Source organism: Crinia signifera, chromosome 7 (genome assembly GCF_055691185.1).
Source record: "Crinia signifera chromosome 7, ASM5569118v1, whole genome shotgun sequence".
NCBI classification, from domain to species: Eukaryota; Metazoa; Chordata; class Amphibia; order Anura; family Myobatrachidae; genus Crinia; species Crinia signifera.
The window spans coordinates 141,463,546-141,751,903 of NC_139223.1; the positions used below are offsets into that span (position 1 = coordinate 141,463,546).

General features: G+C 44.1%; 5 protein-coding genes and 1 pseudogene across 8 annotated transcripts; 3 read left to right on the top strand and 3 right to left on the bottom strand.

Moving 5' to 3' along the window:
• The first annotated feature begins 380 nt into the window (after positions 1-380).
• Positions 381-34,959, top strand: FASTKD1 (FAST kinase domains 1). 4 transcript variants are annotated; one of them, XM_083153885.1, is made up of 15 exons: positions 381-510; positions 1,137-1,594; positions 1,688-1,756; positions 2,250-2,375; positions 4,681-5,079; positions 14,759-14,869; positions 16,430-16,561; positions 23,371-23,854; positions 24,375-24,489; positions 26,362-26,490; positions 26,647-26,778; positions 27,507-27,611; positions 28,740-28,878; positions 30,407-30,521; positions 34,784-34,959. In XM_083153885.1, the coding sequence occupies exons 2-15, from the start codon at positions 1,260-1,262 to the stop codon at positions 34,874-34,876; spliced, it is 2,484 nt and encodes an 827-aa protein (XP_083010011.1). In that variant the 5' UTR covers positions 381-510; positions 1,137-1,259; the 3' UTR covers positions 34,877-34,959. The 4 variants fall into 4 exon arrangements, with proteins under 4 accessions (XP_083010011.1, XP_083010009.1, XP_083010012.1 ...); XM_083153883.1 differs by having other exon boundaries at positions 434-580; XM_083153886.1 differs by lacking the exon at positions 381-510 and adding an exon at positions 580-679.
• Positions 34,960-36,239: 1,280 nt separating this feature from the next.
• On the bottom strand, positions 36,240-48,827 carry KLHL41 (kelch like family member 41). Its single transcript, XM_083152061.1, has 6 exons — positions 47,502-48,827; positions 43,109-43,266; positions 42,920-43,027; positions 39,573-39,758; positions 37,004-37,150; positions 36,240-36,452 (listed from the first exon to the last, which is right to left on the bottom strand). Exons 1-6 carry the CDS (start codon positions 48,591-48,593, stop codon positions 36,341-36,343), a joined length of 1,803 nt encoding a protein of 600 aa, XP_083008187.1. The 5' UTR covers positions 48,594-48,827; the 3' UTR covers positions 36,240-36,340.
• A 9,383-nt stretch (positions 48,828-58,210) lies between these two features.
• Positions 58,211-99,468, bottom strand: BBS5 (Bardet-Biedl syndrome 5). Its single transcript, XM_083153888.1, has 12 exons — positions 99,299-99,468; positions 96,120-96,202; positions 94,738-94,803; positions 94,529-94,578; positions 84,751-84,878; positions 73,179-73,314; positions 70,758-70,853; positions 69,484-69,546; positions 67,834-67,968; positions 65,930-66,013; positions 59,181-59,204; positions 58,211-59,083 (listed from the first exon to the last, which is right to left on the bottom strand). Exons 1-12 carry the CDS (start codon positions 99,358-99,360, stop codon positions 58,982-58,984), a joined length of 1,029 nt encoding a protein of 342 aa, XP_083010014.1. The 5' UTR covers positions 99,361-99,468; the 3' UTR covers positions 58,211-58,981.
• A 4,116-nt stretch (positions 99,469-103,584) lies between these two features.
• COL28A1 (collagen type XXVIII alpha 1 chain) lies at positions 103,585-179,163 on the bottom strand. Its single transcript, XM_083155036.1, has 36 exons — positions 179,016-179,163; positions 170,971-171,539; positions 166,983-167,003; positions 164,621-164,680; positions 161,049-161,102; positions 159,626-159,670; positions 159,489-159,515; positions 157,779-157,823; positions 157,641-157,685; positions 155,327-155,380; positions 153,018-153,086; positions 151,213-151,281; positions 150,116-150,184; positions 148,269-148,337; positions 146,998-147,066; positions 146,183-146,251; positions 141,093-141,161; positions 140,217-140,288; positions 139,802-139,870; positions 137,889-137,960; positions 137,315-137,383; positions 129,249-129,317; positions 128,791-128,859; positions 128,600-128,668; positions 127,455-127,523; positions 122,944-123,012; positions 122,753-122,821; positions 122,225-122,315; positions 118,830-118,858; positions 118,264-118,300; positions 116,621-117,178; positions 114,028-114,446; positions 112,751-112,841; positions 109,134-109,223; positions 106,185-106,376; positions 103,585-103,631 (listed from the first exon to the last, which is right to left on the bottom strand). The coding sequence occupies exons 1-36, from the start codon at positions 179,161-179,163 to the stop codon at positions 103,585-103,587; spliced, it is 3,801 nt and encodes a 1,266-aa protein (XP_083011162.1).
• Positions 179,164-217,415: 38,252 nt separating this feature from the next.
• Positions 217,416-217,534, top strand: LOC146025397 (5S ribosomal RNA; annotated as a pseudogene).
• Positions 217,535-243,293: 25,759 nt separating this feature from the next.
• Positions 243,294-245,871, top strand: LOC146019559 (uncharacterized). Its single transcript, XM_083152062.1, has 2 exons — positions 243,294-243,398; positions 245,198-245,871. Exons 1-2 carry the CDS (start codon positions 243,332-243,334, stop codon positions 245,776-245,778), a joined length of 648 nt encoding a protein of 215 aa, XP_083008188.1. The 5' UTR covers positions 243,294-243,331; the 3' UTR covers positions 245,779-245,871.
• Positions 245,872-288,358: the final 42,487 nt, after the last annotated feature.

A 288,358-nucleotide genomic window follows, 5' to 3' on the forward strand; every position in this document is an offset into this window, starting at 1 on the left:
TGCTCTGTTCCTGCACTTTCCTCTTAATTTATGATTACCAGTACTATATTTCTGGAAAAATAGGTCCAGGAACTACAAGTCTGGGGGTGGATCAATTAAATAAAAAAATATACATACAATAGAGAGAGGAAGGGAGCGATAGCTGTATATATTGTATTTAGAAACAAAGGCACTCACAGGTGACTTTAAAATAAAACTTATCTTATGGAAAGTACATTTTCAGTTCCTGATGATGTCATATTTAATTAAAGGTTCAGGAACCGAGTTCCTGCTGAAAAATAGCACTGATGATTACCATCACCTATGTTAAAACACCTTTCTTTTCACATAGGTTTCGGTAATCCTAAATTAAGAAGGAAGCACAGGAACATAGCATTGTGATGGCCAAAGTTGAGCCCGGAACCAACTATAATGCAGCCGAAAACGGGAACTGTGTGCGCGGGACGGTGATGTGCTTGGCGTACACTATGAAAAGTCACATGACCTGCAGCGTCCTCATGACGTCAGAAGGTAGCGCTAGTGGCCGCAGTACTGGCAAGCCCTACTCCTTCTGACCTTCACGCATGCGGATTGAAGCGTGGTGTGTTATATATGTTGTGTAATTCTGTTTACCTTGACTGCTTAACGCCTAACACATAGTTACCACAGGAGTTGCCAATTTTCACCTGGCTTCAAAGTTGTAAGTGGGAAGGTGCTATATGCAGCAGATGCAGGGCTTTTAGGATGACGTCATAGACGCGACAGCATGCTTCACATGTCAGTTTGCCAGCTTGTCCCTGGTATAGTGCAATACCTATTGGGGTTCCCCTCTCTCTTGGTAAATGTATACAGCTGTTATTCATAGTGTCTCTCTCCTCTGTGTGTTTTATATAAATGGTTCCCCAGGACTTCTCTTCATGCCCCGACCACTCTGCTGTCACCTGTCACTTCTGCCCTTGCTGGACACTATTTCAGTGTTCCAAGTGACTTCTGCCTGATACTAGCTTCCACCTGGGCACAGAGACATTTGGTTCCCTGCACGTAATGAGTCACAGCTTTTTGTGTGTTAATACTTCTATAGATGTTTGCAGGAGACCCTATTTTGCTTCACATGTAAGAGTTACAGCATGTTTCATAACTATCCGGTTCTGTTCTAGGGTCAGAGAAGTAAAGGACGTCTCTGCCAGTATGACATTGGTGCATGAAAGAATGCTGGAAGAGGAGGCTACCATAAAATGAATACTTGTCCCTGGATCTTGTTATCCACCTGATGCACAGACATGTTTCGCTGGAGCAGTGCATTCCGCTTCTCACTGAGGCTGCATCAGGCCCATAGTATAAAGCCTGAACTTTTGCTGGACAATCTAAAGAAATGCAGCAATGAATACCAGGTGCTGCAGCTGCTGGGAATGAATAGATCCAGGCTGACTGTAGACCATGTGAGTTATGCAATGAACTTACTTTGGAATATACAGGAAGGGAAATCCAGTGAGTGGGCAACTGTAAGCCTTGTCCGAGATCACCCGGAATTTTCTGCGCTTCGTGCTTTAGCACACAATAACGTAGCCCTAATGAATGATCACGACCTGGTGGATGTTTTGTATGCCCTTGTAAGGTAAATGATCTTTAAATGTTTAAGTGTTGTGTTTTTTTTTTTTTTTTAATACATGCATAAGATTTTTTTCTCATTTATTACATTTATTTGAAGATTTCAGGTGGAAGCTCACGACCCTTTAGTACAACAGCTAGTGGTTGAAGGCTGGAAAAGATTAGAATGGTAAGTTTAGCCTAATTTATTTAATATATATATATATATATATATATATATATATATATATATATATATACTTTTTCTGAATGCTTGTTCTGAAGGTGCGTACACACGGGGGTGATTATTGGAAATATCGCTGGAAATATTGCCAGCGATGGGAGTGTGCACCAGCGATAAATCACCGGGTGCGTGCTCCCGTTTTCTGCCTGTAGGGATCGCTGGTCTCCTGCGACCAGCTGATTTCCACTGCCGGGCTCCCCCGGCAGCTTCTTTTTCATCAGCGAACCTCTCTGGTCGCTAATGCAAACGGGACACCGAGCGATATATCGCTCAGCGATACATCACCCCATGTGTACAGGGCTTTAGTTGCTTCCATTGTTGGCTTTGGAGACTGGCATGAAATTAATGAAGACTGTATGCTATCAATTCACTAGTGATGCCACTCAGACATCCTGTAAACATTTGTGTGTGGTTTTTTTTTTTTTTAATATATATTTAGGATTGACCTTCAAGCACTGTCAAAATTTGCCTATTGCTTAAAAAAACAAGACATGACCAGCAGCCCACTTATGGGACAAATAGCTAACATCGTGGATAGGAGACTGGACGATACAGATGATGCCATGTAAGTATGCAGCATTGATAATGTATCGGTGAAGTAATCCCAATACATTTCCTTCAGAGGGTTTTACACCTTCAGATGGGTTTAGGTAATTGGTTTGTACGCAACATTTTTTTACCTTTAGGAGTTCCCATTTCCCCTTGTATGAGTGTTGTTGTCCTATCCATCAGCATTAATATAAGTACATCCAGACAGCACCCAAAAATAAAAAAAGGCAATGTGTTCGTTAGTGAAGAATATACGTAGGGTGGCCAATCCCGGGATCGGGATCGGCGGGATCCCGGGATTTGGCCCCAAAATGTCTGGGATTTCAATCCCGGGATTGGAGTATCCAATCCCGGGATTTCGGGATTAGACTGCGCACGCGCAGTCTAATGCCGAGCAGCTTCTGAGCACCCGCTCAGAAGCTGCCCGGCTGTTCCCGACCCCGGCGTGCGGCCTGCGCAGCGTGACCTCTGACTGTCACGCTGCGCAGGCCACAGCAGCCTATCACAGGTGACTGCTTCCGGCCGCACTGACCTCCTCCCCTCACCGTCCGCAGCGCTATGTGCCCCACTCCAGCCCGCCTATGTAAGGTAATCTGCGGGGCTGCAGCGCTGCTCTGTCCGCCCGCCCGCCCATGTCGATGCCCGCCCACCCCCCATGTCGACATTTTTTTACCTTTAGGAGTTCCCATTTCCCCTTGTATGAGTGTTGTTGTCCTATCCATCAGCATTAATATAAGTACATCCAGACAGCACCCAAAAATAAAAAAAGGCAATGTGTTCGTTAGTGAAGAATATACGTAGGGTGGCCAATCCCGGGATCGGCGGGATCCCGGGATTTGGCCCCAAAATGTCCGGGATTTCAATCCCGGGATTGGAGTATCCAATCCCGGGATTTCGGGATTAGACTGCGCACGCGCAGTCTAATGCCGAGCAGCTTCTGAGCACCCGCTCAGAAGCTGCCCGGCTGTTCCCGACCCCGGCGTGCGGCCTGCGCAGCGTGACCTCTGACTGTCACGCTGCGCAGGCCACAGCAGCCTATCACAGGTGACTGCTTCCGGCCGCACTGACCTCCTCCCCTCACCGTCCGCAGCGCTATGTGCCCCACTCCAGCCCGCCTATGTAAGGTAATCTGCGGGGCTGCAGCGCTGCTCTGTCCGCCCGCCCATGTCGATGCCCACCTCCCATGTCGATGCCCGCCCACCCCATGTCGATGCTCGCCCACCCCTTGTCGATGCCCGCCCGCTCGCCCACCCCTTGTCGATGCCCGCCCGACCATGTCCACCCCCCCCCCCCCCTGCCATGTCGATTAAACGGGTGGACAGGGCATGTTTTTCTTTTAGGGATGCCAATCCCGGGATCCCGAGAATCCCGGGATTGAGCATTTTTCAATCCCGAAATCCGGGATTGAAAAAATGCCCCGGGATTGGCATCCCTAAATATACGTTTAGTAACATGGGGGTGATTAAAGGGGCATACAAACTTTATATGCTTTTTTTTGTTTATATTTTCATTAGTGAAAACAATACAAATAATAGAAAACAAAAGGCTCACATAAGAAGCAAAATAAAATAAAAAGGAAACTCCTGTTTAAAAGCAGTATTGTTCCATAATATTATCAATATACTATTACACATTAACCGCAAAATGAGGTGGAGAACCTACACCCTTCCAATAGCATAGCATTACACAATACCACGCTCCCTGTTACCAGTATGAATGGGGAGATATCAAACTTGCTAAAGAGAACAAGTTGCCCATAGTTACTATCAGTCACTTTGTATAAAATGCTAACTAGATTTGCTACATCTCCCCATAGCTTTGCTTCCTCTACTACCCGCCCACATATAGAGCCTGATTCAGACATGTTAACGAGGCTGCAATTGCAGATGGACAAAAACATGCTGCACTGCAGATGGGGCAGATGTAACATGTGCAAAGAGAGAGATTCGGGTGGGTTATTTTGTCTGTTCAAGGTAAATATTGACTGATTTGTTCTTTAAATTCAATTTTAGATTTCAGTTTGAACACACCCCCACCCAAATCAAAAACATGTTACATCTGCATACATTGCAAGATGTAGACCTATGTTACATCTAAAACCGTGGTATAGATGGCTGTGCTATTACTGGGAAACCACTGTACCATAACTACACCTCTCCTTGGTGCCCCAATCTCCCTCTCATTAATGGAAATCCCACAGACGGCCTTTTAGAACCTAAAATGATTGCTAATTGCAGAATAGATGCTGACATCATTTTTTAAGATTTCATCTAATTAATAATAATGGCTAATACTTTCCAATACCCTTTCTCACCCTCCAGAGCTCTCTCCGATTTTGTGACCAGTTTAAGCAACGTGAGCTCACTGGATCTGCAAGAGCGCTTGATAAAAAAGACAGAATCCGTCATTGAACAATTGAATGCCAGTAATTTCAGGCATGCACGCAGGGTTATGCATCTGTTCCCTAAATATAAATATTCTTGTGTCTCCCTGCTGGAGAAATGCGACCAGTTCTTCCAACAGAATATAAATGCATTTGATAGAGACAGCCTATGTAGTATTACTGCAATGTATCAATCGCTGCATCTCTACAATACGGACTTCCTCGTAATGGCAAAGGAAAAGCTGAAGGGGATGGTGGACAGGTGTAATGATGCTGCCGGTTTTGCAAAACTGTATACAACCTTAGGCCTTATGATGTCACAAAATTCGAGGAAAGGGTAAGTGTCATGGAATATTAGCATTGGTTCCAGCATGGGGACGTGCACTCACCATGCAAGGGGACGTGATGCAATATTTTTAGTGTCTATGTCTACTGTGTCAACATTTGGGTAAAAGCGGGAAACCCCATGTCGACCTAATGTGTGTGTCGACCTAATGCTTGTCGACCTAATGTCTATCCATTGATCCATACCTGGAAACCAAATCAATGAGACACAAGCTTTATAGATAAATAAGAAATGTATTTAAAAAAAAATCAGGTAACATATTATAAACAATATACTAGTAAGCCATCTCGAAGCAAATGCTTCGAAAACTAGTCTGCTACCTTTGTGATTTCCTCTGTATTTGTGCATGTGTGAGAGAAAGAGATGTAGTTTCACTCGCTGCCAACAGATGGCAGTGTTCCGGAGACACACAAACGGACGCTAGACATATATATAAATGATCATCATTATATGTTCTCTATGTAAGGTAGTATAATAGAATATCCCAAGTGACAGAAGTGACTGTGGCACCAGTAATGTCCCAGTGTGAGGTGAACGCAGCAGATGCTTTAGATTCACATAGGGGTCTCCACAAATTGATTAGAGAAATGTCTGGCTAGTATATTCGGTGGGAGTCCCAACAGGTCCAGTAATGGTATCTGCACAAGTGATTCAATGCATTTCTCCTTCATCCTATGGGGACACTGAAGTACTACGCTGGGGATAGTGTGGTGTTATGGAGGAGTTGGCACTTTAAGAACTTGAAGTATGGTGTGGCTCCTCCCCCTCTATCCCCCCCTCAGACTCCAGTCTTAGTTTAGTGCCCGGAGGAGTAGGATCCCTGGGCAAGAGGCTCCCCCAGGGGTCTCTGGTTGTCCGTTTTTTGTTTTATATAGAAGTGTGCAGGCAGCCTGAGTGTTAGACTGGCTGCCTGCAGTGTGTACAGGCTCTCCGGGAGGTCAGAGCGGCACTGCGTGCGGCGCACGCTGCTGACCTCAGCCGCCTGCATGCTAGGTGTGGGGGAGCAGCCACAGCCGCTCGCGGCTTGTGTTACTGCTCCGCTGGCTATGTCACCCGCCGGAGAGATCAGGACAGGGGCGCTGTGCGCTGGGTGACTGCTGGACCAGAGTCGCGCGCTGGTCCAGCTGAGGGGCAGACTGTGTCTCAGCGCCGCTGTCCTCAGCGCGCGCTGGGACGGAGGAAGGAGGAGGCGTGTCATGGGCGTCTCCTCCAGCTTAAAGATCCTCAGCGCGGCAAACGCTGCCTCTCTGCCCACGCTGCCTTCCTCTGTTTGCTGTGCCTCATCGGACTCTTCTGCTTCAGGACAGCAAAGCGCTTCACCCAGACTGGACAGACTGTGTCACTGCGCTGGGTGAGTGAAGGGGTTCTCCTTTTAGGAGTCCCCGCTTGGAGTGTTCAGGTGGGCCTTATTCGGGGAAAGTGAGCTCCTCTCCCCCTATTGTATTTTCTCCTTTTGCCTGCTGGGTTTACACTGCTATCTGTGTGGGTGTAGCGTGTGCTGAGTGGAAGTGTTGGTACTGTTTTACATTATGGCAGCAAAAGCTTCTACCTCTAAGGCTTCTCAGAAGCTGTTCACTTGCACTCAGTGTAACCAGCAATTTACACAGCATGTGTAAGGATTGCTATAAAGGAGGGGCTGTTCAACAGCAAGCTGCTCTCCTTAATGCTGAAGGGGTTACAAGTGTGTTAGCTACCTTAGCTTCTGAGCTGGCAGCGTCCCGTAGGGACAGGGAGATTTTACACTCTCATCTGTCTACTATGTCTTCTGCTGAGCCTTCTTGGGCCAGAGATTTGATTAGGTCAGTGGATTCGCTGGTACAATCCACCGTTATGCCTCCACAGGCCAGCGTTCCCCCTCCACCTAAAAAGAGGGGTGCCCCTTTGCTTTTGAGGATTGACACTTCAGATGAGGAAGAGGTTAATCCTTTAGAGGAGGGGGAGTGTCAGGCACTGGATGATTCCTTTGCTCCTGTGGATGAGGAGCAAGGGGGTCAGGATGAGGCTCAAGGCTTAGAGGCCTTGATTCAGGCTATTAAGGTGACCCTTAATGTGGCTGAGCAAGAATCACCTGCTCCGGTTTCTATTTTTGGCCGTCCAGTTAAGGCTGTGGTAACTTTTCCTGAGTCCATAGAGTTGGAGAAGCCTCTGTTGGACATTTGGAAAGCACCGGAGAAAAAGTTTCAATTATCCAGGCGCTTTAAGGCGTCTTATCCCTTTGCTCCTGAAGCCAGGGCGAAATGGGAGAACCCGCCGTTAGCGGACGCTTCTGTCTCCAAGCTTTCAAAGAAAGCAGCTCTTCCCATCCCGGGAGCGGTGGCCCTGAAGGAGGCTCCAGATAGGCGTTTGGAGGCGGGGCTTAAGCATATCTTTTCTACGGCGGGTGTCTCTTTGCGTCCTATTTTTGTTATCTCCTGGGTCAGTAGTAGGGATGCCAATCCCGGGGCATTTTTTCAATCCCGGGAATCGGGATTGAAAAATGCTCAATCCCGGGATCCCGGGATTGGCATCCCTAAAAGAATATTGCCGCTGTACCCCCTCATTTACTTACATTTTGAGCTGTGGAGGGGGGCAGGTGGCAGAGGTGCTGACAGCAGTGGTGCGGGGGCATGCGGCAAAGGTGCGGAGGAAGGCGGCAGGGGTGCGGGGCAGGCATCGGGAATGACGCGACGGCTGGGAGGCGCGTCGGGTATGACGTGGGAGGCGTCTTCCGGATGCTGGGGATACCACGCTGCGGCCTGCGCAGCGTGACCTATGACCGAATCACGCTGCGCAGGCCACACACAGGGTCGGGAACAGCCGGGCAGCGTCTGAGCGACTGCTCAGACGCTGCACGGCATTAGACTGCGCATGCGCGGCCTAATCCCAAAATCCCGGGATTGGATAGTCCAATCCCGGGATTGAAATCCCGGACATTTTGTGGCCAAATCCCGGGATCCCGCCGATCCCGATCCCGGGATTGGCCACCCTAGTCAGTAGGGCCATGGAGAAATGGGCAGAGGATTTGTCCAAGGGTTTGGAGGAGCAGAGGCCTCCTGAGGAGTAAGCTCAGTTGGCTGATCAGATGCGGGAATCCGCGGCCTACATAGGAGAGGCTGCCAGGGATTTGGCTTAGCTGGTTGCGAGAATTTCGGCTCTGTCAACTACAGCCAGACGGTCCTTGTGGCTCAAGTCCTGGCAGGCGGAGGCGGATATAAAAAAAGCAGTGGAGGCTCTTCCCTTTACGGGGGATGTTCTCGTTGGGCCAGAGCTGGATAGGTTAATTGCTCAGGCGACAGGGGGGAAATCTACCTTCCTCCCTTCCTCGGCACCTCCTCCTAAAAAACCTTACCAGGGACCGGCTTTTCGCTCCTTTCGAGGTGCCCCAAAATTTAGGGGTAAATCTAGAGGTTCCTTTACCTCGTCCCGTGGTAGAGGTAGAGGCTTTGGCGGCGCCACCTCCTCCGCAAACCCTGGCTCCCGTCGTGCAGACGCCAAGCAGCCAGAGAAGCCCGCGGCATGACGCCCTTCCCTCCTACCTGGGGGATCCCAGAGTAGGAGCGCGGCTTCTGGATTTCCGGCAGGCCTGGGAAAAATCCTGCAAGGACAAGTGGGTTCTCTCAGTGGTGTCTCGGGGATACAAACTAGAATTTGCCGGTTCTCCTCCTCAACTGTTTTTCACGATGGGTCTTCCGCATGCGGAAAAAGACTCTCAGTTACTGCTCCAAGCAGTTCAGCGGTTGCTATCGGCCGGGGTGGTAATGCCCGTCCCGACCGATCAACGCAAGGAAGGGTTTTATTCCCCTCTTTTCCTGGTTCCAAAACCAGACGGGTCGGTAAGGCCGATCTTAAATCTAAAAAAGTTGAACGAGTACATTATGTACCACAGGTTCAAAATGGAGTCACTACGCTCGGTAGTGGCAGGTCTGGAACCGGGGGAATATTTGGCATCCTTGGACATCAAGGATGCCTATCTGCATGTTCCCATTTCCGACTTGCACCAGAGGTTCCTTCGGTTCACAATCAAAGACCAGCATTTTCAATTTCGGGCACTGCCCTTTGGCCTGTCATCGGCGCCTCGCCTTTTCACCAAAGTAATGGCGGTCATGGTTGCTTTTCTCCACACACTAGGAGTCAAGATTGTTCCGTACCTGGACGATCTATTGATCAAAGCCGGTTCCAAAAGTCAGCTGGAACAGGCGCTTCACGTGACTTGTCAAACTTTGATTCAGCATGGCTGGATTCTAAATTACGGGAAATCCCAGATGGTTCCTTCCCAAAGGATTTTATTTCTTGGGTTAATTCTGGACACAGAGGTTCAGAGGGTGTTCCTTCCTTTGGAGAAAATTTCTTCGCTTCAGGACTTGGTAAAACAGGTTCTTCGTCCTCGGAGGGTGTCGGTGCACCTTTGCATTCGGTTGCTAGGCAAGATGGTCGCCTCCTTCGAGGCTCTGCCTTTCGGCCGATTCCACTCCAGGACTTTTCAACTCGATCTCCTGAGGCAGTGGTCGGGTTCGCATGTCCACATGCACAGGACGGTAATTCTATCACCCTGCAGTCGTCTGTCTCTTCATTGGTGGCTCCAGACTGCCAATCTTTTGGAGGGGCGTCGGTTCGGAGTTTGGGAGTGGACTATCATCACGACGGATGCCAGCCTAAGGGGCTGGGCGGCGGTTGTGATGGGACGTCACTTTCAGGGGCGTTGGTCCCCGCAGGAATCAAGTCTTCCAATAAATATTCTGGAGATTCGAGCGATCCGCCTGGCGCTACTCAAGGCGGACTTGTTCATCAGAGGGAAGCCGATCCGAATTCAGTCGGACAATGCCACCGCTGTGGCATATATCAACAGACAGGGTGGAACGCGCAGTCGGGCGGCTATGCAGGAGGTACGCCCGATCCTACAGTGGGCGGAGAGGAATTCTCTGGCTTTCTCGGCAGTGTTCATTCCAGGGGTGGACAATTGGGAAGCGGACTACTTAAGTCGCCAGGATGTGCACCCAGGAGAGTGGGCCCTGCATCCGGATGTGTTTGGCCAGATTGTCCTTCGTTGGGGGTTACCCCAAATAGACATGATGGCATCCAAGCGGAATTGCAAAGTGGCTCAGTATTGTTCCAGGTCACGAGATCCGGAGGCGGTGGCGACGGATGCTCTGACCGCAGAGTGGAATTACCATCTAATCTATGTGTTCCCCCCCGTTACCCTTGATTCAGTTGGTACTCAAACGGATCAAGCGCGAGAAGGCTACAGTGATTTTCATAGCTCCAAATTGGCCTCGTCGGCCTTGGTTTGCCGATCTTCAGGGGCTCCTGATAGATCAACCCTTGCAACTGCCTCAAAGAGAAGATCTGTTGCAACAGGGACCATTCGTCTACCAAGGGTTACGGCAGCTGCGTTTGACGGCGTGGCTGTTGAGGCCGAGCTGCTGAGTAGACGTGGGGTACCTAAGGAGGTCATTCCCACAATGATGAGAGCCAGGAAGGAGGTTACTTCCCGGCATTATTACAGAATTTGGAAGGCTTATGTGTCGTGGTGCGAACGACACAAGTGCCCTACAGCTATTTTTTGTTTGTCCCGATTGTTGAGGTTTCTGCAATCAGGTTTTGAGGCGGGCCTTCGTTTAGGGTCCCTTAAGGTTCAGGTGTCCGCCTTGTCGGTATTTTTTCATCGGCGCCTAGCTTTGATGCCGGAAATACAAACCTTCTTGAATGGGGTTCTCAGGCTGCAGCCTCCGGTAAGACCTCCAGAGGAACCTTGGGATCTTCCCTTGGTGCTGGATTATCTCAGGTCTGAGGTGTTTGAGCCTTTAGAATCTATTGATTTACGTTTGCTCACCTGGAAGACGGTGCTCCTGCTGGCTTTGGCATCGGCTCGACGAGTGTCTGACCTCAGTGCTCTCTCATGTCGTTCACCGTATTTGGTTTTCCACTCAGGGCGGAACTCCGGACTCGGTTAGATTACCTGCCAAAGGTGGTGACTGCTTATCATCTTAACCAGCCAATCGTGGTTCCGGCCTTGACAGGAGAGTTCGCCGCGTTGGATGTGGTCCGAACTTTGCAGGTCTATGTGGACAGAACCAGGGATCTCAGGAAGTCGGATTCTCTGTTTGTCCTATACTGTTCTGCGAAGCGTGGTTGGCCGGCTACCAAGCAAACTTTGGCAAGGTGGATTTGCCTAACCATCAAACAAGCTTATGTTCAGGCCTCCCGGCCTCCGCCTGCTAGAGTTTCGGCTCATTCCACCCGTTCGGTGGGACCTTCTTGGGCGGCGGCCAGAGGGGTGTCTCTTTCTCAGGTATGTAGGGCAGCCACTTGGTCTGGGCCCAATACCTTTATTAAGTTTTTTTATAGGTTTGACACCTTCGCGGCCTCCTCTACTAGGTTTGGCCGCGCGGTGCTTCAGGATGCCCAGCGCCTTCCCGCCCGTGGGGATGGCTTTGGGACGTCCCCAGCGTAGTACTTCAGTGTCCCCATAGGATGAAGGAGAAAATAGGAATTTGGTACTCACCGATAATTCCCTTTCTCCGAATCCGTAGGGGACACTGAACGCCCTCCCGGCACTGGTCTTCTGGTAAGGGAGGGGTTTTTACAGGTCGCATGTGGCCAGGATGTGTTGCATGCGATGGTCTGTATGTGAGTTCTTTTGACTTATGTTTCATTCGGTGTTTTGTTTTCATTCTCTCTCTCTCTGTCAGAGGTTTCCTGGTCTCTTTTCTCCTCTCGGGCACAGTAACTAAGACTGGAGTCTGAGGGGGGGATAGAGGGGGAGGAGCCACACCAAACTTCAAGTTCTTAAAGTGCCAACTCCTCCATAACACCACACTATCCCCAGCGTAGTACTTCAGTGTCCCCTACGGATTCGGAGAAAGGGAATTATCGGTGAGTACCAAATTCCTATTTTCTCTTTCATTCACAAAACCACTACTGTACGCTCTGGTTGGGATTATTTTTTATAAAGTATATATTGAAAAAAACACACAAAGAAACATCAGTCTCATTAATTCCTTTGAGTTTTCTGCCATTATCACACATTTGCTAGCACAAGATCAGTGTTCTGTATTGATGTTTTGTTGATTAAAGAGATGTAACACATTTGTTATGGGGGAGTAGTGGTATCAGCGCACGTAATGTGCACTGATATTGCTTCTCCCCCATTTATGACCGCAGTAATTACCAGCTAGGCATCCCCTCTCATTAGTGGACAACACTTTTGTTGGTAAGCTGCTCAATCAGAGGTGTGTCACTCAGGTGCCAAAAGGGAGGGGTAATTCTGTCTAGGAAAAAAAAACAACAACATGTTGTATCCCAATTGCACACTGAGTGAGAAAATAACTACATATTAATCAGATAATACAGAGATCTTGGTTGCATATATCTGCAGATATAGGGCTAAGCCCCCAGGCCGTATGTCAAGGCATCTCTGTCACTGGGGGTCCCTAATACTGGGTATAGGTCTGGGGTGTGGGCCCCCAACATGCCAACACAGGCTGAGTACTCCAGGGCAGCACACAAATGAAAATTAGTAGTGGTTAATAAGAAGCACATAAGTGCTATATAGGGAAGTGAAGGTGTGATTAAAATACAAAATATATACAATGTGATAGGAAAAATAAGAGTTAATAAAGTGTTAGGGTGTGCTAACCTGGAGCAGAGCAGCCCTACCAACACAGGGGGCACCACACTCCCAAACCCATCCCATAAGCAGTAACATATGTCTGGGCTTAATAGCCCAGTGTAAGGCCACATGATAATGGCGTATAACATCTGAGAGCCAGCTTACCTGGAGATACCCCTGGCTTCTCCAATGGCACTCAGGAGTCAGCAATCCCTCCTAATGCTGACCCATCTATGCCTCTCTCAACTGCACAAAACTTTTGTTGGTAAGCTGCTCAATCAGAGGTGATGTCACTCAGGTGCCAAAAGGGAGGGGTAATTCTGTCTAGGAAAAAAAAAACATGTATCCCAATTGCACACTGAGTGAGAAAATAACTACATATTAATCTGTAGTTATTTTCTCAATTGGGATTTTTTTCTTCCTCTCATTCGTGGTACTGTTGTTTAAAAAAAAAAAAAAAAAAAAAAAGATTTACCTGCATGTTGGTGCACTATGTATGAACGATCAGTAGCACTGACCATTTTGACAGCCGCAGGTGTTGCTGCCCTGTCACCGCAGCAGGGACAGCTTTGTCCATGGCTGCAACGACTGGGGTGAGACACAGCGCATCTGCACTATACTGATGCGCTGTGGGGGCCTGGCAGGGATCGCTAGAGGGGGGAGTTTTCAATCCCTGACATCTGAGATGTTAATACATCTTGTCGCCTCCTCTTCTTGTTTCGCCCTGGTAAAGAGGCGAAGCAGGAAGCGTTATATATTGTGCAGGTACAGTATAATACATCTGCCTCACTATTTCTTATGTAATTATCACAGCCATTATTTGTGTACATTAATATATTTATTGTACATTAGTGCCTTCTTCCTCTTCCTCCTTTTTCCTTTTCCTCTTCATCTTCCTCCTTTTCATCTTCCTCCTTTTCTTCTTCTTCTTCCTTTTTCCTCCTCTTCATCTTCCTCCTCTTCCTCCTTTTTCCTCCTCTTCCTCTTTTTCTTCTTCCTCCTCTTCCTCTTTTTCTTCTTCCTCCTCTTCCTCTTTTTCTTCTTCCTCCTCTTCCTCTTTCTTCTTTCTCCTCTTCCTCTTTTTTTTATTCTTTCCAAAAAAACCAAATCTTCCTTTTCCCCTTCCTTCCTTCATTCCTTCCTTCATTCCTTCCTCCCTTCCTCCTTTTTCCCCTTCCTTCTCTTTTTACTCTTTTTTTTTTCTTTTTACTCTTTTTTTCCTTTTTACTCTTTTTTTCCTTTTTACTCTTTTTTTCCTTTTTGCTCCTTTTTCCTTTTCTTTTTTCTTCTTTCTTCTTTTTTCCTCCTCTTCCTTCTTTTTTCCTCCTCCTTCCTCTTTCTTCTTTTTTCCTCCTCCTTCCTCTTTCTTCTTTTTTCCTCCTCCTCCTTCCTCTTCTTTTTTCCTCCTCCTTCCTCTTTCTTCTTTTTTCCTCCTCCTTCCTCTTTCTTCTTTTTTCCTCCTCCTTCCTCTTTCTTCTTTTTTTTTTTTTTTTTTATTCGAAAACCCAAAATTGCTGTAACTTATAACAACCAATTTCGACTCTGAGCTGGAAACGCCTAGGCAGTGGTCCACGGCGCCACTTGGTCATTGAAACAGCCTGGTGGGTTAGGTAAAAAATAAGCAGAGACAGTATAGTTGTCACACAGGGAACATATATTCGCTAAGCTGCACAGTGCCTAGGCAGCCATCAGCTGCACCACTGGCCGTTGCAACAGCCAGTTAGGAAACTAATAAGCAGAGACAGTACAGTTATAGATTGCAGTGTTATACAGGGGAGACCCTGGGCTACTTATGGCTGAGTAGCACAGTTCCTAATCAGCCATTTGCGGCGCCATCTTGATCATGCTACTCACGGGCAGCAGAAGGGCCATCACCCCTACAGCCGACCACAGGATGGATGCTAAGGCTGTAGGGGGGTGAGGGAATATCCAACAGCAATTTTGTGGAAAACTGTATTAAAAATATATTCCTACATGTTCTCTTATAGCTTAATGTGTACCGTGCAAAAATAAATAGCAAATTTGTCTACTAATTTATTTATTTTTTCTTAATTTATGGCATTTATTTTCTTCCCCACCCAGACTGGAAGGGAAGCTGCTGACCTATGCAGATGAGCTTCAACTTGCCCAATTACTTACTATTTTGAAAACCATGGAAGACACCGAATGCACGAATCCCGTTCTCATCCACAAGTAACATCCTTTTTTTTTTTTTTTAAATCTTTCTTCTCTTTAGTGCAGGTTTTTTGCAAAATACTATGCCATATTCACAGCACAAACTGGGAGCACTCTGGTTTAGTACTACAGCTAGGAAATATTTTATTCACACCATTATTAAAGCCAGATTGTGATTGTGTGTCATATGTGATGTGATGCTGGTGTCGCTCACAATCTATTGTGAATTGTTGGTGGCAGTGGGAAAATTAAAGCCTTTATTTGTCATGTTATTGTAGTAGTTTTGTTTAGTTATGGTGCTCCTAATTATAGGTACACATTTGTAGAGGTGCATACACACTAAAAAAGTTAAGCAATATGCACATTAATGATATTACAATGCATATCGTATAGCGTAAGGATAAAATATGGTTTGAGGTAACGTTTAAAAAAAGGGGCAGACTAGATGGGCCAAGTGGTTCTTATCTGACGTCAAATTCTATGTTCCTAGTGTGTATTCACTGTATCGTTGACGACGCGCGCTCCTGTTGTCTCTTTATGCCCCTCCTGTTGTCTCAACATGCAGTCAAATTTTTTATGTATCTTGAAGGACTGAATGTTCAGCGGGTCGGCTGATGTCACTGAACGGTATATTTAACAATATTGTTCAGTGTGTATGCCCTATATTGTTCATGACCTACGCTGATATATTTAATGATATAGGTGGTAGAGGTTGTACCCAACCTTAAACTGGCCTCTATGTAACAGATACTACCTAGGATTGTTTTATAAGTATGATTTCCCGAAAAAAAAGCAGTTTCTATTTTCACTCATGCGTTAGGACTGACAAATTATAGGACACTCCAATTTTCTTTTAGCTTGCATAAAGTGTGTGTTTAGTCTATGATTACTTAGTGCAGACATAATTCACAGTACTGTGTATACTGCGAGATAAATAGGCACAGTTGAGTTAACACTGCAGCAATAGAAATTCCAATATCAAACCAATTTATTCTATGCAGAAATGGTGATGGTGGTGATCGGAAGATAGCAGCACCACTTTTCTTGTTAAGCAGTGAAACTCTGCTAGCTGTGTAGTCTTTAACTGTTGATGATAGAGGCTGGCAAAGGTAGAAATATCAATTATATAAGTATTTAGCACAGAAGTAGAGAACATATGTGCTAGTTCAGTATGGATCCCTAATGTGGGAATATGCAGGAGGAGAAAGCCACCACCCAAGCGGAGCCATTGACTCACAAATCCGTATGCAATCCAGAATTATCGAAAGGTTTTTGTAGTCTCGGCGATTGTGAGCAGGTCTGACCCAGCCATTAATCGGTGGGAGTGGTCAGTGCTGACATCACAGACCCTCCTCATAGACGCCTGGGCACGTTTGCGTTTTTCAGACACACCTAGAAATCAGGAGATTTTCACTTCCTGTCAGTCAAGTCCGGCCACATTGCATTTATGATCATGCACAGTCTGTCGATAATCGATTTAGCAAATTCTCTAATTAGCGATCAAAGATGTATTAGCCCCTTACTCACGTATATTATCAGATTTGACATGTTTTTGCATCTTTTGTTTTATTTCTTCAGGATCGCCTCCCTCTTGCAGCAGCACCTGCAGGTCTGTAAACCAGCACAACTGAAACACATAACGGAGGGCTTGGTGCAACTACAGTACCAAAATGCCGCTCTCTTTAAACAACTAGGAATGCATTTAAAAAGGCAAGGTTACTTTTTTTTTTTATCCATCAGAGAATATGCAGTTTACAAAGCACAATGATTCATCAGTCACCTGTTATTTTCATGCTTCTTAAGTTATATACAGTAGGGGATTTATTAGTTCATTCTTGATTTGAGTATGGGTCATAGGGCCAACAAGAGGAAGGTCGACATGCATCAAGGTCGACGGTCAAAATGTCAACATTTTTTTTCTCCCCCTATTTTTGGTCCCGGATGTCGACACAGTTGACATGGACAACGTGATGTTGCACCACGTCCCCTCGCATGGCTTGCTGCATTCGCCATGCTTTGGCCGCGGTGCCTCGCTATGCTCAGCACATCTATTTATTCTCCCACCATGCCATAGTGGATGGTAGGGCATGAAATACCACCTGTTGGCACATGTCAACTCTTAAAAAAAAAAAAAAGTTTTTTCGACCTTTTCACTGTTGACCTTGCCCATGTCAACCTAATGAACCTGTTAACCTAACCCCACGTCAACCGTCAGGTGTGTCGACCTTGATGCATGTTGATCTTCAGTGATCGACCCAATTCATGTCGATCTTCCTCTTGTCGTCATAAAAATATGAGAAAGATAGTAAAGATGACAGTGGTTCCCTTTCTTATGCCTTTGAGTGCCATCATTGCTGTGAGTGATCCTCAAATGTCCGCAGAAAAATGCCAACGCCGCTCACAACGAAGTATAAATAAATGCAAATACAATTAATGGAAGTTTATTTAAATATATATTTTTTTTTTAATTGAGTCTTTATTTTTGTTTTTTTACAATATAAAAGAACAGTTAAACATATACACATACCAACATACAACAATACAAAACCATACATAACAGCGAGTACATTAAGCATACCATTGTACAATATATCTATATCTATAGTTGCATCTTCTTGGCTGTATTTAAATCTAGATTATCAGATTGACTATTAAATATTCTTCCGATCGTTACTCGTTATATCCAATTCCCACCTTATCATGCCTTCATACATATAGGAGCTATCCACCCGTATCGCCAGTGTCACTCCACCTTTAGACAGGCAATCCCCAAGTATATAGAGTCTCGAAAGTCCCAACAATTTCTAACCATTTTCTATGTGAGAAAAAAAAAAAAATCTTTATAATACAAATATATTTATGTTCTACCACTCATGCAATCTTATATAGTGTTTATTTGCTCCAACGAGCTTACAACCATTTATCTAGTGAAAGTGACCTGTGTTGTCTGTAGTTACTTTTCTACATTATAAACCAAAAAAACAAGGAAAATATTTAAGTGTTGTTGCTCCATGGTGTATCATTTAATTTTATTATTATTCACGTAAATACTTTTTTCTCCTTCCCTCTCCTTTAACTCCGTGTTGATTTCCTCTATAATTACTACACCCCTATAAATACAACACAACCTATATATTACTTTTAATACTATACCACTTATTAAGAAACCTAGTTATTCCTTTACATCGTTACACACACTGTAATATGTCGAGCGATTCCAGTTAACCCATATCCTATAATACTTTGGAGACACCCCCCCGAGATGCATATACAAATTTCTCATGCCTATTAGTGGAATTTACCAGCATAATCCATTCGGCTACTGACGGGCCTTTAGAAGACAATCATTGGCGGGCGATTATAACTTTAGCAAGTGAGGTCAGATTTTTAAACAGCTGTTTCATATCTCTCGTTATTCCTACATACCCCCAAAATCATATTGAGTTTATTCAAAGCGACTTTTGGAATACCAATCTGTTCTAGAATGCTGCCTACCCCACCCCAAAAAAGATTTACTATTTTACATTCCCATAGCAAATGAATAAAGGACGCAGCAGCTATACCACATTTAGGGCACTTATCTGATCTAGAATTTATATATTTCTTCATACGGACAGGTGTCAAATATATCCTATGCAGGATATTAAACTGTATCTGTTGTACACGCATAGAATTGGTCGCATCTTTAAGTCCGTTCAGGGCTAAACTCCAGCTAGCCTCATCAGGAAGGGGAATATCCTCCTTCCATTTTGACTCTAGAGTCCCCAGTTCCACGGATTGTAAATGGGAGTGGAGAAACTGATACATCTTAGACAAACGTTTACCTCCCGACCCCAATGTTTTAATAAATCTTTTACAGGGGGAGTCCTCTATCATTCGTCCATCTTCTTTTACAAATTATTTAAATATTTCACCCAACGAAGAACAGTTGCTGTGAGTGGCGCTGGCATCTTTAGGGGCTATTTTAAGGATCTCTCACAGCACCGTTGGCACTCAAAGGGTTAATGCACTCAAGGTGGCAGCTTCCAATCCAGATCATTGTGTGGTATTCTCCTTACCTCCCAATACAGAATTGCGCACACAAAGATCAGTAACTGGTACGGATTGGGCCTCCTCACAAGATATTAAACACAACCTCTCTAAAAAAAACACCAAATCTAACAAACAAGAAACGAAACCTCCGTTGTGGATATTTAGAGACAAGGAGTCATCCTTCATAGACTCCTATTGCAGCAGATTTCTCTGTAAATTTCCTTCTCAATATTCGTACAATGAGGGCCGGATGCATCACGCTTCAAAAAGCGATAAAAGTGGAGAGTGATGAATAGCCAGACAATCAGCTCCTATCTGTCATTTTTAAACCCAGACAGTAAGATGACAGTTGGGAGTGGTTTGGCTGGTTGTTCATCACTCTCTCCATTGTACCACTGTTTGAAGCTTGATACATCTGGCCCTGAATGTAGCTAGTGTCAAGAATTGGCAATGGACAGTCCTTAACAGAGCAAAGTCGCCAGACAGCGCCGCAAGCTCGTGTTCTGGGTTCCCTCGGAGGGGTACATTTACAAAGATGGGAGTTTTATTGAAGATTGGGTGTTGCCTATAGCAACCAATCAGATTCTACTTCTTATTTAACACCTTCTTAAAAATAATAGGTATAATCTGGTTGTTCTGGACAATATCACATCTTCAGTATAACCCATTTAGTAAATGTACCTTTTAGTTGGTATGTTCTCTCCTATATCCACCGCTTTGTCCACCGTGAGCCAACACCGTCAAAATGCATCCGCTTATGGTGGACCAAGCAGAAACGTAAGTTTCCAGTTTTGGGTGTGGATTTGGGGGTATGGGTCATTGGGTCGACACAATTAAGGTCGGCATCCATTGGGTCGACAGGCCTTAGGTCAACATGGCTCATGTCGACAGGCTCTGAAGGTCGACACAAGCATTAGGTTGATAATTGGAAGGTCAACATGAGGTTGTTTGTTTTTGTCCCAAATGTCAACAAGTGTACCGCGTGGCTCGCCATGCTTCAGGCACGGTGCCTCATGTTATTCTCCCACCATGCTGTGGTGGATGGTAGAGCCTAAAATACCACCTGTTGGCACATGTTGGCTCAAAAGAAAGTTAAAAACTCATGTTGACCTTTTGACCTTCTCATTGTCGACCTAATGCTTGTGTTGACCTAAGGCCTGTCGATCTTCAGTGCATGACCCAATGCATGTAGACCTTAATAGGGTCCTCCCAATGACTGTATCCCGGATTATGTTGCTTTAAAGATATACCTCCATGTCATCACTAAATGGTTTCCACATCTTACTGACTTGTCTGGCACCTATTCCCCACTATGTAGCTGGTGGCCATGAGCGAAGGCAGGTCTCTTTCTGGGAAAGCAGTCAGTGTCACTGATAGGCTGGCAGACTTGCTTTGCAGAAATTCTTTGTGTAATGATGGATTCATACATGGGGAGGCAATGATGTCACTGTAGCTGAAATGACTGCATCCTCAGGTTTTGGGGATTAGAGACCTTATTCTGGTTCACTCGCAAAGGCAAATTCCTTCTCAAATGGACAAAACCATGTGCACTGCAGGGGGGGGGGGGAGCAGATGTAACATGTGCAGAGAGAATTAGATTTGGGTGCGGTTTTACTTCAAAGTGAGATCTATATTGCAGTGTTAAAATAAAGCAGTCAGTATTTACCCTGCACAGAAACAAAATAACTCATCCAAATCTAACTCTCTCTGCACAAGTCTTAGAGATGTTGGAGAAGCCTTAGTTCTCTCTGATCATAATCTCATTACCCTCTCACTCTCTTCCATTACCCCAAGCTCACTGACACTGAAATCATGCAAGCTTACTATAACCCACAGAAATACTAATGCAATTAATTTTCCACAACTTACCACCTCCCTGCAATAACAGCTCTCACTAATTTCTACATTTACCTCTCCTGACTCTGCTGTTTCCCACCTCTACCAGACTCTTGAAACAGCCCTTGATGACGTGGCTCCAGCTACCCATTACACCCCACGTAGGCTTAGATGCCAACCGTGGCACACCAAGACAACTACGAAATCAGTCACGTAAAGTAGAACGCCAATGGCGCAAATCTCATAGTACGACTGATTTCCTCGCATATAAAACTAGCTACTACTCCTACAGCAATGCTTTGGACACTGCCAAACAAACATACTACCAATCTCTCATCTCTTCTCATGCCACCAACCCTAAGCGACTTTTTAACACCTTTAAGTCTCTTCTGTACCCTCCCCCACCGGCTACCATCAGTGCACAAGAACTTGCCTCCTACTTTAAGGACAAGATTGATAACATCCGAGATGAAATGGTATGCTCTTCCACAACCTCTAACCCTCTTTCTTTCCCACCTCTACCCTCTGGCACTTTCTCTTCATTTGAGCCCACAAATGAAAAGGAAGTATCCGCACTCTTCTTATCCTCTTACTCTACTACCTCTCCTCTCGATCCTATACCTGCGCAAGTCATTAAAAATCTATCTCCTGTGATTATTCCAACCTTAACTAAAATCTGCAATCTCTCTCTTACTACTGGTACTTTTCCTTCTCTGCTCAAACATGCAGTGATAACTCCTATTCTAAAAAAAACAGAATTCTGACCCTAACTCTCTCTCTAACTATCGTCCTATATCTCAAGCTACTGGAGAGACTTGTATACTCTCGCCTCACAAACTTTCTTAACTCTAACACCCTATTAGACCCACTTCAGTCAGGTTTTCGCTCTCAACACTCCACTGAGACAGCACTGACTAAAGTGGTGAATGATCTGGTAACGGCTAAGTCTAAAGGCCATTACTCACTACTTATTCTTCTTGATCTTTCTGCTGCATTTGACACCGTCGATCACTCTCTTCTCTTACAAACATTACACTCCCTAGGTCTTAATCATTACCTCTGTCAGTTGGGAGTTCCGCAAGGTTCAGTCTTAGGTCCTCTGCTCTTCTCAATCTATACCTCCTCTCTTGGCAAACTAATCAGCTCTTTCGGATTTCAGTATCACTTGTATGCTGATGATACTCAAATCTATCTATCAACCCCAGAGTTGTCACCAGTGGTTTTGGGTCGAGTTTCTGATTGTCTCTCTGCCATCTCATCTTGGATGTCTTGTCGCCAACTCAAACTGAATATTTCCAAAACGGAATTACTTATATTCCCGCCAACTAAGAACAGATACCATCCTGACATCTCCATCGCTGTTGACAACTCGATAATCTACCCTACCCCACAAGCTCGTTGCTTAGGGGTCATCCTCGACTCTGAACTGTCCTTTCTTCCCCACATTCAATCTGTCTCCAAATCATGTTACATGCATCTAAAAAAAATATCCAAAATACGACCCTATCTCACACAAGACACTACCAAATCTCTTATCCATGCACTCATTATATCCCGCATTGATTATTGCAATAGTCTCCTAACTGGTCTTCCCAAGAACAGACTCTCACCACTGCAATCAATTTTAAATGCTGCTGCTAGGCTGATCTTCCTTGCAAGACGCTCATCGTCTGCTGATCCGCTCTGCCAGTCCCTCCATTGGTTGCCTGTATATTACCGTATTCAATATAAAGCACTTCTACTTGCTTATAAAGCTATTAACCATACTGCACCAGCATATATCTCTGCACTTATCACAAAATATCTCCCATCTCGACCACTACGCTCTACACAAGATCTGCGTCTCTCTTCTGCACGGATCACTAGCTCCCATTCATTATTACAGGACTTTTATCGGGCTGCTCCCATCCTATGGAATGCCCTTCCACGCAGATTAAGACTCTCCACCAGTCTCCAAACTTTCAAGCGTTCCCTGAAAACTCACCTCTTCAGGCAAGCCTATCATATTTAAGTTCTACATGCATAACCCTCCGAGGCACTTATGTATTATATAGCTTCCCTTCTGGACTTGTAACTGCTATTACTGGTGCCTGTCCTTATGTTTCCCCCTATATCCCTATAGATTGTAAGCTTGCAGCAGGGCCCTCCTACCTCCAAGTCTGTCTGTTGTTACCCAGTTTGTTTTATCACTGTCTACTATTGTAAAGCGCAACGCAATCTGCTGCGCTATATAAGAAACTGTAAATAAATAATCCCTTTTAACTATATTTATATTTTTAACAGACTTTCGGTGGAATGTACATTTATTACTGAATAATGTACAGTATGATCAATATCCACAAACAGAATAAATAATTTGAGCCCTTAAAAAAAAAAATATGTTCTACAGTTTAATATAAAAGAAAGCTTTCGCATCCCTTGAATAGTACTTTGGTGAAAACACTCTCTTTGGGTCTCTCCTTTGCATTGAATCTCTTGTGCTGCGTAAAGGCCTGATCTGCGATTGACGTATTAGTACAGTACTCTCCTCGGCTTAAGAGATAAAGTACAGTACAAGGGAAGAACTACAATAATTAAAATACATATTTATAGGTGGAATTTTTTTTAGCATATTAACTATGTAAGAGTCTCACAAAACTTTCTTTTTGCAGGAATATAATATCAAGTTACAAACCTTTTGAGGTGGCAGCAATGTTTAGATCCCTATCCCTGTTGCCGAACGAACAATTGGATGAAGCTATAATTGAGAAGATTGATGCTGTAATTCCACAATGCACGTTACCAAGCTTGGAAAAGATGGCGGTCTGTCTCACACAGTTGCAGAAAGTTCATATTACTAAGTATGAATCTGCAACGTACAGGAAATTGCTGCAGAAAGTGAATCACTATGGTCTAGATAGAATCCAGAAAATGGAGGACGTTGATCACCTTTTACGTGAAGTAAGGCAAATTGAGACCATGCATTGGATGACGACAGAGCTTAAAGTGGGAATTTTGGAAAGCTGCCTGCGTTTGCTGGATCAGGTGACCTGGAAAAACGTTACCCAGTTTTCTGTGTTCGTTATGCAAATGAACACTGTAAAGAGTTCTTTTTATGAGAAAATTACCGCTGTGGTCATGAAGGATATTGCAAAGGTAAGAGCTACATGTAAGGTTAATATTGTCATCTACAGATATGTACAGATAGATCAGACCATCTTTTGTGCTTTTAATTTAGCACTCTAGAAAAGCACCACGGACACAATATTAAGGGGGGTAGCCAATCCGGGCCGGAATTCCTGGCTCGGCAATAATTCACCGATCAGTATTCAATGCCGCGTCGCCCTTTTTTTTTTGCAAAAACGGGCGCGAATTCTCCAAAACTATGTGCATTCATGGCAAATTCACAGATCCACGTGGTTTTAGCTGATGCTGGATTTTTCTCCCAGGTGAAAATTCAGCAATTGGATTGAATAGGGGAGTCGAATTCGCCCTGAAAACAAGCGAAAATTGCAGTTCTGACTGACTCCCACAGCGTAGCCCTAAGGCACGCACTGCAATACTTATAGGGGGCACACGCCTATCTTTAAATGAAGAGTTATTTCTGTTTATTCCCCTACCTGTTCCTGTGTGGTCATTCTCCGTTCTTCTGTGTAATACGTCTATTATGTTACAGATTCATCCTTCCTACATTTATTTAATTACACGTCCTTTCGGTATGTTGAATTATGAACCCTCTCAAGAAAATGAGTTCTTTAATTTGTGCATACAATATGTGCTAGATCATTTGGGTAAGTATAGTTGTATTTTATTCCTATGTTGTGTGTGTCCAAATCAATCCATGAGACTTATACCAATCACTGAGGTTTATACTTAGAATAATCCAGTTTTATCACTTACAGGGGAATTCAATTAGCCACATTATATCACCGCAGCTAATGAATTACATATTATGCCACACTGTAATGCCCACTGTTCTTACAGTATGCTGTGCCCCAATTCATATTTTTCCACATCAGTGCCCCCATTACATATTATTCCACATAGCAATGCACCTCCGTTAATATTTTACCACATTATGCTGCCATAGTTCATATTAAGTAACATGACCGTGCCCTCCAGTTCATGTTATACCAGATTACAGTACTTTGTTAAGATAATTAAACCTTACAGCCCCTTTTTACCATTTGGATATTCAATACACACCTCATTCACTGAAAATGTACTGTTGGCCCATTTCTGCAGGCCAACAGGTCAGACCCAGTTGAGAATTGCACACAAAAGTGTCTAGGGCGCTAGAGCAGGTGGTGCTTTTAGATTAATGTGTATATCGGCAGCCACTGGATGAAGGTATGCCTGCCTCCAATACAAAAACTACAGATAACACAATCCAAGTAGCGCTTAATAATACATAAACCATAGATAATAAAGTAATAATATTTATTACACAATAATAAAAAAAAAGTGTAATAAATATTATTACTTTATTATACTATATTATATTGAGTTATCTCCAGTTGAGAATTTGAGTGTTGGTATGTTCAAAGCAACTAGGAGTAACCTTTTCTTCTGCAGTCATGTCACTGAGGACCAGAGTTATTGAAGCCGTGGAAGTCAAAGAGTAGAACAGGAAAACTAGGGGCCTGATACAGTAACGTTCGGTCCCCGGTGTATTCGCTCTGGTGGCCAGAGTTTTGTCTCTTGACATGCTAATATACGTATGTGCAGGACCGCTGTGCGGACACTTACAGCGCATTGCTCAGTCGCCAAGGCGTTCACACAGGATGGAACAGGATGGAGGTGGTCCGGGGGAAGGCACAAGGGAATGGAAGGCATTGTAGCATTTTATGGGTGTCCCCATGAAAACATTTGGTGTTCCCATGGGTACGTGAGTGGGCCGATGCCTGTTGATGCTACAGGATGTCAACTGCCCTCCCCGTTCTCTGAGCAATACGCCATGAATATAGATCAGTTCAGAGAGCAGGTAATATCGAATGATTTTTGCGCTGTACGCTCCCGTGCGAATGGATTTTTATGCTAAACATCCATTCGTATGGCGGCACGGAATTTCACTCAGAGGTGGGTGCGGGCATTCCATCGCCCGGTTTGCGGCGGTAGAGGGCTCGCTAAGTAGTGAATCCTCGCTGCTTAGCGAGCCTTAGTGAATCGGGCCCTAGGTTTGCAGAGTGCTGCGGGCATGCTGAAGAGAGAAAATCGTTGTATCTAAAGCAAATTAGTATGAAACACTTGATGTATTCATTTTAGACCAAACTAACCCAAATACATACAGTTTGGATTGATAATGGGGCAGCATGAATTCTGCTCTCTTGTTGGACGTGATCTGGCAGCATTGCCTATTAATGCACTCCCAGGAATTGTGGCACTTACACGGCTGCTGCGCGAGTGGGAGCAATGGGTTCAAGCAGAGTCTGAACTGTCTGAGATGAGATTTGTTCATTGTACTGGTCTTCCTGTTCACAGCCCCAATGGAGCTATACAAAGCCAGTATACTGGGAACAGTTTTCACCCAACTGGCGAGTGCTGATATAAGCACCACTAAGTGAGGGATAATCTGTTTTACACCTCTTGCAGATTTTGTTATTTAAGTTACATGTTGACCAGTTCTTTATTTCCATGTTTCTGCTCTATATCTTTGCATGTAGATTCATTCAGTCCCTCCTTCTTGACGTTGGTGGGTTTCAATTTTGCGTTGTCTGGGCATTTTCCGAAAAAGCTAATCAAAGCAATTTTCAATACTTCGTTCCTAAGCAAACTGGATGCATCTACAAACAGTAAGCCTATAATATTGTATAGTTTGAGAATGAATTGGGGAGGGTGTTATATGAGACTGCTAATTATGTTGTATCTGCAGACAATTCAATTTCTACAAAAATGTTTTTACATTATAATATACTGTACACACAATTGATAAATTTTTTACGTTTCAGTCCTTGCTCCTAATCATAGCATGAATATACGGGTGTCTCTCATGAAGCTAAATCGGGCAGTCTGTATTGAGCACCCAGAATATTTGATTCCATGGTTTCATTCTTCCTTCTGTAAACAGATGCAGAGAAGAGGTGAGTGATCGGAACCCTCTCCCACGATGTATTAAAGCCACTTTGTGGGTTTTTCACCAATGATTGGAGGAGCCAATATCTATATATTTGCAAGTGTTTGGAGGGCGGGGTGGAAGGTTCTGGAGGCGTGGCTTATTGGCGGACCATGGCAGGGGGCTCAAAATAGCATATTATTAAATTGGTCTGTTAGGACTCACAAACACCTGGCGCAGGTAATTGGTGCGGGTGCCACATCCCCTCCCATAGTAATGCTCTGCTGGGCGGCCAGCGACAGGGTGGTGGGTACCGGCGCAGAGCAGGGATCCCGTCTCCTCTCCTGGCAGCTGGCGCAGGTAATTTGTGCGGCCGCCGCGTCCCCTTCCATACTCCCTGTAATGCTCTGCGGGGCGGGCAGCAGCATCACTGGTTAGCAGGGTGGTGGGTACTGGCGCACTGTGGCTAGAGGGGCCCTTTATGATGGGGGTGAGTGGTAGTGGGGTACATACAGGTTACAATCGGGGGGCCCGGGCTTTGCCGATGGAGAGGGGTGGAAGGGCTGTTCAGATCTGTTGGGCTGTGTTTTGTGTGTGTATAAAGCTTGGGGGGGGGGTGGAGTTAAGTTAACTCCGCCCAGCGTTATACACACGCTGATTTTATGGTGGCACTTCCAAAATTCATAAAGCGTGCGTTTCCATTGCGTACACTTCATAAAATGAAATTATTATTCTATTTGTGCTTCCTTCCTGCAGAGATAACGGCCACACACCGGCACATTCATCAGTTATTGGCAGAACTTCTCGGAGGAACAAATTATATAAAAATGTCTGTCTTGACACCATACAGTTACTCAATTGGTAAGATTGTAGGATGTAATGATTTCTTTAAATACAACATCGGGGAGTACTCAATCGAGCCACTATTTCCTAAAGTTTTTTGCCGATAGTAGGTCTCATTTACATTCCATCTGTTCAATCTATCCAACTGACGGATAGCTCGCGGATCGGCAAACACGGCTGCAAATTCAACCATTTAGTAACCATTTTCACCAATGCAGATACGGCTTTTAAAAAAGTAGGATCTGCGTTGGCCAGAATGGCTGGTAAATGGTCAACCCTTTTCTCCGATCCGCGGCCGCATTGAATAAACGCGTGGCGATGTTTCCGCCTGTCGGAAATATCGCCACACATTGAATACCATCAAGAGGGCAGTCTGATAAGGGAAGCTGTTTTGGGTTATGTTGGCCTTCAAGGGTAGGGCACAGAGATCTGATTCAAGACTTAAAGTGTTCCTTCAAGGGCATGGCCTGGCAGCTTACGCTATAACCTCTCCAATGGAGGAAGTACACAAAGACATCACAACTATGTACATACTCTTTCATAGATTAATACAATTCTGGCAATGGCTATAGACCATTATAGTGAAGCGACTACAGTTAAATAGTGATCACCAGGTCAACAGGCACAAGTGACAGCAACAAAATGTTCTACACAGAATGCACATTGGGCCTAATTCAGTTTGGCTCGCAAAATCTCTCTAATGCTGCAAAACCATGTGCTCTGCAGGTGGGGCAGATGTAACATGTGCAGAGGTAGTTACAAGTTTGGGGTCTGTTCAAACTGAAATCTAAATTGCAGTGTAAAAATAAAGCAGCCAGTATTTACCCTGCACAGAAACAAAATAACTCACACATATGTGAGTAAGTGGAGAAGTTGTCTATAACAATACGTTTATTCCTATCATTTTAGAGAATGTACAATACTAACTAGAAGCTGCTTGATTGCTATGGGTATTTACTTCACTTGTCTACTTCTCCACCCTTATTTCCCCTCAGAACACTTTCTGTAGCACCTACCACAAGGCTGCAGTGGAAAGTCAGATGCAAATCAGTTTGTAGACTTAGCAGGTGTGAAGGTTAGCGGCCTAATAGATTGTGGAAGTCATCAGTGCGACACTGCCCATAATGTCCTCTATTGTGTTTGTAGATTTTGAATACGTTCTGGACAGCAACAGAAAGCCAGTTGAGTACATAGACGATGACAGTATTTCTACTAACTGGTTAAAAGAGCATGAACTTGGCAATCAGCTACAGGAAAACACGCCACTAGCCCAAGGCGCTCAAAGGTCAGTTATGATCACTTGTTGTATTGGCCCCACCTGAATCTTCATGTTTTTTTAACAACCTTAATGGACAACTACTAATGACAGGTAAAGTCAGAATAATACTCGGTAAATGGTCTATAAATCAATCTATTATGTTATTTGTTCTGCAACTCAAAGATGCATTTTATGTCCCTTTTTTGGTTACATTTGCCACATTTTGTATTGGTGGGTTGGAGTATTTAATTCAGTATAATTTGCTGGTGGCACTTTGCAACCTGTGGCATTGATAACGTTCCCCATGCGCAGACAACTGTGTGAAGCTTAGTTATGTAAAGCCCCATACACACTGTGCAATTCATTTTCTGTTCAATCCCGATTCGATCGGGATCATATCGCATGCACAGTGTACACATTCGGTATTGACTATATAGTACCGATCTGTACTATATAGTCTTGCCTGCACAGTCTATTTTTCTATTAGATTTTGATGCCGCGCATCGGAATCAAATTTAGATTTTGATTCAATTTGACTATATAGTCCAAATCAATTTGAAAGCTAGTCCGAATCGCACTGTGTGTAATAGGCATCAGCCATCGTAATGAGTGCAGCACAAATTCTGGTCATGTCCTGTGGGAAAGCCCATAAGACTTCATAACTGTTGTCAGCACTGAAGTTATACCCCGTTCTCACTGCAGGCAAATTCCCAGGTCTAGCATGTAGACCCGGAAATTTGCCTTTTAACAGGGTTTTTTTTGCAGTGTGAACGGGTCGCATACCCGGATCTCATACACGGGTAAAACCCTTCTTTTTACCCGTGTTTGATATCCGGGTATGCAGACAAGAGTTGACCCGTTCTCGCTGCATAAAAACCTGTGTTAAAAGGCAAATTACTGGGTAGAACTTCTTCAACCGGGAATTTGCCTTGCAGTGAGAACGGGGGTCAGTCCCTGCAGTCCCCGGCATTTTAATGCCGAGTAAAAGCTGTGTATTTCTCACTCGCAGTGAGAACACGGTATTACTGTACAGTGCGCTTACAGAGGTGTGTAAACTGATTTCAGGGGAGATGTAGGAAACCTTAGAGCCAGATAAAATAGAGAAGTTAAAGTTCATGGCTGCATTCCCCTTGGTCATTGACCGTATTTTTGCACACCCAGCAAGGCAACCCACAAAAGCTTGTGATTACTGGTACACACTAGACAATGTGCCCGATATGAATATATATATACACATACACACGCAGCGCTCCGAGATACCTGTTAATATCCTTAGAAGCTTTGAGGTGATCAGATGGTGAGCAGGATCATGCAGCAGGTCAGGGATATACAGGAACTTGGAATGTAAATGTAGTCACTCACCCGGAAATTTCCATCAGCCTCATGATGATCATTCCTCTACGTATTGTCCTATGATGCAGTAATAAGAAGAGAAACGTCACTCCGGGACTTTTTCAAAAACGTAAAAGTTTACTGCTGTTGGTTTTGGGCATATAGCACGTCTTCAGGACACTTAATATATATAATATTTCAATTAATAATTTTGCTGTTCTAGATTTGCAGTGGTCTTGCTTGGTCCCAGGGCGATCGCCAAATATTCTTCCCAACTGAAAGGACCATATGTGATGATGAAAAAGCACTTGGAGATCTTGGGTTACCGTGTAGTTCAGGTACAGCTGAATACTATTGCATTCTTATTACATTGTTATTTTCTTGGTGTTGAAGAACAGTCTAGTCCAAGAACCTCTATTCAAGTAGCAAACCTATGTGAATGTAAGGGGAAACCTGTACACCTCTCTGGAACTTTACATATAACAGCTGGTAGGTCAGGTTTCTAAGTTTAGCTAGAAATATATAATTCAGCTTCCAAAGTTCTATTATAGATGCACATTTAATACATAGAACTACCTAATAAGAGCAAAAGCAGAAAACACTGCATCTTCCTGCATGAACTTCATGAAGAATGGCCAGTGTTTGGTTCAGCATACACGCACACAGACATTCTAGGGTTAATTTGTTAGAAATGTAGAGTGACCTCTAAGCTGCCGGAGATACCGGCCGGTGACCTTAACTTGCCAACATGTTAACTTGCCATTTCAACAACTGTCCTATTGTCATTCACTGTAGACCTTTTATAGATCTAGGACAGCGGTTCTCAAACTGTGGGTCCTGACCGTCTCAGCATGTGGTCACGACTCTATGTTGCTGACCATCAGGCTGATGACTTTTCTAATCTCAGTCAGTGATTCAAGGAGTCTGATAAATCTGAGTTGTCTGTTATTTTAGACTCCTCCCATCATTTTGTGCCTCCTCAATGCTACCATGTATGGGCTGTCTGCTGACTACACATGTGATGTGATTGCCTTCTGCAGTAACTTGCTGGGGTCCCGTAATTATTTTTATTGTCTGATGGGGTCCCAGAGCAAAATAGTTTGAGGCCCCTCATCTAGGATATTTAGTATAAGAGTACTGTAACTGGCTACTTTGTATTCAGTACACTTGTTACCTCTGTGCGCCACTTATGCTCCCAGAAAGTCCTTTCTTATAGAAGAATGGTGTCCATTCCTGACCAACGGGTTAGTCTGCAGCCACCCACCTACTGTATGTCTCACGCAATGCAAGGTGTGTACAGCTGTGACAGTATGTTCATCCCCCACTAGCTCACTCACTGTAGTGTCATCTCTAATGAGATATAGAACACTTCTTACCCTGTAGGATTGGCTGTCCTTTATACATTTACATATGATGGATGTCTATGAAGGCACATTCATTGGAGGTACATTTACTGCAGATTGAGGAAATATATTTTGTCTTTATATTGTATTTATGTTACTGTATATGCCAGCTTTCACAATTTGATGTTAAATTCCCTTGGTACTCAAAGGGTTAATGTCGAAATAGGTGTTAAATTTGCCAAGCAAACCTTTTTTATTAACCCTTTGAGTGCCAACATTGCTGTGAGCGATCCTCAAAATATCCATTGAAATGCCATCATTGCTCACAGCGACTGTTCTTTTAGTGTATATATAAAAACAAATACAGCCAAGTCAATTAATTGAAGCTGTGAGCAGTGGATAATTTGAGGATTTCTCACAGCAGTGTTAGCACTTGAAGAGTTAAGTGTCTGCTCCAGAGGTGGGGCTGCAAAGCAGTCCAAAAATCAAATATGGGAGCCACAGCAACTGCCATTCGAAACACCTCCAAACATCACAGGCCGGGACTCACTGGCAGTTGGTGGATCTCTCCTATATGAATTTCGGGCTGAGCTGCAGCCCCACCTCTGGTTATTAATATTATTTGTTTGTTAGGTGCCACCCGGTTGTGTGCAGCATCTTACAAGAAGTATCAAAAGCAGACACACTATACATAAAACTAGTAAGCCTCTCAAAGCAAATTCTTCGACAGCTAGTCTGCTACCTTGTGATTGCCTCTGTGTTTGTGCATGTGGGAGAGAGAAAGATGTAGTTTCCCTCACTGACAACAGATGGCAGTGTTTCAGAAACACACAAGCAGACGATAGATAGATATGATCAGCATAGTTAGATTGCTCTGCACATGCAACATAAAATAGTATTTTTATACAGGAATGACCTGAGGAAATTATCTTTTAAATGTTATTTACACAACTCACTAATAAGAATCTGTTGGCTTTTCCTCCGGTATATGAGGTGTGATGGTGCCTCTCTGTCACCTGGTTTCCATCCCTCCCGTTACAGTAGCCTGTACATATTACAAGTATGTTGCAGAGATGCTGTGAGCTATACGTACTCAGAAATACTTTACATGATTTTGTTCATGGCAGATGGGAAGGACCAATGTTACCAGTGTTAATAACATTTATTTAGAAGGCCTTTTCCCTTATCTTCCACTTTGTTTGCAATGTAACATGGTCAGACCCTGCTTTGTGATGGCATGCAAGTGGACTGGCCAAGCTAGCTAAGAGTGGTGATTGTGGTGGCATGATGGTTCATTCTGATCTGAATTTTAGGGCCCGGGTCTCCTTTTCCAGTCTGGGCCCGCCCTCCTCACTTCACTTAACGTAACCTGGCTCCTGCTCCCCCATCTCCTCTTCCAATGAGCTGCAGCCCGGAGGTCCCGGAGTGCAGGCTTATTCAACTCAGGATGCCAATTGAAATGCAGTACCGGCTGGTAAGCCAATCATAGCTCGCGTAACTACAGTCGCTCTGATCGTCTGCCGGTACGCAAGCTCTGATCGGCTCAAAAGCCGTTGCAGCATATTAATTGGCTGTCGTTGTCCTGGGTTGAATAAACCTACGCTCCGGGACCTGCTTTGTTCAGTGCACTGAGGCCGGGGCCCAGGACAGCTGTACCCACAGCAACCCCCTATTTGGGGCCCTGTGTGTGGGAGTAAGTTGGCGTGGAATAGAGGGCTGTAGTACTCACTCCTATTGCATATGTTTATCTCTGGACATACATGAAGAAGTTTTGTGTACATTTTAAGGGGGGAGATTTATAAAAAAATTGGAGTAGTTGCCTATAGCAACAAATCCGCTTCTATCGTTCATTTTACAGCCTGTCAGGAAAATGACAGAAGCAGCTTTAAGCGACTTCTCCCCATTATCTCTCTTCAATATTTGATAAATCACCCCCCTGAGTCCCCATTTTTCTATTCCGACCGTACATTATAATTCTATATTGGCCAGTTTGTCCTTCTATGTAAAGCGGGAATCATACTTCATAAACTAATTATGAGGGAGCAACACCAGAAAGTTCTGGAATACATATATCCTTTAAGGCATTACTAACATTTTACCTATATACATCCTTCCTGCTATAGAAATACATCCTTCCTGCTATAGAAAGGTTAAGTCATGCCTAAGAGTTGATTCATGATGTGTTCCAGTTCTACTATGTATTGTCTTTGGGGAAATACCCCTCCCTTCTAATGCTTAATATGACTGGTTATCCAGCAGCAAGTAGGTGAATTTGGTCCATTTTATCGGATTCAGTATTGAATCCCGGCGGTCGGGATCCCGGCGTTCAGAATCCCGACGCCGGAATCCCGACAGCCGAAATGCCGACAAGGGGGGGACGTGGATCGCCCCCCCTTGCGGGCTCGCTGCGCTCGCCACGCAGCGGGCCCGGTGCCTCGCTACGCTCGGCACGCTATTTTATTCTCCCTCCAGGGGTGTCGTGGACACCCCAGGAGGGAGAAAGTGTCGGCATTTCGGCGGTCGGGATTCCGGCGTCGGGATTCTGAACGTCGGGATTCTGAACGCCGGGATCCCGACCGCCGGGATCTTAACTGCATCCCATTTTATCATTTGTGTAGAAAATTAATGTAAAGGTTTATTTATTTTGAGTGTAACCACAGACTGGTAATAGTGTAACATGTAACTATCAGGGTATCTCCTGCATATATCCCACTTTTATAGCTCAAGTCACATCTCAACCCCTGACCTACTCTCCCATAATCCATAGAATATCCAGTGGTTTGATTTAAGTGCAGTATTATTGGGAATAGTAAACTCACCTTTCTAGTTCTTCTGTGCACACTGAATTGTGATCAGAGCCATCTTGGGAGGGAAAGGAAGGAAAGGAAGCCCGGGAACCGTGTCTGACCGGGCCTCCTAATGATGGATCTGACGTGGGCAGAGCGGCATCAGGGGGTGGGGGATGCAGCTCTTGGAGCTAATGCGGTCTCCAAGCGCTGCGTCCTCCATAGTATAAATGGGACCTGGTTTACCCATTCACACTGCACTGCGACCCTGGTTGGAATACCGGGTTTCTGGACTCTGGAAATTGAAAAAGACCCTTTCACATCGCACAGAGACCTGGGTCGACCCAGCAACAACCTGGGTTATTTTTGCAATGTGAAAGTGGTATTGCAGGCAAAGTTTCATTGCCATAGTGCTACTGTCTGGATTGCTGCTGTCCAGTTCTATATTAGACCTTCTTTTTTATTTTTCAGATCCCTCTTTATGAATGGAAACAGAACGCATTAGAATCGGAAGAGACACAGAAAACCTACCTAAGGAAGAAGATATTTGCTGATGTCTTATAACTTTATATATTTCATTATTAATAAAAAAAATAAAAAAAAGATTTTTACTGAATGACCTTTATAATGTGATTTATTTTTTTTATTTTTTTTCATTTTGCACTGAACGTCATAAGTTATCTACAATATAAACTCTTAAGTGTGACATCAGCAACCTACATAGAAGGTTTTGAATATTACTGCTAAAATAGCCTTGTATTAGGTCGACATAGAAAACGGTCAGCATGAGGTTTTTTTGTTTATTTTTGTTTGATTTTGCAGTGTAAATGATTGTTGCTTTAAAAAAACCTTGATATTTCTTACCAAATCTCTCACTTTCTGATTCTCCTACCCTATTACATTTCATCCATAGGGTCAGGTTTATCAAAGCTTGGAAAACTATCAACCAATTGGCTCATAACTGTCATTTTACAAACACAGCCTGTAAAATGACAATTAGAACCCGATTGCATTGCTAGTTTAGTTCAACCACATTCCATGTGGTTCCAGGGGCAAATGCAGGATTTTTGACTGGGGTTTCCTTGCATGTATGTATATACATATGTAATATATACACAGTACTGTACATAAAGCATACATACACACCCTAGGGATGTCAATGTCTTCAGCATTTTTGGCCAGGATTTCAACTGCGATATTTGGACCATCCAATCCCAGGATTTATTAAAATGCGCATTTCATCTCTTTTTGCTGAGCAGTCGCAGCTGTGGAGGCATTGCCCAGCAAACATGTTGGGCACAGCCTCACACCTGCCCGCCGCCCTTTCAGGATTTACAGTTTTTCAATCCCCGGATTGTAAAAAAATAAATAAAAAAACACTGCATGTACTTGTGTACACACACACACACACACACACACACACACACACACACACACACACACACACACACACACACACACACACACACACACACACACACACACACACACACACACACACACACACATAACATGTATATTGTGCAAATTAAATGCACTGTCTGGAACCTGATCCCTAAAGGAAGAGGTGGGGCCCATTGAGAATTTTCGCTGTAACCCTGTGGGCAAGTCGAACAGTCCATCTGAGGTATTGTTTAAAATAAATTTGATAAAAAAGTTCAGCTGAGGGGGGGGTGTTTAAATACTCAGACCCCCCCTCTCCCAACGCACACGCACACACGGATATGGGTTCTACACACTTTTTATGCCACGTAAGAGTCAATGTGTGTGTCTTATCGATATTAGGCCCGCATTATACTTTCATACAGGAAGGTGATACAAAATTAGTTTATTTCCCATACACAATTAAGGCTTAAAAATATACACGAGTTAGATAAATAATACTGTAACTCTTTTCACTGACAGCATTTGATATGAGATTGAAACGTCAAAGTCCAAAACCTTTATTTAACTATAAATTTCTGTACAACCTTTAGTTTATGTTTAGAACACAAGTAGCAAACACGTTATTTTATCTGTATTGTATTATTACAGCTTTGTTAGCTTAAAAAGATTAAGGCGACTTTCAAGGCAGGTGGCTCCTGAGGCGTAACGTATTTCTTTCAGCATTCCGCTCCATTCTTTCTTGTCATCTTCAAACCTGAGGAGTGAACAAATAAAAGGATTTGGGGTATGATAATGTTCTGCAAATGGGAATTGTCACTTAAACAGGAGTCAGCCATTATGTGGGCGTAATATTCTAGAATGTGGCTTATCAGGGTCCTGACTGAGGACACTACGAGGCACGGCGATAATAGTGTGTCTGCTGCACACAATGGCCGATGGTCGCTCCCGGTTGGTCATGATCCCCTCCATTTTCTGTGCTTTTACAGACAAGGAAGCAGATCATTAATGAGGGCCCCCGCATCGCCATCGGCAAGTGCGTAATGCTGACACCTGGCCGGGTCCCAGCTGCCACAGGGGCCCTCATTAACGATTCACATGTACATGCACAGACGACTGAGGGGGTTGTTTACGACCTGTGGGAACACGCATCGGCCATTGGGATCACCAAGTGTGTATTGGCCATTACAGTCTGATGGTCCCTTGGTTGGAGCGAACAACCTTGTTCGCGCCAACCAAGGTTCAAGCTTTTTCACCATCATAGGAAACAGACAAGAATATGCAATCCATAAAATCAGCGGAACTTACTTCCAGACATCCGTGACCTCTGATGGTGCGAACTCCTGTGATTCCAGCTGAACCATTGCAAATCCCCCAATAGCGTACAGTGACCCTGCTAAACTGACCATGTTGATGGAGCTTCTTTCCTGAGGGAATTCCTGTAATGTTTCCCATCTGAAAATGAATAAGAAAAAAAACATTTATAGCATTTAGGAGATGTAGATATTTTAGAACTAAAAATTAATTATTAAGTAACATTAATATTACATTTGTCTTATAACAACATGTTTTCTCTAGGTGTTAATTACTTCCGTGGATTCTTCAGGCATCACTGTCCTGGTATAAATGTAATGGGTAGCTGACAATTGCCACTCAGGGGGTGATTCAATTGTTTATTGGGTGCCCATAATTGCATTTCCCCATCACTTTAGATGGGGCGGTATGAAATTGTTAGGGTGCCAATGTATTATTGCACTGATCAAGGATAGAAGTACAGAATTTACCACGTAAATGGCTCAACTTGACTAAAGTACTGTGTGGGATACAAAAGTACAGTTTAAGCACCCAAAATGGTGCCCATTTTTGGGTGCGGGGGAGTGCGATAACAACTGAATCACCCATAGCTCAGTTTTCATTCCATATAATTATATTTGTTGTTAAAAAAAAAAAAATACAGCAACCTCCCCGCTCACACAAGTTCTTAATCATTTCAAAATGATTGCATTTGGTTGGACTCAATGGGGCAGATGTATTAAGCTTTAACAAGAGATAAATGCAAGTGTGATAAGGAGAGATAAACGTCCAGCCAATCACCTGCTAACTGCCATGTTACAGGCTGTGTTTGAAATAAGTCAGTAAGGAGCTGATTGGCTGAAAAAGATATCTCCTTTATAGGGTAACATTACAGGTCAATGTATGCTTGGCAATTTTTACACCTCTTGACGAATACACTTGGCACGCAAAGGGTTAATATATGGTGGCTCAAACCAGTATGTCGCTCTCAGTCCTATGGGTCTGATTTATTAAGCCTGGAGAAGAGATAAACTGGAGATAAAGTCAGGGTTGCCGACTCTCCCAGAATGTCAATGAGACTCCCGGAATTATGGTACTTCTCACGGACTCCCGGAAGAGGGCCCCTTTCTCCCGCAGCTCCGCTTCATGTTACCGCATTGGCTAATGCGCATGTGCCAGATATCATCGATGACGCCGCACCATCACGTTGGCGACATCATCGCCGTTATCTGGCACATGCGCAGTAGCCGTCGCGGAAGTGAAGCTGAGCGGCGGGAAAAAGCGAGACCAGCACTCACCTGTCTGTGCCCGAGCAGCCCTTCCCCAGGAGCTGTGCCAGCACACACCCGACAGCCAGCTGCACAGCGCAGGCAGCCAGGCAGTGACTGCGCTTACCAGGACCGGGGCAGCCTGCTCTGCAGATGCCATGGCTGCTGCAGATCTCCGGGACTCCCTCCTTCAGGTATAGCAGATGAAGGCTGGATGTTGTGTGGCCTCCTCCCCTATGTCACACTGAATGGCTGCACGCCCTATCTCCCCATGTACAGCCCACCCTCTGTCACCTCACACACATTCCCCTCACTACAGTGCAGAGCAGACGTGTGCTCAGCCATCACTTACATCGGATAAGGGGGGTTATTCTGGTTGAGTCGCAAGGCTGCGAATTCGCAGCCTTGCAAATCCACCAAACCCCGCCCGGCGAATGAACACTCCCGCCCCCCCTCGCAGCGCGGGTTTGCCCGTACAGGCTGCGAATGGATGTTTAGCATAAACATCCATTTGTATGCCTGCGGGTAACCTCCCACATCTGGGCGTTCTCATATGGTAATGAGGCAGCCCCGCGCCTCTCTGCCCCCCACACGCCATCATGGGTGCGTACACTCGGCGAATCGAAAGTTCGCCGTGGGTGCACGCACCATACATCTGTACATGTGCAGAAACCCGCCTGCGCGCAGACGCGCAACATCGGGCACGCAGGACCGAACACCCCCCCAAAGTGTAAATTGTCTTAACTCATGTCTGTGTCATGATCTGGCACATGGGGGTGCGAATAGGATTATGATTTTAGGAACGATCACCCCCAGCAGAGCCCACACTCCCCGGGGACCTTCAATTAACAGCTCCCCCGACACCGACCTCAGTCAGTCACCTTCCGGACGCAGCCCCTGCCCCGTCCATCAATCAGCCAGGCTTCCCCATCCACTGTTAAAGGGCATGCATGCCCAGCTGAGCCGATTGTATAGTTACCGCAATACCACAAGGCCCGCCCCCGGCGACGCAAGGTCCGCCCCTAGCAATGCAAGACCCGCCCCATGGTGACGCAAGGCCCGCCCCCAGCTTTTACTTTTTTCCCTGAAATGATTTTTCAAAAGTAGGCAACCCTGGATAAAGTGAAAGGAGTTAAATTACCAGCCAATCAACTCCCAACTGTCATTTTCAAACACAGTTCATTGGCTGGTGCTTTATCTCCTTTCACTTTATCTACAGTTTATCTCTTCTCCAGGCTTAATACATCTGCACCTTTGATTGACATCATTTTCTGAAGATGCACCCGTACACTGACATGGACCTTGCTAACACTTACTTGTTATTGGTAATATCATAAGCTTCCACTGATGCGGTTAAACCCTCCTCTGTGACACCACCGACAATGAAGATCTTCCCCTTATGAACAGCAACACCAAACATGGAGCGGGCTGTTCTCATTGGAGGAAGGTCTTTCCAGTCTCCTTTCTTGGGATTGAATACAAACAGTCTACCAGTACATTTCCTGAATGGAGAAAAAGCAAAAAAATAAGAAATAACCTTTACAGGCATTCAAGGCACTAAACCAAAGGAACAATATATCACTTTGCTCAGAGCTGGTGCAATGTTTTTCAGCACACTTCCACCATGGTGCCTTTACACTAGGGCAACTCAGTCACCCGTGATCAATGTGGCCCCACTTATGTAGCATCAAATATGTAGGCAGAATCACATGTAGGCAGAACCAACACCAAAATAGGCGGGGTTAATACATCACTACACCTGTGTGGAAGCCATTGGTTTTAATATTTTGCCAGACAGATGGGCACCCACCTTAGATGAGTATTTGCAGCACTAAGTGCTCTGTGAACCGGAAAATGTTGTTTGTGTTGGAATAGGAGGGAGATGGGGCCTCTACTCTGGACAGGGCCAGATCTTTAAAAAACAAAAGTCACTGGCTGACAGGTGGCCTTACAGGTGCATCGGCTAATCTGGATTCTTCCCGGTAGAGCCTATGACCAATTTGCCCCTGGCTGGCCCTGACTGTGCTTTGGTCTTGTCACAACTGCTGCCAATTGTTCTTTGTCTATCTCATTAGATGCTCAAAAGTAAATATAAAACCACATAGCATAGACTGGTACAATATCAGAACTCTCCCAGGTGCAAATAAAGGTTGAAATAGTAAATCTAGATTAAGCACCAGATAAATACACACAATACCCGTATTTGACATATGCTCAGACAAAATAAACTGTTACATGCATATTAAGGTTAGCCATTTTTCTAGATCCACTCTAGTTCCTTCCATTCCATTTAAATCACAAATAAGATAACGAAGATGAAAATAATGATTATAATACCCTTTTTAAAAAAAGGTATACACTCTTTGTTACAAATTGTACCTACATTGCACTAAAAAGTCTTCACATATAACAGTCTCACAACATTGTAATAGACATCTCCGCACTAGATAACAAAGGGTATTGCGCATATAGGAGATGATGTATTATGCAGTGTAGAAAGTAGTCAAGTACAAAAGGTTCCCATAGCAACCAACCAGGTTCAAGGAAGCAGTTATCAAGTATATGCTATAAAAAGATAGAAGATAATTGGTTGCTATGGGAAACTTTTCCACTTGTCCACTACACTTTTGGGACAATTCAGACCCACTTATAGCTGGACGAAATCGTACCCATGCCCGATGGTCAGGGTTTGCGCATGCCCAAATATGCGCATGTGCAAACCCTGGGAGTGAATGGCTTTGGCAAATTTCACTCTCCAGGAGGGGCGGGAAGAGGGCGGTAGCATGAGAACGCCCAATGTTATATTGGCTTGGGGCTTGGTGTTACATGACGTCAGCGCCAGCTGGCTTACTTTTCATTGCGAACGGAGGAAAATCATTCGATCGGGAGTGACCATCAAATGATTTTTCCTTTGTGTGGCCGCATGCGAGGATGTGTTTGGGTATATTTATTAGCAAGACAATAGCTATGGACAACATATCCATTTCTGTAAACCCACACTTTTAGTAAATACACTGCTTAGTTTTGGTATAGTACTAGATCTTTCAGTCAATATTTTAAAAAGAATATATCTGGCACACTATATAGACTTTGTAACATGCTAGTACGGAAGCCTTGAAGACAGAAGCAGTCTCATCACTCTGTGGAGGATTTCCCAGAGTTCCAAGCTATGGACAGGTGCCATAAACCAAGAAATGTCAGTCAGACATCACCAGGTTGTTCCTCAGAGTGACAGTACATCTGTGCTTTCATCTCAAAATAGCAGAAACTTTAAACTGGGCAGAAGGAGAGTTAGGAGTTGCTCCATCCTAAATTTCATATCCCATATATCCCATATCTAAATACTGCTAGTTAAGGGTATGGCTACAGGTAAGTTCCTAATCTAGCTCATAATCCGGATACGTGTTCAAATGAGGCCATACTGTAACATTTATTTTTTTAACCAAACTGAAAATCACTTGATTTTCACATTGCAATGAAGACATCTATGCGGCTGCGCCCGCGACCGCGGACTCCTCCTGCAGCCCAGCCATATTTAAGGGAAATTTTATGAGTATCATCCACCCTCAGCAGCATAGGACAAGACTCAATTAACTTTGTGGAGAAACAAATGCAGGGCATTCCTCTATAAAAGGTGCGCTCACTAACATATTATCTTATAGTAGTGCAAAATAAAATAACAATTTCCTTTTGTATATGTGAATAAAGGCACATTCTTTTAACCTTCATTCAGCTGCGTCAAACTGTTTAGGGGGGTATTTATCAAAGAATGGAGAGGAAAAAAGTGGAGAGCTATAAAGCAATATCCAGTCAGCTTTTACCTCTCATTTCAGAGGATGGATTTGAAAAGTTTTACCACTTGTTGAAGAAATGTTTATTATAAAGAAAACTTTAAGAAAGCCTATATCCAGCCGGGTGTGGTATGGGGCTCTGACAGTGAGGATCCCGACAGTCAGTATCCCGATGTTAGGATCCTGACAGTCAGTATCCCGATGTTAGGATCCCGACTGCCGGTGCTCCGACAGGGGGGCGAGCGCAAAGAAGCCCCTTGCGGGCTCGCTGCACTTGCCATGCTGCAGACCCAGTGGCTCGCTACACTCAACACACGTTATATTCTGCCTCTATGGGGGTTGTGGACCCCCACAAGGGAGAATAGCCCCTGTGAGTCGGGATCCCCCCTGTTGGAACACCGGCAGTCGGGATCCCAACGTCGGGATACTGACTGTCAGGATCCCCACTGTCACCCGGCACCCATCCAGCCCACCTGCTTGTCCAGGTATAGTCATTATACCAACACAAGGGGCAATTTCAGGGCATTTTCTAAGTCATCTCACTAGATTGCTCAGAAAATGCCCCTATATCGCTCTGTGTGTAGGGGCCATAGTGAGAGCGATGCCTGGCCCTGTACGTCGCTATTGTCTGGCAATTAACATCCAGCATGCTGAATAAATCTGGTTAGAATGCCGTTCCAGAGAGTCTTCTTACATTGGCCCTGACAGATCGCTCAGCACACAGCGCTGGCACATTGCACATTGCATTGTTAAAAAGTTTAGATTAAATGTGATAATTGTAGTTCCTACACCGTTCTAGGAGGCGATAATATAGGTACGTACAAATGCACCAATATATTGACACTATATATATATATATATAAACCACTTACTTGTCATCTGTCTTGCCCCCAATACAGTAGATCAGTCCATTATGGGACACTATAGAATGTCCGTAAACCTTGAGTGGGAGTTTCTTTGCCTCGTTCCATGCCATTGCTCTGAAAGTGGATAAGGAGCGTTAACGTTTCGGAAAGATATGTAAATAGTCATTGGGCTTATAGTAACCATATGCAACGTACTTAACATCGTAACAGAACACGGTATCCAGTGTCTCTTCAGACTGCAGGTCTTTGCCAGCGATGGCATAGATACAATTATCAGCCTCACCCAGGCCAAAAAGACACCTAGATGATGGTAGAGGTGGCAGCCCAATCCATTCCCCACCAATGCTGTCCAGCTGAAATGCAGAAGATAACAGTCTTACCAATAAGTATATATTACATCTTATTAAGTACTGGTTTCTTAGCTTATTATTAATATATGAGTGTATCAGCTTAGCAGACTTTTACATTTATGATCTACATCACACATTTAGCATTAGGATCCCCATATATATATATATATATATATATATATATATATATATATATATATATATATATCCGGACAGGTGGCCGGCACGTCCACAGCTCCAACGCTTTAAGCAATGCACTGGGTGCCTTCACCAAGAATAATGTAGTATAGCGATGAAGTGCGGCACTCACAGTATAATGAAGTACACGGAAACAGCAGGTAAGTTCAGCAACGTTTCAACGTCCTTTTTTTGATGAAAATGTCCTAATAAAAGGACGTTGAAACGTTGCTGAACTTACCTGCTGTTTCCGTGTACTTCATTATACTGTGAGTGCCGCACTTCATCGCTATACTATATATATATATATATATATATATATATATATATATATATAAATATAAATAGGAGGGGATAGCAGTGGCACTCAGGACTTATAAAAACAAACGACTCGTAGCCAAGACCAGTGACGTTTCAGCCCTTCCGGGCTTTTATCAAAAACAGCTTACGTAAGCTGTTTTTGATAAAAGCCCGGAAGGGCTGAAACGTCACTGGTCTTGGCTACGAGTCGTTTGTTTTTATAAGTCCTGAGTGCCGCTGCTATTCCCTCCTGTATATGGGTTTTCGCTGTGGCGTCACCTTTGCTGAAGGCACCAGGCCCTGAGTCAGCCATTTGGAGATTGGAGTGCCAGCCTACTACGCTATAAATATAAATATAAATATATAGACTGCTTTGTGCCGGGCACACCTCCAACAGATAGTTGCTTGTCGGGTGCCTTCGTCAATGGTGCATGTAGACGGGAGAAGGACGCAGCACTCCAGACGATTTCTCAAACAGCAAAAACTTTATTGTGCTCAGCTGAGCACAATAAAGTTTTTGCTGTTTGAGAAATCGTCTGGAGTGCTGCGTCCTTCTCCCGTCTATATAAATATATACATATAAACACACACACACACACCAGTAAGGCCGCTCAAAGCTAATGTTTTGAAAGCTAGTCTGCTACCCTGTGATCGCCTCTGTGATGAGATGTAGTTTCACTTGCTGCAGACAGATGGCAGTGTTTCGGAGACACACAAACAGACACTGAACAGATGATATAGATATACACGTCTATGAGGTTAAGTAGTACTGCCACTGACTACTAGAGGCCACTCCACAGACCAAATTACTTCTTTGTGTGCTAAAAGATGTCCTAACGAAAAGTGAAAGCTATTTTTGCAGGGACACTGATCTGTTTCCAACTTGCTGGATATGGAGAGAGGGAGCTGTGACACAATAGACTGGAGTAAAAACTGTCACAGATTAAAGTGAAAGTGCATTTCAAAAGCCATCATTTTGACAGGCTTTGAGCTAATTTATCAATAAATTGGCCACACATGCTGTATGCAGGTCAAATCAGCCCTTCCCCCATAGGGGAGAGGGGGAAGGGCTGATTTGATCTGCATACAGCATGTGGCCAATTTGAGTCCTACCTCCATTTATTGTGACGGAATACTAATTATGTAAATGAGTCGTAGTGGCCACTCTAATGCTGCCCATACACTTATGCCATCAGATGCGATGGGACATCGCAATGCGATGTCCCATCGCATCTGATCGCATCAAGTGGTGCCCAGTGCAGCACCCGATGTCGCATGCCATCCTGCGATGGACATCGGGTGCTAGAAGAGGGGTGGTGTGGGGCTGTGTAGGCGGGACCGGAGCTTGTCAGCAGCGGGACTTGTCAGCAGCAGCAGTGACTTGGAAACACTGGACGGTCTGATTGGCTGAGAGGGCCGTCCAGTGTTTCCGCCACCTAAAAGCGCTACCGCTCCGGTCCCCATTACACAGCCGCCATGTCTCCCCAGCCAGGTACCAGCTCCCCGTCAGCGTTCTGGTCCCCATCCTGGCCCCGCTCCCCGAACCCGGCGCTGATTGCATTCGAGCAATCGCATGTGGTTAAAAACAACATGCGATTGCTCATGCAATTCAATAAATATTATGTGCAGCTCATAATATTTATCGATGCGACATTCAACGGCGTGCCTGCGCATCGCGTCGAATATCAGCATAAAAATGCATGCAATCATTCGATTTATGGCCGAAATCGAATGATTGCACGTGATATCTCACATATGTATGGGCAGCATTAGGCTAAAGCAGCTCCCAGGCTGACTGCCCCGCGGCAGGATCTTTTTAAAACTTTGGACACAATGGTACAAAGACACTGTGTGGTTTCATAAGAAAGGTCAGTGATTGGGTCAAGTAGCCAGTTCTGCCATTACCATCAGCATAGAGTGGCCGTGGCTACTTGGCTAAGCAGCAATGGGAGACAATATAGAGGCACACCGATTTTATAATATAGCTGGGGAGGAAGTGATGTGACCAGCGCTTTATTCAGTAAAGGGTGTAACTGAAAATACAGACAGAATCGGCAATGTCTCATAGTCACCATAGAAGAGGAACAATAATCAATCAATCATTCATTAACTACTAATCTCCACCATGGAGCCTCCATCTCTAAAATCATGTCCTCTGCCAATCAGCAACCTCTCATTCTTCATCTTTATTCGTCTTAACCCCCTTCACTATCATTAATTTTCACCATGAACTTGTCACATCATCATTCAACATTACCCCTCGCATCATCAAACTCCATTATTCCCCTCATACTGCTCCAAATATTATCTGCCTGATTGCTCCCTCATTCACCTGACCGGCGCGCTTCTCCAGAAGGGATCTGGCATACATCAGTTCCCCTCTGAGCATTTCTGTGTCAAGTGGGTACCTGCTTTTGCGTGTTCCAAGAGGAACAAGTCATTTTGTGTTAAGCAGATTTAAATTGTAGTGTTCCAGAAGGCTGAAATACACACACACAGCATCCTGATGCAGCAATCAGATGCCAATGGCAGCATTCAGCGCTGACACAACAAAATAGTGTTAGAAGAAAGGCATGGGGTCTGATATCAAAAGGATTGAAACCATACTTGTACCATTGGTATTAGGGTGTGTATGGACACACAAGGCAGACACTTTGGCTGATGCATAGTTGGCCAACATATTAAACAAAACTGGAATTGTGTGTATACTCTAGAAAGCTGCATATATGGTAAGATAAGTTGAGGTGACCACCAGTTTATTTCATTTGTTTACAAAATATGCATTTGCTATTAGGGATCCATAAAACTGAAGTCATTTTCCATATAAATGATACAAGTCATTATTTAAAAAAACATTTGCTCAAACATGCACATACCGGGCAACATAGAAAGCGCCAATCAGCAGCACTGGTGCACTTGCAAAAAAACAATTATGTGGTTTACTTGTGACAGTCATAGGCCCTTATTCTGGTTAATTCGTACAAGGACCGATGTTTTGCGAATGCGCAGCAGCATTTCTGTGAACGTGGATACACTGGGTGCGTGCAAACTCAGCTAGAAATCTGGTCGCTGAGTGCACGCTCCCAGCCTTGCGAGCAGAGGGTGGAGAGGGGCGTGGGGTGCTGGCCAAGTGTCATTACCTCATGCGTACGCCCTGCGTTCATGGGTGTTCCCATGAAACCGCTGGGTGTACATAAGCTAATGTGGTCGTGAAACACATACAGGGGGCGGACAGCTTTCTTTGCTCATATGTAAGAGTGGTCTGGACCACCCCTTACATATGCATGCGCTTTCGCCATCATTCGATGGTTGGAAACCATCAAATGATGGGGGAGGTTCCCACTGGAATGCGAATGGATGGTCATGTAAAACATCCATTAGCAAGCCTTGCAAGCGAATTCGGCATGCGAATTGGTGGTGCGGCCTAACCATTCGCAAGGCGGGGTTTGCTTCATTCGCAAGGGTGCATGCACGCATCCCAGCGAATTAACCAGAATAAGGGCCATAGTCTGCTATATGCATCTGTCCTTGACCATGTGCCAATAATAAGGCTTCCTCAGGTGTACATGTGCCTTTGATCGGTCTACACCAGCTTAAGAGAATATCCCTCCTCTCCCCATCTTGCATATCAGTGCTATTTTATGACCTTATATTGGCTTAGCAGATACATATCTATCTCATTCCTCTAGAGTCTGGACAGTCCAATAAAAAAAAAAACCTTTTGAATAAAATAAAAATAAACAGAACTGATTATGACATACCTGAAAGAAGTAGGACTGTAATGGCTGATCCTTGTTTTCCTCATCCACATACAAACCTCCGATGACATAGACGTCTTTTGATATAGTGACTATGCTGGAATGATTTCTTGGAATTTGCTCAGACAGTGCAACCAAAAAGCATTCATTTTCAATAGGATCATAGGCCACCGTAGCGGTGTCACTGACCAGGAGGACCATGTCTTTGACAAACATGCCATGCCTAGGAATGTCATTCAGATATCCAGGAAGTAAATCTTCATCTCCAACATCGCCATCTACTGCCTTATCCGTGGCTGGCTCGGGCAGTTTGCCGGCAAAGGCATCTTTAATAACCTTAATCTTTTTCTGTATTTCAGGATTTCCTTTGATCAGGTCATCCTTTTCTACATGATCCTTGAAATATTTTTCAGTCATTAAGCGAAAACGAATGCAGTCAAAGACCTCCACCAGACTCTTGACTTTGTTCTCCTTGTCTGTCCTAACCCACTTCATCACAGCCTCAAACACAGTTTCTTCTTTTTCAACATTTAAGCTATCACTGGAAATGACAGCAATCAGCTCATGAATGGCAAGCTGTAGAAAATCATCTTCATTACATATTTGGCTAAATCGATCACATACGTAATCACGTGCGGTGACGGCAAGTCGTGGACAGTCCAGGAGAAGACCCAACCTGAAGATAGCCAGGCAATTCGCTGTTGAGAGTCGTCTCTGAAGATAAGTAACACACACAGTGAAAACCGATGGGATCTGGAAACGACTGGCCAATGCAAAAATATCCTGGACATTCCCGTCATCGAGATCAATGTCAGCAGAATATAGGTATTTAAGAATGGATTCCATTACACTTGGGTCTACATTGTCTAACTCCATATTCTTTTTCTTCTCCTCGCTTTCATCAGATAAGAAGAACTCCCTGAAGAAAGGACTACAAGCAGCAAGAATCAGCCGGTGACAAGGTAGGCTTTTCTCTCCAGCTTTCAGGAAACAATCAACAAACTTATTTTCATCAAGAAGTTCTTTCAGACCATCCTGAAGAAGGGTAGATTGGTAAAGTCGGAGTTCTTCTTTTAATTCCTGAGTGGGATCCATCTCCCCTAGAACCTAGAACAGCAGAGTGAAGAGAAAGAAGGGAGAAAGGCTGTAGCTGTTGTTAGCTACCAGGTCGAGCAGCAAAAGGGCTGATCTGGGAATTCTGTCTAGCTTAAACTCTGTGCAATTTAAGCTCTCCAGCTAAATATAGGCACAGGCTCTTACAATATGGAATTCAGGTTGGCCAAATTGGAAGAGGAATTGCTCCTGCAGCTGTCACAGATTGAAAGAAACAACTGTAGATTTTGGTTACTAGGGTGGGAGAGCTTTGTAAGAAGTGTCCAATACCACAGAGAGAATGATGCATGCATGCAGAAATGCACCAGGCTGGTTTACAAGAGACTGACAGATCTGCAATTATCTGCTAAGCTCGTGGACAAAGTTGCAATCTTTCACCTTTATTTTTTTGTGGGTCAGGGAACAAAACATGAAAGAAATGCAGAACTGCAGTTACAATAGGTTTTCTTTATTCTTTAAAAGCTACATTTTATTCAAATGGTTTAAAGAAATATTGGTACTTGTGTATTATCTGGGTGCCCGATTTTTTCATTGCATGCCACTACTTAAGGCATGCGATGCGATTTTTCATTGTAAAGACCTGATTTTTAATTGTATAGTCACCCATGGGTGATTTCACACCCCACTATCCAACTACGCATGGAGTTGATGTTATATAGTGTGGCAAGCGCACCGAGCCACAAGCGTGGCGAGCGCAGTGAGCCCCACGAGGGGCCGCGGATTACTTTACATGGCAAGTGGTACACTTAGACGGTGTCCATGTTGATTGTGTCATCATTTGTGACAAAAATTTGAAAAACTCATGTCGACCTTTTGACTGTCAACCTTCCCATTGTTGACCTTTTCCATGCCGACCTATTTCAGGTGTTGATCTAAGGCCTGTTGACCTTCAGTGGTCGACCCAATGAATGTCGACCTAAATTGTGTAAACCCAATGACCCATACTCACATGGTGATGGGAGCTGGGGCAGGGGGTGGCAGCCATATTGACATTTTACTGTAAAAGGTTGTGTAATATGTAAAGTTAAAGAAATACTGGATAACAGATGAATAATACACATTTATGCTGCCCATACACTGATGCGATGGGATTCGATGCGACATCGAAGTACAATGTCCATCGAATACGATCACATTTTTGGGTGCAAAATCCAGCACCCAATGTCGCAGGCCCTCTTCCGATGGGGCAGGGGAAGGCGGTCATTTGGTCTACAGCATTATGGTCGACAGTCATTAGGTCGTTATGGGAAAAGGTCGACATGGGTCTAGGTCGACATGGGTCTAGGTCGAAAGGGTATTAGTTCGACAGGTCATTAGTTTGACAATGTCTAGGTCGACAGTCATATGATCGACATGGGGTTTTTCACTGTTTTTTGAGCCGACATGTGCCGACAGGTGGAATTTCATGCCCTACCATCCACTAGGGCGTGGTGGGATAATAAAATAGTGTACCGAGCGCAGCGAGGCACCGTTCCCGACGCATTGCGAGCGCAGCGAGGGGATGCGGTGCACTTGAAACTGTGTCCATGTTGACTGTGTTGACATTCAGGTAAAAAAAACAGTGAAAAACCCCATGTCGACCTTTTGACTGTCGACATAGTCGAACTAATGACCTGTCGAACTAATGACCTTTCGACCTAGAACCATGTCGACCTTTTCCTATGTCGACCTAGAACCATGTCGACCTAATGGCGTCAACCTAATGACTGTAGACCAAATGATCCCAACCCGCTGGCATGGGGTGGTGGAGTAGTGTATGCTAGCAGTAGCGGTGGTGGCAGATTTGTTTAAAACACTGGGCTTCCCTGTGATTGGCTGAGCTCTCTCAACCAATCACAAGGCAGCCCAGTGTTTTAAAAATTCTCCTGCCACCACTGACTCCCACCACCCACAAGCGCTACTGCTAGCGCTACACTACTCCACCGCCCCAATACGAGACGCAGGTACGCCGCCAGCGGTCCCTAGGGCCCCCTCTCCCCAAAACCCACACCACTGAATGCGTCCCCTCTGCCCCCCACCCACAGATTGTATTTGAGCGATCGCATGTGGTTAAAAACCACATGCGACTGCTCCTACAATTCGATAGATATTATGTGCAGCACATAATATCTATCGGCGCGTCATTCGACGGCGTGACCGCGCATTGCGTCGAAAAGTCCCTTAAAATGTATACAATAATTAGATTTATCGGCCAGAATTGGTCGAAATCAAATGATTGTATACAATATCTCACAAGTGTATGGGCAGCATTACACAGACCTAATAATTTATATTCATTTATGGATTAGCGTAGATGACTACATTGTGTAACGCAAGAACCACACATATTATCTCTATGCCATACTAATAATAAACCCATGAGTTAGCTGATGGCTTGGCACATCTTGCTACGTCACTGTATATCTTAAAAAGAGCAGATGAGATTAATGTCACGTATGTTGGCAGCAATAGTCACTGACAATGTTTCTATGTTTAGCTGCTTGTATACAAAGCTCCCGCACCCTCAGCAGAGAAATCACACAGGCTTCCCTGGGCAGACACTCATGGGCAACAGATCTAGGCTGACTGCAAGTCTCCAGCTCATGGTAGCTGTGCATGCTGCAACTTGTTGTTCTACCACAGCTCAAGACCTGCATGCCTTCTTAAGATGGCCATTCACTAGTGGCGATTTGGACACTTTTCATCAGATTTGGACAGATCGGGACGAGAAATTGGATGAAAAAAATTGCATGCCCATCCGATGCACTGTCCCGTGCGCATCGGGTCAGAGTTGATGACGGATTCGCAGGCGTCAGGTGCACATAGTGGCGGTTTTTAGCACTTGAGATATATCGCATACGATATATAGCCCTATTTGCCAGCCCCTGTCATACAGCCCATCAGATAAATCACATGTGATAAATAGCATGTAATAATAGTACAGGAGACAGAACTGGGCCCCCTTCCCGCCTCCAGAGCTGGGACACTATGACATAACCCCACTCTCTACAGAGGCTGCTGCCTTTCTTGCAATTGACAAGATAGATGATAGATTTTATTTTTCTATGTGTACCCATGCATTATTAAACCATTAGTTTAAATCTGATATAAAACAATCTAATATAAAACTAGCATTTGTGCTGAAACTGGCATTTGCATATTTTCACACTTGAGACTCCCGAACCAACCGGCGTTCTTATGCAAAGAACGGGAGAACATCCATCTTTATCAAACAAGCAACTGTTCAATGTAATAACCCATATCATCAAAACAATAATTTCCTATACAAACTATCTAGAACAGTTACTACAGCATCACAATCTTTAAAAACACAATATTGGGTATATGACACAGAAGACTGCATAACCATAATTGCCAACTCTCCAGAAAATTTTGTGGCACTCCCATCCATCCAAAGGAGTAGGCAAGCCTCCCGGAGCCAGCCTCCCGGTTATGGCCATATAATATTACCAATTCACATTACACAACACAGTAGTGTCACGCTAGGTGCATGCACACTGCACAATTTTTTTTACCAATTTCGTTGAAAGACATTTCCCTTGAACCCAGTATCCTGGACGAAAGATGTTGACGAAAGATATTGAAGACAGACGAAAGACGAAAGATCAAGCTAAAGTTTATAGGCTTTTTTGGAAAGATATCCAAATTGAGCTGCATGTTTAGTTGAAGAACAATCTCGATGAACAACTGGCGATTATGCGCATCATCATTCGTCGTTTGTCTGGGTTCAATGGAAAGGTCTTTCAACCAAATTGGTCAAAAAAATTGTACAGTGTGTGTGCACCTTTATACACATTGCACCAGGTAGAGCCCCTTAAGGTGCGTACACACGGATAGATTGAAACAACCAATAGCTCAAATTGTTCTGTGTGTATGAACGATATATCGGACGATGTGCGTACCCGATGGTCGTTGGTAGAGGTCGATGATCTTTCCTGCATGCAGAAAGATCATCGACCAATTGTTAGCGATGTGTACCAATCATTTCATGTGTATGCATGATGAATGATTTGGTAAGGCTAATTGACTGGCTCCCACTCCCCTCCACCATCGTTAAAGATCAATCATTCATGTGTAATCGTTTGCCTAATCGTTCATCATTTGACACCAAATCATTTGTGCAGGAGTTCAGAGGAAGTCGTTTAAGACATTGAATCGTTCCGTGTGTACACAATATTAGACTCACTGTGCCACGATTAAGCATACCGTAATGCCCATTTCCAAATAACACACACCATAATGCTCATTACACAATATGTTGCACATCATAATGCCTATTACATATTATACCACACAATGTAATGCCTATTACATATTATGCCACGTAAGTGGCGCTTACCTACATGCTTGTTGCTAGGAGTTGCATGCTCATTGCCAGGGGTTTCTTGCTAGATGCTAGGTGTTGCACACTCATTGACAAGGGGTTACATGCTCGATGCCATGAAGTTATATGCGCCTTACCAGGGGGTTAAGTGCTTGTTGACACGAGGTGTTACATGCTCCATGCCATGGGGGGATTATATGCTTGTTGCCGGGGGGGGGGGGGGGGGGGATGGGAGGTTATATGCTCATTGCCAGGGGGAGTTACATGCTTGTTTCCCAGGGCTGCAGACGCACAATCTGCCAGCGCTCCCAGAATCCGCACTGCCGGGTAGCTCTGGGTGCTCTGACAGATGCTAGAGGTGCAGAAGGACCACTAAGGTGGCAGCCATTGGAGAAGCGCAGGGACAAAGACTTTGCGCCGCTCCTCCCCTGTCTGCTTATCCCAGCTCCTGATTTTTTTAATTTGTATTTAAGCACTGGGGATCCAGAGGGGGATAGCTGGCAGAGGGAAAAACTTACCATGCTTACCAGGTTCCACTCTGTACATAACAATCATTTTAATCTTTATGTTTTGCTATCCTGAAATAATACTTTCCTAGACAATGCTGAATTTGACCTGTCACAGCCCTGCTACAGAAAACACAAAAAGACAGTCAGCTGCTAAAACAACAGCTGAGTACAGAGCTCAGTTATCTCTAAGTCCATGTTTAGATTAGCACGTGTGAAAGTAGCCATGATGTAAAAGACAGGCAGCTGTATTACCCCTGTCCGCAACAATACACATGAGTTCATTCTCTCCACTTCTAGTTAATAGTATCTTAAGCCTTTGGATGAACAGGATGCAATGCCCTTTTGTAGATTGCCCTATAACCAAGCGTATAGTAGTTACTTCATATACTCCAAGTGAGTGAAACCAGGGACTGTTCGCAATACAAAAATGCACTATGTATTAATAGGTTACATTTAAATAACATAATAATAGCATAGCAGATAAGTGTACACTGGCGGGGTGTTGGCTGTGAATGTATTGTTCCTTCCAAAATGTGATGATTTGTGACAGAACAGATTCCTAGTTTAGGAACAGACAAACCTTAAATTGACGGTTCCTTGGATTTGCGGTGGATTTGTTGGTTACATACCGTTAGACCAGTGGTAGCCAACTCCAGTCCTCAAAATCTACCAACAGTTCACGTTTTCTAGATCACCAAGCTGGGGCCACAGGTGCACCCATAACTGACTGACACGTTATAAATGATCCACAGGTGGAGCTAATTACTTCACTTATGATTCTGTGAGGAGACCTGGAAAACGTTAACTGTTGGTAGCTCTCGAGGCCTGGAGTTGGCTATCCCTGGTTTAGATCATTGTCCTATCATATAATCAGCATCATTGTGTTTCAACTATCCAAGTGTGTAACTAAAACACTGCCATCTGCTGGCAGCGAGTGAAACTACATATCTTTCGAACATACAGAAACACGGAGACAATCACATATACAGAAACACAGAGGCAATCATAAGGTGCTGAGGCAGCATACTAGCTTTCAAAGCTTTTGCTTCGATCTGGCTTAGCTAGTATGTATATATCTACTGTATATATTACAGTGCATTTCAAATCCAGTCATCGGCACACAGTAGCAGTGCATGCTTCCAGGTCTCCTCATAGAAGCACAAGTGTTATAATTAGAACCACCTGTCAGTACCAGCAGTCATAGACATCACTGGCATGCCTCCAACACTCAGTAGGTCACTGATTGCTGGCCTTTACAATCAGAATCCTTAATAGAACCCAGATGGGTTCAGCCTCAGGCGAGATGGCATAACACCTCTCTCAGGTGTTACAACTAACCACTGGAGTATGTATAATGGGTGGAAGTTGTACGGTTCACATTGGCCCACACACAGCTGAACCCATTTTATTATACTCACCTCTCTGGCAGACAGGCACCGCCAGCAAAGCGGCAAAAATCACTGGGAAAATGGCTGCTGTAGCCTTTTTTACGGTGATTCACTCATACGCAATAGAGGTGTTCTCAACAATGTGGCACGGGCGCCATGTTTTCAGAGACCTTCACACGCACAATGCCCAAGTCTACTGCAACGTCAAAAAGGAGGAGACCCAATTGGAGCCTCCGCCACTAGCCCCCAGCACTGTTGACTTCTGCGGGGAATCGCATTAGGCATGTCTGTATAAAATGGGGTGTGGACCTGCATTTTCAGTGCATCGAGAAGCCAGATCCACATACATTAATAAAAAAATCCTCATACACATAAAAGCCCCATAATACACTCCAGCTCTTTCATGTGTCACTCCAGCACACACTTATGTGTCAGTGCACCATCCACCCCCCCAACCAAACAAACCATAAATATTACTGTAGTTTGGGGCCAAACAGTGATGGGAATTCCCTCCACCCTGACAGCCCTCCTTCACTCAAGCAAATAAATACAAACAAACCAACCCAGCTCTAACCAGAGAAGGCAACTTCTGTCTTCATGTCCTCCCCATGGCTTGAGCTCCTCCTCTGCCTTTCATAAGACGTGATATGCCATCACCAACAAAGCGGGAAAGTGCAAGTGAGCCAAAGCCTCCTCTGAACAGTGGCACCTGGAACCCACATGTTCAGTGTTGGGAGCATGAGTCGCATCACAATAATGAAAGATCCACTGGTTGGCCACTGCTGTACTCTCTCCAGTAGAAATTCTGCGAGTATATGCCACGCCAGTATAATTTTTTTGTCTTAATCATCTGTGTGTGAGAGATATGCTGTTCCGACACTGCCAACACATCCATGACCCTCATGGCACGCTGCACACTCCACAGGGCTAGCAAATGTGTGTATCTTGTTACATGCTAGGATCTGTACAAACAGTGCCAACCCATCCATGTACCTTAGTGCAAGCTAGATACTATACAAACAGTGCCAACACTTCCGTATACCTTGTAGCACACTACCAAACTCCCACCCTTTGTGTACTCCGCTATACCTTTGGCATTTGTGCTGACTGAGCGACGCTGGCATTTTTAGCTGATATTTTGAGGCTCTCTCACAGCAACGTTGGCACTCAAAGGGTTAAACACCTCAGGGTACGCAGTGGTTACCACCTCTCGGAGTATCGCGGCCATACTTCTTTCAGTGTTTCTCATACAGTGACCTCTTGACCTTTTAAAATGTGTCAGTAATGAATACACCTGTGCTCCAGTAAGGAGATATGCACTGTTAGTATGTCCCAAGGAGTGGATGTAAGAAGCAATGTATTACCAGATAGGACAGGACCAGGTAAGATGGGTTACAGTTTAGAAAAGTGTTTCAGTGATTAATGTTACCCTCCAAGTTTCTTATAGCCGTCTATAAGCATCTTCCGCCTGTTTGCTGGTAGTTTCTCACACTCTCCATTGCATTTTATTGAAGCTCCAGAATGGATGCAGGATTCCTATTACCAATGGCAGATTTCAGCTCGCTCCAAAGATTTTCCATTGGATATAGATCAAGAAGCCTTCTTGCTGGGCAGTTTAAAACCAATCATATTTTCCTTTTCAACAACTCCTTGTGTTTTTGGGTCTTTATTGTGCTTGAGGACCAACGATCTTTGACCCAAACTTAGTTTTGTTACACTGGGTAGTAGTGCCTTAACAGGGCAGCACTGCACCCTTGTGCTATCCCCACACCCTGAGCACATGATGTCATGCCATTACATCACACCAAGGGAACGGGTATGTCACCCTGCAAGCCAGATGCAGGAATCACATGGCAGTGAAGTTGGCGCCCCAGGTCACTGGCACAGCTCGTAAACACTAGTTATGGCTCTGCTGGGGGTACATTTCACTCCAAAATGCCTCAGTTAGCCTCCGGATTTATCATTCCTTAATACTGTTAACATGCGTGAGTACAGACCGATGTGCTTTCACTACATACCTTCTCTTCCGGAATTATTATACACAATGGGCCAGATGTACCAAGCTTCAAAAAGTGATAAAATGATGAATGATAAACAACCAGCCAATCAGCTCCTACCTGAGATGTTACAAGCTGGGTTTGAAAAATGACAAATAGGAGCTGATTGGCTGGTTGTTTATCCTCCATTTTATCACTTTGTGAAGCTTGATACATCTGGCCCATACTACTTAGAATGCAAGGGTATGTAGATGTAATTGTGTCAACATGATCCATGAAAAAGGTGTAAGTGTGGTAAAATTGTCACCTTTGCGCTAAGACACGGTCACACCTAATTACACATGCCATTTTCGCCTGAAAGACAGATGCAAAAAAATATACCATAATATTGAATAAGAATAATTTTATTTTTGAGTAGTTTATTTTTCAATGAATAAACAACTATTTAATAGAAATATTACATTTTATATAATCATGTATAGCTTTACAGGAACTGACAAACAACAATTGAGATAATAGACAACACAAAAACAGTTTTGCTGGCATATTTGATATGTCCTTGCACAATCTCATGAGCTGCTTATAAAATGCCAATTGAGATCTACATATGTGATGTTTATAAATAGTATTATAAATATATAAACATAAGTAACTAAAAATGACATATTTGGTATATTGTTCAATTTTTAGGAGCACCTTATGTAAAATGCATTGTAAGTGGTTAGAACTCGAAATAGAGGTTGTAGAGAGCCACATTTTGGGTTTATAGCCACTGATGTTTGAACAACACAAATATAAATGCGGTACTTGTTTCCTATCTGGGCGCCCATCGCGGGCATCGCATGCCATTATAATGACATGCGATGCGACCGACGCGATTACCGCGATTTTACATAGGGAACAATGTTAAATGTCCCAATTGACCCGATTTCACATAGGGAACAATGTTAAATGTCCCAATTGACCCGATTTCACATAGGGAACAATGTTAAATGCCCCCCCCCAATTGTTAACGCCACTCCACGATCAACGTCAACCCGAAGCGTGGCGAGCGGCGGCGGTACGCGTCCTCCTACCTTTTCATACCCCTACTATCCACTAGGGCGTGGAGTGAGAATAGAATAGTGTGGCGAGCGCAGCGAGCCACCGAGCCCGAAGCGTGGCGAGCGGACAACTTCACAGGTATCCACATCCCCTTGCGGGCTTCACAGGTGTCCGCGTGCGCTCGCCACGCTGCGCTCGCCACACTATTCTATTCTCACTCCACGCCCTAGTGGATAGTAGGGGTATGAAAAGGTCGGAGGACGCGTACCGCTGCCCCTCGTGGACACGCTTCAGGTTGACGTTGATCGTGGGGTGGCGTTAACAATTGGGGGGGGGGCATTTCACACTTCAGAGTGGGTATTTGGGGTCTGTGGGCCATTTAACATTGTTCCCTATGTAAAATCGCGGTAATCGCGTCGTGGCATCGCATGCGATTTTTTGTCAGCATGCGACGCGACCGACGCGATTTTTTTTTACTAACAATGCCCACGATCAAAATCGTGGGCGCCCAGATAGGAAACAAGTACCATAAATGCCAATTAGTAATAATAATATTTATATAGCACTTTTCTCCTAATAGGACTCAAAGTGCTTGCATTAGCCGTTTACAGCACAAAATACAAAACAAGGGACATTAGTAAAATGCTTGGGTGAACAGGAAAGTCTTGAGTCTATTTTTGAATGTTTCCAGAGTAGAAGCTTCTCCAACTGAGCGGGGAAGTGAGTTCCATAGAGTTGGATTAGATGTTAAATCCAAATGAATGACAGGTGGCTACAGACGTGTAATTATCTTCACATTTGTGGACATCAGAGGTTCCGTTACATGCACTACATTGAGGAAGCAGCATTCAGAAAACCAAAACGTGAACAGCATGTGTTAAATTGATTAAATGCCAGTCAGTATGAGGCCTAGCAAGTTAATTCAATTATTACATAATTAAAAATGTTAACATTGGTTCTAAGTTGTTAATGAATAATTCATAACATCTATTTATCCCAGACATCTAGAAATAAATCCTCTCGTAGTCATGCTTTTTACAGCTATAGGATGTATGTATAGTAACCTGAGAAATGTTGCTTAGTTATTGTGATAAAGTAGGGAAAAGGTTTATCCCATCACATCCCATAATCCCTGAAGTGTAAAACCATCCTTTAGTTTCTCTATGGCAAGACCAAGTTCTTCGGAAAATACCGGCTCACGATCTTGTTGCTGGTATAAAATAGAAGCCATAAACAGGAAAATAGATTGAGGATTTGGTCTACAAGAGCATCACAGTAATATTCAATGGAAAACAAAAGTAACCTACCTTGTTTCCATCAGCAAAATAAGCCTGTAAGTAGAGAAACATAGGGTGAAGATATGACATGCATAATGCACAGTTTACATAGCCGATTATCACTTTAGGATATTATGGTCCAATCAGGAAAATATCCTAAAGCAATATTTGGCAATGAGCCCCTTTCAGGTCTGAAGCAGGCAAATTTGGAATGTGGCTGAGTAGCAAATGTTAGTATGCCGTAACTAACTGAGCCGCTTGGAGCTCCGCCCCAAGGTTTACTTACACCTACCCAATGTTAGCTGGAAGAGACCCATCTGCATTACGTGTCCCCTTGCCACTGACAACTAAAATAAAACTGATCTCTGGCAATGTACCTATGCCACACCCTAATACACCCATAATGTTCTTTAATACAAAGATGCATTTTTTTTGCAGTTTACTAAAATTTGCTAGATGTGTGTGACACGGCATCAAGCCTTATAGGCATAAGATAGCTGAGTGATGGTCTTGCTTTTACGGCTGTGGTATATGGTGCCGACAGTCGGGATCCCGACAGCCATTAGCCCGACGTCGGGATCCCGACTGGCCAGACTCAGACAGCGGGGCAAGCGCAGCAAAGCCCCATTGGGCACGGTCGCTCGCTACCTATTCTATTCTCCCTCTATGGGGGTCGTGGACCCCGACGACGGAGAATAGCCGGTGGCCGTCGGGACCCCGAGTGTCGGAGTTTTGACTGTCGGGATCCCGACATCGGGGTAATGACCGTCGGGATCCCGACTGTCGGGAAACTGTCTGGCACCCGCTTTTACACCAGGAACAAAATATTTTTAAGGGATTATCTGTTTAGTGGGCCTAATTCAGACCTGGTCGCTGATATGCAAATCTGCAGATGACTATAAGTAGATAGCAGTGACCCAAACAGAGTGAAAACCCGCCCTTTGCAAATCTGCAGGTGAATTGGGAATGGATTGCTGATCGCATTCCATCTGCAAATCCATATGCAACTCTCAAATGATTTTCCCATTGTGTGCAAGTGTATTTAACTCTGACCCTTCCACAACTCTGCGACAGAGACAGGCTGATTGAGGCCGGAGCGGACATCACACATCCTTCCTTTAAACACCTGGGCACGCCTGCAATTTTCCGGACACTCCCAGAAAATGGTAGGTTACCACCCTAAACACTGGCTTCCTGTCAGTTAGATCCTTTGCTTTTTTTTATTTGCGGTTAGGCCTCGCACATGCACGCTATGATAATTAAGGCAGTGCCGTTGTCTGATGATAGCATTGTAAATTCGCACAACAGCGATTAACTGATCGACTAACCACCATGGCCCTAACTGTGTGAAGTTTGTATATTTTCCCCGTACTTGCGTGGCTGTCCTCCGGGTACTCCGGTTTCCTCCCACATTCCAAAAATATACTGGTAGGTTAATTGGCTCCCAACAAAAATGAACCCTAGAATGAATGTGTGTGCATGTACATGTGACAGGAATATAGATTGTAAGCTCCACTGGGGCAGGGACTGATGTAAATGTTCAAAATATTCTCTGTAAAGCGCTGCGGAATATGTGCGCGCTCTATAAGAAACTGTTAATAAATAATAAAATAAATAAAAAGTGACGGGTGTTCCTGGGCGGTGACTGGAAAACAGCCAGTAGTGTATGCGGAAATGGTCAGATCAATGGGCGTGTTATGGGAGTATCAGGGGCGTGGCAATGACAGCGGCTGCATACACAGACACTGATGGTCATAGTCAGAAGAAGAAACTGCTCCTGCCATAAAGCTGGTGCAAGTGGCAATGGTGAGAGACTATGGTGTCTAAGAACGCACCAATCGAAATTACAGTAAGCACAGATGTTAAAAGTGGGTGTCTCATTGCTTGCAAACTGAGACACCTACTGAATGGATGTACATAAGAGAAGGATTCTGTATTAGTGTTAGCATAAATTTGCAGATGGGTGACCGCCAACAGACGATGCGTTTCTGCATCTTACTCAGAATCAGGCCCTGTCCGTGTAAAAGTAGCCGCACTCACTATCTGCACTAAGGAAATGTGTGTGCACTAACAGTGCAGACAGGTGTAATAGTGTGTCCTATCTGCAAACTCAACACTTTATTAGCACCCTATCAATAAATTGCATTTTAATGTTTTTTTACTAATTAAGGGTGCGTGCGGCCACGGCGAACAAACTGTTCCCCCCAACATTGCGTGTGGGGGCGTGAGACAGTGGGCCGGGATACACGGCCATGGGAATGCCCAGCGTTCCATGGGCATTCCCTTGGAGATCACCCGCCCACTTCCTTCCAGAATGCCCACGCACATCTAAGGTTACCTGAGAGTAACCGTAGATGTGCGTGTGCCTTCCATATCATTTGATGGTCGGCGACCATCAAATGATGTGGGTGTGCTCCCGCAGCCTGCGAATGGATGTCTAGGTTAACAATCCATTCACAGAGAGTGCGGGCGAACACACGCTGCAAGGGGGGAGGGGGGGTGGCGTCCCGTCATTCGTTGGGCAGGGTTTGGTGGACTTTCAAGGCTGCGAATTTGTAGCCTTGCAAATCAACCAGAATAACCCCCTTAGTGTAGACAGGAAGATTGTGACCTTTATTGTCCGAGGTACAGGAGTCACACAGCAACAGTTGCAAAGTAATCAGGAACACAACAAGCAGATGCATACACGATGACAGGAGTTCAGGCTTAATTAACGCCACCAGGCCTGGCACGGAGCGAGGACACAAACACTCTTTCCTCTTAGTAGACCATTACTGACTGTGCTATCATTGCTCAGAATGGTCATAACCTCATCCAGATATGTGAGGAAGGGCTGGAGCTGTCAGAATCCATGAGGATGTTACCTCTTCCTTACATGTCTCTCACATTAGAGGCTTGTTCTGCATGAAGGCGGAATACTGACACTCCAGTCCTGAGCCCAAGCCGTAGGCATTAAGATTGTTGCAATTTACTTAGTTACCTTGGAGATAATGGTATATATTTAATAGGTTCCGAGTTTGCCGGAGGTGCTTCATGCCGGCCTAGAGTGGCTGTATTTTTGAAATAGCAATCATTTACAAAGCGAATATAACCTAGTTTTGCCTTGTAAATGATTTGCCTTTAAAAATACATCCCCCAACTCTGGCAAACTCAGACCCCCACTGTTGTGCACATTCACCCGTAATAGCAAGCACTGTAGAAAAGCAATTTAATATAACATTGGACATACACACTGGTGCATACACACTGGGTGTTTTTGCCCATGAACAATGTTATGAAAATTGCTGGCTGATAAATCGCTCAGTGCGTACACACTGAGCAATTTTCACCCAACCCAGTGATTTTTCCGGGGGTGAACCACTTTCCAGAGTAGGAGGCCATGGACAGTGGTTCAATCAGGTGAAATAATTTTTTTTTTAAATGTAAAACATTTACAATTTACTTTTAGCAGAACGCCAGGATGCTGTCTCTAAAAATAATAAATGTTATTTACGTAGCACTTTTCTCCGGGTGCCGGACGGGGTCCCGACGTCGGGATCCCAACTGTCAAAACACCTACAGCCAGGTTCCCGACGGCCACCTGCTATTTTCCCTCGTGGGGGGGTCCACTACCCCCATAGAGGGAGAATAGAATAGGTGGCTCGCAAGCCACCCTGACCGCGCAGCGAGCCCGCAAGGGGCTTAGTCACCCTGCCCGCGCAGCGAGCCCGCAAGGGGCTTAGTCACCATGCTGTCTGGGTCCGGCCAGTCGGAACCCGACGTCGGGCTAATGACTGTTTGGATCCCGACTGTCAGATCCCTGTACCACACCCCTTTTCTCCTAATAGCACTCAAAGTGCTTTACATTTGCCTTTGACCCCTTGAGTGGTGGGTTTTGATGGGGCAGGTTTGTCCTGCCCGAGCAAAACCCACCACGGATCATAGGAAGCCGCCGCCCCCCCTCACCTTCTTCAGTCATCAGACAGGCGGCAGTCTCGAGGATGTTTCGCGGCGGCTCAGGAGGACTCGGGTGCCTGAACTCTCCTGAGTCCCCCCGAGCCGCCCCGAACATCCCCGAGCCTGCCGCCTACGTCACTACAGTATGGCGAGTGGCTGCGGGGGAGCTCCGGCTTACGATCGCCGGGTACGCCGGAGGAGGGGGTGACGGAGGGGGGGACCCCTAAAGGTAGTGCGCCAGTGGTGCTTCCATGGAGGCAACACTGGCGCGCACCTACTACATAGTGGTATGCCCGGAAATTTTCCAGGACAGTCTGAGCCACAAGCTAAAGCTTGTTTCCCCAGATGAATCTTGGGAGATTCTTGGTACTGCTAATAGCCAATCATCTTCAGATCACAGGAATCTAGTGGGGCATAGGGATGGGGTATGGGGATGCGTGGAGAACCTGTGCACAAGTTACACCTTGTTTTTATAGAGAATACAATAGCTTCAATAAACGTAGCTGATGTAGGATCCACAATATGTAAAAGAATATTTAGAGTGATATATTTCTTAAATGTGTCACTCATGTGGAGGTGCACCTCTGAAAATAGAAAACGTACAGATTCAAGGGAAAGAAAGAAAAAGGTACTCTCCTTTGTTTGGGGGCACGCTTGTCAAAAAAAGAAAAAACTTTTGTAATGATTATATATATTTAAAACATAACTTTTAATCAATAAGTCCTAAAAGGCTTTGAAATGGACAAAAGACATGAACAAACTACATGAAATTTTTCCCTTGAATCTAGTGGGGCAGTAAGGAATCAAAAGCTGCTTCATGTACCTCAGGCCCTGGTCATGTAGGGTTTTGAAAGTCAGTAAGACAATCTTGAAAGCGATTTGCCACCTTAGAGGCAGAAAATAAAGGGAGTAGAGAATGGGTGTTATGTGTCTGGAATGGGACTGGTTGGTTAATAGCCCGGTAGCTGCATTTTGTACCATCTGCAATCATTCACAGAACATTACATTATAGCATTATTACACTGGAAGCACGGACACGCCGCAGGACTCCACGTGTGTTTCGCATGTGAGGTTGTAGCAAGACTGGCTCCAATTTTGTGAGAAAAACTTCCCTACACCGACAATTTAAACAAGTCCGGCGCTGAGCAATCTCCAACTAGACATAAGCTCAGGGCTATATACAGAAATTTTTAAAACACAAATTAACACTCAGTGTGAATAATGTCCTCTGATTAACCCCAATGTATAAGTAATCACCATTATTCCTATTAGGAGGTACCAAGGAATATGAATTAGTGAAAATTTAAACTCCACTCTAGTAAACAAATAGAAGTGTCCACTGCTATTAAATAACCTAGACCTTGCAATATTCTCTGTTAATTACTTAACAGCTATGTGATTAAGATAAACAGCATATGGTGGTACTGTTCAAGTAGCGAAACCACTGTCAAAATGATAAATGATAGCAAGCACGTGTTTTTCAGCAAGTAAAGTATTTGAATCATTTCAGGGTACAGAAAAATGTCTGTACTGTACAGTAGTTTTTCAGTGTTTTTATACAAGTTTGTAAACATTAAGAATAAACACTTAGCTCTTATATGCAAGTTTAAAACCCCTCCCATCAGTACAACACCTCAATGTATCGGTCCAAAATCATTTATCCCATTATTGAGTTTTTAAGAGAAATTCAACTGGAACTGACACGTTTTGGCCATATTGGGCTATTTAAACCACTTCAAATGTAATTTAGGGATGTGTGTACCAGAGGTTCTGCTTTGTGGGCATGATTTGGACCTGTACACAAATCCGATGGAGCGGGAAACAGTGCATGCACAGGACATGTTCTGCAGTGGGTCCTGCATGATCGCTCGCAGTTCCTCCCTAGCTTCAGCACAACTGACACTTGCGGGGCAGAGCAGGGGTGGCAACTGGGACCATTCTTCATAGTGTGTGTGGGGGGGGGGGGGAGAGGCTAAGTTAAGCATTAGAGATAGATACAGGGACATTTTGTTGGCAGGAGAAGGCCAAGGTCCACTAGGGACATTTTGTTGGCAGGAGAAGGATAGGGGCCGCTAGGGACATTATGTTGGCAGGAGAAGGCTAGGGGCCACTAGGGACATTATGTTGGCAGGAGAAGGCTAGGGGCCACTAGGGACATTATGTTGGCAGGAGAAGGCTAGGGGCCACTAGGGACATTATGTTGGCAGGAGAAGGCAAGGGGCCACTAGGGATATTATTTTTTTGTCAGGAGAAGGCTAAGGGCCACTAGGGACGGTTTGTTGACAGGAGAAGGCTAGGGGCCACTATGGACGGTTTGTTGACAGAAGGCTAGGGGCCACTAGGGACGGTTTGTTGACAGGAGAAGGCTAGGGGCCACTATGGACGGTTTGTTGACAGAAGGCTAGGGGCCACTAGGGACGGTTTGTTCACAGGAAAAGCCTAGGGGTCACTATGGATGGTTTGTTAACAGCAAAAGGCTAGGGGCCACTGTGGACAGTTTGTTAACAAGAGAAGGCTAGGGGCCACTAGGGACAGTTTGTTGACAGGAGAAAGCTAGGGGCCACAAAGGACGGTTTGTTGACAGGAGAAGGCTAGGGGCCACTAGCGACAGTTTGCTGACAGATTAACAGTGTAACATATCATCCGTGTAGACATGGTTACTGTCAAACTGCTGCATGTTGTCAGTTCAACCATGTTGTCATTGTCATGTTGACCTGATGCATGTTGACATGATACTACTGACCAATTATACCACACCCTGGCAATCTGTAATCAATATATTTTTGGATTGTGCAGTCTTGCAATGTTTAGTTTTGTGTCAAAGCCATAGAACTTGTTCTTACCGTAAAGGCATCAGTGTGGTCATCTGCTTCTATTTCAACATCATCCTGAACTTGTTCTACTGTCAGTTCCTCCAGAGCTTGTGGCTGAAAACATGACAGCATTACTTTGTATATGTGTATAACCTGAAATCTTGATCCATGAACTTTGCTATTGTGTTTATGTGGGATTGGGGGGGTTGTTCTCTGTTAAATGGCCGTCTTCTGAATATTTACTAAGCCACTGATTGGCAGCACTTCTGGTTGAGAGATTTAATAAGCCTAAAATATTAAATACAAAACACTCCTGATTTTGCATTTGCTATTACTGTTGAAAAGTCCACGGAAAGTATTCACAGGACAGTAATGTGCTTTAGTGCCAGCAGTTATGGAACACACATAAGCCATCCTGGAATTTAGAGGACAAGGACTTTGAAACATCATGAACATAAGCAATATATTCTTAGTAATTATAAAGTCACTGCATCATTTACTATTAGCTTTGTAATATGATATCTCCAGCCCTCTATCAGACTGTCAGTCATTTGTAGGTTCCTCTGCCACTGATCCTATTTTATAAGCTCAGATTTCGTTCACAAATGTATGAACGTAATGTGACATTTGCCGGTTGACTATCTGAAACAATAATATATGCTGCAGTCACAGAGCATCCATAGTAAGGAAGACACGTAGTATCTGTACTTAATGGGTGAAATGTAATAGGGTGAGAGAATCAGAAAGTGAGAGATTTGCGAAGAAATCTCCAGTTTTTTAAAGCGGCAATCATTTACACTGCAAAACTAGTTTGATGTTGCAGTGTAAATGATTGCCGCTTTAAAAAAACTGGAGATTTCTTACCAAATCTCTCACTTTCTGATCCTCTCACCCTATTACATTTCACCCTATGGCCAGTATTCAATGGCCGGGGGTCGTGGGCGGCAGCGAATCCTGTGTAGGATTCGCTGCCCTTTCGCCTTGGATTCTCCCTGCTGGGAGATTCGCCGGCAGCCGCCCGTCCCCTGTATTCAACGCGTCATATATGAATATTAATGAGCGGCTCCGGCTCCCGGCCCCCTGCTGGCGAATGTGTAAAAAAAAAAAAATATTGTTTAAAAAAAAAATATATATATATTAAAAATATATTCATGTGCTGCAAGTATATGAATAAAAATAGCATGCCCTTTCATAGAAAAACAATTCTGATTTTTTAACACCAAAAAAAAAATTAAAAACGCTTTAATTTAAAAGATCACATTACAGTTCACCTAAAAAAGATGACGAATGCTAAACGGAGAATCATGGCGAAAATCAATGGAGAAAGCAGTTCTCCATTTGAGCATTGAATACACTGTCGGCGAATTCCACTAAAAACCCCATTGAAAATCACAGGCGAATTGTGGAGAATCATTTACGGCGAATCGGCAGACATTCGCTGTTCATTTGTGGCGAATTGCCTCCATTGAATATGGCGAATTGTTTTTTCTAACAGAAAATTCGCCGTTAACCCAGCGAATTGCCAGATTCACTGAAAAAAACGGCGAATCTGAGGCATTGAATACTGGCCTATGTGTCTTAGTGCAAATGCTTTACCGGGCATCATTTTGCCCATAATACAGTACATCTTAGAGCACTCTTTATCATGTATGTATACATGCATTGCATATACCAGTGATGGCTAACCTCGACACTCCAGCTGTTGTTGAACTACACATCCCAGCATGCCCTGCATCAGTTTTAGCATGGCCCAATAGTAAAATTGTAGCAAGGCATGCAGGGATGTGTAATTCAACAACAGCTGGAGTGGCAAGGTTAGCCATCACTGGCATTATACTATTCTTATTAAAGAACAAAATTGTTAAAAATCTATATAGTGGAAAGAAATCACATCTCCAACAGTCTGCTCAGAAAAATGCATTAGGACAAATTACCTTTTCTTCCATCTCATAGTCTACTCCAAATATAGGACTAGCAGAGTAGACTCTATGCAAGGAGTTGATCTCCTTCACAGAATCTTGGAGCTTCTCTACAGGATCAATTTTAAAGCCAAGGACATAACCACCACTCTAAGAAAGTGAAGATTAGTTGTATGTAATTATTAAGTCAAAAGCAACATTCATTTGAATATAATCATGGATACCAAAAGTCTACACAGTGCTCTAACTAAAATTCTATGTCTTACGATTATTAGATAAGGGGATAACAAAACCATATACTATAAACTGTGACTGTATTAAAAGTCTACATGATTTCCCTGATGAAGTCAGACTGAGCTTATGCGGTCAGACGAAACGCATTTGGTGACCCCACTGTGACTAATGTTTTTGAAATTGACTTATACTTCAGTGGTGCTTGATCATGTTTCAACATATGTTAGCAGAGTGACACAGGACCTGGTGACTCACGCCAGGCACCTGTATGGTTCATTGAGGTTACATGTAAGAGGACACATCTGTGTGTTCAGGTAAGTAAATGTATCCATTTTTAAACGTACAGGCGGTTCTTCTTATGTGTTCCATAAACTGCACAATATGTGAACGTATCACACTGTGTATTGTTTTATCTTGCTTTCTTATCAATATTGCAGTAATAAAGTTGGAATTTCCATTTACTACTGGTTCAGATTGCCTTTCCCCCCCCCCATACATTTTAGTATGGGGGTTATTCACTATTTGTTGTTGTCACTGTATATAAACACTACTGCACTAGCAGGCAACCTTGTTTCTTTATTTTACCCTTCCTCCATGGGGGACACTGGAATTATGCTCAGGTTAGACAGTGGAGTATGGAGAATTGTATTCCCTTTTCCATAATCCACTGTCTATACCCCAGAGTAATGCCAGTGTCCCCCATGGACTCAGAGAAAGGGATTTACAGGTAAGGACTAGTTTCGCTTTTACTAGGTTACTAAAGTTAATAGTTTGTGACATCAATGGTAAGTTCACTAAAAATATGAAGAAAGGGGAGAGTGCATCTCTCTGGCTTCCTCTGCCACCCCGCTGTGCTATATTATATATATATATATATATATATATATATATATATATATATATATTTTTTTTTTTACAGCAACTTATATAGCACAGCAGATTCCATTATCAGGACATAGGACAGGTGCCATCTTCCATGTGGAGTCTGGTCACATGCCCTTTTTTATAATGGTAGACATATAATATTAAGTATAATTAAGTTCAAGTTATCATTGGTTCGGCCCTCGGGCACACTTCAGATTTTTCATACGGCCCCCAACAGAAATTAATTGCCCACCCCTGCTCTAGCACCTCCCAAACTTTTAACATCCATGGTTCAGAGCACCTGAAAATATAGGTTCTTACATATAATCCAACCAATGTAACAGTACATAGCAATGCTACAGCTGCCATCATGCCTCTCATTGTCCTTTTCATATTATACCATGTGAAACTCACAAGATATTTCTTATGCAAGTAACCAACAGTGTATTCAATGAATGTGGTATTAACAGTTTTTTTGCTGAAATCACACTGCTGTTATATATTGGAAGCACTACATTTACATTGCATATACTGGTAGCATATCTGAAAATAAGCTTCATACTTTACCTGCTGAGAGCTTTCTATCACGAGAGCTAAACCAAACTTTGAGTCTCGTATCTTTATGGAACGCTGATTAGACAGAACAAACAAATGATCAGTGGTTTATATTTCCGTTGTACAACTTGCTATGACAGCGGTTTCTAAACTTTTTTGAATAACTGCACCCTAGAGTATCACAATTTTTTTGAATGGCAACCAAAGGCCAAAACAAATTTAGAATACAATAATATAAAAAGTAAGTAGATCATGTTTATATATTTGTCATCCTTATGGTCAGTTATGTGGTGAGGGACAGGATATGCTTCTGTTTGCCCACATATTTTATCAATGGCAGCCACCAACACTGGTTTTGTCTATTACACTGACCATAAATAAATTGAATTGGTCCTTGACCACCAACCCGAGGCACCCCTGTAAGTGTCCCGAGGCACTCAGTTTGGGAACCACTGTGTTAGGACATAGATAACATAACAATGGAAATTCATACTTGAAAGTATTTATATATTGATAGAGAATAACACACACACACACAATAACTTAATAAATCTTCCAAAATAGCTTACAGGCAGATATAATTAATTTAAGCTGCACTACCACCTACTAAGAGGTGATAGGAAAAAGCTTCTATCCTTATTTGGAAGAAAGGGGGAGGGGGATATTTTCTTGATGCTTGCAATTGGTCCTACCATTCACACCCTCCCATTTAAAGGTACAGTAGGAACTGCATTGGCTTAGCCAATCTACATTACTGCTTATAATGATATGTCCTGGGGCACCGGCTATGGGAAAGGCGCCTGCCCTACAGTCTTTTACTAAGTGGTAGTGCAAAATTAGACATTTCCATCTATATTTATCTCTGAGATGAAATCAGGTCATCTGCTGGTTTTGATGGAGATACAATGTGTAATATCTATCAAGGCAGAACCCACAGGCAGACTCTCTAAGAAGCTGTGAGCAACATTATCATCATTATCTAACATGAGTTATGTGGCTGGCTTAAGATTAGGGCAGCAGTTGGCTGACAAGATCAACAGAGTGCCAGAGTAAAACGCCAATCGGCTGATGCAAAAGTATAAAGACACACATACAGTGCACAGTAATTCTGAGATTCACTACGTCTAAGCCACAAAGGTTGTTGCCAATCCCAATCACCAAATTAGACATAGATCTTCCCATGGATCATGAGACTGACAATAACCATAAAGAAATAGTATTCAATAGCAAATAAGCCACACCTGATCATACTGTTTACCATTGTTACAATTAATACGAAAACTTACAATTTGTAGATAAGGAATGCTGACATTAAAACTGTCATTCATGTTGGCGTGCCAAACTATTCTGACATTGGTTATGAAGAACGTGCCCAAATTGCCCTGGGGAGAAATAACATTAAATGTGAATACTTTAGATGCTAGAGGATGAATAGAAATCAGCATTAATTAATAACCACAGCATTAAATAATAAGCGCAGCTGCTGGTGCATAACCTGAAGAATCGGTTTTAGTACAGTGCTATTATATAGAGAGGTGCTATATATCTCTGCATACACAACGAGCCTGACTCCGAGATCGTGATTGCTTCCACATTGCTTGCATGGAAGTAAAGGGGTATAATATGCCCTTCTATAGCCATACCAGTCCTCAACCCTTGCGTGCTATCGGTCTTCATTATCAATGGGTAAAATCTGTCCTAATTTTCTATGCGTAAAATCTGTCCTCATTATCTATGCTTAAAATCTGTCCTCATTATCTATGCGTACTTACACAAGACCTGTGCAAAATGTCCATCTGAAAAAAGAGCATTTCCATGTAACTCTGCATTTCCACCGACACACTGCCAGGTATGTGCCTTTAGAACCGATTATAACCAATTTACAACCCTGCAGTCACTATTGAAGTGGTGACAGTTACATAGGGCTTAGCATCATCCGTACTTGTATACGCTCAACTCCAAAGCCGTAATTTTGATGGGTTTTTAACTAGTACCTAATAAACTGATCCTCAGCATTATGGGGGGGGGGGGGGGGGGAAGAAAACATAAAACCACTAAAGAATTATGGGGTAGATGTATTAGGGGTCAATATGGGGGGGAGGTATCAGCGCACTGATATGGTTTCCCCCAATGTATTAGACCGGTGGTGTTTGCTGCATGAATGTCAATATCAGCGCTGCCATCTAAAAGATGGTCTGTGCAGGATCTTGCACATGCCCAGTGGAGCTGGCCGGTTAGGTAGACAAGCGGGGATCATCAGCTCCGGTGGACAAGATGTTGATACATCTTGTTGTTGTTTCTTGCTGCTTCGCCTTGGTAATGAGATGAATCAGGAAGAATAAACATCCCACAGTGTTAATCAAACGTACAGTATTTAGAGAACTTTAGCCATCTTATGTGAACAAATGGGGGCAGATCATAAAACATTGGGATGAACTTTAAATGTTGAGAAGGATAAAAAAAAAAATCTATTATTATTTTAATCATTCTTCAGTCACCAGTTGTCACATATTGAACAACATGTGAACATACCTCAACATGGAACCTGTATAAAAACACATATGCAGAGTTGATGTCGTTGCCAAGGTTGAGAAAAACTCTATTCATTTGTAGATGCAGTATTTCTGAGTATGTGATAACTGCCTCAAGGCTACGGTGCTGACAACAAAACACCCTTCCAGATTCTCTTTACAAGTTTTCTCTCACAGAGTGCAACTAAGCTGATCATCCACTCATTGGTCATCTCACGGCTTGACTACTGTAATGCTCTTCTCACCGGCCTCGCTCAATCCCAACTAGCTCCTCTCCAATCTGTCCTCAATGCTGCAGCCAGGCTTATCTTCCTCTCCCGCCGCTCTAATTCTGCTACTCCCCTTCAACAAAATCTGCACTGGCTTCCATTCCCCTACAGAATCCTCTTCAAACACCTCACACTCACATACAGGGCCATCTCTAATTCCATTGCTCCATATATCTCTAACCTCATCTCCATTCATACACCCTCCCGCCCTCTACGGTCAGCTGACGACTGTCGTCTCTCCTCCACCCTGATCACTACTTCCCATGCTAGAGTACAGGACTTTGCCCGTGCTGCACCCCTTCAGTGGAACGCACTCCCTCGCTCCATTAGACTCTCCCCGACCTTGCAAAGCTTCAAACGGGCACTGAAAACTCACCTATTCATCAAAGCGTACCCTTCCACTGCATAAACCAGCTGGTTCTCCGACCCCTTGCCTGTTTACATCCTGCTATCTAACCACCACCCCCTCGCTTGCACCTCTTGTAATCTGTCTGTCTCCCCTTCCTACTAGATTGTAAGCTCCTCCGAGTAGGGCCCTCTTCCCTCCTGTTGTAAAAGCCCACTTCTCTTCACATTTCACTCACAGCTCTCCTATACTCCAACACTCAGTGACCATCTTTGTCCGCATACTCATCTCCATCATTGGCATCTAGCCTCTAGTTGTATGTTGATTGGGTCCTCACTACTTACATTTAAGCTGTAATGTGTATTGAACTGTGGTGCTCTTTATTTGTACTGTATTTTTGTTATTTATTCAATGTTATGCCAAGTTTTGTCTCCATGTATTGTTCCTTTGTACGGCGCTGCAAAACACTTGTGGCGCCTTATAAATAAAATTATAATAATAATAATAATAATTTTCATTTTAATTTTCATTTTTTTTTATTTTATAAAACATCCTTCCCACCTGGTCGCTGGATAAATTCCACACTCCATTGATTTTGTCATAAACTTGTTCCTTAGGGAGGAGTCTAAGTTGCTTATTTTGGATCAGTGCGCCTCTTAGTTTCAGATCTCGATACATCTTAGACGTTTCATAAGCTCTGAAATAAATAAAAACACTTTAAAAAATGAAAGTATACATATTAAATGAGAATATTCTTTTGCCTGGAAAAATCAACACAAAAAGATCTTAGAACATTCACAAACAGAAACATACAAAAATGGATTGCGTTATATAGGGGGGTATCCTATTAGCAGTGGTAATTTACTTCTGCTAACAGCTTTGTCAGGGACTACCAATTATCCCCGATGTGGGCACCTAATTGGGGTTTTGTTTTGGGTTATTATGCTTCTATTACATGTACCCCCGTATGTAACTCACAGGCTATTATTACATGTACCCCCATATGTAACTCACAGGCTATTATTACATGTACCCCCATATGTAACTCACAGGCTATTATTACATGTACCCCCATATGTAACTCACATGCTATTATTACATGTACCCCTATATGTAACTCACAGGCTATTATTACATGTACCCCCGTATGTAACTCACAGGCTATTATTACATGTACCCCCGTATGTAACTCACAGGCTACCCATGTATGTAACTCACATGCTATTATTACATGTACCCCTATATGTAACTCACAGGCTATTATTACATGTACCCCCGTATGTAACTCACATGCTATTATTACATGTACCCCTATATGTAACTCACAGGCTATTATTACATGTACCCCTGTATGTAACTCACAGGCTATTATTACATGTACCCCTGTATGTAACTCACAGGCTATTATTACATGTACCCCTATATGTAACTCACAGGCTATTATTACATGTACCCCCGTATGTAACTCACATGCTATTTTTACATGTACCCATGTATGCAGTGGCGGATTCAGGGGAAGGGGGGGCACCCGGGCACGTGCCCCCCCTGTCATTCATTTTGTAGCTGAGGACCAGGGCTTTCCAACGAGCCCAGCCCCGTGTCTCTAGCCCCCCGGGAACCGGAGATATCACCTGGCAAACTTGTAACGTTTTTTCCCCATAGGATAATATGGGACCCGTCAATTCCGACCCCCACCCGGTTCCGACGGCTGCTAGTTCCCGCCCTGGCATCACAGAAGCTTGTGGTTGATTTCATTCAATTCCAAATCGCTGGGCCTTCAATATGATATCAGGCAATCGGTTCCAGAGATATTGCGTGTAAACTGATTTTTTTTATTTTTGAAATGTAATTTCATGTCTGTTCATGTTCTTTGAGGGCAGATTACTCTGGAACCAAACGTTCCAGTTTCACTGGACCAAAATCATTCAAAGCCCACTCAAAAGTTCTTCAATATAATACTTGTCTCATGTAAATGGGTCAGTTGGTTCCGAAGATATAGCCGGTTAAATAAGATAACTGGTTAAAGGGGGGAGGGGTGGTTTTCTCTCCCCCTCACACCAGAAAATGCAGGGACTAGGCTGGTGTAAAAGGGGCAAACCTGGGAATGCATTTTCTGGTGTGAAAGGGGTATTATTTCAAATAGCCGGGACCTGCAGTGCTCTGAATACAGCCAGGCTCTGCCACTGTCAGTGGCTATCACTTCTGCCTTGCGGCGGCTGTCCCCCATTTACCACGAGCATGTATTCCCTCTTGGCAATGAGCATGTAATCCCACATGGCAACGAGCATGGAACCTCTGGCAATGAGCATGGAACCCTTTGCAATGAGCATGTAGAGAAGCAGCACTTATGTAGCATAATTTTTAATAGGCATTATGGTGTTTGGCATAACATATAATGGACATAATGGCGTGTAACTTAACGTGTAATGGACATTATGGTGTAAATGTTTAATGCGCGCCTTTGGTGGACAATGTCCCTGTTTATGAAGTGTATTGTGAATTTTGGCTTAATCTGTGTGGCATTATGTGAATTCTGGCTCAATCCATGTGGCATTATGTGAATTTTGGCTCAATCCATGGGGCATTATAGGAATTTTTGCTCAATCCGTGTGGCATTATGTGAATTTTTTCCCAATCCGTGTGGCATTATGTGAATTTTGGCTCAATCCGTGTGGCATTATGTGAATTTTGGCTCAATCCATGTGGCATTATGTGAATTTTGGCTCAATCCATATGCCATTTTATGCATTTGGCTCAATCCGTGTGGCATTATGTGAATTTTGACACAATCCATTTGGAATTATGTGAAATTTGGCTCAATCCGTGTGTGTTATGTAAATTTTGGCTCAATCCATGTGGCATTATGTGAATTTTGACACAATCCATGTGGCATTATGTGAATTTTGGCTCAATCTGTGTGTGTTATTATGTAAATTTTGACTCAATCCATGTGACATTATTTGAATTTTGGCTCAATCCGTGTGTGTTATTATGTAAATTTTGACTCAATCCATCTGGCATTATGTGAAATTTGGCTCAATCCGTGTGTGTTACTATGTAAATTTTGACTCAATCCATGTGGCATTATTTGAATTTTGGCTTAATCCATGTGGCATTATGTGAATTTTGGCTCAATCTATGTGGCATTATGTCAATTTTGGCTCATTTCATGTGTAAGGGGCAAGTAAAATGGGGTCTAGTTTTTTGTTGCATAATGTGTAGAAGTTGTATATGGTGTTGACACGCCCCCTGTTGAGTGGCCACACACCCTTTTCCGGAGCGCGCCTTTGGCGTGCGCACAACTACATCCTTCACTTGTCGCCATGGTGGGCCTGCGTGCTTTAAATGCCAGGGCCTATTTTTAATTCCATTCCCACCCTCTCCTGCCGCTCTCTTAGCATGTACACTGGCACCACTAACACCGCCCCTCCCCCACCCAAACCCTTTTTATCATGGTGCCCCCCCTGTCATTTTATCCTGGATCCGCCCCTGCATGTATGTAACTCACAGCCTATTATTACACGTACCCCCGTATGTAACTCACAGGCTATTATTACATGTACCCCTGTATGTAACGCACATGCTATTATTACATGTACCCCTATATGTAACTCACGGGCTATTATTACACGTACCCCCGTATGTAACTCACAGGCTATTATTACATGAACCCCTATATGTAACTCACATGCTATTATTACATGTACCCCCGTATGTAACTCACAGGCTATTATTATATGTACCCCCGTATGTAACTCACAGGCTATTATTACATGTACCCCCGTATGTAACTCACATGCTATTATTACACGTACCCCCATATGTAACTCACAGGCTATTATTACATGTACCCCTGTATGTAACTCACATGCTATTATTACATGTACCCCTATATGTAACTCACAGGCTATTATTACATGTACCCCTTATGTAACTCACATGCTATTATTACATGTACCCATGTATGTAACTCACAGGCTATTATTACATGTACCCCCGTATGTAACTCACAGGCTATTATCACATGTACCCCTGTATGTAACTCACAGGCTATTATTACATGTACCCATGTATGTTACTCACAGGCTATTATTACATGTACCCTTGTATGTAACTCACAGGCTATTATTACATGTACCCCTGTATGTAACTCACAGGCTGTTATTACATGTACCCCCGTATGTAACTCACAGGCTATTATAACACGTACCCCCGTATGTAACTCACAGGCTATTATTACATGTACCCCTGTATGTAACTACCAGCAGCTCAGACAAACCCTTGCAATATTTACACAAAGGTCTATTGTGTTATGAATTTTCCTTTTATATTAAATGACACATAATTTAGGTTTAACCCTTTTAACCCCTTCCTGACAGAGCCAGTTTTTGCGTTCCTGACAGAGCCCTTTTTTTCAAATCTGACATGTATCACTTAAGTGGGGATAACTTTTTTTTGCTTTTACTTATCCCAGTGATTTTGAGATTGCTTTTTCGTGACACATTGTACTTCAAATTAGTGGTAAATTTGGGTCGATACAGTCTGTGTTTTTTTGTGAAAAATACCAAAATGTCGTAAAAAAATGGAAAATTTAGCAATTTGCAAAATGTTAAATTTTCTGCTTGTGAGAAAAATAATCATACCACTCAAAATAGTTAATAACTAACATAGACCATATGTCTACTTTATGTTTCCATCATTATTTCAACTTCCTTTTAATTTTTTTGGACACTAGGAGGCTTACAATATGAATAGCAAATTCTCAAATTTTCAAGAAAATTTCAAACACTGATTTTTTTAGGGACCAGTTCAGTTCTGATGTGACTTTGAGGGACTTGTATGTGAGACACCCCCATAAATGATACCATTTCAAAACTGCACCCCTCACAGTATTCAAAACAGCATTTTGGAAGTTTGTTAACCCTTTAGTTGTTTCACAGGAATTAAAACAAAGTGTAGGTGAAATTTCAAAATTTCATTTTTTTTTGCAGATTTGCAATTTTAATACATTTTTCTAAGGAACACAGTACATTTTACTAGAGAAATGTGACTAAAAATTGATTCCCCCAATTCTTTTGTTTTCATAAATATCCTATATGTGGCCCTAGTGTGCACGTTGACCAAACCACAGGCTTCATAATAGAAGGAGCACCTACTTGATTTTGGAGCCTCCTTTTTATGAGATTATTTCTTAGGCACCATGTAGGTTTCTAGGCACCATAAGATGCTAAAATTAAGGAACCCCCCCACAAGTGACCCCATTTTGCAAACTACACCCCTCAGGGAATTCATCTAGGGGTATAGTGTACATTTCAAACCCCCAGGGGTTTCACCAATTTTGATACAACTGGGCAGTGAAAATGAAAAATTACATTTTTTTACACAAAAATGCAGTTCTGGCTCAAAATTTTTCATTTTCATAAGGTATGAAGGAGAAAAAGCACCCCAAAATCTGTGCCCCAATTTCTCCCGAGTATGGCAATGCCTCATATGTGACCAAAAAATACCAGTTGGGTGCATGGCAGGACTCAGAAGGGAAGGAGTGATTTTTGGTGGTGAAATGTTGGTGGGTGCTATGTCGCATTAGCAAGACCCCCAAAGCACCAATACAGTGGAACCCCCCCACAAGTGACCCCATTTTGCAAACTACACCCCTCAGGGAATTCATCTAGGGGTATAGTGTACATTTCAAACCCCCAGGGGTTTCACCAATTTTGATACAACTGGGCAGTGAAAATGAAAAATTACATTTTTTTACACAAAAATGCAGTTCTGGCTCAAAATTTTTCATTTTCAGAAGGTATGAAGGAGAAAAAGCACCCCAAAATCTGTGCCCCAATTTCTCCCGAGTACGGCAATGCCTCACATGTGACCAAAAAATACCATTTGGGTGCATGGCAGGACTCAGAAGGGAAGGAGTGATTTTTGGATTTTGCAGCTCAGATTCTGGTGGAATTTTGGTGGGTGCTATGTCGCATTACCAAGACCCCCAAAGCACCAATACAGTGGAACCCCCCCACAAGTGACCCCATTTTGCAAACTACACCCCTCAGGGAATTCATCTAGGGGTATAGTGTACATTTCAAACCCCCAGGGGTTTCACCAATTTTGATACAACTGGGCAGTGAAAATGAAAAATTACATTTTTTTAAACAAAAATGCAGTTCTGGCTCAAAATTTTTCATTTTCAGAAGGTATGAAGGAGAAAAAGCACCCCAAAATCTGTGCCCCAATTTCTCCCGAGTACGGCAATGCCTCAGATGTGACCAAAAAATACCATTTGGGTGCATGGCAGGACTCAGAAGGGAAGGAGTGATTTTTGGATTTTGCAGCTCAGATTCTGGTGGAATTTTGGTGGGTGCTATGTCGCATTAGCAAGACCCCCCAAGCACTAATACAGTGGAACCCCCCCACAAGTGACCCCATTTTGCAAACTACACCCCTCAGGGAATTCATCTAGGGGTATAGTGTACATTTCAAACCCCCAGGGGTTTCACCAATTTTGATACAACTGGGCTGTGCAAATGCAAAATTACATTTTTTACACAAAAATGCAGTTCTGGCTCAAAATTTTTCATTTTCACAAGGAATGAAGGAGACAAAGCACCCCAAAATCTGTGCCCCAATTTCTCCCGAGTACGGCAATGCCTCACATGTGACCAAAAAATACCATTTGGGTGCATGGCAGGACTCAGAAGGGAAGGAGTGATTTTTGGATTTTGCAGCTCAGATTCTGGTGGAATTTTGGTGGGTGCTATGTCGCATTACCAAGACCCCCCAAGCACCAATACAGTGGAACCCCCCCACAAGTGACCCCATTTTGCAAACTACACCCCTCAGGGAATTCATCTAGGGGTATAGTGTACATTTCAAACCCCCAGGGGTTTCACCAATTTTTATACAACTGGACAGTGAAAATGAAAAATTACATTTTTTTACACAAAAATGCAGTTCTGGCTCAAAATTTTTCATTTTCAGAAGGTATGAAGGAGAAAAAGCACCCCAAAATCTGTGCCCCAATTTCTCCCGAGTACGGCAATGCCTCATGTGTGACCAAAAAGTGGCAGGACTCAGAAGGGAAGGAGTGATATTTGGATTTTGCAGCACAAATTCTGGTGGAATGTTGGTGGGTGCTATGTCGCATTAGCAAGACCCCCAAAGCACCAATACAGTGGAACCACCCCACAAGTGACCCCATTTTGCAAACTACACCCCTCAGGGAATTCATCTAGGGGTATAGTGTACATTTCAAACCCCCAGGGGTTTCACCAATTTTGATACAACTGGGCTGTGCAAATGCAAAATTACATTTTTTACACAAAAATGCAGTTCTGGCTCAAAATTTTTCATTTTCACAAGGAATGAAGGAGACAAAGCACCCCAAAATCTGTGCCCCAATTTCTCCCGAGTACGGCAATGCCTCACATGTGACCAAAAAATACCATTTGGGTGCATGGCAGGACTCAGAAGGGAAGGAGTAATTTTTGGATTTTGCAGCTCAGATTCTGGTGGAATTTTGGTGGGTGCTATGTCGCATTACCAAGACCCCCCAAGCACCAATACAGTGGAACCCCCCCACAAGTGACCCCATTTTGCAAACTACACCCCTCAGGGAATTCATCTAGGGGTATAGTGTACATTTCAAACCCCCAGGGGTTTCACCAATTTTGATACAACTGGGCAGTGAAAATGAAAAATTTAATTTTTTTACACAAAAATGCAGTACTGGCTCAAAATTTTTCATTTTCAGAAGGTATGAAGGAGAAAAAGCACCCCAAAATCTGTGCCCCAATTTCTCCCGAGTACGGCAATGCCTCATGTGTGACCAAAAAGTGGCAGGACTCAGAAGGGAAGGAGTGATATTTGGATTTTGCAGCACAAATTCTGGTGGAATGTTGGTGGGTGCTATGTCGCATTAGCAAGACCCCCAAAGCACCAATACAGTGGAACCACCCCACAAGTGACCCCATTTTGCAAACTACACCCCTCAGGGAATTCATCTAGGGGTATAGTGTACATTTCAAACCCCCAGGGGTTTCACCAATTTTGATACAACTGGGCAGTGAAAATGAAAAATTACATTTTTTTACACAAAAATGCAGTTCTGGCTCAAAATTTTTTATTTTCAGAAGGTATGAAGGAGAAAAAGCACCCCAAAATCTGTGCCCCAATTTCTCCCGAGTACGGCAATGCCTCACATGTGACCAAAAAATACCAGTTGGGTGCATGGCAGGACTCAGAAGGGAAGGAGTGATTTTTGGATTTTGCGGCTCAGATTCTGGTGGAATGAATGGTGGGTGCTATGTGGCATTAGCAAGACCCCCGAAGCACGGTGAAATTATGAACCTAATAATCCATAGATGTGTGGTATAATTTAAAACACTCCTTTATACATAGGCCGGGTTTGTCGGGGCAAGTGTCACACTGGAAAATAGTTTGCTTTCTTATTCCCTTTTTATAGCAAACTTTGCACCTTTTTTGTGTCCTGCCCTTTTTTCCAGTGGAGGGGATTTCATCAGGAAAATGCTGCCCTGGTACAATACGGGGGCCAGTACTAGAAGTACTGGGGCCCTCTGCCTGCTGGTTCCCAAATATTAGGCCCTTTATGACTTCCTCTTGAAAGTGCATAAATGTCCCCCTCTGGCCGGTAGAACGGAATAGCACGTAAGCGTTATACAGTGCCATCTGGATGATATACACGGCCAGCTTCTTGTACCAGATTTTTGTTTTCCGCAGGGCACTGTACGGCTTCAGTACCTGATCTGAAAGATCCACTCCGCCCATGTACCTATTGTAATCCAGGATACAATTAGGTTTTGAGGTGTGGGTACTGGTACCTCGTACAGGGACGGAGGTGGTACTGTCTCCGTGAATTGTTGTCAGTATAAGGACATCCCTCTTGTCCTTATATTTGACCAACAACATATTTTCGGTGGATTGTGCCCTGCTTTCACCCCTTCTCATTACTTGGGCAATGTGCGTTTTTGGGAGGCCTCTTTGGTTCTTGCGCACAGTACCGCAAGCTGCTGTACCTCTTGAACCAAGGGCCTTAAACAGGGGGATGCTAGTGTAAAAGTTATCCACATAGAGGTGATAACCTTTATCCAGGAAGGGGTGCACTAAATCCCAGACAATTTTTCCACTAACACCTACGAGGGAGGGGGGGCATTCTGGCGGTTCAATTCTTGAATCCTTCCCTTCATATACCCTAAACCTGTGAGTGTACCCTGAGGTGCTTTCACACAGCTTATACATTTTTATGCCATACCTTGCCCTCTTACTGGGAAGGTACTGGCGGAATTTAACCCTTCCTTTAAAATGTATAAGGGACTCGTCTATGCAAATGAATTTATCTGGGATGTACATTTCTTCAAATTTGGCACTGAAATGATCAATGACCGGCCTGACTTTGAATAGCCGGTCAAAGGTGGGATCATCTCTGGGTGGGCACTGTGCATTATCGTTGTAATGCAAAAATTTAAGGATCGTCTCAAATCGAGCCCGGGGCATGGCCATACGGTAAAATGGGGTGCTGTACAGAACATCTGTACTCCAATATTGCCTAATTTCTGGCTTTTTTACTATGCCCATATGAAACACCAGACCCCAAAACGTCATCATCTCTACTGCATCTACAGGGGTCCACCTAGCAAATGATGACGTGGGGTTTTGAGCAATAAACTGCTGGGCATATAAATTAGTTTGGTCCACCATTAAATTTATAAAATCATCAGAGAAAAATAATTTGAAAAAGTCAATTTCTCTGAGACCTGTGGAATCAAATTGGATTCCTGGCATGGCCAAAAACTCAGGAACCTGGGGCTCAAAATTGTCTGGTGGTGGGGTCCATACGAGATCAATTATTGGGGGGGGGGTCTCAGCTGCTCTACGGGGGCGTCTTTGAGGGGGTCCCTCATCACTAGAGGAGGAAGAGGAGCTTAAGATGAATCCTTCAAATTCCCCGCTTGCCTCACTGGCTGTGTCAGAGTCAGAGGCAAGCATGGCATATGCCTCCTCCGCTGAATACATTCTTCTGGATGACTGGGATGACATTTGGGATGACATTTGGGATGCCATTTTTATTTTTGTGTTACTGGTAGTGAAATGTTTCAACACGTGTATAGTGTAGGGGGGGGTACAAACTTTATTTCAACCCAGGGGGTATGTAGTGTGTAGTGTGTATGTAGTGCAGTAAAAAAATACTTTATACAAAAAAAAAAAATTGAAGGGGTTAAAAAAAAAAAAATTGAAGGGGTTAAAAAAAAAAAAAAAGGTCCTGCGCCAAAAACTGAGCACAGATGTTGGTCAGTAACGTCCGTCACTGAACAGCGCTCAAAGGCAACAGGAATTTGATCAAAAAAAAAAAAAAATAGATCAACCCTGTGCCGAAAAAGCTGATCAGTGATGTACGTCACTGATCAGCGCACAGTGGCCACAGGACACCCACAAAATCACAGTGTGTGTAAAAAAAAATTAAAAAAGACCCCACAGCACCCACAAAAAAAAAAAAGGTGATCAGTGATGCGACACTGATTACCAGTGAGGGGCAGCAGGTGCACAACCTTTGGTGCAACTGACAGTGCAACTGGCAGCAACTGACAGGTATATATAAAAAAAAAAACCTCTGCACCCCCAAAAAGTTGCTGATCACCTCAGATATAGTGATCAGCACAAAAGGCGGACACAAAATTTAGCACTCTCTATCACTCTCTGTCACTATCTCTCTATCTCTCACTATCTATCACTCTATGACACTGCAGCAGCAGCACTGACAGTTATATATATGAAAAATAACCCCTGCACCCCCAAAAAGTTGCTGGGGGTGCACAAAAGGGGGGCAGCAGACACAAAATATAGCAGTCTCTATCACTCTCTGTCACTATCTCTCTCTATCTCTCTATCTCTCACTATCTATCACTCTATGACACTGCAGCAGCAGCACTGACAGGTATATATATATATATATATATAAAAAAAAACCTGCGCCCCCAAAAAGTTGCTGATCAGTTAATTTATACTGATCAGCACAAAAGGGGGGGCAGCAGTCAGTTATATAAAAAATATATAGCACAATCTGTCACTATCTCTCTATCTCTATCTCTCTCTATCTCTCTATCTATAACTATATCACACTGCAGCAGCACAAAATATAGCACTCTCTGACACTATCTCTCTCTATCTCTCTATCTATCTCTCTCTATCTATCTCTCTCTATCTAACGCTATTACACTGCAGCAGCACAAGTTCACAACACAGGAAGTCACAAGTAGTAACAGGATCCAGGAAGCATCCAGCACACTACAAGCAGTGATGAAGCAGTGATCAGGTAAGTATTTTGCTCGGTTCAGGTCAGTATACTGCGGCAGCTAGGCACAGTGACCGCACTGCACGCAATTCCAGACCGGAATGGCGTCTGCAGTGCAGTCACCGTTAGTTTAAATCCCCCTCCTTGGCTGTGATTGGTCCGTCGGACCGACGAACCAATCACGGCCTTTGGGGGCGGGCGGGGTGAGGTGGGGTGACACCAGTGTCACCCTTACACCCCGCGGTGATTGGTGCTGTACTTTACAGCACCAATCACCTCCGATCGCGTGTCACCGGCGAACGTTATTCGCCGGTGACATAGAAAACGCTGTGAATGGCTGTTCACACTGAACAGCCAATCACAGCGATCGCCGACGGGGGGGGCGGCATCGCAGCCCCCCCTGGGCATGCAGGGACATGTCTGCTGTCAGGGACAGCAGACATGTTGAAACTGTCACCGCGTCTATAGACTCGGTGACAGTTACAAGCCATGACGTACATTTACGCCATGTGTCGGGAAGTACTTCCCGACCATGACGTAAATGTACGTCAAATGTCGGGAAGGGGTTAAATAAGATCATCAAAGAAAATGTAATTATATTGCTCATGTATGCACTTAGGAGAGGCTTATGGGCTGACGTTTTGTGGTACAGTAAAAAGAATCAACAGGTTCAACTATTTCACACCATTCTATTGCATAAAAACAACGAACAAAGAAATCTGGATAAATATTTAATATATAACAAACATTTGTGCTTATTTACCGGATCAGCAAATTACAATTGCAAATGTCTTAGCTGTAAATAATAAACTATATATGAAGGATTACCTGTGCACAGCAATAACGGAGGTGAAGAGCCGCGGACTCCCCGATACCACGTTTGTAAATATAAACTCAAAGCGCGTGTTGTTGCATTTTGTCAGTATGTAGAGTGCTTCGGTCTGACCGCGTAGTTTCTGTTGGTAGATAAAATATCTGAAATGTCAAACACAACACAGTAGCAAGATCCTTCAAATCAATACTTATGGGGCCTACACACTTGATTTGACTAATTGCTTAGAAAATGCCCCTACATCGCTCTGTGTGTAGGGGCCATAGCAATGCGTGGCCCCGAGCGGCGCTATTGGCCGGCAATTAAGATCCAGCTTGCTGGGTAAATTTAGTTCGATCACCTGTCAGGGCCGGTGTTCTCCCTGGAGAACACTGGCCCTGACAGATCGTTCAGCACACAGCGTAGACACATCACTATGCAGCACTTTATGCTGAGCGATCTAGCATTGCTCAGCAAAATCTGTACGTGTGTAGGCCCCATAAGGGGATCAATTATAGCTGGATGCAATGGTCTTCTGAAAGTACCCAGAAACAAATATCTGGGAGAAGCGTACCAACAGTATGTGCTGAATCGGACTTCCATTAGATGCATCAGCTATAAAAATGGAGTATTTGCTCTAGTTGTATATCTGGTGTACCAATGTGTCCGCACTAAAGGCCCATACACACTAGAAGATTTTCATTTCAAAAGACTTTGCCAAAATCTCTGAAAGATGTATCTTTTACCAAAGTAATGCGTACACACTGAGCTATTTTCCCCAAAGAGCAAGAGATTTTCAGGAAGCGAAAGTCTTTGCTGAACATCTTTCATATAAAAGGCGATTTACATAATGGGCGGGGTTTGAATTACAAGGGTGGGAGCAGCGGCTATTTTATTCAGTGCATTACTGTTCTTGGTGCATGATTCAGAACTGATTGCTGGGCTGCATATATTGGGAGCCCAGCGATCAGGTAAACTACACCTGCTCCGCCCTGACCGGGCAAAATGCCACCCATGTGCACGGCAAAATTTCATTTGCAGCTGTGCACGTAGGGAGAAATCAATTCAAAATATACATGGGGGGGGGGGGGGGGGGGGGGGGCAGTGGCGGCGGTAAAATATACATTACTGGCCTGCAACAAATGTAAGGCATGGCTTTGTAGGACAGGGGACTATGCACTCCATAATGCCCATTACACATATACCACATACCGTAATGCCCATTACACATATACCACATACCGTAATGCCCATTATACATAATGCCACACACCGTAATGCCCATTACGCATATGCCACACACCATAATGCCCATTACATATAATGCCACATAAGTGTCGCTTATCTACATGCTCATTGCTAGGGTTTTCATGCACGGTGCCAGGGGTAACATGCACGGTGCCAGGGGTAACATGCTATGTGCACTGTATCCTTGCCCCGCAGTCTGTCCCTGCCTGCATCAGTAAAGGAGACCGCCGGGCAGAGCGGTGGGGTCATCCAACTGTCTAAGAGCAGGTCCATCTGTCCGCGACTTGCAGCCAATCAGGCGACGGTGGCTCGCGAGTTGCAAGCAGGCGTGTCATTCGAAATAGCTGCACAGCGGATGGTTGGACCTGCTCTGAGACAGCCGGGTTTACCACCACTCTTCCGGCTGTCTCCTGTAAAGATGTAGGCAGGGACAGACACAGGGCAAGGTGAGCGGATGTTCCGCCTCCAAAATGGACTGACGGAACACAGTTCTGCCCCGTTCCATCTCAATTTAACTCATGGTGGGCAGTAATGCCAGTAATATATACATTGCTGGCATGTGCCAGCAATGTATATATTACTTGCTTACAATTGTCATTGGTGCTCAGTGGTGCCAGTAATATATAGATTGCTGGCATGTGCCAGCAATCTATAAATTACCGGCTTATAAATGTCATTGGTGCCCAGTGGTGCCTAACATATACATTGCTGGCACATGCCAGCAATGTATATATTATTGGCCTAAAAGAGAAAACATTGGTGGCCGGTGCTGCTCAGTGTGGAGCAGGATGCAGGGAGGTGGGGGGTGGATCAGCTGCATGCATCTGTGGCCGGGCCCAGGCGGCAGAGAATAGACAGACCCGTGTGGACATAGCACGGGTGAACAGTGGAGTGGGGCAGGGCAGACCAGCGCGGCAGCAGACAGGGTGAGACAGGCGGGGGAGCAGGGCTCTTCACCAGCCAGCCGCCGAGCAGCAGCAGCCAGCCGGACGAGTGAGCGGGGCAGCGAGGACAAGTCCAGGAGGGTGAGTATGACAGGTGAGGCGGCACGGGGAGGGCAGCGGGGCGTACCGGCGGGCTGAAAGTGGTTAATCACTTTCAGCCCGGCAGCGTACACACACAGCGATGATAGATGGAAAACCATCCATCATCGCTGGATCAGCTGGTAAAACCAGCAGATGAAAGACCTTCCTAGCGGTAATGCGGGAGCGCCCATCATCCCTAGTCGGGGGTCGCTGGCCCATACACACTAATCGATTTTCAGCAGAAAATCGGTCAAAACGCCTGTTTTGACCGATTTTTAGGTGAAAATCGTCAAGTGTGTATGGGCCTTAAGCCTACAGCTGGGCATATACTATCCTATTCAATTATCTGGCAGATCATTTGTCCAATCTGACTGGTTGAAATAGAAATCTGGTAATGCATGGAAGCAAATGACTCCCATGTTACCCAATTTGTTTCTCGGACATTATTATAAACAGGAATTTGATACTTTTTGTATGTACCTTTTTTTTGCTTTTTATGTGTGGATGACTTTTGATCTGATCTGGCCTATTGGACTGAGGAGATTACAGCCATTGTTTGTGGGCACAATTTTTGATGTACTGACGGTTTTCATTTGGCTACAGACTCCTGTTTATTGATATATTTGTTGACACTTGCCATGAATTCAAAAAAGCTAAATAATTGATTCCCGTGAGGATCATTTATATGGCCAGTCAGAGCAATGTTGGCAGAAAAATCTTCTTCCATTTATGTTCCATACTGCATTCTCCCTGCACTGTCCACAATGTCTTTGTGTATAGCTCTTGTAATTCTCACTGGAATCAATTATCTCTTTTTAAAGCACCAGAATAGACTTCTTGCTTCTACAGTCTCTTTTGTATGGATTGCTCCTGAGACAGAGCAATGTGGGCTGACAGCTGCTCTACCCAGATACCAAGCATGAAGACATTTCATTAGCAGGAAAAAGCAAAGTGAACCACAGGCCGTGCAAATGGTGCACTGCACCGGGGCCCCTGGGGAGTAGGGGGCCCATGGAACACCCAGCACACAATGGATTATCTGCAGCGCCATCAACAAGGTAGGACTAGCCGTAGGCTGCAGTTTTCAGTTTTTATTTTTTTTAAAAGCCATGTACCCACGTGTAGGAAGGGGACAGAAAGTAATGAGGAATGGATACTCAGAAAAGCTGGTGAGTGAAAACTGAGTGGCAGGGAACATTAGTCCACTTGATTAGTTGTTGTGGAACAAGAGGTTTCAGCATACTTTCGCTATATATGGAGATCATGATGGGACTTGTAGTTCCACAACATAATTAGATTCAGTTAGGTTACAGAGTGGATGTCAGATGATACAATATTACTTGTGAGAGGGGAATGTGTGTGTGTGTGTGTTTGGGGTGGGATAATCACCGACACACAGAGGGGAATGTGGGCGAGGGGGTCACTGATACACAAAGGGAATGTGGAGGTCACATACACAGATGGGAATTTGTGGGAGGAGTCACATGCAAATGTGGGGGGATCATTGACACACAGAGGGGAATAATGGGGGGTATCACTTAGAGAAAAACGGTGATGTGGGGATGGGGCACAAATAGAGGGAAATATATAATGTACATGACAATTTGTTGTGCACTATGGGATAAGTTCTCGGACCCATGTATTATAAGCCAACAAATGTGTTTCCTGGGACTACCCATCAGGGATTCTGCTTCCCGAGCCTCAAATCACCAATAAATGCCGACTTACGGTGTTAATTGGTTAGCCCCGGAGAAGTAATTACCCACGGCCAATCTCCGCTGGGAAATTGTACATACCCAAAAGCAGCTATGAGATCTGAATAACCCCCTATGTTTGTATATTTCATTATATTGGAAAGTATAGGGCACTGCACAGCTCCGTACAACTTAGACGACCTCCGGTACTGACAATATAATAAACTAATACCAGAGGAGGCTGCGGGTGAACGATATAGTGCATTTACAATGAATGATGTCATTAACAATATCGTTCAGTGACGTCACTGGCATTCGTACCTCATGCAGGTAATGTTCTACATAGCCAAAAATGACCTTCATGAACAAACATCCGTGGGGTACATTAATGATGCACGCATTACTGACATGCAGCATGCACACTAGACTTTTTAAAAATAAATTACTCAGAAGTGGCCTTTGGAGCGATATCTTTTAAAAGTGAATCTAGTTTGTATGTGGCTAAAGACTAACTTTTCCTTTACTAGGTTAGTCAGCCACATCCCCTCCAACCCAGAGAGATATTTTCAAACTTTATGTAAATCGGACTGGAATCAGGAGCTTTATGGAAATGTCAGTAAACAGTGGTACTTTCATTTAACCCCTTCCCGACATTTGACGTACATTTACGTCATGGTCGGGATGTACTTCCCGACACATGGCATAAATGTACGTCATGCCATTTAACTGTCACCGCGTCTATAGACGCGGTGACAGAGGGACAATGTCTGCTGTCCCTGACAGCAGACATCTTCCCTCATTGCCCAGGGGGGGCAGCGATGCCCCCGCCCATCGGCGATCGCTGTGATTGGCTGTTCAATGTGAACAGCCAATTACAGCGTTTTCTGTGTACCGGCGAATAACGTTCGCCGGTGACACAGGGATCGGTGGTGATTGGTGCTGTTAAGTACAGCACCAATCACCACCGGGTGTAAGGGTGACACTGGTGTCACCCCACCTCACCCCACCTGCCCCCAAAAGGCTGTGATTGGTCCGTCGGAACGACGGACCAATCACAGCCATTACACCACATAGAAAATACCGGAGACAGCTCTGCAGCCGCCATTCCGGTCAGGAACAGCGTGCAGAGCGGTCTCCGTGCCCATCTGTGCCCTATACTGACCTGATCAGCGTTGGTGGCATCCGTGCTGCCAGCTCCTGTGACTTCCTGGTGCGAGTGTTGCTGCTGCTGCTGCTGCAGCAGCGTCATTGTGTCAGAAATTGTGTGTTATAATTTTGTATCTGCTGCCCCCTGCTGCCCCCCTTTTGTGCTGATTAGTAATAAACTAACTGATCAGCACCTTTTTTGGGGTGCAGGTTTTTTTTTTTTTTTTTATATATACCCTGTCAGGTTGCACCCACAGTTGTGTGCCTGCTGCCCCTCACTGCTAATCAGTGTTGCATCACTGATCAGCAGTGTTTTTTTTTTTAGGGTGTTGTTGGGGGGGTTTTTTTAAATTTTTTTTACACCCACTGTGATTTTGTGGGTGTCCTGTGGCCGCAGAGCGCTGATCAGTGACGTACATCACTGATCAGCATTTTTGGCACAGGGTTGATCTATTATTATTTTTTTTGATCAAATTTCTGTTGCCTTTGCCTCATCAGCAGTTTTTTTTTTTATTTTATTTTTTTGGAGACTGCTGTGGGTTTTTTTTTTTAAATTGTTTTTACACCCACGGTGCTTTTGTGGGTGTCCTGTGGCCGCTGAGCGCTGATCAGTGACGTACATCACTGATCAGCATTTTTGGCACAGGGCTGATCTGATTTTTTCTTTTTTTATTAAATTTCTGTTGCCTTTGCCTCATCAGCAGTTTTTTTTTATTTTTATTTTTTGGAGACTGCTGTGGGTTTTTTTTTTTAAATTGTTTTTACACCCACGGTGCTTTTGTGGGTGTCCTGTGCCCGCTGAGCGCTGAACATCTGTGCTAAATTTTTGGCGCAGGAGCTTTTTTTTATTTTCTTTTAACTTACACGTGTTAAAGCACTACATACACACTACATACCCCCCGTTTTGAAATAAAGTTTGTACCCCCCCCTACACTATACACTACACTTAAAAATAATAAAAATGTCCTAATCATCGCAAAGACTGTTTTCAGCGGGGGAGGCATATGCCCTTCTTGCCTCTGACACCAACACAGCCAGTGAAGTAAGCGATGAATTGGCATTTGTCTTAAGCTCCTCTTCCTCCTCTAGTTATGAGGGACCCCCTCAAAGAAGCCCCCGTAGAGCAGCTGAGACCCCCCCCCCAATGATTGATCTCGTATGGACCCCACCACCAGACAATTTTGAGCCCCAGGTTCCTGAGTTTTTGGCCAACCCAGGAATCCAATTTGATAGTACTGGCCTCAAAGAAATTGACTTTTTCAAAGTCTTTTTCTCTGATGATTTTATAAATTTAATGGTGGACCAAAGTAATTTATATGCCCAGCAGTTTATTGCCCAAAACCCCACGTCATCATTTGCTAGGTGGACCCCTGTAGATGCAGTAGAGATGATGACGTTTTGGGGTCTGGTGTTACATATGGGCATAGTTAAAAAGCCAGAAATTAGGCAATATTGGAGTACAGATGTTCTGTACAGCACCCCACTTCATCGTATGGCCATGACCCGGACTCGTTTTGAGACGATCCTTAAATTTTTGCATTACAACGATAATGCACAGTGCCCACCCAGAGATGATCCCACCTTTGACCAGCTATTTAAAGTCAGGCCGGTCATTGATCATTTATGTGCCAAATTTGCAGAGATGTACATCCCCCAAAAATTCATTTGTGTAGACAAGTCACTTATACATTTTAAAGGAAGGGTTAAATTCCGCCAGTACCTTCCCAATAAGAGGGCAAGGTATGGCATAAAAATGTATAAGCTGTGTGAAAGTACCTCAGGGTACACCCACAGGTTTAGGGTATATGAAGGGAAGGACACAAGAATTGAACCGCCAGAATGCCCCCCCTCCCTCGTAGGTGTTAGTGGAAAGATTGTCTGGGATTTAGTGCACCCCTTCCTGGATAAGGGTTATCACCTCTATGTGGATAACTTTTTACACCAGCATCCCCCTGTTTAAGGCCCTTGGTTCAAGAGGTACAGCAGCTTGCGGTACTGTGCGCAAGAACCAAAGAGGCCTCCCAAAAACGCACGTTGCCCAATTACTGAGAAAGGGTGAAAGCAGGGGAATATGCACCGAAAATATGTTGTTGGTCAAATATAAGGACAAGAGGGATGTCCTTATACTGACAACAATTCACGGAGACAGTACCACCTCCGTCCCTGTACGAGGTACCAGTACCCACACCTCAAAACCTATTTGTATCCTTGATTACAATAAGTACATGGGCGGAGTGGATCTTTCAGATCAGGTACTGAAGCCGTACAGTGCCCTGCGGAAAACAAAAATCTGGTATAAGAAGCTGGCCGTGTATATCATCCAGATGGCACTGTATAACGCTTACGTACTATTCCGTTCTACCAGCCAGACGGGGACATTTATGCACTTTCAAGAGGAAGTCATAAAGGGCCTAATATTTGGGAACCAGCAGGCAGAGGGCCCCAGTACTTCTAGTACTGGCCCCCGTATTGTATCAGGGCAGCATTTTCCTAACGAAATCCCCTCCACTGGAAAAAAGGGCAGGACACAAAAAAGGTGCAAAGTTTGCTATAAAAAGGGAATACGAAAGCAAACTATTTTCCACTGTGAAACTTGCCCCGACAAACCCGGCCTATGTTGAAGGAGTGCTTTAAAATATACCACACATCTATGGATTATTAGGTTCATCATTTCATCGTGCTTCGGGGGTCTTGCTAATGCGACATAGCACCCACCATTCATTCCACCAGAATCTGTGCGGCAAAATCCAAATATCACTCCTTCCCTTCTGAGTCCTGCCATGCACCCAACTGGTATTTTTTGGTCACATATGAGGCATTGCCGTACTCGGGAGAAATTGGGGCACAGATTTTGGGGTGCTTTGTCTCCTTCATTCCTTGTGAAAATGAAAAATTTTGAGCCAGAACTGCATTTTTGTGTAAAAAAATGTAATTTTTCATTTTCACAGCCCAGTTGTACCACAATTGGTGAAACCCCTGAGGGTTTGAAATGTACACTATACCCCTAGATGAATTCCCTGAGGGGTGTAGTTTGCAAAATGGGGTCACTTGTGGGGGGGTTCCACTGTATTGGTGCTTCGGGGGTCTTGCTAATGCGACATAGCACCCACCATTCATTCCACCAGAATGTGTGCTGCAAAATCCAAATATCACTCCTTCCCTTCTGAGTCCTGCCATGCACCCAAATGGTATTTTTTGGTCACATATGAGGCATTGCCGTACTCGGGAGAAATTGGGGCACAGATTTTGGGGTGCTTTGTCTCCTTCATTCCTTGTGAAAATGAAAAATTTTGAGCCAGAACTGCATTTTTGTGTAAAAAATGTAATTTTTCATTTTCACAGCCCAGTTGTACCACAATTGGTGAAACCCCTGGGGGTTTGAAATGTACACTATACCCCTAGATGAATTCCCTGAGGGGTGTAGTTTGCAAAATGGGGTCACTTGTGGGGGGGGGTTCCTAACTTTTAGCATCTTATGGTGCCTAGAAACCTACATGGTGCCTAAAAAATAATCTCATAAAAAGGAGGCTCCAAAATCAAGTAGGTGCTCCTTCTATTATGAAGCCTGTGGTTTGGTCGACGTGCACACTAGGGCCACATATAGGATATTTATGAAAACAAAAGAATTGGGGGAATCAATTTTTAGTCACATTTCTCTAGTAAAATCTACTGTGTTCCTTAGAAAAATGTATTAAAATTGAAAATCTGCAAAAAAAATGAAATTTTCAAATTTCACCTACACTTTGTTTTAATTCCTGTGAAACACCTAAAGGGTTAACAAACTTCCAAAATGCTGTTTTGAATACTGTGAGGGGTGCAGTTTTTGAAATGGCATCATTTATGGGGGTGTCTCACATACAAGTCCCTCAAAGTCACATCAGAACTGAACTGGTCCCTAAAAAAATCAGTGTTTGAAATTTTCTTGAAAATTTGAGAATTTGCTATTCATATTTTAAGCCTCCTAGTGTCCAAAAAAATTAAAAGGAGGTTGAAATAATGATGGAAACATACAGTATACATATGGTCTATGTTAGTTATTAACTATTTTGAGTGGTATGATTATTTGTCTCACAAGCAGAAAATTTAACATTTTGCAAATTGCTAAATTTTCAATTTTTTTACGACATTTTGGTATTTTTCACAAAAAAACACAGACTGTATCGACCAAAATTTACCACTAACTTGAAGTACAATGTGTCACGAGAAAACAATCTCAAAATCACTGGGATAAGTAAAAGCAAAAAAAAGTTATCCCCACTTAAGTGATACATGTCAGATTTGAAAAAAAGGGCTCTGTCAGGAAGGCAAAAACAGGCTGTGTCGGTAAGGGGTTAATGTCTCTGCTGAAGTCTTTTAATTGTACACTGCCACCCACTGCCTGTCACCCTCTGCATCTGCCTGTCATCTATGCTAGCAGACCTAGTCTGTATAGCCTCCAAGCAGAGCTGCGGACATCAAATACTGTTAGTTTTAAAGGGACACAGATTATTATTATTTGAATAATAGGACAAATATTATTCGACACTGGGTTGCTGTCTGTGATGTTTGGCTGGCACATGGTGCACTACTGAGGGGCCTAGAAGGGCGAGGGACCAAAGGATAATTTTGCACCTGGGCCCAAAGCTTGCAAGTTCCGCCACTGTTGTTACCAGTCAAGAGTTACACAGTGATTGTGCACTTACTGAATTAGCTGTTCTTGTAGTAATGTTTATAATACAGTTGTAGCCAACAGCTATAAAACAAAAGAAAGAAAATTAAATGTGAATTTGTTCTGCGAGGTTAGATTAAAAATCACAGGAATTAATAAGCTGGGAGATGTACATCTACAGAAAAGTGCCACAATGATATATAGATATTATAAGTATTATCTCAAATACAACAACATACTTACCAAGATTAACTCTGGGTAGTGCTATTGAATGCCAAATTATTCGTAGATTGGTCACTAAAAGCCGCCCTGAAAGTAAAAATAAGCACCTTTATTCATCTAGAAATATATATAGAAACGGGGCTGACTTAGATGTGGAGGCTGTAGCTACAGCTGCTGCATCTTGGTACACAGTAACTGTGCAAAATAATGCAAAAGCAGCAGGAGGCACCTAATGTAAAAACACAGAGGCTTCACTGAGCCAAAGACACAGCATCAAATCAACCACGCAAACACAGGGCATCCCAGTAATCCTCAGGTTACACAGGATATCCATCAAAATCATGCGGCCAGTGAAGCTGCATCCAAGGACGCCGTGCCCACTTTGTAAAATGCTTCCCCATCGCCGCCCACTAATGCCAGCAGCAGGCCAACCATGCTATGGCTAATAGTGTACTACAAGTGTTGCAAAAACAGATCTGACCATGGCTACTGCATATGAGCTGATCAAAAAACAATCCAATGCAGAAATACACAGCTATTAGTACTGTATATGGTGAACATACAGTACATACAGCTGGCTGAGCATGTTGTAGTCCAGCAGGCCAGCTAGAGAACCAAGGGGGATGCATATGCTGCACTTAACACTAGTTATCTTGGGGAGGGTTAACATTTTTTAAATGTATGAACGGTGCACATAATGCGCACTAGGGAAAGCCCGCTACTTAATGCTCAGGTCTGCTGTCCCCTTCAATCCCCCTGCTGTTTACGACACGGGTGATGTATGACAGCCTGTATCGATAAAGCCGCTCCAGTCGCTTTATCAGCCCAGGGCTAGTGTCGACCTATTCTCACAGCAAAGACAATGCTAACCCTGCTGCCGTCTCCGGGCTGCGCGATAATAGCGAGATCTCACACATGCCCAGTGAGCCGGCTGGGCGAGAGAGGGGTTTTTACTCTGGCACAGCGGCGGCTGCTATCTGATCGCAGAGTGCTGCAATTTGTCAGAGAAGCGATCTGGTCTGAATAACCCCCAGTGTTTGGTGCAATAAGCAGGACTATTTGGTGAGATAGGAAGGTTGTGTATGTGGCTACATCTGTACAATTGTCATTCCTTTACCTTAAGTAGCAATTCTTTCTACCGCTAAAGCCGTGTACACAAGGGGCGATTCTTTGAAGCGATTTTGACTATCACCCGACCAAATAGACACTGCAGGCAACAATATATGGAGTAGACACTGCAGTGTCTATTCGGCTGTACACGCGGGCTGCTGCCGGGGATGGCCGCTGGCTTATCTCCAGCAGTGACATTGTCATTTTAACTAAGAAAAATCACTTAGTCAAAATCGCCCGGCTGCAGCCCATGTGTACACCCCTTTAGGTAGTACATTCATTGGGTAATTTACCTCTGTCTCCATTGTTTCCTTTGGTATCTTCAATAGAATCTAAGCAGTCTATAAGCACTTCCCCAGGTCTCATTTTCATTTGTCTGAAATAAATAAAGACATGTCAAATTTACATATTAACAAGAGAAATGCACATTTATTATTTATTTACAGTTATTTATATTTTCCATTGCGCATTAAAATTGGAAACTTCAGTGATAAACTGGGTAGTAACAAACCCTCAGTTCCATACTTGGACATTTCAGTGCCCTGTATACTTGTAGTTGGAAAACAGAGTATACAGCGAGATACCACTTGGAGGATGCCAGAGATGCTGGACAGTGACACAGGGATCTGGACCTGGGTCAGGCGCTGTTGAGGGACTTTCATCATACAGTCCAATTCGAGGCAAAGCAGTTATCAGAATCAGAATCATCTTTATTGGCCAGGTATACTTGCGTATGCTTGGAATTTTTTGTGGTAACAGTGCAGCATCAATCAGGGAACACAAAGGGGGTGGGAAGAGAGGCATAAACATACATCACATACATTTCACATGTATCTAGAAAAGTTCGAGTTAGTATTTGGTATGTTCAATACGGTTTAGTTGGTGGACAGCTATTGGGAAGAAGCCTTTTGTAGTTCTTGTTGTCTTTGCTGGGATGGACCTAAAACGTCTGCCTGACGGAAGGGGTTCAAACAGGTTGTGGCCAGGGTGTAGCTTGTCCGCCAAGATCTTTCCTGCACGCTTATTGACCCTGGCTAGGTATAGCTCTTGGACAGTGGGGAGCTCCGCCCCAATGATCTTTTCTGCCATCCTCACCACTCTTTGCAACCTTCGTCTGTCATTCTCGTTTGCTCCTCCAAACCAGATTGTGATCGAGGAGCAAAGGACAGACTCTACTATGGCAGTGTAGAAGATGAGCAGCAGCTCCTGTGGGATGTTGAATTTCTTGAGTTGCCTCAGGAAGAACAACCGCTGCTAAGCCTTCTTGACAGTTGTAATGATGTTGGGACCCCATTTGAGGTCGCAGGAAATCTTTGTTCCTAGGAATTTAAAGGAGTCGACCCTCGACACTACTCTGTCCGATATTATGAGTGGGTGCATGGCATTTGGTTTCCTTCTGAAGTCAAATGCGTTATGCGATGTTCTCCGTACAGAGGGCCAGATGCACTAAGCTTCAAAAGTGATAAAATGGAGAGTGATAAGCAGCCAGCCAATCAGCTCCTACCTGCCATGTCACAGACTGTGTTTGAAAAATGTCAGGCAGGAACTGATTGGCTGGTTGTTTATCACTCTCCATTTTATCACTTTTGAAGCTTAGTGCATCTGGCCCAGAGACCGCACATTTATCACAAGCCGCATCTCAGATTAGATATGATAAATTCACCACAGACTGAGGGTATCTATCAGTCATCGCATACAGAGGGATAGTGTTGGCAATTCTGCTTTCTGACATTCTCAAGGTATTTTTGTGAAAAAATCCTTTAGATTATACCATGAATGCACCCCCCCCCCACACACACTTATACTTACCAACCTAGCAATTGGTGAGTCTCTCCTCCAGTCAGCTGGTGCTTATTTAGGCCACAAGCTGATCAGGGTGGCTGGCTCCCAGCTTTGTTCTGAAGAGCAGAGCAAGAGAAGAGGCAGGAAAGCCTATTTAATGCCATCTTCAGATAGCGTTAAATGTGTGTTGCTGGTTCCTGTTGTACTGCTGGGTAATGGGTGCTAGGGGGGCACCAGCTAAAATCTTGTCTATGGCTCTGCCCCTGGGGGATCAATTAGACATGATAATTTACTTCAGTTAATTGGGTACAGCCCTTAAGGTCCATAAACACTGGACGAATTTGCCCAGCGTGTATGAACAGCGATGATGTTTAAATCTCGTGCCTGAAAATCGCTGAGAGTATACACACTGAGCAATTTTCGCTCTGGCCAGCAATGGGAAACGGTCATCTGTCAGACCACACTTAGGTCGACAGTCATTAGGTCGACCCCGGAAGGTCAACTGGCGCCAAGGTCGACAGGGTTAAAGGTCGACATGGGTCAAGGTCGACATGGGTCAAGGTCGACATGGGCCAAGGTCGACAGTCATTAGGTCGACATGTGGTTTTTCACTGTTTTTTGAGCCAATGTGCCGACAGGAAGTATTTCATGCCCTACCATCCACTAGGGCTGGTGGGAGAATAAAATAGTGTGCCGAACGTACCGAGGCACCGTGCCCGAAGTATTGGGAGCGGCTGTGGTTCAACTCCAACTGTGTCCATGTCAACTGTGTCGACATTCAGGTAAAAAAACAGTGAAAAACTCATGTCGACCTAAGTCTGGTCTGACAGATGTACCGATTCCCCAGCAATTGGGGGTGAACGGCTTTCCATAACAGGATGCTATGTAAAGCCGCCCATCTCGTCACTTATCTGCTGGTAATGCCAGAAGACGAACAGCATCTGCTGGCAATGATGTGGGAGTGTGATCAGAGCCAACTGCAGGCCATACACAATGGGTAACTTTTAAGCTAAAAGCAGCTCAAGGGACAAAACCATGCATATGTGTACAGGCATTTAGCCCTTAGTACTGTATGTTTTGATGTCCGTAGAGTGACTTTGAGTCCTGCTGGAGAGAAGCGCTATATAAATAAAGTTATTAGCTCATATCAAATGTCTCAAAAGTGGAGTAAGCCTTTTAAAAGATAGCTTTTGTTACATTGCATTACTCTTTGATGTGCACATTATTTTGTACATGTACAGTACATGCGCCTATTTATGCTTGTTGACGAGGCACTACAGCAGCTTTGCAGATAATAAGATTAAGTTGCAAGGTGACTGGCTGGTGGTATAGAAAAATGCTGTGGTATAATAAAGTAGCTGACGTAGGACCAAGTACATACAGTATACCTGCAAAAGTTTATTTATTTAATGTCGGGGTTCTACAATCAGCATCCAAATACCACCTCACATTACCCATGGCTGACCTGGTTCCTTCCAATGAGAGTTACATTACAGTATTAGCAGTCATATATTCATTACTAGAGACACTTCACAGCACTGAACACAAGATAACAGAACCAGGGGAATTAATATGAGGCTATCCAGCTAATTTGTAACTACAGTTCCCAGCAGCCCCTGTGAGGGTCTACTCTGCGACTTGTATTCCCAAACCCGCTCCAAAATCACAGAGATCGGAGTAAAACACTCACTGGGAAGATATATCAAAGCGGACATCCCGGTCCTCCCAGAGAGCGTCCAGGACAGACAGCATCTTGCTGTCCCAGTGTCTCCGGCCTGCTGCTCGTAGGCCGCTGCTGCTGCTGCTGCACCTAGGAAAATACGGCGGCGGCTGTTACCCCGGCAACAGCACGCCTGCGCACTGCCTGGACGGCAAGCTTCCCCACGGCGCATGCGTGACTATCGCCTCTTGCAGCTGCGCAGTTGAGATTGTAGGATTGCGTCCGCGTACCTGGTTGTGACAAACAAGCGCACGTCCGTTGTAGTAGTGGTAACCATGTGGGTTCCGGCAGCACCGATTGTAAACCTGCTTACCATCGACTGTCGGCCCTACCCGTTTCAAGTTCGCTTGGAATAAGGACATGGATATATGTCAACAATAAATGAAAACTATCAGTAATAGGAGTTTTTTTTATTTATTTCAGCTGTACTTGTTTTCTATTGACATTCCCTTATTTTTATCATTGCAATACCAATGTAAAAAAGTGGCTTTAATCTCACTGGCCAGTGATAGCAACACACAATGAAATGCAAAATAACATATTCAAATATAAAAAATATGCCACACTTCGGGCTCGGTGGCTTGCTGCACTCGCCACACTATATAAAATCAACTCCATGCCGACATGGATAGTGGGGGTATGAGCGTACTAACTATAGTGGGCGCCCAACTAACATATAAGTACCAAAAATATATATATAAAATAAAAAATGCATCTGAAGACTCCTCAGCATCCAGCCATACTATTATAGCTGCCAATGAACCAGGATTTGTAATGCAATAAAATATTGTCCACCACATCTAGGACATGGAGTCTCCAAATATAGTCTGGCCAGACATAATCTTAGAGAAAAAAAGTAAGTCAATTTTAATGGGAGCGTTCTCCCTGTACCTGTCTCTTCAACAGTGAGTGTTGTGCTGTTTATAAGTGGCTGTATTCAGCGTTGGTGGTGGGCAAAATGAGCTGCCCGGTCCCTGTTCATACCTACTGCACATGTGCTGGCCCAAGCCTCCATGTTGCAGCAGCCCCCGGAGGCATATTCAGGTTCCCGGGTCAGGCGCATGCACATAACCCATTTTTGGGACTGCCCCGCATTTCCGCACACAGAGGCATCCCGGAGGGTGGGAACACCTCCCAATGGGACTGCCTTGAGTGACTGGCAGCTCACACTTCCAATAGGAAGTCTATGCCAGTCATATTGAAGCCTGACCAGTCTCACAGACTGCATCTTGTTTCACTTTAGGCAGAGACAGTGGCGGATTTTACCCTGGGGGGGACTGCAGCCCTGCAGTCCATAGGTAAAAACCGCCACTGACGTCACTGCAGAGGAGTCTATGAAACCACTTGGTAAAGAAGCTGCACCAGTCCACGGCAGGTATGTCTTCTGTGTCCACTGCAGCTATTGGTACCTCAAAACAAATCCTGCACATATTTCCCGCTTTTAGTGGAAAGACAAAGACTTTGCAGGGGGCCAGGTCTGGGCTGTACACCGGATGACCAAGCTACATAATGCCTTCATGGGCCAGAAAACCCATCACTCAATGGTTCTTCAGTAACAAGTAAATAAAGCGCATTTTAAACAAGTAAAATAGATGCAAAACAAGTATATGTGCAAAACTCAGCAGCGTAAATGCTTAGGAACTTCATAGGAATCAGTTCCAACATATATTAAAGATGTACTCGTGGCATATCTACTCTGAGGTGTAGTTAGGTGACATTGGGCCTAATTCAGACCTGACTGCAGGACAAATATGTTCTCAAAATGGGCAAAACATTGGGCCTGATTCAGACCTGATCACTACACAGGGACCAATTATTGATAGACTGCGCATGCGTATGGGTCTCAGTACACGTGCACAAAGCTGTCCTGCAATGAAAGCCTCCTTATTTGTAATCACTGGCTGTGCGCAAGGTGAATGACAGGAAGCCTGCATTTGGGGGTGGTAACCAGATGTTTTAAGGGAGTGCCAGAAAAATACGCTTGTGCCTAGGTGTTTGGAGGGAGGGTGTGTGACATCAGCTCCAGCCTCGATCCGGCTGAGTTCAGCATGCCATTTTCTGGTATTGGTTGGAAAACCGCAGGTGTGCCCATGCATTTTTGATGAGTGTCTGTGACATCAACGATGACCACCGCCACTCAGTTGCAGTTTAGTGGAAGCCTCAGAGCTGCTCACATTTGCTCAGATAGCAAAAGCTGTTAGATTGTTCAGGAATTGCATATGGATTTGCGAATGGATACCGATTAGTGATACATATGCAAATGACTCACAATTTGACAAGTGGTGTTTTTTCTTTCTGTCTTGGCAGCAGGGCTTAAAGTCATCCTGGAGAGGTGGTGGAACTCCTTTCCCCTAATACTGTCCGCCCCCCCCCCCCCCCACAATCATATACATATTACACTGCATGTAGTATGACATCACATACGCCGTGCCAGAAGAAGACAACGATGGGACAGGCTTTTCTGTTGAAATTACTGTTCAGGGCTATGGTTGAGTTGGAATTCAGTTCCCCATAACATTAGAGGTGGTGAAACTCAGTTCCACCCCGTTGCCCCTCACTTTAACCCCTGCTTGGCGTGATATTTTCCTCGCAGTTTACTGCCAGGGGCACACTACTGGATTGCAGCTACCATCGGGACTCGTCATGTTCTCTGCTATCTCTCTTTAACTATTCAACATCTCCTCACACTTGAGGTTCTCACTGCTGGTGATCCTCGTTACCTCTCTGTTCTGGATTCTCCAACAGGGACAAACCGGTGACTACCACCAATAAGGACTTACCTCTTACTTTAAATTAGTGATAGCCCCCATTATCTTGGCACACTGAACCAACCGTTCACTGCTCCTGCACACAATTGGATAGCAGCTACCAAGGGGCCCACTCACTGATTCTGCCTGTCTTATCCATCTCTCTTCTTATCTCTCTATCAGATTCTGACATTTCTCAGGCAAACCATTCTCACCAGGGAACCAGATTTGATACATTATGGGGGAAATTTACTAGGATGCTTAGACAGATGCTTCCCAGTATCCCAGTAGAGGGCATTACAAGGGAAATCTTTGCAAGTCGGTGGATCCTAATCTTCATGCCGTGTCTTGAAAAGTCCTGCAAACTCACATCACCAAATGCAAGGCCTGGGGATTTTTTTTTCTTTCATTTTATTGAAGCTCTTTTTAAATGTTTACTGTATTTTTAAAATCCTGTTATAGAGCATTTTTTTTAAACTTATTTTTTATATTAACATTTTCCAATACTAATGACCAAAAACATGCTAGTTAAATTAAAAATAAAAACTTGGCTCCCCATCAGACAATACAACCTCAATCTCCCACATGCCAGGGGGGGGGGGGGGGGGGGGGTTATTTACCACTATACTAACAAGGATTAGCTGTTACTGACAGGAAAACCTAGTCCTTCTTCCCCCTCTGTGCCCGGTTGAAGTCAATCGGTTTGTACCGAGATGGGTGGGGCAGGGCTGTAGCCTGGAATGCCTTGTTCACTTGGGACTAGATGTGCTCAGCAGACCCACATGGCTACAGGAGACATTTTCTATTCTGTGGAGCAGACTGTGCACTAATTGTACATTAAACATATGCAGGGCCGGCGCCACCACTAGGCAGTGTTAGGCATTTGCCTAGGGCGCCGGCCATTGGGGGGCGGTAGTTGGGAGCAGGGCAGGAGGGAGAGCTGGAGGTCTGGCTTAGCGGGCAGGAGGGAGGGCTCGCTGCGCTGTGTGCAGTTCAGTCCTGGACCCCGGTGCATGTTAACTGACATTTTCCTCCACCCGCACCACGTACAGCCGCTCAGCGTCTGAGGGTGAGCCAAGTGCTCAGCGCTGCCCGGCTGAGCGGCTTTACACAGTGCGGGTGGAGGAAGTCAGGAAGATGTCAGTCACACTGCGCCGGGACTGAACTGCGAGGCCTCCCTCCTGCCCGCTAAGCTCTCCAGCTCTCCCTCCCGCCCGCTGAGCTAGACCCGAGCGCCTCACCTCCTGAAGGTTGAGTAATATATACACCGGAACCCCCCCCCCCCCCCCGGAGCAGCACGGCGGCCTTATTCCTCCCCACCCGTGGAGCGGGTGAGCGTCGGGGCGCCCCCCTTGCCTGGAGCGCTCCGGCGCCTTGCACCGGCACTGAACATATGTTACATTATACTGCACAGGACTATGGTGTATTTTCTACTGTACATTTATTCCCTTAATCTGGTATATTATAATGCATGAACTAGTAGTATTTACCATATATTTATCAAGCGGTCTAGTCCATGCACTCTGTAATGGTGAGGCAAACCTCTGTGGTGACTGCTATTTGTAAAATTCAATAAGAAAATACAGAATTTAAAAAGGAAAAAAAGCAATTTCCACACATGAAAGATTTAATTTTTTTCCCTTGTAATATTTATTTTACAGACAATTGCATTAAATGAACTGACATCATGGAAATGTGTTATACAGTATTTTGTTATTGCAGTATTATACTAACAGTCATATGCTAGTAGCAACTCCCAGAATTATATGTAAGATTCTTATGACATCACACAGTATCCAAATCATTTATTTATTTTTTTCCACGTGTTGTAAAGGAAAATGTAAAATAATATATTATGAATGACAATTCACACTAAGGGGGTTTACAATAAAACAGCGAGTGTGGAAAATGTCAGTTTTTCACGATTTTTCCACTGATATTTTTTTACGGGCTAACCAAAAATAAAAAAATAAAAATTCTCACACAGGTACAGTACAGACTGATTGAAAAGTGACAATTAGGAGCTGAGTGGTTGCTCACAATTTTATCTCTATCCATGCTTTGATAAATGACCGACCCCCCCCCCCCCCCCCCCCCCCGGACAGAGTTTTGTATTAATGGATAACATAAACATTTTAAATTTGATTAATTTTAGGTAATACGCCTCATTCTGGAACTGGTTCTACACACCCTGGTTTGTGGAGTAATTGCTAGATCAGACAATATGCATAAAAAATATAAAAACAAACAATGTTCTTGCATACATGTAAACATAATTGTGCAACTTGATAATGCAAGGTATAAATAATGCTGGAATTCACAATGAAGATGAAGAACCAGCCAGTGAGATTCTGCATTACATTTTACAGCCTGTGTTTGAAAAAATACTGCTGGGAGCTAATTGGTTGGTCCTTTCCTCCCAAGTCACCATGGTCTGAGCAAACTTCTGTCTGTGGTGATTTGGGTTTTAATCTTAAATTGATGTTTACTGTACATAGGACCAAGTGAAAGTTTTTTGAAAATTTAATAGAAGGGTATGTTGGGAAAAAGGAAAGGTGGCACAAAAACACAAAAAAATTACATACTGTATGGAGTAATTTATCAATTGTAAAATATATATATACAGGGCATAATGATAGTTTTAATTTAATAATTTCTGTTTTCACAATATGCAATTTAATTATTTCATTGGATAAAAACAGCAGCACAAACAATAACATGACCTCTACACTACGCAAAATAATAAACAATAAAGACACCATGGGGTATATACATATCATGGGGTACATAAATTTATTTGGCACCTTCGTAGTGTCTGTTCTGCAGTGATTCCTATGTAAAACATCTTCTTTGATATTTTAAATATAAGTTATGTTTGTCAGACAACTATTTAGTTGTGCATTTAGAAACATAATTACTATTACAAAACACATTGTAGAATCACTATATGAGAACTATTCATGATTGCATTATATTGCTACATTGACGATGTAATGAAAATATATAGCTTTCCTGTGAGTTATAAGTTCTCTGTCCTTCCGATAGGTAGACCTGAACTCCCTTTCAAGCCTTATAGGAATACACATACAATTTAACCCTTTGAGTTCCAAGTGAGTATGCCAAAAGTGTGAAAATTACCAAGCAAACATTTGTATTCATCATAATGACCTGTCATTTTTACCTTATATAGGAAATATAATCTTTTTCTACGCAGCATTTTTTATTTGAATTTATATAACAAATGTGAGCAACACCGGCATTTTTAGATGGTATTTCGAACATCCCTGACAGAGATGTTCACACTCAAAAGGTTAAAGAGAGACATAATTCAGTCTCATGCTCCAATTTTCACACTATTAACCAAAACAATTGCCAGAGGCCCGCTGATTGCTAGAACAGAACGATACAGCCTCTTCGTTAACAGGAACCCCAGAGATGTTGACGTCAATATGACTTTCAGATAAAAATCTCTGATCTAATTTGGTTTTGCTTTTTAGCTAAAAACGTGGCATATTGCAATTACGACCTCATAAACAGTGCGGATGGTGAATTGTCACATTTATGGAAATGTTTAAGATGTGTCCATTGAATTGAATCCTTCAGTTTCCTGAGTAATGAGTAGCACCTCCTTATATCAGGACTGCGAAAGTCACGTTATTTCAAATTCTCTGTAAATGAAAGAAAGGAGGTTTCAGAGCTGTGTAGAGCATTCAATGTAATGACTTATCATATAAATAACTTATCATATAATACTTAATAAATAATATACATTGGCCAATCTAGAGCTATACACATAATGCATGATTGTTGTCCAGAGTTGCTGGAGAAACAAAGAAGGGAAGTTAAGGGGGCATGACATCGTCAACTTTCTATTAGATATTTTATTTACTGTAGGTTAAAGGGCAAGTCGAAACAATTTAAAAAAACGACTGCATCAGCCTTTAAAGTCTTTTAACCATGTTGAGAACAAATGATAATGAAGCATTATTATTATATATAAAATTGACAGATTTTCTTTTTATGTAAGTTTCTTACTCGATTAAATCCATTTTCGCATTGTCTCCCACGAAAGATATCATAGAACAACTTTGAACTTTGGGATGACTTACCTCCATCTAGGTAAATGACACAGGACTTCTTGCATGCATCTTCAGTATCAAATCGATTACCATTTCCTGTACATCCTCCATACCAAAATTGAGCGCAGGAATTGGCTTGTTTGTCATAATACCATTTTATCGTATATGTTCGACATGGACCTTGATCTAATGGCAGCTTGCAGCGTGCGTCCTGGATATATTCTTAAAGGAGAAAATACAAAGCGTTGAGGACTAAACCATCTACGTCTATAACTAATAATAGTAATTACTGTTGAAGGAGATAACATTTCAGCTTATGACAAAACAGCAAGACCACTCAAACAGAAGGAACATATTATGCTGAAGTGTATTTACATTTAGTTTTGGTCTTTCTAATTTTGTTCTATACATTTTTTATTTATGGCAACATACATTTTTATTTCAATAATAAGAACCCTAACCAGATCGATGTCTGGTGGACTGAATATCATCAAGAAACTTATCTCAATTTTAGAAGTCTTCAGAACCTCACGAGATGGAATATTTAGAGTAGTTCTATATTGTTGAAACAAAGGATCATTTTTCAGGGAAGAATTTGGCCCTGTTTCTGAATGCAGAATACCATATGCATGTTAGCAAACTGCCGATGGGGGTATTCAATCCCGGCCGCTATTTCTGCCGCCCGGAAATAGTGTTTGTCACCTATTCATTGCTGTAGTTTCTGATAGTATTGAAGGCAGTTTACGACAAAACAGATCTGACTGTAACAAAATGTCGTATCTGTTTTGTCGGAAAAGGCCACGGCTTGTCGAATTCTTGTGCCATGTATCAATAATCCGTGGCCTTTTTTGCCAAAGCTTGGACTGTCCGACACTCGACAGTTGGAACATTGAATTCCGACTGTTAAGTTCCTGTTAAACGGTATGAAAACAGCCTGGGATTCTGACTATCGGGACGTTCTGACGTTCAGAGTTAGAAGGCTCTTGTGTGTCTCTGAGTGCTAACTGTAAAGCTACAGTTTATAGGCTCTTTTTGAAAGATATTCAAATTGAGCTGCATGCACAGTTGACGAACAATCTTGATGAACAACTGGCGGGTATGCGCATCATCCTTCATCGTTTGTTTGTTGACAATATCTTTTGTCAACATCTTTCGTCCAGGACACTGGGTTCAATGGAAATGTCTTTCAACCAAATTAGTCAAAAAAATTGTACAGTGTGTATGCACCTTAAGATTGCTTTCTACTCTAAGTTGCATGCATTCAAAAGGGAGGCCAAATTCACATCTCTTGCACCCAGCATAGGGTGGTAGTAAGTCAAGATATTTGTGATGACAACAGCCTGTAAATGCAAATCATGTGGTGGGGAAATATACATGCATGAAGCCATGCATATATTTGCATTAGCATTTAATTAGCAAAATATTTATTTTCTGAATGTGGCCTTATACAGAGCTGTGTATAACCAATGGTGACTAGAATCTACTTTTAGATTTTAAGATGAGATCTATTAAAGTGTGTTTCCACCACAATGCAGGGTTTTATGCGATTAGTAAACACTTTATTGCAAGTAGCACTAAACCCACACGCCAATTGTATTTATCAAGCAACGGTTTGCCAAATCTCAATTCATTCTATATAGTTTCAAATTCTGCATGCTAACTGAGCTGTTTTGCATGTCATTGGGGACGATAACCGTTATCATTGGCTAAACAGCAAGAACCAGTAATTGGATGAGTGCCATAAGGGACCTCTTCTGCTTGGTTGCCTGGTTATTTAATAGCCAGACTTATTTTGTAGGCTGTGGTCATCAGGAACTGTCAGTTTGCTCTATGGAGATTTTTTTAATTTGTATATACAGGTTGAGCCTCCCTTATCTGTATATTCCAAAAACGGAAAACTTCCGAACACCGGGTTTTTCAGAATATTTGGTCCCCTCCCGCCTCTTTTTTCATACTTACCTCATCCCCCCATCAGAATCCTCTTCAGTGGCTTCCCCGGTCCCAAGGATGCATTGCGCGGGCATGCCAGTGATGTCACCGGCACACCCGTGCACTCTCGCAATGCACCTCTGGGATTGTAGATGCCGCTGAAGAGAATTCTGAAGGCTGCTGTGGACGCCTGGGGACACCACGGACATTGGATGACCATCGGGGCACCGCCGGGGGACCAGGTAAGTATGAAATATATATACAGTCTCAAGTTCTGGTACTCTGTGAAAGACAGGGTATACTGCATCTGTTGCCTTCCTCCTACAAGGGACTTCATGCACAATGGCTCCCTAATAACAGTTTGTTTGGTGGCGGCACTCAGAAGTAAATACGCAGATACAGGCCAGGGTTGTTACCAACCCAGGTAACAATCCTGGCTTGTATCTGCTTGTTTATTTCTGAGTGCCGCCGCCAAATAGACTGTTTTATATATATATATATATATATATTATATATATTTATAATAGATATTATTGTAGTACTACACATGCAAGTATGCTTGAATCCATAAGTATAAGGAATATGTAGAGTATCCTTAATATAATTTTTTTCTTCTTATCTTTCTTTCTTTGCTATATCGGAATGACGTATGATTGCACATTTGCACAGGTCAACGCATCATCTTACACGACTGTATTTCATGGCCAGCCCAAAGATAGCATATGTGACCCCGGGCAGTATAATGAGATGTTTTTCCATCAATCATTACATTGGCTACAGTGTACGGCCATTCTCCGCTGGTCTAGGTCTACGAGAAATCATCCCGACAATCAGCCCAATTGGCTGTTGTACTGATGTGTACCCACCCTAAGTATGGGAAATAACAGAAGGTCTTGGAGATTGTAGAAGTGTGATATGCTGGAACTGACACTGTTGCAAGGGGTCATAGTTAATATATATATGTATACACATATGAAGTACAGTATAACTGCTTGTTCATATATAAGACACAGATACAACACAATAGTAGGTGGTAGGAGTAAGGTTCACCTGTTTCTGGTATTAATGTATCAAATTTCTCTGCTGAACTTGATGGTGATAGTATGACGGTAGAGGAGGGTCTAGTTGAAGAAGATGGAACTACAGTAGGACAACACACAAAACAAAACAGGCATCATTAGTTCATATTTACACCATGTGCTCCCATAGTTGTAACTATTTTCTTATATTATTCCACATTCAGGGGGGAATTTACTAAAGGAAAATTGTAAAAAATATAGGTGTATTTGTATCCAGAAATACACTTATTTTTGACATTTACTATCCCGAAAATACGGCAATTCGTAGTCGTATTGATGTGCTATCCATACGAATACGATTTGACGTATTTTTGCGATAGTAAATGTCAAAAATAAGTGTATTTCTGGTTACAAATATACCTATTCTTTACAAATTTCCTTTAGTAAATTCCCCCCTAAGGGTTTTATTTACTTACTGTACATGGCAGTTCTATTGAAGATGGGATGTTGCTATGGGCAACCATTGAGATTCTATTATCTAGAAGGTGCTAAATAAATAAGACATCAATTCGGATTGGTTGCCCATAGGAACATCCCATATCCAATTGAACTTGAATTACCTTAGTAAATAAACCCCTCTATTTATTAATATTGTTATTGCACTTCTATATTGCAATGTGGTACACATCCTGCACAAAATCCTGCTGCTCTTCACGAAAAAGAAATACTAATCTAGGGGACTCCTGAAAAGTAGAGGGTCCTAATAGTTTTTAGACCTCCATTAGAGGAGTATTTCATTTTTATGGAGAGCCAGAGCTGGACGTAGACAAATTAGGCAAATGCCTAGGGCAATGCCTCGTGCATTCACTGCAAGCCTAGAGCTAGCTCTGTATAACAGCAGACAGCATGATCACCTGTGGCCTGTGGACACAATCACCCAACCAGCACCGTGCTGCCGACTCCTGCGCTTTTCTATAAGCCTAGAATGTCAGTTCTGGGTGCATCATTGCAGCATGATGCCATTGCGCATGGCATTATGGGAGTGGCTGCAGAGGAGAGAGGGTGAAGGAGGAGCATGAGCACTCACCAGCACCCTGCAGCTCTAAACAGTCAGAAAGTCAGGGCACCAGCCATGCAGGGTGGAGTAATGGAAATAAGGGGCAATGCGGAGTGGTCTAATGTGAATACGGAGAAATGCTGGGTGGCATAATGTGAATTAGCAGGAGTATAAGGTGGTGTAATGTGAAAAAGGAGCAATACTGGGTAGCGTAATGTGAATAATGAGCACTATAGGGTGGTGTAATGTGAATATGGAGAATTATGGGGTCACACAATGTGAATACAGAGCAATGCAGCATGGCATAATGCAAGTAAGGCACAGTATGAAGTGGCGTAATGCAAATAAGTAGCAGTACGGGGTGGCGCAATGTGAATAAAGGGCAGTAGGGGTGGCATAATGTGAAGAAGGTGCAATATGGGGTGGTGTAATGTGAAGAAGGTGCACTATGGCAGGGTGTAATGTGAATATGGAGAATTACGGGATAGAGCAATGTGAATAGCAGACACTACTATGTGATTTAACATGTATAAGGTAAAGGGGAAATACTGAGTGGCGTAACGTACTTTAGAGACTTTACTATGTGGCGGAATATGTATGTAAGGTAAAGAGGTACTACTGTGTAATGATGTATAACGTGAATAAGGGACACTACTGTAGTGTTCATTTTAGTAAGCTGCATCTTTCAAAACTTTCTCTTCCCTGCCTTGGGTTTCGCTCTCTGCTCAGGTGCTTCTAGCACAAATCCGGTCTGCAAATCAATGATAAAATACAGATGGCACTGTTCTAGAAACACCACAGCAGAGAGCGAAACCCCAGGGAGCGAAGAGGACCTGCATGGGTTTTAAAAGATGCAGGGTGCAAAAAGGAACACTAATACTATGTGACGCAATATGATATAATGGGAATAAGATTGCACTACTGTGTGGTGTAATTTCAATTAAGGGTACTATTGCATGGCCACGCCCTTCCCAACAAGAACATGCCCCTTTTTTCAAAACCTTGCCATTGGCATCAAATTGATTAGGGCCGGCTCTGTGGAGAGCAGCAGGATTTTGTGCAGTAGAGTATGTCTGGTGAAGAGATGGTCCCATTGGTGCAGATGTACAGAGAAAGACATAATATATACAATAGTTCATACAGTGGTAGTTTGGAAATGCCATAAATGACATTATAAGAACTAGTGCTTATGGAAATTATTATCTTGACAATTTTGCAAAGGCTTAAACCTACTTTGATCATGAAGTGAAGTAAAAAACAGCCATTGATACTGGAAGAAGTCTTTTATTGAGCTGACATTTACATTCAAATACAGTATACTCAGTGTTTAGGTGATGTTATTCTTGGTAGAGCTGTGCCAAAGTGACCTATCTATTATTTATTATTATTATTATTCGTTGCTTAGGGGTCATCCTCGACTCTGACCTGTCCTTTGTTCCCCACATTCAATCTGTCTCCAAATCATGTTACATACATCTAAAAAACATAGCCAAAATACGACCGTATCTCATACAAGACACTACTAAATCTCTTATCCATGCACTCATTATATCCCGCATTGATTATTGCAATAGTCTCCTAACTGGACTTCCCAAGAACAGACTCTCACCACTGCAATCCATTTTAAATGCTGCTGCTAGGCTGATCTTCCTTGCAAGACGCTCATCGTCTGCTGATCCGCTCTGCCAGTCCCTCCATTGGTTGCCTGTATATTACTGTATTCAATATAAAACACTTCTACTTGCATATAAAGCTATTAACCATACTGCACCAGCATATATCTCTGCACTTATCACAAAATATATCCCATCTCGACCACTCCGCTCTGCACAAGATTTGCGTCTCTCATCTGAGCGGATCACTAGCTCCCATTCACTATTACAGGACTTTCATCGGGCTGCTCCCATAATATGGAATGCCCTTCCATGCACAATTAGACTCTCCGCTAGCCTCCAAACTTTCAAGCGTTCCCTGAAAACTCACCTCTTCAGGCAATCCTATCATATTTTAGTTCTACACGCATAACCCTCTGAGGCACTTATGTATTATATAGCTTCCCTTCTGGACTTGTAACTTTTTGGGACTGCTATGCTATTACTGGTGCCTGTCCTTGTGTTTCCCTCCTATATCCCTATAGATTGTAAGCTTGCAGCAGGGCCCTCTAACCACCAAGTCTGTCTGTTACCCAGTTTGTTTTATCACTGTCTACTATTGTAAAGCGCAACGGAATCTGCTGCACTATGTAAGAAACTGCAAATAAATAAATAAATAAATATTTCACTTTTATATACAACAGGATTGCCATGGATCTTTTTATTGGCTGTAGACCCATACTGTACCTCTGGAACCACTCAGCAACAGCTTCTAAGGTGTAGGGGCATAAGTATTTCACATCCTGTATGCAGGATCTTCAAGAGAGAGGGGGTAGTACAAATTAGCCTCTATAGGTGCCTAGGAGTGCCGAAGCCCCCTCCTTCTGCAATGCCACAAGCATAAGCCACTTGCTTGGAAATGGCGTAGCCTTGCTATTGTGCTATGCATAAAATCAATTAACATACAAGCCAAAAAGTTTCACTTTAATCTCCTCTTACCTTTAGTATTAGCAGGTATTTCAATATCTTCATCCTCATCGTCATAATCTTCTTCATCTTCCTCATCTTCTTTCGGCACAACTCTTCCTCCCTATAATAGCAATACACAGTAGAATAATACAATTTCTGTTTTAGTTGTGTCTTCTTCTTACCATCAACAACTGTCAGTTCAACACCTCAGCATTTAAAATTCTCACATGGATGGCTCAAACGGGGCTTGGCTTTGCAGCTAGGCTGCGCACTCAGGGGGCTACCGGTATTCTGTGAGCACTTTGCTATGTAGTGAAGTGCTCACATAGTAGCTGCAATTGCAACATTTTCCTATTTTATCACGGGACTTGGCCCTGTCATACTGAACAAGTAATTACGAATGTACAACTTTTACCAAATTGGGCCCCATGTTTCAAGATACTATCCTTATGTATAACAAGCACAATTACTATTCAGCTTTGTTTTAACTGGTAAGATCTGTATAACACAGATGGATTGAACACTCCACCCCTATCCTTATATATAACAAGCACAATTACTATTCAGCTTTGTTTTAACTGGTAAGATCTGTATAACACAGATGGATTGAACACTCCACACCTCCCATCTTGTGTAAAAAAAGAAAAACAATAAAAAAATATCTGAAACTGTCCCAGGAAAAAGGATATTCTGTGTCAGGCAAGGAAGGAAGTGCCAATCTATGTTGGAGGTGAGCTTACATGCAGCTTATAACAAGCGATTTGCTTTTTAGCTGAATCTAGGCCTGGCCACACACAGAAGATCTCATTTTTTTTGCAGGCATATGTCTGCATGTATTTGCCCTTGCCTGCACACACCATGACAGCACGAGTCTTTAGGCAGAACATCCCTGCCATCATGCCACTATTATATGCATCTATAGAGCAATTTAATGCAAGGCACAGCGATGCTACATACAGTAAGCTACTCTTGTATGTTGTGCATCTGGATAGCCATTGTGCTGCAAATATCATGACTATAACTGCTACACGCTGAATGCAATATATATATATATATATATATATATATATATGCAGAAAGATCTGGCATTTCGTCGCTCTGTTTTTCTTTCTTAAACCTACAAAAAAATTGATAGTGTGTCACCAACACACAGTGGGAGCATCAATTGACTTTGTCAGTATACAGCCCAACTATTTTCTTTCACCAACTGCCTTTAGAATATCTGATTTATGTTCTTGAGTTACTCTATTGATTCCTAGCAACACTGTTTAGGTGATAGAACCACTTTAATTAAGAAATAATCATACCGAAATGTTTGGCTCCCGTGAAACAATAAACGTTTCCTCAGTCTGTGTTACTCTTTTCCTTTCTTCTTCAAGTCTACGTCTTTCTTCTAGTTCAATCCTTTGTCTTTCCACTTGTTCAATCCTTCGTTTCTCTTCTTGTTCAAGTCTACGTCTGTCTTCTTCTATTCTACGTTTTTCTTCGTCTTCAACTCTGCGTCTTTCTTCGTCTTCGACTCTGCGTCTTTCTTCGTCTTCGACTCTGCGTCTTTCTTCTAATCTACTGGTTTCTTCTGCATCAACTCTTTCCAGGTTGACAGTGTTGGTAGGACTGGAAGAGCCTTTCTGATTGTACAATGGATTGATTTTGCTTCCGACTCGATTGTAGATAAGAGCACCATTTTCATCTTCACAGAATTGGTTAACCAATTTTGACTCCAAAGCTGTGCAAAGGGAATGAGACAGCTAGTCATGATAACAGTCTTAAGGCCCCCCGATACATCATATTTCCCAACTCGTCCAGAACCACCTATCTACCCACTGAATCTGCAGACCAATGACCATCTCTGATGACCGGTCAGGAAATCCGGGGAATCTGTTCATTTTAAAATACTGAATTTATGGTTATTGACTGTTTTCGAGATTTTCAAACATTTAATATTCCCAGTTCTCCGACGTAGCCATTGCAGGATTTGGACATTGCCACAATCCGTTGGTAAAATATGGGGGCCTTTACTCAACTGTTGCCTAAACATCCCTCAGCAGCCACTATGAAACATTCTCCTATATTTTGGGGTCATTTTTTAAGTCAAGGCAAAAGTAAGAAAATACCTGACCAAAATTACTTCTACTAAATACGTTTTGGGACATATCAGAATCAGAATCAACTTTATTGGCCATGTGTGCTTGCGCACACTAGGAATTTTTTGTGGATTACAGTGCAGCATCAATCAGGGATGAAGGGGGGGGGGGAATTACATACATTACATTAAAAACATTGCGTGCGGGGGACACATGTACCGAGCTGCACATCGCCTAGGCAGCCATCAGCGGCGCCACTGGTCATTGCAGCAGATAGGTGGGCAACAATATCAGCAGGGACAGTACAGTTATCACACGGGAACACATACTCACCAAGCTGCACAGCGCCTAGGCAGCCATCGGCGGCGCCACTGGTCGCTGCAGCAGCCAGGTAGGTAACAGTATGAGCAGAAACAGTACACTTTTAGTGGACACAGTACAGTTATCACACAGGGACACTTACCCACCGAGCTGCACAGCGCCTAGGCAGCCATCAGCGGCGCCATTGGACGTTGCAGCAGCCAGGTAGGTAACAGTATAGGCAAAGACAGTACAGTTATAGCGGACAGTACAGTTATCACACTGGGGACACAGGGTTCCATATGGCTGACTGCACAGTTCCTAGGCAGCCATTTGCGACGCCATCTTCCTGTAGGGGGAGCCAGCATGGGGGGGGGGGGGTGGAAGAGTTGGTCAGTGAGGCTGGGGGAGAGTCAGTGATAGGGGGAGGGAGGGGGGTGCGCTGCCGCAAAGTTCATCCATAGCTAGTGCGGCCTGCTGGGGGTTGGGGGCTTCCGGGGCCCCTGCCGGCCTCTGGGTGTCAATCGTAACCAATGCCCCACACTGTTTAATCTTTTTGCTTATTCTATGATGTGTGTTATATAATCATAGTAGTTGTGTCTTTTTTTTGTGATTCAAAATTATAAGCATGATCACTTCTGTCTTCTGAGCATAGCACACAAATGTTTTCAGAAAGCCGTTTTTCTGTTGTTTGCAAAGACAATCATCTCTGCCAGGTCAAATACATGCATTATTGAAAAGAACAGAATGTACTATAAAATCTGCAGGAGGGTCTGTACAACCCAATAGGCATCTAAAGGGGGAAAATGCCTGTTAGATTAACTAAACGTTGATTTATAAGTACATAATATTTGAAAGCATCTCATGGAGTATAACATACCACAACCCAAAGTCTGTATAAAATCATTACAAATCATGATATTTAGGTCCAAATATAATAGTCTGTGATTTGCAGGCATCATTTTGCAAAATAGTTTTAAAGGGCCAATTTCGTTAAAGACAAAAGTCCAACTGATATTGCCTTAAAACTAATTGTTGCAATAAATGTTGTGACTGTATAGCCAAAACAGTGCTGGTGACTATCACTGGGCGACTAGGCCCAGCGTGTATGGACAGTGATGATCACTATTATCACTGGGGGGAAAGCAGTTTAGTGCATACACAATGAGCGGCTTTCCCCCTGCCCGGTGCTGTCAGCGGGGAGAGGACGGCTTTGCATACTTTGCATAGCGCAGCTCTATGCAAAGCCGTCCTCAAAGCTGCTCATCTGCTGGTAATACCAGCAGATGAACGGCTTTCCCGGCGATGATGCGGGAGTGCGCAGCAGTGCTCACCGCTCATCGCCATACACACTGGGCAGCTTTGAGCTGAAAGCCGCTCAAGCATGCTGTTTGGAGCGGCTTTCAGCTCAGTCACCCATTGTGTATCTGCCTTTAATCGCAGACTAACATTTGGGTCTTAGAAAACATCTTTACTGCCAGGAAAAGTTAAGTAATAAATGGATGTACTCTTGTACCTGTGAGGGTGTTGAAGTCATCAATTAGGAACATGTGCTCTGCATCAGGGTCAGAAGCAATCAGATTCAGCTCCCTTAGGAATTCCTGTTGTGTTGGATCAGTAGCATTAACAATCCCAATGGCATACATTTCTATATTGGCGGCTTGAGCCTCCCGGACAGCTATGTCCAGTTTCACAGCTTCTCTCTTATCCGCCTGACCATCTGTAAGGACGATAGCTACTTTCCTAACACCAGTCCTTGCGCCATAAAATCCTTCCTGTGTAGCTTTCCGTATAGCGGTTCCAGTGTAGGTACCCTCTCCCATGTACAGCATCTTCCTTATTGCCTGCTTTACATCTTGCTGTGTAGTAAACCTGTTCAGTCCAAACTCGAGACGTACTTCTAAACTATACAGGACAAGTCCTATCCGGGTGGCATTTCGTCCTACTGTTACTCGTTCGACAAGATTTGTCACAAAGTCTTTGACAATTTCAAAGTTTTCTGGTCCAACACTCTCAGAACTGTCTATTACCAAGACAAGTTCCATGGGTATCTCTTTACATTTAACACCACAACCTATGGGGAACAAATATAAAATAATTTTAAGCTTAAAGACATTTTGGCAGTGTATGTATTTCAGGTAGTTTTACTGTCACTCTAGTCCAGTGGTTCCCAACCTTTTTTCTCTCCCGTACCCCTTGATTAGGCTTTTCATTGATAAGTACCCCCTCCTCTCATTTTTAAATATGGACAGTACTTAGCGGTATGCGGATCCTTATGCATGTCTTTATATTAAGGAGGAGTAGTATACAGCCAGGAATCATGCCCTTCTGTGTCTAGACACTGGTTGTGTATTATCTCCAGGATTCCCGCTAACACCGGTAGGATTAATGCCGCTGCGTCCTCCACCTTGGTCAGTGCTGGGCAGATGACTGCTGATGTCTGAGGGCAGCATGGGAATAGGGTGACAAACTCATCCCTTTAATCTGGGACACATATTAATTACACAGGTTCTGTGGCAGTTTAAAACCAGGTGAAATGGATACTTGAGGTGTGGCAGTTTAAAACCAGGTGAAAGCCATCCACAGAACCTGTGTAATTAATATGTGTCCCAGATTAAAGGGATGAGTTGGTCACCCTACATGGGAAACTCCCAGTGGATTGCTGGTTAGGCATATGGCACAACATGGTTTGTCTCCATGGCAATGGGTCTTCAGCCATCAAAAGACCTTTTCATCATCCGCCATTACCAATATTATTTTCAAGTACCCCCAACTGGTCTGCAGAGTACCCCCAGGGGTACTAGTACCCCAGGTTGGGAACCACTGCTCTAGTCTACAGTATATTATAAATCACAACACTACACCATACAGGCTGTTGAAGGGTACTGCAAGTCATTGCAAAATGAAACTTGTTTCATTAATAACGCATACCTCCCAACTTTTGTGAAGTTCAAAACGGAACGGCCAAAAGGGGGCATGGTCTATGAAAAGGGGAATAAACGCTGGCGGCCGCGGGCGGGACCACCCCAAAATACCGGGACGGTCCGGCAAAAAACAGGACAGTTGGGAGGTATGATAATGTAAGCCTGTTTTGGAGTTAAATCAGTTAATCAGAAAAGACTTCTTATAATATAATCATGAAGCAGTGTTATTACTTACCACAGATCTCTTTTATCATCTTAATGATATCTTCTCTCTGAGTTTAAAAAATTGTGTTTTAATACTTTATATTGTAAACTACTACAATAAGTACATCTGTAAGCAAATTTATGCCCCCCACAAAATAATGTCACATGCGCTAATTCACTACAAGTGTCACCTTATTTGGGGACAATCTGGTAATTAAAATCTAATAGTCAGTAGAATAGAACAATTCTAAAGCATGTTATTTAACATTTTTAAAGGGCCACCAAGTGTCAACTACTATATGCCAGGCACTTCAAACCACTTGTGGAACCTTATAAATAAAATGTAATCATAATAACTACGATTTGTGATTGTGAGATGGAATATTTTAATAATAACCATGTGTAAGATGTTATTCCCTGCCTCATTAGTCTAAAATATTCCACGCAGAGTCCTTCTTTGATAGTATGGTTTGTTGTACGATTCTCAGAAACACCGGATACCGGTGGACACTGGGCAGCTAATGTACATTGTGCAGCTAATAGATCTCTTTTATGATTATTCATAATTTTATTATCAAATATTCATTGTTGACTTACTGTCAATCCAGCTTCACCTTTAATTCCGGCTCTGCCCTGTAATAATGAAAAGAGCACAAACAGCATTACAGCATGTCAACTAACATGCTAGTATATATGGTCAAATTCTGATTGGGATCAGTCAAACTGTGATGCCTGTCAGTCTACATTAGTTATTTATTTATCATTTATTAACAGTTTCTTATATAGCGCACACATATTCTGCAGCGCTTAAAGAGAATATTTGAACATTCACATCAGTCCCTGCCCCAGTGGAGCTTACACTCTATATTCCCTACCACATGTACACGCACACACAGACAATCTAGGGTTAATTTAGTTGGGAGCCAATGAACCTACCAGTATATTTTTGGATTGTGGGAGGAAACCGGAGTACCCGGAGGAAACCCTTGCAAGCATGGGGAGAATATACAAACTCTGCACTGTTGGGCCATGATGGGAATCAAACCTACTGTATGACCTCAGGACTATGAGGCAGTAATGCTATCCATTACACCATCCATACTGCCCCAATATGTACATGTGTGTATAACAGGTGTGTAACCACTCTGATTGGGCAACATGTACTGTAGTTTGGCCTGACTCGTAAAAGATCAGTTCTAGGCAGTATACTACACCATGTATTCGGCCAGTCTGACTTCTCATATCTGCTCTTAGCAATGTTGTTGGGTTTCATTCAGTATTTTTGCATTGTGTGTCTGAGATCTCGCCCCTTATTACTTTCCTTATACACATTGTGTGCCGGAGATCCCACCCCTTATTACTTTCCTTATACACATTGTGTGCCGGAGATCCCACCCCTTATTACTTTCCTTATACACATTGTGTGCCGGAGATCCCACCCCTTATTACTTTCCTTATACACATTGTGTGCCGGAGATCCCACCCCTTATTACTTTCCTTATACGCATTGTGTGTCAGAGATCCCACCCCTTATTACTTTCCTAATATGCATTGTGTGTCTGTGATCCCACCCCTTATTACTTTCCTTATACACATTGTGTGCCAGAGATCCCACCCCTTATTACTTTCCTTATACCTATTGTGTGTCTGAGATCCCACCCCTTATTACTTTCCTTACATGCATTGTGTGTCAGAGATCCCACCCCTTATTACTTTCCTAATATGCATTGTGTGCCGGAGATCCCACCCCTTATTACTTTCCTTATACACATTGTGTGTCTGAGATCCCATCTCTTATTACTTTCCTTACATGCATTGTGTGTCAGAAATCCCACCCCTTATTACTTTCCTAATATGCATTGTGTGTCTGAGATCCCACCCCTTATTACTTTCCTTACATGCATTGTGTGTCTGAGATCCCACCCCTTATTACTTTCCTAATATGCATTGTGTGTCAGAGATCCCGCCCCTTATTACTTTCCTTACATGCATTGTGTGTCAGAGATCCCACCCCTTATTACTTTCCTTACATGCATTGTGTGTCAGAGATCCCGCCCCTTATTACTTTCCTAATATGCATTGTGTGTCAGAGATCCCGCCCCTTATTACTTTCCTTACATGCATTGTGTGTCAGAGATCCCACCCCTTATTACTTTCCTTACATGCATTGTGTGTCAGAGATCCCACCCCTTATTACTTTCCTAATATGCACTGTGTGTCTGAGATCCTGCCCCTTATTACTTTCATAATATGCATTGTGTGTCTGAGATCTCGCCCCTTATTACTTTCCTAATATGCATTGTGTGTAGGAGATCCCACCCTTGTTACTCCCCTTATATACATTGTGCGTCAGAGATCCCACCCCTTATTACTTTCCTTATATGCATTGTGTGTCAGAGATCCCACCTCTTATTACTTTCCTTATACGCATTGTGTGTCTGAGATCCTGCCCCTTATTATTTTCCTAATATGCATTGTGTGTCTGAGATCTCGCCCCTTATTACTTTCCTAATATGCATTGTGTGTAGGAGATCCCACCCTTGTTACTCCCCTTATATACATTGTGCGTCAGAGATCCCACCCCTTATTACTTTCCTTACAGGCAATGTGTGTCTAAAACCTCACCCGTATTACATTCCTTATATGCATTGGGTAGTATTCAATGCTCTTTTGCGAGCTGTGACAGCAATTGCTCATTGCACATGCCGTTTTCACCTTGCTGGTTTTTACAGGAAGGTGGAAACAGCAAGGCTTGTGACTAATGCAGGGAACCCACTGCATTTAGCCACGGATCTCGACATTTGGGGGAATCCTCGCTGTCCTCCGACAGCGAGGATTCCCCCAGAATGTAGAATAGGGTGAGAGGCCAGTGCGGGGTTAAATGGGGAGGGTCGCTTGTTCTCGGTGATCCTCACTGTTTAACCCCCTGACCGGCCGCATTGAATGTGGCCCATTATGTGTCTGAGCTCTCCCCCCTTATTACTTTCCTTCTATGCATTGTGTGTCTGAGATCCATCTTATCCCTTATTACTTATAACTATTCTGCTGTATTATAAGCTTCTGACATAGCACAATAACTGTTTTTACCAGGTACAGAGATGAGAACATTTTTCAAAACTGTTCCACAATATGTTTTGTTTTATTTCACATTGGCTGTGGAATTTTGATGTACTGTGGAAGAATTAATTTTTACAGTCGAATGCCTCCTGTCATGTTTGTCCTAGACTTCCCAGTTCTACCCCAGTCACACCAGCAGGGGTTAAAGTGAGGGGGGACGGGCTGCGAGGAAGGAACTGAGTTCCACCTCCACCACAGCCTTGAACAGTAATCCTAACAGAAAAGCCTGTCCCATCGGCTTCTTCCTCTGGCACAGCGTATGTGATGTCATGCCATCATTGCCACTGTAGTGAAGAAGAGCCACTTAGAGGAGAAGGCTCTGTGCTTGATGAAGACAGGGTGAGAGGGGGGCTGGAGGGACTCAGATGTGGGAAAGCTGCTGGCGGAACACACAGCATGGAGCTGCTGAGATGTGACAGAGACAGATGTGTATAAGCAGCACAACTGTGGTCATTATTTGCAAATAGGGCACTACTGTGTGATTTAAGATGAATCAAAGGCTCTACATGCGGTGTAATATGTATATTATTGTGCTACTGTGTGTTGTAATTTTAATTGGCATCACTATTGTTTGACCACACCCTTTCCTTGTGGGTCCATTATCCCTTTATGGGAGGTAGGGCACAAATTCCCTGGCAATATTCTAGGCTCAGCCTTAGGAGGGGGTAGGGGAATTCGGTGTTAGGGGAAAGGAGTTCCACCACCTCTCCAAGGCCACTTTAAGCCCTGCACACCAGTAAACAGGATGCTTTTGGTGAAAGACAATTCAAAAACAGCATGTGAAGATTTTATTGGTGGCGCTTTTTAGCCTGTTGTGCTTGGAAATCATTTGCATACAAAATGTAATGTTTGCTAATGTCTGCTCAATAGGTTACGTCTCCCTACCATTTCTCCAGTTGCTCCTGGTTCTCCATTATCACCTTTATCTCCCCTTCTTCCTCTTTCACCAGCAGATCCTCGATCACCCTGAAAAGCAAAACATATTTCCATTTTTGGACTGATAAATGAAAGCTCTGTACCGGGAACTGTGCACACCTTTATAGTCCTTCAGAAGTCGCTGACTCTCCCACACACAGAATCATGTATTCTACTGATAAATACAGTGCCACATGGATCAGCAGACAGGTTTTTACATTATTCACCATCTTGCACTTTAAAAATAGTCAGAGCAAGTATATTTCATCACTTTAGAACTTTCATTCAGTACACACAGAATGTTACAGACACTTTAGAAAAGTTAAAATGGCAGCTCCTAGTTACCAACACTTTAAATTGGTCAGTGTACAATGAATATTCACCACTTTCATACAAATGAATGACATTTTAACAGAACATATTTTCATTTTTGGGGTTTAACTTTTACCTTAAAGTCAGCTTAAAATTCTAACATATTTAATACTGACCTTTGGACCTAGCAGACCTTCTCCTGGTGGACCACGTGGTCCTTGCACGCCTTGAGTTCCTTGTTCTCCCTGAAAGCATATTATGAATAATGTGTTTAAAAACTAAACAGGAGAGAATATTTGGACATAGACCGTATTTTCAAGACATTATAAAGACGATATGGTGAGACAGAAGTGAGTATTGCCTTTACCTTTGCTCCTTGTATGCCTTCCCCTGGTGGTCCCTGAGCTCCAGTCAATCCTGTTTTTCCCACATTTCCCTTTTAAAAGACAAACATTGTTTTGTTTTTTTAACAAAATAGGTCAGTGGTACCAATTCTCTTTAGATTCACGGCACCTGACGGTATCAGAATTTTATTCACGGCACCCCTAGGCCAAAAGTTTGTTATGGAGTAATACATAAATTGTATACTAAATTAAATAAATTGTTTTTATATCACATCTTTAGGTTTATTTATGTAGTGAGGGACAATATCTGCTCCTGTTTGTCCACATAATGTATGACTGGCAGCCACAAGCACTGTTTTGCCTATTACATTGCAGATAATTAATTTGAATTGGTCTTGGACCACCAACCCGAGGCAACCCTGCAAGGGTCCCAAGGTACCCCAGGGTGCCACGATACACAGTTTGGGAATCACTGCCATAGGTAAAGGTTGGGTAGATAAAATATAGAGAAATAATACATAATTATTGTTGTTTGTTTCTTGTGTAGTATTGGCAATGGTACAGAAGAGTCATGGTGCACACCAGCAGATTGCCCAAAGTCCCAGATTGCCCAAAGAACAGCCCAGTACTTAACCAGTGTTTAACGGTCTGGATTAAATACTCAAGTCCCTATATTTTCTCATATCAGAAATATCAGGAAACATTGACTACCCCCTTAGACTCTTTGCATGTAGCATAGCTTGAGCAGAGCATGTATACCACCAGCCAGTGACTGTATGTAGGCAGTGGTGAAGGATGCAGTTGTAGTGTTGTGGATAAGGCGTCTCACTTAATGTGTGTCATTGTGGTGCTCTAACACCGTGGCAAGATGGCGCTTTGCATTTGCTGAAGTACAGGATGCAACCATCTTAGTTGGGGATTGTAGCCTAAAGGCGCCAGTATGTAGACTACTCTGATAATAAAACCAGTCAATTAACCATGAGTGCTCATACATTAATATGATATGGGCCATTTTTCACCCGATTCTGACAAATTGGGCCGAGAAATCTGATGAAGACTGCCCAAATCGTATGTATCTAACCTCCCATTCTGGTCCGATGCATGGTCCCATGTGTATTGGATCGGATCCAGAGATCAAAGTGCTGTACATAAGATTTATTGTATCGGGCAGTGCTTGCTTGAGGTTGCATATGATTTTATACAAAGAAGAAAAGAAAGATTTGTCGTGGTGTGGTGCACCAAATAAATAATCAGACATAAAATTTCACTTTTATTATTATCTTTAAAGCGAGCACAATATTTAAAAAGAAACACATAAATTGACAAACAAGTGAAGATGGTGAGTGGTTATAATTGCCCGTGCGGGCGGGCCGTATGTGCATTGTAACAGTATCAATTGTTATTATATAGCACTTATTCAGCTTTAGCACTCTGTGGAAGTTTGCCCTGAGGAAGCGGATAGTGGAAACACTCGCTCGGCACCTTCAGCTATTCGGGCGTGTTGTCCGTGTGTGTATGTGTGTTTAATCCCGACTCTCAGACTCTTAGCGCTAGCCCCTATCAGGGCTGCCACTGTGCTGCATGTCTCCTGTTCTGCCTGTGTATCTGGTGCATATAGGTTTCCATAAGATAGCGTGTTTTAGCACCGGTTACAATTAACCCCTGAGGCGTCAGAGCCCAATGCTGGTGATTGTTAACCCCATGATATCTGAGACTCTGGGGGAAATGTAATTGGATGAGATTCAGAAAGTGAGAGATTTGGTAAGAAATCTCCAGTTTTTTTTAAAGCGGCAATAATTTATACTGCAAAACTGTCTGATTTTGCAGTGTAAATGATTGCCGTTTAAAAAAAACTGGAGATTTCTTACCAAATCTCTCATCTAATAAATGTCACCCAGTATGTCTCAGTGCCATCACTTATGTAGATACAAAAAAGCTCCTGTGCATGCAATTGGTTGCAGGGGCAAACGCAGGATTTTCAGAAGGGGGTTTCCAGAGAGGGGCGGAACAAAGCACAGAGATGGACACTTAGTTGACCCAGTATATGCCGGGTCAGTTAAAGTATTATAGATAGACCAAATGTATATAAATAATAATAATAATAACATATATATATATATATATATATATATATATATATATATATATATATATATATATATATATATACATACATACATACATACACACACACATAACAGCAGTGTATACCCCTGGGCATAGCAATGTATTGGGGCCCCTACTGATCCTCCAGCGGTAGGGGTGGGGGAAGCTTTGATGTCCCGCGGGTGGTGGGGTATTATATCAACCGCTCAGCATGTAGGGCCTCGATCAGTAATTTTCACTAATTACCCCTTTACTGCACAGATGGTGGGAGATGAGGTGGGAGAAGGGGGTATTGGGCTGAATGAAGGGGCCCTGACACATAACTTCCAGGGTGGTAGAGGATGTTTAATATGCAGAGGAGGGGTGTATAGTGGAGTGGGCTTATTATTCATAATTTTCTGGTGGAAGGACAGCTTGCTTGACTACAGATATCTCCAGTTCCTGGAACTAGATTTATTAGCTTTTAATGGAATTAAAAACTAGAGAATCCCACCTACCAATCTGCCAATGAGAATATAATACTACATACCAGGTGTGTGGAGCTGGAGCAGTAACCAGCTGCTGGAAGGCTGATATCTCTGGTTCTCGGCAGAGTAGAGACAAGCTACTAGTGTCTATTAAAGAGGGAGAGTCCCAGCTTTTGGAATATATCCTCAGAATAACTCTAATGCCGCCCATACACGTCCCGATGCGGGCGTGCGTTGTGGGCTTAAATAGCATCCATCACATCGCATTGCAAGCCTTGTGCATGCCTTGTGCATGCAATGCGATGCGATGTGATAAAAAGCAAGTACAAAAAGTGTGTGCAGCACATACTTTTTGTACTGTGCGATGAGGTGCCGCGGGAGCGCGCACCTCAAAGCCCGCATCGCACAGCCCGCATCGGGACGTGTATGGCCACCTTAAGTTAGACAGAACCTGAAATATCTGCCTGGGAAGAGCAATTAACAAGCTTGGATGGGGACCACTGCTTTGAAGTCAGATATATCCGGTTTCCCAGGGCCAATTTTTTAAATTATTGTACCTATGGAAAGAGGGGACCCTCAGCTTTTAGTCTGTGGCCCTTAGATTCCTGGGGGGGTTTCTGGGTACTCAGAAACCCCCCCTGCATGCGCTACTGGGTTGACACCAATATTTACCTTAATATACGTGTAAATTAAGCCCATATAACATATTTACAGGCTTCAGCGGCAGGATAATTACCAGACAGAGGCAAAGGAGACGTGGCTACAATTGTTTCAATTTTCTCTTAAAAGAGATACAAATTGTTTCTTCTGCACTAGCAGTACTGAATCTTCTCATATAAAGGCATAAGAAACATTGTTACAATTAATATAATCTTGCTCTTGAGGAGACATAAAGCCATTTCCCGGCACAAAGAGTAACGAACTCCCTCTATATCTAGTGATAAGATATCCCTGCTGGGCATAATCACTTTTTTAACATATAAAAGGAGATAGTAATAAACCCCTATGAGAATTCCACAGAGTGCTAAAGCTGAATAAGTGCTGTACAATAACAATTGATACTGTTACAAACACACACGGCCCGTCCGCACGGGCAATTTTAAACACTCACAATCTTCACTTGTTTGTCAATTTATGTGTTTCTTTTTAAATATTTTGCTTGTTCTAAAGATAAAAGTTACATTTATGTCTGATTATTTATTTGGTGCACCACCCCACGAAAAATCTTTCTTTTCTTCTTTGTATAACGTGATTTATAATTTGTCTGTGGTAGCACACCCCTGAATCCACCTTTACCTACCGGTCTTGATAAAGAATAAACAGGGGGCCTCTATATCATCTGTAACCATTTATTACACACAGTCTTGTGCGATTGTATCAAACACAATCTCCCTCGGTTGCATATGATACATTGTATCCTAAAGGACCACATACAATGTATCGTATGCGGTCCAGCCGCTGGGGAGTCCAGCAGACAGTTGCAGAGGTATTGCATGCGAGGCTTCATGCGACTCCTCAAGTAAGTGTATGGGGGCCTTATGAGACAATATTGTGTTATATTGCATTTTATCATTATAGTGCTCCTTTTGCAATTAGTTATCTCTCTAGGAAACACATCATGCAGCATTTCATTGATGTTCTGTATTAACAGATGATCAAATACTGTATGTAGAAGATTGTACAGTAGATACAAATAATGTACCTTGTTCAATATTATTTTTAGGGATAAAAACCTGCATAAAAACTATGCTACACAAATATACCAAAAACTGTAAAAAAAAACACACACCAGCACATCAGCAATTATATATTGTTTCATAAGGAACGTTATTTGGAATAAAGCCTTATCCATGTCACAGAACAGTGCTCAAAATGAGGTTAAAAAATCAGTGCAGATTTTTGCTTTTAAATAAAGTGAACACATTTTGAATTAAGCAGATTTTATAAATCACTTTACTTACTTTTGGTCCTTGTAAACCTTCACCTGGAGGACCAGGGAGACCAAGAGGACCTCTGAAACCCGGGTCACCCTATGAAGAAAATATGGTCATTAATAACTGAAGCATTTCAAATAGTTGAGGTTTCATAGTTGAAGAACATTTGGATTTTATTAAAATAATTTGACCTCTATTATGTCTTACAAGTTGAAGATCTATTAAAGTAATTATAGAAATGTTAACTCCTGTTGGGTTCTGCAATTGTGACCCTTATTTACTTGGTATAACATCTCACCTTTGTAAAGCGCAACGGAATATGCTGCGCCATATAAGAAACTGTTAATAAATAAATAAATAAATTGGTATCAAATATTGAAAAATTACTCAACCAGAATCAATTAAACTAATGCTGGGCATATACTGTTCAATAAAACAGTATATTGCCACGACCGATCAGTAATTATAAATCTGTCGGACATGCGAAATCACTGTCCAATAGATTTGATAATTGGTCGGCTGCATCTGGCAGTATATGCATCTGGCAGTATATGTCATGACCGCCTGCCTGACATTTCCCTTGTTCCATCTACTGTATGTAGGGGAACAGGGGAATGTTTCTTCCCCAGGGGAGGAATTCATATATTGTGGCTAGAAATCTCATAGTGAAAGACCACAATAGCTGATCCATGATGACATGTGCTGATCCAACGCTAGCTATTCCATTGCTGAGAACAGGTCCCGGGCCGCTTCAACCCTGCTTACCTGTTCAAGATGTAAAATCCAAGCTCTAAAGTTGAAAAGGCGTGGCATAGTGGTACATCCCCTTTTCTGCACTCTGGGGGTATACCCAACGTTCCCAGAGATGCTGGGCTGCTCCCAGAGACTCTACCTGCAATGCTATCTCCTACTCACTGGAAGCAGCCAGGCACTGAATAATAATGTAACAGTGTGGTCCACACCCTCTGCACCCCCCCATGACACCACTAATGCAGTCATATTAAAAGTATTATATAATTTTTTAGATTACTCATCCTAAAGTGAACTTATAGGCCAACTCAGTTCCCCCTGACTAACTAACCTCGAACACAGTCACTTTTTAGCCATTTCCTATCAAAAAGTAATATTGCCAGTTGCTAGTACATTGTTAGTACATCTGATTTATATTGTACCTTTGGTCCTGGTAATCCAAAGCCTTCTTGTCCTGGTTCACCTGGAGGTCCTGGAAGGCCAGGCATTCCCTAAATGAGATAGTTGGGCATCAGGAAGTTCAATAGGTCTATATAAATGTTTAAAGGTCATCAATAGAAGTGAGGCAACATGGTATCTTATGTACCTAATCAATGGGCTATGTTGTACTTACAGTTGGTCCTGCAAATCCATCTCCCTTAGGTCCGTATGGCCCGGGTGGTCCCGGATTTCCCCTATCACCCTATGGAAAGTAAAATACACTTTGCTTTTAGCAATCTATTAAGGTGTAAAAATATTGAGTATTTCTTTTTTTTCTGATTAAACCAAGAGTTATTGCACATGATGTCAAGTAAAGAATATGTAGATGTATATATATATATATATATATATATATATACGTTTTCAATGATGTATGAATTACAAAAATATGTTAAGTCACTTTAATCAATGGTATGGGGATTTATATTAATCCAAGCAAACATATTTCCCAGTTTGTAATGAATTAAATATGCATATTTTACGTAAATCTAAGAAATAGGTAAATATAAATTAGTAATCGGAATAAAGATTATTGAGACATTTCCTCTACGTACTATTAGTCCCTGTATGCATAACCATCTACCATATTACCTTTGGGCCAGCAATGCCAATTCCAGGTTCTCCAATTAGACCCTGTAGACCAGGTGAGCCGAGATCTCCCTTGAATAATACAAATAATTAATTATGTAAATATGGACAATGGAATGTTAACAAAACCCTAATTTTGAAAAAGGTCTACAAGTATCGCTGGGTTTCCCTGAGTAATTTATCATTTCTTTATGGTCCTTCTGCTCATGACAACAATTGGATGGACAATGCCACTGTTTAATTTGAGTTCCAATTTATTTATTGTGTCTAGTTAGACTGCCAACAGGAAGACCCGATATTGGCCGACATACAATAGGTGACATGGTCAAAAGGTCGACATGTAAAAGGATGTCTGTTCTTCTGATCGATAGGTTCAAAAGGACAACATGAGGGGGGGCGTGGCCTGACGGAGGTGCAGAGAGGACGCCATTCTGCAGAGCTCCCAAATATCGCCCTCTAGAAGACACCCTGAGGCTGCTCTAATTCACCCCCTGCCAGACACCCACCTTGTTTACCAGGCGGGGACCCCCCAGCGAGGAGACTCGAAGCGCTGCGGAGCCGGGGGCTGGAGAGATCCAGCCTCGCAGGTTGCGGCCTGAGACCCAGGGGAAGCAGCGGCCTCAATTACAGGCAGCCATCCGGCGGTCGAGCTCCACTGCCCGCGCGCGGCGCGCCCCGGACCGGGAGCGCATCGGCGGGCACCCAGCGACAAGCGGAGGCCCCCACTACACCAGGGAAGGTGCACCCCTATCACCCAGCTCAGCAGGCGGCCTGGGGAGAGCCTGGGGCTCCGCCGCCATCCATCCCAGCTCTCGCGGCGGCCATTTTGGATCCGGCCGGCAGCTGCCCAAACAGCCTGGCAGCGCGTGAAAGGTGCAGCAAATGCGGAAGGGTTGGTGCTGGACCTCCCTGCACAACCCGAGCCAAAGGTACTGATTGCCCCTGTTCCCCCTACGCAGATTTCAGAGTCCCCGGGGTTTGGGACCATCCCCAGGGCACCACCTTTCTAGGTAGAGGTGACACCTGGCCCCTCCTGAGCTCCCTTTGGCCACAGCTGCACAAACCCAAATTTCAGCATCTGTAACTCACCCCCGGCCAAACCACGCAGCATCAGGACCGGGTAACCCACAGACCCGGTGCCTGGAACTTCGGCCCGTCATATCAGAAATCTGCACCCCCAGGGCTCTCAACTGGCCGAAATTCACCTTCACCTGCCCCACTAAACGGCTGCTTAGAGCTGTCACCCTTCAAGAAAGGTCATACTGCCTACAAGAACTGTAACCAAATAAGGGTCGGGGTCACCCCTCCAAGGGTCACAGGAGAAGACAAAATATAAGCCCACTTTCGGTCACAATCAGTGAAGGGCCTGATTCGGGAATAAATTTCATACACCTGGACATAGTAACAAAATGTAATCACTTCCAAGAGCCCATGAACACATCTGCTTCATAGATGGTACAACACTGCCACCCAGAGGCCTTTCTCTGCAATACCCTTGAAATTTGACTTTTGAGCTCCCACACTTTCTACATTGTGAAGTGTCATCCCAAATTTGTCACAGCTACTGCAGGAGCATGCTAGCATCAGTGATGTTCTAATCCACCTCCATGCTGGTCCACCCGGAGCCTCTGCAAATTAATACCGGCTTACCGCCCGCATATTGTTCTCACTACCATGTCCAGGCAGCAGCAGAATAAAACAAAAAAAAACGCCCAACAGGGCATCATGCAACATCTATCCCGCACAGCCTCCGGCCCAATATCAGACTCCTCCCCCTCCTCACCAATGAACGAAAATGGCCAATCAGTCTCCCCAGACGCCTCATTCGCCACCAAAGAAGATATCCAGGCGATAATGTCGGAGTTTAGTAAAACCATCACTAATAACTTCCAACAAATGTTCACTGACTTGAGAAAAGACATATCTTCCCTTTCCACCCGCACAACTGGCCTGGAAACCAAGGTTGAATCACACGCCAGGGATTTACAAGTTTTCTCTCAGGATATAAACTTTCTGTACCGCGAAGTGGAATTCCTACGCGACAAAAATGAAGATCTTGAAAATAGGGAAAGACGATGCAACCTCCGCATTCGCAACATCCCGGAATCCGTCGCACCCAAAGATCTCGATCCATATCTACACCGTCTATTTTACAAATTGGTCCCCACTCTGAAGGATCAGCCCCTAAACATCGAACGGGCACACAGAGCACTACGCCCAAAACCAAAAGATGGGGAACCCCCTCGAGATGTGGTTTTGAAATTCCTTTCATTCAAAGTCAAGGACCAGATCTCATTCTCCTGTAGAACGCTGCCCCATATCTTATTCGAGGACTCCCACCTACAGATTTTCCAAGATCTGGCCCCATCTACTATTATCAAAAGGAGAGAAATGAGAGACACCACCAAGGCCCTCCGTGACAATGGATATAAATACAAATGGGGATTCCCATTCCGTCTAATAGTCGAGGTGAATGGACGACAAGTCACAGTGAGGGACCCCAAGGAAGGGAAGGAACTGCTCCACAGACTTAATCTCTACGAAGCAGACACCAGTATGACCGCCAACGACCCCGGGAGCTCCTGAGCCAGACTGGCACGACTCCTCCACAAAGTTGACGTAAAGTATTAACGGGCTGCGTCCCCCAGTCAGTTAGTAGTCATTTGCTTTCTTACTTATTCTAGGGACTAGGGTTTCTCACAGGAGTAACCAGATGACCCTCTACTGACACTTTTCTTGACAGACTGCCTCTGGGGTGGGGGATGTGGTCCTCCACAAGGCTTGTCCCCTGCGCCCAGGCGCGAGGGACAAACATCCTCCCGTTCCTTATCCACACAGTTATAGATGTTTCTCACTAGTAATCTGTGCGGACTATGTTACTATTCATGTATTCTGTTGTATGGTTATAAGTTCAAATGTTACACAAATTCTTTAAATGTTAACAATTGCAGGCCTCTCTGTATCATGGCTCCGGGTGGACGGGCTGAGGCTCTGTCTCCGTTCGGCCACCCTCCTCCATCATTAGGGACTACTGCAAAGGTTGGGACTCTCTTTCCCGCCTTCTCTAAATTTATCTAGTTCACAGTTAGTAAGCACTCCCTACTAGCGGGTCCATTAGGTTCGCTTACCAGGTTAGGCTTACCTGTTATCCCTAAGGACCCGTTCAAGGAGCTCCTCGGGCCCCCATCTGAGGTCCCCAGGATTCTCTTTTTCACTCTACACCTTTTTCCATTCTCTCATTTCTATTTCTTTCCCACGTTTCCCCCTTTATCCCATTCCCACCCCCCACATCCACCCTCCCTTGGTTACCGGTCCCCGCAGGACGGTCGACCGGCAACTTGCACCCCACCAACATGCCCATTAACGTGATCTCTCAAAATGTCAAGGGGTTAAACACCCCACACAAGAGATCCCTACTATATCGCACACTCAACTCACTGCATGGCGATATTGCGTTCATACAAGAAACACACTTCAAGCAAAACGCACATCCCTCACTAGTTTCTAGACGGTTCCCCACAGTGATATACTCCTCCCACTGCACCAAAAAAAACGGAGTTGCAATAATGGTTCGCTCTACAATACCGCTGCAGATTAACACCACTAAAATAGATAGAGAGGGACGGTACATCATCCTGGTTTGTCAGTTAGGTCCCCAGTTCATGACTCTGGTGAATTTATATGCACCAAATACGGGTCAGGGGCTCTTTTTTCGAAAACTTTTCTTAGAACTTCAAACTATCCGCAAAGGCGCACTATTGATTGGCGGGGATTTTAATACGGTTATATCACCCGACCTAGACAAAAGCAAACCCACGAGCCAGCATCAACACAGCCATCCCCCGGGCAACCTTAGGAAACACATGTCCGAGGCTGGTCTCTTTGACACATGGCGGGCCCACTACCCGACCTCCAAAGATTACACTTTCTTCTCGAACCCCCACAGGACTTACTCGCGCATAGACATGATTATGGGTTGTAGTAGTATATTACAGTCACTGCTAAAAGTGGACATTCTTCCCAATGTTTGGTCGGACCACTCAAGCGTCTTAGCTACTATAGACCCACTGGGTACACAGAAAGGCCTTCAGACCTGGAGGCTGAATGAAACCCTCCTTCGCATACCCCAATTTAAAGATCAAATTAACACCCAGATTCAAGATTACTTTCAAACTAACCTCACAGACGATATCCCCATGCCCACAGTATGGGAAGCACACAAGGCGGTGATTAGAGGAGCAATAATTAAATATGCCACTCACAGGAAAAAGACTCAAAACGAAAAGATCTCCTCTCTCACCTCTCAACTCTCCCAACTAGAACAGACACACAAACAATCCCACTCCCCCACCGTTCTTACACAGATCCAAGGGGTCAGGGGGGAACTGCAATCCATTCTAGCGGAACGCACAGAGAAGTCTCTCAGGTATTTAAACCAAAGATTTTATGAGAAAAATAACAAGTCAGACTCACTTCTGGCAGCAAAACTTAGAGCCCAGAGAGCATCCCAAACTATCTATGCAATACGTAATGACCAACACACACTTAGTTACGACCCCGGCCACATAAATGATTCCTTCTACAAATACTACAAATCCCTTTACAACTTGAAAGAACCGGCTTCTGGCCCTTCTTTACCATCAGCATTAGCACAGGAATACTTGGACACGTGTCACCTCCCCAAGCTCTCGGAATCAGCCATTGACTCACTCAACTCCCCCATATCACCAGAGGAATTAACTAGGGCATTACAAACACAGAAACCGTCGAAGGCCCCAGGCCCTGATGGGTTTCCCATGTCCTATTACAAGTCCTTCTCAGGCTCACTGACTCCACAACTAGCGGTGTTATTCAACAAAATCATGCAGGGGGAGAGGTTCCACACTGACTCAATGAAATCCGCAATCATAGTACTACCTAAACCAGGCAAGGATCCAACTTGTTGCACAAGCTATAGGCCAATATCACTCATCAATGCAGACATAAAGCTTTTCGCAAAAGTTTTGGCCACAAGACTAAACTCCTATCTTACCTCGTTGATAGACGCAGATCAAGTGGGCTTTGTACCCACAAGACAAGCTCTAGACAACACGAGACGAGCTATTGACCTGATCTCGTACATCAACAAGACTAAATCCCCAGCGGTCATGCTCTCCTTAGATGCAGAAAAGGCCTTTGATCGTCTTTCCTGGCCTTTCATGTTTCATGCGTTGAGGACATATGGCCTCGGGGGAAGCTTTCTTTCTGCCATACAGGCTTTGTATCACGGACCGAGAGCAGTGGTCTCTACTAATGGCATCACCTCCCAACCCTTCAATCTGGGAAATGGCACCAGACAAGGTTGCCCTTTATCCCCCCTGTTATATGCCCTCAGTATTGAACCACTAGCAGCCCACATCAGAAAAAACCAAGATATTCAGGGGATAAATGTACGGGGCTCCCAATACAAAATATCCCTATTCGCAGACGACGTCCTGCTATCTATATCTTCCCCACTGACTTCACTCCCAAACTTACAGGCCGCACTAACACTATACGGTGATCTATCAGGTCACAAAGTAAATATCTCAAAGTCAGAAGCACTGGCTTTTCATCTATCAAGCTCCACTATGGAAACACTAGAATCAAACTTCAATTACATTTGGCGCCCTCAATCGATTAAATATCTGGGAATACAGATAACAAAACATTTTGGTCAACTTTTTAAAGCTAACTATATCCCCCTTCTAAACTCCATAAAAAGAGACCTTATAAATTGGACCCCCTTATGCATATCCTGGACGGGCCGGATAAACACGATCAAAATGAACATACTACCCCGGTTGTTATACCTATTCCAAACTATCCCAGTGATGGTCCCCACTTCCTTCCTCCGAACCATTCAGTCACTATGCGGCAAATTTATATGGTCAAACAAATCTCCCAGACTAAATAGAACCTGCCTTGCGAAGCCCTCGTCCAATGGAGGTCTTGGCCTCCCTATGTTTGAACGCTATTTCCAGGCTACGCAACTGAGCCACGTGGTAGCATGGCACACGCGGACGGGTAGCAAGAAATGGGTGGCTTTGGAAAGTGAAATGGTGGATTATCACTCGGTTTGCTTCCTCCCCTGGCTACCGCCGAAACTTAGGCCAGCCTCGGTATTAGAAACTCCCGGGGTCCACTCGGTGTTAAAGACATGGGACCACCTAAATAAGAAACTTCAGTTGGCACCTTACCCATCCCCTCTCACCCCCCTATGGCGACACCCTGACTTCCCCCTAGGATGCGTGTCACCATACTCGCAACCCTGGATCTCGGCGGGTATCACCCGACTCTCACATATAACAGGGGAATTTGCCCCCCAAAACTTTGCAGCACTTTGTGAAAAATATGACAACCAGCACCTCCGGCATTTCGACTACCTCCAGATATCAAGCTTTGTCAACTCCCTCCTTAAAACTACCAAACCTAGATCACCGCTTCCCTTTGAGCGGTTTTGTATGTACAACCCGGAAAGAAGAGGAGCTATCTCATTTCTATACTCCCTTCTGGCAGACAAACCCCCAGCTAAAGAACCTTTTGAAATCGCATGGGAAAAAGATCTAGGCGTAACTTTAGAGGAAGAAGAATGGTCAGAAATAAAAACACAAGTAGCTAAATCCTCAATTAACTCAAACATCAAGGAAAATGCCTACAAAGTCTATTCTAGATGGTACATGGTTCCCACAGTAATACACCGTATATTCCCTTCCAGCTCAAATCAGTGTTGGCGGAACTGTGGCTCACAAGGTACATTTATACACACGTGGTGGGAATGCCCCCAAATTAGCTCTTACTGGGATGAAATTTTCTCTCTCATGGGTACGATATTCGATTCCTCGATCCCTAAATGTCCCCTGTCGGCTCTGCTTTGCAGACCAGTGGAGGGGTCTGTAAACCATAAAAGCAAGCTATGTGGCCAAATTCTTAACTCCGCCAGATTGTTGATTGCAACAAACTGGAAACAAACCGCTGCTCCTTCCATTCAGTCGGTAATTAACAAAGTTTGGTTTGCAGCCTCCATGGAGTATATCACTGCGCTGCTACATGATTCGGTAGGGAAGTTCGTGTCAACCTGGACCCCTTGGTACGCACACTTTCAGAGGCAGATCCCAGGTGGGGTGTGATCGCTGGTTCTAGTCCGTAGCTCTGCCACTGACCCTCGACAAAAAGAATCAGTCACATACGCATGTAGGTGAAACCCCCCTCCCCTTCCCCATCCTGCTACCCCTCCTTGCTTTTCCCCCTCTGTTCTTTAACCCTCTCACACGCTCTATGGATATTGTTTCACCAATTGTTTGAAAATCTATTATAAAAACAAAAAAGACAATGGTTGACACATCAGTCTGTCCTAGTTTTAGTGCAAAATATATCAGTATCTGTTCCCACTGTAAATTCGGGTATAGCACTGTACTGATGTCTGATTTTTCTTGCTGTGTTGTCTACCACTGTAAAAATAAAGAGTTTAAAAAAAAAAAAAGGACAACATGAGAATGGTTGACACAAATGGTTGCCACAATTTTGGGGGATTTCTTTTCTTTGCATCATTTACCGTTCATGTGGACTACGATTGAGAATAGTAACCTAACCGTAGTGAGGGTCTACGTTTGTACTATTCATGGTCACAGACTTTGAAATGTCCAAATTTTGCTAAAAAAACAACAACCAAAAGACTTCTTTTCCTTTATTGTGTTTATCATTTTCATGTCAACATTGTTAGCCCTGTCAACCTTTTGTACCTGTTGATGTTAGATACAGTTGACCTTTTCACTTTCAACATTTGAACCTTGTTGACCGTATGGGGTCGACCTCTTTACTATCTAATATGGGTAGATGTATTATACCACACCTGTTTGATTTAGCCACAAAATGTATAAACAAGATCTGTCCCTCTGGTGGAGTGGCCAAAATTAGTTCTGGCATCAATGGAGCCTTTTGGAACAGACCACACATATCTGGATGACCAATAATGATCCTATGGTCATTTCTGTTCTCACACTTTTATAAAAAATTGTAAGTGGTTTATAGTAAGAAATATCAATACATACCTTAGGACCCACAATAGCACGTCCGGGGGGACCTGGCATTCCAAGGCGTCCTGTAGCTCCGGGTTCACCCTAACATACCGTGAGACAATCATATTCAATATTACATACTGAAAACCAAACAAAAGTGTCATAGTAGGCTCCTGTCCTTGGCTTTCTGATGATTATATCATGAATAATAATTATTAACTTGCATTTGACCTAAATATATGGCCATGCACTGATGACATGTAACATGTTTCTAAATGCTTAGATTCGTAGCAATGGTACTGCTTAATGAATACTAATAATGTTTACATTTACTGGTATATTATGATATATTCTTATTTGGAATTTTCACTGGCAACATCGGTACTCTCAACAATAGCACGCAGCACCCCTACAGGCTACACAGAGTAACTGCTGCTCTCTTGTTAATGTACTTTGGTAAAGACTTATGATTGATGGATCTCATATTACATATTACATATATACAGTAACTGGTAATATTGTGTCATATTATTTGTTAATTACTGTCATGTGACATAGAAATATGTGTTGAAGTAGATATATTGCAATAACAATAACATTTGTTTACTTTTGGTCCTGACGGGCCAGCAGGTCCAGGCGGTCCTGTTAACCCACGGATGCCACGTTGTCCTTGATCACCCTAAGAATAAAGAAGATTTTAACACAAGGTATATTATCAAATAAGTATTTATGCAATGAAGCAAACAATTATCAAAGATGGTGCACATCGAAAAATGTTATAGGAAATACGAAGAGGCTTGCATTTTTCTAGTAAGCTATAGACCAGAAATTCTAATATCTGATGTGTTTTTAAGGGTGTCAGTAAGTTTGCACCTGGGTGACACTAAAGTGACAGCTCCTGCTCACTGAGGAGGAGCTGGCATTGTGCTGAGAGTCTCTGGAGGCAGCCTACCATCCCTGGGAGTGCAAGGCAAGTCTCCAGAGTGATTACAACAGGGGTGGGTGCAGGGGAACAGAGAGCCGGGCAGAGGGAGTAGGGAGCCAAGCTGCAAGAAAAAAAATAGCCCAAACAAATGAATGGGAAGCCAGTGATTGGCTGAGAGCTCAGACTGAGAGAGCTCTCAGCCAATCACTGGCTGTCCATTCATTTGTATTGTTTTTATTTTTAAAGTGCGCCCGCTGTCCGGATTACCCTGCCCGCTTCTCTGGTCCCCTCACTGGCTTGTGGCGTCCTCCACCCACCACTTCTCTGTGTTTCCCACCCAGCTCCGGGCTGCACATAAGATTTAGCAAATCTTATGTGCAGCCGTTCCAACCTCCTGACTCCAATCCGATGTTTACAGGATGTCTACACATGCGATTTAGGCCTAAATCACATAGTGTATGGGGGCCTAAACCCTAATTCCCCCCCCCCCCAACAGCCTGACCCTAACCCTCCCTGCTGGTGCCTAAGACGTCCTGCAGCTGACTGCCTAAACCTGAACCCCCAATCCCACATCCTAACCCTAACCCTATCTTCCCCTCCCCGCAATCTAACTCTGACCATCCCCGCAGCCTAACCCTAAGTTCCCGGCACCCCCTCCTGCTCCTGATCCCAGCTGATGGTATTCAGATAGCGGGATCCTGGTCTATTCGAGGTTCTAGTGCTGGTCTGTGGGCAGTCGGGACACAGGCATCTGCATAGTGAACGTCGGCATCCTTACTGCCGGGATGTTGGCTGTATCCCATCTTTTTATACTACTAAAATGAACATTGATGACCTAATTTATAGTTGGAGAGAATATATCCACAGATTATATATATTCAAACATGCATTGTGTATTTGTGTTCTATGTCATATGCCAAGCTTTTTCTCACATTATAAGCATGTAAAAGTTGTACCAGGCTTAGGGCCTTATTTTGGTTCATTCTTTCTGACAAAATCCTTCTTAGATGGGCAAAACCATGTGCACTGCAGGTGGGGCAGGTGTTACTTGTGCAGAGAGAATTAGATTTGGGTGGGGTTTTACTTTAAAGTGAGATCTATATTGCAGTGTAAAAATAAAGCAGTCAGTATTTTCCCTGCACAGAAACAAAATTACTCACCCAAATCTAATTCTCTCTGCACATGTTACATCTGCCCCCCTGCAGTGCACATGGTTTTGTCCATCTAAGAAGGATTTTGTCAGAAAGAATGAACCAAAATAAGGCCCTTAGTGAGGCTTTGAAAAGTGCATGGGGATTTTAAGAGGCGCACAAAATAGCAAAAAACGCAGAAACAGTGCCATAACCATCTGTCTGGCAGCATATATGGGGGGTGGGTGGGGGGGAGGGGGGCAGCATTTTATGGTGCTCTAAAGCATCTTTTTTTGATGCAGGTTGAGTGGTAGGATGATCACATTTATTTTATGAAGAAGTGCAGTAGATTTCTGACAGTGTTTGTGTTTTGGTTGTGGTATGGTGTTTAGTTTAGCGTTTTTTCTTTTGCATCTTATTTAACAGCTATACTGTACCAGCTTACATCAAGTATTGGACACTCACCTTTTCACCTTGAATTCCAATGCCCGGGCTACCTTCAGGACCCCTGAGACCTGGAAGTCCTGACTCACCCTATATTAAAAGAAAAACAAAAACCTTATAGATCTAAAATGTATTTCCTCTAGTTTAACTATTTTATCATTTAAATGAAGATTATTTTGTAGAACACTCTTGAATATAAGAGTACTGCTATTATTTATTTCTAATATGTGTTATTATCACTAGACATGTTTGCAGTCTAATGACCACAAACATCAGTTCAGGAAGTGTGTTATATATACTAAGGTATATAGGCAAAATATATGAGGATATATGTATAATTCAAATGAGAACTTTTAAGTAGCAATAAACATGGCGAAACTAAATTAGCCTGAATGTCAAGCAGAAATGTAATACAAATATTGTCAAGTTATTAAACCTTTTGTCCTGGGGCTCCATCTTCTCCTGGTAAACCAGGTAAACCAGCCAATCCTGAAGACCCCGGTTCACCCTGAAATTAAAAAAACAGCTACATTTATTATATGAGCTTTATATATCTTTGTATAATGAACTCTTCATTGTATGATTATTTTGCCTATCTGTCAGGTATGTACCTAATTAACCATGTGATTATCCCACTTTCTCATAGGTTCACTATAAGTTCACTATAAAACAAGTATCAAACCATGTTCTGTTTCAGGGTGGCAACAAGGGTGGTGCGGAGTGCACCATGCACGGCACTGCAGGGCGTGGGGCGCTGGTGGCAGCAATTGGCGGCACTTGTCTTTTCTAATTACTTTCACTTGTAAGCTTCCCTCCCTCCGGCATATCCTGACTAGCTCAATGAGTACAGTGTTTGACTGGAATGCAACAGGTTATGGGTTTGAATCCAGGGTTTGGCCGTATATTGAAATGTATTATTTACAAAAGGGTACTGTAACTTAATAAAAAAAAGACCTCTCAGATAAAAGTACATGAATGTGGTATAAAGAGGATTTCTGTCCAAATCCAACTGCTCTATAAATGTGGGAAGGAACATCATAGCATGTGCTTCTGTGGGATCAGTTTCTTCCCTACCAGGGCATAATCATTATGTTCCACCGTAGACAAAATAGATGTCTAATGGGCCTATGTTATTAGGTCTTTTTCGAATTCAGGATAATGTACAGTACTATGATCATTTTTACTTTTCCTGGCAAGGGTTGCATATTGGGTAATAGTTCAGGTATAATCGAATGAATGGTGGGTAAAAATGCCAAATGAAGGTGCAGATATAACAGGCAGACCTGCACCAACAGGGCATTTCTCACAGTACCTTCGTGCCAGTTTCACCGATCCCTCTTTCTCCTGGGACTCCAGATTCTCCTGGCAAGCCTTGATCTCCCTGAAATAAAATAACAATGTTATTTGTAATAAGATGTACACATATATGTGTATGTACAGTTGTCAGTGTGTCCAGTGGCAGTGCTTCAAAATTGTTATATATGTTCTTGTGAAATATATAAAAAATGTAAATATTTGTCTGCAGTGGAAAATGAATCCAGGGACTAAAACGTAGGATTCTGACCATACTAGTGCGGTGAATGCTTTGTGATATGACCCGAACGTTATGTAATTCTTTACAGAAGGGTAATGTTTTACACATTTGTAGGCATAAAGATGGATGGAATGCAATTTAGTAACACATTGGACTTGGGGGCAGATTCTGGAGCACTTGCAGTGATCTGAATCGGCGGTACTTATATGTTAGTTGGGCGCCCACTAAGCTATTTGCTTAGTTTTCCACGTCCCCTTGCGGAGCTCGCTACGCTCGCCACGCTTCGATGCGCTCGCCACACTATATAAAATCAACTCCACGCCGACATGGATAGTGGAGGTATGAGCGTAGTAACTATAGTGGGCGCCGCAAATAACTTATAAGTACCGAATCGACCACTGCTCAGATGGTCGGTTTATGCATGTATATTTCTGGGCATTTCCATGGGTATGCAGGGCGTGCTGATGCCTGCCAGGGGCTGGCAGCTGGCGTCACAGGACATCAGCTACCTGTCCAGTTATCAGTTATTACTGACTTTTATTTGCGAAAGCAGGAGAAATCATTTGATGGTTTGGGACTGATTTCTCCTGCATCCGAGGCATGCGAGGGGGTGTGTTTTTTTTTGTTACACATGCCCTCGCATGGTACAGATGGGAATCGGCAGGGGGTATTCTGTGGGGCGGCGTTAAGCTGCGATGTTTGCAGCTTACCAAGCAAACCTGAATCAGGCCAATAATGCATAAGAAATGTATGCAGTGCCTGATTAACCAATAGGCTGTTTAGGCTGCAGCCTAGGGCACCATGAAGGGGGGGTGGGGGATTGGGGGGGGGGGGGGGTGTTGGCTTGCAGGTTACAGCTGAGGAATAAAAAGAATAATTTAGTCTTAGCTTGTGAGCTATCACTTGTCCCAATGTACCACGGGGGTACCAGTATATACTGCTGGAGAGTCGCTGAGTTTTAATAAGAGATGTTCAGAAAAGGTAGCCAGGTGAGGCACTGCTTCACCTGCCATAGACTTTTTACTCCAGAGTTTTGACTATATAACGTTTGTATGTTCCTCACCTGCCTCACCCCACCGCACACCACTGGGGCCAATGTGACCATGTAACTGACTGATGGAACCATTACTTTATGTACACAGTTGCTCAGCCTAAAGTGAAAGCCTCCTCCATACACCACAAGCATTAGGTCCTACATACCAGTTATATAACCCTTTCTACATGCACATGGGCAGTAGGAATGGCGAGCCCCGAAATGCCTATACACGTCTGTTTAGCAGCATTACAAGGGGAGCTACATGTGTATTAGCCGAGGGCACCTTGAACCATTAATCAGGCCCTTATGTAGCCTACATAAATATTATTAATAAAGTAAGAGCTACAAACCAATTAACACTAAGTAACTTCCAACCTGATCAGCTACAAGCCTTTAGAATGTAAGCTCTCATGAGCAGGCTCCTCTTCCCTCATGGGCCCTTTCTTCTATTACTTAAACTCTCTTCTACTCCATTCTGCTTTTGATAGCACCAAATCCTTTAGTTCTCTGTCACCCTGACATTTGTTTCAGCATTGTTTGCTTTCTATACCCTGTAATTGTCCTATACTGTCTTGAACTGTAAATCAATGTTTCCTGTTTTGCTTATTTTTTTTATGAACTTTGTAACTGGGTGCTTGTGGTTCTATATAAATAAAGGTTAATAATAATAATGATAATAATAATGGTACTTGTGTATTATCACGGCGCCCGGCTACGCTAAGTTTTCAGCGTAGGCTAAGCTACGTTGTCAGCGCAGCCCAACGGCTGCCTAGCGTAGTCAGCGTAGTGTCCCCTCAGGCAGCTAGTCACTGTACTGTCCCCGGGAGCTGCAGCTCTGTCCCCGGCATCCCTGGCAAGCCTAGTGAGCGCCTTTCACACAGCGCCGGTAACCACCAGATCCCCTGCGCTGGCAGATGCTGGCGGAGAGGCGCTCCATCTGTCTGAGACGCAGGAGTGTCTCAGACGCTCCTGTGTCTCAGTAATTATTGTGGCAGGGTACAGCAACCCTGCCTGTGTCCGGTAGCGCGTGCATCTCCTGCACAAAGGGGGGGGGGGGGCGGTGCGGTGTGCAAGTGCGTCTCATGCACAATAAAGGACGCATTTGCCAGTGCTCCATGTTACATACTGGCAAATGCCTCCATTTCAAACCACTATCCACGCCAGCCCGATGCGTGGCGAGTGGATGCGCTACGCGTCCTTCCGACCTTTTCATACCGCCACTATCCACGTCAGCGTGGAGTTGATTTTATAAAGTGAGATTACTTGACGTGTATTCCACTGCGCTCGCCACGCTTGGGGCTCGGTGGCTTGCTGCGCTCGCCACACTTTATAACATCAACTCCATGCCAGCGTGGATAGTGGGGGTATGACAAGAACGCGCACCGCGGAGGATGCATATCACGTGGATAGTGGGGGTGTTTCAGGAATACATTCACACCTGTCATGTCAGGCAGGTTAAAATGGTCAATGGTTCCCACACAATGAAATAAGCGCTGACACTACGCTAACTGCGTAATGCTGACTGACTACGCTAACTACGTAATCTCCGGCTGGCCGCAAATGGGCGGGAACACGACTCTGATATTATCAGGGACGCCTGACAGATTATGTTAACTATGTAAGTTCTGTCTAGCCACGAACGGGCGGGAACACTACGCTGATACTGACAGGGATGCTGACTACGCTGCCTAGGCTGGCTGCGGGATCACTGACAGGGACGCTAACTACGTAATGGGCACCGTGATAATACACAAGTACCCTAATAATAATAATAATAATGATACTTCTAAGCTAGTTACAAATAATCACTGAAAAAAATCTATAATACACTAAATATATGACACTAGTAACAGGCCATAGTTATCCCTGGTAATATAATAAGATGCACTAAGAAGATTATAACCTTTTTTTTTCAGACTGTTACTTATGTCAGAATGACAAACACACTACACGCATGATATTCCCTAGTGCAGTGATTTTCAACCTTTTTTAGGTCGCGGCACACCAGACAAGACTTCAAAATTGCCAAGGCACACCAACATTTTTTAATCAGATATTCCAAAAATATTGCGCACTTGTAAGTAGGGTTACCACCTTTTTGTTGAGAGATTCCCAGACATTGGCCCACCCCCTGACCCGCCCCAGTCCCGCCTTATGTTGATTTTTTTAAACCTTTGCTTCAATTTCATTCTTGATTTTGCATACCATAATGCCAGTTACATGTTATATCACACACATTAATGGCCATTACAAGTTATGCCACACATCGTGATGCTAATTACAAGCTATGCCATATACCGCAATGGCCATTACACATTATGCCAGGACTCAACAAATTTCTTGCAAACGAGGGACAATATGGACAGTGCGCGCCGAAGGCGCGTGCCAAATTTTTCAACATAATACCAACACACCGCACACCCATTATATAGTATACCACATGTCATAATGGCCATTACATGTTATGCCACACCACCGTAATGCCCATTGCACATTTTAGTGAACTTTGTAATTCCGATTACACATAAGCCCACACATGATGCCCATGACATACTATGTAACACTCCGCAATGCCCATGACATACTGTATAACACTCCGCAATGCCCATAACATACTATATAACACACCGCAATGCCCATGACATACTATATAACACACCGTAATGCCCATGACATACTATATAACACACCATACACATTTGACACATAAGTGCCACTTACCTACATGCTCAATGCCAGGGGCTTCATGCTCGATGCCAAGGTGGACTGAATTTGCTCGTTGCCAAGGGGGACAGAACTGTGCAGTGGCCCACTCCTGGCTCCCGTCCGCTATTTGCAATTCAATGCACCGCCAGTAGTGTGCGGCAGGGAGGGAGGGTGGGAGCAGTAGGGTGGGAGGGTATCTGCAGTGGGGTGGGAGGGTAGCTGGGAGGGTATCTGCAGTGGGGTGGGAGGGTGGCTGGGAGGGTATCTGCAGTGGGGTGGGAGGGTGGCTGGGAGGGTATCTGCAGTGGGGTGGGAGGGTGGCTGGGTGAGTGCAGGAGGGTGGGAGAGTGGGTGGGAGTACACCATACTTAGCCAGCCGAAGGTTAGCCGGCCCGCTCACCTCACCCCCCCCACCTCCTCCCAGTGTGCGTCCGTGTGCAAACCCCCCTCCTGCCTGTGCTGACACGCCGACGACCCCTCCCCCCTGTCAGTGTGCGTCCATGTGCGCACCGCCGGCCCGCTCACGGCTCCCCCGCTATGTACGGGAGAGAGACGTGCTGTGCTGCTATGTAATATTCATATCTCCCGCTGCCAATCGCGGTCCAGCAGCCACCAGTTGATTGGCTGCTGGACCGCAAGCGCCCATTGGCTAGTGGTCCAGCGGGATATATGATTATTGCATAGCAGCACAGCACGTCTCTCGAGTCCCGGACAGTGCACAGCGGGGAAGCCGTGAGCGGACAGGGGGGTGGGTGGGGAAGCATTCCCTGACAGCCACTCAGCGCCGCGCGACCACACACAACCCACAACGTCCAGCATGATGCCGAGCCGCCTGCCCGTCCCCCCTGTCAAAGTGAAACTCCGCTGGTGTGTCGCCGTGACCCGAGGCATGGCGGCACACCTGTCAGCTGGCCGCGGCACACCGGTTGAAAATGTCTGCCCTAGTGTTCTCCATCACTAGCATGAAGCTGTTGGCTGATCTAACGTGGGAGCTGAGCAACCAATCAGCATAAAGCGCACCAAAGCTGGCTAGCATGTTTTAGAATTGTTACGCCCATAATTATAATGTATTTTATTGAAATGTAATGTTTCAATCTGATGTTATAACCTGCTTGTATATTCTTACCTTAGGCCCCATAAGTCCTTCTCCTGGTGGTCCCCTCATTCCTGGTGGCCCTCCAGGACCCTGGACTCCCTAAGAAACAATATGAACATTTTTACTTTGCCATATAGTATAACACATACTTATACACCATGGAGGCAGTCACTTACTGATAATGTACCGGGTGCCGGACGGCTCCCCGACAGTTGGGAATCCGACAGTCATTACTCCGACGTCGGAATCCCGACTGCTCCATCTTGGGGGTCCACGACCCCCATAGAGGGAGAATAAAATAGGTGGCGAGCGCACCGTGCCTGCAGCATGGCGAGCGCAGCAAACCCGCAAGGGGCATCATTGCACTCCCCCCGCTGTGCAGTCGGGATTCCGACGTTGGAGAAAACACTGTAGGAATCCCGACTGTCGGTGTGTCATACCACACCCAATGTACCATAGGATTTAGTGACACAAATACTGTAAATGAATAGTATATATCTATCTATATAGCTATCTAGCAGCAATACAGTATATACCTCAGGTGAAATTTAATAGGATGAGAGAATCAGAAAGTGAGATATTTGGTAAGAAATCTCCAGTTTTTTTAAGTGACAATCATTTACACTGCAAAATCAAACTGGTTTTGCAGTGTAAATGATTGCTGCTTTACAAAAACTGGAGCTTTCTTACCAAATCTCTCACTTTCTGAATATCTCATACTATTAAATCCCCCCCACATGACTACATGTCACCACAATCACCACAATATATATCTAGTAGAAGATATATAAATATATATTATATAATATATATTATTTAAACATTTATGTCATGGAAAGACTTACTTTTTCTCCTTGTATGCCAATGCCAGTTAGACCAAGTGGGCCGGGAAAACCAGGAGGTCCAAAGTCTCCCTAGGAAACATGGTATTGATTAGAAGGCGTAAAATGCATTATATATTATCAGCTACTAATAAATGCCCCAACCTTGCAAAGCTTCAAACGGGCACTGAAAACTCACCTATTCATCAAAGCGTACCCTTCCACTGCATAAACCAGCTGGTTCTTCGACCCCTTGCCTGTTTACATCCTGCTATCTAACCACCACTCCCTCGCTTGCACCTCTTGTAATCTGTCTGTCTCCCCTTCCTACTAGATTGTAAGCTTCTCCGAGTAGGGCCCTCTTCCCTCCTGTTGTCAAAGCCCACTTCTCTTCACATTTCACTCACAGCTCTCCTTTACTCCAACACTCAGTGACCATCTTCGTCTGCATACTCACCTCCATCATTGGCCTCAAGCCTCTAGTTGTATGTTGATTGAGTCCTCACTACTTACATTTAAGCTGTAATGTGTATTGAACTGTGGTGCTCTCTATTCGTACTGTATTTTTGTTATTTATTCAATGTTATGCCAAGTTTTGTCTCCCTGTATTGTTCCTTTGTACGGCGCTGCGAAACACTTGTGGCGCCTTATAAATAAAATTATAATAATAATAATGCTGTTATTTATCTATTTTTTTGTATGCCAACAGCATGATTGTATATAGATGAAACTTGCAATGTTTATATGCTTTATACAGTATATGCTGTATAGCTTTTGACTTACTCATTATACTTTTTATGTGTTTGACATATCTCCAGTACACCACCTTTTAGCATGACCTAAAATAACCCCTAAATACCAGATCAGCTTTTATTTCAACTTACTGGTGAATCTGGCCCTATAATATAATCACGATCAAGCTATATGTGCAGTCACTGTTTGATAGCATAATCAGATGCCAATGTGCCAGGAGAGACTGTTCGGCCTGTGTGCCAATAGTCTGGCTTTTCCATTCTGGCCAGATATTATGGCTGATTTGGACACTGCAGGATTTTGGGTGTACAGTATGTGTGGCTTAATGTTGAAGATACAGCACTACATCATCGGGGTATGGTACAGTGTAAATTGAAGCTTGGCTGAATCAGATCGATGCTACCAGTATGTAGTTAGATAATTATCTTAGATTCGTCTGTGGCTGCGTAATAAGTTAATGTTAGTCCGGCAAATGTATTCATATGATGCAAGCACAAAAAAGCAAATAAAATGATAAAGGCCACAGTGTCTTTACTTCTCACTTTGTCACCCTTAATACCAGCGCCTGTTTGCCCCCGAGAGCCCCTGGGTCCTTCAAATCCTCGGTCTCCCTAAAAAAAAAGGGAACAGTATATGAATCATTATAAAATGACAAAACAGTAAATGCATGCTATTATATTGACTAAATAATCAGTTGGGTAGCTGTTTGGTAGCATATGGTTTAATTGTAGTTATATTCGAAACATGACATAAATCAATATTGAAGAAACATATTCTGGTGTTCAGTAGGATGTCACTCGCAGGGCCATTGAACGAAAGTTGGGGCTATAGGAGAGCAGTTTTTTTTGGCCCCATTAGCTCTAGTGTTTAATGCTGCCCATACACGCCCCGATACGGGCGTGCTTTCCGTGCTTAATTAGCACGGATCACATCGCATTACATTGCCTGTGCACACGTTGTGCATGCAATGAAATGCAATGTGATGAAAACGAAGTACAAAAAGTATGTGCAAGCACATACTTTTTGTACTGTGCGATGAGGTGCCGCAGGAGCGCGCACCTCAAAGCACACATCAGGACAGTCCGCATAGCAGCGTGTATGGGCTGCTTAGGACTCTACAAAAACGGTGGTGAGCATGTACTGGGGGTGTGTGCATGCAACTGCCAATTGGGAGGTATTTTGTTCATTTAAACTAGTCCATAATCTTTCTTTGAATATGTCCATGAAGGATGAACCAGAGTCTTGGAAAACTTGTTCCCCTGTTGTATGCCCCAACTATAGACCACCATTGCTTGAACCCAAGGCTGGTCTAGGCCCAGGTCTTAAATACCTCTACTTAACCAGAGGTGATACCTTGTGCTATAGCTGAGAGTGTACGGGTAGGTGCTAGCGAAAAGCGCATGGCGTCATACCCATTAAGTCACACTCCCTGATGTGCCATTTTGGAGCTGTCTGTGGCAGTAGATGTCCCCGCTGTTGTCTTCTTTGCTGGGGGCCTCTCTATTCTGTCTGCTGACTCTATGATGGCTTAGTTTGGCAGATGCTCTGGCTCCTGTCTTTTCTGGGGGCGTGTCGTGCTGTGATGCTTTGGGTGCTTACCCAGGGATCCACCAGCCCCCAGCCTCTTCTGGCTGCTAGCTGACACAATGGGCCTTATTCTGGTTGAGTCGGATGGCTCTGAATGCGGACGGATGGCCGAAGGTTCGTGTTTGCGCATGTGCGGAGGCGTATCTGCGCATGTGCTAACGCCTCACACGTACGAACACGGCATGAGATCCGTACAGAAAATTATTATACGGAACCATCCGATCAGGGGGTGGAGAGGGGTGTGAAGGGCTGTTTGGGCTTATTACCATTTGCGTATGCCCCGCGTTTCATGGGCATTCCCGTGAAAACGCTGGGCGTACGTACGGTAATGCGGCCGTGACGCACGTGTGGGGGGCGGACAACTGACATAGCCGGATGCCAGCTGCCCGCCCATGTCCCTGCTTTCATTCGGAAAAATCTCTGTGTGGTCTGGAGCACTCGGTGCTGCCTGACCACTCGGTCCATCATTTGATGGTCAGCGACCATCGGAGGATGGGGGAGGTTTCCACAGATAGGGGAGGTGTTCGCATGAAACATCCGCTCGTGGTCCGTTCGCTCAGCGTCTTACTGCATTCGGAAGGTGTGAGCGATCCGTACGGTAGGCGGGGCTAAGAACACTCGGTGGCCGTCCGAAAATACGCATCAGTCCCATCCAACTACAATAAGGGCCAATATGAGGATGTGACACCGTAATAGCAGAGCAGCTCTGATATTTTGGTGTCACCCACTCAGATGACGTCACCCGGTAGCCACTGCTCTTTACTATCCCTGTTCACTTGTCAAAGTATGGGTCTTGCATTACCTTTGGTCCTGGTAGTCCTTCTCCTTGTTGTCCTCTCTCTCCTGGAAGCCCCTGAGCTCCCTGAGGACCCTGTTTGAATGGAATCATTAAAATGTATGAAGATCAATGTACCATTTTTGCTGAGCTGGCATCATAATGCTCAAACACTGCAGTCTTTGTAGTCCCTCCAGTCGCAACACGTTATACAATATACTGCAGTATTACTTCAAAGAATACCCCGCACTAAAGCAGTATGGCTGGGAGCTAATATCTTCTATTGTTTCGCGGTTAGTGTTGATAGGACAAAGAGTCTTAACACCTTTTTGCCAGCTAACTTACATGGAAAAAGTTATTAGTGTTGGTGCTAATTTATCACAGTTTTCCATAAAACTCAACTGAAGATAAATAGCAAAATACATCAAATATTTGTTGGTTTTACTTTTGAAACAGCAAATACGGTTTCTCATAAAGAACACATTTCTGTAAAGACCTGTCAGAAACAAAATAGATTACTGGAAAGAAACCTGCCCCAGCATGAAATACATTTAGTTTTATCATTGGGATTTCACATTCCATACAAAAATTGTGCTGAGAAGACTGGCTAGCACGTATCTTTAATAAATGGAAAGATATCTTAATGTATAATTATATAGGTCAATATATTCCACAGATTGCCACATAATGTAGAATTCAAATAAATTAATTTAAAGGAAAAGTATGTAACCTAAATAAATAAGGGTTTGTGTTTTCATTTTGAAATGTACAGCAAAGACCACAGTTCCTTCTAAGCGGTTTACATGGAATTAGAAATTAGATGATAAATGCTTTCGGGCTGCATTGAGAATCTGCTGTTCAGTGCAATTCCACAAAAAATGTTTTTGTCAGTTGACTAATTTCCAGATCATACCACTAACATTTATTTAGCAAGATACTAGTAAGCCCACTCAAAGCAAAAGCTTTGAAAGCTGGTCTGCTACCTTCTGTGTTTGTGCATGTGTGAGAAAGAGATGCAGTTTCACTCTCTGCCAGCAGATGGCAGTGTTTAGGAGACCCATGGATACATACTGTATATAGAGATGATATATAGAAGTACTGTACAAATGTCTAGGAGTACTTACTGCTGGTCCAGGCTCTCCAACTCCTGGCGGGCCATTTGGTCCTGGCCTTCCTTGTAGACCAATGTCTCCCTAAAACATTGGCATTATTAACACACCAATCATAAAATAATTTCCATAATTACTTGATCTAAATGATAGGATAAGAAAATCTTATATTTCAGTGAAATAAAATGTATTCCATGGACTGACCAAATTAGTAATTAGTTAAATCAGTTCAAAGAAAATCTTACGTACACCATAGGCCATAAAAAAGTGACATTTTACTCCTTAAAATTTTTTAATAGTTATATTCTAGTCTGTTCTGACAAAAATAAACCCACGTTTTTGCTAACTAGTAGAGTTGATTTACATTTCCAACACCATTCTGAAAAATAATAACCTCATCCTGCAGTTTGTTGCAAAATGTAGCATATTTTGCTTGTGGAATTTGGGATTAAATGTCTTTGGTTGATTATCCAACTACAGGTTAAGTCTCCCATATAGGATTTTTCTAGTATTTAGAATAAATTAATAGCAGCAGCGGTGTGTGTATGTGTGTGTGGGTCAGTGTGGGGCAGTTAAGGGAGGTCTGGCATTGTCAGTAGATGTCCAACATCCTCAGTGGAGGTCTGGCAAAGTCCAGCATTAACAGAAGGATCAGAAGGGCGGGTCCAGCAGGGTCTGCAGCAGGTTTTATGGGGTCCAACTTGAGGTTGCAGGGGTCTGGCACTAAAGAGCAGCAGTAGCCAATGAGGAATGGCTGTAAAACCATTCCATTGCCGGATGTCATTGGCCAGTGACACAGTGACATCACAACGCCAGGAGGTAACGTTGTAACATCATGTCAGGTAATAGAATTCCTGATAAGGAAGACCTGACCTGTACACCATATGCAGCATCTTGAATTAACTAATGTATCAGCTCTAATCTTATGACAATAAAAAGAGCGCAATACATATTTACTAACGCAGTGTGCAGAATGGCAGAACCGTGACCTAAATATTTTGATGTCACAACATTGCACCACTGTGAACCTGCATCCGCCACAGTATAACTCAACGTTTAGGGCATATTTTGCTGATATCTACTCAGTGGCTTTAGAAGAAACAGAAACGGTGGAAAATACACAATCTTATAAGAAATACAAGTTAACCACTTTTAGAGTATGGAGCCAATTCTTGATTTAAGCCATTTTGGGAGCAATCACAACTAGAAATATTTTTTGTCAGTCTTTCCCAACTTGGTCCAAATCCGATTTACTATGTATCTCTCACTGCATCATATTAATTGGGGATATTTAATAGCCAAGAATGTTGACTTGTTACAGTTTTTCTATAACTGAATCACTTAAGATCTCAATGTGATAGCTAGTCATTTTGGACCTACAATTGGAAAGTAACAATCAAATCTGATTACATTTGTAATTCATCATATAAAGCTCCGAAGCTGACATGGCTGTAATTATGAAGCTCCAAAAATAGGAGGGCATTACCTCATCTGCTCAAGGGCATTCATTGAATACTAGTATAATGTGTTATTCAGCTATTGTCCTCTGATGTCAGACAACTGAGCGCTCATTTATACCTATTTGTTCCATTATGCTCCAGGTTGTTCTGAATTGGAAAGACTTTAAAAATGTTTACGTCAAACGTAAGGATTAGTATAACACATGTGGCTGTTTACACAATTATATCAGTACAATTTACCCCCATGGACCGGTTTGTCAGTGATCATTTTTATAAAGGATCACATACTGTAACTATAGAACCATTATCTACGTTAATCTGGAAGTTAATCCCATTAGACATACTTATATTGTATGTTACCTTGGAGCCTGGCAGTCCTATTCCTGTTTCTCCCTGAAATCCTGGAGGACCGGTGAGACCTCTATCACCCTGTGAAGAAAGTCCAACAAATACAAGTTCAGGATAAGTAATTTTGAAATATAGCAATAATAATAATAATATAATATAGTAGGTGTACAGTGCACATATGGCTTTGAAGTGTATTAACTGTTGCCTAATTTAATTGATTCAACTGACTAAAATTCAAATATGAATGACATAAACAATCAAACATCCAATTGGTAGTGATATAGTTTATTTGTCTGCATGGTGTAAAACCAGCAATAAAGCCTATTTTTTTCCTGTAAGTGTCCTAAATGAAGCTGCAAATCTGCAGTCTCCACAATCACAGTTTTGGTTTTGTTTGATTGCTCCAGCCAGGTTGGGTGCCGGACGGCTCCCCGACAGTCGGGATTCCGGCAGTCATTACTCCGACGTCGGAATCCTGACTGCTCCCTCGTGGGGGTCCACGACCCCCATAGAGGGAGAATAAAATAGGTGGCGAGCGCAGCTCACCACCGTGCCCGCAGCGTGGTGAGCGCAGCGAACCCGCAAGGGGCTTCATTGCGCTCCCCACGCTGTGCACTCGGGATTCCGACGTCTGACTAATGACTGTCAGAATCCTGACCGTCGGGTATTTATACCACACCCGCCAGGTTATATGGTAATAATACTTAAGCGTGTAATGCTTAATTATTGCAGCTTTTGATTTTGTTCTCTGCCAACACCCCCATACCGCAGGGTCATACAGTCTTGTGGCTTCCTGCCGATGGGCCAGATTCAGTAAACCAAAGAAGCAAGTCATTTTGTGTTTGGAACACACCATGGCCCTTATCTTGTTTCTGGCTGCATTATTTTTACCATGCAATTTAGATTTCAGTTTGAACACACCCCACCCAAATTTTATTCTCTCTATACATGTTACATCTGCCCCACCTGCAGTGCATTTTAAGAACAAAGTTGTACTGTGATCAGATCTGAATAAGGGCCTATGTTGCAATGCAAATACATTTACATTATTTCTCTGCAGGGTAAATACTGTCTGCTTTTGCATGTAGCCCACATATGTTATACAGCTTTTTAAACTGCAATTTAGATTTTAGGTTGAACACAAGCTGTGTACACATGGGGCCGATTTCAGCACATAACGCTGGCAATATGCCAGTGATTTCATGTACTGTGGGAGATAAATCGCTGGGTGCACACTCCCGCTGCCAGCCCTTTATGGTCGCTGGTCGCAGGTGCATACTCCTCTGGTTATGGCTGAAAATCGCTGGTCGCTGGTGCACAATGCACAGCGACCAGCGATTTCTAGTCAACATGAGGTAGAGACAGAATGAGACAGAATAGCCTGCAATTTTCAGCCAAAATCGCTGCTCGCTGATGAAAACGGTACACTGAGCAATATATTGCTGAGCGATTTTTAAGCAACCAAATCGCACCGTGTGTACACAGCTTAATTCTCTCTCTCTGCATGCTACATCTGCCCCACCTGCAGGGTCGGTCTTACTAATTTGCATTCTGTTTTGCATTGCTATTAAACCTGGATCAGGCCCAATGTCTGTTGTGATAGGGGGCGTCTTCATAACTTCATATTGTTTTATAAGACCTTGGGCTGTATCTTGGTCAGATGCAAAGTGTCTGTATTTTTGGGTAATGGTAGAAGCCTGATTTAGTACTTTTTGCGGTACAGGTACTTTCATGGCGCCAACATGGTGCTGTGCATCGGTGTCCCCTTGCGGGGCTCGTTGCGATCTCACCCATGCTGTGGGCTCGGTGGCTCGATACGCTCGCCTTGCTATCTAAAATCAACTCCATGCCAACGTGGATAGTGGGGGTACAAACTATACACGTTGGCATGGAGTTTTCAGCCCCGCAGCTGGACACAGACGCCGTGAAACTACACAAGTACCCTTTTTGCTAATGCAAATTTCCATAGGCTTCTCTTCTCCATACACATGGAGCTTTAGCAACACCCTTATGACCCTCCCATACGTCACGGCAGCTCTGTTCAAGAACATTGTTGCCACACTGTTCCCACCATTAAATGCCCATTTCATGGAAAGAGAGACCTGGCAAAGATCCGTCGTGCTGCTATGGATATATGCAAAGATTAACATCTGTACATGCACTGTATGTAAGTACTCACCACTTGCCTGACCCAGAATCACCCCCCCCCCTGTGTGCATCATGTGACTACACTGCATCTAGGTTTGATCAGTTGCTAAATAGCCCAACACTTGCTCACTGAGCTGGCAATAAGATTTGAATTTGAATTGATAATTTCTTACCTTTTGTCCTTGAAATCCTTCAGGCCCCTGATCTCCTGGTGGTCCTTGGATACCCTATTAAAAATAACATTTATTAAAGTTTGGCTATTCTTGGTTTTGCCATTCATAACAACTTTTTCACTCATATGAAGCAGTGAGAATAAAGTGAGAAGTTATAAGGTGGTTTCAAATATCTACTGTCATTACATTCTTCCAAAAGTTAAACTGTAGAAACACTATCCTTGGCACCTTATGCCACATCTCATCCTCTGCCATACCTTTGCAACACATTATTTTGTGTCTATGGCCAGAAGCAGCTCAAAGTGCAAGCACTGTTAGATTTGCACTCCATGATGCTGTTTACTCCTTGCCAACAGCCATTGGGCACTAGGACCCAATGGCTGTGCAGGGAGTCACTGCCTCGAGTCCGATATATGCCTCCTGTGCATGCGTGGCTCACCGACAGTTCTTTTCTATATGATGCACCACTAAAAGAAAGAGAAGCATGCAGACTGGGTGACACAGAAGGCTGGAGTGACAGGACATAAGCTAAAGTGACAGGCAGAAGGCTGGATTGATGTGGGGCAGAAAGCTGGAGAGGCATGAGGCTGGAGCGACATGGAAAGACAGGATCCTATGCTGACAGGAGGCTCGTGTGACATGGGGCATGAGGCTGGAGAGAAGCGGAAGGCTGGAAGGGACACAGTACAGGAGTAGGCTCCTGTCTGCCTGCAAATAATTAATTTAGTTAGAAGTTTCACATTGCAAACAAGCTACCTCATAGGTAAGGTGGGTTTTATTTAGTACACACAAAAAAATGTATTTTTCTTCTTTAAAGGGGGCGCCCAAGCACCTATAACTGCCCATGACTATTCAATTTCTTATAGTACATTGTATACTATTACAAATCATACCTATGCTTTAAGTAAATTAGGTTAGTAGCATTAAATACTAAGTATTTAATAGGCCTTATATTCTTATCAATAGCCCAAAAAATATATGTCTCCATTTATGAGGAATAAGTTAAAAGCCTGTCAAAATGATGGCTTCTGCAATGTATTTTCACTTTGAGCTGTGACAGTTTTTACTTTGACTTAGGGATGGGACCGTTTTTAGCTGACAAACTCTCCACCCCACCCATAGTATCTGTCTTCACAACTCCCTCTCTCCATATCCAGCAAGTTTGAATCAGATGTGTCCCTACAAAAAATTGCGTTCACTTTCGGATATAACATCAAGCAAACAAAGGAGTTATTTGGTACATGGAGTTGCCTCTAGTGGTCACTGGTGGTACTTCACCCCATAGAGGTTAGGAGTAGTTATCCTTTTATATATAAAATCTTTAAATGTATACTTTAGTATAACCACTGGACGCATGCCATTCTCTTCACCAATCTTTGCCTCATAGGTGCACCATTTAGGTCAGTGATGGCTAACCTCGACACTCCAGCTGTAGTTGAATTACACATCCCAGCATACCCTGCATCAGTTTTAGCATGGCCAAATAGTAAAACTGTAGCAAGGCATGCTGGGATGTGTTGCTCAACAATAGCTGGAGTGTCAAGGTTAGCCATCACTGATTTAGGTTCTAATACAATATTTGTGTATGACTTGATTTGGGTATGGAAGGCACATCTGGGAAATGTAGTCTTAGGGACCCATGCTTAAGGAGTGTAACCAGCCACCATAGAGGGTGTGGCAAGCCACCACATTGGCTTACCAACCATTACAGAGGCCATAACATGGCTTCTTCAGAGGATGCTCTGTACCCATTTCTAAATATATATTGTCAGTATATAGTTCATCATGTACCAGATTATGCACTGTAGTGAATATACCACAGTACTGGAAATGAAGTACAATGTAGCCTATATATATGTATAAAGCACAAGATGGTGAACCTGTCTATATATACCACATTATTGCACTCACTGACATGATAGCAGATGACCGTATGCACCAGCCAATGAGAATTGCAATAGATCATGCAAAGGCCAAAATATATGCCAGGACTTATGAGTGGTGGGTATTTATTTATTCATTCATTCATTCAATCAATCAACCAACCAATCAATCAATCAATCATAAACTTGTGTTCTTAACTTTAAATACAATAAATCATTTGATTTACTAATTTTCATTACAAATAGACAAACACCCATGTAGAGTAACTAACAATGTATAACTAAAGTGCATCATCAATGTAACTAACAATGTATAACTAAAGTGCATCATCTGGAACCTGACATAAGAGGAGGGTGGAGTCCTTAGGCAGTGGGGCCCGCTAGAGATTTCCCCTGTACCCCTGTTGGCCAGTCTGGCTGTGTTTTCTCACCTGCACACCTCTGAGTCCTCTAGAACCAGCTGGACCTTCAGGACCCTAAAATATCAAAATCAAAATGTTAATGTACAATCTAATGCTGCCTGTTGCAAGTAGGTCTTTCCATAACAATGTCATTGTTTTGGTACCTACCCGATCACCCTTGATACCAGGAATACCACAGTCGCCTCGTTCGCCCTTAAAAAAAAGGAGAATATAGATAATAGTAAGTCTCTTATTTGTATCTATATTAGACTTTTGAAATAAATGACTTAATAAATGAACAATAACAACAAAAGCACAATATCACAGTCTAGGGTTCTCCGGTGAGATAAATTGTTGATACAGAGCCACAATCTAGTACTAAAAGTGTACAGTGTCGTATACTGTGATTAATAGGACAGCTTGGAAGCCTTCTATGGATTTATATGAAAGCAGGAAATTAAACATTCAGAGGCAGGGACAGACTGGTACTGTATGACAGTCGTGTCATATAACTGTGCACCGTGGTGACAGGTCATAGGGGTTTGCTGCAAGTTACGAGGAACTGGACTCATGGCACGCTTCTCTCTCTCTATGTGCCAGATATTCTAAACTTGAAAAATTATAAAATAGTTATAAAGTAGCATCCAATCGGCTCCCAGCTGCCATTCTACAGGCTGTGTTTAAAAAATGTCAATAAAGGCATTGAATCACGCCTGGCGATATGCGGTAAAGCAAAACGAAAACGGGCCTGGGTCACGGCTGTCGGGACAGATCGACAGTCGGGACCCAGGATTGAATACCCCCTAAGGGGGTTGTTCAATTAAAAGCGATCATTGACCGCGGGTAATTGCTTTTCCCAGGGCCATCCAATTAGCCCCAATAAACTGCGGCTTATCAAGGATAATGCATCATTTGCCTCAGGCAGGGAAACTCAAATCCTTGAAAGCATCTCTGTTTTCGAACAAAAACGGGGATGAGGCTGGTGAAAACACACAGGCTTCACTAAACCTGCGTGTTTTAGGTAGACCAAACTGGATAGGCAAAAATAGACAAACATCTGGGAAATAGCAAAAATGTTTCTTTGCAGCTAATTGGATAGCCCTAATATTGAAATATATAATCAAAAAGACTGGTACATGCATATTTTCTAACAAGTGGTTTTCCAATTTGCATTATTTTCGATGTTTCATTTATCAATCAAAAGTGTTAGCACTCAGGGTCATTCAAGTGTGGTTGCACTTTGCTATTATGCACAAACAACAGATGTTTGGTACTTTCTGAATGTGCAGGACCCATTCTGCACATGTGCGAATGGGTGCAAAAATGAAGAGGTTAAAAATCACGTTGGCGAAGGGGTCCTGCAACATCACTAGCAGGAAGGCAGCAGACTTACAGTGATTGAAAGTCTACTGCTGGACCCTCCCTCCACTCCCGTTACAGACAGAAGAACGGTACTTTGTTCTGATACCATCGGCATACCTCCCTACATTGAAGTGGAGGGAAGAGGGACACTTCGCACACTGGAGGTAAGCGACTGAAATTTTGGGGTGTGGCCTCATGACAAGGGGCCATAGCCTACTGCCACGCCCCATTTTTGTCACTGTGTGGGCATGGCTAGCGGCCCAGGGAGCTGCTGGCTATGTCCCCAGCCTGTCAGTCTGCAGGAATAGAATCTGTATACATGCGCACAGCATCTATTCACAGGCGACAGGGGGGACTGCTAACTGCCGGCTCTGGGCGGTACGTGGGAACGTCCCAAAAAAACCAGGACGTTCCCGCGGACAGTTGGGAGGTAAGCTTGGTTAGTGAGCAAGCACATATATCTCATTGCACGGTGTATTATACAGCCTTCTAGATGCCATGAACTGACTTCATTACCTGCTCTCCTTTATATCCAGGCTTCCCCTGTAAGAAAGAGAATAAAGGTAAAAATGAAAGCGTAAACATTTGATTTTAAATGATGACTAGTCTAATGCTTTATCATTCATATAGAGCATATTGTATTGCACGCTTACCTCTAGGCCATCTCTTCCAGGAATACCGTTAAGTCCAGATTCACCCTACAATGAACATAGATGCAACATAGTTTACATATAACTACTGATTCACATTCTGTAGATATTAGAAGAGAACCCAGAAACAGTCCAATAGAACAATACAGAGATATCACAAAGATCATTTAGGGCAGTCAGTAGTTTGGTTCCAAGGACATGTTATGGCTCGTTCATATATATTGGAAAAAAGCACGAAACTGCCTGAAGACAAACTCTGCTGTAGTTGCATTATGTCATGCTACTTCCACACATTAAACATCTACCTACATACTGCAATCCATCATGCTACAGCGAATGAGAAATAGTACATGCAGCGGTCTAAAGTTTGAATGCAGCATTGAGATTTTAGAATATAATGCCCACATTTATAACACACATTTGTCATAATAGTAATATTCAGGGGTTAAAGTGAGGGGGAACGGGGTGGAACTGAGTTCCACCACCTCTAATGGTGAGGTGAAACATTTTAATCTCCACATTGGCCCTGAACAGTAATTCTTACAGAAAAGCATTCTAGTTTGCAGGGGGATGGGGGGGGGGGGGGGGTGCAGGCAGATACCGCTGATGATACCGTGTCCAGGGGGGGAGGAGGGCAGAGTTGATTCATGGGCGGGATGGGGGGGGAGGGAAGCCCACTGTCTTACCTGCAGTGCTCCCCGCTTCCAACTTTCTATGGTACCTCTATGGTACCTCTCCTCAGTGGCTCATTACCGCCCCCCAGTGGCCGGCGCCCTAGGCAAATGCCTAGACCTGCCTAGTGGTGACGCCGGCCCTGATCTCAGCTAGAACAGACTCTAGATAGACCCCACTCTAATCTGGCTCAGGAAAGCAGGAGGTGGGATGGTTACCTTCAGGTCCTTATTCTGGTTACCTGAGTCCCCCAGGCGCCCCCCCCCCCCAAAAAAAAAAGAAAACCCCCCAGCAGGCATGCAAATGGTTGATTTGCATAATCATCCTTTCGCAGCCTTTGGTGCGGGGGGAGAAATCAGTCGATGGTCGGCGACCATCGACTGATTTCTTCAAGGCTCGCAGATCTGAGACTCCTCTATGGTGTCCTCTGATCTGCAGGTGTCCTGTGCGAGGACAAGGTGGGCAGCTGACATCCGCTGAAGTCAGCTGCCCGCCCCCCGCACCCCGGTCATTAGGGAATTCATTGGGGAATTCTATTCAACACAGATATTGAAACCTGGAACCGTGTTCCATTTAACCTCTAAATGATGTCAAACTTTCTTCTATGGTGCCTTTTCTTTGTAATCAAAATTTTTGGCATTGAAAACAGGATGACATATAGGTATAGATAATATATTGTACTGAAGAATTCATATTTTAAACTAGGGGTTACATTGTCATATGTTTTATTAAAAAAAGAGCATAAAACATTTACCTTACCACCCTTCAATCCAGGAATACCATCATCACCTGGCCGACCCTTTTTACCCTGAAGAACAGAAAAAGCAGCATTACAATATAAATCATCAAATCTGCATTAAGAAACAACAAGTGTATAAGAATTTCAGATTATATCCATTCATTCTTTATATACGTAGGTGGCACTCATAGTAACATTGTAACATATTAATTAAGGTTGAAAAAATACGTTATTCCATCAAGTTCAACCTATAGTATTTTTCTTGTAACTACTGACTTGAGTAATTAGTCATATCTATAGGATTCCCTTAGTGGCCAAATATGTATCCAGTTTTGATTTAAATTCAATAACAGTAGTTGCTGTAACCTCCCCCACCAGCAATGAGTTCCAGAATTTTACTGCTCTAATGGTGAAGAATCCTCTTCTTAATTCAGTACAGAATTTATTTTCCTCGAGCCTCAGTACATGCCCGCGTGTCCTCAGTATAGGCCTGTTAGTGAACAAATCATCTCCCAGTTATCTCCCAATTATCTCCCAGTTCCACATGATTCCCAATCCTTTGTTTGAACATGGTAATCATATCTCCTCTCAACCTCCTTTTCTCAAGTGAAGACATTCAGCCTGGTTAACCTATCTTTGTATTCTAATTTTTCGAGACATTTTACTAGCTTCTTTGTACCTGTTCCAATGAATGTATGTCCTTTTTTAAGGTGCGGTGCCCAGAACTGAACAAAGTATTCCAAGTGTGGTCTCAACAATATATTGTAAAGAGGCATTATCACATTGGCATCCCTTGAATCCATTTCCCTTTTAATGCATGCCAGTTTCCTGTTTGCTTTTGCTGCTGTATGTGAGCACTGTTCATTATTACCCAATTTTTCATCTATGATGACCCCCAAGCAGAATTCCCTTTAATAACTCCATTTAGACTATAAGTAGCTTGTTCATTTTTGTTCTCATAATGAATCACTTTACATTTATCAACGTTAAACTGCATTTTCCACCTTACCGCCCACCTTTCCAGTTTAATTAAGTCACTTTGTAGTGTATCCACATCCTCTCCTAAGATAATTTCCTTACTCAATTTCATGTCATCCACAAATATTGCAATTTTACTCACTATGTCACTTGGTATATCATTAATGAATATATTAGACAAGGTGGGTCCCAATATTGAACATTGTAGGGTTCCACTTTGGACCTTAACCCCTTCAGTAGTGTTTTTTTTTTTGGGAGCGCTCCCCACTGGGCGAGTTTTTTATGGGGAGCGCTCCCTTTAAAAAAAAACCCACCACTACCCCCCTGGGTCCGGGCAGCGCAGCTGAACTGTCAATCAGCGGCTGCCCGGACCTGCGCCCCCCGCGTCGCATTGCTGTCCCCGGCAGCCGGCTTGTCATAAGCCGGCACGGGGACTTCTATTGAACACCCGGAGGAGAGAGGGGAGGAGGAGGGAGGAGGAGGCGACGCCGCAGAGGGGAGGGAGCCGGGCAGCACCACGCTGCCTGAGATCAAAATGTGAACTCAGCAGCGCTGCCCGGCTCCAAACAGTGGCAATCCCGAGAATTTTCCGGGCTTGCCAGACTGGGCACTGAGGCACAGCCCGGAAAATTCTCGGGATTGCCACTGAAGAGGTTAAACCAGCTAAAATGTATGCCATTTACCACCACTATCTGTTTCTGATTGTGCAACCAGTTTTTAATCCAATTACAAATTTTATCTCCTAACCCTAAATTACCTTGTTTATTTAATATCCTTTTATGAGGAACTGTGTCAAAAGTTTTAGCGAAATTAAGTACTGTACTACAGCAACATATTTCCCTAAGTCCAGCCCCCTACTGGTTCCTCATAGAAATTCCTCATAGAAGCTAATTAAATTAGTCTGACATGATCTATTTTTGAGAAACCCATGCTAAGCCTTACTTATCAGCTTCTCCTGTTCTAACTATAACACTCCACCTTTTCAGTTGTACTATAACTTTCATAAATATATATGCGTTATAGGCAAATATATGTTCTGCATACAATGTGCTACATAGGGTGTACGGTGGCATGTCACCTCTAATGGAATACCTAGTTTTAGAGTTTTGTATAAATTATGGTAATTATGAGTTGAAACTCTTTTAACCTGCGATGATGTCAAAATAATGTTAATAGATTATAGCTTTTCCTATAGAAAAGTGATGAGAATTTTTTATCCAGCAACTTTAGAGTTGTATGCAATTGCACTTGCATTGCGTGCATGGATGTATGCATCTGTGAGACTGACCCATTCTATACCACCCACCTCTTCAACTATATATGCATTTGATCTACAGTATCTGAAACAGCCCCACTATATTATTTCATATCCTTCACATGTCCGCACACATCTTACATGTGAATGCTCTTTGCTACCAGTTATGCTCATTGAGCCACAAGTGATAATGCATCTGAAATGCCTGTTTCGCAGCTACAGAGCATGTGCATTGCTAGGAATTGCAAGAGCCACCTGCAAAACAGACTTGTGTGACTGTTCATCAGCCCCTTGTGGTCTGAGCAAGAATAAGAAAAACCATTTGGACTCCTGATACACATAGACTCTGGGGGCTATCCTATTAGCCCCGATAAGCGTACCCCTAAAGCAGCCTGTTTTCAGCAAAAAATGGGGCGGCAGCAACTGAAAACCATGATGAAATGTGTTTGTAACAAGGCAGTCAAATTGAATAGCCTCACACAGAGGAAAAACAAATAGTTCAAAATTACATTTTTTTTTTGCTCCTGGTGTTTTATCAGGGGTAATAGGGGGCAATACCCTCCCTCCCCATTTGGGGGTATTCAAACACATGCTGTATTTTTTAAGTGAAGGTGCAACGATAAAACATGTCTAAAAACATCTGCAATCGAATAGGAAAGTATGTTTTTTAGGTTAGCTGAATAAGCAGACTTAATTGAATACCCCCTTAATGGTAATCACTATACGCCTTAAGCTGGCCATACATCAGAAAGATATTGTACCCAATCATACAATCTCAATTGATTGTAAGATGGATTGTATGCAGATTGTGTGCACATCTTGTGTACACAATCATACAATCAATCATAAGATGGATTGTATGACTGATTGTATGATGGATTGTATGCAGATTGTGTGCACATCTTGTGTACAAAATCATGCAGCAGATGGATTGTATGACTGATTGTATGATGGATTGTGTGTAGATTGTGTGTCCAAAAACCACCAAGGACTGCTGGGGATTTCAAGGGAAATTGTACACAATCATGAGTGCAATCGATCTTAAGATCGATCTTTCTGATGTATGGCCAGCATTAGACAATTAAAGGGGACATTTACTAATATGTGTATTCTACTTCACATGTGATGTTGCTATAGGCAACCATTGAGAATCTACTTCTTATTTTTTTAGTACCTTCTAGAAGATGGTAGACAGGATCTGATTGGTTGCCCATAGCAACATCATATGTGAAGTAGAATACACATCTTAGTAAATTTCCCCCTAAATGTTTTGTGGTCACCAGAATATACATTATAAAAATATGTGTATACTTGTGCAGCAAGCAGTAGTTGTATTAATGTCAGATGTACTTACAGCAGGTCCTGAAGGTCCCTTTTCGCCTTTCTCACAGGTACAGACAGGTGACTGACGGCACTGGAAAAAAAAGAACACAATGTTTTTTAGAAATTACACATTTTGCTTGTTATTAAACATAATGTATACAGGTGATATGTAATTCACTCTGTTTCTTTTAATATGTGATCACAAGTTATATGCAATGCTCTATTTCAGGGGGAACACTCAGGAACGGTGCCCAGAAATGATCTATAACAAGGAATTCTCTTTAACAATGATGTAATCTTTACTTCAGACAGTCTAGGGATCGGAAAATCTTCCCAGAGTCCAGAGGCGACTTAATCTTTGATCTGGATGGTCTCACTACAGGCCATAGAAGCTGGGTCTAAAGCTGGGGTAGCCAACTCCAGTCCTCGAGATCTACCAACAGTTATTGTTTTCCAGATCTCCTCACAGAGGGGGAGATTCTCTAAGCTAAAAATGCGGTAAAAACCCTGTTATCTGGGTTTTTACCGCATTTTGGGATGCACTAAGCATCCCCTGCCGGGTTACCGCGGCCGGGGGCATCACCAGAAAAAATGCCCCATTTTTTTGGGCTTCTAACATGACCCCCGCCGCCCCGCATCGCCCCCCCTCACTTGTGTCCAGGCAGCACAGAGCTGTGCTGCCCGGACCTGTGACCTCTTCCTCCCTGCACTGATCCTCTTCTGGGTGCAGGGAGGAGGAGAGCCAGCTCCCCCACAGCAGCAGCCAGTAGCCGGGTAAGGAAGGGAGGGGGGGAGCCGCCGGGTCCCGATGGGACCCACTGACTCACCGCAAAGGACAGCTCTTAACACAAGAGCTGTCCTTTGCCATAATTATTACATATGTTACAGCACACTGTATGCGATAATTCTGAATGCGTTAGCCGGCGATAGGGGGCGGTAAGGGGGCGCGGATGTTAGAGCATCCCCCCCTCCAGAATCACAAGTGAAGTAATTAGCTCCACCTGTGGATCTTTTAAAATGCGTTTTTGAGTAATGAGTGCACCTGTGCAGCAGCTAGGTTGTCTGGAAAATGTGAACTGTTGGTAGCTCTCGAGGACTGAAGTTGGCTACCACTGGTCTAGAGTGTAATGCTGTGCAACCCTTGCTAAGGATGCCTGCTGTTCTCATAAGGACTGGAGATTTGCTGTGCAGGAGTCCAGTGAGCGGTAAGATGATTCTTTTGCTTATTGATATTCTTATTATCTTGCTTGAGAGGTGTAGATTCCAGTACTTGAAGGCAGTGTTCGACTGGGGCATGAAGGGCCCACTGCTGAAATGCAGTGATAGGGGCCCATACTCCATGATTGAGTGCATGATCTGAGCCCCTTTAAAACTATAGTAAATACTGCTAGTACATGGTAATGTACCAGATAGGGGAACAGATGCACTAAGCTTCAAAAGTGAGAAAATGGAGAGTGAGAAACAACCAACCAATCAGCTCCTGCCTGACATTTTTCAAACAAAGTCTGTGACATGTCAGGAAGGAGCTGATTGGCTGGCTGTTTATCACTCCATTTTATCTCTTTTGAAGCTTAGTGCATCTGGCCCTTAGTGCCCAATTCAGCATGGATAGCTTATTAGAAAATTTGCAAATCAAGCGACTATCAAACATCTGTGCATGCATACCATATGTGTTGTGCATGCACAAGGGTGGACAGCAGCAGAAGAGGCATAGAAATGTAATGTGTATGGAGCTTAACTGACAGGAAGCCAGTGTTTTGGGGGAAAACCTGCCATTTTTTGGGTGTGTCGGATAAAACACAGGCATGCCCAGGCATTTTAATAGTGGGTCTCTCATGTCAGCGCTGGCCTCGTTCAGCCTGTCGATTAGAGAAAGCCTCAGAGCTACTGCGATTTGTACAGATGGCAAAGTCTTTTCGATGTTTTGGGAATTGCATGTGGATCGCGATCTACAATAGTTTTGCAATTCATATGAAATCTGGAACCTGATTGCTGGAGGAGAGGGTGAGCCCCCAGGCAGTGGGGCCCACCCATGATTTTCCCTGTACCCGTGTGGGTAAGTCCGACCCTGCTTGAAGCAGCCACATAAGAATATTTCTTATTGTTTCATTTTTATTATAAGGGAAAGCTGGAACATTTTCCAACATTTGAATAAGGGTAGCATAATATAGTTAATGAGCTGATTTGCTTTACACCTTGTTCCAATAGCAACAAAAATAAATTAAGCTTGTTTCTTATTTAAAAGTATAAAGAGACCTTTAATAACACTTGCAGACTATATATATTTATGTAATACGAACAAAATATGCCATAATCCTTGATCGGTTCTTTTGTCTGCCAGGGAAGCTAAAGTTATATAGTACTGTAGGTCATTTCACAATAGGAGCACTTACCCCTTCCTCTGCAAGCTCTTTCTGTAAAGAAAAAGATGTAGGACAAATCAGTAAATGTAAGAATCAATAAATACTGACTTTTATATAATACCTCACATGCCGTCTTTGCTATAAAACAAATGTTTAAATATATTTTACTATAGAGGTTAAAGTTAGAAAGCAAAATCTAGACTTTTGCATACTTGTATCAACTTAGTCCCAATAACCCTACATCTCTGATGGATAAAACCAAATAATATGATTTTATTGAATTTACAATATATAGATTTTTTTGTTCCATACATATCTTTCAAGTTATCACCTAAGTCAAACACAAGAAAAACTCACTTAAAAGGAAGACAAAAAATTGCAACTCTTGTGACAATGAAGTAGCGAGGGAAGGGGTCGTTAATGAAGCACAGGGGTGCGCATCATTAACGACATCAAACGTACACGCTAGAAGATAAAGAATAATCTTTTTATCATCTTTCTAAAAAAAAAAACACATTTATCATTCAAAATAGTATAACAAAGCATTGGGGGTATTCAATCTGGGATTCCGACTGTTGGATCGTCCCGACAGTCGGTAACCTGGTGGTCTTCGAAGGCTTCCGACACTAATTCGACTGTTGGTATTCAATGTACTGTAAGTCTAGTGTCAGAAGGTCCTGAAATCGGCAAAAATGCCAAAAATGGTCAGAAAATGGCAATGAATGAATTCAACAATACACGCCGTTTCCGAAAAAACAGATCCGACTTGGATCTGGAAGAAGTTGGATCTGGCACCTGACAGAGGTGCCCGCTTTGGCGTTTGAGCCTCTGGCTGAATATATTAGATGTAATGACTCTATTAAGGGCCCGGTAATTGGTAGCTTATCCCACAAAATTAGCCTTTTATGTATTTTAGATCCTGAAAATTCTCTTCCTGCTCTTCACGGGGTGTTACAGGAGTATTCTGAAGTCTCATTCTATAAACTAAACACTAGTAAAACAGAGGCCCTTTCTACTGGGTTTCCCCCCTGATATTGTCACTAGACTAAAATAAATGTACAATTACTCCTGGGAAACCCTTCCATTGAGATACTTAGGAATTAACTTGGCACCAGAAAAACAACTTATTGACTGCAATTATAACCCCTTGTTGAGAGCTTTTGCAGAGCTGAACTGGAGACTGGATGATGCACGATGTCTCTTGGCCTGGGAGAGTGGCTGCGGTTAAAATGGTCCTCTTACCAAAATGGATGAATCTATTTCATTATATCCCAATTTTCCCTCCCAGATACCTTTTAAAGAAATTTAGTAACTTTTGACTAAGTATTTTTGGAAGGGGGCTAAACCTTGAATTGCAAAGAAAATATTAATATGATCTAAAGTAGAGAGAGAGGAGTTGCTTATCTGGATATTGAAACTTACTACACTTCTTGTTTGCTGAATCAGGCTAGGAATTGGTTCAGCCCCAAGGACCCAAAACCGTGGGTGATTTTAGAAAGTACTTATTCCCACCCAGTAGCGCACGCAGGGGGGGTTTCTGAGTACCCAGAAACCCCCCCAGGAATCTGAGGACCCTAGTCTGAAAGCTGAGGGTCCCCTCTTTCCATAGGTACAAGAATTTTAAAAATCGGCCATGGGGAACCGGAGATATCCGACTTTAAGAAGTGGTCCCCATCCAAGCCTGTAAATTGCTTTTCCCGGTCAGATATTTCAGTTTCTGTCTAAATTAGAGTTTTTCTGAGGGTATATTCCAAAAGCTGGGACTCTCCCCCTTTGAGAAACACTAGAAGCTGGTCTCTACTGTGCCCAGAACCAGAAATATCAGCCTTCCAGCAGCTGGTTACTGCTCCAGCTCCACACACCTGGTATGTAGTTTTATATTCTCGTTGGCAGATTGCTCTGCCTCCTGAACTCTGATTCCCTAGTCCCCAATACCGTTTGATAGGTGGGATTCTCTAGTTTTTAATTCCATTAAAAGCTAAGAAATCTATTTCCGGGAACTGGAGATATCTGCAGTCAAGCAAGCTGTCCTCCCACCAGAAAATTATGAATAATAAGCCCACTCCACTATACACCCCTCCTCTGCATATTAAACATCCTCTACCACCCTGGAAGTTATGTATTGGGACCCCTTCATTCAGCCCAATGCCCCCTTCTCCCATCCCATCTCCCACCATCTGTACAGTAAAGGGGTAATTAGTGGAAATTACTGAGCCCTACATGCTGAGCGGTTGATATAATACCCCCTACCATCCGCGGGACATCAAAGCTTCCTCCACCCCTACCGCTGGAGGATCGGTAGGTGCCCCCAATACATTGCCATGCCCAGGGGTCTACTTTGCTGTTATGTATATATATATATAAATAATTAGTTATATACATTTGGTCTATCTATAATACTTTAACTGACCCGGCATATACTGGGTCACCTAAGTGTCCATCTCCGTGCTTTGCTCCGCCCCTCGGGAAACCCCCTTCTGAAAATCCTGCGTTTGCCCCTGCCACCCTACCCCTACTGCAGACTTGTTATGGCTTCCATCTACTGAATCGCGGAAAACCTCAGCCCTCTGAAAATACATCAAAGCAACCCTAGATGCCTGGTATAAAATGACAGCATCCTTCGTTCCTAATTTACCATTAGATAGATGTATTGAGCAGGGAATAACATCAGTGGGGGATTTGTATGTTGAAGATAATTTTGTGCCCTTCACTTATCTACAAAACAATTTTAATATCCCAAAACAAGACTTCTTCATTTATCTACAGATAAGGAGTTGGCTCCAATCACACCAACCTTTTTTAAAACTAGGGCAACCGCCTATTTTCAGTTGGCATAACATGGTGGTGCTTACACTTACTCTCTGCCAGTAAAATACATAAATTGAACTTCCAATCCCTGTGGGAGAGAGACTATAATAGATCTCTTGGTGATGAAGACAGGGAGAATATCTTTAAGTCTTGCTTTAAGATCAGTGTATAAATCATTCTGAATTGTTTTTCAAGCTTATCCATAGGGCCTACTTCACCCCAGACAGGCTGCATAGAATTTGGCCATCATCCCCTAACTCTTGTTGGAGAAAATGTGGTAACATCAGGGATGTTTTTCACATATTTTAGGCGTGCCGATGTTTGCTGCCTCTCTGGGGGGAAGTGTTTCAGATGATGAGTTTAATACTGGACCAATTCATTCTCCCTGACCCAGCTCTTGCGCTGCTCCATGTTTTCCCAATACAATTTTCAGCAGCAGACAGATATATTTTGGGACAAGTCCTTATAGCTACCAAGGCTATTATTGCTAAATTGTGGAAATCTGATATAATACCTTCCATTGAGACAATCCAAAACAAGGTACACAAGCACGTTATCTTTGAGACTGCTGACACCAAGTATTCTTCTTCTCCAAACTCGATAGTCATGAAATGGCTTAGCTGGTCTCTTTATAATGAAAAGATGGGACACTCGACTATTTACAGCAGTCCCTCGGACCTATCTATACTATGTACTCAATAGATACATGTTACTTTGTTGTACAACGATTTATTGCTTTGTGTGGACGAAGACTGAAATATTGGTGCATTTTCTGGTATGGTGTGACATTTGAGACAAATATTATTTTATCATTTGTTGTTTTTTCTCATCTCCCCCTCCCTTCTTACCCTTCTGTACCCCCCTGTTATTTCCACTAAAAATTCACAATATAAATTTAATGTTCAAATAAAAAAAGAAGTCGGATCTGACAGCCTTCAATGCTGTCGTTGATAGCATTAAATAACCGAGTGCCGATATTTCTTGTTGTGAAATATTGGCACAGATTGAATAACCCCCATTAACTCTAGCAGTATAAGAAAACACATTCCCTAAACTTAGTGGATACAAGCATATTGCGATTTAATGCAATTCATGATGCTTTGGAAGTTGGTGAGCTCCATGCTGCCACCACACTGTACTGTAAATGACAGGACCTCTTATATACATGCAGTAATGATAGCAGTATCCATAATATCCATACAGTACATACCACTTCCTTCAGTATTGAATCCGCCACATTGGTTTCCTGTAGATGGAACACAAATCTGGTAGCCGGCACACTCGCCAGCAAGCGGAGTTTTGCCGCATTGGCCGTTTCCTTGGATACAGATGTCATTCCAACAGTGAAGAGCTTAATGTCGTGGTGTTTTGCATTAGTAGTAGCAGCAAAAATATCAGGATTTCTCGGATGATCTACCCCATCCGTTAGAAGTATGGCCACTTTCACACTCTTGTGTGTCCCTTCATTCATATACAGTTGGGTTAAGTTGGTGATGGCATAGGATGTGAATGTACCATGTCCAATGTATGCTATGGGAGCAATGCGAGCTTTAAAGTTATCAGGTCCTTTCCAGTCTCTGAATGTCTGTTCTATGAGCACCGTGCTACTATACTGTATTAAGGCCATCCTCCAGCTGAACGCCCGCTTGGAGTCTAACTGAATGCCTTTTAGCTTGTCCACCATCTGCAACACAAACTTCTTCTCCTGGTTGTGATTATAGTCCTTAGCACTTTCTGAGCTGTCCAGGAGGAAAGCCATCTCCAGAAGGCAGTCTTCATCTGATATAAGAGATCATGAGATATGTATTGAGTAATCTATGACAGATACAATTATGGTGCCTAAAATATTATTGTTGATGCCCACCTGAGGTGTATTCCTGATCTATTACAAAATCAATGGTGGTGCAGTATGTTTAATTATGTTCAGCGATGCTAGAAAATTCTAATCAAAATGACATTTCTTGAAATATAAAAATTAATTGGCTACAAATTATTCATAATCTTTTATGGATCCACATTGTCTTAATTAGATCTGAAGCGGAGTGAAAGACTGTATATCATGTGGGGTGCCTGTAACCACTTTATACAGTACTTCAGTGTTATACAGAGTTTTAGAGAGAACATTCAGTAGTCCACACCAGTCTATGGTACAGTCTCTGGTACAGAAGAGCTTGCAATCTGTACCATTTACCACTCGGACACACACACACACACACACACACACACACACACACACACACACATACACACAAAATGTTGCTTGGTTAGAAGCCAATCAAGCTATCAGTATGTCTTGAGGATTGTGGGAGGAAACCAGAGCACAGAGAGGGCAAAAGTCACTGACAGAATCTATTATATGTTCTATATTTAGAACAGGTTAAAGCTTCCAGCAGGTAATCAATGTTAAGTCTGTACAGTAAGCACTTAACATAATATATTACAATTCATTTTTGTTTTCATCCAGTTGATAGAGAGACCTACAGTAGGGGATGCGGTCATTTGGTCTACTGGTCGACATGGGAAAAGGTCGACATGATTCTAGTTCGAAAGGTCATTAGTTCGACAGGTCATTAGTTCGACAAGGTCATTAGTCGACATTCACAAGGTCGACATGGAGTTTTTCACTGTTTTTTGAGCCAACATGTGCCGACAGGCGGTATTTCATGCCCTACCATCCACTAGGGCGTGGTGGGAGAATAAAATAGTGTGCCGAGCGTAGCGAGGCACCGTGCCCGACGCATAGCGAGCGCAGCGAGCGATGCGAGGGGATGCAGTGCACTTTAAACTGTGTCCATGTCGACTGTGTTGACATTCAGGTAAAAAAACAGTGAAAAACCCCATGTCGACCTTGTGAATGTCGACATAGACAATGTCGAACTAATGACCTTGTCGAACTAATGACCTGTCGAACTAATGACCTTTCGACCTAGAATCATGTCGACCTTTTCCCATGTCGACCTAGAATCATGTCGACCTTTTAGCATGTCGACCTAATGGATTCGACCTAATGACTTTCTACCATAATGCAATAGACCAAATGATCCCAACCCTACAGTAGGTAGGGGAGAAAAGGTGAGCGTGTTGCAGAGGGAGTGTTGGAAAAAAAGAAAAGTGAAAGAAAGGACTTAAAAGCAGAGGAGGAGAGGGGGAGGTAGACACAAGGAAAACTGAACACTCATGTAATATGGGTTAATACAACCCCAAGGGTGAGCTCAGACATTTTAGTTGTAACATCATCAGGGGTTCCAGACTGTAACCTTTCTGTAACAGACTTTGCAGACAATTCTAATAGAGGCCACAAGATCCTTCATAATCATTACATTATGAAACCTCGAAACTTATGAATAGATGGAAGATGACTGGAAATAACTTGTAAAAGATGGTGTGGGTGTGGGGGGGGGGGGGTGCGTGGAGTGGGGGGCTGGGGGTATAGCCCATGGGAATGCCCAGCGTTTCATGGGCACTCCCATGAAGACGCTGGTCGTTTCCATGGTAATGAAGCTATGACACGGGTGCGGGGGGTGGGCAGCTGACTTCACTGGATACCAGCTGCTCGCCCAGTTTCTGTGGAGTGTGAATGCAAATCTAAGTGACCTGAGAGTCATTTAGATATGCGTGCTTGCGCACATCATTTGTGGTCAGCGACCATTGAATGATGTGGGTGTTTCCACATAGTGTTAACATGTTTATGTTAAACATCCATTCGCCGGTTGTGCGAACAAACCTGGTGTGCAATGGGGGATGGGCAGATTGGAGGGCAGCATCTGGGGGACTCAACCAGAAAATGGGCCTCAGTGCTAGCAAATAAGGATTAAATAGCTCGACGTTTAGCCGTAGATTTATTAAGCTGCAGTTTGGTAAGACTGATGGTCATCACAGGCTTTGAGCAAGTTTAAATGAAATAGTCAATAGGAATAATTGTTAAACTTGACTGATTAACCATTCATTCCTATTTCTGTTTTAACACTACTGGTTGCACCCGCGGATGACAAACTGCTGTTTTGTAAATGTAGGTCCACTTGTTCAGGACATCCTGTCAAGGGAAGTCCTGCCTGATACTGTAGGGAAATGTCTAACACCAAGGCTCCCCATGTCCAAACTGCAGTGTCATGAGAGAACCACTGGATACATAAGGATGACCGGCGGTCAGGATGCCAATGGTCAGAATACCAAAACTGGCATCTCAATGGAGGGAATCCTGACAGGAGTGTGGTCAGTATATTAACCATCATCCTGCCCCCCCATAACACTAAACCTCCTTTCTAGCAGCCTAACCCTTCTCCATTCAGCCAGACCCTAAACCTCCCTACTAGTGACAAACCCCTGCACCCCACTATCTAAACCTAAACCCCACTCTTGTTGCCAAATTATATCAGCCCCCTCCCTGCAGCCTAACCCTAATTTCCCTAGCTAATACCTAAACCTAATCCCCTTCCCTTGGGGGTTAGGTTAGGGGTTAGGCTAGCCCTGCATGCTATCTGGCCCCATATACTTACCATCAACATCCTGATCTATTCAGAGTTCCAGTGCCGGTCCTCTGAAGGCAGCCGAGTTGCTGGAATCTGTATATTGAACGCTCTGGTATCCTAACTGCCCGGATGTTAACCACATCCCTGGGCGACAGAAGTACCCAATACTATGTGATTAATGGATGAGCAAAAATGTGAGACTTGAGGCTTGTATGTCATTTTTGGAACCAAGCATTGCATGCAGTTTAACTGGTAGAGATGCAGTCTGTTGCATATGTGTAACATGCTAAGATGGTTGTGACCCACAGTTTGAGAACAGTTTGCTATTGGCAACAGCCAGAGGCATAGGGTGGGTGGCTCTGGTGGAGCTCAAGCTTCAGGAGACGGGAAAGATAGATGTCATGTTGGACCTCTAGTGTCTGTCAGAGGAGATCAGTGCGCCCATCGCTGCCCAGAACTACAGATTTTGGGAGCACTGGCGCGCTGTTAGAAAGGACCCACCTGGGAAATGAGCATGTAAACCCCTCCCCCCAGTGGCAGTGAGAATGTAAGTCTACTTGGCAATGAGCATTTAACTCCCCCTGGCAACGAGCATATAACTCCCCCTGGCAACAAGCATGTACCCTGCTCTGGCAATGAGCATGTAACTCCCCCTAGCAATGAGCATGTAACTCCCACTAGCATCGAACATGTAACTTCTGCCCTGGTATTGAGAATGTAACCTGCTCTGGCAATGAGCATTTAACCCCCCCTAGCAACAAGTCTGTATCCCCAGCAACGAGCATGAAACCGCTAGCAATGACAAGTAACCCCCGGAAATGAGCAACAAATCCCTGGCAAGGAGCATGTAACCCCTGTCAATAAGCCCGTAGGTAAAAAAAAATGCTAATTAATGTATTTGGTGAAAGTCATACTGTGGGGCATCATTTGTCAAGAGCCTTTATGTGTGTGGGCCATAAAATAGTGTCAGCGGCATAACTGTGTGTGGCATAGTATGTAATAGGAATAACGGTGTGTGGCATAATGTGTAATGGGCATTACGGTTTGTGTGGCATAATGTGTAAGGCGAATTACAGCATGTGGGGGGGGGGCTACCCTTGCTCCAGGCACCATGTCACCTATCTACACCTCTGGCAACAGCTCCATTTCCATAAACCCACATTTTGGTAAATATACAGTACCTGTAGTTTGCAGCAATTCTAGTGAAGTAAAATGCACATGCATTACAGTGACCAGCAGGGGGTGCTGGAAAGCCAAAGCAGACTGTACATACGGTACACTGTGGCTTATAAACAAGAATTATGTTTTAGAATGTATAAACCTCACTTATATGTACAGGCACATACTCTACTGTACATCTATTTTTTATTAATAAATCCGAGTTTAGATTTATCCAAATTGACAAGTGGGCCTCCCAAATTGCTTCCATTTCTTCCGAACAGATACTGTAATTGATACTTTTTACTCATCTTTGAAACTTATTCCGGCAAGTTCCTAGCAGTAAATGACCTTTAAGATACTTCACCGGGCATATCTATCCCCCAAAAGGAGGAATTTGATGGCATATCTGACACTGCAGGCTGCACCAAATGTCTTGCCGCAGAATCCGATTTTATGCATTGTTTCGGGAATGCCCATGTATTCGAAAATTTTGGTCTGACCTGCATGTCTATGGTACTACAGTCCTGGGCATCTCATTTCGCTGCACAGCCTTTTGGTCAATTTTTGGGTATCTGGCAGACCATCTGGACATTCCTAAAATGATAAAAACTAATAATGATTTATCAGCCTTAGGCCATAAAGCGAACCTGCAACAATGGATCCACAATGTTGAACCTACAATCCCACATAAGATTCCCACCTTTTTATTTAACTTCCTTACTCTACTACTGTATCTCACCTCTGTCCTCCTCTCTTTCTTCCTCTTCTCTCTTGGACCTATGGATGAAGCAGCGACTTTGGAGACTAGGTAGGCACTAACAGTTTGTTAGATTACTATTGTTTATGTTGTTTTGTTCTTATTTTTGGACGAAACCGAAATGTTGTTTTACGCACATACCTCTAAGCAGAAAACATATTATCATAACCTATTGACGCCAAGATATTTACACCATGCCTGTAATGTTTAACCTGTTCTTGAACATGTAACTTGCTTCAAGCACAATAACCCCTCATTTCGATGTGTATTTATTGTTATTATATTTAGAGTAAAAAAAAACTTTCTATATCTGGCTATGAGAGGCAGGGCAGGCGACAGGGGAGGTCAAAGGGGACACCTGTACCGGGCCTCAAGCTTGTTAGGGGCCCCAAGGTTCATAGGCGCTCATGGGCTGTTAGCATAGCTGCAGCAGTGCAGTGCCTACCAATGGTTTATAAAGGCACTCCCCTGGTTCCTGTAAGGGTACTTACTCGAACCCTCCTCTGGAATTAGTGAAATATTGTAACAATTTAAAAAAACACACACATTCAATACGCAGTATACTAAACAAAAATTGCTCAAGGGGGCGGGATAGAGGGGCCTGCCAGAGATATCAGTGTACCGGGCCCCAAGATTTCTGTTGCCGGCCCTGAGAGAGGCCCTGGTTGTATTCAGAAAGTCATAAGCTTTCCAACATATCACAATGCATGAAAACAAAAGAAATAGCACGGACCCTTATGACAGCCTTAAGGGGCCGTCCGATTAAACCCATCTTCGAACTTAGATCGATCCTTAAGGTGATAAGGAAGTGTGCAAAGTTTGAAGACGATTAGTTAAAGCATTCGAGGGTTATCGTAGAACAGCCACACACACACACGCACACACAAACATCGTTCAATTTTACTTATGTAGATGTGGTATAAATAAATTATGTTCCTATTAAAATATAAATCTGAATTCATAATTTCCAAATTAGCCCAATAAAAATCCTTTTGCAAAACATTCTGCTCGAACTATTGTTACACCAAAACAAAACATAGGGCCTTATTCTGGTTCACTCCTTCTGGCAAATTCCTTCTTAGATGGACAAAACCATGTGCACTGCAGGGGGCAGATATAACATGTGCAGAGAGACTTAGATTTGGGTGAATTATTTTGTTTCTGTGCAGAGAAAATACTGACTGCTTTATTTTTACACTGCAATATAAATCTCACTTTGAAGTAAAATCCCACCCAAATCTAACTCTCTCTGCACAAGATACATCTACCCCACCTGCAGTGAACATGGTTTTGGCCATCTAAGAAGGAATTTGCCAGAAGGAGTGAACCAGAATAAGGCCCTTAATGTGCAGGATTAAATAAAACAATATTAGCCTAAATTATACAAGTACGTTAATATGTTTCGCTCCATGAAGGAAAATCTCTAATTATATCAAACTAAACATTTTGAAGTTTATTCATAATCGCTTTGATAGAAATAATTAATTTGGGCAATTTATAAGAAAAAAGTCACAGGGACATGGATTGTTGCTCAGTTCTCCGCCCGGCAGCGTTAAGAGCAGTGCTCTACAGGCTAATCAGTCGTCAATCAGCACACCCTTTCTGACTTCCATATGCTCTGCAGAACTTGTTGCCCAGACTTGGGCTTCCATGTCCAGACTCAACAAATAAAATAATAATAACAATAACAAAAATAAAATGTAAATCATTTTTAGTGTAAGGAAAAGAAAAAGGTGGAGTGCTAAAAAATTGGATCAATATGGCAGTATAAGAAAAAATATAAATATAGTTTTATTTGCTTATTGCACAATATTTGGTGGGTTTGTAGCCACTTGATAGGTATAAAATATTTTTTACACAGTAAAATTACATAAAGACATAATTAAACAAAATACAAAAAAAGAGAATACATTTGAATAATATGAATAAAAGAAATGGGTTATACTTATTGTTGATCCCACAACAACTGGGCTCTAATATATCGTATATCTAAAAATTGGGACACCAGCACCTGCACAATAAGGATTACAAGGGTGCACATCGTTGAGGATACCCACAATTCATCGGGTCTACCATCTCCCTCCAGCGCTACTTATCTGGCAAGGTTTATGGACCCCACAACAACCCAGCCCCAGGATATCCAATCCAGCTCCTAAAAATACCTCCAATAAAGGGCACTAATACAGGAATCCACGCCATAAGTATAACCCATTTCTTTTATTCATGTTATTCAAATGTATTCTCTATTTTTGTATTTTGTTCAATTATGTCTTTATGTAATTTTACTGAGTAAAATATATTTTATACCTATCAAGTGGCTACAAACCCACCAAATATTGTGCAATAAGCAAATAAAACTATATTTATATTTTTTTCTTATACTACCATATTGATCCAATTTTTTAGCGCTCCACCTGTTTCTTTTCCTTCCACATACATTTTGGGGTGTGACACCCCCTAGTAGGAGCTGCTTGGCAAAACACCCTTTTAGGCGCCTGTGTACTCCTAGCTGTAAGGCTGTAAGTTTACCTTGTACAATAATTTTTAGTGTGCCTTCACCCTGAGATGCATTAGCAATCAGAGGCAGCTGTCCATAAATAAATGTGCTGTCCCATGCAGGCCACCGATGTTAGCTACTGCTAGTGATAATCACCAACAGTAGGGGGCAGAAGCCCTAAATCCTACAAAAAGGACTTCATAGTTGGTTGTCCGTTAAGTATTTGACCAAATACAAATTTCATTGCATCCTGAAGGCATCTCCAAAAACGATAGTTTCATAGTTCACAATAAGTATGTAAAAGAAAATGTATTTGTTACCCACATTTTGGATCCCCAACTACGTTATAACGTTCTGTATTGAAGCCTCACCTTGATCGCTGAGGCTGGGAATCTTGTCCACTGGACCTGACGTTAAAGCTCTGGCCTTGTATCTTCCAACTCTTTTCTCTTCAAAGAAATTCTGTGCATAAGTCTGGACATCTAACAAGAACAAAAGCCACCAAACCCGGGGAAACATGCTTGGTCTAAAATGTCAAAAACAGATGACTGTCATGAAGGGTTATTTAATAATAGCAGAGAATCATAAATTTGCTGTATTCTTATAACATCACTCTTGCTAGATAAAAGCTAATTTCTTATTGGCTGTTACAGTGTACTTTAGATTTGCACCTGCCAGTAATGTTAGGAATGTTAATATTAAAAATCAAGTACAGTATATATTAATATATAATTTTAGATGTTGTAAAATACTATACACTTATTACTACTGTATATCACAGCAATGGGTTTATTCTGAACAGCACACTATGGAGTATATTTACTAAGATGGGAGATCTGTTGAAGATGGTATGTTGACCATAGCAATCAATCAGAATCTACTTATTTTTTATTTATCTTCTAGAAGATAATAGAGAATCTGATTGGTTGCCCAAAGCAACATCCCATCTGAATTATCTGATTGGTAAATTTACAAAGTTTTCTGCAATTTTCTACTGGATTTGCCCATCAGAAATCTACTAAAGGCAAATCGAATGGGAATTTGCAAAGAAAACCAATGACTTTATATTGCAGTAGACCATCAGGTTAACTTTAGAGAAATCGTGGATTTACTAAGCATTGTGTTTCGAAAACTGCTGCAAAGCCAAGGTAAAACCTTCCAAAATAATAGACCTGCCTCTAGCAGGCGAGCTGGGGCGAAGCACTGCTCATATCACCATGAGCACATCTGTATTGAACAGGTCAGCATTTTTTGTGTCATCATTGTGAACATGATATGCCACCAGTGTTAATTTTGTCAGGGATTTTCAATTTAGTTTTAATCTTAGTCACTTTTAAATTAAATGTCACATTTTAGTCATGTTTTTTAATTTCGTCTTCGTGAAGTTTTAGTCAGTGAATCTTGACGAACATTTTGGTCTAATTTTAGTCATTGATTTAGTCAAAGCTGTGGCAGTTTATTGATACTGTAATGGATTTTGCTTAAGATCATTTCTAAATCATTCCCTTGAATACTTTGTATACCTTTTACTATGTGATCTAGGTATCAAAAAAGTGCTTTGGATTTTTTTATTTTTTTCTTTCTCCTATAAAACCCATGTGATTTGGGTGTATGCGCAGAAGTGTTAAGGGTTTTTTATTCTTGTTTCAAGTGCCACAAAAATGTTATTTCCTTCACAGCAGGTCATTTAATTTTTGCAAAGATCAATTCAATAATGCAATTGTTTTTTTTCTTTAAAAATGTTATTTAAATAATTTAAGAAAAATACAACCTATGTGATACAAGTAAGTAGTAGTAGTACAGTACTAGTCTACTGCAAAATAAAAATTAACCTGTATTGATGCATATTATAATAAATAGCTATTTAGCTAAAATTAGCTAATTAGTTAGCTATATAAACTGACTGATTCTAATTAGCCAGCTATATAAACTGAGTGATTCTCATGACAAAGAGTTGCTGCGCAGCCGCAGTGGAAGTAGTTAAATCTAGAGCCAGAGATGATGGGTAAAACGGTATAAAATACAGTATTAATAATTAAATAATCTCAAAAAATCAATCACTCAAAAAATGTGGTGTCCTGATGAAAATGATACAGCATTTTCGTTTAGTCCATTTTAGTCATGACAACATGGACGAATATTTAGTCCACATTTTCATTATTAAAAAATTCCTGTTTTTGTTATCATCACATTTTAGTCAAAGAAAAAACCTTTGTCGACTGCATGCCACATCCACTAGTGTTATATGAAATAGAGGTTAATAATATTAATAGTTATGTTCTATTGAACAGTAAAAATAACTATTTAATTACTGTACTATATCATTTATTGGCTCCTGCATTACTGTGTTTGGATTTCTGTATGGACTGAAGTCATATATGAGGCCAAATACCTTTAGGTAATTTACAGTATACAGGGCAGTCATATAGCTAAACATGTCAGAGGTATGTTTCTATTGGTCCACTACATATTTCTATAAATTCCAGTCAGCAGAGGGCGCTGAGGTGGTAATGGAATGTTCTGCCATCCATATTGCTATATTCTATATATAATACAGGTAACTCAGAAGGGTAACTTTTTTTTTTCCAGATAAACTTCAAGAATTACAGTTCTGAATTAGATATGTATTTGTTTTAAGTTTTTTACTCTTCTGCATTCATTATCATAATTACTGTTACATATAACTAGCAATTAGGAAAGTAGCAATATATATTACTCAAACTCCACATTGATGATGCTTAATTAGTTCATAGACATGGGGCGACTGTGCCTCTGTGCTTAGCGATTCAGTTAAGCATAGATTTCTCAGCACAGATTGCTCAGCAGAAAGCCATGCACCAGCGATGTGTGCTGAGCTATCTGTCATGGCCAGTGTTCTCTGTAAATAAAGAGAGCACCGGCGATTACTAGATTTATACTGCATGCAGTATAAATCTAGGCAGGCGATGGTGACGCGCAGGACCGTGCCAGGGGCCATACACATGGAACAATCCTTGCTTCATTTCCAAGCAATCTGGTCAGATCGCTTACAAATGGGAATTCACTCACCCTGTGTTTGTGCCCCATAAGGACTGGCTGACACACAATGTGATTAATTGCGCCCCCAATGCTATTAAAAATTTATATTTCTTTGCTGCTATAAAATAGGCCTGAGCCTAGTTCCCCTGACTAATACCCCATTTACACCTACAAGCCAGGTCGCACCTGGGATTTTGTATCCAGGTGCGACCCGGCATGTGACCCCTATTACACCACCCTCCCCACCTGGCATAATGCCGGGCGGATGATGTCACCGGAGGTTTCCAATTGCCGGCTATTGCATTGTAGTGAACGGGTCCCAGGTCACATCGACCTGGGTTATCCATTTACACTGCACAACGAGCCGGGTTGAACCCATGTTTAACCCTAATCGCTACCTAGGTTGAAATGCCAGGTCTCACAACCCGGGTCATTTCAAATAGGAACTTTTCACCACTTGCAATCCCGAGTTTTTGCGTGCTGCCATGCAAAAACCTAGGTTATTTAGGCTGGTGTAAAAGGGGTATAAGTGAGCTCTAGGTCTAAATTCTCTCTATACAGAATATAAATGCAGGAGGCAAGGGCGTAACTTACATAGGTGCAGGGGGCAGTGCCAGATTAAGCCTTTGGGGGGCCCGAGGCACTTTAGACAGGGGGGCCCCCTTACACTTGTCATTACTGGCTGCAAACTGCATGAGAGAATATTACACTATCAAAACACAGAGTAAAGGCAGTATAAACTTGGTGGGTGACTGCAGGGGATATATACATACATACCACATGAAAAGCCTGTGTTTGTCCCTCTGCACCTTACTCTGTAGGACTGTAGGAGACCTCACAGTCCCAGTGCTGCCTCTGACTAAAAACCTTCCCATGACTAGGCTGCTGCTGCTGTCCTCCATGGTCCTTAGACGCATGTAATGAGCTCCACTAATTGGAACTCAGCACAAACCTTTCAGCCTCTGCCCTCTTGTGCAAAGTGTCATGGGACTTAGTCAACTTCCAGTAATGCACTGCACACTTGTGCAGACAGTGTGCCTTGGCACCATTAATCATTGTCACATTAGCAGATAGGTGAAGCTGCAGCACTGCCCCACTCCCATGCAAAAAACCTTTAGATAAAAAAAAAATATATATATATTTTTTAAAATACATGCCAACCCCAGGGGGCCCCTAGCTAGAGGGGGGCCCAGGGGTACTGACCCCTTTTGCCCCTGCTTTAATCTGGCCCTGGCAGGGGGTGCAGCTGCTATGGGGCCCAGAGAGCAGAGGGGCCCACTTTTCCTGTCAAAGTATAATGTGCTGTATACATTTTTCAGCATTAGGTGAGAAATAGGGGCCCTTACAAACTTTTGCTATGAGGCCCACAATTATCTAGTTACACCACTGGCAGTAGGCATAGAAATCTTGATGACATATTAGCTAAACTGTCAAGAGGAGCACACAAAATCTTCCCACGCAAACATTATAGTGCTATATATAACTGTAGTATTTTAAGGTATTCCAATACTGCTTCTTTTAGGTATTGTGGGTAGTTTTTTAGTGTCTTTAGGTGCTTAGTAATACAATAGCGCACATATTTCAGTACACTGCATGTAATAATATGTATTAGATACTTAATCTTCAGTTATCAGCCCTAGGGGTAATCTTCATTTCACATGTTTGAGTCTCGGGGGCAGCACATACCTGCACATTTTATTTGGAATGTCTCAGAGCTGAGGAAACTTAAATATTGAAGATATTTTGAAAACTTATATTGTCAGACTCATGTTTTAACCTGTATTATTTTATGTCTTATAGAAATATTTGTATTATATCAAAATGATATAGTATATCGTTTCACTTTCTGTCTAGTAAGCAAAAAAATAAAATAAATAAAGTTATATATTGATGGATGTTTAACCCTTTGAGTGCCAAGTGAATTTGTCAAAATAATGGTGAAAATTGGCAAGCAAACATTTTTATACCTCATAATGACCTGTAATTTTACTTTATAGAGGAAAAATTATTTTTTTTTCACACATTTTTTTATTTGAATTTATGTAACGAATGTGAGTGACGATGACAATTTTAGCAGATATCTTGAACATCGCTCACGAGATGTTGGCAATCAAAGGGTAAATAAAATGTTCTTTACAGCACGTATTAATGTAATGCAGGAAAAAAGTCAATATTTCTACATTTACAAATCATGTGAGTCACAGTGACCTCTTTGCTAGTTTACATTTTAGCATTTAATTAATTAATTAATTAATTGCCATTGCCAGCTAGTTGATTTCCAAAACCTTTCATATGTATTCTAGGAGACTGCACAATGCACGCTATGCCACCAGCATCTAGACAGTGATGGAAAATGATCCTAGAATGTACAGCAGGCTGCACCAATATTAGATTGTACAGTATGTAATTATTCATGGCCCATTCCATTAGGTAGAAAATGCTCTGCTCCTGGACTTAATTATGATTGCCATCACCTGTGTTGGACTATTAATTGATGAGAAGGGTGTTTCAACACAGATTAAACATTATTGTTTTAGATGCTTTGATTGCAATTGGACAGATAGTTATTTTTTGCACAATAACAGCCATCACTAATTACATTATCACCTATATGTATGTCTAGTGTGCGTGAGTCTCCAAAACACTGCCATCTGCTGGCAGAGAAAGAAACTACATCTCTTTCTCGCACAAGCACAGAAGGTAGCAGATTAGCTTTCAAAGCTTTTGTTTCGAGCGGGCTTAGTAGTCATTCATATTGCCTAGTGTGTATGCACTATATTGTTAAATTTGGTTCCTCCCACGGGTCATTAGCAATGTCCTCTGTCATCTGTACATTCAGGACGACAGAGGAACAAGAGTCAGGTTTCTATTGCTGTGATAATTCCTAAATGATCTGGAAATGTTACAAAGCTGCCCATCATGTAAAATGTGGACTGAGGCATGCTGTAACAAGCACAGTTACAATCTTCATTACTCGTTATAAGTAAATATATATTTGCACAGGCTTCTTTAAAATGTTCTGTAAACATATTGTAAGTCTGTTACTTTGTTGGACAGCACGGCCTCCTGCAGAAATAATGTAGCACTTTCCACAAAATGGGAATACAATTGAATATTTTAAATATCTGAAAGTATGGGCAGCACGGACGATGTAGTGGTTAGCATTACTGCCTCACAGCACTGAGGTCATGGGTTCGATCCCTACCATGGCCCAACTGTGCAGAGTTTGTATATTCTCCCCGTGCTTGCGTGGGTTTCCTCCGGGTACTCTGGTTTCCTCCCACAATCCAAAAATATACTGGTAGGCTAATTGGCTTCTAACAAAATTAACCCTAGAATGTCTGTGTGTGCGTATACATCTGGTAGGGAATATAGATTGTAAGCTCCACTGGGGCAGGGACTGATGTGAAGGTTCAAATATTCTCTGTAAAGCGCTGCGGAATCTGTGTGCGCCAGGGCTTAAAGTGGTCATGAAAAGGTGGTGGAACTCATTTTCCCTGCCCCCCCCCCCCCCCCCCCTCGTCCAATTTAACTGAGACCTGGTCAGTTCTGGGGTTTTCGGCACCCCATACAAACTGCTAATTTGTGCCCTACCTGCAATAATAAATCGTCAGTGGTCTCACAAGTGAGGGGTATGGTCACACAGCATATTGACCACATGGTTATCACATTATGACACACAGTAGTACCCCATATTGTCTTCAGCATACACAAAGCCTGCTTCTCTTGGTGACTTTTCTTTGCTTCAGTGGCAGTTACATACACCGTGCCAGAAAAAAAGAGACTGGGACAGGATTTTCTGTTGGAATTACTGTGCAGGGTTGTGTTGGAGGTGGAACTGAGTTCCCCCTACCAAACCAGGCTGTGGAACTAAGTTCCACCCAGTTCCCCCCCACTTTAACCCCTGGTGTGCGCTATATAAGAAACTGTTAATAAATAAATAAAATATACTTTTTCAGTCTTACAACTATATGAATTGCAACTCTTAATTTGATTGATGGCTTCCTATCTTATCAAATGTCAGAGATCACATAATCACCTAAAAAACATAATTTGTATTGCAATTCCAGCATTTTTGGAAGCAGTTGCATGGCTCTCGGAAGCAATATCCTCCATTATCCTGCATGACAGAAGACATGCATACACACTATGTTATATGCTTGAATATGTTGTTAACAATGGTCGTTATTGTGCATATTGTTTATTATATCATCTATGTGTATGCACCTTAAGAAAAAGCAAACCTAAGTAGCTTAAGGTTACACATATCTATTTACATTCCATCATTACTTGCTCCATAAATAGTTATTTCTCTACTGATGACTAAATTAACGAAACTGAAGCTGTGAAAAGAAAATCATTACATTTTCCACTTTAATGACATTACATTGGAAACATCTTTGCATACGTTCAACTCTGCAAAACTGCAATTCTGCTCACAACTCACCCTTAACTTAGAACTTAGCCTTCATGTAAGCTTCCTTTTAACACTCAGACATTTAGACACAAGTAGAACTTGGAATCACCTGTAGTTACTCATAGGGGGGAATTCAATTAAGTCTGGATTGTAAAAAATTGGACTTTTTCACTGCTGAGTATTCAATTGCGGGTGTTTTCATCAGTTTCTTAATCTTTTTCCACCGATGCCGATTCCTTTATTGTTTTAATTGGCATCTACAAAAAATGACTAAAAGAAGGGTGAAAACGCCTACAATTTTGCCGAAAGTGCCCGCATCGGCAATTTCATTGAAAAGGTTCAATCTAAACTTGACCTAGAAACGACGAAAAGTGCTATTTTTCGTGTAGCCGTAAAAAATTAACTTAATTGAATACCCCCCCCCCCCAGTAGTAGTAGTGTATCTTCAGCAATTAGAACATGAATATTGCGGCAAAATTGCAAGATCTGTCCATAATAGAGTTGCTTGCCATCCAGAATCATCCCCTTAATGTGCTGAAATCACATTCCCCTATTCATAATATCATATGTAGCTCTATATTATTCATTATTTGAAGTGTCTTGTAACTGTGTGGAGGCACACCCTGTGCAGGCACTGCCCACCCCCTATCCTAAGGCTGTGCTTGTTTGGTGGGTGTGTGGGACCACAATCGTTGGTTTACTACTACTACTAAGGACGATCTGTGTGGCTGTACAGCCTGCAGGGTGCGAGGCCTGGAATGTCTAAAGTGTACGCCATCCAGCACTGCAGCAGTGAAACTGGCCTACAGCACTCAGCCTTGTGTGAATCGCCCGGCCCTGCTTGTAATGTGCATTTTGGAGGGAAATGGCGACCATAACATGCAGTTGTGCAATTCTGGGGCAAAAAACACTTAGTGAAATAAATAATTATTATTGCTTCATTTTCAATCATATTGTGACACAAGAATGGATAATGCAAGTATGAACATATAAGTATAGAAACACAATAAAAACAATGGTTTTTTAAATCACAAATGCTACTAATCTAATAATCCCCAGTTTGCTTTGCTGTAGACCAGCGTTTCCCATCTCCACCCCCTAGTGGAAGTTTTCCAGATCTACTCAATACCACATGTGAAATATTTAGCTCCACCTGTGGACTTTTAAATGTCAGTCAGTAATAGATACACCTGTGCACCCTATAGGAGATTGGCGTCCCCTGTGCATGGTTGTTATGAACAACTGCCTGTGCATCATTTAAACTAAAAGAAAAAAACATTTATTAATACAACATAAAAAACTTCCCATCTTTAAAAAGTTATTGCTTCAACATGCATTAGTGTCGATGCTATTAATTGTGAATGGTGTAAGGTTTCATTGCCATGGCATTTAAATGCCAGCAACCTATTTGACACGCTATGCTCCCTCCACCACCCTATGGCACAGGGAGCATTTTGATCAAATTCCAGCCGCCGTAAAGTGCGGCCCGTGCCGCGGTGATTCGCATAAACAAATTCATTGCAAGTAATAGGATCGACCCCATTGTATGATTACCAATTGGCTGCTACCTATAATTTTATGGAATGCCCTGAACAATGTTACTTCAAAACTGATTGGTTGCTATGGGCAACTTCTCCACTTCACTCTTTTCACTGCTTCATACATCTCTCCCATTGCCCGCTACTTATCTGCCCCCGACCATATCAAATGTGAATTTCCCATCTGTATGTCACCACATATTGGGGGCGATTCTGGATCACTCATAGTGATCCAAATTAGGCCCCTGCCCCGATGGTCGGGGTTTGCACATGCGCATTGCTGTGCATGCTTGCTGGGGGTGGGCGGCTGACGCTAAATGATGTCAGCCGCCCACCCTGTCTCAACTGAGTTATATTTGCAAAGGCAGGAGAAACCATTTGATGTTGGGCGCCCATAGAATGCATTCTCCTGCAGCGGTGACATGCGAGGTGGTGTGTCTTCGTAAAACACATCTCTTCGCATGGCAAGCTGCGAATTTACCAAGCACCAGACCCATTGTATGAGATTTCAGAGCGGATTCCTGCTTGGCAACCTTATAACAACTGGCACAGTGTTCACTTGACTTCATGTCCACAGTCTTAACTTACATCGCCCTAATATTATATCATTATTATTTTTTAACAGAATTTATTTTCAAAATCCAAATAACAAAGGTGAGGGGATAGATGCCATAGGACTTAAATGTATATGAATTAATTCCTAGTATTAAGTTGTTGTATAACTAGTCGTGTACATCACAATCTAAAAAATCAATAAATGGAAGAGCCTGAATTTAGACCATTAAGAGGCCCTTACAAAATCTTCCAATAGCAATCCTCCCAACATGACCCACTCCGGGAGGGACACAATTCTCTGTTTCTGGACTTCCCTCTTAATGTGTGATTGCTGTCACCTGTTTTAAACAGGTTAATGGGTAAGAAAGGAGCTTCCACACAGGTGGGAAGTCCAGAAACAGAGCAGTGTGTCCCTCCGGGAGAGGGCCATGTTGGGAGGTACAGTATGCAGTAGGACAGGTTGATTAGCAGCTAATAGTTGGTCTCATTATGATAAATCGTTATAAAGTACATTTATATGTCAAATTAGATTACATTTTTTACGTATATTTACCATAAGAATATAAAAACGTATACTGTTATCACGCATTCAATTTTCTGCAGATCCTATTACGCTATGCCCTTGTTAGTTAGATTGTTACAATAGCTTGCCCTATGTACTACATATATCATACACATATAGATACATACAACAAAACACATATACATGGAACCTAATAAGCAGATTGCAATTTACACATCTTTATAAAGTACCTGTAAGGTGATTAGCAGATGCAGTGGAATGTCAGGCCAAGTGGTGCTGTAGTAGTGCAGAGCTAAGCTGCAGATGTTAATAGCCAGAGGGTTCCCTTCCCATGTTACTTCAAATACACCCTTCTTACATCTGAACTGAAGTGTTCTCCAAATGTAGTCTTATAACTGGGGGCTGGACAGAGTCTGTAACTGTCAGGAGAACTGAAAGATTATTGTTCTAGGGATTTATGCAAAAAAGTGGGACGGCTTTCCCCTACAACCTCACACCTTCCAATGGATAATTACAAGGTGTGAGGTTATAGGGGAAAGTAATATTCGCAGTAGACCTACATTCGGGATTATGAATATGTACATATTTATGAGTAGTGAACATATAGATTTGATCAAAAAAAAGTTTGACTCAAAAAACAAATGCAAATACCAACATTATGTAGGATAATGATGCTTTAAAAAGTCCCTTCACTTGATCCATACATCTAAGACTGCAAAAGCAAAAATTTTAATACCAGAATTGGAAGTAGTAGGTAATAGCCGTCCACCATGTTCACTATGCGTCTAATTTTAAGCTGAGAGAGCAAACACAGTCACCCAGTGGTTCCCAAACTGTGAGCTGTGGCACCCTAGGGTGCCTCAGGGAACTTTCCACTGGATTGGTGGTCGAGGACTGTTTCAAATTATTTATGGTCAATGTAATAGGCAAAACTAGTGCTGGTGGCTACAAATGATAAAATGTGGGCAAACAGAAGAGTACCTTGTCCTTCATAACATAACTGAAACTAAAGGCCCATACACATTGGGCAATTTTGAGCTGAAAGCAGCTCACTTTTACTGTTGGAGCTGCTTCCCGCTCAAAAGCTGCTCAGTGTCTGTATGGCCCGGCAGCTTTTGGCTTTTTTAGTGAGCATTGATGTGTGCCCCTCATCTGCTGGTATTACCTGCAGATGAGGGGCGGGGTGGATGGCCCATAGCTCCCTGCTGTGGAAAGCCATCCACCCCCGTGAAAATCAATTGGAGTGATTTTCAGCCCTGCAATTTTCAGCATCACTGGTGACAATGGAGGGCAATGGGGATCCTTCCAACGGATGGCGGAGCCTGTCGGTTGGCAAGGGCTGGTGATTCCATCGCCAGCCCTCGCAAAGCTGACCGGTGCTCGATCTGTACACATCTGCAGGTGTTTTTTTCATCTGCAGGTGTTTCACAATTTGTAAGATTGAACATTGAGCTCCTCACCTCTATGGGGAAAAATCAACTGTTTTGTGCTCAATCATTCAAATCATTCACTGGGCAGCGCCCGTGAGCAAAACAAATGTTGCTCTGTTCAAACGTGCACAGCTGCCAAGGCTGACATTACTGTTATCTTCCAGCATTTTGATGATGGGCTCACTCTATTCCATTACCCATTAGGACCAGTGGCAGCTTGTACGTTTTGGAGGAGGAGGGCCGCCTCTGGCTGCAGCCGCTGTGGGGGTACCGCGATGCAGGCACACCCCTACCCGGTCCCCGCAGAGTTCCTGGAGCCTGTGCTATGATGACAGGTGCCAGGACTGGCACTTGTGAAGTACAAACCTCTGTTTTGAATTGTCTGCTGGGCCTTGATTCTTGCATATAAGTCCGGTTTAACTCAATATATTTGCGCAGATACAAATATATTTTATTAGTTTCCAAAAGTAGGCAAGTATGCAGAATATGCAGTAAGTCCGTCTCTGTACTAAGGGCTGTCTCTGATGTATCTCTATTTATGGACCTGACACAGGTTTCTGCTTGTAAAGTGCAGCTTTAGGGATGTCTGTCAGGCTAAAGCAACTGTTATGGCAGAGGCAATGTAGATGCTACTCTTACAGACCTGTCCTGAATCATGATCTGCTCTCTCTCTCTCTCTCTCTCTCTCTCTCTCTCTCTTTGCCTCTCGCCTTTTCTCTCCCCCTCCTGTCAATAATAGCAAACTGAGTCATAGCTGATGCCTGCTACAGTATATAAAGCTGTACCTAGTGCCAACAGTTATATAGTGGAACCAGGGCCTTCTTAACAGCATTATGGGCTCCTGGGCAAAGCATTGCAGTGGGGCCCCTACCTACACAACATCACCTCTCTCAGCTCTTACTAATAACATCAGGTGTGATGAAGTTACACTTGTCCTTCAGTGTGACCACTGGAGGAGGAGGACAGGGGGAGGAGGGATGCCGGCCAATGCTGACCAGGGATTGCCGTAAGCAACAGTTTATTTTTTATTTATTTGCACTGCCTTATACTGCGTCTATGCTTGTGGGGCCCCCAAGACACCCAGCCCAGAGGAAAAGTTGGCAATGTGTTGAACAATATCTTTTACCCATAATACGCTGAGCCAAAGCTGACACTAAAGGCCCATACACACTGGGCGACTTTGAGCTGAAAGCAGCTTACTTTAAAAGTTTGAGCTGCTTGTGTATGCACTACCACAGGTGGCTACAGGGGAAGACAGAGCGACACAGGGGAAGCAATGTCAGTTTAGGATTCTTGTTTCCACCGGAAAGTTTTCTATAGATGACTAACTACCAGGCCCGGCAACAGGGGGGTCAAGGGGGACTGCCGTCCCGGGCCCCGGCGACCTGAGGGGCCCCAAGGCCCGCCAGCCTCCTTTCAAGCACAGGGGCTCAGGTTAGTAACTACCACACACCCCCTGAAGCCTAACAATATCCTCTCCCCCAGCCTAACTCTAACTGTACACCCCCTACCCCGCAGCATAACTAACTATACATCCCCCGCAGCCTAACCTTAAATATACACCCCCCTCCCAGCAACATAACTATATAACACACAGTATAACTTTAACTATACACCCCCTCCACCGCAGCCTAACTCTAATTATACACTACTCATCACTTGACCCTAACACGCACAAACCCAACAGCATATAACCCTAACCATATACCCCCTACTGCAGCCTATAACCATAACTAACCACACACACCTCGCAGTCTATAACCCTAACATACACACACCCCACAGCCTATAACCATAACATACACACACACCTGCAGCTTATAACCCTAACATACACACACACCCCGCAGCCTATACCCATATCATAGACACACACACCCCACAGCCTATAACCCTAACATACACACACACCCCACAGCCTATAACCATAACATACACACACACCTGCAGCTTATAACCCTAACCATACACACACACACCGTAGCCTATATCTATATCATAGACACACACACCCCACAGCCTATAACCCTAACATACACACACCCCGCAGCCTATAACACTAACCATACACACACACCCACACCCCGCAGCCTATATCTATATCATAGACACACACCCCACAGCCTATAACCCTAACATACACACACCCCGCAGCCTATAACCCTAACATACACACACACCCCGCAGCCTATATCTATATCATAGACACACACCCCACAGCCTATAACCCTAACATACACACACCCCACAGCCTATAACCCTAACCATACACACACACCCCGCAGCCTATAACCCTAACCATACACACACCCACCCTGCAGCTTATAACCCTAAAATACACACACACCCCGCAGCCTATAACCATAACATACACACACACACACACACACACCCCGCAGCTTATAACCCTAACATACAAACACACACCCCACAGCCTATAACCCTAACATACACACACCCGCAGCCTATAACCCTAACCATACACATACACCCCACAGCCTATAACTCTAATCATACACTCATATTTTGAGCATATATTTGCACCTGGGCCCATAACTTGTGTGTGTGTGTATATGTAGGGGGAGTTAGGGTGCAGGATACAAGGGTAAGGTTTAGGCTGCAGGGATAGGGAGGGTAACGGACCACATCAGTGTGATAGAGCACAGGACACGGGGATAGGGAGTGCATCAGTGTGATAGGGAGCAGGGCACAGGGAGAGGGAGTGCATCAATGTGATAGAGCGCAGGGTGTGGGAGTGCGTCAGTTGGAGAGAACACAGGTCGCAGGGTGAAGGAGCACGTCAGGGTGATAGAACGCAGGTCGCAAAGTGAGGGAGTGCATCAGTGTGATAGAACGCAGGCCGCAGGGTGAGGGAGTACATTTAGGTAAACAGGAAAATTGTGAAACATTTAGGCCGCAGGGTGAGGGAGTGCATCAGTGTGATAGAAAGCAGGTCGCAGGGCGAGAGAGCATGTCAGGGTGATAAAACGCAGGCCAGGGTGAAGGAGTGCATCAGTGGGATATAGCGCAGAGTAAGGGAGTTACAGTATAGAGCGCAGGCTGCGGGGTAAGTGAGTGGGAAAGAACGCACTGTTTATAGAAACATAGAAACATAGAATTTGACGGCAGATAAGAGCCACTTGGCCCATCTAGTCTGCCCCTTTTTTTAAACATGTTACCTCAAACCATATTTGATCCTTATTTTTTTGTAAGGATATCAATATGCTTATCCCAAGCATGTTTAAATTGTACTACTGTATTTGCGTCTACCACCTCTGTTGGGAGGCTATTCCACTTATCTACTACTCTTTCTGTGAAAAAATTCTTCCTCGCATTTCCCCTGAATCTTCCTCCCTCTAGTTTCAGTGCATGTCCTCGTGTTCTGTTGCTCCTCTTCCTGTGAAGAATGTCTCCCACCTGTACCTTGTTAAAGCCCTTAATATATTTGAAAGTTTCTATCATGTCCCCCCTTTCCCTTCTCTGCTCTAAAGTATACATATTAAGATCTTTTAGTCTTTCCTGGTACGTTTTGTGATGTAGGCCATGCACCATTTTAGTTGCTCTTCTTTGTACAGTCTCTAATGTATTTATATCCTTCTGGAGATATGGCTTTCAGAACTGAACACAATACTCTAGGTGAGGTCGTACCAATGACCTATACAGTGGCATTATTACTTCTTTCTTTCTACTGCTGATACCTCTCCCTATGCAACCAAGCATCTGACTTGCCTTCTTCATTGCTTTGTTACATTGCCTACCTGCTTTTAAGTCCCCTGAAATAGTGACACCTAGATCCCTCTCTTCCTCAGTAGTTTCCATTATAGTGCCATTTATACTATATTGAGTCTTTGGATTTCTGAGACCCAAGTGCATGATTTTGCATTTTTTGGCATTAAACTGTAGTTGCCATTCTCTTGACCATTTCTCTAATCTGCCTAGATCCTCAATCATTTGTTTTACCCCTCCTGGTGTGTCTACCCTGTTGCATACCTTTGTGTCATCTGCAAAAAGGCACATTTTACCCTCAATTCCATTTGCAATATCACCAATAAAGATATTAAAAAGCACCGGTCCAAGTACAGATCCCTGGGGTACTCCACTTGTAACCTTTCCCTCCTTTGACTGTACTCCGTTTACTACAACTCTCTCTTTTCTGTCCTGCAACCACGCTCTTATCCATTCAACTATCTTAGAATCCAATCCCAAGCTTTCAAGTTTATTTAACAGTCTGTGATGTGGGACAGTGTCAAAAGCTTTACTAAAGTCTAGATAAGCTACATCTACAGCCCCACCTTGATCTATTACTTTAGTCACCCAGTCAAAAAAGTAAATAAGATTTGTTTGACATGATCTTCCCCCAGTAAACCCATGCTGTTTTGGATCCTGTAAATTGCTGGTTTTGAGATATTCTACAACTCTTTGTTTTAAGAGTGTTTCCATCAATTTCCCTACTACTGATGTAAGGCTCACTGGTCGATAGTTGCTTACCTCTTCCTTGCTTCCACTTTTGTGCAGTGGGACTACATTCGCTGTTTTCCAGTCCTCTGGGATTACTCCAGTAGCTAGTGACTGGTTGAATAATTCTGTTATTGGTTTTACCAGCTCCCCTTTAAGCTCTTTTAGTATCCTTGGATGTATCCCATCTGGCCCCATTGATTTATCCACTTTCAGTTTTGAGAGTTCTGTGAGGACTTTCTCCTCTGTAAATGTACTTGTCTCTCCCTCAGTTTTCTGACTATACTTGCAACTTAACTGTGGCCCCTTCCCCTCTCTTTCAGCAGTGAATACTATGTTCCAACAAAGGGGGGTTTGAAGGGTGGAGGCCCCCCAGAGATATCAGTGTATGTGGCCCTGCTAACTACAACTGGTTACTGGCTAACTACAGAGCCACACAGAAGAAAACACGCAGCTTACAGCTCTTGACAGTAGGAAATTGTCAACCAGTTAGCTCAGGTCTTCTTCTAGAGTGTGTGGACTTGAAGATTTATCTGCAGAATAGGAGGGCTGGGCATTAAACTGTATATTCTCATTTCACATAGTGGGGAAGATAATGATTATTGGTAGGATACATTGTAAGCAGTGCTGGATTACCTAATAAGCAGAGTAGGCCTAGCACCTTTTAGGGGCCCCTCACAAGGGATCAAAGTAATACTGATTTTATCTTTAAAGAAAATAACAGTAAAGCTTTCTTAAATTGCTTCCAAAAGATGATCAACTAAAACTTTACATTAAGGACCTTATTCTGGTCCATTTGCTCCCCTGTGTGTTTGTCCCCATAGTTTCGGAACTAGGACCGGCTCCATGAGTCCGTGGCTGATTTGGCTCAGGAGGGGGGACTCCACGCCATTTTTTTAAATTATGAGCAAAAGCCGTACATTACCATATGTAAAAAAATCGCACATTTCCATCACCAAAATTTACACCTTTCAGTGACCAAAAATGGTCATAAATCACATATGAATTCCATTTCTATCCAAAAAAATGTATTCTATTACATTTGCGATTTGGGCAAAAAAATTTGCAATTTAGTGCAATTTTGGAACCTTACCAAAAATTGCATGCTAGTACATGTCATCCCTAGTATCGAATGTGAGGTCTAACCAGAAAGATTGCAAAGTTTTGAATAGCAAGAGCGGAAGAGTAAGAGTGGAAGCATCAGTATCATAGGTGATCTGGCAGTCTCTCTCTGTGATAGTCTGAATTACAGTACATTGCATCACTGGGGTCATGACACCCATTGCACCGCAAAAACGCACTGTGTGCACCAAAGACCTGGGTGACCAGAAAGGGAGCTTGACATTATGGGAAAGGGGTGTGGACATAAGGGGAGGGAAATGGTTTTATGGAACATCCCATTTTCAGCACTATGGGGGGGGGGGTGTTTGTTACAGTACATTTAGGTAAACAGGACAATTGTGAAACAAATACACGGCTCATGGTAGGACTGGTATGTAAAGCGTACCAGGACATCCAGATGTAACAGATCATCCTAAGAATGTGGATAAAAGATAGCGGGTATCTCCGGTTCTGCGCTCCCTTTGGCTGCCGAATAAAGTTATAAAAAAGGAGAATTCCCAACTCCTAAACACAATCGAATTTTGTAAATGCAGGGTATATAACTTCTTAATGGCGCCTGGGGTAGGTGCAGTATTTCAGCAATACATAAGGTAATAACCAGGTGATATATAAAGCAAAAAAATACTTCCTTTCAAAACATAGGATGTTCCATGATCCTCAAATCCAGACAATTCAGAATCCCCCACAGGGTATAGCAATCCAATATATGCAAAGAGAAGAAGGGCTTATAATAGTGAAGCCAGTTTTTATTACATACATAAAAAGCACAAAATAACACACTTTAAAAACAAAGGTTTTCCAGTATACAGGGTGCAAAAGGTACTAATTACCAGAGATGGTATAACAACTGGTGGTAAGTCAGTTCAAGCGCATAAACCAATATTCACCAGTCCAGTGCCCGGGTGACCGGTCTGGGAACGTCAGGTGCACGGTAATGGTCCATTAGTCTGCCTGGCCTGGAACTCCAAATGCCACCAATACTCCGCCAACGTGTTTCGACCCAAAGAGATGTGGGTCTTTCTCAAGGCTGTCCAGCCTTGAGAAAGACCCACATCTCTTTTTATGTTTTGAAAGGAATTATTTTTTTGCTTTATATATCACCTGGTTATTACCTTATGTATTGCTGAAATACTGCACCTACCCCAGGCGCCGTTAAGAAGTTATATACCCTGCATTTACACATCCTAAAAATGTACACATGGAGCAGTATCAAGAATTGCATAATTACATTTAGAAAGTCCATTGTATGTTGTAATGGAAAACAGAAATTAATAAAATTATTGAAATAATGAAGACGAAAAAAAGTCAATTGTGATCCAGTGTGGTGATGGTGCTATGATCGTTAAGTCCATATACCAACTGCCACGCCACATCTGTATGCTATAAATACCTAATAACCTTTTCTTATATATATTTTTTTAAGTCCCCCTTTATTTTAGAGGCTTCACTAAACCCTGATAATTAATTTTAACTTTTTTTTTATTCTGTTCTTCGGAGAACCTCTCCCCTACCTGTTAAATCTTCACCGTAATGCCATGGATCTTTCTGTACCAAGGATTGCTTCCCAATGAAATCATGGAGATGAAAAAGTATTAATGTTTTTGAACCATCTCTGAGGAACAGATTTGGTGGGGTTAGTATACAATTCTCATAGTTGTAGACAGACAGCCATCAGAGCCGGCCTTAGGCATAGGCAAACTAGGCAATTGCCTAGGGCATTTGGAATTCCTAGGGGCATCAGCAGCTTCTGATTAAAATGATATGCATCATGCCTATATTCTGTGTGTGAGTGAGGCTGTATCTGCATATCAAATAGTGTATTCATGGAAATCACTGTAACATAGCATTCCGTATGCAGGTACAGCCACAGTTGCACACAGAATATAGGCATGCCGCATATCATTTTAATCATTGGAAGCTCCTTGTGTGTGCTGGTCATAACAATGCAAATAAGACGAATTTTCAGCAAAAAAGGCAACCAACGTTAGCAGAACTGGCCAGGAGCTGCATGGCCTATTGAGTCAAGATGTATGAGGAAACATCTGTATCCAAGCAGAGGCAGAGGTCACGGTGTTAGCGGCTGTGCGAGTGCTGTCTGCGGGTGGGTTGGTTGTGCAATAGTGTTCGGCATATGTGTAAGGGGCATTATGTGTGTCATGTATAAATGCATTAATAATGTGCGACATATGTGTAACAGGCATTATGTGTGTCATGTGTATAAGGGCATTAATAACGTGTAACATATGTGTAAGGGGCATTATGTGTGTCATGTATAAATGCATTAATAATGTTCGACATATGTGAAACAGGCATTATGTGTGTCATGTGTATAAGGGCATTAATAATGTGCAACATATGTGTAAGGGTCATTATGTGTGTCATGTGTATAAGGGCATTGATAATTTGCAACATATGTGTATGGGGCATTATGTGTGTCATTATGTGTATGAAGGGCATTAATAAAGGTTGGCATAATGTACATAAGGTAAAGGGGTACTACTGTGTGATGTAACGTGAATAAGGGACACCATCACATGATAAAATGTGAATAAAGTTGCACTACTGTGTGGCATAATTTGAATTGGGGGTACTATTGTGTGGCCATGCTCTTCCCAGCAAGAACACACCCCTGTTTGGGCTGCGCACCGAATGTGTGCGCTGTTTCCATTTAAAATATTGCAGATAGGAGCACCAAAATGATGACTGCTATGATGAGGGTTGATCGCAGGGCCGGCGCTACCCACTCAGCAGCTCCTGCAAAGCAGGGAGGCGCCATGCTGAAAAGGCGCTTTCTCCCTCCCTGCTCTGCTAAAGCTGCCTCAGCTCTCACTGTCACTGCCTCCTGCACGCCGCCCACAGCGCCTGTCTGACAGCGGGGGCGGCAGTATAAAGAGCTACTTCCTGCACCGCGAGGGCACACAGCCTGCATGTCGCCCGCAGTGCCTGTCTGACAGTGGGTGGCAGTATGGAGAGGCTGAGCAGCTCCCTGCACTGCGCACACACTGTCCTCCTCCTGCGACCTGCCCCCTCTTCCTCACGGACACTTGCGCTGAGGCATGTACTTTATCGCTGTCTGTGAATGCCTGGATGACATGTCATGTCCGGATCCGCCCCCTACCCATTGCTCCCTGCGCCGGTCGGCTGTCAATCAAATGACGAACAGGCAGCAGCGCCGCCTCCCCTTCCTTCCCTCTTCTCAGTGTGCTGTGCCAGTGCCGCTGCCAGTCCTCAACACTCTGCCCCCTCTATCTCCTCCCCTCTTCTTCCATCTCCTCCTTCTCTCCCCTCCTTTCACCCTCAGTCACGAGTGCTACACATACTTTTTGTACTGCTTTCGGATCGCATCGCACACACATTGCATGCATGCCGTGCGATGCGATGTGATCTAGCCCATAACGTGTATGGGCTCTCAGCGTGTATGCCATGGGCACCTTTAGTGCCTGAAACATATTGTGGACACAGCGCTAAGATGGTATATGCATACATGTACATGCACCCAAGATCCTCCATAGGATCGCATGTTGCATACACTCCCACAATCGGGCTGCAGCTTGTTGCAATGGCAATGTGAAAGGGCGCAACATGTATGGTTTGCAGGAGGGCGCCGGACACCCTAGCACCGGCCCTGGTTGATCGTGCTGGGAAAGGGGAGCAGGGTCAGAGACGGAACTAGTGGCGGTGCTAAGGGGCACCAGCCAAAATCTTGCCTAGGGCATCATTTAGGCTAGGGCCGGTTCTGACAGCCACTAACCCGTAACTCCCAGCCAGGCATTGGCTTTCATTGTCTAACTGGAGCCCAGTACACACGGTGCAATTCATTTTCTATTCAATCCCGATTCAACTATGATTGATTTAGACTATATAGTAGAGATCTGTACTATATAGTCTTGTCTGCACAGTCTATTTTTATATTCCATTTTGATGCCACAGGGCCTCGCATTGGGATGGAATGCAGCTGAAAACCGTTAGATTACAATTCAATGTTGACTATATATCAGGGCTGGGCAATTGTGGCCCTCCAGATGTTGATGAACTACACATCCCAGGATGCTCTGCATTAGTTTTGCTATGTGGCCATGCTGAAACTGATGCAAGGCATGCTGGGATGTGTAGTTCATCAACATCTGGAGGGCCGCAATTGCCCAGCCCTGCTATTTATGCAAATCAAAAATAAGCAAAATTGATCCATGTGTTTTTATTTATTTATTAACAGTTTCTTATATAGCGCTCACATATTCCGCAGCGCTTTACAGTGTATAGTTGAACACTCACAACAGTACCTGCCCCAGTGGAGCTTACAATCTATGTTCCATACCACACGCACACACATTCATCCTAGGGTTAATTTTGTTAGGAACCAAATAACCTACCAGTATATTTTTTGGAATGTAGGAGGAAACCGGAGCACCTGGAGGAAACCCACGCAAGTACAGGGAGAATATACAAACTCTGCACAGTTAGGGTGTATGTGGCATTGCACTCATTTGCATTAGAAAGCTAATAGCTCATTTGCTTACTTGTATCCATGAGTCAATAATCCTCACTCCTCCAATCAAAAACACTGTTGGAGATTGGTAACTGTAAGTGGCGCGGATTTCACTAACATTAATTGTAAGGCCCGATGTAAATATAGCCCTAGATGGGTTCCATCAGTACATCCATGCATAACAGCAATGACCAGTTCTTGAGCTTCTTTATGACCTCTGTCATGTGACTGTAAGCTACTGTGTCCATTAATAGTATAAGTAGACACAGGGAAATCTCTTATCTCATTCCTATCTCGACCATGTCTCTACTTGACAGCCGGTATTGATATACCATGGGCAAAAAAATTTTTTTGAACGTTATTCATTGCATGCCAAAACTCGCCACCAGTGAGAGATCCGTTTGTAAAAAGCAGTGTATGTATAGATCTTAATTGCACTTTTATTGCTGTTGTCAAGCAATATTTGATTCTTTAAGTTAAGATACTCCACCTTCTTTATTTAGGTTCCTTTGGTCTTGCTTTTATTACAGTGCTTAAATTGCCCATCACTTTATATGTAACATATACGCAGTTATAGTACTTCCTCAAGTGTTACCTTGTACTTGGGACTTCCAGTTTTGACAGATATTTACAACAAAAAATTTCCGTCATTTAAATTATTGCCCCTCCATTCCTACTAAAGCTGTGCTCATAAAAAGCAGCTGTTTTCATGTTTAAAATATTTGACTACTTGTTTAGCAGCATATAGCACTTCAACACCAAAGCCAGCTGTGGTCAGGATCGTAGCGTTAGCAGAGTCAAAACCTGGAGGCTAAAATAGTTTTGTAGTATGGAGCTGTCACTGAGGAATGCACTTGAGCCTTAGATCCAATTGCCACTAGTCTTCTGGGTGTTTCAGATTTAGTCAGCCCTTGTCTAGTTTTGCTTATAAAGTGTCTGTAGTACATTGCAAAGGCATATTAGTAGTAACCTGTATTAGACTGCACAGTACTTTGGGTTTATTGTGCAGAAGGGCAAATCAGCAATTCTCTCAGTTTGGAGGGCATATTGCATCATTACTATTATTATTATTATTTAGTAATAGTTTTAGGCCCGCTTGCTAAGCAGCATTATTTCACTGCCAAGCGGGTGGGTTACCGAAGGGGGCGAAGCCCGCCCCCTTCACTGCTTGAATGTCCTGACATCACGTGATGCCAGCTGCCCCCCCCCCCAACATGCAGGCTTTGCCATGCCTGCATTTGCATGGGGACGCACAGCATTTTTATGGGCGCAACCCCCATTTTTGTGTTCACACCGAGGAAATGTTGGGCGTTTCCATGCCTCAGTCCCCTGCCCGCCCCCACCCTCTGTGCAAACGCCTCGGCGACTGTGATAATCACCAAAGGCGTTCGCACATCGGGTCTGAACGTGCGTATTTAAACCGATACGCATGCGCAGATCCTAAACATCTGTCCCCCAACCGAATACACCAAGAAGCATATAAACCTGAATTGCCTCAATTGTCCGGAATCCCCACTGCACTATGGAAAAAAGATGCTGCCCGCAGAAACTGCATACAGTGGCGTAGCTAGAAATTTTTCTCCCCCCTGCCAAAAAAAATGATGCCCCCCCCCGCCAAAGAAGGGACGAGGCAATGGACTATGGGCACCATTGGCTGAGCTGACAGGTGACCCAGGCAGCAGTAAGTGCTGAGCTGGTCCCGCTCCTTGTATATCTAAAGACCGAGGACCCAATGCAGTGCATATTTAATGAGACCCATATGCAGGGGGCGGGGACCCGCTCATTCAATATGCACTGCAATGGGTCCCCTCTCATTAGATATGTACAGGGCGGGACCAGCTCAGCGCTCACTGCTGCCTGAGTCACTTGTCAGTTCAGCCAGCAGTGCCGACCACAGACGCCACTGGTGCTGCTCCCCCAAGCCACCGCAGGGTCTGCCACATATGTAGCTATGCCACTGTCTGCATACTCTCTGCGCATTTACACAAAAGAGATTTTAAACATTTATTGGCTCTGCTTTAATATTTACTATAGTGTTTGTCTTATTATCAGTACGAAGCAGAGGTAAAATTATTTTATATGACGAAACCAGTTGAGTGTAGGTGAAATTTTTCTCTCCAGCAACATAAGATTCTCTAAACTGCAAGAATGTGAGTTGTAGAGTGTCACTTAAAATTCCTTTTTTACATTCCCATTTAGATTTTTTTCCCTGACAACCTAGGTAGTGTTTCATTAACAAATACATTACGATTGTTACATTTCTGAAGTTTAGTTTCTGTAATTTAGTTATTATTTTATAAATTAATATAAGAATATTTAATTCAATTTGTGTGTATCTATTAAAGGTACTTGTGTACTTTCACGGCTCCCATTGCATGCCATCGCATGCCATATGTAGTGGCATGCGATCGCATGCGATTTTTAACAGAAATGCATCCAAATGCATTAAAATTAGTATCAAACATGTTCAATGGCCCCCAAATGTAATTTTTCAGGCTGTACCACCCCCACTATCAACGCAAACCCGAAGCGTGGCGAGCACAGCGAGCCCGCGAGGGGCGGCGGTACGCGTCCTACGACCTTTTCATACCCCCACTATCCACGTCGGCGTGGAGTTGGGAATAGAAAGTGTGGCGAGCGTAGCGTGCCACCGAGTCCGAAGCGTGGCGAGCGCAGCGCGCCCTGCGAGGGGACGCGGACACCTGTGAAGCCCGCGAGGGGACGCGTATACCTGTGAAGGTATACGTGTCCCCTCGCGGGGCTCACTGCGCTCGACACGCTTCGGGCTCGGTGGCTCGCTGCGCTCGACACACTTTCTATTCTCAACTCCACGCCGACGTGGATAGTGGGGGTATGAAAAGGTCGTAGGACGCGTACCGCCGCCCCTCGCGGGCTCGCTGCGCTCGCCACGCTTCGGGTTCGCGTTGATAGTGGGGGTGGTACAGCCTGAAAAAGGATATTTCGGGGCCATTGAACATGTTTGATACTAATTTCAATGCATTTGGATGCATTTCTGTTAAAAATCGCATGCGACCGCATGCGATGCGATGCGATTTTTTACTATGCGATGGACATCGTGGGAGCCGTGATTGTACACAAGTACCCTATTAAATTTGAAATTATAGATAACATCAGATTTATTCACTGAATTCAGCATCCCTATAATAGTTAAGAGCACATTTACATGGTAGATGCAGAGCTTTTTTTTAAAATCTGTTGACTACTGTTATCTTAATGTCTTTTTAAAAGTGTGTTCAACGTTATCTGCAAAAGAAAAAAATATTGGTAATGTGTTTTTAGGATAAACAATTTTGAAATGATAATTTAGCTCCAATTGACATAATTACCAAAATCATTCTCAAGAAATCCCCTGAAAATAGACATTTCTAGGGAATGAAATATGCCCAGAAAGGCTTCCCTTTGTTAAACTCACTTGCAGGTTTAATAATAGAACATATTAGATATACAGGTTGAGTATACCTTATACAAAATGCTCGGGACCACGAGAATTTTGGATAAGGGATTTTTTCGGTTTTTGGAATATTTTATTCCATACTTACCTGGTCCCCTGGTGGTGCCCTGATGGTGCCCCGACGTCCAAGGTATCCCCTGTTGTGTCCACGGCAGCCTCCGGGAATCTCTTCGCACTCGAGCACCTCTGCGACCAGAAATCACGTTGAAGAGGATCCCGGAGGCCCTGTGGACATCTGGGGACAAGGCAAGTATGAAAAAGGGGGGGTGGGGAAAAAATCCAAAAACAAAATATTATGAAAACCACGGTTTTCTGAATATTTTGGTTTTTGGAATACACGGATAATGGAGACCCGACCTGTATATAGATATTGCTTCATACTGTTTGGACACATTATACAGGTGCCTCCGAAAGTAGTGTACAGTATTTCGTAGAATTATAGGTGGTAAAGTGCCCTTGCAGAAATCCATTGTGCTATGAGTTTTGCTTAACGCATCAAAAGTACATACTGTATTCAGACTACTGCGTTTTTACGGAAAGAAAAAAGAAATGAGACGATCAAATAAAAAAATGTATAAAAAAGGAAACAAAGTTAATCAACATGAAAGCAAACAAAGTTGCCCAGCCTTGGGGAACAAAAGGTTAAGTTATGTTATGACCTTTGTCAATTGAAATTTTTTTAAGAATTCATTGACTTAATGATAACAATTATGAGACATCACAATAAGACAGAGAAGTAATTCAGCATATTCATGTGTAACAGGGATATGAATGCGTTATGCAAATGTAATCAAATTTCGGAAGGAGAAGGTAAAGAGCATTACAGACAACAGAGACATCAAAGGGACTATGCCTAGACAGTTTCTTGATGTCTTACCTTTCTCCGCATTCAGTGCAGGTATTTTTGAGTACGTAAAATTATCAAAAATAATTGTAATCCCTGAAGATACAACATCAGAATTAGTAAAAGCATGTCAAACACATCCAATTTGGAAAGAGTACTAGAGAGGGCTGCCATCTTTCCCACCTTAATTTCACCCTTGTTTTTAACCCCCTGGTTGCCAAAATATGTTTAAAAGCACTAAAGCCCCATACACACTAGGCGATATTGTGAATAATATCGCTCAGAAAGGGCTTTCTAACAACATTGTTCACAATATCGTCTAGTGTGTACACTCAATAGGGTAGATGAATGAAGCAGTGATAAGGGAAGAGAAGTGATATAGTGCCTGGTACTTTATCACCGTCTAATCAACTCCTTTTTAAACTGAGCCTGTAACTTAGCAGTCAGGAGCTGATTGGCCAGTGATAAAGTACCAGGCACTTTATAACTTCTCCTCCCTTATCACTGCTTCATACATCTACCCCAATATTCTTAATGATGCATGCTCCAACGTATCGTTAATAACCCCCTCCTTTATGTTCAGGCAAGGGCAGTCCTTGATAACAATGGCCATGCTGCAGCATGGCCGTTGCTCCCCCTGACCCTCCCCCGCTGTCACTCCCTTCCTCATCAGCATCGGCAAGACAGTATGCAATGCTGGCACCCTGCTGCTGCCAATGTTGGCATCGGCGAAGACTAATTTAGTGTGTATGGGGCTTAACATAAAGGAGTGGAATCTACGGACAACTAATACAAAATAATATTGTTTTGTTTTCATTTCTCTAACCCTTTGTTTCATAATTATAGGCACACAAATAGTACAGGTTTTACGGCTCTCCATGCTTCAGGGTTTGGGGTGAAAATATGTTTAAAAAAGGGGCAGACTATATGGTCCAAATGGTTCATATCAGTTGACAAATTCTGTTTCCATGGTAATTTAACTGATTTAAGCAGAAAAATATTATATAGAGTGAGTATTGGCAACTTATTTGTGGTAAAAGGAACACATGAAAAGGTGTTACTGTATCTGCTTCATACCTTAAGGTGCTTACATACGGAAGGATTTGAAGGACAGTGTGGGCGTTCCCGATCGATCGGAATGACCAAACATTCAATTTGTTCCATGCATCGTTAATGATGCGTGTACTCGCTGATCGTTAACGATGGTCTATGATCTTCCATGCATGCAGGAAGATCATAGACCAATCTTTTGTGAAGTGTATAAAATCATGCGGTATGTACGCACGATGAACGATTTGATACACTCGTGAAGGATGTCTGATCGCTCCCGGTATCATTCCGTGTGTATGCACCTTTACCAGTGAAAATCCCCAGTCAAACTCTCACATCTTGTTTTAGCCTTGTTTGGTGAGGAATGCCTAGATACAATAGGTCCATTTTGGCAAACATAGTAGAGTCAGGCTGACTGGGGGTACATTTTTTTGAGCAACTTCTATTATGTTGTAAAACTGAGTAACAACACTTAAGACCCAAATTGATGGGGTTGGATATTTGAAGTGATTCTTTATAGCTAGTCATTTGGAGTCTCTTCCAATGAAACACGTCAGCATTGGAATGTGGACTGTATCCTTCCCTGAGCGGGACAGGGGACATGTATACATCCCTTCTCAGCCCATTATGGAGATAGTGTATGCTCCCTTAAGTCAAGAAACTTCAGGACTACTATCACGTGTAACCTCAATGTAATTGTAGACTTTGACTGAGGGCCTTTATTCAGAACTGCTCGCTAGGCATCGCATATTCACTGCCTATAGAGCAGGTAAACTCCACCCCACCATCATACTTACTTTTCAGATGCTTGCTACTAACCAAATTGGCTGCAGGTGCTGACGTCATGTGACGTCCGATGCCCACCCGAGGATGCATGGGTCCGTCCATCATTTTTGTGGGCACGCTCATAAAACGCCAGAAGATCCCCTGCATCTACCCCATGCCCGTCGCCTTCCCGCCCACCAAACGCCTCACTGCAAACCATATTCCCCCTCATCTCCTCCCTGTTATCCATACCCAACTACATTTCCTCCCTGCTATCCATCTCCCTCCACCTATGCTCCCTGCTATTTTTCTCCCCCATCATTTCTTCCCTGCTATCCCTCATTTGATCCATGCTATCCATCTCCCCCATCTGTCCTCCCTGCTATCCCTCATTTGATCCATGCTATCCATCTCCCCCATCTGTCCTCCCTGCTATCCACCTCCACACACCCTTCCTCCCTGCTATCTGTGAAGATGGGCATTGGAGCATGTCTGCTCTCAGCATCAGAAGAGCAGCAGTAGGGTTTGAGGGAACTGTGTCCGCAGCAGACACAGCTCCAACCAGCGATGTGATCATCTGCCTAAACCCAGCACTGACTGTAGTGCAGTGATGGGTATCAGGGGGCCAGGACCATCGATTGGTTCCCTGCACCTTGCTGTAAGTGATGCGGTGGACAGCGCAGCATTTTGAATTTGGCACAATTCTGGCAGCCAATAAGAAATGCCAGCACCAGCATTTTGAAGTGGCACCATTCGTGAGTGGCAATAGAAAGTTTCCACAATGAGCCAATCAGAGCTTGTCGGGCCATGCCTGGCCCTGCCCCGTATCTGACATCAGGCATCACCGGGATCTGGAAAAGGAGAGTGCAATGATGGAGAGGGAGCTCCAGGGGATTAGAGAGCTCCCAAAGATTCGAAGACGGTGATAGGTGAGAATTCGGGTTCTAAGGGCCAGAAATGCAGGGTATGAGCTTTGCTTAAGCCCGAAGCTCTGGTTTGGAGACATGTCACAGGACAGTGGGTGCATCGTTCTGTGTCCAGAAAGGACAGTATTCACATCATCTGCTTCCTCCTAGGTCATTGCGTCTGGGTCCAGTTGGGTTACCTGGACCGCTGGTTTGTCGCGACCTGAAGGTGACAGAGTGGAGCACCAGGTAAGAGGTCAAGCTACACTTGCATGGTAGCAGGCACCACACCGCACCGACCCTTTCACATATCCAAACCTTTCCCTTATTTCTTCCCAGTTTCCCATCTTTCCCATCATGCTCTCTGTGTAATCCATATGCAAGCACCTATCCTTCCTGCAATCAATCTCCCCCTTCCTCTCCCTGCTATCCATGCCCCCTCTCCTCTCCTCCCTGCTACCCATCTCCCCCTCTTTTCTAACATGTAACCTTATTCCCCTTATGCGCTCCCTACTATTCCACCATCTTACCCTCACACCGCCACCACATCCTCCCCTTTTAATTATCACATTCATACAGTTGTGCTCAGAAGCACCTTCTCTGCCCAACAGGTGCGTTGTCTAGTCCCCTACCATGTCATGCATCAGTAGGAGAATTGGAGTTCCATGATGTGGCTATTCATAATCTCTGGGACTATGCAGCATAGAGATGACAGTGCCACACGGAATGTGCCCAGCCTATCACTGACTGTGAGCAGCCACATCATGGAAATTCATCTATTCTACTGTAGGCAGCTGGGAGAGAACTGGACAACACACCTGCCATAAAGAACATAAGTAGCACCTACTCTTGGCCTAGACCACAATGTGTTTGGATTCTCATAATACCCTTTATTTAATGTTTAGAATGCATGTATTCTCAAACCTGCCTGTGATCCTGGGATTGGAATCCCTTCTCCTAGATCAGCATGTAACCCACATGCTCTTCTTGAAACAAGTAGCAGAAGAAGAATGGAATGAAAGTAATAGATACAATCAGGAAAAAACCCGTTTGTGTGCTGTCCCTCAAACAGCAGTGCCCAAGGACATGTTTACCTATAGGGCAAGCATACTGCTACATATTGATACCATCTAACCTCTGTGACTTTAGTGTATTGTTTGGTGGTAGTGCCTGACCACCTTTCAAGGTGGAATCTAGTGCATTTGACCTCTACTATACAACAGTGTAAACCCAGTCTGACCCTCTATATCTCTACTGACCTGGACCACATCCTACACCTGCTGATCAGTAACAAATCACTGCTGTCAACCAGGAATCTACAGATGGTTGGTCACAAAGTCAGTGGACTATGGGCCCAATTCATGTTCGTACGGATATGCATTTACAATTGCAATTTACAATTTTAGGCTTCAGAATTGCTAATCACAAGTGAAGTAGCTGCACAGGAAAGAAGAGAGAGGCCCATCAAAGCAATTGCAAACTCATTTGCAATTTGCTTACGCATATGCAGCCTACATGCAACAACTAGGGGAGCTGCAGACTGGACAAGGCAGTAGCATCGTGGGATAGAATGGTTTTATTTATACATGATCACAGCTGTTGGTATTTAAATGTGTCAAAAACAGCCATGACACCCTTGCAGTATTGTTGCCGCTTCCTGTTAACCCTCACACACAGAGCCTTATTCAGATCTGAGCTCAGTACAATTTTTTTGGAAAATGGGCAAAACCATGTGCGCTACAGGTGGAGCAAATGTAACATGTGCAAAGAGAGTTAAATTTGGGTGGGGTGTGCTGAAACTGAAATCTAAATTGCAATGTAACAATAATGCAGCCAGTATTTACCCTGCACAGAAACAAAATAACTAAAGCAAATCTAACTCTCTCTATACATGTTACATCTGCTCCACCTGCAGTGCACACGGTTTTGCCCATTTTCTGAACAAATTTGTACTGCGATCAGATCTGAATAAGGCCCACAATCTCTTCCTGTCAATCATTCATAGCACATCTATCGCGCAACCTTTTTACAAATGTCAACAACTTCACACTGCAACTCACATTCTTTATACTCACTCACTGCTGAGAATCACTGTGCCTATATTATAGTAATGGTGGCATGCACCAGTGTGCACCAGAACAGATGGTGGCTGGTCTGGAACAGAGCTGGTGGGTGGTGGGCTCCACTGTGGCTGGACCACCAGCTCTGTTCCGGACCAGTCACTTTTCCCAAGAGGCTCAATCATCCACTGTCTTTGTACATTACACATCTCTGCGAGGACCTCTTGCTAAAACCAGACCGCAGCTTTATATACTTTTATCCATTTGATTTCAATACCACCACTTGCCATAGTGCTCACTGTATGAAAGCGGGTCTGACTGTGCAATCTAACTTTAACCAATATCAATTGCAGTGGTGATCTATTAGTTTATTCATTCAGACCACAATAAGGAGCCATATATTTTATATTTGCTTTATTGAAGAATTGTTAGTATTTATAATTTATTTCATATGAATGAGGAATAATTATGCTGTTTTAGATGTTAAGAATTTACTTTTTTACTGTGATGATACTCACTTAGTACGATAGTACGTTATATTAATACTCAGTGAATCCAAGCGCTGTTCTACCCCTTTCTTTTCCTCTTATCTTTTTCCAGAGGAGCTCTACACACCTCTGCGTGGGTTTCCTCCGGGTACTCCGGTTTCCTCCCACAATCCAAAAATATACTGGTAGGCTAATTGGCTCCCAACAAATTAACCCTAGAATGTCTGTGTGTGCATGTGCATGGGGTAGGGAATATAGATTGTAATCTCCACTGGGGCAGGGACTGATGTGAATGTTCAAATATTCTCTGTAAAGCGCTGCAGAATATGTGTGCGCTATATAAGAAACTGTTAATAAATAATAAATAAATAAACCTCTCAGAACAGCAGCTATTAGACAGCACCTTTTGATCCTGTAATTGGTATTGTTTGTGCATGGACTATGAATGTGTATCACAAATGAAGGGTACCAAATGGATTATATTTTATTTAAATCCAATTGAAAATAAACTGTATTCCATGCACTTATAAATTATGTACTTAAGTTTTAATAGCATGTTCCATGCCTTTTTTGTTAACCTTTAAAATCTGTGAGGTCTTCTTGCCTCCCCCTGTATCAATGTATAATATTTATTTAGATATTTTAGATATTTTAGATTTGAGGTCCATACATGGACAACAATGATGGGGAAAATCGGTGTGCTGAAAATCGCACGGTGCACCCGAACCCCCATTGTCTGCACTGCATACTATTGTGCTCACATTCTGGTAGCCTGGTCCTGCTGCTACACAAGAGGGAGAGCTAGTGATGTCAATCTGCACCCCCTATCATTAATCTGGCTATGGATGACAATCATAGTGAGGTTTCATTTTCAAAGTGATTGACAGGCCATCTGTAGCCAACAGTGTAGGTGCAGCAACTGAAATGCAGATGTGTTGCATCTAATTTTAGACTCCAACTGTGATCCTGTATGCAGTAGAAAGAGCTCCAGTGTCTTGCTACTTGCAGCCATGCTGTCTGACAATAGGGCTACTCAGAACTCCAATAATGGAATGATCTGTGTCGAAAGTTGCTGCTTTGTATGCATTCGCTGAGATTTGTGTGGCCGCGGTTAGCATTATGAAATATTTTCAGGTTGTGGCAGCATTTGCAAATTTTTGCACATTAGCTGGGTACACATTTGCAGTTGCGATTGCATTAGCGTACACAAAGGGATAAGTTCATCACAGTCGCCCAGAGGCAAGATGGAATTTGGTAAAAAAGGTGTAACAATGGCAGGTGTCCCTTTATACCTTGGCGCCCAGAGGCAGGTGACTCCATTGCCTCCTGGAGTTACAACCCTGAGAGTACATCTCTGCATCAGGCCCTTCAATCAAAAATGTTAAAAGAGAAGAAAATGTCATTGCTTAGAGTAAATGATCCTAGTAAAAGGAAAGATCCCTATTTTGGACATAGTAGATCACAACTGATTCACCTGAAATTTGATTGTCTCTGCCTGATTGAGAGGTAGAGGTGTTCGCGGGGGCCAGCATTTCCAGAAACTGGGGTGTGTCACCCCCATTTGTCTGAAGCGGCCAGGCCAGGGACTAGCCTTGCAAGCCACCCTGCTGTTAGACTTAGTAAGGCTGCAGTTGCAGAGGGGCAACAATACCACAATGTTAATCTTAAACTGTGTTTGTGTATTCATCTGTGTCCTTCTGTGTTTGTGTGATTTTCATTAAGTGGAGGTGTGGCACCCCGCAGCGGGTCCCACTGCAGCCAGAGCCCCTTAACTGTATCACGGCAGCAAGGGGGTTAAATATCTCCCCCCAAGCGCCGGAGCTGAAGGGGGCGGGACCTACCCGGGGTGATGGATTGGCAGGAAGAGCGGCCTGGCGCGAAGGATGCCAGGAAGTGCGTCCGCAGGGAGCCGGCATGAAGGACAGAGGCAGCGTGGAGCCTGGGAAGACCCGGAGCAGCGGGAGAGGACTGCATGGGAGGCCATTGGGGATGAGCAGCAGGGGCTATATCAAGCGGCAGCTGAGCCGCACTTAGGAGAGAACTTGGCGGCGCAGCAGGGAGACCGCGCTGAGAGCAGAACAGGACACCCACCGCAAAGCGACGCCTGCCCAGTACCCGGCGGTGATTGACGGGAGGTGCCGCTGGATCCACTGCACAACCCAGCAGTACGCCCACGCTTGTGTACCCAGCAGAAGAGGAGGAGGCGACCTGAGCAGAGACCCCCCTCACCTGATAACCAGCCATCCAGACATCGGGGGACCAAGTAGTGACGGGCAGGAGCCCGCAACTGTTTCCAGGAAACAGGTATCATATTGAGACACCACAGGGTGCCCCCTGCGACTTGGGCCTGCACTCCATTTCCCCACATACTGGCGTTAGAAGGGACACTGGGGATAGTGTCAGGGAGACTTCCAGGAGCCCACACTTATCCAGCAGGGCCCACGTGTGCACTGACTTATTGGTCATTTACTCCAGGACAGACCAATAGTGATCGCCCCCTACCTGCCTAGAAAGAGGGGACCCTCAAGGCAACTCTCCCCACCCAGTAATGGCCAGGCTACTGATCCATAGGAAGGCCGGACATCACGGGGCCCAGGCTATTGATCCGTAGGAAGGCCTGACATCACAGGGTCCAGGCTATTGATCCGTAGGAAGGCCGGGTTACCCCTTAGGTATGCCATACTGGGAAATTGTACATTCATTTCAAAGTACAGGCCGAACCTTAGACTTGTGGCTAGAGAATTAGTTGAGTACCGGTACCGTTGGTTCACGTAGTGTAGGTATAATATGCCTGTTTAGCAGGGATGAGTAAACTATAAAGTGATTTACGAGAATAAATTAATTAGTCACCTGGAGACGTCCAAAGTAAGCGTGATGTTGTTTGGCTGTGTAAGCTTCTGTCCAATGTGTGTTAAAAGTCTGTTTCATGCCAAAGTATGCTAGTTAGAACATAACTGTCATGTAAGTGCTAATATGCAACTAGCAGCATCAACAGGAGAAGTGTCACCGGGCAGTGGACAGCGATCCACCGCGATGCCAACTACACCGATCACTCCCCCATATTATTTTGGGGCATCATGGTTACCCAGCTATAGTGGAGACACAAACAAGTCTGCAGGAACCACATTCGTGGAATTCAAGAACATAATGGAGTCGACGTTCCTGTTATACACCCTACATGAACAACAGAAAATCCAAATCTTGATAGGGCAACTGACCGGGTCTGCCCTCCGCGAAGTCATATCATGGCCACACGAACACAAAAAAGAAGTAGAGCAGGTATTGAAGAGACTGTTGACAATATTCAAGACAAAAAGCCTCCCGGAATTGAAACTATAGCTCTACAAGAGAAAACAACAAGTTGGAGAAACGCTAAGAGACTACGCCCTCAGCTTGCAGGAGATGCAGAGAGCAATCCAAGTCATCGACCCAGAGGAAATGAAAAATGCCGACGAAACGCTGATGGTACAACTGACAGAAGGAGCCCTAAAGGAAAGCATACGCACGCAACTGAGATTGCTCCGTAGACAAATACCGGGGGCGACATTCGTAGATTTTAAAGAGGCCGCCATCGGGGTGGTCGGCAGACACACGAAACAGGAGGATGAATACCCCGAGCTGTTCTGTGAGCAACCGCATTCCCGAAGAACCACCTCTACCAGCCCTGAAAGAGAAAAGAGGAACGAGGACACGATAATACAGGCTGCACAGAATCTACCAGAAGATCAATTCCAGATCTTGCAGAGACAAATCGAGAACCTCACGGTCGGCATGGCGGTGATGAAAAGGGAGATGCGTCAACGATCCAGACCACCAGCGTACGATGACAGGAAATCCGGATGGAGGGCAGAACGACTCAGAGAGACGGGAAACCGCTGGGAACCCCCAGGAGAGAGAGCGAGCGGCGGAGCACAGACCAATTTGATGGGCAAGGACGTCCCATATGTAGGCGGTGTCAGGAACCGGGACACGTGGAGTAGAACTGCTACCGTCCGGAACCTTTAAACTTCAACACCCCGAGGCCAGGGCCCGCACCTCGTGGGGGGGGGGGGGGGCGGGAGTAGATCCAGACCCGGAGAAATGGCGGCCCAAATACGTAGGACAATGTCTGAAGATTAAAGTGCTGATCAACGGGATAGAGACGCTGGCTCTGATAGATACCGGGTCGCAAGTATCCACGATACAATTGACCACTCTTCAAAAACACTGGGGGAGAGAAACATTAATCGCACTGCCCCCCACGCAGTTGCAACTGGTCGCTAGCAACGGTCGGGAGATCGCCTGCGCCGGATACTGGGAGGCCGACCTGAAAATCGGACAAACGCACTTACCCAAACAAGGGTATTTGGTGACCACTGGTGCAGAAGGAGAGGTGTCCCACTTCATCCTGGGCATGAACATCCTAAGAAATTGCCCGGAAGAACAAATTTTGGCACTGAAGCAAGAACTGTTAAGCCAAAAACAGACTGAGGAACGAACTCTGCAATGCACCATCTGTGCCCAGAGGAGCCAAGCAGGGAAGAAAGTGCTGGCTACACAGATACAAGGAACCGTCAAGTGGTTTAATGCCCGGAGTAGATATGGCTTCATCAACAGGAATGACACAAAAGATTATATTTTTTTCCATCAGACGGGCATAAAGGGAACCAACCCCCGGAAATTCCGGCGCAGCATTGCAGATGGCGAGATGGTGGAATTTAATGTGGTGGAAGGAGAGAAGGGTGCTGAGGCAGCAAACTGGCCCTGGTAGTGTACCGGGTAAGGGAAGCCGGTTTGATTCCAACCGACGTCTGTTCCGCAGGCGTTTTCACCGTCCTAAAGGAGATAATGCTACGGAATTTGGCAAAAGGGACAGAACAGCGAACCAGGAACATTTACGTTTCACATTGTCGCGTGAGGACACGGCCATGAAAAGTAGGGGTGGATGTGGCACCCCGCAGTGGGTCCCACTGCAGCCAGAGCCCCTTAACTGTATTACGGCAGCAAGGGGCTTAAATATCTCCCCCCAAGTGCCAGAGCTGAAGGGGGCGGGACCTACCAGGGGTGATGGATGGGCAGGAAGAGCCGGCATCGATTGGCGGAGAGGCCTGGCGTGAAGGACGCCAGGAAGTGCGTCCGCATGGAGCCGGCAGGAAGGACAGAGGCAGCAGCGTGGAGCCTGGGAAGACCCGAAGCAGCTGGAGAGGACTGCGTGGGAGGCCATCGGGGATGAGCAGCAGGGGCTGTATTGAGCCGCACTTAGTAGAGGAGAGAATTTGGCGTAGCAGCAGGGAGACCACGCTGAGAGCAGAACAGGACATCCGCCGCAACGCGACGCCTGCCCAGTAGCCGGCGGTGATTGACGGGAGGTGCCGCTGGATCCACAGCACAACCCAGCAGTACGCCCACGCTTGTGTACCCAGCAGAAGAGGAGGAGGGCGACCTGAGCAGAGACCCCCCTCACCTGATAACCAGCCGTCCAGACATCGGGGGACCAAATAGTGACAGGCAGGAGCCCACAACTGTTTCCAGGCAACAGGTATTATATTGAGACACCACAGGGCGCCCCCTGCGACTTGGGCCTGCACTCCATTTCCCCACATACTGGCATTAGAAGGTACACTGGGGATAGTGTCAGGGAGACTTCCAGGAGCCCACACTTATCCAGCAGGGCCCACGTGTGCACTGACTTATTGGTCATTTACTCCAGGACAGACCAATAGTGATCGCCCCCTACCTGCCTAGAAAGAGGGGACCCTCAAGGCAACTCTCCCCACCCAGTAATGGCCAGGCTACTGATCCGTAGGAAGGCCGGACATCACTGGGCCCAGGCTATTGATCCGTAGGAAGGCCTGACATCACAGGGTCCAGGCTATTGATCCGTAGGAAGGCCTGACATCACGGGGTCCAGGCTAGTGATCCGTAGGAAGGCCGGGTTACCCCTTAGGTATGCCATACTGGGAAATTGTACATTCATTTCAAAGTACAGGCCGAACTTTAGACTTGTGGCTAGAGCATTAGTTGAGTACCGGTACCGTTGGTTCACCTAGTGTAGGTATAATATGCCTGTTTAGCAGGGATGAGTAAACTATAAAGTGATTTACGAGAATAAATTAATTAGTCACTTGGAGACGTCCAGAGTAAGCGTGATGTTGTTTGGCTGTGTAAGCTTCTGTCCAATATGTGTTAAAAGTCTGTTTCATGCCAAAGTATGCTAGTTAGAACATAACTGTCATGTAAGTGCTAATATGCTGAAGTGTTACTATTGACGGCAGTGATTTGTACAGCTGGCCTCGTGGGAGCAGCACATGGTTGGTCAAGAGGGTGATTTCTGCTTTTGCTAAATTGTAGGCAATAAATTTATATCTGTTCCTTAACCCCCTGGCTGTTGCCTCCTCAATACACTGGATAAAGAGCGAACCTACCGTGCACATCACAGAGGGGGAATCTTATTGCTGTTTTGGTGTTGCCATTGTATGGGAGCGGGTGCCCGGATCCTGCACGTGTTTTGGTAGTGTATGAGGAAAGGGGGGGGGGGGTGTTGGTAGGGAATGATGGGGGATTCTGGGAGCTGCTGGGGTGTTGGTAGTGAATGAGGATGGGGATGTCAGGGCTGGGTGTTGGTGGTGAATGACCGAGGATGATTTGGTACTGCTTGTACAATATAAAAGGATAGCTGCTGCTGTGGTGTTAGTAGTAAATGACTTGGCACTGCAAGAAGAAGCCCTATAGGCGAAACACGTGTCCACAGCCCCGATGTCCAGCCTCTCACCTCTCTGACCGTCCACCTGATACCGGCTGCAATTCCCAGCGTCCACACGCCGCCGCCGATACACTCCTCAGGGAGCTCCGGCTCTGACAGCGAGGTCAGGTATTCAGACTTTCACGCGCCCAGCTCCGGTGCAGAGTATCCGACCGGTCTCTGCTTACAGCTTCGCCGTCAGCCAGCGCGACAACCCACGATCCCCCTATCCCCGTCAAAACCGCTAACATAGGCAGCGGCATCAGGTTAGACAAGCGCACCGCTACTGCAGTAAGCAGTCGGTCAGCGCTCTCTGTACTGACAGCTATACCTGTCCAAATTGTGCTTTACAAATTATTCATGAGCTTTCTTTGAGCAAACTGGGTTTGTACTATCTATAACCATCATCAGACTGCGGTCAGCAATCCTCATATTGTGCACAGATTGTCTGTCATCACAGCGTGTATATCGTTACAAAAAAACATCTTGCAACTGTTATAGATGAGTGATCAGATACAGTTACCTTGTTACTTTGTATCCCATGGAGATCTAATGTATCCAGTGAAATACAGGAATTGAATAATGTCTGTTTGATGCTATTATCTCTCCTTAGCTGCTTAAATATTTGGTGACAACTTAAACTGCCAATTATTAATTGTGCTACCATCCCTGATGCTGACTGTCTCCTTCAGTTTTATGTAACACACAATACTGCTCTTTTCCGGTTTTTTCTACTCCCCAGCAGTTATAGCACTCAGTAACCAACCCACCTCTTTTTTCATTAATATTTAGCACTATTACCAAAAAATATATATATAATTATTGTTTTTTCAGTGACAGTGTGACTCAGGTGCTGCGCCTGCTGAGCCACTTCCCTTTGCAGCCCAACAGGTTATTTGTGATCAGATACCAAACCCTAATATATTGCCACCATACCCCACTGGTCTGCCCAAAACCTCCCCGAACTTGGAAGCCAAGCAGTGGAGGGCCAGGACAGTACCCAGGTGGGAGACCCCTGGGGAAGCCCAGGTGTGGCAATATTAAAATTAGTGGTATAAGCCGCCGTATTAAACAAATACCTGTAACATGACTGCCAGAGAGAGTGTCTATTAAAGAATTTATGAACCCATATAGAGGCTGTGACATCTTTTTTCCTTTTCCCCATACTACCAATACTAGGTGTATTACCAGATGCTATCAAGCACAAGATTGTTCATACCTAGGGGAATCGAATCATTTCACTGCCTATAATCATTGGTAATCATACCTCTGATAAACTCAGTGCTTGAATGACAGATTAAGTGTGTGACTACATTACCAATTTCCCTGGAACTAAACCAGTCCAAGGATCACACTACATTTTAATATATAAATATCAAATTATTTTTGTGCCATTTATTTTAAATAAAGTCTAAAATAAAAGCTATGTTTTAATATTATCATATTACATCTTTAAACAAACGAGTGCGCCCAAAAAGCGTTTTTTCTTTCTTTTGTCGGACTCTTCTTCTGACAAAAAAACCCCCAGTGTTCACCATTGATTCTAAACGCCGGGCGCACCACCAACCAAGCAACTACCAGAATTTGTCAAGTATAGTAGTTCATTAAGTTGGTACAAAAATCATTACACAGATTACAAGTCTGTGCGGATCTTTAACCCTTTTCTTACCCCTTTCCAGTGGGCCGGGAGGGTAGGCAACCCTGCATTAATATGTATATTATATATATATAATATACATATTATATATATAACATTATAGTGTGCTTACTGATGTGTTAAGGAATGTGTCGTTACCTGGAACCTTCTGGGGCTAGCTGGCCTTAAGACCTTTCCACTTATGTAGTATGCTGATAATTTCACCTCTGCATTGCTGCATGTGTCTGATGCCTTCAGTGATTGCTCTTAAAATTGTCTGGTCCCTGGCGACAGGCATTAGTTTAATAATTAAAACAAAATCAGTAAAATGTCAAACATGTCACAACACAACAAAGTGCAAGTTGTCCGCGAGGACCCACTCATGAATTGTAATCTTATATTATCAAAAGCAGATTGTTTGTGGATTGAATGAAGGTGGCAAACCTAAAAGTATTAGACTATATTACATATGAGGTATGTGAGATATCGCTCCTCTTGCAAGTTGTAAGGACATTTATTGCACAGAATGGGGGTCATTCTGGTTCACTCGCATTATAGCGAGTTCGGCGCCATCTTGATGTTTTGGGACTGCGCAAGCGCATGGTCTATTATGCGCATGTACATCTCCACTTTGTGAATGGCTTCAGTGAGCCACTCGCAAGAATCAGGGTGGGCCGGGGGGCGTACGAGGGCGGGGACAGGGATCGCCAATGGGGACACCCAGCATTTTATGGGCGTCCCCGTGAGAACACTGGGCGTTCCAATGGGTACATCAGCCACCTGCCCTGTCACCTGCCCTGTCTTTGGGGGTCAGGCGTTCGGATGAGCGGCGTCTCTGGTGCTCGGTAAGCTGAGATGTTCGCAGCTTACCAAGCAAACCAGAATCAAGGACCATGTTCTGTTTCTCTTTACAATTGGAATCAACAGTGATAAGATAAACTGGGTGATTACAGACAGACATAGAGGTTGGAGGGCCCTGCTTGCAAGCTTAAGATGCTTCCACTGACCCTACAAATGCATCAGAGTGCAGACAAAGTATTTTCTAATAACATGAAACCCTGCCACAGGTTTTTCATGCCTGGAAGTCCTCTATTGCTCCATCTGCACTTTCATCATCATCATCATCTGGAACTCACAGGAGAAGTTTATCAAAGTTTAGAGTGAGATAACATGGAGAGAGATAAAGTTTCACACAATCAGCCCCCGGGTCAGGGTGACATCACTGAAAGATATTGTTTACTGACATCGTTCATTGTATATGATCAATATTGTTTTCCCGGGAGTTAGAAGATGATTGTCTGGTACTTTAAGTCTCCTCACTTTATATCTTTCTAAGCTTTGATAAATCTCCCCCAAATTCTCGTAGTCTGGATTTGGAATATAAATTGTTACAGATGAAGACCGGTGCACAAACCATTCTGTCCGCCTACATACAGTATGCAGCCTTAAGCAGGGGCGCCGATTTCCATTTTTTCTGGTGGGTGCTCCCACAGACCCCCCCCCCCCCGGGACTCACCCACTGCTCGCCCACGGCATCGGGGTCCGCTGCTGGGACCCCGCTGCCGTGGCCTGTGCCGTGGGTGCTCCTAACTTTCGGTGGGTGCTCGGGCCCCGGAACACCCACAGTTTCAGCGCCTATGGCCTTAAGGATCATGGGCATGTACTGTAATTTCTAGTCAGTTTGGCTCATGCTTGCTAACCTTCATCCTCTCCTCTGCGGGAGAATCCCAGAGAAGAGAATCTGTAGCAGTTCTAGGGACGGGTCTAGAGCTTGACATAATTAAGCCCCACCCCAGCAAGCAAATACCAATTTTACATAATTTTACCCCCTCCCCGAAGAGCTGGGAATACCGGTATTTAACCAACGGATGAGGGGGCTACTGGGGGACAGCTAAATGCGGTAGGCTTACCCACCCTTCTGGGGGGCCAGGAGGGGGATTGGATTTTCGGGAGCCTCCCGGCCATTCCAGTAGGGTATGTAAATATGGTTTGGGTTCTTTTATGGATGGAAGTGGGTTCACTTCATACGCTAAGAAATATATAATTGTGGAGTTCCAATTTAAGCCTTAACAATTTGCAAGTATCATTTAATAATCTTTACTTGGGTCAGCTGCAAACATGATCATTTTCCAGTATGGAACTATCCATATAATTCTTAGATCCTTTTGTATAGTAGTATTAGAAAAAATAATCTGTTAGCTATGGGGCAGAAAGGATGCGTTCAGTCTCTCCGATTGGGAAATAGATCCAAATGACCCTGCAGCAGTTCAGTTGTAGTAGTTAAAAAATAAATGTAATTTAATCATGTAACATCAACTGTAATTTGTATAGATAACTAGTCCTTACAAGTACATCAGACTGAAATAGCAAAAGCAGCTAAATGGTATACATTTGCACCTGGGCAAACCATGCTGTAATGCAAGGGGTGCAAATGCAATTAGCAACTTGCCTGTAAGGATGATAGGGTTTGGATCTCCAAGATCTGAGCCATCTTCACCCCAGCATAGGAGACAGGACAGGCCTCTGTCTGTCGGTGGGTGGCGAGTCGGGTAGGTCCTAACTGTGTCTGCTTTCTTACTCCAGGGTGCCAAGTCTGCTCTGCTCTATCAGTCCAGGAGTGCCTTGTCTGCCCTAGAAGTGGGTGCTGCCTGTCTGGCCTATAATTTGGTGTTGCCTATCTGCCCTATAATTGGGTGCTGCCTGTCGACAAGAAATTGGGTGCTCCCTGTCTGTCAAATAATTGGGTGCTTCCTGTCTGCCAAATAATTGGGTGATGCCTGTCTGCCCTATCAGTCCAGGGGTTTTGCTCTGTGCGGCCATATTGAAGTCCATAAGTGCTGCCCTGTGCTGCTATATATTAGTCCAGTAGTGCTGACCTGTGTGGCCATACAGTATGTAATTCCAGTAGTGTTTCCCTGTGCAAGTAGTGTTTTTTTTCTCCATACTTTTCCCGTATTGTGTACTTTTACCTGCATTTTGTGTTTCATTGGTAGCTTCAAACGGTGATAGAGTGGAAAGTGATAAACAAGCAGCTAATCAGCTCCTAACTGTCATGTTACAGTCTGGGTTGGAACTTGGAAAATCAGTTAGGAGCTGAGCAGCTGGTTGTTTATCACTCTTCACTTTATCACTTTTTGAAGCTAAGTGCATCTGGCTCAAATCGTCCTAGGCATTTTGCATAAGGTGCTAATGCCTCATTTTTGTATTATATTCTGACAGTTTATTTATACCTTTGCTTCTTTAGTCCATACTGAGGCATTTCTTCTGTGTGCCTTGTTACACAAAGTATGTGTATGGTGCTGCTATCATTGGGCATCTGGGGGAAATTCTCTAAATGAAAAATGTGGTAAAACCCCCGGTTTTCAGGGTTTTTACCTCCCCGCGCCACCCCACCGCTGCCCGCACAGCCCCCCCACCGCCCCACAAAGACCCCCCCTCACCTGTATCCAGGCAGCACAGTGCTGTGCTGCCCGGACCTGTGACCTCCTCTTCCCTGCACTATGATCCACTTCCGGGTGCAGGGAGGAGGAGAGCCTGGCACAGCAGCAGCAGCGCCGGGTAAGGGAGGGAGGGGAGAGCCGCCGGGTACCCATGGGACCTGCTGACTCTCACCGCAAAGGACAGCTCTTAACGCAAGAACTGTCCTTTGCCATAATTATCTTATATGTAAGTGCATATGCGATAATTATGAATGCGGTAGCTGTCAATAGGAGGCGGTAAGGGGGTGCGGATGTTAGAGCATCCACCCCTCTGTCTTTTGCCTTACTACTTTGTGTAACAAGGCACACAGAAGAAATGCCTCAGTATGGACTAAAGAAGCAAAGGCATAAATAAACTGTCAGAATATAATACAAAAATGAGGCATTGTCCAACCTATTGGTAGTTTTATTTCTATGTAACTTGAATACAACCAAATGACAGTAATGAGTAAAGAATGAAAAAACATACTGTCCAACATTTCACTGCCACGTGGAGGGACAGTTCACGTGCCGAAATTTGGGGGTCATGTCCTAGCAGAAAGGGGGCGTGGATGTTTTTCACCACTCTGGGGGCATGCCCAGCAACTCCGTGAGCTGCTGGCTATGCCCCCAGCCCGTCTGACTGCAGGAATAGACACTGCCGGGGGGGACGCGGGAACGCCCCCCAAAAAAGGTTGTTGGGAGGTATGGAAAAACTATCCATAGAACTCACTCAATGTTCAACAAGAAAAGATTCAGCAATTCTGATAGAATAGAAAATAGAAAAATAAAAAAAAATCTCAAGTTAATACCTTTATTTTAAACAAATGTTTGTACTAAGGTGCTTAGGTGCAGTCAAAATTTTCGGTACTTGTTTCCTAGCATGGCGCCCGTCGCAGGTGATCGCATACCTTAACTTAAGGTATGCGATGGACGCGACCGACGCGATTTCATGGCAATTTTTAGCCTTTTCCCCGACATTTAAAAAATCGTGTCCATCGCGTCCATCGCATGCCATCGACACGATTTTACATAGGGAACAATGTTACCCACCCTTATGGGTATTTTACATGTGAAATGCCCCCCATTGTTAACACCACCCCACGATGAACGCCAACCCGAAGCGTGTCGAGCGCAGCGAGCCCGCGAGGGGCGGCGGTATGCGTCCTCCGACCTTTTCATACCCCCACTATCATCGCGTAGTGGCGTTAACAATGGGGGGGCATTTGACCCATCAGGGTGGGTATGCAATGAAAATTGGGGTCTGGGGGGCATTTAACATTGGGCCCAATGTAAAATCGGGTCTCAGGGACCATTTTACATTGGTTCCGATGTAAAAATCGCATCGATCGCGTCGCATGCGATTTGGTTGCAGGCGATGCGATCAACGCGATTTTTTTGGACCCGATGGATACAATCAAAATCGCAGGCGCCGTGCTAGGAAACAAGTACCAAATTTTCTTTTGCAATTCAAACATTCTGGTTAGTTGTAACTCTACATTTATTGTAATTATTTTTTTTTTAGAAAAAATTTGTCTACATTGAATGGGGAATGATGTTAATGTTCTTATTTTAAAGTGGCTCACCATTGGGTCTGCTACTAGCGCAAGGGCTGTTGGGCCTGACTAGACGTTGGACCTGAAAGGGTTAATCAAAGCTATTCTTTATGCAGCAGCAAGTTATTTCTGTCCCCAGTTTGGACTTTGATGTGACACCCTTTGAACCTTATGGATGAGCCTTAGTTGAGGCATTGAACTTAGTTATTTAACTTTAATCATTTACTTCTGGGCTAGCATGGGCTCTATCTAAACTTTGATATGTGTTGTACACTTGTAAGATTTTATGCTTTTTGCTCTCCAAATGTACATAAATGTAATGCATGAAAAAAAATAAAGAGAACAAAAGGCTGCAACTTGATATAAAATAACCACAATACTAATGAATGAGGTTTTGCCAACAGGAGTCAACATGAAATTAGTCCAAGTGTTTATAGTGCTGCTGTACTGGAGCAGGGCAGGGCCATCTTAATGTAAAGTATAGGCACAATGGGCATGTGCCCAGGGCCTCCTACAAGCCTGGACGGCCTCGGCCATGGAGTATGTGCCTCCAGTTGTGGTGCTTCCAGAGTTTCTTTCAATGCAGGTAAAAATGTTGTGCTTGGATGGTGAATTACACACTATCAGATAGACCACACAGCTGCCCTTATTCAGATCTGATCGCAGTACAAATTTGTTCTCAAACCATGTGGACTGCAGGTGGGCAGATGTAACATGTGCAGAGAGAGTTACATTTGGGTGGGAGTTGGGAGTTGATTGGCTGATGCATAATCTCCTTCCACTTTATCTCCACTTTATCTCCAGTTTTTCTGTTTGCCAGGCTTAATAAATCTGCCCCAATGTTCGCTTAAATGCTGCTGGTACTGAAGCAGGGCAGGGTAATCTTAAAGTAAAGCACACTGGGCAGGTGCACAGGGCCTACAAGTCTGGTTGGCCTGGGTCAGGGAGTATGTGCCCCAAGGACTGTTGCTTCCAAAATATCTTTTGGAAACACGATTTGTGCTCAGATGGTGAATTACACACAATCAGAGTGGCCAAACACAATCAGAGTGGCCAAACACAATCAGAGTGGCCAAACAAAATCAGAGTGGCCACACACAATCAGAGTGGCCAAACACAATCAGAGTGGCCAAACACAATCAGAGTGGCCAAACACAATCAGAGTGGCCAAACACAATCCGAGTGGCCAAACACAATCCGAGTGGCCACACACAATCAGAGTGGCCAAACACAATCAGAGTGGCCAAACACAATCTGAGTGGCCAAACACAATCCGAGTGGCCAAACACAATCAGAGTGGCCACACACAATCAGAGTGGCCAAGCAACATTCTCTAGCTTTGTCCCTGTCTATACCCAGACAGGGAATGGGTGTCAGCATACTGATGCTTGAAGCCATTGCCCAATCAGAATGTTGGTGGAAGACTAGAGCTATACACCAAGCACAGTGCTGACCGCCATTCACTGTATGGGCGGATGTACCATGCAGCGGTGTTACATCCTGCCGCCCCATTGTCACGATGCTCATCGTATATGTACTGACATATGCGATGAGTAACGCAAAGGGCAGCTCTCCCGATAAGAGCTGCCCTATGTGATGCCCACGATTGACTGAACTTATGGTTCTGTGATCTGCAAGTCCATGAGCGAAAGCGCATTGGATCCCTCACACAGCAGCGCTGTGGAGAGGTCATATGCTTCAATGGGGTTATGGCAATTAGAGCGGGTGTAACCCTATGCAGGGAAACTCTGCCGGGAGGGGCTTTGGTGCATTTAAAGAATGTGGTAAAAACGCAGAAAAACTGGGGTTTTACCACAATTTTTTCTTTAGTCTATCCTGCCTTATATGAGTATGTTCCCATGAATGGTTAGGTATTGATGAGGTAAAGTTATCATTCCAGGCATTGTAGTACAGTATGTAAACTAACAGCACTTAATGCTGACTAATGAAAATGATAAAGCTACAGTATCTGTATAAGTTTACAGTAGCTGGAGTTAAAAATATGAAGAAAAAAAAAACAAAAAAACAACAAATAAAACCGATAATTTTCTTTTTCACAACTGGAAAGTATAATTACACCCTGCACCTGGGCAATTTATGGGCTTATCCATCTGGAAGAGGAATTTTCATAAATTGTTCACATATTTTCAGTAATAGAAATCCCCCTTCTCAAGTCACGATAGAAGCCCTCAGCATTCATCATGTACAACTGGACAATTTAAACTTTGATGATGTCATCTGTAAAAGTCTTTTGAGGTGTCTTTGCTGCCTACAGTATAATGATCAATCTACAGAACAAGAGACTGCAGGGCGAAGATAACTATTTGGTGTATTCTGTCACATTAGCTCTGTTTTGCCTATGGCATGTTTTTAAATAACACCTGGAAATATGAAAAACTAAAAAAAGGGCATGAAAAATATCATTATGGTTTATTAACAATATAAGAATGTGGAACGAATTTGACAGATAGGGCCTTATTCAGATCTGAGCTCAGTACAAATTTGTTTGGAAAATGGGCAACACCATGTGCACTGCAGGTGGGGCAGATGTAACCTGTGCAAAGAGAGTTTGATTTGTGTGAGCTATTTTGTTTCTGTGCAGGGTAAATACTGGCTGCATTATTTTTACACTGCAATTTAGATTTCAGTTTCAGCACACACCACCCAAATTTAACTCTCTTTGCACAGGTTACATCTGCGCCTCCTGCAGTGCACATGGTTTTGCCCATTTTCCAAACAAATTTGTACTGAGCTCAGATCTGAATAAGGCCCATAGCGAGGGAGAACCTTACACTTATTGGTGCCCATGAAAGGATGTTCCACCAGTTACTCTAGCAACCCATTAATAATTACCTTCAATCATTCTAGTCTACTACATTATTCCTTAAACTCTGACCTCAGGACAGTTCACGTATTCCATACCACCCAGCTTGTCCAGGAGCATTCATTATTAAATGTCACATTTCAAAGATGTATGGCAGCAGTTTATGGCCATTCGACCCCCTCAGCAGCAGTTTATGGCCAATCCACCCCCTCTGATCCACCCGGGACCTTCCTGGGAGGCAGGATCCTATGCAATACATTGCTTGCAGTCCTTTCACATGTGATGTATCACATGCGACCCTGTCCCCTGCTGTCGGGAAGGGGGCCGAGTCAGAGGTCAAGCGGGCGGCAGGTCCGAGCTCTCTATCAGGACCGATGTGCACAGGACCACGCTCCGGAACTGACAGGGACATCAAACACCTCTGATTTGCGCAGGATTGGGTTAAATTGGGCACCTTAAGAGAGAAATAAAGTGGCGAGAGATAAGACACCAACCAATCAGTTTCTAAATTTGCATACACATGATGAGAAATGTGCTAAGCTTTTGTGCTGAGGGATTTAGTGCAGGGTTGCCTACCCTCCCGGAATGTGTAGTGGCTGGAGTCCAAATGGGGTTCCCAATGGATCGCTGGTGTCCCAGTCTATAGAAGACTTAGCTGTTATTAAGGACCCCATTTGGACTCCAGCCACTACACATCCCTCTGTTCCACCCAGGTTGAGATTTACCAGAGCAGGTTATACCAATTGGTCCTTCTGACATCAAGTGATATTGTTTTTATAACATCTTTTTAAATATTTTTATTATATGCAATAAATGTAAAGTTTGTTTATTAAATAATTTCTTATATATTGGTTGACTCATTAAATTTATGAGTGCTGCAATATTCTCTTTTTTTCTCGTATATTCTTGTTGGGACCTGACTAGTCCCTCATTGCAGCTGCTCACATTGGGGGTTATTCTAGTTCATTCTTTCTGACAAAATCCTTCTTAGATGGACAAAACCATGTGCACTGCGGGTGGGGCAGATGTAACTTGTGCAGAGAGAATTAGATTTGGGTGGGGTTTTTCTTCAAAGTGAGATCTATATTGCAGTGTAAAATAAAGCAGTCAGTATTTTCCCTGCACAGAAACAAAATAACTCACCCAAATCTAATTCTATCTGCACATGTTACATCTGCCCCACTGCAGTGCACATGGTTTTGTCCATCTAAGAAGGATTTTGTCAGAAAGAATGAACTAGAATAACCCCCATTGAGAGAACAGCCTTGGCCAGCGCTCTTAGCAGTTCTTCTGCAACCTGACTTTCCATATGTTTAAAAGAGGCCTAGTTTTCAATACAGTGCCGTTATTGTGTCAGCATTCATGGTGGATTGAGGCGAGCAGAGATGGGTGAAGGGAATTTCAGGGAGAAGATGGGTGCAGCAGTCAATAGTCAGACAATGTAATAATAACATGGACAATTTTTTATAACATTTTTGGTAGAAAAAGCACATATTGTAGCTACTGTATACATCACACACACAAGGGGACTCCGACAGAGACTGCATCTGAGATGTGACGCAGATGGCTAGACAGTCAAGGATAACAGCATGGAGGCAGGAAAATGTGGTATCAGAGGCAGATGTAGAACTCATGGGGCCCTAGGCAAGATACCGGTTTGGGGCCTTCCTTCCTCAAACACTCCATAGAACTATATTTTTGCTGCTGATTATAGACAGTATTGATAGATTACCTTGGCACGTGCACAGTCTACCAATATATGCTCGGCTGCGTGAACATCGGCATTACGTACAAATCTGAATCACACTCTAGGTCTTTGGAATCGGATTAATACCTGTGTCACATTGAAAGTAAACGGAATGCCCAGTTACTTTACAAACATTGTTCATCCTACCAAAGAACATCAAAGGGACCTTTTGGAGTGTGGGCAGGTCCATGTGATGTCATGATGTCACATGGTAGTCGCCCAATGCTCATCTAGGAATGTTGCAGGTGGAAGTCCACACCCACTGCACCAACTATAGCTACATCTTTGGATATGATGCATCTGTATATGTGACACAGCTCAATAGGGAGTGCTTAACTTGCATTTATGTCAAACTAATGTAATTCAACTCTGAATCAGGCCAATATGTGAACTGTTTCTAATTCCCACATAAAATTGCTACTCTGTGATTTCCATGCACAGAAATTGGTGAGACATTGAAGACCGCAGTTTAAGAAACAGTTGATTGGTGGGGGCGTCGACAAAGCGATGGGGGGTGGCGACCAGCCACTTTGGGAGTGGCAACAGGGCATTTTGTAGGAGCCGGTGTGTCTACCGCTTGGGTGGCCACTGCGACCTGAAACATGGCCAGCCTGCGCCTGGCTTTGCATCTAGGCTATGTAGTGAAGCACACACTTTAACAATTTGCCCGCAGTTTTGCACATCAGGCAAAACTGCAACTGACCCTGAGTTAGATGCATTATACATAGTCCCAAGTTTAAACAGTGTATCTGTATTTTTCCCTATTTTTCAGTTTTGTCCACCCACACAATACAATCTCTTTGCAAATCTTTCAAATTCTTATTATCTAGACTTTGGAAATGAATGATTTTATTAATGATTGCCAATAATCATAGTAATTAATTTCAGTAAATATGATATAATGGAGTAAACTGACCGATCTAGAAAAAAAATGTAGAGAGTTGGAAATAGTGTACCTGGGTAACAACACGGAAGATAATAAAAAGGCATGGTTAAAAGTACAGGGAGAGTGGTTAGAAGGGCTGAAGGAAGAAAATGTTAGAAGGCTACAATACAACTCATTTACAACTTATGCCAGCTCGGATAGATCTGGGAGGTTTTTGGCGTATCTGGCGCAAGCGGATCGCCCCTCAACAATAATAACAAAAGTTGCAGACTCCTCGGGGAAGATGGTCTTGGAAGGGGGGGACATATTAACTGTCTTTAGGGATTATTTTGCTAAAACTTATGAATCCAGACCAATCCATAGTCCTTCTGATACCGTTGACTTTCTAAAGAAAATAAATCTCCCCATGATATCCAAAGATGGCAGGGAGGATTTGGAAGCCCTAATAACATTGCAGGAGATTAAAGATGCAATTACCTCTCTGCCAAATGGCAAAGCCCCCAGCCTGGATGGTATACCTGGGGAGATTTACAAAAAATACTCCGAGGTGCTGGCCCCAATGTTATTAGATACATTAAATTATAGCTTTCAAGAAAATAAACTCCCGGCATCTATGCAAAAAGCTAAAATAGTGGTTATCCTAAAAGAAGGAAAAAAAACCTTGTTAGTGGAATCCTATCGTCCAATATCTTTAATCTCGGTCGAAGCTAAAATCTTGGCTAAGGTGCTGGCAACAAGACTGAATCGTCATATTGCAGAAATAGTGCATAATGACCAGACGGGTTTTATGCCCGGAAAATCGACTGCCCAGAACCTACGAAATTTTTTTATACATCTACAGATTCCTAGGGAACAGGATCCCTGCCCGGTGGTGGTGTCGCTCGATGCGGTCAAAGCTTTTGACACGGTTGAGTGGCACTACCTCTGGGCAGTAATGAGTGCGTTTGGGCTGGGACCGGGCTTTATTAAATGGGTGAAGTTAATGTACTCCGACCCCAAGGCCAGGATGGCAATTAATGGGAGTATCTCTCAACCCTTTTCCCTATATAGAGGAACCAGACAGGGGTGTCCCCTGTCTCCAAGCCTTTTTTCATTGGCGATAGAGCCCTTGGCTTGTTTCTTGCGTAACCATGCGGAGTTGGTTGGGTTTGGCATAGGGGACAGCACTGAGGTGGTGTCCTTGTATGCCGACGACCTGTTAATATTTTTAGCTGACGGAGTCAATTCCCAAGGCCCTGGAAGAAATTGAGAATTTAGGAGATTACTCTGGATTCAGGGTGAATTGGGGGAAATCTTGTGTCCTTCCGATCAACCCTGAGACCTTAGAAACATTGCCGTCCCACCTACCCCTCAAATATGTTACCACCTTTAAATACCTGGGAGTTTGGATTTCCCGTGATCCAAGAGACTTCGCAGGGCTAAATCTGGTTCCCTTGATGACCCATCTGGCCGCAAAATTAAAACAATGGGCTAGACTACCATTGACAACAATAGGAAGAGTAAATTTATTGAAAATGTCAATATTACCTAAATTCCTGTATATAATGCAAAATTCCCCATGCTTTATAGGGGACGCTTTCTTTAGGAAAGTAAACAGCATGTTCTCCACTTTTATTTGGAATAACTCTCGACCAAGAATAAGGCTCCAAACTTTAATGAGGAAGAGGGAGGAAGGGGGTATGTCACTTCCAGACCTTAAAATGTATTATTTAGCCGGGCAAATAAGAGCACTAGCAGGGTGGATAACGGGAGATGAGGAGAATGGTAGAATAACGAAAATGATAAAATCAGAGAGTAAGGATAACACCCCCCTGCAAAAATTAATAAAGGGACAGACGAGTAAAAAAGATCCCCCTGCAGTTACGCAGGCGGTAAGAGTATGGAATGATGCAAATAAGATCTTGAAATTTCAAATTATGGAGGTAGAACATCCACTAAATGATTTTAGAAGGTTAGTCGGGTTAAAAGCACTCCAGGTTGATAAGGTATGGGGACCATATAGAATAACAATGGTGAGTCAACTATTTATAAATAAAGATCTAAAGCCCTTTACTCAGTTGCAGGAAGAGTATAACGTTCCCCCAACTCACTTCTTTAGATACATTCAATTAAGAAGGGCCTTGTATATACAGTTTAGAGGAGAGCCCCCGGAATTTGGGATATCCCCAGTCAAAAAACTTCTGTAAGGGAATAGTAACTGTAAAGTTGCTAAAATATATAGTCAGTTAATGAGGGAGAAGAATGAAGGGAGCCTTCGACAACTAAGGGAAAAATGGGAGAGAGACATAGGCCCTATGGAGGATATAGAGTGGGACAATGCACTGTCGTCAGTCTATAAGTGCACAAATTCAATCAGAGTACACCAAGTTCAACTGTATATAGTGCACAGAGTGTACTTAACTATGGAGAAGTTGATGAAATTTGGGGGAAGAACCTCGGACAAGTGTCCGAAATGTAATAATGCTGTGGGGACGTTTTATCATCTGATATGGGAATGTCATGTTACACAAAGGTTTTGGGAAGAAGTCAAATCTACTCTGGTGAATTTGGGGATAAATGAGAGCAGCCTCACGCCTGGATGTTGTCTGTTAAACATAAATGCTGCCAGCATAACAAAATGGGAGGATAGGGTGTTTGTCATGAACTCCTGTGCAATAGCGAAAGTTATAATAGCTAGAACGTGGAGGGCAAAGGATGCCCCGGAGTATGGGAAATGGAAGGCATTAATGGATTATACCGTTTCACATGAGAAACACCTTTATACTAATAGAAACACAAGAAACAAATTTTATAAAATATGGCACAGATGGTTAATGAAGTGATTTATAGATACGATCCTTAATTCTTATCTAAACACTGAGGGGTGTGGTTTTACGGATAATGAGGGGGGTATCACAAGGGTAATGTGGGATGGGGGGGAGGAGGGGAATATGGGCAAACGTGAACGAGAGGGTGGTTTTTGAGGGTGGGTCACAGGAATAGGGTGAGACGGGGTAACGGGAAGGGAGGGTTGGGAAGGGTGGGATGTGGGAGGGGGGTATAGATAAAGGGTTAATGTATGGGATAAGGGAGGAAGATCAGGTGGGTGGGGAGGGAGGGTAGGGATGAGGAATAGATTGAGTCGGAGTCACTTGGAGAATATAAGAAGAGGATCTAGAGATTCCCCGGTAGTTGATAAAATAATAGTCACGTATGCAATTAAGCACAAATTACTACTGTATAATCCATAAATGAAAATCAATGCAAATGACGGACCGTGATCCATAAAAGTCATCTAAAAAGTTCTAGATACGGGAGAGCTAATAGACCCCTAGGTATGGAAATTGTAGATTATGCACCAGGAATTGGATTGTATAAGATCTAGAGGAAATATGATTAAAAACTTTTAGAAAGAAAGGTATAGCGGTCAGCACTGGACGCGTAGGGTGTGTGTTGGTATGTAATGTAATGTTTTATTGTATGATACAGCGATATTCTAAAGTGAAGGACTATTGAAAACATTGGATAAACGTAATGGAAATCCTATGAAAATATTTGTTCTTCCAAGGTATCTTGGGCTTGTATGTATCACTGTATCATTGAAATGTATATGTAATGTCTCTGTCTTTTTGCAAAATTTAATAAAAAGTAAATGTAAAAAAATAAAATAAAAAATGATATAATGGGATAGTGCATCTTTTAATATCACATGTCACTTGGCATCTGTATAATTCACAAACCTCCCTTTAATAGTGAATAACTGCATATATTGGAGATTTATTCACAAATGATGATGATAATAACAGTAATAATAATAATGAATAATCATAGTAGTAGTAATAATAAAAATAATTAATCATTGTAATAATACTAATGTATGTAATTGTTTGTTACTTTCCATCACGCTTCTCCTGTAACGTGTGCCATTGACATGACTTGACCTCTGAACTTGCATGTCTGACAGACCGCCTGAAGAATGTATTTGGAGGTCATGATGACTGCTTGCCTGGTCATGCTTTATTGCTGGAAGAGGAGGTATTCTTCACATTGTTATCTGCAAAGAGACAAATCCATTTTACCAACACAAGCTACTTCTTGTTTCACTATAGCAGAAGAGAATGACACCTGCAGAGCACGCTGTAGTTGGTTCATTGCAGGAAAACAGCTCGAACGGACATTATCATTACTAGTGCACATATAATGGAACTGGTTGGCATATTTGCCATTCCAGAATCCATGGCTCCTAAAGGCATGACTTCTAGCAAAATCTAATAACTGTAAGATACTTTGTATATACTAGCCATATCTAAGCATAAGATATACGGAACCATGTTTAATTTGCATATGAATTTTCCAGATTTGCCCCGATTCGGGATCGGTGGCTCGTTGCGCTCGCCATACTATATAAAATCAACTCCACGCCGACGTGGATAGTGGGGGTATGAAAAGGTCGGAGGACGCGTACCGCCGTCCCTCGTGGGCTCGCAGCACTCGCCGCGCTTCGGGTTGGCGTCAATAGTGGGGTGGTGTTAACAATGGAGGGCCATTTCACCCATTGGGGGGGGGGGGGGGGTTTGCTATTAAAATGGGGGGTTTTGGGGCTTTTTACATTAAAATCAATGTAAAATCGGGTCTCAGGGACCATTTCACATTGATTCCAATGTAAAAATCGGGTCGATCGCGTCGGTCGCATCGCATGCGATTTGGTTGGAAATCGACGCAATTTTTCCGACCCGATCAATACAATCAAAATCATCGGCGCCTTGCTAGGAAACAAGTACCAAAACTTTTTACATAAGGTCCCCTGGCCGTTTTTTTCCTTTTTTTTTTTTTACACAAAAACGCACATTACCATGTCTCCCAAATCGCACATGTCCTCAAATTTGCACATTTTTATGACTAGAATTCGCACATTTTCTTGACTAAAAAACGCACATTTTCATGACTAAAATTCGCACATTTTCATGACTAAAAATCGCACCATATGGCATTTTTTGCCGCAAATTCGCTTTCCAATAAATATTCAAATTCTTCCCAAAAAATAAGATTTTGAAAAATGCGATAAGGTGCAATTTCCGAACCTTACTAAAAATAGCATACCATTAAATCTCACCCCTGATCTTTTTATTAAAACATGGACTCCCTGGTTGGTACATTTTGAAGCCGAACCCACATTAGATAATATATAATTATTTAGTCATATACCCCTTATTTCATACCATTGTTATGATTTAGTATTTTTGGAATTAAACATGTTCTTGTACACTCCTCTAATCTACCTAGATCATTAATCATTTGTTTTAAACCAGCTCGAGGCATTTGCCTAGGGTGCCGGCCACTGGAGTGCGGCAGTTTGGGGCAGGTCCCCCCCCCCGGATGAAGGTGAGTGGCGGCGGCCGCAACTCCTCCCCCCTCCTCCGGAGCAACTAGACACCCACCGCCCCTGGCAGCCCCGCCTTCGTGGAATGATGCGGTGGGCGGGATCACGGGTGAGCACTGGAGCACCCCCCCCCCCCCCGCACGGCTGGGGCGCACCGGCCCTGGGTGTATCTACCCTATTGCATACCTTCGTGTCATCTGCAAATAGGCATACTTTTCCTTCAATACCATTTGCAATGTCGCCAATAAAGATATTAAAAAGCATTGGTCCAAGTACAGATCCCTGGGGTACTCCACTGGTAACACTTCCCTCATGTGAATGCACTCAATTTACAACAATTTACTAAGATGGTAGTTTTATTTTTTTAGTAAAAGTGTGAATTGTTTTCAGTAACGGGAGTTATCAGGCCTTGTGTGCGATATTTGTTCAGTATGTAGTTTGGTTTGTAGATAATGGTGGACTTCCTGGTCACAGGTTGCCTCATGGCAGTGGATACACCACCATTCCCTATAGTTTCAGCTGCACCATTCACCTCAGGAGCTAATACCACCTTCTGAGCCCACAGTAAATACATGCATGGTATTAACCTTAACCATAGCAACAATCCCGTCATCCCACTGCACTTCACACTCAGGGCTCTCTGCAGCCACTCAACCGATAATACTCAATAGTCGGGAACCTATGAATGCACAGAACCCCAACGTGTGCACTGCCCTCTTATTATAGCGTGTTGTCAGGATCCACACACGTGTACTACACCTGTGGGAATACCTGGCAGTGTCTCAGTGTATTGTATACTGTTAAGTACTAAGAGTAGAGATTTGGGTCTCAGCCATCTAAAGGCCTTTTTCAAGAGTGCTCCTGTCCAATATCTGTCTTCACAGCTCTCTCTCCATATCCAGCAAACTTAAAACAGATCAGTGTCCCTGCAAAAATTACTCTCTCTTTCTGTTAAGGAGTAATTTGGTCTGTTGAGTGGCTTCTAGTGGTCAGTGGGGGTATTTCACCTCATATAGATGGGTTTAATCCGACGGGCCCTTAAGGGTGCTGCCATAAGGGTCCATGCTACAGTAGTTCTGTTGTTTTTATGCATTGTGTTACAGTATGTCATTGGAAAGCGTGTGACTTTCTGAATACAACACAATAATCAGATTATCTTAAAGGTCTATAAGGTTCCAATAAATTAAAAAATGTATATTTTTAAGAAACTTTTGACAAAATGAAATTAATAAGCGACTCATCGGCAGAGTGGTCTGTGAATCGAACACTGTAGATATCGTTGTGAAATCCATGTGAGACCAGTGCTTAAAGTGGTCCTGGGGAGGTGGTGGAACTCACCTTTGCTGCCATTCGCGCCCCCCCCAACAATATATGTCACAGCCAGGATGGGTGCTAGGGTGTTAGCGCCACCCTACAAGCTTTACATTTCTGGTCTATCACACACACACACCCATGAATAGAATCATGTGGGGCACATAATGCCACCCCTAATTGAAATTATGGTGAAAAATGGCAAACAAGCCCAAAAATAAGTAAGAACCATAACAATGCGCGCCGTAGGCGCGCTGAAAAATTTAGGGCATGGCTTTGTGGAACATGGGGATTATGCACACCGTAATAGCCATTACATACTGCACATCTACATTACACCGCCTACATAACACCGCACGTCCGAGTCTCCCACATCACGCTGCCCATCCCCATTCCCTACATCATGCTGCACATCCCTGTACCCTACATCACGCTGCTCATCCCTGTACCCTACATCACACTGCAAGTATATGTACTCTACATCTCACCGCCTACATAACACTGCATGTCCCTGTCACCTACAGTACATCACACCACACATCTCCAACCCCATGCATCACGCAATACATCTCCATCCCCTAAATCACACTGCACAACCCCACACCATGCTGCAAGGTTCCGTTCCCTACATCATGCCGCATGTCACATACCCTGCATCACACCCCAACATGACATCATTTGCAGAATAAGGACATCATATACAACATTGGCACATGTGTTAAAGTGACAGAATTATAAAACCAATGATGTCATGGCCAGCACAGGGCCCCTCACCTTGATCTTTTTCCTGCTCTCTCCGCTGCTGTGGCCTGCACTGATCTGGACACTGTGGGCAGTGCTGTGAGTCAGCTGTGCATTACCAGGCCACACAGTCCCGGTGATACCGCTCCACCAAAGGGTCCCCCCCCCCCCCGCCGCCTGATGCATACCAGCCATCCCCTGCTGCCTGGGATCCCTGCTGTTAACAACAAAAAAGTAAATGGTGCAGGGGGTTGCTTGCAGCTCTTCTGTCTGTGCGCATCTGTCATTCCAATGCCCCTGCCTGCAACACTGGGTAAACGAGACAGCCGGGCACTGTGGTTGAAAACCCGGCTATTTGAAATGACACACCGGTGGCTCCTGATTGGCTACCGGGCTACGAGTTGGCGCATCAATTCAAATAACCGCGTTGACGTGCTTTGAGACAGCCGGGTTTCCCACCACAGTGCCCGGCTGTCTCATTTAGCGATGCAGGCAGGGACAGGCAAAGCGGGCAAGGTGAGCGGATGGAGGCGGAACCTTTCCGTTTCCAAAATGGTACTGATTGAACGCAGTTCCGCCCCGTTCTGGCTCACTTTAACCCCTGCTAGAGAGAGAGAGAGAGAGAGTGTAGCCATTATTAGAATCCTATTTTATAATGCACTTTCCTAACTGAAAAAACTTCATACAATTAAATACTTGTTTAAATTCTCCAATATATAACCAGGAGCAACACCAGGTAAATTGATTACCTGGTGATGCTAGCTTCTTCCTGTCCCTTACCTCGTGGGTAAAAGGTTAGCTGTCTGCAGCTCCTCATCTCTCTTATCAGCATACACAGATGTATGCTGACGTCAACAGAGGGACTGCAGGAGGCAGGATGTGCAAGTTCCCATCATCCCCTTAGCTCCGCCCCCGCCTCATTATTATTCATATTTTCCTTCTGGGACCGCTGACAGCGCGGAGTGAGGGGGCTGAGCAGAGCCTATGTGTCAGGCAGCACAGCTTCCATGTGAGGCAGCGGCGGACGGTGGTGAGACACTGACTACACTGTGTACGGCTGGTGGGGGTAGCTGTACACAGTATGGTGGTCTGCTGGGCGCTGGCTATGCAGCTAATGAGAGGATAAATCAATGCTGAGAGGCAGACAGTGAGCCACACTGTCTGCCTCTCAGCATCCTCCTTCCTCTCATCAGCGGCAACTCTCATTAGTGCGGCTGCACTGATATCATTGTAGGGACATGGGCGGGCTGCAGGGCGTCACTGGGTGGGCTGTGCAGGCGGGCGGAGCTCTAATATGGCTTATTGCAGCCTGAGCAGCCGCCTGCTGGTCCGGTGGACTCGCTGGAGATAATCTTCATGAAACTGTAGTCAGGCATGGTGAGTCTGAAGGAGGCGGAACTGAGTTCCGGCTTCAATTTGAACTGCCGGAACTCAGTTCCGCCCCGTTCCGGCCCACTTTAACCCCTGTGTGAGACCGATCCCCAACCAGTTATTTTTTCTCTTCATTGTTTGCTTATTCATTGAGGTTTTTTTTTGGATCTTCTGTACCTGCTGCAGCAGCTCCTGCCCTGCTGCGGTGGAAAGAGAAGGTGGATAGTTGGGGACATGGTCTGGCTGCTGTAGCAGCTTCTGCCGTGTTGTGGTTGCTAAGGGAAGGTGGATAGTTGGAGACCTGCTCTGGCTGCTGCAGCAGCTTCTGCCCTGCTGTGGTTGGGAAGGGAAGATGGATAGTTACAAACCTATATAATCTATATGCTAGGCTGTTAGGCCTTTGGCTGTGTAGTCTTCTAGCTGTGAAGTATTCTAGTGTAAAGTATGCAGACTTTAGTAATATAACATAGGAGATATACAGGAGATGCCTCAGCTGATGTGACCCCTTCTTCTCTCTCTCTTCCCAGGTATGGGCTTTAATCTGCTGCAAAATTGTATCTCTCTCCACTTTTTGCTCCCCATCACTACTAAATTCTGTTAGGTATGGGCTTTAATCTGCTGCAAAATTGTATCTCTCTCCACTTTTTGCTCCCCATCACTACTAAATTCTGTTAGGTATGGGCTTTAATCTGCTGCAAAATTGTATCTCTCTCCACTTTTTGCTCCCCATCACTACTAAATTCTGTTAGGTATGGGCTTTAATCTGCTGCAAAATTGTATCTCTCTCCACTTTTTGCTCCCCATCACTACTAAATTCTGTTAGGTATGGGCTATTCCACAAAGCTTTGTTTTATTATTCCCTTTGGAATATATAGTAAACAAGAAGGGGGACATTTACCAAAATGGATTCCCTAAAAATTCATATTCGTATTTGTATGCGTAGGAAATACGAATGTGTACGAATGCTAGTGATCTTAAAAAAGTCGTGTTCCGGAGTGTAAGTTATTACAAAGTCGTATTTGTAAAATTCGTATTTTCCGATGGTGTAGACATTCGTATGTTGTTTTACGCATGTTTTCGTAATGTCGTAGATTCGTAGCTGAAATACGAATGTCGTAGCGTTTTTGGTCCGAAATTTTCGTATATTCAACCACATGGCTCACTACGAAAATGAAAGTACAAGCGTGATTGGTGTATCTCTTTTACACTGGGGAGGGCTCTCAGACCCATATATAAGTCGTGGAGGCGCCAAAACTTGTTGTGGGTGTAGTTTGGAGTGTGGAGGAGAGAGGTGCAGTGGAGAGTTTGGTTGGTGTTTTTGGGTGAGTTGTTTCTAAGTGATTTCTGAGTGTGTATTGTTCTGAAAGTTGTCTTGTGCTATTGTTTGTCTTGTCCTTTTCAAAGTTTGTCCCATTAGTTTTTTTTTTTTGTCCTATAGTCGATATTTGTGTGTGTTTGTGTGTGTGTTTGTGTGTGTGTGTGTGTGTGTTTGTTTGAGGGAAGGAGTAGGAGTGTGTTTTGTGTTGTTTGTGTTTAATTTTTTGTGTCATGTCTGAGAGTGGTGACAGTTCCATGGCTGAGGTGGAGGAGGTGCCTGATGTGATGGTGGCTGATGAGGAGCTGGAGGAGGAGGAGGAGGAATATGTGGCTGAGGAAGGTGAGGGTGAGGATGATGATGATGATGATGAGGATGATGTGGCTGTTGACACCCCTGCTGCCTCTAAAAAGGGGAAGAAGGCATCTTCGCAGAATACTTTGAAGAAGATGCCAATGTTCACACCAGCAGAGAGCAGTGCCCTTGTGCATAACATTATAAAGTATAAGGATCCCCTATTCTTTAAGCCTGTGTCGGCAGCACGGAAGGCCACTATATGGAAGCAGGTAGTGGAGGCGGTCAATGCACATGGGACCATTGTCCGTGACTTTGCTAATTGCAAAAAGCGTTTTTACGACATTCGCCGGCTGGTGAAAGAGAAGATCACAAAGGAGGACAAGTTTCGCCGGCGATTTGGCCCCAATGTCCCATCTCCAATTGATTGGAAAAACTATGAGAGGGCAATGGCCACTCTCATTCCGAAGGAAGTGACCAACCCACCTGGTGTGTTTGACACAGATAGGCGACATGTTGGTGAGTAGTGGTCAGTGCAGTAATTTGCTCATAGTTATGATGCCACATCACATTTTGGACCAACAGCCATTGTTTAGTCACCAATGAGACACACACCCATGACATCAGTGTCATGTAAACATGCAATACACCTCACATGGTCTTTTTTTTTGGTGTTGTATTTATTGTAAAGACATTTGGTCGACACATGCAGTATGTTGACATGTGAAGGTTCAAACTTTTCATGCACACATGTTTTGTGTAGTGGGTTACTGTATAGCGCAGGCTGTTAGCATTATAACACAATTGCACAGGTTAGGTCTGTACAAACACTGCAAAGCACAATACCTCACAGTCATGTTAATGTTCCCTTTGTGTTGAATAAGGTAGTGGTATTTGACTTCACTGTAACCTGACAAAACACTTGTTAGATAATCAAACCAATATGCACTGCAGGGGGCCAGATGTCACATGTGCAGCAATAAAATAAATTTACTGTGGTACTTCAAAGTGAGATCTATATTGCTGTGTCAGCATAAATCACACAGTATGAAGGCGGCACCAAATTTATCAAACTGACACCACAAACATTCTTTGCACCAGTAACATCTGCCCCACCAGCAGTGCACATGGTCTACTCCTTGTAATAATTATTTGGTGGGGTTAAACTCAAGTTGACTAACCACAATAATGCTTCCCCACATGTTGTCATTTGTTCTCTTCTATGATTAAATTGATCAGCAGACAAGCATATCCTGTTTATGTCTAATTTGGGAACCGGTTCACATGTGTACACATATTTGTTCATAATGTGTGTTCCTGCATTTTCCGATGCTGCGCTTATGTTTTTTCCTCATTGTGTTATAATTATTTGTTTGTAGATGTGTTAGCAGTAATTGTTGTGCGACCATTTGTTTTGGTATCCCATAGCAACAGCTGTGTGATTTCCCCTGAAATTGCAAATAATTAATTAATAATTGCAATTGTGCCACCATTACTGGACTACTCTTGTAATGTGTGATGTTTATGTTTGGATGTTGCTATTCTCTGTTTTTATTGTGGTTGCTCCTTGTGATGCTAATTCGGATGTGTTGTGCTTCTGTATTTCTCATCACAGCTGCAAGTGAAAAAAAACTAGCTAAACATAAGCAACCGCACACATCCCCTGCGGATTCAAGTGGCCGACGGTCAAAAAGGATTTTAGAACAGTCCTCTTCGGCAGAATCTGATGATGATACAGGTATGCGCTCTGTCTCTCTCTTGCGCTCTGTCTCTCTCTCTCTCTCTCTCTCTCTCTCTCTCTCTCTCTCTCTCTCTCTCTCTCTCTCTCTCTTGTGCTCTCTCTCTCTCTCTCTCTTGCTCTATTGCTCTATAGTAACTAATGTTTGCTTTATTCTCCATACAGCATCCCGTGCTGCATCCCAGTCGGGCAGCTCCAAGACACAAAGAGGCTCAACGGCCACTCAGGCCAAACGTCGCCAGTTGGAGACCTCAGATGTTGGGGAGACCGGTGCGTACACCAACATAGACACCCTCAGCTCATTCTCTCTCTCTCTCTCTCTCTCTCTCTCTCTCTTTCTCTTGCTCTATTGCTCTATAGTCAATAATGTTTGCTTTATTCTCCATACAGCATCCCGTGCTGCATCCCAGTCGGGCAGCTCCAAGACACAAAGAGGCTCAACGGCCACTCAGGCCAAACGTCACCAGTTGGAGACCTCAGATGTTGGGGAGACCGGTGCGTAATAGACACCCTCAGCTCATTCTCTCTCTCTCTCTCTCTCTCTCTCTCTCTCTCTCTCTCTCTCTCTCTCTCTCTCTCTCTCTCTCTTTCTCTTGCTCTATTGCTCTATAGTAAATAATGTTTGCTTTATTCTCCATACAGCATCCCGTCCTGCATCCCAGTCGGGCAGCTCCAAGACACAAAGAGGCTCAACGGCCACTCAGGCTAAACGTCACCAGTTGGAGACCTCAGATGTTGGGGAGACCGGTGCGTAATAGACACCCTCAGCTCATTCTCTCTCTCTCTCTCTCTCTCTCTCTCTCTCTCTCTCTCTCTCTCTCTCTCTCTTTCTCTTGCTCTATAGTAAATAATGTTTGCTTTATTCTCCATACAGCATCCCGTGCTGCATCCCAGTCGGGCAGCTCCAAGACACAAAGAGGCTCAACGGCCACTCAGGCCAAACGTCACCAGTTGGAGACCTCAGATGTTGGGGAGACCGGTGCGTAATAGACACCCTCAGCTCATTCTCTCTCTCTCTCTCTCTCTCTCTCTCTCTCTCTCTCTCTCTCTCTCTCTCTCTCTCTCTCTTTCTCTTGCTCTATTGCTCTATAGTAAATAATGTTTGCTTTATTCTCCATACAGCATCCCGTCCTGCATCCCAGTCGGGCAGCTCCAAGACACAAAGAGGCTCAACGGCCACTCAGGCCAAACGTCACCAGTTGGAGACCTCAGATGTTGGGGAGACCGGTGCGTACACCAACATAGACACCCTCAGCTCATTCTCTCTCTCTCTCTCTCTCTCTCTCTCTTTCTTGCGCGCTCTCTCTCTCTCTCTCTCTCTCTTTCTCTTGCTCTATTGCTCTATAGTAAATAATGTTTGCTTTATTCTCCATGCAGCATCCCAGTCGGCCAGCACCGACACACACAGACGCTCAACAGGCACTGATGGCAAACGTCGCCAGTTGGAGACGTCAGATGTTGGGGAGACCGGTGCGTACACCAACATAGACACCCTCAGCTCATTCTCTCTCTCTCTCTATCTCTCTCTCTCTCTCTCTCTCTCTCTCTCTCTTTCTTGCGCTCTATTGCTCTATAGTAAATAATGTTTGCTTTATTCTCCATGCAGCATCCCAGTCGGCCAGCACCGACACACACAGACGCTCAACAGGCACTGATGGCAAACGTCGCCAGTTGGAGACGTCAGATGTTGGGGAGACCGGTGCGTACACCAACATAGACACCCTCAGCTCATTCTCTCTCTCTCTCTCTCTCTCTCTCTCTCTCTCTCTCTCTCTCTCTCTCTCTCTCTCTCTTTCTTGCGCTCTATAGTAAATTATGTTTGCTTTATTCTCCATACAGCATCCCATCCTGCATCGCACTCGCTCACGTCATCCTATGATTTTGAAGTGGGCCATGGGAATTTTTTCAATGTGGAGATTGGTAAATTGTTGTCCTGTCAAGTGTGTCGCTATGAAAGTGTATATATGTGTGTGTGTGTGTGTGTATCTCTCTCTCTGTGTGTGTGTGTATGTACATACATACATACATACATACATACAGAGCCGAATTTCCCATTAGGCACGTGAGGCACCGGCCTAGGGGCGGCACATGTTTGGGGGCGGCACTTGGATGCCTGTGATAGTACTGTCAGCCCAAAATGTACCAATAACTGCAAAATATCCACTGTACTGTACTATATTCCATCTTAAATAGAGTGTAAATGGATAGGACATGCAGATACTGCCCCTATAAACTGTCCTACTTAGTAAACATTATTGTTGTGCCTAGGGGCGCCCTCATCCCTAAATCCGCCCCTGCATACATATGATGTGTGGATTGTTTGTTTAACAACACATGACTGACAATTTTTCTCGTTCACTATGCACAGCATCACGGACTGTTACTGCTCCTCGCCATTCACAGAAATCATCTGCAACGGCTACTGTGTCGGTGGCCCCTCAGGACAGTGATGTTGAAATTATAGGTAAATTAATCCCAAATTTATTAAATATACAAATTACATGTGATAACACAAGTATTTTATGTTGCTTTATGTGGTGCAATGTTTGCTTCCTATGTAGCAACTGAATGTGAGCCCGAATCATCTCCCACACTTGGGCCAATGAACATCAGGACACCGGTCATGAGCCCACCACAGCAAGGATCACAAGAAGCAGACACCCATGAAGGTAACAATATATAATGGTGCAAATACCACATAACACTACCCGCTCCAGGAGATACACAATGCTTCATTCCTGCACTCCCATCTCATGTATGTTTAAAGCTGTATTCAAGTCCCAAATGTATGATCTCGCTACTTCAGCACAGGTGATGGTAATCATACATCACTAGGGAAGTGCATGGACATAACATTATGCCCCTCCTGTAGTGGCCAATGTTGTCACCTGGTGTTATTGTATGGTTGTGCTAATGTGCGCACAATATAGTTGCATACACACACACAGATATTCTGTCTGATGTATCTGTTGTGTACAAAATACATGAGCCTTATGGTAGCATTTCTGGATCAAAAGTACTACAATAATTTAAATGCTCAACCTATACCATAACAATGTGACAAATGGCATATATCCTAATGTAGGAACCAATTTGGCAGACTCATCCCTCTTTCCAACCGTTTGCCACCATTTCGGCCCTTGTAATTACCTACATGACTTTTGCAGATTTATTTCACAACATTTACATCAAAAATACCATCTAAAAGTGTGTAACGAACTTATAACCCTTTACAGCAAATAACATAATCGTTGCTCATAACCTTCACTACTAATTACTGCTTGTCCACTCCTAATTTGACACACCCTTGTTTGCAGAGCTCATCACTGCAGCAGCTGCCATCATTTATTCATTAGTGTGAAAGTGGTGAAGGTTACTGCTTTTCATCCTAATTTCAGCCATTTGCCATACAGTGTTGTCGGCATTATAGCCACTGCCTGTAGTTTTTATTGAACATGTGACCTGCTCATTGAATGTGTATGAATGGTGTGCATGATTTTGTTTTTTTATTTTTTGGAATCACAGGTTAAATCACATACATTTATGGTTCACTGTGTGAGTGCTTCATGTGGTGTTTGGATGATCCATCCTTATAACTGGACAGACACTATTCTGGCCACAGCACACAAAAATGTCACATTAGCAAATTCCCAAACCATGTGCAGTGCAGGTGGGTCAGATGTAACATGGATACAAACATTTGTCATTTGTGTATGTGTTACAATTCATGTGTAGGCTAAAGAATCATTTTAATGTCATAAACACGGCCCTTTACATTTCGGCTTCAACACACCCAAGTCAAATGTATCTTTCTCTGCACATGTTACATCTGGCCCACCTGCACTGCACATGCTTTTAGCCATGTTGTTGACAAATGTGAACTCCCATCATAAAACAGTAATAGCCATTATGCAACGGTAACACACACACAATTTGGACAGTACAAATGGTATATGGACTCCGGCCGCAGCACAGCATGTTTCCATACCTGACCATAATTCTGCTTGGCTAATTACCCATTATTTGTTAATGGACCGTCAAACCTATAAGGACCTTTTCCCACAGCCCCTTTTTAATGGTCATTAACCCATATCAATGTTTGTGGACCCACACTCACAGTAAACCAATTATCAACACCTTTAAAAGGAAAGCAAATTTTTTTGGGGGGGCTGGGGGGGGGATACATTTGTAATGAAATGTAGTATTGTCCCCACATCATAATTGACCATATTGACATTGTGTGGAACGTTTAAGTAGTGTCAGTGCATTGTACAAATACAACAGATGTAGGTGCTATTATCACATCTCGGATGTTATTGTCATCATAGGCTTCATTAGCATTGTAACATATTGGAGCACTAATAATAATTATTCTTACATAATTGATTTATAGTCAAGTGATCTTGCTTTTGTAAGACTGGACACTGCAAATGTTGTAACACTAATGTTATCTTTGTCAATTGTATAGGTGGTGCCAATCCGGAGCCTGAGGCAGAAGACGATGCGTGGCCAATGCGGGAACACACCCCATCTCCCCGAGCCAGGCGAATGCCACATAGCCCCCAGCTGACTTTCAGCCCCGAACCCCCGGCTGGTGGTGTTGCTGCTGATTTCTTTATGAATTGGGCTGCCCATCAAGCCCGCTGCGAGGCAACTTTCAAACGGCAAGCTGCTCATCTCGAGAACATATATGTAGAAACCGGACGCATTGCACGGACCCAGGCACTCCTGCATAAGGACAACCGGGCCTTGTTAAAATCTGTGGCGGCAATGCGGCTGGAGCAGGCCACTTATCAAAACCGCATGATGTCCATAATGGAGGCTTTATGCCAGCAGCATACCAGCCACACCCGCATACTTGAGGACATTTCCGTCTCCTTTAGAGAGCGGAATTTGTTGGCACAGCACCAAAGCCCTACCTCCCAGAGCAGCAGCACAACACCAGCGTCAACTCCCCTCCCTTCACCACCACGCCGGTTGACCCGCCAAAGCCACAAAGAAACCCCCAATGTAAAGGGGTCAGGGGCTTCGAAGCGTGGGGGCAAATGATGTGTTTTTACGTAAATGCTAACAAATTGTCAATCCACAAGTAAATAAGTTTGCAAAAGACCTCATCGCTTTGTTATTAGCCTTTATTGACCCCCAGCACATACACCGAAATTATGGTGACATTTTGCAAGGAGTACTAAACACTATGGAAAGCTCTTCCCAGTACACATGGGCCAAACAGTCCAATGTATGTGTTCACCCACATACACCAACATCTCAATTTTACATTTATCACATGTAACATTCACATCATATAAAATCCAGAGGTAGGCAAAGGAAATCAACCTGTGTATTCACACCATACAACACCTATTAAGGGAAAAGAAACCATTAGCAAATGCAAATAAACCACACACAGATACACATATATATATATGGAATCGGTACATCTGTCAGAATGCACTTCGGGCTACAGTCATTAGGTCGACCCCATTAGTTCTAGTGGCAGGTAGGTGGACATGCCGTAAGGTTGATTTTGCATAAAGGTCGACATGAGGAAGGTCGACTGGTCATACTGTCAACATTGTTTAAGCACTGGTTGGGGTACTTGTGGAGTATCACGGCTCCCATCGTATGGCATCGTATGCCATATGTAGTGGCATACGATGTCATACGATGCGATACGATGTTTTACCGATTTTAGAGCAAAAATTGTGAAAAATCGGTAAAACATCGCATGGCATCGTATGCCATCGATGTGATGTTTTACCGATTTTTGAGCCATTTTAGCTCCAAAATCGTATACGATGGCATCCGATGCGATGCGATGGCACCCGATTTTGCACTGAAATGCATCAGAATGCATTGAAATGTGTATTAAAGTAGTGAAATGCCCCCAAATGCCATTTTTCATAGTGTACCACCCCCACTATCAACATCAACCCGAAGCGTGGCGAGCACAGCGAGCCCGCGAGGGGACGCGGATACCTGTAAAGCCCGCGAGGAGACGCGTATAGCTGTGAAGGTATCCGCGTCCCCTCGCGGGCTCGCTGCGCTCGCCACGCTTCGGGTTGACGTTGATAGTGGGGGTGGTACACTATGAAAAATGGCATTTGGGGGCATTTCACTACTTTAATACACATTTCAATGCATTCTGATGCATTTCAGTGCAAAATCGGGTGCCATCGCATCGCATCGGATGCCATCGTATACGATTTTGGAGCTAAAATGGCTCTAAAATCGGTAAAACATCGCATCGCATCGTATGCCACATGCGATGCAATGCGATTTTTAGCATACGATCTGCATACGATGCAGGTCGTGGGAGCCGTGATACTCCACAAGTACCCTGGTTTTTAAACCTAATGTCGACACAGTCAACATGGACACAGTTGGCAATGAGAATTGGACCCTGGCATTGCTTGGTTCGTTCACAATGCATCGTGCACGACGGCGCACTTTGCTTGGCACAGCTTGAATGAGCTCCTCCACGCCCTAGTGGATGGTAGGGCATGAAATACTCGCTACCGCCACATGTCGGCACAAACAGCAGTGAAATACCCATGTTGAACTTATGAGCAGTCGACCTTCCGCATGTCAAACTTTATGCCAATTTGAGCTAAAGTCATGTCGACCTTGGCCCATGTCGACCGTAAATCAGGTCAACCTTCCTGCCAGTCTACCTAGTGGGGTCGACCTAATGGCTGTAGACCTAAGTTAATTCTAATAGATGGCCGCTTCTCATATAGAGAGATAGAGAGAGAAAGAGTTCATAATGTATGCATACACACCCAAATTGAGAGAGATATAAACAGACGTGTCATCAATTCCCTATGTGTCACATACAGTAGTTTATACAGTATTATACACTTACCCAGTAGCCAGCCCTCTGCCATTGATCCGGCTTCAAAATCATCAAAGAGGACTGACTGTGTGAGGATATAGGAGTCATGACATGAGCCAGGGTAGCCTGCAAACACACTCATGATCTTAAGATTTGCATCACAGACCACCTGCACGTTGGTACTTGTGCTTCCATGGCGGTTATAATAGGAACGGGCAGTATCCCGAGGTGGTCTCAGCGGAATGTGTGTGCAGTCAATAGCACAAAGCACATTGGGCATGGATGCAATGCGATGGAATGCTACCCTAACATCATGCCACTCTGTCTCCTGGCTTGGGAAGCAGATTGAGGCATCTACATGTGGCTGAAGGGCTTCAAGCACCTGGGTCAGGTACCTGGACAGTATGGGCTGAGATATGCCAATGCCTTGGCCAATGACATGTTGAAAACTGCCAGACGCCAGAAAGTACAACACAGCCAGCAGTTTGTGCAGGCCTGAGACAGCGCATGAGCGTCCTGTCACAGGATCTAGCTCCAGTCTAATGAGCCCATACAGAGGGAGAATGTTGGTACGATTAAGCCGGAACATCTATAACCACATCATCCGGCAATGCGTCAAAACATAAACGCGGCCTAAATAAACGAGGCCGACACTGCCTCTGTGATACCTGCTGGACCTGCTGGTCATGCTCAGTTTCATGATGCCGGCGTCTTCTTCCTTGGCACAGCCAAGACATCACCTGTCTCAAAGCCCACACTGAAGCACCCTGATATAGCATATAGGCCCTTATTCTGATCGGTGCGGCCAGATCAGTATATGCGGCCAGGACCGTGCAGGTGAATCCCCGCCTTCCATACGGATCGCCACCTCCGTCCGTACGCGGATATGTGGCAGTCCGCATGAAAGTGGACGGGGATACGCCTCCTCCATCTTGGGAGCATCCCCTGCATTCGATGGTCGCCGACCATCGAATGCAGGCCCGCACGCTCCACCAGCTCCCGCCACTCTAGACCACACGGACACTTGTCTGTATGAAATCATGTATGGGGGCGGGCAGCTGACATCCAGCAATGTCAGATGCCCGCCCCCTACACATGCGTCACGGCTTTATTACCATGCATACGCCCAGCGTTTGCATGGGAACGCCCATGAAACGCGGGGCGTATGCATAGGGTAATGAGGCTAAGTAGCCCTTCACGCCCCTGTCCGCCCCCTGTGCGGCATCTCAAGAAAACGTACGGCAAAACCTCTGAACATGCGCAGGCGAAAACCATCGGCGGTACGACCGCAAGCGGAAAAAAACGCAACGATCAGAATAAGGGCCATAGTCTGCCATGCTAGAAGTCAGGAAGTGTTTGCAGGTGGATGTTTGCCTTTTATAAGGCACACATGTGTGATTTCGAAGGTGTGTGATGTGTTTTCAAATGATAACACATGTGTTCCATTGAAGCAGGTGAAATACACTTCAAAATAGACCTTGTCAAGGAGGGTGTATTTTATTTCACGAATTTTTGTACGAATGGGAGTTGTTTACGAATCCGATTTTACAACTTCACGAATACGAATTTTTAGTACATGAGGAAAACACGCCTAGCCCATGCAAAAATCAGTCGTATTCTATCGATGGTGTAGACTTTTCGTACACATGCGTAGTCGTATTTTTATATACGAATACGACCTCAATATCACAAGTTCACGCCAAGATAATTTCCACGATTCCACGATTTTTTTACTTCATAAATTACGAATTCACGAATACGCCAGAAATTCACGACAATACGCCTACGAATACGACTTTTTTCACTTTTATTATACGAATCCATTTTGGTAAATGTCCCCCGAAATGTCTGTGTATTAGTGGGGGCAGTGGTCTGACTTTGATCACACCTTGATAAATCAATTAGGTGTGGGTGGAGTTAGGGGGTGGGGATCTCTAGGACCTGTACTGCTATTTATTCACTATATGCTAGGCTGTTAGGCCTTTGGCTGTGTAGTAGTCTTCTAGCTGTGAAGTATTCTAGTGTAAAGTATGCAGACTTTAGTAATATAACATAGGAGATATACAGGAGATGAACAGGAGGGAAACAGGAGGACAAAGAACACTTAGTCCTCCATCTGCAACCCCAGCAATCAACATACTGCAGTGAGTTTCCTGCCTCATCATCACCTACAGTCTGCACAACCTGGACACTGATCTCCATGCTGAACTAAATGCTGTCACACACTGCTTCTGTCTCCCTTATACATTAACTATACTTCCTGTAGGCTCTCCACGCTTCCAGTATATCACCCTCTCACTACTCATTCTAGGCCACTCCAACCTCATTCTATATCACTACTCTGATCAACTTTACACAGTAATATGGCTCCTAGATCCAGTCCCATACCAGTCCTTGCTATCAGGTCTAACCCCCTCTCAACCTCCACACCTTTCACACGCACCCACAACCCTCACAACCTAATTACTATCTCACCTGTCCCCTCCCTTCCTTTCTCCTGTGCTCTCTGGAATGCTAGATCAGTCTGCAACAAGCTCCCAACTATCCACGACCTCTTTATCTCCCACTTTTTTAACCTTCTTGCCATCACTGAAACCTGGCTGTCCGCATCTGACACTACCTCCCCTGCTGCCCTCTCTTATGGAGGCCTCTCCTTCACACACTCGGTCAGACCGGATGGCCGCCAGGGTGGAGGAGTGGGCATCCTCCTCTCCCCCAACTGCACCTTCCGCGCCATCCCACCTGAGCCCTCCCTCACATTCTCCACCTTTGAGGTACACACTATCCGCCTCTTCTACCCCATTCACCTCCTTGTGGCTGTAATCTACCGCCCCCCTGGCCCCTGCTCCCCTTTCCTTGATAACTTTGCTGCGTGGCTTCCACACTTTCTCGCCTCTGACCTCCCCTCTATCATCCTCGGTGACTTTAACATTCCTATTGATATCAATAATGCTGCCTCCTCTAACCTTCTTGACCTTACCACCTCCTTTGGACTTTCTCAATGGACCTCCACCCCCACTCATAATCTCGGACACTCCCTTGACCTAGTCTTCACCCACCATTGTAATCTCTCTGATTTCTCTAATTCTTCCTTCCCACTCTCTGACCACAATCTGCTCTCTTTCACCCTCTCATCCTCCCCTCTCCCCTCATCGCCCAGACCCACAGTCACCAGACGTAACCTCGGGTCTCTTGACCCCACTGTCCTGTCTTCCCTGGAGACTTTCCTCTCTCCTCTCTCAACCATGACTTGCCCCAACCAGGCTGCCTCTTTCTATTACTCTTCTCTCACCTCTGCTCTCGACTCTGTAGCCCCCCTCCACACTGTTCCCCTTCGACGCTCTAAACCACAACCCTGGCACAACAAAATAACTCGTTTCTTGCAAAAATGTGCACGCTCTGCTGAACGCCTCTGGAGGAAATCTCACTCTCTGGAAGACTTCCTCCATTTCAAGTTTATTCTCTCCTCCTACAGCGCTGCTCTCTCCTATACCAAACAATCTTTCTTCAAATCTCTCATCTCTTCCCATTCCTCCAATCCCCGACGTCTCTTTGAAACTTTCAACACTCTACTTCGCCCTGCACCACCCCTCCTCCCTTCATCCCTCACTGCCACTGACTTTGCCTCCTTCTTCCTCTCTAAAATTGAGGTAATCCAACATGATATCTCCTTCCATACCCCCTCTGCTGCCCACCCACCCCAATCATCTTCCCCTACCAACTACCCCACTCTGTCATCCTTCTGCCCTACTACAGCTGAGGAAGTCTGCTCCCTCATCTCATCCTCTCCCCCCTCTACCTGTCCCTTGGACCCTCTCCCCTCCCGTCTCCTCAGTTCCCTCTCCCCCACTGGCTGCTCCCACCTTGCTCACCTCTTTAACCTATCTCTTTCTACTGGCATCTTTCCCTCACCCTTCAAACACGCTCTGGTCTCGCCTATTCTTAAAAAACCTAACCTGGACCCTTTTTCTCCCACAAGCTACCGCCCTATCTCTCTTCTCCCATTTGCCTCTAAAATACTAGAACGGCTGGTTTACAGGCGTCTCACCAGCTACCTGTCTGACCACTCCATCCTAGATCCCCTTCAATCTGGCTTTCGCCCACTTCATTCCACTGAGACTGCCCTAGTGAAAGTCACCAATGACCTGCTGTCAGCCAAATCCAAGGGTCACTTCTCCCTGCTTATCCTTTTGTACCTATCTGCTGCCTTTGACACTGTGGATCACCCTCTCCTCCTCCACACACTCCAAAACATTGGCCTCTCTGGCACAGTCTTCAACTGGTTTTCCTCTTACCTCTTCAACCGTTCCTTCTCAGTCTCTGCCTCTGGCTCTACCTCACCACCTTCTATCCTTCCTGTCGGGGTCCCTCAGGGTTCCGTCCTTGGCCCCATTCTGTTCTCTCTGTACACCTCCTCTCTGGGTGCACTCATTAACTCCTTTGGCTTCCAATATCACCTCTATGCAGATGACACCCAAATCTATCTCTCCTCTCCTGATCTGTCCCCCACTGTTTTCTCTCAAGTTTCCAACTGCCTCGCTGCCATCTCTACCTGGATGTCTGAGCGATTTCTGAAGCTGAATATGGACAAAACCGAACTTATTATCTTTCCCCCACCCAGAGCTATGCCCCCTACTAATATCTCTATCACTGTTAACAACACCATCATCTCCCCTGTTCCCCAACTCCGCTGCCTGGGTGTCACTCTTGACTCCTCCCTCTCCTTTGCACCCCACATCCAAACGCTGGCCCATTCTTGCCGGTTCCAGTTACGCAACATTGCTCGCATCAGGCCCTTTCTCTCACAGAGTGCAACTAAGCTGATCATCCACTCATTGGTCATCTCACGGCTTGACTACTGTAATGCTCTTCTCACCGGCCTTGCTCAATCCCAACTAGCTCCTCTCCAATCTGTCCTCAATGCTGCAGCCAGGCTTATCTTCCTCTCCCGCCGCTCTAATTCTGCTACTCCCCTTCAACAAAATCTGCACTGGCTTCCATTCCCCTACAGAATCCTCTTCAAACACCTCACACTCACATACAGGGCCATCTCTAATTCCATTGCTCCATATATCTCTAACCTCATCTCCATTCATACACCCTCCCGCCCTCTACGGTCAGCTGACGACTGTCGTCTCTCCTCCACCCTGATCACTGCTTCCCATGCTAGAGTACAGGACTTTGCCCGTGCTGCACTCCTTCAGTGGAACGCACTCCCTCGCTCCATTAGACTCTCCCCGACCTTGCAAAGCTTCAAACGGGCACTGAAAACTCACCTATTCATCAAAGCGTACCCTTCCACTGCATAAACCAGCTGGTTCTCCGACCCCTTGCCTGTTTCCTGTTTACATCCTGCTATCTAACCACCACCCCCTCGCTTGCACCTCTTGTAATCTGTCTGTCTCCCCTTCCTACTAGATTGTAAGCTCCTCCGAGTAGGGCCCTCTTCCCTCCTGTTGTCAAAGCCCACTTCTCTTCACATTTCACTCACAGCTCTCCTTTACTCCAACACTCAGTGACCATCTTCATCTGCATACTCCTCTCCATCATTGGCCTCAAGCCTCTAGTTGTATGTTGATTGAGTCCTCACTACTTATATCCAAGCTGTAATGTGTATTGATCTGTGGCGCTCTTTATTTGTACTGTATTTTTGTTATTTATTCAATGTTATGCCAAGTTTTGTTTCCCTGTATTGTTCCTTTGTACGGCGCTGCGAAACACTTGTGGCGCCTTATAAATAAAATTATAATAATAATAATAATAAAACCTGCTCTGGTTGCTGCAGCAGCTTCTGCCCTGTTGTGGTTGGGAAGGGAAGGTGGATAGTTGGAGACCTGCTCTGGCTGCTGCAGCAGCTTCTGCCCTGCTGTGGTTGGGAAGGGAAGATGGAGAGTTACAAACCTGCTCTGGCTGCTGCAGCAGCTTCTGCCCTGTTGTGGTTGGGAAGGGAAGGTGGATAGTTGGAGATCTGCTCTGGCTGCTGCAGCTTAAGGTTCAACTAGACTCATGCCCTGTGTCTAGGGTTGCCACCACGCTGTTCCTTGATTACTGGAGATCTCCCCTCTGATCCTAATGTGCGGACAAGTGGGCATGGCCTCATAATGTAGACGTGGTCTAATAAAAAGTGGGTGTGGTGTCTAATATATAAGAAGTTAATAAGAAGCTGGAGCTTGAATTGAAAAGAAGTGAATAACAAGCTGGTCGAATAAGAAGCTAACTTCAGCCTCATTGGTCACTATGTATATACAGTATGTTATGTATGAGTGAGTGCAGTGTGTGTTCTCCTTCTACTCCTGCTGATTGAGTCCAGCTCTTATGACATCAGCCTGTAGGAGGAGGCCACTGAAGTAGGCTGCGCTCTCCTCCTCCTTCCCGTCACCTTTTCAGTTTTCACTCTCTTTACAGGGAAGAGTGACAGTGGGTGACGAATGGTGACAAAATGGGAGTGTGGGATTAGTATGCAGCAATTCAATAAGGCAGTTGGCCGTTATGTAATTTGCAGTAGGTGCAGGAAAGGCAGCGCAACATGTTAAGTGGCTCACAAAGTAGTGGAGAACTACAAGTCTCTTTCCTCTTGTACATATACTATATTAGAGCAGCACAGGCAGTGTAATGGTTAGCATTACTGCCTCACAGCACTGAGGTCATGGGTTCGATCCCCTAACAGTGCAGAGTTTGTATATTCTCCAAGTGCTTGCGTGGGTTTCCTCCGGGTACTCCCAACAAATTAACCCTAGAATGCCTGTATGCGTACATGTGATAGGGAATATAGAGTGTAAGCTCCACTGGGGCAGGGACTGATGTGAATGTTCTAATATTCTCTGTAAAGCGCTGCGGAATATGTGTGCGCTATATAAATAACTGGTAATAAATAAATATATGGTCATAATAGCATGGGTCCTGTCTCTGGCATTTTCATTTGACGTCAGCCACCCGCCTCAAGCAGACATCGACCAGCCTGCGTTAGGAGGGGAATGTCCAGTGTTTTCTTTTTTAAGGAATTGCCCATAAAATGGTGGGTGTTTCCCTGCTCCAGCCCCCTGCCCATCCCCTTCCCCCCCCTCACAGTGAGAGTTTGCACAGGGGTTTACAGATACGCATATTCCTGCATGTGCAGACCCCCGCCATTGAAAACGGGGCCGAATTCGGACTCCAATGAACAGGTTATAGGAAGTTGCTCTATTTAGTTTAATTGGTCGTGAAACATTGCTATAAATATAAATGTTTATTTTCTATATACATTTTATTTTTTAATCGATCTGTGTATTAGGGCGGGATGTTGTAACATCCGCGCCCATTATCGCTGGCTACCGCATTTTTAGTAATGGCATATGCTATAACATATGCCGTTATTCATGCAAGGGACAGCTCTTGCGGTAAGAGCTGTCCCTTGCGATGCGGTGCCGGCGCTGGACTTCCGGGTCTGTGACCCGGGAGTCCATCTGCGCATGCGCAGACCCCGGCGCCGGCCGCAGGGCACGCTGGGAGGGATCCGTGACGGATCCCTCAAACAGCGCTGCGGTAAGAAGCCCATAGGCTTCTGCAGGGATTCGCCAGCTTTAGCTGGCGATTCCCTCCGCAGCGCTGACACTGCGGAGGCGCCATATAGCATATAGAGATGCGGTAGAAACCCCGAAAACGGGGTTTTTACCGCATTTCTGCTATATAGCATCCCGCCCTTAGTGCCTACAGTAACTCATATGTGTGTGTATGAATCCTTGTTGTAAACTGCATATTCATTTTCCTAGAACTAGCTTTATGTTCAGTATGCAACGACTGAGACAATGATCTGCTTTTATTGCAAATGACCACTAGATGGCAATGTTGATTTAATGTGGCCTGTATTGTCATCATTACACTTCATAGATGATCAATATAAACAGCATAGATGATGCTTATATTATAGATATCATTAGTACTTCAAGAATTCAATTTACCTTATTGCTGCAAAAGCTAAACCTCTTCATATTTTATTTTAAGCCTGAAATTCCTTAATCACCCACATAACATGTAGGGGGAAATTTATTAAGATGTGTATTCTACTTCAAATGTGATGTTGCTATGGGCAACCAATCAGAATCTACTTCTTATTTATTTTGCACCCTCTAGAAGATAGTAGACAGGATCTGATTGGTTGCCCATAGCAGCATCACATGTGAAGTAGAATACACAGCTTAGTAAATTTCCCCCGTAATGGTCCGATTTAGTAAATAGTTCAAAACTAAACATAAGACTTCAATGAATATTCCCTGCTCAACAAGACAAACCTATGCAAATCTTTAAATACAGATGTTACATATATTTTTATATGATCAAATGATTTGGCCCCGCACACATGCATAAACATCCATTCGAATCCGTGCGGGGAATTCGCCGAGCAGGGGGAGGGGGCGGCACAGGGGAGGGGGTACGGCTGTGTGAGCGGCGTTTAATCCGCACGTTGCGTGTGGACCACAATTACGCCCAAATCCCTACACTCTGTAAGATATTTTTAAACGATAAGCACGATGACTCCATGTTAACAATATTATTCTGCATATTGTCTAGTTAGTTAGCTCTATGTTGTTAATGATGCACGCTACCATACAACGTTAGCGACACCCCCGTAATCTGTGCATACAGTGAAATCCTGACTTGATCTAAAGCTACACTATGGGGGTTATTCTGGTCCGTTCGCACGTATAAGAACATTCGCACAGGGCCGATGGTGGGCGTATGCGCATGCGCAGGGTAATTTATATGCATGTGCATATGCCAGGTGTGTGCGGCCATGGAGAACAGACTTTTCACCAGGTGCACGCACCCAAGGCTGCAGCCGGGAGGATGTGGGGCGGCGGAGGATAGTCACGCTCATGGGAACGCCCAGCATTTCATGGGCTTTCCCATGGTAATTGGGCCATGATGTCAGTGCCGGGGGCAGGCAGCCGATATAACCGGATGTCAGCTGCCTGCGCACTTCCACCCGAGGGTGCACGCAAATCTATGTGACTCTCAGGTCACGTGCACGTTCCACATCCTTCTAAAGGGGTCCGATAAGAGGGATTATGTTTTCATTTCATTTTGCGTTGAAGACAGAAAAGATAAAGTAACATTTAGTTGTTTCAGAGGACCTCATAAGTCATAAACAATAAACAGTCTATTGACCCCAATGAATCTAGACATAAAGTTACATTATAATGTAAAGTTTCTATCTTACACTTAGCGTAGTCATCTTAAAAAGATGTCACCTGAAACATCAGAAAGTAGCATTAAGACATTAATGAGGAGTTGATTTACTGCAGTGTGTAAGCAGGGCTGGCAACAGAAATCTTGGGGCCCTGTACACTGATATCTGGGGGGGCCCAATACCACAGCCCCTTGACTAGAACATTTTTAGTACACTGCATATTGAACATGTTTTTTTATTGTTACAAAAGAAACATAATTAATATTCACTAATACCTGAGGTGAGTTCCAGGCAAGTACTCTTACAGGAATCCAGGCGGGTGCCTTTATAAACCATTGCTAGGCACTGCACTACCATAGCAATGCTTACAGCCCCTGAGCCCCTCAGAACCTTTGGGCCCCTCACAAGCTTGGGGCCCAGTACATGTGTCCCCCTTGACCCCCCTGTCGCCTGGCCTGTGCACTGCCACAGCCATGCTTACAGCCCCTGAGCCCCTCAGAACCTTACAGCCCCTGAGCCCCTCAGAACCTTGGGGCCCGGTACATGTGTCCGCCTTGACCACCCCTGTCACCTGCACTGTGTGTAAGTGCATACAGCTTTGCAGATCTGACTTTGCCTCCATCCTGCTCATTTGAGTATGGGGGAAAGGTGTCTAATTTGCATTCACTGTCACCAGTCATGACACTGATGTGCAAGTCCATCAACATCATCTGCTCAGGCCGATGCACAATGTCATAGAGGGAATGTAAAATCCAACAACCTAAACGTAATAATAATTAATAATCCAAAACAATTGTAACTATGTACAGAGAAATGCTAACTTGGCAACATGCTATTTACAACAAGTGGCAAGGAAAGGTTTGACCTACAGCATGTTCATGACTGGTGGTTCAGCTCTTTTACCTTTACACGCTGGGAGCCAAATAGGCTAGAAACAGCCCTGTCCGGATTCCCCCAATCCCAACTCGATTATCCCTAATAAAATTTGAGTATCCCTAATCCAAAATGCTCGGGACCAGAAGAATTTTGGATAACGGATTATTCCGTATTTCAAAATATTTTAATATTTCAATGATGTATCTTGAGGTATTTTGCATTTATGTTGTACTAACACATCAAACACATGAAATACACACAAATATATTTTATTTGTGCATAAAACAAGGTTTCGGAACATGAAACAAAGTGTGTGTACTATCTCAGATACTGAATTTAAATGCCAAGCAATCATTGTCTTGCACATATATTGTGCCAGTTACATATAATTTCCTCAGTAGTGCTGTGTGCTGTTATAGTTGTCCCCAGTAGTGCTGTTACAGATGTCCCCAGTAGTGCTGTTACAGATGTCCCCAGTAGTGCTGTTACAGATGTCCCCAGTAGTGCTGTTACAGATGTCCCCAGTAGTGCTGTTACAAATGTCCCCAGTAGTGCTGTTACAGATGTCCCCAGTAGTGCTGTTACAGATGTCCCCAGTAGTGCTGTTACAGATGTCCCCAGTAGTGCTGTTACAGATGTCCCCAGTAGTGCTGTTACAAATGTCCCCAGTAGTGCTGTTACAGATGTCCCCAGTAGTGCTGTTACAGATGTCCCCAGTAGTGCTGTTACAGATGTCCCCAGTAGTGCTTTTTGCAAAAAAAAAAAAAAAAGTTTTCCACTATCTGGAATGTATGGTTTTCGAAACCATTTGGATAACGGATGTTTGGATAAGGGATACTCAATCTGTATATTCAAAATTGGCTTGCCTGTACAGTACATTTATTCTTGGGATGCCAATCCCACAGGGGCAATCATCAGCTTCACACTGTGTGATTTGTGCTAACTTTTCATGAGTTAGGATATTGAGAGAATTTACCAAAGTACAAAATTGGATGGAATTACTCCTGTGAAGGTCCCAGAGAGTTTAAAGGAAATTCCATTGTAGTGGCCCATTACTTTAGCATCTACTCCTATTAATGACAAGCTGCATCTCCATGCACAAAGCAGGACCATATGACTTTAAGGGGCATTTTAAGAGAGGAGGAGGCGTGTGCAGTCTCCTCTCTGCCGGCCCCCTCCTCTCAGGAGCAGCACTGTGTAGTAGGGTCTGAGCACTAGAACGCTGAGACCCCACCGCGCATGCAGATTTCAGCAGCGCTCCTGCCGCCAACGCTGCACTCCGAATGGTTAAGCATTAGAAAAATGGGAGCAGCGTGTGCAGTGTGGGCCCCTCTGGGACTCAGGGGCCCGCGTGCACAGTGCACACTGCAACCATTATATAAATACGCCACTGCCCAAAGGTGATAATAACTGTCAGCAGCTGTCGATAGCTGCTATTCACAGGCTGCTTGTGTATTGATCTCTCCAGCTGGTAATATTTCATTCATTAGTGGCCTGGCTACAGTATGTAATATTAAGTCACAGACTTCTATTTGCCTCATTCAATTTCCTTTTCATTTTAACCCTTTGAGTGCCAAGTGAATTTGACCAAATAGGTGTGAAAATAAGCAAGCAACCCTTTGTATTCATCACAATGACCAGTAATGTGTACCTTATATAGGAAATATCATCTTATTGTACACAACATTTTTTTATTTTCATTGATATAACAAATGCAAGCGACGCTGGAATTTTTTAGCGGATATTTTGAACATCGCTCAGAGATGTCGGCACTCAAAGGGTTAATCCCTGCAGGAATAAAGATTTTAGTTGGATTTTAAAAGTTAAAAGAACAGATGTGGGGATAAGAACAAAAAGTGAAATAGTCCCAAGGTGCGAAGTCAGAATCCTGCTGCCCCACAATGGAAAGTGAGGGTCACCAGGAAATCCTCTTGTGGTCAGTATATCGGGAGGAACCAAAGTGGTATGGGCGCTGGATCCTTGTTTGTCCAATCGTAATGTATCAAATGTAGGTAACTCACATGAGAATGGTACATACAGGGGCAAAAGAAAATATATTAATGAGAATTGCGATGTGCAATGGGGAGTGAGGGGGGAGAATTCCCAATAAGATATCGTACCCTCACTCACCCAAAGTGCAATGTGTACAAGCTCATCAAGGTATCTTTAACAATTCTGGGTAACGCATTGGTGGAGAGGGACTGTGCTACCTGCCTGTATATTGTGACTACCTGGCCAGTGGTTGATGGCCATATACCGCTCTCTCAGGTACTGTCAGACTTTTATACCATCATTGGTGCAGCTTGTATTTGCAAAATGCCCCCCCTTTCTTTATTAATTCAAATAAACTTTTTATTGAGAAAAAAAATTCTCTTTTTTATTTCACTTCTACTCATTGGGGAGTTCCCCTCTGATCCCACTGACATTTCTGGGAGTCGAACAAAAAAAGATACCTTGATAAGAAGGTTTTCAAGTATACACCTGTGAGTACGGTACGGACCGATTACTCTAGCTTGCATCACTTGTCAACACTGCGGTGACCCAGAATTACTAAAGATACCATGATGAGCTTGTACACATTGCACTTTGGCCCTTATTCAGATCTGATCGCAGTACAAATTCATTCTCAAAATGGGCAAAACCATGTGCACTGCAGGTGGGGCAGATGTAACATGTATAGAGAGAGTTAGATTTGCTTTAGTTATTTTGTTTCTGTGCAGGGTAAATACTGGCTGCATTATTTTTACACTGCAATTTAGATTTCAGTTTCAACACACCCCACCCAAATCTAACTCTCTCTATACATATTACATCTGCCCCACCTGCAGTGCACATGGTTTTGACAATTTTGAGAACAAATTTGTACTGCGAACAAATCTGAATAAGGGCCTTTGCGTGAGTGATGGTACAATATCTTATTGGGAATTCTCCCCCCTCATTCCCCATTGCACATTGCAGTTCGAATGAATATATTTTATTTTGCCCCTGTATGTAACATTCTCATGTGTGTTACCTACATATGATACATTCCGATTGGAAAAACAAGGATCCAGTGCCCATATAACAGATGTGGGGTATATCACGAAAAATGACAGAGTCACTCCTCAAGCGCCAAAGCAAAGTCCTGCAGCTGTATAACCCCAGACGATAGTACAACTGTATACTAGGCACAAACTTCAGAAAAAAATCAAACAAGATTTATGAGGTTCTTCCACAGCGCTGGACCTTTGGAATCAGTATAACCAGGATAGTTCTGATACTCTCAGATAAATGCAATCCACTCCTCTTAAAAAATTCGCAAAAAATTTATTCAGAAAAAATCATGAAAAACTCCACACAAAAAATGGCTTACACATATCATAAAAAAACTTTAAAAATGTCACAAAAAATACAGTTCCTTCCCACAACACGGTCACTGTTTCCTAGGGAAATGGGTGATTTTGGCTGTAACAAACCAGACCTTCTCTGGGCGACTTGTGATTAAGCTAAAAAAGCAAACAACTCATAGGGACAGATGGAATTCCCGGGTATCTCCTATGGGGCTTTTAAAACACAATTCACAGTCACTTCTCCAAAGGCTTGGAGCAAAAATAGATAAAGAAAAGGACCACTCTCACCCCTCCGTTGTGAATACTGTTCAAGACCCCACCTCGGATCAGGGACGTCACGGCCTTCCACGCTGCCACAGTGGTTGTCCGCGTTGCCCCTTCTCTCTGGATGTTGCCTGTTCAGGGGAAGATGGTGTTCACAGAGGCTGCCCTGCCACTGCAGTCTCTGGGTCTCCCTGTCTCTCAGTATCTCCGACTTTTCACTGGCGTTAGTGGAAGCAAGATCTGGATTGCACCAGCCCGTCTCTCACTTCGGTGCGCTGTATGTTATACGGCTGTAATCAGCTGTGCGCCTCTCACTTCCCCCGCCACTTGTAGTCAGGCTTTTAACGGATGTGGGGTGTTTGTATTAATATCATAGTTGTTATTATATTGGGCATACCTCCCAATATTTACAATTCCGGAAATGGGACTTTCGCATGCTCCCAAAAAGGGGGCGTGGCCTCCAGATAAGGGGTGAGTCACGCCCCATGATTGTCATGGCCAGTGCTCTGAGAGCTGATGGCAAATGCCCCCTGTTTCTTCTCTGTCTCCATGAATAGACACTGTGCTCATTCTAAGCAAAGCAGTGAGTGACAGATGTACTCCAATCTGCCCCCCCCCCCCACCTTGGGATACTGCTGCCCCCTCCCCCCCCCCCCAAAAAAAAAAAAAAAAATTACTGTCACCAAAAATGGGACAGTTGGGAGTATGTATTAGCTAAGCATTTACTGGCAACAATGTCAAGCCATATTTTTACACTATCCCTAAGAATAAGTATATACTTGCTGTACTAGTTACCAGCCTGTCAAAATATGGGCCAGATGTACTAAACTTACAAAGTGATAAAATGGAGAGTGATAAACAAACAGCTAATCAGCTCCTAACTGTCATGTTACAGGCTGGGTTTGAAAAATGACAGCTACAAGATGTTTGACTGGTTGTTTTTCACTCTCCATTTTATCTATTTTCAAAGCTTAGTACATCTGGCCCTGTGTCATGACAACATTCGATTCCCACCATGGCTCTAACTGTGCGGAGTTTGTATATTCTCCCTGTACTTGCGTGGGTTTCCTCCGGGTACTCCAGTTTCCTCCCACAATTCAAAAATATACTGGTAGGTTAATTGGCTCCAAACAAATGAACCCTAGAATGTCTGTGTGTGCGTGTACATGTGGTAGGGAATATAGATTGTAATCTCCACTGGGGCAGGGACTGATGTGAATGATCAAATATATTCTCTGTAAAGTGCTGCGGAATATGTGTGCGCTATATAAGAAACTGCTAATAAATAAATAAATAAATAAATAAATAAATAAATAAATAATGTCGGTGCCGGCAGCTGTGTGTGTCCAAATGGAGCAACACTTAAATTGCTCTGTCAGGTGCCATCTAGTGGTTGTCAGTGCACAAAACATATGAAGGTCAGGATCAGAGTTCAATGGTGACAATGTCAGCGTCAGCAGACTTTGGGCCTGGTTCGGACCTATTTATTAGTCTGCATATACTCGCAGCCTAGCGAACAGGTCAGCACCACCTGCATCCCCTTGCTAGCATCTGACGTCAATTGTCATGCGACGTCAGCCATCCGCCCCAAGCAGGCATCTGCCCGCCTGCTTTCCCAGGGCAACGCCCAGCATTTTCATGGGGCCGCCCATAAAACTCCTCTACTCCAGCCCCGTGACGCCCCCATCCTAACCCCCCTGGAGCAAACGGTTTGGCGAGTGTGAAACTCGGCAAAGTCGTCGCTCCCTGATTTCTACATGGGCATAAACGCGCATGCACAAACCCCCCACCATTGGACAAATGGTGGGCCAAATTCAGACCCGAACAAATCACTTTGAATCATCCCCTTTTTTTTAACTGGATATTGGTGATTGGTGCCTGTGTGCATACGGAAAGTGTAAAGGATGCATAAGCTCTGCTTTCAAACTCCAGCTGTAGTAGGGTGAAAGACTGGAGTACCACAGAGAGTCCAAAACATCTGAAAGGCCAGGGCCCGGCCATGGGTTAATACGGCCTTCACATTTCTGTTTTCTGCATGCTTTTGGCGCATTCTTACCGACTTTTTTTTCCTCTCCTCTCCAGGAAAAGTCTGGAGAGTAGAAAAGATACTGCTGCCAGGAGGGGCGGGACTTGGCTGATGTCAGCAAACCCTGCCCCCATGCCACTCAAACGCAGCAATTCGCGGGTCTGTGTATGGGGGGAGGGGCTTAATTATCGTGAAATTACGTGATTCATTTGTCATTTGTCCGCCCCTTTGCCGCGGACCCACAAAAACACAGACTTGGTGGGTAAGGGGGGTAAGGGGGCAAGCGGGAGACTTGCCTACCTTCCCGAGGGGCCGGGAGGGGGACCCGATTTTCGGGAGCCTCTCGGCCATTCCGGGAGGGTAGGCAAGTATGTTTTGGAGTGTCAGTGCATCCAGTTCTAAATCAGCACTGTCAATGTCTTGTCTTTTAGGTATTTGTAATGTTATGAAGGAGATATCTGTCAGCCCATATGAGCAATATAAACAGTGACAGCATAGTGATATATGCGATAGTATATAAATGATTTTATGAATATTACTCACATAGATCATGTTGTGTGTGGAACAGGAATAAAGTATTTTAATCCTCACTTATAAAGCCTTAAATCACTCATCCCGTCCCTATATAGCTAACCTCATGGCTAAATGTAATAGTAATAATTTATTTCAGGATTTTTGTGCGAGTCTGCCCATAATTCAACACCGCAATCCTTTACAAGGCAAAACCAACCTGGTGTCGCTGTGTGTTTCCCACCACCCAGCCTGCCCCTGTGTGTCGTATGAAATAAGCCACAGGTTCTCAAAGTCGGTCCTTGGGACCCCGCACAGTGCATGCTTTGCAGGTCTCCTCGCAGAATCAAGTGAAATAATTAGCTCCACCTGTGGATCTATTAAAAAATCTTTGGAAAATGTGAACTGTGTGGGGTCCTGAGGACCGAGTTTGAGAACCCCTGCACTAAGCGATATTCCAAACAATTTGGTACTTGTTTCCTAGCAGGGCGGCCAGATTTCTTACGTACAGAAACGTAGTGAGATCGCATCGCATTGCATTATGTTATAGTAGCATGTGATGCGATGCGATTTTCCCGTTCCCGCTCCCTGTCATTCCCGCCCCCTGTCAGATCCTCTCAGAAATCACTCTGAGGTGATATTCTGTCGTGAGAAGAAGCATACCTCAGAGCTGGTGGTGATTTTTGTAGATTATTCAGTATTTAATTGCGATTAGTGAGATGGCTGCTTCTGTGACCATGTTCACGCTGCCTCAGACGGAGGAGGAGGCTATCGTCTTTTTCCAAGGACACGATCTGCTTCCGGTAGCGCAGAATTGCGCAAATGGCCACGCGATGCGCCTTTCTTTAAAGGAAACTATGTGGCGCTGCCATGTAAAAGTGTGCCGGCTGAAGGTGAGCCTGAGAGCGGCCCACTGGTTTCCAGGGTGCCGCTTGTCCTTTGTGACCATGCTGCGGTTCATTTATTTGTGGGCCCAGGAGCTTACCTCTATTGAATATTGCAGCCAGCAGCTGGACATTTCCAAAAAAACTGTTGTCCTCTATAATCGCTGGATGCGGGAGGCGTGCGCTATGGACATAATGGCGCAGCCCCACCGGAGGATTGGTGGACCTGGCCACATTGTTGAAGTAGAGGAGACGCTATTTGTCAAGCGCAAAAACAACGCAGGCCGCATATTACCACAGCGGTGGATTTTCAGAGGGATATGTCAGGAGACTGGACAGTGCTTCTTGCAAATGGTGCCCAGGCGTTATGCCACAACATTAATGGTCTGTATCCAGCAGAATATAGAGCCGGGCACCACGATCTATACAGACTGCTGGAGGGCATATAGCACCGCACAACTTGAACTGGCTGGTTATCAGCATTTTACGGTGAACCACCGGTTCAATTTTATTGACCCGGCCACTGGGGTCCATACACAAAATGCAGAGCGACTGTGGGGTGCATGTAAGTGGCGCAATAAGCGCCAAAGAGGTACTGCGCGTCACGAGCTCCAGTCATATTTGACAGAATTCATGTGGCGAAAAACATTGGGAGCTGAGGACCCTTTCCTCCGCATAGTTCAGTAACTGAAGCAGTGGCGTAACTAGATACATGTGGGCCCCATAGCAAAAGTTTGTAAGGGCCCCTATTTATCGCCTAATGCCGAAAAATGTATAGAGCACATGATACTTTGACAGGCAAAGTGGGCCCCTTTAAGCTCTGGGCCCCATAGCAGCTGCACCCTCTGCACCTATGGTAGTTACGCCCTTGCACTGAAGCTCCTCCCTAAGGACGATTAATTATGATTTTATTTATTGTTCTTGTTCTTTAATCATTACTGTTTTTGATTTTAAAGTTGCTATATTTTAATTATTAATGAATGTTCTTAATTATTTATGCTACATTAATGAAATTATTTAAGTAAATTACTTATTAGTTAACACATGTCGTCATTACTGTGTCAGTTGTATGATTTTGCAGGTGTGAATGTGGTCCTAAAACACCAGCACTATCCACGTCACCCCGAAGCATGGCGAGCGCATCGAGCCCCACGAGGTGGCGGCGGAACGCCTCCTCCAACCTTTTCATACCCCCACTATCCTTGTCGGCGTGGAGTTGAATTTATATAGTGTGGCGAGGGGACACGGATTGCTTTACATGTATTAGCTCCACCTGTGTATCTTTTAAAATGTGTCAGTGATTAATGAAAGCAGCTGTGCAGCAGCTAGGTTGTCTGGAAAATGTGAACTGTTGGTAGCTCTCGAGGGCTAGGGTTGGCTACCACTGCTCTAGAGTAATAGAATGGGAACATACTTTGCACAGGCACATAATATACATTAACTTAAAACTTTCCATAAAAGAATAATGAGATACAATAGCAATGGACTTAATTGCAAATACTCAAAGTGAGACTCACTCCCTTACTAGCAAACACCTTACACTCATCACAGATCAACATTCGGCAAAAAGCAAAGTGACTCCAGCTACACACAGTAGTAGTGAACAGCATTGGTGTAAAAGTTCTCAGGACATTATAACATAATGGGGGAAATGTACTAAGATGGGAGTTCTATTTCACATGGGATGTTGCTATGGGCAACCAATCAGAATCAAATTCGTATTTATTTATCACCCTCTAGAAGATAATAGATAGTATCTCCCATTTTTGTAATTTTCCCCCAATAACAGTTAAGCTGATCTACTATAGTGCTGAGATCAGAACGTGTAGTAAGCTACATGTGTGTAGTATGTGGATACTCTCAGCCCCCTGTGCCTACATGTGTTACAGAAAGCAGTTCAAAGGGTATTCACTGAACCTCTTATCAAGACGCATCAGAGCTCAGTCATCCTCTCTGGCCAGCTGAGTGACTTGCTCTATAATGATGTATCTCACGGCTGGTAATAAATAACAGTTATTAATGAGATTTGTTGCCACTTACTGGTCGCCTTTGTTCTTTATCGCTGAACTGCGGAGCACTGCTCATTCGCTCAGTCCTGCCTACATCGTGCAATCCGCAGGGGTAAGGTGTGAGATAAATAGCATGTGGTGATACACTAATATATAGTAAATTATGATCATCCTTCCTCTATGTGGCTGTTGAAAGATAGAGCCTGTCATTAGATAATTCAAGCACTTTAAACTGCCATTTGGTTATAACCACATATATAATACATCATTCATTGGTGAAGTTATTAGACATGGTTGAAGACAGGGTCAGGAATTGTAAATGATCTTTCATGGCCATTCTTAATGTCTGAAGACTATGTTAAAGAGTAATGACAGAAAGATTTAATTCATAGTATATTGTAGGGAAGTAGCAGCAGTGCTTATGGTGGATTCAGTACTGAATCCCGGCGGTCGGGATCCCGGCGTTCAGAATCCCGACGCCGGAATCCCGACAGCCGAAATGCCGACAAGGGGGGGACGTGGATCGCCCCCCCTTGCGGGCTCGCTGCGCTCGCCACGCAGCGGGCCCGGTGCCTCGCTACGCTCGGCACACTAATTTATTCTCCCTCCAGGGGTGTCGTGGACACCCACGGAGGGAGAATGTGTCGGGATTTCGGCGGTCGGGATTCTGAACGCCGGGATTTTAACTGCATCCCCTTATGGTGAGTCAAAGAGTAGCCATAGTCTGTGTAATGTCTCCCTTTCAGAAGCCCCTTTACCCTTGCTAGCTAATCCTTATTCAGATTGCACCATGCAAGCATGATAACCGGAGCTGCTATCCGGTGCACCTAGCTGTCTGCCTTGGGAAAGGTTGGGGGCACATAATGTTATTGTTATTCTTACCAGTTTCTTATATAGCACACACATATTCCGAGGCTTTACAGAGAATATTTGAACATTCACACCAGTCGCTTCCCCAGTGGAGCTTACAATCTATATTCCCTACCACACGCACACACAGACATTCAAGGGTTCATTTTTGTTTAACCGATTAACCTACCAGCATATTTTTGGATTGTGGGAGGAAACCGGAGTACCCGGAGGAAACCCATGCAAGCACGGGGAGAATATACAAACTCCTACATACTTACCTCCTTTGTTAGTCTTTGTGTGGTTAGGAGGCAAATAAGACATTAGATTAATGACATAATGTCAAGTGATCTTTATGTCACTATGGGGTTTATTCTAGTTCATTCTTTCTGACAAAATCCTTCTTAGATGGACAAAACCATGTGCACTGCAGGGGGGGCAGATGTAACATGTGCAGAGAGAATTAGATTTGGGTGAGTTATTTTGTTTCTGTGCAGGGAAAATACTGACTGCATGATTTTACACTTCAATATAGATCTCACTTTGAAGAAAAACCCCACCCAAATCTAATTCTCTCTGCACAAGTTACATCTGCCCCACCCGCAGTGCACATGGTTTTGTCCATCTAAGAAGGATTTTGTCAGAAAGAATGGACTAGAATAACCCCCAATGTGACTTTGCTCGGAGTGCTTAGCTCCTACGTTAGGGTTGCTATAAAATCACTTTACTCAGAGACACACATATATTACATCGGTTCAGTGTCTAACTTCCAGCCAGCATCTTACTGTTTTTATTCAGCCACAGAACATGTGTAATTTATATGTGTCCCTGATTAAAGAGACAATATACTGTAGCAACCCCGCTCACAGTGGTTTAAAAAAATAAGGGGACTATTTTCTGTGTATGCTCTATACCAGTGGTCTCCAACCTTTTTTGGGATGTGAGCTACTCGTGGCAAAATAAACCACCCAAAGAGCTACTAACATTTAAAAAAAATAATCTGCCTAATAACCAAATAATGCCCTTTACACATTATGCCAAACACTTTAATGCCCCTGACACATTACTTATGCCACAAGCCGTACTGTGTTGGGCGCGCGCCAAAAAATGGGTGTAGCCACATGGGAAATGGGTGTGTGATATACATATGCCCCCAATAGTGCAGTTCCAGATATACATATGCCCAAATAGTACCAGATACACATATGTCCCCAATACTACCAGATACACATATGCTCCTATGTGCCAGATATGCCCCCACTGTGCCAGAAACAGATATGCCCCCCGCTGTGCCAGGTATGTCCCCCACTGTGCCAGCAGCAGCAGCAGAACTCACTGTTGTTGTTCCTTCTTCTGGCAGGGGTAGGAGAGTCCGGTGCTTGGCTGGCTCCTCCGTCCTCCATTGCTTGCTGCAGTGCTGCCGCTTCCCTACCCTGTGACTGGTGACGTGAGGATGGTGTTGTAGAGGGGTTGACGTGAGGATGGTGTTATAGAGGGGGTGATGTGAGGATGGTGTTATAGAGGGGGTGATGTGAGGATGGTGTTATAGAGGGGTTGATGTGATGTGAGGATGGTGTTATAGAGAGGGTGATGTGAGGATGGTGTTATAGAGAGGGTGATGTGAGGATGGTGTTATAGAGAGGGTGATGTGAGGATGGTGTTATAGAGAGGGTGATGTGAGGATGGTGTTATAGAGGGGGTGATGTGAGGATAGTGTTATAGGGGGGGTGATAGGAGGATGGTGTTATAGAGAGGGTGATAGGAGGATGGTGTTATAGAGAGGGTGATAGGAGGATGGTGTTATAGAGAGGGTGATAGGAGGATGGTGTTATAGAGAGGGTGATAGGAGGATACTGTGGTATGATAATATGGCACACAAGTGACGTGTGTGTGCAGTAGGGCGGCGTTATACAGGGTACAGGATGAGATAGTGGTGCCCAGCTGGCTCGGTCTCGCAGTACTGGCTGCTGCCACTCGAGTTGCACCGTGGGTCAGCGCACTGGAGGCAGCGCCGTGACCGCAGCAGTAGCAGCGCTGGGAGATTAGCAGCAGCAGACAGTGAGACGCTGCTGGCATAGGCCGGGGTTTCAGAGCCGACTACGCGGTGGCCAGGCTGCAGGAGCACAGAGGGGGATGTGGTTCACTGCAGGCCGCGGAGGACTAGGCCCCGGTTGCTGGCTTGCTGCAGTGCTCAGTGCCGCTTCCCTTCCCTGTGACTGGGCCGTTCGTCAGTAAATCAAAGCTTGCGGGCCGGCTCCTGATTGGCTGCCGGCCCGCGAGCTCTGATTGGCTGATGGCAGCCCAGTCACAGGGCTACACACTGAGGGGAAGGAGAGACGCGCAATGCGCTCTCCTCCCCTAGCGGCGGCGGCGGCGGTGAATTAAACTTAGGGAGGGAGTGGGACTGGGAGTTAGAAAAGGTGGCGAACGGGCAGGCGGGCGGCAGTGGTCGAGCCATTCAATTCGCTTCCGCGAGCTACCGGTAGCTCGCGAGCGACGGGTTGGCGACCACTGCTCTATACATTAATTCCCTCTCTTGCCAACACGATTCCACCAAACCCCACCTTGCGAATGTTTGGCTGGCTTCACCCATTCACAAGGGCTACTCACTCGCAGGGGCTTGCGAATGGATGTTACACAGTAACATCCTTTCACAGGCCAGGGGGAACCTCCCACATCTTTCGATGGTCACCGACCATCGAAAAATGTGGAAGGTGCATGCGTATAAAAGTGACTTTGGAGTCACTTACATATGCGTGCATGCTGGGAAGGAAATGGGCGGGCAGCTGACATCCGGTGATGTCAGCTGCCCTGCCCGCCTGATGCACAGACATATCCTCTCTTCTCTCTACAGCGAGGATGTACTGCACAGTTCCCTCCTGCCATTTACCAAATACATTGCTCCCCCCCTCCATGAGAGAAAGCAGGGCCAGCCCAAGTAATTCTAGATTTTGGTGCCCCTTCATAGGATAAACCCTTATATTTGTCCTTACCATACTTCATAAAGGGGTAATGCACGTAGAAGATGCATGCTGTAAAAAGGGGTGTGGCCTCACAAGGAAGGAGCATAACCACACAATAGTACCTCAGATTCATTTTACACCACAAAGTAGTATCCTTGATTTCAATTACACCACAAAGTAGTATCCCTATTTTATTAACACAGCTATTTCAATTATCATTACTGGAGGCACAACAATTAATTTTATTTATTATGGGGTCAATAACATTATTAAGATGGGACTCCAGTTACTTTTTATTATGATGGGGACAACATTTGTACACAGTTACCAAAATACCAAAAACGGAACAGAACCTGATATTTAAGAAAATTAAATATCATAGTGAAGTACGTTTGCACATACAGTTTAATGACATTAAACTGCATATGTAAACGTACTTCACTATGATATTTAATTTTCTTCCACATATGACATCTGTGTGTGAGGGAGATTACAACATTGAGGACTAAAAGCGCAAGACAGGTTCTGTTCCGTTTTTTGTATTTTGGTGTCTTGGTGAAGGTTTGAGGGACCTTAAAGGGACATACACCTATCGGCAGCTTTATTGCGCCACTGATAAACTCACTTCCATTTGTGTTACTATTTGTACACAGTTGTTGTGGCACTAAATGCACCACCTTTGACTATAACAACAAGCTGGAATATATAGTTCCACAGCAGTGTGCGCTATATTTCTAAACAGATTTTTAAAGTATTACACTGGTGTCCAATAGCAGGGGTACCAGGAGAGACCCAATGCCACCTAGCACTAAGCTCTCCAGGTGCAGATGTCTGTCCAAAGATTTTATCTCCCTCAACTTTATCAGCCACTTCAGTCCACATAGGCAAACCATGCAGTGTGGCCTGAGATGCATGCGGTGTAACCCCAACCACATACTCACCTTGATGGATCATCCAGCAAATAGTTGCTACATTGTGATGGGTCCTCCTAGAGTACCTTTTAATCCTGGATGCGAGACACACACACTAACACACACACGTCCAGTGTCCACTCTGACGGCGGTGTCCTGGAAGCAGGGGGTTATAGAGCATGCAACCACTGTGCCCTCCACAGTGTTGTGCTCTATGTGGCTGACCTTAGGGGCCAGATGTATCAAGGTTCAAAAAGTGATAAAATGGAGAGTGATAAACAGACAGCCAATCAGCTTCTACCTGCCATTTCACAGGCTGGATTTGAAAAATGACTAGTAGTAGCTGATTGGCTGGCTGTTTGAAGCTTGATACATCTGGCACTGAGAAAGAGAACAAACAGAGATAAGAGAGACACGGGGGGGGGGGGGGTGGCAGGTATGAAAGAGAGAGCAAGGGTGAGAGGGAGAAGAGATGGGAAGGTAGAGAAATACAGAAAGAAACCTTCAACACCGGAATGATAATTAGCGACCAGTCCAATGATGGATCCAAAATACTATTGTTATATAGGGGGAAATTTACAAAAGGAAATTTGTAAAATATAGGTGTATTTGTATCCAGAAATACACTTATTTTTGACATTTACTATTCCGAAAATACGGCAATTCGTAGTCGTATTGATAGCACATCAATACGACTACGAATTGCCGTATTTTCGGGATAGTAAATGTCAAAAATAAGTGTATTTCTGGATACAAATACACCTATTTTTTTTTTACAAATTTCCTTTAGTAAATTTCCCCCATAATATCAAATTTATCAAGTTCTGTGAAGCTATGAAAACTTTTCGATAAAACATTCCTAAATATTAAATCCTTTTTATGAAACTTTTATTTGTTTTTGGTTTATTTTAAGTGGCCCTTTAAGATGACTACAGCACAACAAATCTACGAGCAGTTGGTCAAGAACGTAGCTAAGTAGCCAAGTGAACAACAGTTTATGATTAAAAGAAATCTGTACTTTTGCTCTGGCTGTTAAGCATTTCTGTTTCGATGTGTTAATTAGTAGCATCTATCCAGGCCAAAATGACTCTCTGGCTTCCTTGGGACATGTAATGCACACACAATATTTTTAGCATTATGCATATTACATACTGTGTCCCCAGATTACCTTGCATATACACTTGCTTGCTTAATGTTTTCATTTGGATAACATTTGATTTTACATTATGGTTACATTATATTTTAGCATAAAGTCTGCATAATTGGAGCAATATTTATAAATTACAATATAATTAAAAATGCTTAACACATATCAATTAAAAAGCAATTAGCTGTGCTCAATATAGTTCTCATTAGCCAATGAAGCCAAGGGTCATATTTACAAAGTGGCTTAGTGGTTTGGAGCTGAAAATTTAAAGCAGCATTTTTTTGTTAAATTTTTATTACAAATATTTGGCGGAAATTTAATAGGATGAGAGATTCAAAAAGTGAGAGATTTGGTAAGAAATCTCCAGGTTTTTTTTTTTTAAAGTGGCAATCCTTTACATTGCAAAACCAGTTTGATTTTGCAGTGCAAAACGATTGCCGCTTTAAAAAAAACCTGGAGATTTCTTACCAAATCTCTCACTTTACTTATCTCTCATCCTTGATGTTGAAATTATGGCCCCAAACAAAACAACTATAAATATTCCCACAATTTTATCTGAAAATGCTCATTATATAATTTAATATTATATTTCTATTTTTCTTGGTGCAGTTAATTAGTTCATTTTAAATTTAGTTTTTAGCAAAAAAAATAACACTTTATTATAACAAAAATATGAATGTTTCAAAAAGTTTTATGTACAGTATCACATTGAAAAATAACCAAAATATTATTTTCAACCACTGAAAAAAACATGAAAAGTCAGTAATTAAGAGGAATTTTAATTGAAAGAACTAAGCTGGGCCTCTGTAATATACAACACTATTATTGCTCTGGCACAATATAATGAGCTGCTGATACTTTGATCCAGGAGTATGCCAGAACACTTAACACTGGAAAGACAACATAAAAATGCTTTATTAAAAGTTCAATGTTTGAGGGGCGTGGCTACGGTGGCGAGCGGGTAGGACGCGTTGAGACGGAGCTCCCTGGCTAATCATCCGATACCCCCATCCTGTGCCTCTTGTGACACCTGATTCCCCCGCCAGCGGCTGCCCGGGGACTCAGGCTCACCCCGAACCAGCCGCCCGCCCGACAGATTCGGTCCCGGCGTTACCGTCAGCTCGCCGGACCGAGGAGAGGACTGCGGCCTACCTCCCCTGCCGCGCAATGCTCATCCGCCCATCCGCCCGGACGCCCGCTGCTGAGGTCGCGACAGAGGTGATCTCTGTGAGCAACTCACCCGCTGATAACCTCTGCCTGACGACGGCGTCCCTCGAGGGGGAAACATCCTGCGCCCGTCCACCCGGAGCCCGGTGAGTCCTGTGTTGCGGGCGCCATTTTGGGCACAACGCAGCGTGCATATAAGCATACAAGCCTGCAGTAATCCTCTCAGGGGGGCTACATATCCCCTGCCTGTTCCACCTGCCTAGAGTACCTCATCACAGTTTTGCCATCGCCCTGCACTGCCTGCCCTGGTGAGGCTACCTGTTAATAACTCACACCCCATCAACAGGCCCAGTAATATACTTTGCACCAACGGAGATTGCCTCAGCTGGAGAGGGGGTATATTAGCCTGACAACATTCAAACATGGTGAAGCAGAACCACAGCACCTCTGCAGCAAAGCTGGCCAAATTTGCAAGGGGACAGGAGGCGCAGGGCCCGCAGGCACCGCCGGGGGACTCTGGGCAAAACTCTGGGGACTTAACCAGCTCTGAAGCCCCCCTGATGACACCTCACCTGCACCCCCATCCCTCCAACAAATCCTGGAGGCCATTGCAGGCACTGAGAAACGTTTGTCTGATAAAATGGAGAAGGTGCAGTGCGACCTGTCCCTCCTTAGACAGGACGTGCAGCGCATTAGAGAGCGTGTGGGGGAGGTGGAGACCCGGGTCTCAACGGTTGAGGACGCAATTGATCCTATGAAATCCACAGTCTCTACTCTGACACAGCAGGTCACAAGTATACAGAATAAACTAATGGACATGGAGGGCCGTTTGAGGAGAAATAATGTCCGTTTCGTCGGCCTGCCGGAGAAGGAGGAGGGCACGGCGCCAGAGGCTTTTTTGGAGGCCTGGCTTATCGAGACATTTGGCAGAGAATCCTTCACCCCCCAATTTGCTGTCGAGAGAGCCCACAGAATCCCCACCCGTCCACTCCCTCCGGGGGCTCCACCCAGAACTTTCATAGCCAAATTCTTGCATTATAAGGACCGTGACACGATCCTGCGACTGAATCGCACCAAAGGCCCTATGATCAGGAATGGCGTCACCATTTCTACGTTTCCTGATTTCGCCATAGAGGTGCAGAAGGAGAGGGCCTCTTTCGTCCCCGTGAAGCGCAGGTTGCGAGACTTGGGCCTTCCCTACTCCATGCTCTTCCCGGCCCGGTTGCGGGTGGTGGCGGAGGGAGAGACAAAATTCTTCAGCAGCCCTCGGGAGGTGGCAGCCTGGCTCGATAGATTTGCACCTGGTGCTCGCCAGTTGGCTCCGGCCTGATCCTCTACAACAGCCAGAAGAAGGACTCGATTTACACCTACTTGGACACTTCATTCTACTCTCTCACGCGCTCTCCAGGAGATCCTAGGACGCCTGAGTGGTACCGATGTTGCACGATTAACGTGATTATTATTAGAGATGTGATACAATTAATTTGATTTATTATGCCTTGTGCGGGAGGGGGAGGGAGGGGGGGTGGCGGGGGAAATGTTACTAAAATGTTATGTTATGTACTTTGCATAAGTGTCACTATAGACAAGTGAAGGCCCAATACATGGCCAGGGGGCCCCGATGCTTGCATTGGTAGTTATTAACTGATTGCTCCCATAGTTCGTTAGATATTGCTGACCCTTTTGGTCTCCATAGTTACTAGGTTAGGGATACAAGTATGCCAAGGTTGGGAGAGGTATACAGGGAGGGGGTGTATTTTGTTGGGATTGTTTTTTCTATGTTTTCTTGTCTTTCTCTTTTCTTTCTCTCTATTAGTCATGCAAGGTATATTGATTTGATATGCATACAATTGAAGGGTACGATGCTTCCTGAAGCAATGGTTGTGGTATGTTCAGGTCTACAAGGTGGCAGTACTGATACAACAGTTTTTTATGGCCCACGCCCTATAACTCACTATGACGCAACTTAACATTTTAACCTGGAATGTCCGGGGGATGAATGATAGAGTTAAACGTTCCCTAGTTCTTAAAATGGTTAGGCAGTACGGCTCGGACATCACCTGCCTGATCGAGACCCACCTGGAGGGAAATAGACTATTGTCCTTACGCAGGCCCTGGGTGGGATGGGCATACCATAGCTCCCACACGACTCACTCTAGAGGGGTTTCTGTACTAATTAACAAATCTGTACAATTTGTACTGCTAGATGTTAAGACAGACCCACTGGGTAGATACGTTTTTCTCCAATGTAAATTATACTCCCAGTCCTTCTTTATACTGGCGGTCTATATCCCCCCCCCCCCCTTCAACTATGATGTCTTAAAACAAGCGGCGGCCTTTGTGGCCCAATCCCCCGATACACCAGTTGTATGCCTTGGGGACTTTAACAAACTAATGAACCAATGGCTAGACAGATGGTGGCCCCCTGGTTCCGTCCCTACTGACGACCGCCCCACGGGGTTTGCAAAGTGTGTAGAGGCGATTGGTTTAAGGGATGCCTGGCGACTGAAGCACCCCGCGGTCACTCAATACTACTGCTTCTCCAAGACTCACCACTCCTTCTCGCGCATTGACCTGGCCCTAGTCACTCCCTCAGTATTGCCTAGACTCCAAGATATCTGCTACAAAGCGAGGGGTGTCTCGGACCACTCTCCTCTGCTACTGACGGTGGGGATGGAATGCCAGAGGGGACAGTCCTTCTGGAAACTACATCCCTCCTGGTTATTACAACTTGGAGAATCCTCGGACCTCCAGACTTTGTGGGATGGGTACTTCGATATTAATATAGGTACAGCCCCTGCCCCGGCAGTGTGGGAAGCATTCAAGGCATACCTTAGGGATACCCTCATATCTAAAATTACCTCTATTAAACAAACACACAAAGCTAGGGGTATTGAATTGGAAGATCAGTGTCGGCAAACAGAGATCACACACTTGGAGGAGGGCTCGGAGGAGTCCAGGGCAAGGTGGGAGCTAGCACAAACTACCTGGGTTTCTCATCTGGAGGAGCGCAACGCCCGCAGCCTGTTATTTAAATCCCATAAACTTTACATGAATGCGGACAAGACAGGCAGCCTTTTGGCTCACCTGGCACACTTGGACCGCCCCTCCAACTCTGTGGCCCAAATATTTGACGCCGACGGGGTACTGAGGACATCCCCCAGGGAAATAGCGGATGTGTTTCTTACTTTTTACCAGGAGCTATACCGCTCACGCCTAAAATGCTCGCAGGGGGAACTCACTGACTATCTAGACCGCATTGACTTACCCACACTGCCTGAGGAAGCTAGATCCTCCCTCGAGGCACCTGTCACAATTATTGAAATAGAGGCTGCGATCCGGTCCTTTCCCGGAGGGAAGGCTCCGGGCGTGGACGGGGTTCCAGTGGAACTATACAGGACACATTTGGACTTGTTCGCCCCTAAGCTATTGAATCTATTTAATGACCTCCTTGACCTCAATGTCCTACCGGACTCTATGTCCGAGGCTATTATAGTCGTTATACCCAAGCCCGGGAAAGACCCTGAACACCCCGACTCATACAGACCTATCTCCCTGATTACCACTGACGTCAAGATTTTGGCGAAGGTCCTGGCTATTCGGCTGAATAGTGTGATACTGTCCATTATTCATCCGGATCAAACCGGCTTCATGCCAGGTATGTCTACCAGTATAAATATAAGACGGCTGTTTACACATATTCAGGCCACCCATGCGGAGGAAACGTACTCTGCTATTGTTTCGTTTGATGCCAATAAGGCCTTCGACTCAGTCGAGTGGCCTTATCTATGGCAGGTAATGAGACGTATGGGCTTCGCCCCACAATACCTAAAATGGGTGCAGCTGCTGTACCTCCACCCGATGGCCAGGGGCTCTGTCAATAGTCATGTCTCACCTCCCTTTGCGCTGGGAAGGGGTACTAGACAGGGATGCCCCCTCTCCCCTGGTCTCTTTGCTATAGCTATTGAACCGCTTGCTTGCATTCTTAGGACACACGAGACATTGTTGGGCTCCAACTGGGTCAGAGGACGGACACAGTGGCACTCTATGCCGATGACTTACTTCTCTTTTTAAAAGATTATAGGCTGTCTGTACCGATTGCCCTGCAGCTGATGGAGGAGTTCGGCGGTTTCTCTGGCCTCACTGTGAACTGGTCTAAATCCTCCATGATGCCCCTACGAGGCCCTCCACCGATGGCCCTGGGCACTCCTCTCCCACTTAGCTGGGTTTCCCACTTTAAATACCTGGGGATCAATATTACCAATATCAGTCAGGACTTTATCCCTAGAAACCTGCATCCACTGCTGTCCGTCGTCAGGGACAAACTGTCGGTGTGGACCAGGTTGCCCCTAAATGTCATCGGTAGGGTCAATTTGGTAAAAATGATTTTGCAGCCCAAGATAACATACGTCTTAAATCAGTCCCCGGTGTACGTGCCTGCTTCCTTCTTCAGGCACCTAAATAGCTTACTATCTTCACTGATATGGGCTAATAAGCGTCCCAGGATCAGCGTCAGCACCCTCACTAGACCACGGACAGATGGGGGTCTAGCTCTACCACAATTCAGACTATACTACTACGCTGGCCAGTTCTCGCACCTTAGGCATTGGATGCAGGACACTGACCAGAGCTCGCTCCCGACCACATTCTTGCATCAAATATGTCCCGACATCTCACCCTCGCAGCTACTCCTGGGAGGGAGGATACCTGGGGGGGCCCCTCCACTGGTGGTCCAGGCCATCAAGATATGGCAGGAGGCCCAATCCTTGATGGGATACACGGCTATAGATCCTGGAGCTCCCCTCTGGCATTCCACCAAATTACCTGAGCTTGCTTGCTTGTCGGGCAGGAGTCTGTGGTCATCTGGGGGAGTGGTGACGATTGGACAACTATATGAGGCGACCGTTCTAAAATCTTTTCAACAGCTAAAGGAGGAATATGGGTTATCTCAGGTGTACTTCTTTAGGTACCTGCAGCTGCGCCACGCCCTTAATACTCAGTTCAACAACAGTCCCCCTGTGCTACTATCCTCCCCGGCAAAAATATTTCTGGCTAACCTGGGACAGGTTAAAACCATCTCTCTGGCCTATTCATTTCTGTTATCCTTTTTACATAAGGACTCGCTTCCCGCTTTAAAAACCAAGTGGGAGGTCGATGTGGGTGCTTTTGAGGAGGAGGAGTGGGAGGAGGCACTGGCATCACCACGATATGCCACGGTCTCCGCAAGATTCCAGCAAGTCCAGCTATATATTGTACACAGAACATACCTAACACCGTGCACTATGGTTAAATTTGGTGGCCGGGCCTCCTCGGCCTGCCCAAAATGTGGTTTCACACAGGGGAACCTATGGCATCTCCTCTGGGAATGTCCCCTGGTTAACTCTTTCTGGGCAACGGTTAAGTCAGTCATTATATCAACTGGGATATCTGGGCAAACTTTGATGCCCAAGATGTGTATATTGGGTAGTAAGGAAAATACATCATTGAATAACACGGAGGGACAATACGTGACCAACTTGTGTTCCCTAGCTAAAGTTGTCATAGCTAGGCATTGGATGGCTAGCTCGGGACCCACGATGGTGGAGTGGAGGGCTTTAGTCAACACCACCGTACAGCACGAAAAATATGTATACATGTCTCGGGGTACCCTGCCTAAATTTGACAAGATATGGGGCAGGTGGCTGGAGTCTCCGCACTCCGCACATTCCTGATGCTACAAAGCTGGGCTATAACGTTAATTGTGGACGCTGATAACCATACCGCTCACATGCATGTAAGAACTGTTCAACCCAATATTATGTATAGATATACCACCCTAAATGGGATGTAACCCCTACTATGCACATTAATTAACGACTAATGTTCTCTCTCTCTCTCTCACTTCTTCTTCTCTTCTTCCTTTTTTCTCTTAATGTATAATTCAAAATAAATAAAAAATCAAAATATTGATACCCAGTCAGAATAGGATGGCGATATCATCTCTCTTTATCAAATGATTCTTTATTATATTTTAAATACATATGTAAGGTGACGATACTGTATGTGAACAAAATGTACACTTTGACATATAATGCTTGATTTTGATTGACTGTTTTCACATGCATACTGCTTGATTTGATGTTCTGTTCTGTATTTATGACCTGTGAAATAAAAACACTTTATTAAAAAAAGTTCAATGTTTGGGGCTGATTTACCAATGCATATTATGCTGCTTTCCCACTGCCTACACGGGTAATGACCCGTTTTTTTTAAACGGGTCTTTAAACGGGTAAGAGCCATAAAGACTCTTTCCCACTGCAGCTTTTAAACGGTAAATTACCGTTTAAAAGCTGTTTTTGTCACATTCACACTTACCCGTTTAAAAACCCGTTTAAGCAGTGTAAAGATAGGGGGGGGGGAGAATTTAAAAAAAAAAAACGGCGTGGGGTCCCCCCCACTGCCGTAACCAGCACCAGGCTGAAAGAGCCGGGGCTGGTAATAAAAAATCAGGAAACCCGACAAATAGGGGTTCCCTGATTTTTTACAACCAGCCCCAGGCTCCAGGTCCGGGGCTGGTTCCCAAAATACGGGGGACAAAATGACTAGGGGTCCCCCGTATTTTAAGAACCAGCCCCAGGCACAACCAGCCAGCAGGGTAATGCCACAGCCGGGGGACACTTATTATATAAGTTCCCGCGGCCAAAGCATTAACCCTACCGACCAGTCAGCCTGGCCAGGGGCCCTGGGGGAGTGGGGACCCCCCCAATAAAGGGGTCCCCCACCTCCAGGACTTACCTGACCAGGCTGAAGCCTGGTGCTGTCCTCGATGCCCCTGGGCGGTGGGCATCGAGCTGATGGTATGGTGTAAAAAATAGAATAAAAACCATTGTCTTTTACTGGTGAACTATGAGTCCCAGCAAGCCTCCCCCGCAAGCTGGGACTTGGAGAACCACAAGTCCCAGCCTGCGGGGCATTAAAGGGCCCGCTGGGTCTTGTAGTTCCACAGTAAAAGAAAGAGTTAAATAAACACACTGACACACGTGAAAAATAAAAGTTTAATACATACATAACACATACATACTGATACTTACCTATCTTGAGCCCGTAGGTAGCCCTGGTCCTGATGTCCTGGTCCGTGTCGGCGTCTGTATCCATGTCGGCATCCCTGTCGGCAACGGCGTCGGCGGTCCGGAGTCCGAAGAAATCCATTTGGGAAGCTGTGGAAGGAAACTATACTCACCTGTCCCAGCGCGACGTAGTCCAGGTAAGGTCTTTGCAAAAAAAACAAACCGAAAACCCGAAACAAGCGGACAGCAGAGACGCACGGTGTTTGTTTACATCGTGCGGCTCCGCCTCCCGAATGCCGCTATTGGCCGCCTTGCGGCCTAGCGGCCAATCAGGAGCCAATAGCGGCCAATAGCGGCATTCGGGGGCGGAGCCGCACGATGTAAACACACCGTGCGTCTCTCAGCTGTCCGCTTGGTTCGGGTGTTCGGTTTGTTTTTTTTGCAAAGACCTTACATGGACTACGTCGCGCTGGGACAGGTGAGTATAGTTTCCTTCCACAGCTTCCCAAATGGATTTCTTCGGACTCCGGACCGCCGACGCCGTCGCCGACAGGGATGCCGACATGGATACAGACGCCGACACGGACCAGGACATCAGGACCAGGGCTACCTACGGGCTCAAGATAGGTAAGTATCAGTATGTATGTGTTATGTACAGTATGTATTAAACTTTTATTTTTCACGTGTGTCAGTGTGTTTATTTAACTCTTTCTTTTACTGTGGAACTACAAGACCCAGCGGGCCCTTTAATGCCCCGCAGGCTGGGACTTGTGGTTCTCCAAGTCCCAGCTTGCGGGGGAGGCTTGCTGGGACTCATAGTTCACCAGTAAAAGACAATGGTTTTTATTCTATTTTTTACACCATACCATCAGCTCGATGCCCACCGCCCAGGGGCATCGAGGACAGCACCAGGCTTCAGCCTGGTCAGGTAAGTCCTGGAGGGGGGGGACCCCTTTATTGGGGGGGTCCCCACTCCCCCAGGGCCCCTGGCCAGGCTGACTGGTCGGTAGGGTTAATGCTTTGGCCGCGGGAACTTATATAATAAGTGTCCCCCGGCTGTGGCATTACCCTGCTGGCTGGTTGTGCCTGGGGCTGGTTCTTAAAATACGGGGGACCCCTAGTCATTTTGTCCCCCGTATTTTGGGAACCAGCCCCGGACCTGGAGCCTGGGGCTGGTTGTAAAAAATCAGGGAACCCCTATTTGTCGGGTTTCCTGATTTTTTTAATACCAGCCCCGGCTCCTTCAGCCTGGTGCTGGTTACGGCAGTGGGGGGGGACCCCATGCCGTTTTTTTTTTTAACGGGTAAAGGGCTACCCCTTTCCCACTGCCGAAAAAACGGCTCCTACACGTTAAAAACACTGCTTTTTACACGGGTAACAAAAACCGGTATTTGTTACCCGTGTAAAGCAACCTGGAGCTTTCCCACTGCAGCTCTAGCCGTTTAAAAAGGCTAAAAAAACGGCATTTACACGTGTAAAGCCTGCAGTGGGAAAGGGGTATAAGTTTCTAGTAGTTTCATATATGTCTCCATCCTCCCTTTCCTATGTTCTCCTGCTTTACAAATAAAAGTTCACTGTTGTGGAATCCAGTTAAGGACTTAGCTACCAATGCTGCAGGAAGTGCAGGTACTATGGGGCCAAGAGCTGCAAGGGGCCCATCTTCCCTGTGAAAGTTACATGGGTTGTGTGCATGTACAATAGTACCCCTTTCACTCCAGCCAAAATTCCTGGGTTGGCTAGCACTGGTGTGAAAGGTTCCCGGGCCAAACTCACGGGAAAATTTGATGGGATTTCAACCCTGCTAGCTAGTAGAGTTGCTCCTGCAACCATCCCGGGTTACTGGCTGATGTGAAAGCTACTGACCCAGGCAGCGGATGGCGGGCAGCCAGTGGCAGGGTCCGGGCAGTTAGTGGTGGGCAGCAAGGTCTGGGCAGCGGGTGGCAGTCAGCAGTGGCTGGGAGCTTGTAGCGCTATTTGCCAGGCAGCGGGGCAGGAAGCACTGCTGAATTTAACTGGCCCGGACACCCTCAGCAAATCAGTGTCTGGCCAGTCTTTTCAAATTTTCTAATTCAGCACCGCTTCCAGGCCCGCTGCCCGGCAAATAGCGCTACAAGCTCCCAGCCGCTGCTGCCTGGTTCCTTGCAGTCTGGACCCCGCTGCCCACCACCCAGACCCCACTGTCCGCTGCCTGGACCCCGCTGTTGCACATAGGCAGCCTCCCAGTGCTGTCTCTCCCCCTCACACCAGAAAATGCAGGGACTAGGCTGGTGTAAAAGGGGCCAACCCGGGAATGTCCCTGCTTGATCCCTGGACTGTATTCCCTGGTAAATCCCTGCATTTTCTGGTGTGAAAGGAGTATAACCCAGGATATTGCTGCTAATCTAGGATGCTCCTGTACCCACTGTCAGAGTTCCAAATTCAATGCACTTGCTCATGTACAATGTCAGTGAATGGGATCATTGACCCTCAGTTGGACAGGTAAATCTGTTACTCATGTTCACTGATTAATAAATAAATAAATGTTGCTACTCACAGAGGTTAATAATCCAAATGGATTATTGATCAGTTTTTTGGAATACATACATATGTCAGTTCTTTTTTTTTTTTACATCAGTAAGTTTTTATTGTAAATTTTCATAGAAATGGGGTACAGAAAAAAGAAGTAGGGAGACAAAACCATGGGGGGAGGAAGGTCATACAGGGTCCAGCAATATACATAAAAATGTAAATAATCATGTCAAGCATTATAAGCAACAACTGAGCAGGAACATTACAGTTTAAACAGCTCGTTTCAGGTATTGTCTGGGGTAGTGACAGAGATTGGGGAGGTAGTTTCTTTTTCATTGAGACTAAATTGTAGGGGGCTTACTCAGGATGTGTCGGGGAAGTACTGAGCTCCTTCGCCCTCGGTGATATGTCAGTTCTTTAATGTAACGTGTGGCTATTTTTGATTGGTGCCAGCGGTTCTGACTCTGTAAGGGGGAGGGGCCAATAGAGAAGCGTTATGGGTTATGCATTGCTGCAATAAGCAACACAGTCCAGGCTTGTGTGCCCATTTCTTACATGGTGGGAGTTGAATATACTGCTGCTGACTTGCCCCTGGTTTCCTGTACATGTTTTGAACTGCAAACAAATAATGAGATTTCTAGAGCTGCAATTTTTGAGAATTTTTTTTATATTTGCCCTGAGCCCCAATGTTTTATTTACTAACAGAATTTTTTTTTTTACGGACGCTTCACAACTGTGCAACAATTATAACTTTATATTTTTTTAATTGACTTTTCATTCAAGTGGATTGTTGATGTGACAATAAAGTTGATTTTGATATACTAGCAATGCTTGTGCCTGAGAGATTATCAGGCCAACTGCCAGTTGCTTTTATCTTTTGTATTGTTCATACTGATTAATTAGAAGCATAAAATACATGTATATACTCAATATGGTAACATTGTGTAAGGGGAACCCAGGGAGGGTGCTGGATGACTTGCCAGTGGTCGGCATCCTGACTGTCAGTATACCGACATCGAAACCCTGACTGTTCTACTGCCTGTCGAACAGTCTTGATCTCGATTAACAGGGGCTATTCTCCCTCGTGGGAGTCCACGACCCCCATAGAGGTAGAACAGAACCTGAGGCTAGTGCAGCCAACCACTGAGCCAGCAGCGTGGCGAATGCAGTGAGTCCGCAACGGTCTTCGCACCCCCACCCCTCCTGTTGGAGTACCAATGGCTGGGATTCCGATGTCAGGCATACCACACCCCTGCAGGAAGGGACAGTCACAGACAGCATGTTGGACATGAATGTGTAATAATGGATTGACTTGCTCCTTGTTAGAAAATGATGAATAAATAATGTCAGAAGTATCATATGATATTTGGCAATGATAATAGCTTACTGGCAGATATAAATGGATAGTATCTTCCCTTAATTGGTCAGCCCAGATGATACATGATTGACTAGAATGGAAATAAATGAATGTTCTCTGTATAGAGCATTGGATAAGCTAACATGCTCCTTGCTGGCAGGTACAGAGCATTACTAACATTGAAACAAACATACCATTGTTTGAGGCTGGCGACGACACATACATGAATTGTCACCACACACTAATTATCATTCTGATTTAATCAGCATATTTTCAACCATTTACGGTCATTCCTGCTTGATCTTTCTCTTTGGCAACCACATTCTTTTCTATAGAATGACAAGCTGGTAATTACATTGATTTGACTGGCTCCTGGCTTCTACCACTGCACCTGGCTATAGTTCACAATAAAATATAAGGACAAATATACATTATATAAACCCAGAATCTACTAAATATTATGGTTGAGCAATTTAATGCTATTGTTCATCTAAAGTGTAGGTTACATCCTTCTGCCATCCAATGAAAGTGTATTGTTAGTTTCTCAAAAGACCTCAGACCTGAATTAACACTGAGTTCTCCACAGTTACAGTATAGCAGGGGTGGGGAACCTTTTTGGGGACAAGGGCCGTTTGTATAGGGGAAAAATGCCTTGCGGGCCATAAATAAAAAAAAAAAGTTACAAGTTCACCTGCGGCAGCCATCCCACGCTCCGGCGGCTGCCGCAGTTTAAGAATTGCCGGTCTGTGTGGTCCGACGGCTGTGCAGGGAGTCGAGTATAGGGGAAATCTCGTGAGAGGTCGGTAGTTTTGGCGAGATTTCCCCTGTACTTGACTCCCTCCGCGGGCGGGTGGGCGGGCCGGACAGACCGGCTGCGGGGGCCGTATAAGGCCAGCGGGCCAGAGGTTCCCCACCGCTGCAGTATAGGGTCTGCTGCACTGCACTGTGCATGTACTGTATATAGTAACAAATGTAAGGTAATGGGGTGTACACACGCTTCGATTTTGACACGTTTTTCATTCGATTTTGGTTATAGAAGTAAAATCGAATCGAATGCATTCTACTCGATGCGCACTCCAGTTTTCTAGATTGTGCAAGCAAGGAAATATCGAATTCGATCCAGTAAATTGAATGTGAACACGGAGCCTTGAATGTAAATCAAATTCGATATCGAAATCGATATCGTATGCAAAAGTACAGATCTAATGCCGAATTGAATGCAAAGATCTAATGCCAAATCTAATCAAACATTATTTTATTATAGAGGTATGGCAACGCTGGCAATAAGTATGCAGTGCAGCATTGAAATTGGGGATATGGATTATATGGTTGACATTAAGACGGTCGATCGCTATTGGTCGACAGGCCATAGGTCAATACAGTAAAGGTTGACGAGGTCTAAAGATCGACACATTCAAAGGGTCAACATGCAACAGTTTTTGGTGGCTATTTCGACTTATTTCGACATGGACACCATATAGGTGTACCGCATCCCCTTGCATGGCTCGCTTTGCTCACATGCTTCGTGCACGGTGCCTTGCGACACTCGGCACACTAGTGTATTCTCCCTCTGTGTCCACTTGGATAGTAAAGTATGAAAAATAACCTGCTTTGGAAATAAATTGTGAAAAACTCATGTCGACCTTTCCTATGTCAACCTATTGCATGTGTCGGTCTTTTGACCACGTCGACCTAAGGTATGTCGTCCAAAGTGCTTGATCTATTGAGTGTCGACCTTGGTATTGTCGACCTGCTGTCCGCATCCCTGCAGGAGCAACGGGGCCTAATCACTAGTGATAATGCAGTGAACAAATACTACAAATATAATATTGCTGAAAATGTTTTATCACATTGATTCAGCTTCATAAATAGGAATTTAGATTATGTGGCTCCGGCTCCGTCCCTGTGAGATGATACAAACGGGAACATGATCTCAAGGTTATCTCGTTTACTGCTATAATAAGCACATTCACTCAATGAGTCAATTATCCCATTCTAGCATAAAGTCTACAGAGGTTATGTTTGTCCAGTTCTTACTTTCCTGCTTGGTCTATGGCATTGACGTCTGCTCCTTCATCATACCATACTGAAACTACACTTTTAATAATAATTAATTAATTGATTACAAACCTTTCATCTCAAATACTCTGACAGGCAATCAGTAACAGTAGTGTTTGCTAGATGAGGATAGCAGCCAAATGAGTGTGGCCACTAGTATTCCGCTGCAGCATCTATGGCTGGGGCCCTCAGATTAACTTGTCTGCGGTCCCGGCTCTACTCCTGGCTCCTGCTGCTTATGAAAACTGACCTTCACAAAAATGCCCATTTTGTGAGGGTCAGTTTTCATAAGCAGCAGGAGGCAGGAGTTTATTTATTAGTTACGCTGCTGGTGTAAATTGTGATCAGTTGCTTCCGGTCATGTTTAATGTAATAGTGTGCCCCCGTGCTGGGACAGCCCCCTTGCTCCCAGCACCGGGAAGCAGCAGCAGCAGGGGGGACACAGTTTTGCACGGACACAGTTTTGCACGGCGCTGGACACAGTTTTGCACGGCGCCGGGATCAGCGGTCTGATCGCCACGCCTATAGTATGGGCAGTGGTGGACAAGCGGCAACGGAGATCGGTGCGGCGGATGGAATGGTGGCAATTTGAAATTGGCGCCATTGTGGCTGCCAATGGAACACACCGCCCACGGAGTTTATACACTGGCACCAATCACAGCTCCAGAATCGGCAGCCAATAGGAAAATGCTGTGGCAAGCCAATCGGTGCTCGCCTCGCCATACTTCACCCCACCACCAGCGTCTGACGTCAGACACCGCCGGTAGGGGGAAGTCCCCCGATGGAGCAGCATAAGAGCACTCAGGAGGAGGAAAAAGCCGCAGGAAGCCGCCGGAGGACGGCGCAGAAGACAGCTGCCAGAAGAAAAGCTCCGGCGGCCACTGAAGAGGCTGGAAGATGTCGGGCTCAAGAGGGAGAATCGCCGGCGCCTCCTGGACGAGGAGAGGAAGCGGCGCCGCCGCTGGCCCGTCCTGGCCAGAAGATGGCGGCCGGACCTGTAGAGGCCAGCAGGGGCGGAAAGCACTTGGTTGAACTGTAAGTGATTTTGGTACTAGGCCAAGGTCACTTGTGTAATTGATAGGCAGGTACTAGGCCTGCAGGTGAATAGGAGTGGTTTTAGGCCCAGTATTGTTGTTCCCCTCAGTGTGTAGCTTCCCGTGGGTGGTTGGGGTTAAGAGGTGGACGGGCTGTGCAGCAGTCCCCTCATTTGGCAAGCTCTAGTTAGGAAGGGAGTAGTGATCCCTAAAAACAGGCAGAGGTTTAAAGAGACTGTTTGTTGGAATAACCTTATACTGGATTGTATGCTGTGATCCGTGCAGCGCTTCCCAGTTTGTAGAGTTGTTAGTTTGTGTTGCAACACACCCACATAGTTAGTTTGAGGGCTATGTAATTTAGTTAGTTGTGTGAACACTATTAAACGTTAGACCCTGCACGGCGTTGTTTTGATGTCATTGCATCCTTACAGGGACCTATAAGAGACGTCTGGCAGAAGGTATAAGATTGAAGGCGGTGAGTGTCGTCTTGTCCGTCCATCTGTGTGTGTGTTCGTCTCTGCCTATCTCCCTTCCTTCCTTGATTTAAGGGTGTGTACATGGATCTTGCACTCCCGTGCAAGGTCAAGGCCTCACCTAGGCGTGCGAGTGCCAATAGGTGACACTCTGGGCTCTGAGGCCGATGATGAGGTTTCCCGGAGCCCGAAGATTACCTCAGTAAGGATGTCCCAGGAC

Bases quoted from the DNA above. Each gene is read 5' to 3' on its own strand.
- FASTKD1 (XM_083153885.1), top strand. From the start codon at position 1,260: ATGTTTCGCTGGAGCAGTGCATTCCGCTTCTCACTGAGGCTGCATCAG. The intron at 1,757-2,249 runs GTAAGTTTAGCC...ATATATATTTAG, and splicing joins GGCTGGAAAAGATTAGAATG to GATTGACCTTCAAGCACTGT. The intron at 23,855-24,374 runs GTAAGAGCTACA...ATTATGTTACAG, and splicing joins TCATGAAGGATATTGCAAAG to ATTCATCCTTCCTACATTTA.
- KLHL41 (XM_083152061.1), bottom strand. From the start codon at position 48,593: ATGGATCCCACTCAGGAATTAAAAGAAGAACTCCGACTTTACCAATCT. The intron at 43,028-43,108 runs GTACGTTGCATA...ATCCACTTTCAG, and splicing joins GTGTTCTGTTACGATGTTAA to AGCAATGGCATGGAACGAGG. The intron at 37,151-39,572 runs GTAAGTGTTAGC...ATTCATTTTCAG, and splicing joins TATGATATTACCAATAACAA to ATGGGAAACATTACAGGAAT.
- BBS5 (XM_083153888.1), bottom strand. From the start codon at position 99,360: ATGCTGTCTGTCCTGGACGCTCTCTGGGAGGACCGGGATGTCCGCTTT. The intron at 84,879-94,528 runs GTAAGTGCACAA...ATCTACCAACAG, and splicing joins CTACAAGAACAGCTAATTCA to AAACTACGCGGTCAGACCGA. The intron at 59,084-59,180 runs GTAGGTTACTTT...ATTTTATACCAG, and splicing joins ATTTTGCTGATGGAAACAAG to CAACAAGATCGTGAGCCGGT.
- COL28A1 (XM_083155036.1), bottom strand. From the start codon at position 179,163: ATGTTTCCCCGGGTTTGGTGGCTTTTGTTCTTGTTAGATGTCCAGACT. The intron at 157,686-157,778 runs GTAGGTACCAAA...TTGATATTTTAG, and splicing joins CTGGTATCAAGGGTGATCGG to GGTCCTGAAGGTCCAGCTGG. The intron at 128,669-128,790 runs GTAAGTACAACA...TATCTCATTTAG, and splicing joins ATGGATTTGCAGGACCAACT to GGAATGCCTGGCCTTCCAGG.
- LOC146019559 (XM_083152062.1), top strand. From the start codon at position 243,332: ATGAACATCAGGACACCGGTCATGAGCCCACCACAGCAAGGATCACAA. The intron at 243,399-245,197 runs GTAACAATATAT...TCAATTGTATAG, and splicing joins AGAAGCAGACACCCATGAAG to GTGGTGCCAATCCGGAGCCT.